General features: G+C 48.5%; 2 protein-coding genes across 3 annotated transcripts in view; one reads left to right on the top strand and one right to left on the bottom strand.

Moving 5' to 3' along the window:
• The first annotated feature begins 276 nt into the window (after nucleotides 1-276).
• LOC119433431 (histone deacetylase 3) lies at nucleotides 277-141,064 on the top strand. 2 transcript variants are annotated; one of them, XM_037700637.2, is made up of 8 exons: nucleotides 277-438; nucleotides 1,134-1,216; nucleotides 33,220-33,362; nucleotides 49,958-50,039; nucleotides 57,194-57,364; nucleotides 80,691-80,858; nucleotides 113,257-113,592; nucleotides 140,782-141,064. In XM_037700637.2, the coding sequence occupies exons 1-8, from the start codon at nucleotides 381-383 to the stop codon at nucleotides 141,004-141,006; spliced, it is 1,266 nt and encodes a 421-aa protein (XP_037556565.1). In that variant the 5' UTR covers nucleotides 277-380; the 3' UTR covers nucleotides 141,007-141,064. The 2 variants fall into 2 exon arrangements, with proteins under 2 accessions (XP_037556565.1, XP_037556566.1); XM_037700638.2 differs by having other exon boundaries at nucleotides 279-438; nucleotides 140,795-141,064.
• A 46,197-nt stretch (nucleotides 141,065-187,261) lies between these two features.
• LOC119433602 (uncharacterized) overlaps nucleotides 187,262-237,330 on the bottom strand; it is a 69,707-nt gene continuing 19,638 nt past the window's right edge. The window contains exon 3 of the mRNA XM_049659051.1: nucleotides 187,262-188,401. Within this exon, the coding sequence (XP_049515008.1) occupies nucleotides 187,522-188,401 (880 nt within the window). The 3' untranslated portion in view covers nucleotides 187,262-187,521. The remainder of the gene's footprint in view (nucleotides 188,402-237,330) is intronic.

The raw sequence follows: 237,330 nt of genomic DNA on the forward strand, positions 1-237,330 counted from the left end.
TGTTGCGTCGTTTGCGTTCTTTCCGCCGCTTTTTTTCCATTTTATTTACAATAGATCGGTGGGGAATAATCTCAGTGTTACCGCCACCGCGTATCCGCCTGTCAATGCTCAATGCAGCTGCGGTAGGGTCTCCGACGCGACAAGCGGCTGGCCGGCGAGCGGGGCCGCTCATTCGGAAGAAAGTGATGGTTGCGCCACCTGGATTTTCAATAAAAAATGCGTCAGTGCAGAGCCCTCGTTGGACCCACTTCCCCAATCTAGTACACTCTACCAGTATGGTGGCTCACTCTACTGTCGTCATGGCCACCATGATGTCGCTGTTGTCATGTTGAAATCATGGTTAGAGTGGGCACTCTAACCATGGGCACGTTGTACTGGTGATGACGAAAAAAAATGTGATGTACTTTTGGGACCCGGACGTAGGCAACTTCCACTACGGTACGTGCCCACTTCTTCGCTTGTAGCACTGTACAGCACTAATGCGGCGATGTCTGTCTACTCCTTCCTACTCGGGACGAATTGTCTTGCAGGATGAGAAGCGATTTGTCTGCTCGACAGCGCGAATCCCTACATATTAAGGGGCCGTTGCCTGTCCTTAAGAGAAAAGCATTTCCGAATAAATCACGTTTCCCTTCAGCCGTTGTAAACACGGTGCTCTGTCACTCCTTTGTCTTTTTCACAGGTTTACATGAATAGGTCTCGCACACCAGAACGCACGCCGTCACAATACTCTCTTTCCTGTGCGTACATGGTCGAACGCAATCAAGTAATCTTGATTGCCTCGGGCTATTTCGCATCACAACGATCTCCCGGACCGCACAGCACCGAACCGCGAAGCATTTCGCGACAACCCGAGTCTCAGTGTATTGTAACCTGCTTTCTAACCATTATATTTGATGGCAACTTTTATTCCTGCTCTGTATATTACGTTACCTCCCTTACTCAGTACCCTTCAATGAGCCTATAAGGTGTCGTTTATAAATGAACATGTAAATAAACTGTCGTCGGTCACCCTGACATTGCTCTTTCTGAACCAGAATGTTGTTCACGATTCAAGTGCTCAGTGTCGCGCAACTTGGCAAAAGGAACGGCAGTCTGCTTGGAACATGAAACCTTTCTTTATCCAAATGCAGGTCCGGGTCACCCGATGAAGCCACAGCGATTGTCGGTGACGCACAGTCTGGTGATGCACTACAGCCTCTTCAAAAAGATGCAGGTGAGTGCCTGCACATGAGCCAGTGACATCATCCGAGAAGCGTGTGTCGCTAGATTGAAATTGCACTTTTGTGCGTCGAATTCATGGCCGCTGTTAGCTCTTGGTTGTATCCCATACCCGTATACACATGCACACCCGGTAGGCCATCTGAAACAGCTAAATATTCGTTGGATGTGGACTCGATATTATGCGGCAGCGCCGAATTGCAGTGTCCGCCAAATCGAGCAGCAGAAGTGCACAGCTTATAAATGTTCGTTGGGTGTGGACTCGATATTATGCGGCAGCGCCGAATTGCAGTGTCCACCAAATCGAGCCAGAAAAGTGCACAGCTTATAAATGTTCGTTGGGTGTGGACTCGATATTATGCGGCAGCGCCGAATTGCAGTGTCCACCAAATCGAGCATGCAGAAGTGCATAGCTTATAAATGTTCGTTGGGTGTGGACTCGATATTATGCGGCAGCGCCGAATTGCAGTGTCCACCAAATCGAGCAGCAGAAGTGCATAGCTTATAAATGTTCGTTGGGTGTGGACTCGATATTATGCGGCAGCGCCGAATTGCAGTGTCCACCAAATCGAGCAGCAAAAGTGCACAGCTTATAAATGTTCGTTGGGTGTGGACTCGATATTATGCGGCAGCGCCGAATTGCAGTGTCCGCCAAATCGAGTAGCAGAAGTGCACAGCTTAGAAGTTCACTCATCAAGTGTTACCTGGTGAACCACAGGGTTTGCTTCCAAAGGGCTTAAGCAGGTAGCACTTAGTTCTAGTTTGATGCTTGGGGAATCGATATTGCCTTTAGTCCTCGTAAACTCCACAGTTTTCCTTTTAAAAGCTCACCCACTGTCTGGTAACGCGTTCCATTTTCTCGAAGGTTGGCCAAGAGGCACACGCCAGACAAAATGCATCTCATTTTGTTTCCTTTGTTATCGCCAGTGGGGGCTAAAGGTGGTTGCGAAAAACAAACGCAAATAAAGCACAGACTGACAAAAAACGTGATTTGATACAACTTAAAACAGGACAACAAAAAATTTGGAAAGTGAGAAACAATGCTACATAGATAAGCAAAATATGCATTAGGTAGGAGGGTTGACATAGGTAGACTATTGAGAGTGATTTGTAATGAAATCGTCATATACTGCCAACAAAAATATTGATGCTGATTTTCAACACACTGTTTATTTCTAATCTAAACTATTGTCACTTAGTTTGGGCTACTACCACACAGGGATATTTGGAAAAACTGTATGTACTGCAAAAAAAAATTCTTACGAGTCGTAGAAAACGTTCCAAAATATTGTCACGAGCAATGGCAAAGACAAAGACATTGTAGTGGGGCTGGGTCAGAGGCTCTCTTGTTGGACTGAAAACCTGCTGGAACCTGTGCGCTCTGTGCAGTCTTGACTAGGCAAGCGCTAGCCGTTCACAGTTAATTAAATACTCCCCGTAACATCTTTTTGGTGGAGGTTGCGGGCTCTATTCCACCCGGCCCTGGATCTTCGGAGCGGACGCCACGTTTCTCCCGCCTCCATGGCCGAAGACAGTACGCAGTCATCGCAACCCGTGCCTGCGGCACCGCCGACCGTGGTCCTTTCGCAGCCCCTCAACCCCGGCACGTTTTGCGGCACGGACAACAAAGACGTCGACGATTGGCTCCTATTGTACGAGCGCGTCAGGAAGCACCACAGGTGGGATGAGACTCTAATGCTTGCCAACGTCATTTTCTACCTACGGGGCACGGCTCGGGTGTGGTTTAACACGCACGAAGAAGAACTTACAAGTTGGGACCTATGCAAGGAGAAGATGCGTGCACTGTTTGGCCGATCGGCCGTGCGCCAAACGACAGCCCGGCACGAGCTGGCGGCCAGAGCTGGAGTCGTACGTCGCATACATTCAAGACGTACTAGCCTTGTGCCGTACCATTGACAAAGACATGCCAGAGATGGACAAGGTTGGCCACGTGTTGAAAGGCATAGCTGACGATGCCTTCAACATCCTCATGTGTAAGAACTGCACCACGGTTGACTCCATTATCACTGAATGCCGGCGGTTTGAACAAGCCAAAAGCAGGTGGATTACTCAGCGCTTTAACAGATTCCCGAATACAGCTTTGACATCCTCGTGCGATGATCCCGTGACGCCCCCTCCGTTCTCGCCGCCTAACAACTTGGCCAGGATTGTTCGCCAGGAGCTCGAAGCCATGGCTCCAGCCGCTTATCAGGCACCTGCTCACGACCATTTGGCGACAATATCTCTCATTCAGGCCGTCGTACGTCAGGAGGTTGCCAATATGGGCGTCGTATTTCCACAAGCCCCCAGTTACGCCCCTCCGCCCATGTGCGCGTCCGGTCCTCCCACTGAACACCACACCGCCCCAATTGTTGCTGCTGCCACTTCTGCTCCCCGGTTCACACCCCGCTACCGCAACCCTTCTGAGTGGAGGACGCCTGACGATCGACCAATCTGTTTTTCTTGCTCTCGCGTCGGCCACATTTCACGCCACTGCCGCACTCGTCGGAATTACCGACCAAGTTTCCCCGGTGACCGCCGCCAAGATCGTGGCCCGTACTACAGCACATCTTTTCTTGACGACCAACTCCCGGCCCGTGATCCTCACCGTCTTTCTTCGCGCTCAGAATCGACCTACGCCGATATTGCCGCGCAAGGACACTGGTCCAGCCGATCGCCGTCACCTCAGAGTCGCCAGTCGCGCTCCCCTCAACGCCGTCGCTCTCCTTCTCCGGCTTCCTCTGGACACCACCCGGGAAACTAGCCAGTGCAGCTCCGGGAGGTGAGGCTGCATTGACGACAAGGACCGCAAAACCTCTATCGACCCCTACTTCAAGACGCAATTTGCTCGGTGTTCTCGTCGACGGCGTGCCCGTTACTGCTTTCATCGATACTGGCGCCCACATATCTGTTATGAGTTCTACGCTCCGACGCCGCCTACGCAAAGTGCTGACACCTGCCGTCGCTCCTAATGTGCGAGTAGCTGAGGGCACCCGAACACCTGTTCTTGGTATGTGCACTGCCCGCGTTACTGTTGCCGGCCACCACACACACGCAGTTCTCTTGCCGTTCTCGACGCTTGCCCACATGATGTCATTCTTGGCATTGACTTCTTGAGCGCCCACTCTGCCCTCATCGATTGTTCTTCTGGCATTTTGCGGCTCGAACTGCCATTGTGTCCTGATGACACCGCATCAAGTAACGCTCGCCTACGTTCCCTGGAGTTTCTACGACTACCCGCGCAGGCTGCTACCTACGTCCTTATGTCACCGTTTCCCCCAGTCCCTGATGGTGAATATGTGGTCGCTCCCCTCACAGATCTGATCCTTTCGCGCAACATCGCACTTCCCCATACCGTAGTGCTTATTGCTAACAACAAAACGTTGCTTCCAGTCCTCAACTTTTCTACTTGGACCCATGTTCTTCCTCAAGGAATTTCACTAGCCGAACTGTCACCTTTGGAAGAATGTATTGTTTCTGCATTCGCTGCTGACGCTGAGACCGCGACGCAACCTGCCATACCGGCGCCAACCCAGGCACTTCTGGACGAAATGATATCCCCCGACCTCCTACCTTCCCAAAGTGCAGCACTCCGTGGTGTCCTATTTTCGTACCTGGACGTATTTGATGTTGCGAACAGTCCACTAGGACGTACACATGTAGTCGCCCACCGCATCGACACTGGAGACGCCAGCCCCCTTCACAAGCACCCTTACCGAGTATCTCACTCTGAGCGCGAAGTCATCCAAAAGGAGGTAGGTAAATGCTTGATAAAGATGTTATAAAGCCTTCCTCTAGCCCTTGGGCATCCCCTGTAGTGCTTGTGAAAAAGAAGGACAACAGCTGGCGGTTCTGCGTCGATTATCGCCATCTCAATCGGGTAACGAAGAAGGATGTGTATCCTCTCCCACGAATTGATGATGCGCTCGACTGCCTCCATTGTGCCAAATATTTCTCGTCGCTAGATCTCCGCTTGGGATACTGGCAAATTGCCGTCGATGACCGCGACCGCGAGAAGACCGCATTCATCACACCCGACGGCCTCTACCAATTTAAGGTTATGCCTTTTGGGTTGTGTAATGCTCCTGCAACTTTTGAACGCATGATGGACACTCTTCTACGCGGTCTGAAATGGTCGACCTGTCTTTGTTATCTGGATGATGTCATAGTTTTCTCGCCCAGCTTTGACAGCCACCTCCCTCGTCTGTCGGCCATTCTCGACATCTTTCGCCGGGCTGGCCTCCAGCTCAATTCGTCTAAGTGTACCTTTGGGCGCCGCCAGATCAAATTACTTGGACACTTAGTCGACGCTACTGGTGTCCAACCAGACCCTGACAAGGTCCGTGCCGTCCGCGAGTTCCCAGTTCCACGGTCCGCTCAAGAAGTACGCAGCTTTCTTGGGCTCTGTTCCTACTTTTGCCGCTTTGTTCTCAACTTCGCGGACATTGCTCGACTCCTCATGGACCTACTCAAAAAGGATGCGGCCTTTTCTTGGGGCGCGGACCAAGCGTCTTCCTTTGCGTCGTAGATTTCTGCCCTCACTACACCACCTGTGCTGGCTCATTTTGACCCGGCTGCTAGAACAGAACTTCGCACTGACGCAAGCGGCCTATGGCATTGGTGCTATCCTCGCCCAAACACAGAACGGAGCCAACCGTGTGATAGTGTATGCTAGTCGTCTTCTGTCACAGTCGGAGAAGAATTACACAATTACTGAGCGGGAGTGCTTAGCTCTCGTCTGGGCTGTCGCGAAATTCCGTCCGTACCTATATGGACGGCCGTTCGTGGTCATAACAGATCATCATGCGCTCTGCTGGATTTCAACACTGAAAGACCCCACAGGGAGGCTCGGCCGTTGGGCATTACGATTACAGGAGTACACATTCTCGGTAGTGTACAAATCTGGCAAGTTACACAATGACGCCGATTGCCTCTCCCGCCATCCCGTTGAACCATCCGACTCCACTGAAATGTACCCCGACACCTATGTCTTGTCGATAACAGACTTCACCCATGTGGCCGACGAACAACGTCTAGATCCATCTTTGCTCTCTCTTATTGACCGTCTGCAATCCGGCACCCTCGACCCTTCCCTCAACATGTTCTTGCTTCAGGATAACGTTCTTTACCGCCGCAACATGCACCCCGACGGCGCAGAACTCCTGCTCGTTGTCCCGCATCATCTGCGCAGGGATGTCCTCATCCAGTTTCATGACGCCCCCACTTCCGGGCACTTGGGCGTCTCCAGAACTTATGATCACATACGACGACGCTTTTTCTGGAAGGGCCTTTATCGGTCCGTTCGCCGCTACGTAACATCTTGTGACCTGTGTCAGCGTCGGAAGAAACCTGCAACTCTACCCGCTGGTCTCCTTCAGCCAATTGACGTTCCAGCCGAGCCATTTTATCGAGTGGGCCTGGACTTGCTGGGTCCCTTCCCAGTTTCCACGAAAGGCAACAAATGGATTGCAGTCGCTACGGATTACACCACTCGATTTGCAATTACTCGAGCGTTGCCAAGCAGCTGCGCCACAGACGTAGCCGACTTCCTACTGTACGACGTCATCCTCCAACATGGTGCTCCATGTCACCTACTCACAGATCGCGGTCGCTGCTTCCTGTCTCGTGTGGTTGACGATCTACTTCGATCATGTGCTACTCATCACAACTTCACGACCTCATATCACCCTCAAACTAATGGACTCACCGAACGTTTAAACCGTACACTGACCGACATGCTTTCCATGTACGTTTCCGATGAGCACCATGATTGGGACGTTGCGCTCCCGTTCGTCACATTTGCATACAACTCATTGCGTCATGAAACTGCCGGCTACTCACCCTTCTATCTTCTCTTTGGACGCCATCCCTTACTACCCTTTGACACCTTGCTCCCTTCTGATCCGGCCTCCACGTCCACGACTTCCTATGCGCAAGATGTCAACACGCGTGCGCTCGTCGCGCGCACAGTAGCCTGCGCTCGGCTCACGTCATCGCAGACCGCACAAAAGGCCATCTACGATCGTCGACACCGGGACACTGATTTTCCACCGGGCTCTCTCGTCCTTCTCTGGCTCCCATCTCGTCGCGTCGGCCTGTGTGAAAAGTTAATGTCGCGGTACGTCGGACCCTATCGCGTGCTGCGCCAGGTGACTCCTGTCACCTATGAGATATCTCCCATGGCATCCACCTCATCGACTGCCGCACCGCGAACTGACATCGTACATGTTTCCCGCCTCAAACTTTACAACTGTGATAATCCATTTTGATCACAACAAGCACCGGGACGGTGCTTCAGCGGCCGGGGATAATGTCACGAGCAATGGCAAAGACAAAGACATTGTAGTGGGGCTGGGCCAGAGGCTCTCTTGTCGGACTGAAAACCTGCTGGAACCTGTGCGCTCTCTGCAGTCTTGACTAGGCAAGCGCTAGCCGTTCACGGTTAATTAAATACTCCCCGTAACATCTTTTTGGTGGAGGTTGCGGGCTCTATTCCACCCGGCCCTGGATCTTCGGAGCGGACGCCACGTTTCTCCCGCCTCCGTTTCTCCCGCCTCCATTCGTGATTTTTTCATAAAATATAATGACAATTGCCAATATGTACGATTATCGACTCTGTAGAGCATACAGACAAGAAATAAAAAATGGAGTCAGCTTTCTAAGAACACAAGCGGATCTAAACATCAACATTGCAACATATACGACAAGTACGAGAGAGTTTGGAAAGTGGAAACTCTTAGAACGACATACGGACAACATACTCTTCGTAACAGCCTGCCAAGGCTACTGAATAAATTACACAACGAAACCAGTGGATTGGAAAATACCTCTTTGAAAGCTCTGGAATTTCTGCCTGCACTAGATTGTTTTCCCTGGCTTTCGCAAATTTTATTATTTTTTTTCTTATCGGAACTAACTAGTCCCATTGTATATATTATATTCTTGGTTCTTTCGTTTGTTTAGTCTGTATGAGAAATTTTATTGTTACGGCTTGCGTTTTTGATTATATCTTTCTCGCCCTCGTGTTTTTTCGAACAGTTGCAATACCGTTATGCCTACCATTGCTTATTTGTCCTTATTGGTTGGCGATGTTTTTTTTACTGTGCCCTGTTGTTAGGACACAATTTTTTTCTGCATTTGCTTTGCATGGTTCGCGATGCTCAATTTTGTGCAAATGGCATTTGTAAACAATGATGTACTGCCTTTGTGTGTGCTAACGTCGCGCAAACGCCAATGCGGGGGGGGCCTGCAGCTTCGTCAAGCTGTCCATGTGGCAGCTGCATGCCCCTCGCGTCATGTACTGATGCAAATAAACATCATTGTCATGATGAAATCTGAACAAAAAGCATCTGGTTTCTGCAAACAGCCCACTTCCTTGGGCGATCCACTTGAAGCCCTTTTTTTCTACTAGTACAAATCGTGTTTTGGTGTTACGAAGCTGCTGTCAAGGTCCACTTGCGTTGACCCTTGACAGCGGCGCCCCTGTCTGGGCGCTGTCGAAAATTGGGTAGAGAGCCCACCTTGGCCGCAATGTACACATGCTGTTGTGAATGACAGTTTCTTGGCTTGTGACCACACGTGTTTGCACCAAATGTTCCTTGGCCTTGTAGGACTCGTAAACAAGCTAGACCGTTGGTTTAAAGAACAATAACTGAAGGATGCAAGCACGGAGCCAAGAAAGTGTGTGAAGACGTGTTTGGATCACGTCCGGGTCACCAGTGTAGACGTGACGGCGGCGAACGAGCCGTGCCGTCACGTTAATTACTACAAGAGCTTATATTTTGAGTTACATTATTAGGCAGTTATTTCTTTCTACATTGCTCATTCACAACTGCTGTGCACGACTATTTGGGGAAGCCTGCGCATATTAAATAGACGGAGCAAGCGCCATGTTGCCACTACGAACTTGGCCTCTTCCATCTCGCTGCTGCCATCCTCCGATAATCTTGTTCTGCTTTGGCACATTTCACCTTTGTTCTCATCCTGCTATTTAAACATGTTTGCTATGGAGGCCAATTCTTCCGATATACCATGCAATTTTAATTTAAGTTGCCTTGCTGACTTGCACGACGCGATATGGTCCCTTGTATACAGAGCCACTGTTTGATAGTCTCATGGGAACAAGGTCTCCTACCTGCAGCATTGGTAACATTGTGTTTTGTTTCTTGTTTCTTTTACGGTAGTTTACTTGGCCATCTTTGGTCCAGTTTGTTTCTGCGAGCTGTACTTGTTGGCTTTCCATTTGCAACGAGTGGTGTACATCCTAGACCACTTGGGTGTGAGCAGTTGTGATGCATCAAGGCAGCACTTTCACCCTCCCGGGAAACTTGGCTACATACTGCTTCAGGTCCCAAGTAGATTGTTCCATTATCCAATATCAAAATTTTACGCTTTCAAACATTTTGTGGCTGAGCACAGAGGCCATGCTGTTGGCATCATCTCTTCCTGGCTTCGCTGCTACCATTCTTGTACATTCGTCCACGCACACAAGGAACGCGTGTGTTTTCCTGACACCTTCAGACGTCTTTCGGAGCTTGGCAAAGGGGACAAGTGGACAACTTCAAATGGTGTCCCTGAGTTTTTAGGCATTTGTGGTGTTGCTTGCTTGAATTTCACCTTATTCAGCTGTTATTCGTGACAGGATTGCACATACCTTTTGACACCTTCTTTCATATGTGGCCATGGATATCGCTTCATATCATCATCATCAGCCTATATTAATGTCCACTGCAGGACGAAGGCCTCTCCCTGCGATCTCCAATTACCCCTGTCTTGCGCTAGCGTATTCCAACTTGCGCCTGCAAATTTCCTAACTTCATCAACCCATCTGGTTTTCTGCCGACCTCGACTGCGCTTCCCTTCTCTTGGTATCCATTCTGTAACCCTAATGGTCCACCGGTTATCCATCCTACGCATTACATGGCCTGCCCAGCTCCATTTCTTGCGCTTAATGTCAACTAGAATATTGGCTATCCCTGTTTGTTCTCTGATCCACACCGCTCTCTTCCTGTCTCTTAACGTTAGTCCTAAGATTTTTCGTTCCATCGCTCTTTGTGCGGTCCTTAACTTGATCTCGAGCTTCTTTGTTAACCTCCAAGTTTCTGCCCCATATGTTAGCACCGGTAGAATGCAATGATTGTACACTTTTCTTTTCAGCGACAGTGGTAAGCTCCCAGTCAGGATTTGGCAATGCCTGCCGTATGCACTCCAACCCAATTTTATTCTTCTACAAACTTCTTTCTCGTGATCAGGGTTCCCTGTGAGTAATTGACCTAGATAAACGTACTCCTTTACAGACTCTAGAGGCTGACTGGCGATCCTGAATTCTTGTTTTCTTGCCGGGCTATTGAACATTATTTTTGTCTTCTGCATATTCATCTTCAACCCAATTCTTTCACTTTCTCGATTAGGGTCCTCAATCATTTGTTGTAATTCCTCTCCATTGTTGCTCAATAGGGCAATGTCATCTGCAAACCGAAGGTTGCTGAGATAATCGGCGTTGATACTCACTCCTAAGCCTTCCCGGTCTAAGAGCTTGAATACTTCTTCTAAGCGTGCAGTGAATGCCGTGGAGAGATTGTGTCTCTCTGCCTGACCCCTTTCTTGGTAGGTGACTTTCTGCTCTTCTTGTGGAGAATCAAGGTAGCTGTAGAATCCTTGTAGATGTTTGCTAAGATATTCACGTAAGCCTCCTGTCCTCCTTGATTACGTAATGCCTCTATGACTGCTCATATTTCTACTGACTCAAATGCCTTTTCATAATCTATGAAAGCCATTTAGAGAGGTTGATTGTACTCCGTAGATTTCTCGATTACCTGATTGATGACATGGATATGATCCATCGTAGAATATCCCTTCCTGAAGCCAGCCTGTTCTCTTGTTTGGCTGAAGTCAAGTGTTGCCCTGATTCTTTTGGAAGTTATCTTGGTGAATATTTTATTCAATACTGAAAGCAAACTAATGGGTCTATAATTTTTCATTTCTTTAACGTCTCCCTTCTTATGGATTAGTATAATGTTAGCGTTCTTTCAGCTCTCTGGTACACTTGAAGTTGTGAGGCATTGTGTATAAAGGGCCGCAACATTTTCAAGCATGATATCTCCTCCATCTTTGATTAAATCTACTGTTATTCTATCTTCGCCAGCAGCTTTTCCCCTGGTCATGTCTTTCAAGGCCCTTCTAACTTCATCGCTAGTTATAGAAGGAGCCTCTCTATCCGGTTCATCACTATTTCGAATGAAAGTAGCTCGGCTTCTCTGGGCACTGTACAGATCAGTATAGAATTCTTCCGCTGCTTTTACTATGCCATCGAAATTGCTGATGATATTTCCATGCCTTTTTTTCAGTGCATACGTCTTGCCTTGTCCTATGCCAAGCATTCTTCTTACTGATTTAATGCTGCGTCCATATTTTACGGCTTCCTCACGTTACAATTTCGAATATCCCTTACTTTCTTCTTGTTGATGTTTTGTCGTTTTTTATTAGGTCCTTTGTTTCTTAGGAGAGCTTACCTACAGGTTGCCTTGGTGCCTTACCTCCCTCTTTAATTGCTGCTTCTGTGATCAACCTAGTTACGGTTTCATTCATTACCTCTATGTTGTCGTTATCTTCCTTTTCTAAAGCTGCACATTTGTTTGCGAGAACCAGCCTGAATTGGTCTGCTTTTACCCTTACTGCCTCTAGGTTGGCCTGTGTCCTCTTGACTAATTTCACTCTTTCTTTCTTCAAATTGGGAGAAATCCTAGACCTCACTAACCTATGGTCACTGCACTTTACCCTACCTAACACTTCTATATCCTGCACTATGCTTGGATCGGCAGAGAGTATGAAATCTATTTCATTCCTTGTTTCTCCATTAGGGCTTTTCCAGGTCCACTTCCTGTTGCTGCGCTTCCTGAAGAAGGTGTTCATTATTCGGAGCCTATTCCTTTCCGCGAATTCTACCAACATCTCTCCTCTTGCATTCCTAGAATCGATGCCTCATATAGCTTCATATAGGTTCTCCTGAACTTGTCATGTCCATCTGAATGAGGGCTGTTATGGTAGAGGTCCAAGGTTTTCGATACCAAGGTCCGAGGCAGTACAACTTTCTCCTCTACTGTTCCTTCCCAAATCTTAGCGGTGTTTGGTGCTGCTTTGTGAAGTGCAACAGGCGTGACAGCCAACCTTGACATAGCATCCGCATCTTTCATTGAAGCCCCCAGGTGATGGCCGACCTCAAAGTCGTGAAGCTTGTTCACCCTGCGTGCGATTTTTCCTCTGTGTTCTGCCAACTTTCACGTGATTGCTTAATGATCAGTGTAAAGTTAGATTTTTTTTCCCTTCTATGTAAGAGCGAAAGTACGAAACTGCCTTTAGGATGACAGCGAAAGCTCCTTTCTCAGTTGTGCAGTTCACTTCTGCTTTGCCAAAAGTGTAATAAGCCACCACACGAAGCTGTTGACGGGGGGGCTCTCGCTGATACAGAACTGCTTCCGCTCCATCAAAATCCAGGAGGCAAAGCACAGGGTCAGAAGAAATTAACTGCGCTGCGTACATGCATTCTTCTGTCCAGCTGAATGGTACGTTGTTAGGTACTTCATAGCGTAGTCTCGAATAAACACTCGCCATCATAAACGCTCTGGAATGGCTGGCTATACTCGCGGACAACTTTCTGTGGCAATGAATGGAAAGCTATGGGTGCCAAGTAGTCCGGCAGTATTTGACAGTGATTTTGGTTGCTCGGAACAGACGCTTTTGCCCAGACACGGAGAGGAAAAGCCGCAAAATACAGGGGCGTAGCCAGGGGGGTTCAAACCCCCCCTCTGAAATGTTTTTGCATAACACCCCCCCCCCCCCTACCCACCCTTTGTTCTCGTTGCTTCGCGCTGACATAATTCAAGGAACCGGTGCTACTATATCACAATTTCATTCCTGGGTGCTTCCGTTTGGGTTGGTAATTTACAGTGAATCATTTCTGCATATGGAAAAAAACTGTCACAGCGTTTGTCAAGGCTTTGACGCTCTCTGTGGTTTTGGGCGAGAATGTGGCAGCCAAATTCTGAAGAACAAATGCGGCAGCCGAATTTTAGATGAAGGCGAAAATGCTCGAGGCCCGTTTACTTAGATTTAGGTGCACGTTAAAGACCCCAGGTGGTGGAAATTTCCGGTATACATTTCCGCCGCTTCCCTTCAGGTGCCGGCTAGGCCGCGCTCGCGCAGGATCTTAGGCTACGATCACACTTAGTCTCGAAGCTGGCAGAAGCGGCAAAATCTTGCAAACGTCCGCCCGCCTAGGCGGCAAGACAGGCAGAAAAACAGGCGGCGAGCCAAATCGGTCTCGGACCGATTTTTTTCGCCATGGCGAAGTGGAAACGCGGTGGAAAGTCGTTGTACTCGAGCAGTAGCTACACTAGCATGTAAACATCTGGTCGTAAAATTGAACATGGCACCAAAAGTGTAGGCTGCAATGCTGATCGACGCGATCAGGAACCATACCCCTTGCTCTACGATAAGAGTGGTACTAAAACGTACTGTCAGCAATACTCGCGATAGTATTCAACGTCGCGCGACCGGAGGTGCGGCAACGAAGCCTTGGCATGACCCAACTTCTAACACTTTAGCAAAGCCAGGCGAACCCACCACCACCGTTTCCGAGGTTCCGCGTCTTCCGTTTATTCATTGTCCATTTATAGAAAACAAGTAGGTAGAAGTATAAAAGCCATTTCTTCTTCCACTTCCATGTCGGACAATAGTTAGGCAGATTCCTCGTTGGCGCTCCATAATTCTCCTTGCACGTGTACGGTATGTTGCAGAAGTGGCGGGGTGCTTTTCTCGTCGCGACGATAGATTGGGAGCGTAGGTCTCACGTGGGACGCGCAGGCTTCGGCGAGCCCCAACAGAATTAAGGGCCAGCCTGGGTTTTAGCTGTGGTGTTCCCGTTGCCGCTTTGGTGTCCTGGAGGCGCTAACAATAATACGAAATAATGAAATGCTATTATAACTTGAAAATAAAAGCTATTAAAGAAATATAATCATGCCTAGGCACCAACCTGTGACTCAGCGCTGCCGCGCCCGTGTGAGGAGAATTACGGAACGCCAACGAGGAATTTACCGAAGGTCGCAGATGACACGCAAAGTTGCGCAAAATGATCACTTTTGATGACGGGTGGGTCCATGAATGAACATACCGCTCGAAGCAATGCGATAATGAGCGCCACCACGCCGACAAATGTACGCAGACTAGATGGATGTGCACGAAAGCGGCAGCGGCGGCCGCGGTGGTAGCAAAGAAAATGTGAACAACTTGGACATGCGCGGAAAAGATTTTCCGGCCGCTTTGGCCTTTCCAGCCGCTTTGGCCTTTTAGCCCGCTTGCCGCTTCCCAAGTGTGAACGTAGCCTTGATCTGTGCGTGAAACGTCTCTTGTTTGCGATTGCGCCCCTACGGAAGGCTGGTAGTTGCTATTGTGTTGTGGAATCCAAACCAGCAATGTACACACGAAGTGGTTGATGCCAGCAGTGAAAATCCTCCGACTCGCAACAGAATGCACGAAACAGACAGCCCACAAGCATGGATTACTGCTGTGCGCAGTACAGCGTAAGTAAACTCTTGTTTCAGGCGCTGACAGTTCTCGTCGGAGTTCACGCGTCCTGAGAAATTGATTATGTGCACGATGCACTGAACAAGACCGGAGTTCATTCCTGCATCACTAGTCACCAATCAGTCGAGATTCTGTGAGGTACAAGGCCGCTTCCTGCTTGCACTGGCGTAAGTGAAGCAGAAATGAGTTGCACGCACTACTTAAAATGCGTATGCACATGCCATATATATGCTGTGCGGTGAAATATTCTGTACAATTATGAATCTGTTGACGTAAAGGCAAATGACGGCTGCACACTCGCACACAGAGGAAAACACAATGGCCCATGCACTTGCCGCAGGAAATGCAACTCTCTCGTATGAGCTAGCAGGGTGACGAAAGCTTCGAAAAAAGAAAAGCATTACGCATTTTTGCGCGTATTTAAGTTATCCAGCGCAAAGACGCAGCGAAAAGCTATTGCTATGGGAGGAGGTATAGCCTGGTCACACGTGCATTTTCACGCGTATAGCCATCCTTGACTTGTGAAACGCACTTCACCCCGACGAGGATGACGTCATCTGTGCTTAACGGAGATAATTGTTAATCTCAAGGATGAGTTTTTGAAGACTGGTCCATTCAGTGGCGCGATGAGAGACCGTAGCTCCAAACGCCCGGTGTACCTGTCGTACGTACTGTATTTTACTGAGCTTACTTTACTTTTGACTTAATTTCTTCACAAGCACACGCGAGGGCGGGGCGGGGGGTCCCATGTCTTTGATAGACATGTATAGAGTCTCCGTAAACAACCGATATTTATTGTCGATCACGCCATGTAGAGGTAAGCAGACGCTTGCTGTTGGGCCGGTGAACTCCCCCCCCCCCCCGCGAAAAAAATTTCTGGCTACGCCCCTGGCAAAATAGGTAAACTTTTACACTCAGTGGTGTGTTCTGTCTTATTCAACTGTTGCTAATAAGCTGTTTATGTTTTCTCTTCCCCAGCCTAAACCAACATGGATTAAAACGTGGGACTATTTTCAGAAGCGCTTTCACTTGTGCACGCTTTGCCTCCGTAGCTTTCCCTTCATTGCCACAGAAAGTTGTCCGCGAGTATAGTCCCAAAAACACGCCAAGTGAGTCGGCATCACATGGCTGCACAAGCTTAGCGATGCACGCCATCAACTATCTTTGGTATGCTTGATGGCACCATTCAATACTCGACCTAAAAAAGGCACTCTGCTTTTGAAAAACTCACACTTTTTTAAATTTACCTTTCGCATTGCTTCGGGTAAGGTGGTAAGAAAAATGCGCAATGTGTTCTTCATGTTGCTGCTCTTTGTTAGAATATACAATGATGTCGTCTGTATACAGAAGGGTTCAGAACAGTGTTCATCATCATCTGAAACCCCCAGCTGGGCGAGTTCTTCTAACCAAACGGGATACAGTTGTACTCGTAAATGTCAAACAAGGGTGCCTTATTGCTTGGTTTCTTTTTGCAGCGGCATTTGTCAGAAGCTTTTGCACTGAACTACCCACGAAAACTGGGTACATCTACCTGTTTCATCAATGATGCTGTCTATTCGAGGCATTGGGAATGGGATCAGCTGCATCTGGCTGTTAATCGCTGTTGTCTCTTTGAAGCGATGGCGATTGGCAATGCAAATGACGATGCAGATGGGCGAATGATACCTGGCGCTTAATGTCTTTTGAAGCTAATATTTTAGCTGCATCTTCTTTTCTCTGGATAGGGTGTAGTGCTTTTTTATTGCCAATTATATGGACTCTCCAGGGGCATTTCTGCCGTCACCGTGAGGTTCCGTATAAAGTCCAAGGGCGATAAAGTTATCGCCGCCCGCCATGCTCTGTATGTGCGAGCGAAAGCGTGCTAAGGTGAGTCGGGGATTGCATCACGCAAGGGAGGGAAGCGGGATGCGCCGTCTTCCACTCATGCGCAATGTTCCGAGGCAGGGGGATTCTACGCCGCCCGGGCCGCTGCATCTTGAAAGCCATCTGCAGCGGGGACAGAATCCGACCTGCACTGCGTTTTCGTGGTGCAGTCCGATCAGAATGGGCAATTGCGCATGTGCGCCGATAGTGTTTGCCATTTGGCTCTCCCTTTCCCTCGCTGCCTACGCAGAGACATACGCGATATGAATAAACGACCAGGCGGTCATTTCTTGGTCAGCCTCGGTCCGTTACTTCGAACACGATACAGATGCGAGCGGCAGCACGAAGATCAATTTGCTCGCTGCTGCGCTACTCACTCCAGCGTTTTGACAGCCAGTTTCCGCGGTCATCGAGTGAGATGCGTTCATGTGTGCTTGTGCTTGCGTGACACCTTGCTTGTTAATTTAGTTATGCCTATGTTTACAAGTTTATATGGCTGATAAAACTATCCTAACTTTGTATAGCTGTCCACTAATTTGCTGTTGCAATCAATGCTTCACCTTAGAAACTGTGACTTTTGTGGACTATAGTACAGTTAAACCTGGATATAACGAAATTGACAAATTCCCGAAAAACTTCGTTATAAAGAGGATTTCATTATATGCAGCTTCGACACAAAAATTTGAAAAAAAAAAAACGCTTACCGTATTTACTCGATTCTTACCGCTTACCGATGGTGTTGTAGCCTCGTATAAGGTCCGACGTTATCGGCGCGTGGGCCAGCGTCGTTTGTGGCCAGTCACGCTACGCCGTTTGCGCTGCGCCAGCCAAAACGCCATCTCCTCTATACTCCGACGCGCGCGCTGTCGGCCGTTATCTTCAGAGCATGCGCAGAACGACCCCAAGCCCGTGCGCAACTTTGAACGGCTGTCTGCGACTGTCGGCGAAGCGGCGTGGGCGCCTTTATTTCTTCGCACGAAATGGCATTGTGGGTCGGCGCAGTCGGCGCAACCAACGTGCGAATGGGTCAAGAGCCAATTCGGCGCCGGGCCCGTCGGGGTGTGTCGGAAGCCACCGGTTACGTTGGCTGCGCTGGTGCACTCGACTATAGAGGGAGTCGTTTTTGCCAACGTGACGTAGCGCTACATCACGCGCGCACCCCACATTTTTTTTTCTTCGGCAACATCAACTGGAAAAGGAGAGTTCCGGCTTGGCGGGCTAGGTCAGCTGCAGCAAGCGGCGGGATCAGGTTTGATGGAAGGGAGGGGGAAAGGTCATGCCCGTGGCGGTAAGATCGCCGGGTCGGGGGATGCGGGCCTGCCTCGAGCACGCTCGCACGCACGCACACGTATGCTCGCAGTCGCCGTGAATTCGAGCGTGCCATGCGCGCCGCCGTCACTTCGCATTCCGTCACGGCGGAGAAGGTGCTTCTGGTTCCTGGTCGCGCAAAAATGACAAAATTTGGGGTGAAATCTCTAGGTTGTCGGCGGGGAAAATTCGTTGGGGTCTCTCGCTGCCACTTCGTTACGTAGAGGTCTCAAATACATGTGCAACGGCGGGGAATCGAAAAACTTCGTTATATCCAGGAATTCGTTATATGGAGGTTCATTATAAGCAGGTTTAACTGTAGTTAAGTACACAAAGAGTACACTTTACCAAACAGGCAATGTCCACGAATAAGTATGTAATTATACCATTTGGTACCATACATTACCTTACGTTAATTAGTGCGTACTTAAAACACGTGGGCTCCCTGATGCTTACTAATGATGCAGGTTAAAAAGCATCGGGACGATGCTTTTTAAGGGGAGGGTGTTGACACGTATACATGTTCATCTTTCACCGGTGGCCGCTTTCCACCGGCTAACAAATGTTAAACGTTATCGCTCGGCGCAGGACGCGCCTGTATCGAAAGTTTCTAGAATGTTATCGATGCTTCTTTCCATTGCCTGTTTTCACCGACGCTTCTGTTATCTGATTGCATGACTGAGGCGAATTGTCTAGAACTTTCTGGAAGACACGCGGGCATCAGGGATTAATCTAGAACCTTCGATGACTCAGGTATAAAAGCCGACGCGTTTCGCCGCTGATGAGATTTTCGACGATCGCCGACTGTGTTCGCCGCTATCGTTGTGCTTTGAGTGTACCTTGATTTTGTGGGCACAGGTTCGCCCAATAAACAACCAGTTTCGTCGTACACAGTTTTACGACTGTTTTCTTCAGCGTCACTACTACGTGACAATATTATTCCAGTCGATCCAAGACCTAGGAAGGAACGATTGTGAGTACGCGGCGGTATTATGACGAGGAATGTTTACTTTATGTACGTGATCACGACGAGCTGAATAATAAGGTGCTGGGTGGATCCAAAGGGAGCAAAGTGATGCGTTGTGGTAGTAGACTTTATGAAAAAGGGAAATGCATGATTCCTTTCTGCGATGAGATAATAACGGGAATTGAAGGGTACTCTTCATTAATGTAACACTAGCAGTGCGACAGATGAGGCATATTCCAACTGGGGGCAGACGTAATTTGTGTACAACAGTCATTTTAATCAATAGGTGCAAGCGAAAAATTTCACTTCAAGTATCCTAAGGAGTGGTTAGCTTTAGATATTACGTATTGTACATGCTGCTTCCAAGAAAGATTGTTAGTAATATGAACGCCAAGATAATGGTAGGATATAATGGATTGAAGGGGGTAGTCGTTGAGGGCGTAGGTAGTGCAAGTTGAGTTAGGAAGAGAAATGTGCATAGATTTGCATTTATAAGTACAGTCATATAAGTACTTGGGCTTAAATCTCACGTCTAATCTTTCATGGAAAACCCATATCATGAGCATATGCGCAAAGGCATCCCAAACATTTGGTTATTTATGTCGCAACCTAAGTCACGCACCTGCTAGCACACGCAAATTAGCTTACGTAACCTTCGTTCATCCGCAGTTTGAATTTGCCTCGTCAATCTGGTCACCTCATCAAGATTACTTAATTTCAATGTTACAAGCAGTACAAAACAGAGCCGCCAGATTCGTCTCATCCAACTATGACCGGCATTCCAGTGTCACTCGAACTAAAGTTGTCAATTCCCTTCAAGCACCCGTAGAAAATGTACTGTACCCGTAGAAAAATGTACTGTACCCGTAGAAAAATTGCTCTCTTATGTCTGATACACAAATACATTCGCGGCACAATGCAACACAAATTGCCCCTTGTAACCCCACTATGTACTTCTAGGTGTCCTCATAATCACCTCAGCCTCACGCGAATATTTGGTAGAACCAAACCTTTTAATTCCTCAGCGTTGTCACAAGCCATAGCACTCTGGAATGATCTTCCTGACAGCTTTGTTTCCATCACTAGCTGTGAAACATTCCGTGAGAATTTGCACTCTCACTTCTTGTAAGTCGTGCTCAGTATTGTATACAATTTTTGTAGTCATTAATAACGTTCCCTTGTTCCTGTTTATGTTTTATGTATTTTTGTTGTACTTCCTCCTCCATCACTCAATGTTCTGATTGGAACCTGTGGTGTATTTATAAATAAATAAATTAGTGTTGAGCTCCATGTACCAAGTGAGGCACCAATTATGTATGGTATTTAAATCAGATTGAAGGGTTGTCATATCAGAAGTATCAGCTATTTTTCGATATATAACATAATCGTCAGCAAATAAACAAATTTGTGAGGAAATGTTATCAGGTAAATCGTTAACATATATTAAAAAATAAAAGTGGACCAAGGACAGACCCCTGTGGAACACCGGATTCAACTGGAGCCGTGTTAGATGGGGAGTCATTAGTTACAACAAATTGAAAATGAGACGAAAGGAACGATTGGATCCAGCTAAGTACTCCTGGGTCAATGTTTCGTACGCTTAGTTTGTGTAGGAGCGATACATGTTTAGCCCTGGCAAAAGCTTTAGAAAAATGAAAAAATTTGCAGTCAGCCAAAAAACCGCTATCAAGATATACATGTAAGTCATTAGTAAAAGATGCCAGCCGAGTCTCACAAGAAAAGAACTTGCGAAAGCCATATTGACTATTAGAGAAAAAAATTTTTTCTTCAAGAAAGTTGACAAGGTTAGAAAATGTAATGTGCTCCATTATTTTGCACGGTACTGAGGTAATAGATATGGGCCTGTAGTTTTAGGTTTGTGAGTTTCACCAGATTTGTGAATCAGAATAATTTTTGCTGTTTTCCAGTCATGAGACAAGGATGAAGACAGGTACAACTGTGAAAAAATGCTCTCTAAGATGATGGAGGAATACTCACTAGTTTTCTTTAGAAATTTCATGGTGATGTTGTCTACCCCGCAAGAAGACGTAAGCTGGAGACTGTCTATTATTTTTATTGCGATAGCAATTATATGGACACTTCAAGCAGATTTCTGCCGTTGGCGTGAGGTTCCGTATAAAGTCCAAGGGAATAAAATCGTTGCCGCGCGCCGTATGTGCGAGCTAAAGTGCGCGTGGGACGCATGCTGTCTCCCACGCGCGCTGTCACGGAGAGCGAACACATGGCGGAAAGCAAACGCGACTTCCGTGGCGCGAAACGCCGTGGTGGTATGGGAGGGAGGGAGGGCGACGCTTTGCCGTGGCACCAAATGCGTATCTTGCGACCGGGCACAAGGGAAACTGGCGACGCAATCTCCCACGCGAAAGGAGCAAAGCGGGTAGGCAGCGCGGAAGGGAGGGGGGGGGATGCAGCTTCTACTCTCCCAACAAATGCGTTCATGTACTTTGCGCTTTCCGCTTGGTTCTTTATTATTTCTGCGCCGGTACGGGCTGCCGGTGTTGTTGGGGGCACGGTAGCTTGCAAGCGATCTCCACACGGCTCTGACCTTTGTATGCACTGTGCATTCGGCCGCTCAGTTTCCGTTGAAGCGATAGACCGCACGCACCTTCGCTTGCTGCGGTGGCTGCGCTTGCTGCCAGCGTTTTGACAGTGCTTGTCTGCGGTCATCGAGTGTGATCTATTCATGTTTAACAAGCGCGCTGACACCACGCTTGTTCATTCAGTTAGTAAGTGAATGTGTCCAACTTTATGCAGCCGATAAAACTACTATCCCTACTACGAATAGCTCTCTGCTATCGCAATTGATGCTTCGCCTTTCGGGCAATATATTTTTTTTTTTGTGCCAGTAGAGTTAAAAGTTATGGGATCCACAAAATTGCTGCGCTTTGGAAGTTCGTGATCATGTCTTGTAGGTTTGAAAGCTTTTATAAACACATTATTTAGAATCGTAGCACAGTGCTACCGAGGTACAGGTTTGCTGGAACTAAGTGGTATAATTTTCGATTCACTAGGCCTTTTTATATTCCACAAGTTTTTTGGATTATTTATAGGAATGTTCAGGAGGATAGTATTGAAAAATGAAAATTTAGTATTTTTTACCGCAGATGCCTAGGCAGCTTCTTTGTAAGCAGACGATTTAGCCTGGCTTTGCATGTGCTTAGCTGTGCGAAAAACATTTTTTTCTGTTAAATAGGCGTTTTAGTATACCACGAAGCATTGTTCGAAAAAATGCGTCTCGTCGGAATAAACTGGTTGACAAGATCGTGAATTTCTTCTTTTAATATATTCTAGTTAGCATCAAGTGAGCGCTCGGTGACATCAGGTAGAAAATTATCAAGAAAAAGAGCAAGTTCGTTGATAGCGGTGAGGTTACTATTTTTATAGTCACGAATAGTTTTAAGACTGTTATGAGACGGTAGATTTGACAGGCTAATAGAACAATGTAAGACTTCATGATCACTCAAACCGGGTGTAACCTCAGGAGGTGTTGATGATGCTTAATTTAAGATAATTTCTATAATTGTGCGTGAAGGTTGTGTTGCGACGTCATCAGTCATGCGATAAGTTATTCGTGTGGCATATTTGCGTGCTTGCTGCACATGTGCTGGGAGATAGCATGCACCTCTGCAATAAAGTGTCGTCTGAGCCGTGCCTGGCTTCTCTTAGTATTGACCCTTTTCGCGGAGCAATTTTTCCTCGAGAAACGAGAGGGTGCTTTCGGCCGCACATTGCCTCAGCGAAATACGAACGCATTCTGCCCAGTTTCTGTGCGATCATCTGTCGAAAAAAAAAGTATTGGGTTGTTCCGTGCCAAAACCAGCATCTGATTATGAGGCACGCCTTGGTGGGGGACTCGGGAAATGCAACTGGGTTTTCGCTCACGCACTCCATTTATGCTGCAAAATATGCAGCGGTGGATTAAAGACGTCTGCAGTTGTTAGCTGCAAAAATAGTGACTGGCATATTAAGTAATAGAATGAACCCGCGTGACCAATTTCATGGACTGTTGCTATATACAGACAGCCTATGTTGGCGGCCGTTTGCGAGACGACCTTGCTCGTAAATAAAAAAATATAACTCATATGCCAGCGTTTTATTGCTAACCTCCAAAGAAAAGACTTGAACCCCGGAATGTCGGCAAGAGCGAGTACCGCTCATGAAACGATGATAAAGGGAGTAGTGCCGCTTCCTGGCATAGTATGTTTCGTGCACGTTATCTACATACATCTACCCCAACTCGCGCACAAACTTCCACTCTATCGCCAACCTTTTAAGAATAAGTAAATAGGCGCACACTTGAATAAATGCACCAAAGCATGGGTGACAGCAATTACGCCGAGCGTACGCGGATGGTCGAAGCTGAATTTTTCATGGTGGTTCACAGGAGTAAGTGATAATACGTCTTTGTTACAAGTTAGACAGCTACGTTCCAAGCCTTGTATGCAGCAAGAACAAATTTGTTGCAACTGAGCACTTCCGCGAGCGATTAGGCAGAAATTATCAGAGAGTGACCGCACCGGTGAACTTCACTCAGTCAGAAACGTGACAAGCCGCTGCTTCAAAGTAGTTGCCAGATAAAGAATGAATAGCAAGGCACACTGATCCTGATTCAATGTTTGGGTAGCTTGGAATACATCTTTAGCCTCGCATTTAGAACGAGTACCATATACGCTGCTCGCACTTTTTTGCCAAGCTCCAAAAGCGCTTTTGCATGTCCTCTGACGCTGTGGCCAAAGTCGTCCACCCAGTCGCCGTCTACAATATGTATTGAAATGGAGCTTTCCTGAGCTGCAACAGTGTCCATTGCAAACAAACACGGAGGCAACAGAGGCAAGCAGTAGACCACGTGATCAACCGTGGGATCGCCGCGAAAAGGGTCAATAGATATCATAGTATATGATTCCTTTGTGTTTCGTCGTGCTTTGTATTTTATTTTGTTTTTTATTCTTATGTTGTTCTGAAAGTGCATTTCTGCGCTCCACTGTGCACAATACATTTTCCCAAGAAATACATGTGTCGAAATTGTCATATTACTTGTACACCAGCAGCGCTGTGGTATAAGTCTGCGAGTGTGGAACAGTTGGTGAGATCATATTTCTATTTTTGCTTATTTTTCTTATAATTTGTTGTGCTAAAGATTAAGAGCGCTGCACTCTGTTTTCACCGCCGATGGGTGGCTGGAGCTCTGTCAAGCTGTGATTAGGCAGCTTTTTTCCCTGTGAATTTTTTGTTTTGGTGAAAATAAAGTACTTTGATTGATATTGATGTTCCACTGTTGACAAAAGCTGCCAGGGCCTGTCTGTTCAATTCAAGTTCGGTGTGCAGTAAAATGGTCTCTCTTCCTGTTAGAGGGAGAAAGCCTCCCTGTTTGTTTCTTTGTCTGGTTCGGTAATGTTGATTGATGACTGGTAAGGCATCACCGGGCTCCAACTTGGTCGCACCAAGCGTAGCGCTGTCTGTTAGTCGGGGCGACGTTATGTCCGAGTTGCTGGATTGAAAATGTGATCACTGAAGGTCTGACCGCATCTTGGTGCTTCTCTCAGACCAGCGAGGGAAGGCTTGTAGCAGCTCTAGTAGCTCTGTGAGAGTTTTGGGCCCTTTTATTTGGGTATGTCATTGCAAATCGCTTGGGAGACGGTGAATTATGAGTGCCAGGGATGATCTTAATGGCAACTCTGGTTCCGCAAATCGAGGTTCCGAGAAAGAAGTCAAGCGGGGATTGAGACCTAGAATGGTAAAACAGTGCCTGGTGGCATCGTCGAACATTATTTCTTTAGATTGTACACAGGAAGCCGTCTTTCCACATGCACCAAGGTTCGCAAACATGCTCTAAGAAGTACAAGTCGTGCCCATTTCGTACTACACCACTGAGAAATAATGGTAGCGTGTTTATGACCCTGTCTTGGTCGGATTGCCACTCGTATAAAAAGTGATCCATCCTTGTGGGTTATGAGGTTTACGTTTCCGGCTGTCAAAGTTGAAATGGATGGTTTCTCTTAAAGGGGGACACTGAAGAGAAAAGTTATTTCTGTATGAGTAAATTACTGTTCCACGATACTGAAAACACTGCTCTTACTGTGAGAGGCCAGAAAAAAGGAGAAACACAAAAGGGCCTTCAAGTTACCATACATCGTGGATTTTGACAGCTTGGGCCCAGGTAGTGGTTAAAAGACTGACTTGTTCTAAGCATACTGAACCTAACATCAGTGACATCAAACTGTACTACGGAGCTCAAGCACTGTGGCTACTTAGCGCTAATATTTATTTATTTATTTATTTGCAATACATCACAGGGCTTCCAAAGAAGCATTGATTGAGGGGGGCACAGAGCAATAAACAGAGTTTAAACAAAGCACAGGAGTGTCATCAATGCATTATACAGACCTATGCAATATGCAATACAAGAAAAGTGGAATGATTATACAATATCTGCTTAGTTCACGAAAATGGTTATGGTCAGTGATCGCGGCGATGGCTTCAGGAACATCATTCCAAAGTGCAATGGCGTGTGGTAGTGCAGATTGAGTCCGAATTTTATGTATATATATAGAGAATTGAGATTGGAAGCTTGAGTCCTTCCAAAAATATGTGTGATGCTCAGGTTATTATGTAGACGTCGCGATGTGCATGTAGGAGGGTGAATTGGTAAGTGATGGGACGGTAGGGATATGAATGTATTTATGCAGTAGACATAAAAGTGAGACGGAGCGATGGCTATCCAATGGCTGGAGGTCAAGTTTTTGTTTAGATTTAGTAACACTGAACTGGCGGTCATAGTTAGATGATATAAATTGGGCGGCCCTATTTTGGATCGATTCTATCTTGTTAACGAGGTACTTCTGATAAGGAGACCAGACTGCTGAGGTGAATTCTAGTTGCTGACGAACGAACGTTATATAGGCTATTATATGTACTTTAGTGTTAGAATGATGCAAGTTACGACACAAATAGTCAAGTGTTTTAGATGCCTTAGCACAACTGATTGTTATGTGCTTCTTCCAAGAGAGGGAAGGAGTTCACTGTATTGTAATTATAGAATAAGGGAAGCTGGATATGGAGTGCTTACGACTGACCGAAACTACCTTGCTTTAGTTAAGGATCATCAGCCATTGATCACACCAGGAGTTAATAGCGTTAAGATAGTTTTGAAGATGGAAATTATTATTTTATTGCGCTAGCAATTATATGGACACTCAAAGCGGATTTCTGCCGTCGCCATGAGGTTCCGTACGACGTCAAATGGCGATGAAATCCTCGCCGCGCGCCCTATGCTTTATGTGCGAGTGAAAGTGCGTGAGGGACGTGCGCTATCACGGGGAGCGAACGCACAGCGGAGAACAAACGCGCGTTCTGCGCTGTGCTCCCTGAAGGGTTGCAGAATTAAGTGCCTCTTTCCTCCTTTATATATATAGAGCAAACGCGACTTCTTCCATCGCGCGAAAGGCCGTGGGGGGACACGAGGGAGGGGAGGCAATGTTAAGCTGCGGCAACAAATGCATATTTATGTAAAAACGTTGCGAGACGAGAAGGTAGTAAAGACTTCGGACACTGCTCGACGAGTGTCTCGTTCTGATCTCGTCAAAAACCTCCAAGCCGCTCCCAGAGGCACTGGAAACAGTCACCAACGATGCGCGCGTTCGGTGCGAACGGGGGCAAAACGCCGACGGCGTCGACAACAGCTCTGCGCATTGCTGGTGCTGCTGCATGTCCAAGTTTCATCATCATCATCATCATCAGCCTATATTTTATGTCCACTGCAGGACGAAGGCCTCTCCCTGCGATCTCCAATTACCCCTGTCTTGCGCTAGCGTATTCCAACTTGTGCCTGCAAATTTCCTAACTTCATCATCCCATCTGGTTTTCTGTCGACCTCGACTGCGCTTCCCTTCTCTTGGTATCCATTCTGTAGCCCTAATGGTCCACCGGTTATCCATCCTACGCATTACATGGCCTGCCCAGCTCCATTTCTTCCGCTTAATGTCAACTAGAATATCGGCTATCCCCGTTTGTTCTCTGATCCACACCGCTCTCTTCCTGTCTCTTAACGTTAGTCCTAAGATTTTTCATTCCATCGCTCTTTGTGCGGTCCTTAACTTGTTCTCGAGCTTCTTTGTTAACCTCCAAGTTTCTTCCCCATATGTTAGCACGGGTAGAATGCAATGATTGTACACTTTTCTTTTCAACGACAGTGGTAAGCTCCCAGTCAGGACTTGGTAATGCCGGCCGTATGCACGCCAACCCAATTTTATTCTTCTGTAAATTTCTTTCTCGTGATCAGGGTCCCCTGTGAGTAATTGACCTAGATAAACGTACTCCTTTAAAGACTCTAGAGGCTGACTGGCGATCCTGAATTCTTGTTCCCTTGCCAGGCTATTGAACATTATCTTTGTCTTCTGCATATTCATCTTCAACCCAATTCTTACACTTTCTCGATTAAGGTCCTCGATCATTTGTTGTAATTCGTCTCCATTGTTGCTGAATAGGACAATGTCATCTGCAAACCGAAGGTTACTGAGATATTCATCGTTGATCCTCACTCCTAAGCCTTCCCAGTCTAAGAGCTTGAATACTTCTTCTAAGCATGCAGTGAATAGCATTGGAGAGATTGTGTCTCCTTGCCTGACCCCTTTCTTGATAGGTAACTTTCTACTTTTCTTGCGGAGAACCAAGGTAGCTGCGGAATCCTTGTAGATGTTTGCTAGGATATTCACGTATGCCTCCTGTACTCCTTGATTACGCAATGCCTCTATGACTGCTGGTATCTCTACTGAATCAAATGCCTTTTCATAATCTATGAAGGCCATATACAGAGGTTGATTGTACTCCGCAGATTTCTCGATTACCTGATTGATGACATGGATATGATCCATCGTAGAATATCCCTTCCTGAAGCCAGCCTGTTCTCTTGGTTGGCTGAAGTCAAATATTTCCCTGATTCTATTGGAAGTTATCTTGGTGAATATTTTATACAATACTGAAAGCAAGCTAATGGGTCTATAATTCTTCAGTTCTTTAACGTCTCCCTTCTTATGGATTAGTATAATGTTGGCGTTCTTCCAGCTCTCTGGTACACTTGAAGTTGTGAGGCATTTTGTATAAAGGGCCGCAAGCTTTTCAATTATGATATCTCCTCCATCTTTGATTAAATCTACTGTTATTCCATCTTCTCCAACAGCTTTTCCCCTGGACATGTCTTTCACGGCCCTTCTAACTTCATCGCTAGTTATAGAAGGAGCCTCTGTATCCGGTTCATCACTACAGTAAAACCCCGGTGATACGATCCCGGCTGGTAGGAATTTCGGTGTGATACGAATTCGTAACATTCCCCGGCCGAAATACAGTGCTCACAATACGAAAAAAATCGGCTGTTCCGAACGTGTTGCCGCGCCGCTGCGGATCATACGAACGCGTGAGCAACAGCAGTGGCGGCCGAGCCAGCGGGGCGACCGGCACAGCTGAGCGGGATCCATATTCGCCAAGCAACTGAGTACGTCACGCGGCTGCGCAATCTCTCATTGTCCCCACGCCGAGCGGACCGGACCACATCACAGCCTAGCCGATGCTTAGCGTGAAACTAGACAAGGTCCGCTGCTGCAACGACGACCGCGGCGCAGCCCCGACGGCCAAAACGCTCCCTGCACTCGACGCGCTCAGACGTTCAGTGGCGTGCGAAAACATTCGCGAGATCACGTGCGCGCACTTATGCGCCTTTCAGAAGGCGATCGTTGACAATTTGGGCAAGAAGAAAACGTCCCGTTGATACGTTTTTCAAGGGACCGCCAAAAAAAAAAAGAAAAAAAAAAAAGAAAAAGCCGCAGTTTCCCCGAAAGCTGATACGACGATTGCGATAGCAAATCAGTACTGTACGAAGTAAGGATAGTAGTTGCACCGGCCGTATAAACTTTTAAACATTCGCTTAGTAACTAAATTAACAAGCACGATGTCACGCGCGCATAGGTAAACATTAACACATCTCGCTCGATGACCGCGGACGCTCGCTATCGAAACGCTGGTGCGAGGAAACGCAGCAGCAGCGAGCGAATTGACCTTTGCGCTGTCTCTCGTTTCAACGCGACTAAATATCGAAGGCACAGCGCATACGAAGCTACTGGCACTAGGCGCACTTTGTCAACATCGCAGATCATGTTGACGATAAGGTCCCCGCGGACGGAGTCGTTGCGGCGTGCGCGGGCGCGCACTTTGCGCACGTCGCAGATCGCTTTCAAGATACGGCACCCGCGTGCGTGCGTCGTATCTGCAACGTGCCGGTCGCTTGTTGCACTGTACAAGCTGACTGCACCGCTAAATTTACGTGACCGCCACATTCAAAGGCAACGTAAGATGCAGGAACATTGGCGAAATATCACGGAGAACGCCCGGTAATTCGCACGCGAAAGCAGCGTGCTAATCACGTGGCGGCGCCTCCGACCGGCATTGCTCCGACACCGCAAAAGCTTACGCTAGACCCCTCAACGCCGCGCGGAGAAAAAAAAAAAAAAAAAAAAAGAACAGCGGCGTCACTCTCATGGCTGTGTGGCGCCGGAACACGCGTGTACTTGCCGACGTCTCAGCCAACGCTGCGGCGCAGAGGGAAGCAACCGGGAGGCCCAGTCCGGCCAACGTTCGCTTCAACGGCAGAAAACGAAACTTCAGGGAGCGGGCTAAGCTGGCGCCGGGCCGGCTGAAACGCGGTACGTGCGAGCGGCGCAGCGTGGCGCCAGCGGTCAAACGCTGTACCTACTAGCAAATGTAGGGCCGCCGGCGGGAGCGGCGGACGCGCACGGAGAGTGTCGAAGGAGCTACGAGGGAGTTGAGAGGGAGGGCGAGGGGAGCCACCGAAGCGACAGAGTTGCCGAGGCCAAATCCGCTTCCCTGCCGCCCTCCTCCCTCACCTACGACGGTCCCCGCGCGCGCCCGTCGCCATGTCACCTCTTCCTCATCACAACCACAATCTCCCTTTCTCGCCGTGCTTGCGCCGACCGCTCCCTGAGGTTTCGTTTTCTGCCGTTATCGGGAAGCGCTCCCGACATGGTCAGTTTCGTGGCCCACGCTCGATATGTGCTTGCGCGCCGCGATATTTCGCGAGTCGCACCGTTCGTACGTCGTGCTATGGTACACGAATACTTCAAAAATAAGTCCTTTTAATTCAAACAAATTTTTGGGCCCCTTCGAGTTCGAATTATCGAGTTTCGACTTTACATGGAAGTCAATGGAATTTAGGTCGGGACCGCGAAAACGCGACGTGGCAGCCGAGAAAACGCAGCAGCGAAGAAGGTATTCAATGGGGTTCCACTATTAGAAATCTTTTCTGGTAAAAATAAATTCATTTTTCGTGATATTGTGTAGGTTTTGATGATACGAATTTCGGGTGATACGAATATTTCACGCGACCCCGCGAGATTCGTATCACCGAGAGTTTACTGTATTTTGAATGAAAGTAGCTTGGCTGTTTTGGGCACTGTACAGGTCAGTATAGAATTCTTCCGTTGCTTTTACTATGTCATCGAAATTGCTGATATTACCATGCTTATCTTTCAGTGCATACATCTTGCCTTGTCCTATGCCAAGCTTTCTTCTTACTGATTTAATGCTGCGTCCATATTTTACAGCTTCCTCAATCTTTCCCACGTTATAATTTCGAATATCCCTTACTTTCTTCTTGTTGATCAGTTTTGACAGTTCAGCGAATTCTATCTGATCTCTTGAGTTGGACATTTTCATCTTCTGTCATTTCTTTATTAGGTCCTTTGTTTCTTGGGAAAGCTTACCTACTGGTTCCCTTGGTGCCTTACCTCCGACTTCAATTGCTGCTTCTGAGATCAACCTAGTTACGGTTTCGTTCATGACCTCTATGCTGTCTTTATCTTCATTTTCTAAAGCTGCATATTTGTTTGCGAGCACCAGCCTGAATTGGTCTGCTTTTACCCTTACTGCCTCTAGGTTGGCCTGTTTCCTCTTGACTAATTTTACTATTTCTCTCTTCAAATTGATAGAAATCCTAGACCTCACTAACCTATGGTCACTGCACTTTACCTTACCTAACACTTCTACATTCTGCACTATGCTCGGATCGGCAGAGAGTATGAAATCTATTTCATTCCTTGTTTCTCCATTAGGGCTTTTCCAGGTCCACTTCCTGTTGCTGCGCTTCCTGAAGAATGTATTCATTATTTGGAGCCTATTCCTTTCCGCGAATTCTACTAACATCTCTCCTCTTGCATTCCTAGAATCGATGCCGTAGTTGCCAATTGCTTGCTCACCAACCTGCTTTTTCCCCACTTTTGCATTGAAGTCGCCCATCACTACAGTATACTGAGTTTGCACCTTTCTCATTGCTAATTCAACATCTTCATAAAACTGTTCTATTTCTTCATCATCGTGACTAGAGGTTGGGGCGTAGGCTTGTACGAGCTTCATTTTGTACCTCCTATTCAGCTTTACTACGACGACTGCTACCCTCTCATTAATGCTGTAGAATTCATCAATGTTGCCCGCTATGTTGTTATGCACTAGAAATCCTACCCCGGATTCTTATGTGGAAGACCTCTGTAGCAGAGGACGTGGCCGTTAGTCAGCACTGTGTAAGCCTCACCAGTTCTTCTAACCTCACTAAGGCCAATAATATCTCAGGAAATGCCTGATAATTCTTCAAATAGTCCTGCTAAGCTAGCCTCACTCGAGAGGGTGCGCGTGTTCAACGTTGCTAGGTTCAGTTTCCATTGGCGGCCTGTCCAAGTTTATACAGCTGATAAAACTACTATCCTTACTCTGTATAGCTGTGTTATGTATAGTATAGTTATGTTAGTGCTGATGCGATTAATGTAAATTAAAAATAGTAAGGGACCGAGGACGCTACCCTGCGGCACACCAGATATTACTTCACAGAGGGAAGAAGAGAAGCCATTTGCCACTATGAATTGAAGGCGACAAGATAAGTTTCTAATCCACGACAAAGTTAAACTGTAATTTTGCAATAAGATGCTACACGGTCAAATGCTGGTCTAGAACGATGCAGTCAGTTTGATCCATGTTAGAATGGAGATCCGTGGTAAATATAATGGCGAATTCCATTGGGAGAACAGGAGCACTCAAAAGCACGCTGAAAGTGCTCGTTCCAGAGGCGACGTGTTTCCGTGGTCGAGCAGGAGTGGGAGCGCCGTCACCCAGTGGTAGAACAAGAGCAGTTTCGCTGCGCCGAGAGCAGCTGGGAGCAGTCCGGACTGCTCTCGCTTGAGAAGCGGAGTACGGAGGAAGTCACGTGGCTTAAACCGTCATATCCTCCTCATTTCTTTTTATTTTGCTTCAGCCGGCGCGCGCGGCGGCAATGGCGGCAGCCTAGCGTGGTTTGTGTTTTGACACCGCTGATTTTGACGTCGGTGATACGAGCGAGCTTCGCAGCGATTTAGCGACAGATCCTGGCATTTCTATTCCGCCTTGCTTCTCGTCGGATGCGCGGGGGACAGCGGCAGCAAAGCGTCTTCGCCTTGCTGAAGTGCTTGAGACGCTCGACGGTGACAGCAGCGAAAGCTGCTAGAGCTCAACTTGAGATGATCTTCGCAGGCGGAAACGTGGGATGCGTCGGCGCTGCACAAAAGTATGTAGTTTGTGGCCGCAAGCGGTGACAGCCTTACGCCCGACAGATTACAAGACGATCACGCGTGTTTTGCCGCTCTCCTGCAGAGAATGGTCGGACGTCGATTGCTTTAGTCACATGGTACATTTCTCCTCACAAGTCCCCCTCCCACCTGCTCTCCGAATGCGCGCCGTATTCCAGTGGCGGGTCGAGTGTGCCTGCTCTCACTGCGCTGCGCTGTCACCCGATTCCGCACTGCGCGGCGCCCTGCTCCTCTTCTCCCAATGGAATTCGCCATAAGACAAGGGTGCTCCCCTTATTTTGCACTAAGTGGCCACAGCACAGTGTGAACCGACTAGACCAGCAACACTGACATACTGGCATTGGGGTTTTGGCGTGAAATTAAAAAATAAACATTGAGCTTAATTTTCACTGCTAATAATCGACCTATTATCGTGTAATTAACAACAACAGCATTGTCAAAGTAAACTTTATCCGTCTAAATTGATTTATTGTTTTGCTTAAGTTTAAGCAGGCAGGGGAGTTTCTGCCTGTTGCGAAAATTGTTGCTTTGCATCGCCTGAAGAATTGTTCTCTCGTCATATGATGCTGCATGGGTTGTACCACCTGGTACTAACCTGCTGGCAACACTGTGATGCACATAGATGAACACTTGTTCTTGCAGGTGTTCCGCCCGTACCGTGCCAGCTCACATGACATGTGCCGCTTCCACTCGGAAGAGTACATTGACTTTCTTGAGCGAGTGACACCGCAGAACATCCAGACCTTCACCAAAAGCCTGAGCCACTTCAATGTTGGCGATGACTGGTCAGTTGTAAAGAATGGTGTGCATTCCACCTGGTGGGGCAGCAGTCGGCTTTGTTTGGTAGTGAGAAAAGGGTGCCGCAAGTATTGCGACTAACTGGAGAGGATCTTGGGCAGGGCTCTGGCCTGCAGTGTGGCCAAACACAATCTTATGATGTGTCTGGTTTTTCTTCCAATTGCAAATGCAGTAGCAGTATGAATTATGGACAGTTTATTTGACACATTCTCATGCTATGTCATATTATTGAATTTACGAGAATGGTATTGCGTTGGTGTTAACAAAGAGAAAACTGCAGTGGTAATGTCCAAACCTTCACCACAAATTGAATGAGCAGAAATAGAATCAATCAAAACAAACTTTTAAAAATGAAAGGATGTAACTGGTGTGGATGTTTAGCAAAATCATGTTGGAAGTGCCGATATAAATGTCTCTGCGAGAGTTGAAAAGTGCGAGCCCTAAACAGTTCAAAAGTGGCAAAACTGTGGCAGTAATGATTTTAAGTGTCTTGAACAGCATTCTTCGTTTTAGTCAGAAAGGGCGTCGATTCCTGTGTTAGGATGCGTGTATGGCTCTGCCTTCTCATCCTGACGAAAGGCCCCTGTTGTGCTGTCTTTCCTGATGTCTTTCTGTCCTGTGGTGCACAGAACGCCAGTTTTTTCTCTAATAACCTTGATTGGGATGTTTGCTTTGTGCCATTAGTGAGTATAAACTTGTGCACTGAAAATTACTGCGTTTAGTGGGCAGATCTCGTATGTGCGGTTCTCTCGTTGACCCCCGGGCCGTTCTAGTGTGGTCGTTGCCGTGCTGACCCTTTGCCTCTGCAGCGCTTACAAAAAACAGGCTTTTGAGCCGAATTTCCTTTTTAATTCCTGGCAGGCCATTAGCAGCTTGCTGTGCTGGAACCGCAAAATTAATTAATTTATTTATTTCATTATACCTCGAAAGCCTCAGGCATTACATGCTTCAAACTGCTTCTGTGCTGCTGTAAATCTTGACGGCGGAAATGAAGGATTTGTGTTCAGGCCAGCTTTAGGGGAAACTGGCAACCATGTGTCTACCCTGGCTTCTGTCGGTTCTACCATGTGAATATTGGGAGGCACTGCACCAATATTCCTGCGTGCACTGCTGTGCAGCATTCATGTTCTGTAGTGCGCATGCTCACAAACCTCTTGCGTTTTTTGTGAATGATCCTGTACATTTTCATATACATCATAGCCAAGGAGCGTCAAACAGGAAGTGCATGCTTATTCTGGAAATCCCGCCGGCTAGGCTAGTAGATGCTTGGGCACCTGGTATTGGGAAATAGCTTCAATCTTGTAAACAGGACCTTTCATTTCAGCAGCAGTAAAATACTCATTTAAAATCATTCACACTGTTTATTTAATTGGTTGATTGTCTCGCTTACGGTATTGTAAATGCAGGGATGCCTTGTAGATGTAAAAGCAACGAGGGCAATGAGCATTTTAATCTTTGCTCATGCGTTACAAGTATTCATTTTTGAATAGCTGAATCTGTCTTGATAATGCTGGCATTTGATATAACACACATAACTATTTCGGAAGTACTTCTTAACTCAAATATTATCTAACTGCAAGTCACAGCCCAATATATTCATCATTTGCATAAAGATTAGCAAGGTCATCGCCATCAGCCTATTTTTATGTCCACTGCAGGATGAAGGCCTCTCCCTGCGTTCTTAAATTACCCCTGTCTTGTGCTACCCGATTTCAAGTTCTGTCCGCAAATTTCTTAATCTCATCAATCACACCACCTAATTCCCTTGGCTGTAACCTTACATGGCCTGGCCAGCTACATTGCTTCCTCTTAATGTCAACCAGAATATCAGCTACACCTGTTTGGTGGGCCATGTGCAGCATGCTGGGAAGGTACCCCAGAAAATGTGCACAGAATGCTTTATTTTATTTATATAGCAAAACCTCAATAATTGTAACTCGGTTAATTCGAAGAACTTGAGCAGCCCCGTCATCTTCACTGCAAATTCTACTGGATAATTTGAATAGCCCGCACCGCTCTACCCGGATAATTCGTAGTTTCCGGCTGGCAGCAGCCTGCGACTCTTAAGTCCCGACCATACGGAGCACGGGATATGCGTTTCACTAAGCGTATACGCGAGCGTACGCCTCTCCGATTCCGTACGCCTCTGAAGAAGGGAAGGGCGAGTAGTCACACGATACGTGCATAAGTGAACTGCGCGTAGCACAGTGCTGCTAGACACGGGGGAGGTTTAGGTTTGAGGAAAGAAATTTATTCTTAATTTGCCCAAAAAAGGCAATTGTCATCGAGAAATCTGATATCGATCGAGCTCGATCACGATTCAAACTGCCCCACGTCTGACACTCATATAAAATTTTAATTTTGAGCATTTGCCCATTATGGCAGCGTTGGGCATCACATTTCTTGTCATCTCGGCCCACAAACACATAGTCCCGTGCTTATTTTTATGGCGCTTGTGCTACGCAAGTGCAGGCTTTGGCAAAGAAGACCACGGCGGTCTAGCCCTTGCGGAATAATAAAACGTAGAAGCAGATGTTCAAACAACGTATGCTGACGTGGAAGATGAAATCACCGATATAGTGCCAATTGACGATGATAGCGACAATAACGAACCCACCCGTGTGCCTGCTTTAGCAGCGGTTATCAATTCCGTGAACATCATCCGCAGCAGTGGTGATTTTGATATGCTACATGTCCTGAGCCAGCTGGAGAACTTCGCACTTGGGGTGGTGAACTACCGCGTCAAGCCATCTCGCATCAGTGATTATTTCAAGTAATCTTTCTCGGACATGGAAAATAAAGGTGCTTTATTTTTGCGGCAAGTTATTGCTTATTTTCCTTTTTTTTTCTCATTTCAGTTAATTCAAAATCACTCAATTCAAACAATTTTCGTGGTCCGGTGGCCTTGGAATAATCGAAGATTTACTGTATACACTTTCGATCGCATTGAGGATCATAACAGGAAGGGCATGCACCTAGGTAATCTGAACACATAGCATAATGTACAAATGAGAATGAACAAAATTGATTTACAATAAGCATTGGTAAACAGTATGGTATGGTAAGCAGAAATACACAGATGGAAGTGCTGCGCCAATTTGCGCCAGAACACTTCGAATGAAGTCATTGGTAGTGTGTGGCAGCAGCCATATGCTGGCTAGCATTTAGCCGTAGCACCCAAGCTAAAGCAAACCGTTCTTCCAGCCTTGGCATCTTTGGAGTGAGGGTGTGTTTGGTGGTGCATTGTAACTTGGCTGCAGGAAGACAAAAATCCTTTGTGCGACATTACGAATGTTTTATACAAGTCTTGTATACACCCGGACGTCTGACTCGTTTGTAAGCTCGCAGCAACTGAGCGAGCAGCGCCCGTGGCAGCTGTGCGTGCTCGGCACACCTTCTTCTTTATTTGTAACACACTCCCGCGATCGCCAAATTGCTAGATGTTGCCGGCTTGAAGACCTTTTGCACCCTTATGACGGAGCCGGACACCAGCTTCAGGCAGCATGCTCGAGCCAGGAAGCAGTTCCGTCATCCGGGCCAGCTTCCACAGGATAGGCGGCGTTCACCAGGTCTCCTTCTTGAAGTGGTGGTGGCAGCTTGGGTGTCGCTTCGTGTGCAGAGCTCAGAAGCAGCGGACACTCCTTGCACCAGCGCTTCCAGAGATGGTCTGTTAAAGCTTGCCACTTCGATGTCGCAGATTGACGCTTGTTGACTGGGGTAGCGTGGCGTCCTACTCTTGAGGCAAGCACGTTTGCCAAGTAAGAAGTGTGAAGGCATCAGAGGGCATAGCTCGTCAGGGTCTACAGACAAATGTGTCAAGGGACGGCCGTTGATGTTTGCCTCTGCCTCACAGAGAACAGTTATTATCTCTTCAAAAGAGAGGGAATTTCGACCTAGAGCATGTGTCCTTGGTGATGCGGACCAGTCGTTCTTACCATCCTCCCCACCAAGGCACTCGCTTGACGCTGAACTTCCATTCGATGCAACGTGCACTGCAGAAATCTGCCCCACTGGATGCGGGATGAGTTTTCGAGCACAGGGATGAAAGGAGAGGGCGTTGTCTGAATAAATGGTCGAAGGGATGCCCCGGCGAGAGATGAAACGCCGAAATGCGGCGAGGAAGCTGGTGGCTGTCATGTCAGGTGTAAGCTCGAGATGAAGAGCACATGTTACCGCACATGAGAAGGCGGCAATGTAGGCTTTGGGGTGAGTTTGCTTCCATTCGATGCAACGTGCACTGCAGAAATCTGCCCCACTGGATGCGGGATGAGTTTTCGAGCACAGGGATGAAAGGAGAGGGCGTTGTCTGAATAAATGGTCGAAGGGATGCCCCGGCGAGAGATGAAACGCCGAAATGCGGCGAGGAAGCTGGTGGCTGTCATGTCAGGTGTAAGCTCGAGATGAAGAGCACGTGTTACCGCACATGAGAAGGCGGCAATGTAGGCTTTGGGGTGAGTTTGCTATGCTGAACGGCAATAAAGTGGTCCGCAGAAGTCAACCCCGACAACTGTAAATGGACTCGCTTCAGAAATCTGGTCTCGTGGCAGTGGTGCTATGGGTGCTGACTCGGGTGCGCCTTCTGCAAATCAGACATCCTCTCGGGGCAGACTTCACTGCTTGGCGCCGTTTTAACAGCCAGAAGCGTTCGCGTAGCTCTGTGAGTGTTTGTTCGACGCCGGAGTGAAGCATCCGTTCGTGGGTTGAACGACTGAGCAACTGCGCAACGTCACGACCAGGAAGCACTACAGGGTGGCGGACTGACTGAAGGCCTGTCAAAAGCTGGAGACGTCCTCCAATGCGGATAAGTCTATTGTCGTTGAGGAATGGACGTAGGAGTAGCGGGCGAGATGAAGCTGGTACCTGTTTACTAGCTGAAAGTGCTTTATGTCGTCAGCGAAGTGCACCTGCTGGACTTGTTTAATCCAGTAATGCTCGGCTCGTTCGATTTCTTGAGCAGTCAGTGGTCCAGACGTAGGGGCTCGTCGTAGGCCTGTGTTGTCGACGAAACGGTAGACCCATACAGTAACCCGAAGAAGGTGCGAGTACTGGCTGTAGTCTGCGACCTGTAGCAACGCTTGCGGTTGCACGGCGATGACAATGCATGTGGTGTCTGGAGCTAAGACATGAGCGGTTAAGGGAATTGGGCAGGTCACGTCGGTCTCCCATGTGTGCATGGGTAGAGAAAGCTAAGTAGGACCTTTCCATCACATTGACGAACGCAGGAGCGTGACCGCCGCGATACCTCTTGTGAGTAAGTCGGCCGGGTTTTCTTTGCTTCTGCAGTGGGTCCACTTGTTGCCAGCTGTCAGTCGCTGTATTTCTGCGACCCTATTTCTAACATACAGGTCGCGACGTCCGTGATCTTGCGACATCCAATGAATGGCTGTCTGGGAGTCGGTCCAGAAAAACGGTCTTGCTGCTTTGAAACACGGTATCCTCCTCATGTAGTCCTAGAGGCACGCACCCGTCAAGCAGGCAAGGAGCTCTAACGAGGCAGCGACAGGGGCTTCAACAGAGCGATTCGTCCCTTGCTCAGTAAAGGATGTGTACTGCGCATGTGGGAGTTCATCGATTCGGAACACACGTAGACTGAAACGCCATACGCCCGCAGACTGCGAAAATATGCAGCTCCGTGACTCCAACTGTGTTCTTGTGGCCTTGTCGGGGCAGATGAACCTTGCTCAAAGCCTGCAGTTCAGAAACCCAGGCATTTCACGCGGTGGGCTGCTCTTGAGGTAGCGGACAATCCTATTGGTACTGCAACTTCCAGAGATCTTGAAAAATCAGCTTGGCACAAATGGAGAATGGCGCGAGAAAGCCAAGAGGGTCGTACAGCCGTGCAAAGCCTTGAAGCATTGTTCATTTTGTTATAGGCATGGTTAACACAAACTTAATGACCTGGTCTGCACTGACGATGATTGAATCGTCACTTCTCCCAGCAAAGTCCCAAGACCTTCATGGTGTATGAATTGCCACCTTCGTCTTCAAAAGAGAGCCAGTCCTTCTGGAAGTGTTCTAGCAGTACTGAGTGATTTGATGCCCATTTATGAATCTCCATGCCGGCGTCCGCTAGAATGGTTCTTGCCTCCATATAAATTTGGAGCGCTTTCTGAACACTTTTCACACCGACTACGAAATTGTCTACATAAAAGGATTCTCTGAGGCATGCCACTGTGTCGGGAAAGTGGCTTTCAGTGACAGAAAAGTGATGATGCAGCGTTGCCGCTAACAGCAACGGGCTGGACGTGGCACCGAATGGAACATCTGCCACTGAACAATTGGCGGCAATGGTTAATGCTGCGTCGGGAGACGAGCGATCCACAAGAAACGGAGTGCATCTCTGTCCTCGGGCTGAATGACCATCTGCAGGTACGCCTTCTTTATGTCAGCCACCATAGCGATTGGATGAAATCTGAAGTTGAGCAGCAGTTTCAATAAATGAGCATCCATTTTTGGCCCTTTGATAAGCACGCTATTCAGGGCTGGTTGACCGGGAGCATGAGACGATGCGTCGAAAACAACTCGGAGTTTGGTAGTGACTGCGTCGCGTTGAATCACTCCAGATGTGGCATACGTGTTCGGCTTGAAGGGCACGTCTTGGTCGAGAACTCGTTTGGCGTGACATTCGTCAAAATAAGTCTGGATCGTCTTGTCATACTGGGCGAGGAGATCTGGTTGTTCCTTGAAGCGTCGGAGCTGTATCAAGAGCCTCTGTCTAGCAAGGGCGACATTGTTGTGGCCGGCGTCGAGACCTGGAGAGGAACCTCGCAGCACCCTCCTTTCTTTGAAACATGGCGTTCGAACTCCTCCAGAGCCATGTGGGTGTGATGTTTACTGCAGGATCCACAGAGACGTCCATGTCAAGGGAGGCGTCATTTGCCGCGTGCTCTCCGACAGCAAGGAAGAGTGATGCGGTTTGAACAGCGGAATCGTTGGGTAAATCGTGGAGCGTTCCCTGGAGGGCCCAGCCAAAAAGGGTCTCCACTGCCGTAACCTGTGGCGATAGTCGAGTTATCTGTCCTATTACAACCTCCCAGTAGAGATTGGAGCCTATCAGGATGCTGATCTCGTCCTCCCGGAAAGTCGTCGCCTCAGAGCATGCATGGTGGAGGTGTGAACAAGACCGTGATGTGTCATCATGGTGATGATCGCGCGGCTACCGCACAGATTTCCGGCACTTTGAGGGCATCTATAGTGGTCTCGTTGATACTGGGCTGGCTGCGGAGTGTAACCGACACTCTGTTACATGTCAGGGTCACAGGGCGCTGAGTTTTCCTGAACGCCTTGAACAGCACAATTAAGTGCTCGAGAAACGTCTTGCCAAACAAAAGTGCGCTGACTGCCCGTGTCAAGCAGGAAACACGGCAAAATTGACTTTGCTGGTGTGACATGCCAAGCTCTGCCCATTTGTAGTAATACCGGCATGAGACTGGTGCAACTCGTGGACACTGATGTTGCAGGAGGTGGTGTATTGATTGACTCCGACCCGCTTGCGCATTGCACGGACGGCGCAGAGGCGTTGCCCAGATGCTTTGCTTAGTTTTGCGTCGGAGTACACACGTTGCACAGCGACGTCAAGTGTTGGCCTGCACAGTGGGCACATTTAAAATTTCTGGCACTTTGGCATTCACTGGCAATGTGGTTGCGCTTGGCACTGCAGAAGGAACGCCTGCGCGTCTGAAGCTTCCTGCGTTTTTCTTTCGAAGTGAGCGACGTGGAGCATTCCAGAACAGTGAGGTCCAACACATTGCACAGGAGGCAGGGCCGCGTGTACGGTGACCTCACTTCAGTTGATAAAGCCACTGCAGGGGGCGGGTTTAGCTCCAGAAGTCGCGATTCACGTGGATGATGCCGCTGGCTTGCAGATGAGCTGGCTCGGTCGAAGGTGCCTTCCTCCCTCGCGTCGACTTGAATTCGTAGGAAGGTCATCAGGTGCTTTACTTGCTAGGACTTGTCAGCTGTAACCGCTGCCGTGTCACAGTAGTTCGACGAAGAAGCCTCCTTCAGCTGCTGATGGTACAGGATACCAAGATCAGATGGTAAGGCCTTCATGATGACGCGTCGCAGAACAGCAGCATACTCATCTGGTGAAACGCCAAGACCCTCCAGTGTGCTTGTGCGGAAAATGATCTCGTCATAGAGATTTCGAAGCTTGTCTAGATCGGCAGAGCTACGAGTAGGTTCCATTGCGAGTAGGTTGTCCAGATGGTCCTCAACCAGCATGTTGTGACGGCCGAACTGGTCAGACAGCACCTTGATGGCGACATCGTAGTTTGCCTCGGCGAGGCGTATACCCTCAATTGCTTTTTTAGCTGACCCGGACAGGTACATCAGCAGATATTTAAATTTGTCTATTTTCGATAGCGAGTCGTTGCTGTGAACGCTTGCCTGGTACGGGTCCTAAAAGCCTTGCCAGTTGCGTCGCTCCCCAGAAAAGCTCGGGATGTGCAGCTTTGGCAGTGCAACTTGGGAGAAAGACACCGCAGTCGACACTCTTGGCGTGGCGGAAGGGGCAGCTGGGTACGGTGGCTATTCAAGTTGCGCGGTAGGACCAGCAAAGATCGGTGGACGCGGCTCAGTAGCGAGGTGCACGCTTGTCTTGGTGAAGCTGACCTTTTGTTTGTACTCAAAAGCTGTGGCCAGGTCTGCCTCCATGTCTGCCTCCAGGTCTCCATCCGTGAGCGTGTCTGGTATTGAGCAGTCGAATTCGACGAGCTCCGCCTGCTTCGCCAAGATGAGCTCGAGGTGCTGGTGCTGCAAGCGCACTGGGGTGGCCTCATCTGACACCAGGGCATCGATTGTAGAAATGGCCTTGGTGATGACCCTCCGGACGAAGCCACGCTTGGTGCGTACTTGCTCCATGGCCTGAACTCAAGGGCCAGATGACAGGGTGGGTTTCGGCACCAAACTTGTAGCAAATTAACGACGGGGATTAAACTTGGACCCAGACGTCTGACTCGTTCGTCAGCTGGCAGCACTGAGCGAGCAGCACCCGTGGCAGCTGCGCGTACTTGGCGCACCTTCTTTATTTGTAACAAGTCTTGCACGTTTTCGTAGTATGCGGACCAGCTAAAGATGATTTGAACTGGCGCTCTTCTTATAGGGCATTCGGGAAAGAAAGGTGCGCTCACAGCTGAATGAATAAGTTGTACGGTCTGTCGTTACACATTTTAAGGCTCGCTTGTATGCTGTATTGGTAAATCTGCATCAATTAATGGCAAACACCATGCGTGTAACGTTAAAGTGTTGCTACATGCGTGTTGTATTTGGTCATTTGAACGAGGCGCACAGGCGCCATTACTCAAGTAAAGAGGCGGAAGAACGAACTCGGCTCGCACTGTGAATCCAACCAGTCAGTGCTGCAACCTCTGCTGTAAATATAATCTGTAAATAGTTTCTCGTTTAATTGACTCGTCCTTCGCATAACATTGTGGTGGAGGTGGAACGTTCCCCGTCCTCGCCACGGAGCTCCAAAGCAGCCGCACCGTCGTCTTCTCAGCCATGGCTTCCGATGGAACCACCCCATTGTCGTCAGCATTGTCGTTGACGACTGGCTCAGCATGTATGAGCGTGTTAGCCACAGCCACCACTGGGGCCCTGCCATCATGCTTGCCAATGTGATCTTTTATCAGAACGGGACACCGCGTGTCTGGTTTCACACCCATGAGGCCGAGATCTCCAGCTGGGACATTTTCAAAGAGAGGCTTCGCGACCTATTTGGCAACCCGTCAGGTCGCCAACAGGCTGCGCGAAAAGAGCTGGCTACCCGTGTCGAGTCGTTGACCGAATCGTATGTCTCCTACATTCAGGAAGTGCTCGCGCTTTGCCGGAAAGTCGACGAGCACATGGCTGAGGTTGACAAGGTGGGCCATATACTAAAAGGAATCGTGGACCGCCTTCAATTTGCTCGTCTATAACGACATTTCTACTGTTGAAGCCATCGTCAAAGAATGCCGCCGCTTCGAGGTAGCCAAAAGCCTCTGCGTCGTCACACAATTTTCCCAGCTCCCAAACACACCTGCCACGTCCTCTCACTCCGATCTTACCGCCACACGACCATTTACCCTCGACCACTTGAGGATACCTTTGATCAAGGGCCCCCCCCCCCCCCCCCCCCCCATCCGTTTCTGTTATTCAAGCAGTTCTGTGGCAAGAAATTGCAAACTTTGGCATCCCTACCGCCTGCTCTGTCTCGCGACCTGATTCGGGACCCAAGGCCACAACCTGCAGTGACCAGTATTTCGCTCCCAGACCACGCAATCCTGCTGAATGGCGCATCCCAGACGACAAACCGATCTGCCTCCGCTGCCACCAAGTTGGTCATGTATCCCGCCACTGCCGCACCCCCTGGATGCCGCCATACTGGAGCTCATTCCCTGCTTTTCGCCCGTACGACGACGCTCTCTGTTATTCACCTCGCCATCTGTGCCCTACTTCTGATGCCCCTGACAGCCACACCTCCGTGCGATCGCCGTCGCCTCAATGCTATCGCTCCCCGTCACCCCAACTACGCTGATTTTTCTCGCCAACCCGTCAGACGGAAAACTAGGCCATGCAGCTCTTGGAGGTAGTGTTGTGTAACGTTTATCCTGTCCAAATCCTCTGTTGACGCTCCTCACGCACACGAACCTAATTGAAGTAGACGTAGATAGTGTTTCGTTGACGGCATTGGTTGATACTGGAGCCCAAGTTTCCATAATGAGCGCAAACCTATATTGTCGCCTCAAAAAAGTTCTTACGCCTGCCACCACTCGAGCCGTACTCGTCGCATATGGCGCCACTGTTGCTGTCAGTGGTATGTGCACTGCTCGCATACGAATTGCTGGCCACCAAGGTCCAGTCCTGACCAGTTGCCCTCATGACCTAATCATTGGGCTTTACTTTCTGATGACGCATTCTGCCCTCATCGACTCTTCTGCCGGTACGCTATGCCTCGAGCTTCCTCTTCTTTCAGACATTCGCTCCGAACGCCCTCTGCACTACATACAGGTTTGGTCGCTTACCTCCAAAAGCCTTAACCTTCGTCGAATTGGCCTCAATGGCAACCGTGCCTGATGGCGACTATGTCGCCGCACCTATTCTTGATGTCCTCCTGGCGCATGACATTTCTGTGCCACACTCCGTCATAACCCTTGCCGCTAATCACATGTGCCTCCTCGTTATCAATTTTGGATTGACGAAGCAAGTGTTACCTGAAGGCAGAGCGGTGGCCACGCTCCGGTCAGTGACAGACAAACACGTCTCTGCTTTTGCAGCTGGCGTGTCTCCAGATCGTCCAGATTACCTGCTGGATGCCATGAACCTCAATGGCACATTACATCCCATAGTCGCTCCGGACCTCACACCTGCCCAAGCAGCCGCCCAATATCGCCTCTTGCTTTCCTACCGCGACACATTTGACACTGACAATCGAGCACTGGGTCAGACGTCCTTTGTTAAGCATCGGATAAACACTGATGATGCTGTTCCCATTCACCGCTGACCGTATCGCGTGTCCACGGCAGCGCGGCAAGTTATTCAGCAGGAAGTGAACAAGCTGCTCGCCAAAGGCATTGTTGAGCCCTCGTCGAGCCCTTGGGCGTTGCTGGTCGTGCTCGTTAAAAAGAAAGATGACACATGGCATTTCTACGTTGATTACCGTCACCTAAACCGAATCGCTAAAAAGGACGTTTACCCTTTACCACGAATCGACGATGCTCTTGATTGTCTTCACGGTGCCAATTACTTTTCGTCCATAGACCTTCGATCTGGTTAGTGGCAGATTTCTGTAGATGAGCAAGACCAAGAAAAGACTGCTTTCGTCACTCTATAAGGCCTCTACCAATTCAAGGTTATGCCGTTCGGTCTATGCAATGCCCCCGCCACATTCGAACGGATGATGGACTCTATGCTTCAAGGTTTCAAATGGTCCACTTGCCTTTGTTACCTCGACGACGTCCTTGTGTTTTCTCCTACATTTGAGATGCACCTTGAGCGCGTCGCAGCTATCCTTGACGTCTTCCGCAAGGCTGGGCTCCAATTAAATTCCTCGAAGTGCTACTTCGAGCGCCGACAGATTACAGTGCTAGGCCATCTCGTCGATGCTTCCGGCGTGCAACCTGACCTGGAGAAGGTTCGAGCAGTAACGGCTTTTCCTATACCTCAGTCTGACAAAGACGTCCGGAGTTTTGTGGAGCTCTGTTCTTATTTCAGACGGTTCGTGAAAGATTTTTGCAGCAATCGCTCGACCGCTCTCTGAACTTCTGAAGAAAGATGTGCCTTTTACGTGGGGTTTCCCTCAGGCTGCCTCGTTTTCACACCAATCCACCTGTCTTGACCCACTTTGACCCGTCCGCACCTAGAGAGGTCCGAACCGATGCCAGTGGTTATGGGATCAGAGCCGTCTTAGCGCAACGACAACATGGACACGGCCGTGTTATAGCCTATGCTAGCCAGCTCCTGACAACTGCAGAGCGCAGCTATTCGATTACCGAGCGCGAATGTCTTGCTCTCATCTGGGCGGTTTCAAAGTTCCGCCCATATTTATGTGGCAAGCCCTTCTCAGTAATCACAGACCATCATGCGCTCTGTTGGCTTTCGTCGCTCAAGGATCCTACTGGCCGTCTCGGTCGTTGGGCCTTCTGACTGCAAGCATATCCCTACACAGTGACTTACAAGTCGTCGTTGGGCCTTCTGACTGCAAGCATATCCCTACACAGTGACTTACAAGTCGGGACGCCAACACCAGGACGCATACTGCCTCTCTCGCTACCCAGTCGAAGACCCCTACCTCTATGTCTGATACTGACACCGACGCTTGCATTCTCTCTGTTTTCCAACTGCTCCATGTCGCCGACGAGCAGCATTGTCACTTGCCGACTGTTCCTGACGCTCGCACCCTGACGGCCCAGCATTACTCCTTGTGATCCCTAAATACCTTCGCTCGGCTGTTCTCCAAGAACTTCATGACCTCCCCAGTGCCGGCTACCTCCGTGTGTCACGTACCTACGACCGGATCTGCCGACGCTTCTTTTGGTCAGGGGTTGCTCGCTCCGTTCGAAGATATGTAGCAGCGTGTGAGAAATGCCAGCGACGCAAGACACCATCGACGCTCCCTGACGGGTTCCTTCAACCACTCGACAATCCCACAGAACCATTCTTTCGGGTTGGTTTGAACTTGCTTGGCCCTTTTCATCTATCTACCTCTGGGAACAGGTGGATCGCTGTGGCCACGGATTACGCCACGCGCTACGCCTTCACCCGAGCGCTTCCTACTAGCTGCACCCCAGATGTCGCCGATTTTCTTCTATGCGACGTGATTTTAGTACATGGAGCTCTATGACAACTTCTCACAGACCGTGGCCGGACATTCCTATCGAATGCTATCACACACATCCTGTAGTCCTGTGCAACGAGGCACAAGCTATCCACGTCATCCATCTGCAAACAAATGGCCTCACGGAGCGTCTGAATCGCACTCTCTCAGACATGCTTGTGAAGTACGTCTCTTCACACCACACTGACGGGGACCTCGCTCTACCGTTTGTCACGTTTGCGTGACAAATGGGCCACGACACGGTCGCGCCACAACACAGTCAGTTATTCCTTATTTTTCTGTCTGTTCGGCCGAGAACCAGCACTGGCTCACGACACAACCCTCCCTTTTCACGTGGCACTGACCAGTGAATATGCACGCACTGCCCACGCAAGAGAAATTGCCCATGAACGCCTTCTAACCTCCCTAGAGAGTCAAAGGCATTTGCACGACCGGCGACACCGAGACGTGCACTTCCCACCTGGTTCTTCGGTGCTTCTGTGGTCTCCGTCGCATCAGGTCGGCCTGTCAGAAAAACTGCTGTCTCACTACTCAGGCCCATACCGAGTGCTTCGTGCCGTGACTCCCGTCACCTATGAAATCGCCCCTGACGCCCCATCTGCTTCCCAGTCCAGTGATAGCGTGCACGTTACACGACTGAAACAGTATCACCCTCCCAGTGATGAGATTTAGACGCTCCGAGACGTCGCTTTTACTGCCGGCGGATTATGCTACACGCGTGTTGTATTTGGTTGTTTGAACGAGGCACGCGGGCGCCATCACTCGAGCAAAGAGGAGGAAGAACGAATTGGGCTTGTGCTGTGAACCCAACCAGTCAGCGCTGCAACCGCAGCTGTAATCTGGAAATAGTTTCTCATTTAATTGACTCGTCCTTCGCGTACCAATATATTTTGCACGAGCACGTGAAGCCTCTTGATCAGAAATATTCAATGGCAAGCCTAATCACTCAAATTTGCACTCTGAGTACTCTATTCTGCACATGATACGAGATAACTTTTGCGGTTGCAAAACGAGCATGTAAAGTTTCGTAGTGGCCGAATGGCGGTTGTAAAGGGTCAGAGAATATGCGAACGTCAAAAATTGCGTTCATGGCAGTGATGTTCATAACGCAACTTGCACAGATTGAGTCCAAAAATATAAAGAAACCATTTGGCATTCAAAATATCAGTCACTCTTTTACATTGACTTTATGGGGCAGCCTTAATAATCGAGCTTGTGCAAAATATTGGTTGGCGACGCTGATCAGGAATGCACTAAACACTTTTTCCCCTTTATTCTTCTCATAAATGTCAGATTCTCTTTTCTTTCTTCGCGCCTAGGTATGTGGAATACTGAGAATGACCAACAAAGTAACTTCGCATTTACTCAGTGGTATTCTGCTATGCCAACTGAGTGCCACCACGAATTTAATAAATAAGAGGGCATTACGCAAGCGGTATTCACTGTATGTTGATGGGTTTTATTCATGGTTGTCATAGTCAGTATTTCTTGTTCATTGTGCACGAATATGTCTAATTAGCTAACTTCATAGACTTACCTAATCGAAGCGATGTCAATGAGAAAGTTGTGGAAGATGTTGAAACATGAGTGATAACTGGATATAAAGCAACTTAAGATTTGCATTATCCAAAACCCTTATCCTGTAAGCGAGGTATAAAATGTTAGCTGATTAAACTTAAATATTAGTTGCTTGTGCAAGATGAAAAAGAAAAAAACAACTCTTGACTAGCATTAACAAAAGCCTGTCAACATACAATGAGTGCTGTTTACGTAATTCCTTTATTTTTCTTTCCTTGGCCACATTCAGTTGGCACGTCTGGTATGTAACCTAATAATGATTTCCGACAAAAAGGGTTTCCTTGGTTGGGTGTGTGATAATTTTTTTTCCTTTAGTCAAATTTTCTGCAGGCTTCCGCCGAACTGATTCGCCGTAACCTATTAGTCAAATACAGAACGTCTTTACTTGATTTATCTGTATTTCACTCATGTTGAGCCTTACCTAGCATGCTCCAAAACACGTATCTTGAGCTCCAGAATGCATGCTCTAAACCTGCTCCCCTGTGGCAAACTTGCTGCTCCCAGAGCTGCTCCTTGGTCACTTCCATCCCTGAAATAGGACTGGGACAAAGAGCCTGTCTACCATTTTTCAAGGACTTTCCCCGCTCTGTTCTCATAGGCCGGAAATCCATCCTCCGGCATGAAATCTGCTCCCTTCCCCACAATCTTTCTCGGGTGGTCTCTCGGCCGTACACCAGCCGTCACTTGTGCGTTTTGGGGTCAACCACACGAAGACATTGTCCATTGTCTGAAGTGCTCCTGCATGTGCAGCCCATCATCTACTTTGGACGTGTCCTGGGGCATTTGCGAAAGTGATCAAGTAGAATACTACGAAAGATGGACAATGCATCTTCATGAAATGGGCCTTTCCATTTAACTCGATTATAACGCTATGCCACGTGGCAACCCAGGCATAAAGAGAAAGCCTACCATTGGAAGTGTCTAAACATGCAGTGGTTTCTGTGTAAAATGAGTAGAAATTTTCAAAATAGAATTTTTCTAACTGCATAGTCTTGTCTTAAAACAGCACTGATTACTGGTTGCAAAGGCGATCTCGGAGGCATCAATGGACGAATCCGTTCACTGTGACTCTGTTGATCTTTTCAACGTCTGCTAGATGGGACCAAGAAGTTGCTGTCTTGCGCGAAGAAACGTTAGCAGTTGGCAATGCAATATTGTATACAAGCTCAGTTCAGTTCAGTTTATTTCCTTAAAGGCCCCTTTATCAGGGGTGTTACATAAGGGGTGGGGTACTTCATGCAGCGAATAATTCAATGTAATAACCAATGCGATCGACAAAAAAATGGTAGGTACACTATGCAAACAAACACATGCAATAAATGATCAATTTCTATAAGACAGAATAATTATTTTGGCAAAACAAGAAGTACAACTGCGCCTGCATGGTGTTTTGGTTACGTGACGGCACACATATTTGTTGCACTGTGTTGCACTGTGTTGGAGCAGTGCCACGTTATTCTTGCACCACAACACAGAGACTTGTTCTGAGCGATAGACCTTTAAGATTTTAGGTGCAAGTAGTGCAAGTTAAATTATGTGTACAATAAGTTGCGCAGGACATAATAATAACACAGGTGGGTCATAATTGTAGAGCATGTAATTCTTTTTTGAATAATGATAAAAATATAGGTAATGTTTGAGTATTGTTAATAGAGGAATCCAGAATGTTCTCTCCATTTGTCTCTCCAGCCCTGTGTTTGATGGCCTGTACGATTTTTGCTCGATGTACACGGGGGCCTCCCTGGAAGGAGCCGTCAAGCTGAACAATGAGGTGAGTGCGTGTGAATCACATGGTGCCACCACATCACAAGGTATGGGTGCTATCCAGTGTTGTTCATGTTCCTCTAAAACAGGAACGATGTCTCGTTCCTCGTTCCTTGCCAATTTTGAAACGAGTTCCCGTTACAAGTTCCTTTAATGCGAAAGGAACGCGTTCTAGTTACATTTCAAACATTGGAACGTGTCGTTACATTACCGTTAAATTTGATATTTTAAATTAAAATATAGTCTCAGATAATTCTGAAACGAAATAATGTGAGCACTTTAAAACTAACTTCAAACTATGTATATTTTACGAATTTGAACATTGCCTGCAGCAGATTATCTGGTGATAAAAAGAATTCAAAGAAACACTCCTAGATGAATTATTTCAGGGAGCACCGGACATACTGTAGGCATATCTAACTGCAACTTTGGTACCGTATATACTCGTGTAAGGGCCGCCCTCGTGTAAGGGCCGCACCCCTACTTTGAAAGGAGAAATTTCAAAAAAAAGTTCGAAAAGTCCCGCCAGAACGGTGTAGTTAGTTCAATCGAAGCTAGATGGCGCTGCCAGTTTTCCGCTTCCGCCGGTCAAGCCGTTGAGCTGGTTGAGCCAATGCCTCCTAGGAGGCGTTGGTTGAGCGTTGGCGTACGGCGCCATGATTGCTTTGTGTGGTGCATCATTTGCATTGTGTCGCTGGCGAACTGGTGTCACTCCGTCAGTAGTAGTGAGCCCTGTTTGAGCCAGCGCAGGTGACGGAAGATGGGCCAGCATTTGAGATCGTTCACTGCTTCATTTAAACTGCAACTGACTGAATATGCTGAGGAGCATGGCAAGCAAGAAGCTGGACGCAAGTACGACATAGACGAGAAGCGCGTGCGTTACTGGATAAAGCAGAAAGATGCCCTCGCCGCTACCAACAGGAGCCAAAAGGCGTTTCGCGACAAGAAGTGCAAATACCCGGAACTCGAAGGTGAACTCGTCAAATATGTCATTGACACTCGAAATGACGGCTACGCTGTATCAACAGACATGGTACGCGTGAAAGCCCTGAACATCGCTTGCCACATGGAAATACCCAAGGCACAATTCAAGGCAAGTCGGGGGTGGGCTACGCGTTTTATGAACCGGAATCAGCTCTCTATCCGCCGCAGAACGACGATTTGTCAAAAACTTCCAAGTGAATACGAAAGCCATGTGGTTAAATTCCATCGCTTTGTGAATGCTCTCAGGAGGGAACATGAGTACGACCTCTCCCAAATTGGAAATGCGGACCAGACTCCTTTGTGGTTCGACGCACCTGAAAGCACCACAGTGGATTTAAGGGGCGCGAAAAGTGTGTCTGTGCGCACGACCGGCGCAGAACGTCAAAGATGCACTGTGATGCTGTGCATCACGGCAGATGGCAGAAAACTTCCGCTGTATGTCGTGTTTAAAAGAAAGACTCTCCCAAAAGAAAAGTTCCCTCAGGGAATCATCGTACGTGCCCAGGAAAAAGGTTGGATGTGCGAGGAACTCGTCGTAGACTGGATCAAGACCGTATGGGCAAACAGACCTGGAGGCCTGTTACAACGGAAAGCCCTCCTTGTTCTGGACAGTTTCAGGGGCCACTTGACTGACCGTGTCAAGGACCGACTCGCCGCGACTCGCACGGACTTTGCCGTTATTCCTGGAGGGCTAACAAGTGTGCGGCAGCCGCTTGACGTCTGCATTAACCGTCTTTCAAAACGAAATTTCGCCGATGTTACTCGGAATGGATGGCTGGAGGTCATCATGAGAAGACCCCTACCCGGCTGAAGCGGGCATCACTCCAACAAGTGTGTGCATGGATTTTGAGTGCGTGGCGTGCCGTGTCATTGGAAACAGTTGCGAAAAGCTTGAAGGTGACTGGAATTTCGAACAGCATGGACGGTACTGAGCATGATCGTCTCTGGGGGGATGCAGACGCCGAGGCAAGCTCTTCCGAGGGCGAGGACAGCGATAGTAACATGGAATCGTAATAAAAACATTCCTGGCATGTCATTTGTGACTCTCTTGCACACTTCTACTGCTGCGGAAACAGTATAGACCTTTGGCGAGCTGTCGTCGGCCTGATTCGTGTAAGGGCCGCACCAAGCGAAAATTTCGAAAAAAAAAGTGCGGCCCTTACACGAGTATATACGGTACTTGTCTATTACAAGTGCAACACATACGGCACTTTCCACTTCGGTCTTCAAATGCGCACTCTGGATACTGCGTATGACATGTGCAAATAGAAAATTACTCACATGCACCAATATAATTAAAATTTCTTGCACAAGAAACCGCACCAAAAGGAGCAATACGTCGGCATTTAATGAGTGCTGATTCAATATTACTCTATGAGCGAGTAAAGATATCCAGAATACATATTCGTAACTTAGTAACGTCCTTTGTTGGAACTCGGCGCATCTCGATGTTGGTGTCCGACAGAAGAACCCGTTTTTTCGTCAGTGCTTCATTGGCAATGTTGAAGAGCCGCTCCACCACTGTCGTGTTGTACTTGAGGAAAGTTGGTTCAGTCGCTCGAAGTTCATCTGCAACAGCGGGTAGTCAACTGGTACCAGCGGGTACCGCGACAGCTCATCCTGTGCCTCGGCTGGAAGACATTGGTGCCCGAACGAGAAGAAATCTTCGGGTGGGGACGAGGTGGCAACATCTGCGCTGTCTGGTTTGGTCACCGCAGTCAGCTCTGTCTTGGTATTGATGGTTGCCAGTCAGAAAAAAATGACGGAGAACTCGCGAAAAAAAATGCACCATAGTCACGTAACAGGCTAGCGGTAGTTCTTTGTGCCTCACGCGGTCGCCCATCCGGCCTGCATGATGTACTGCGTACGTGTGTATGTCTGTTCAATGCCATGGAACGTTTACAGAAGGAACGCCGTTCCATCTGCCATTGCTTCGTAAACCTAACGAGTTACCGTTACAGTTCCACCGACCCTTTATGGAACGGTGGCATTCCTCCATTCATCCCAAAAGGAACTTGTTCCAGGAGCACGCCATTCCGTACAACACTGGTGCTATCTTGCTGATGGTAGATTCGGGGCCCACAGAATGTTAGCTGTGCTGTGAGGTGGGGCACAGCTTTCAAATGGCAGCATTGTCAATAAGTAGGTTGAATGAGCTAGCTGTGATGTGAACCTTATGACAGAGGCAAAAAAATGTTATGGCAGAGTTCTCAAGGACAGAAGCTGCACTAAACATGCGACCGTTGATTGACAGGTGGCAGCTCTTTGCAGCCTGTGCAAGGGGTTGTGGGTGGATGGAATGTCTCTGAGGTGATGGTGAATGACTAGGGGTGTGATTTTTGAGAATGAATCGAATAGTGCCATAAGCGAATCGAATACTTTTCAAATTGTTCGAATAATGAACAGCCATTGTCACAATTAATATATAAGCATGGTGACATCACAGTATTCTTAACGTTAGCAAGTTTTTCTCATTGCAAAGTGCGTTAAGAAGCGTTGTAAGCGTTATGAAGCATTAGGAGCAAACAAGTAGTTTCTTCGCATTCACAGGTCTTTTCAGAGTGCGAATGATCGCTGTATAGCCTGCAAAATACGGCTACTCAAGTGACGAAGCCTACTCCATTGTGCGAGTTCTCGTGTTTTATGTCTATACTATTCCCGAGCGAGTGAAAATTTACAGTACTTTTGCTTCAATTTTATGTCTATTTGGGCACAGTTGATGCTTTGAAATATTAGAAAAATATTAGCATTATTTATGAATAGTGACTGTTTGATTCGAAGACCAAATCAAATAGGACACCATGCGATTCGTTATTCGAAAGTTTCCAACATTTGCACACCTCTACAAATGACGCAGTCTATGTATCTGTGTTTTATATTATGGGCCGACTTACGTCGCAAAGCATCCCTCGGAACTTTCGAAGGCATAGCACTGCTACATCCTGCAAGGCTCACACAAGTAAATGGTGCACCTCTTTGCTTATATTGCGAGACGCCTAAACTGTCAACTGAAATATCTACGGCATTATAATGGCATAAAAGCAATTATCCTGGCATGTTCTGTGTGACAATATGATACGTTACCCTTGCGGGTCATCAATTTCTATTTAACGAAAAAAAGCTTCTGGTGACATGAAAGCCAGTAGAGCAGCGTATTTACATTCCTGCCAAGTTTACTTGCTCGGGTTTCATCACTGTACATTGCAGTGATTATGCAAGATTAAAAAATGAGATGAAATGGCTAGCCATGTGTATGGGAGTGTTTGCCTATGTCTTGGCAATGGTATTGCCACACTAAGGTGTTATTGCGCAACAAAAGGACATGGACGGCAGAGAAAAAATACACGCACCAAGCGCAAACTTTCAACTAAATTTATTGTGCCACTGAATCAGTTTATATGTGTCAGGCGGTATAGACTGCGCATGCACTGTCTGCAGGTGTCTGTCGCGGAACGCATTTTACGAGAAGCGCGACCCAGCACGCCGAAACCTGTTGCCGATGTCTCTCGGCAAACGGCCCAAAGTAAGTGTTGTACCTTACATGCACGGGATATCCCATAACTTGAAAAAGATGGCCCAAAGGGCAAATGTAAGAGTGGTTTTTTCTGCTCCCAACAAGCTCGGCAAGCTTTGCAAGTTGACGGATCCAAATGCCGTTCCCCCCGATAAGTGCACGAAGCATCACCGAAAAAAGTTCGTAGAGTGTGCTCACCGCGTGGTGTACAACCTCCCGCTTTCATATGGAAAGCAATACATCGGGCAAACTGGGCGTTGTCTCAATGATCGGCTCCGCAAACACCGCAATAATGTAAAAAATGGCATCGGTGGGTTCTTGGCGATTCATTGTCGCGATCATGGCTGCAAACCTATCGAGGACGAGTGCATGATTGTGTCCCGTGGTAGGACGCAGCTTATCCGGGAAATAACTGAAGCGCAGATGATTGCAAAACTGGGTGATAAGTGTGTTAGTTTCCCTTCACTGGCTCTCACAGAAAAAGAACTAAGTTTCTTGGAGGCGGCATCACTTGACTCGTAACTATGTTACACGAATACGCAATCCTTTTAGTTCATGTAAGTGCATGCGCAGTCTATACCGCCTGACACATATAAACTGATTCAGTGGCACAGTAAATTTAGTTGAAAGTTTGCGCTTGGTGTGTGTATTTTTTCTCTGCCGTTCATGTCCTTTTGCTGCGCAATAACACCTTAGTAATGGACTACCAACTTGCCCGCAATGCTGCCCTCATTATTGCCACACAACTATTTGGAAAGTGCAGTACCAGTCGTTCATACCACACCTTAAAGCCCGACCCTCATGGAGCGAACTTCCCCGACGATGTTTGCGCATCAAAAAGTGTAGCGAGACGCGCCGCCGTGTTATCGCCTCACCGCCCCTCATGCGACGATCCAGCGGCGAACGCCGCCGAGCCGCTATCAATGTGGCCAGCCGTGAAGCAGGATATTACTGTTTTTTAAATGTAACCCACAGTAAGATTTAGCATGTTGCGACACTTAATAACGTCATAACTTAGTGTTTTATAATTTTTCTTGAGTTATTTCTTCTACAACATACGCGGTTCCATTACGCTTTGAATTTCGCATACATAGGGCAACCAAGTAATTCTATGTGTGTGTGCGTCAGGAAAGTGCCAGAGGCAGCGCAATGGAAGCCAGGAGCGCGTTGTATTTTTACTTCCCATGTCCGCCGATCTGCAGCGAAACAGACAAGCAGTACAACCTATCTACCATAGCCCCCGAAAGCTTCCCATCTCAGAGGCCATCTCCCAACTTTACCTACAGGTGGCGCTCGCATCTCAATGAAAATTTCTCTCGCTAGGCTTAGGCGCGTTCGAAACGAGAAGCGATCTCGAAAATTCCTCAAGATTAGCCATAACACTCTTTCGCCGAAGCGGCATGAGACTAAGCAAAAGCCGTTGGCGCAGTCAGTTGCTACGAACGAAGTGAATTCTACAAAAACAACGCCAAATTCAGTTCGAAGCGGGTGACCGGGACCGCCGCCATGTTTTACATAAGCTCAATCCCATGATGCAACGGCCGGAAGTGCTGCCTCCTGATTGGATCGGGCTTGTCGCCGCGCGCTGGACGCTTCCGGCGGCGGGCGAAAATATCTATCCCCTCCAAATCGGTGGCGCGCATCGAAATTTTTGACGCCTACCGAAGAGCGGCCGCCGTCGGACGAAGTTCGCCGCTTGGACGCCGGAAATTCGTTCTATGAGGGTCGGGCTTAACGCAAGAGCATGGTGAACAAAGGATTTATGTTTTTTTTTGGCAGCAAGTTTAGCCTGATGTAGTACAATCTGCCACCTGCAAATAATCTCCAACTTCTTTTTCTACATCCTTGTTCCAAAAGAGCAAGCAGGCATTGTGCCACTCTCAGTGGCAGTTTCCAGCCTACTCCCTCCCTGTTTCCCACTCTGTATGTGTGTGTTTTACATCGAATAATAATCTGTGTGTGTTCGGCTAATAATTTTTATTTCTCTCACAGCTACAGAGTAGCCAGGAAAAGGAGATGCAGGGCAAAAAGCTTCTTTGATGCAGCTTGAAGACCCCCCGGTGCTTCATCAGGCACCGGGGGTCTTCAAGGCCCGGGCCGGGTAGGGGCCAGGTTTGATATTGCCGAGCTGGGTTTGGGTGGACCAATGCGTGGCACTTTCGGGCTCGGGCCTGAAAAAAAAAAAAAAAAACAGAAACGGCCTGTGCAGTGCTCTAAATTGGATGCTAAACCAAAATCTCTTTCGCGGCATTTGTAGGCTTTGCTGCATAACACGGTTATATTGCAGCAAAACTGACTTTGACACCGTGTGGCGAAGCCAATTTTAGGAAACCGACCGCCATTGTGCAACACATACCATTGCCCATTTTTTTGCAAGAAAATCGGTTGTGCATTAGATTTCTACTTTGTTTACAAGTTTTAGTGTCTTTTTTACGTTAGCTTTATACTTTGGACACATAGAAAGTGGTAGCGCATTTGATTCGGGGGTGCTTTTTCTGCGTTTTGTTTAATACAACGGGTCGCTGCTCAAGTCAATCAATTTTGTCGATCCTGTCGGGGTTGAAATAATGGAAGTTGCCTGTGTAAGCTGGGCATCTTGAGATGACACAGAACGTGTCTAAATTGGGCATCAGTGTGTGTCTGTTTTGATGCACTTTGTGCAGTGTTGCGACATCGCAATCAACTGGTCGGGTGGCCTGCACCATGCCAAGAAGTTTGAGGCATCGGGCTTCTGCTACGTCAACGACATCGTCATCGCTATTCTCGAGTTGCTTAAGTACCACCCACGAGTGCTCTACATTGACATCGACATTCACCACGGGGACGGTGTCCAGGTGAGTTAACTAAGGGGTTTCACAATACAGCACATCATTATTAAAGACCTTTTCACTGGACACTTTCAGACAATTTCCATGGATGTTAACCTTTTAATCTTCACAAAAGAAAACTTTAAAGGTGCCCTAAAACACTTAAAGTAAGCATAGAATGGCCTCACTATTAAACCACCTCAGATATTTTTTGAACATTTCAAGTAAACACGCGCATCGAGTTCAGCATGCCGTCACGATCAACGATGCCAAACGCTGCAGCGCTATGCGCCGCGGGAGCGCCACAAAATAAAAAAAACAATGCTGTCCTCCTCCCCTCGCCTTTCTGGTATCCCCAGCGGACGTCACGATGTCATCAGGGTGCATCTGGTGATGTCAACCGGGTCGACGATGTCGATTGGTCGATCAAGAACCTAGGACTTTGTCTCCTAGGAGGTACGCGCACTCCCTGCTCGCCCTTGTCGTGTTGCTCGCTTGTGTGCGCTTGCGAATCGGTAATTACAGCCCGCAACGCAAGTGCCAAATCGCTCGTGTTGCAACACAGTCATGCTTAGCGGTCTGATTAACTGTGCGAACAGTGTCGGCCTTTCCAGACGTGCGCGCAACACAGGGTCTATAGCGGCACGTTTCGCATAACACTCGCCGGCACCGCAGCAACAGCGGGTAGCCGAGAAGCGCCGAGTCTATGTCCACGTTACCGGCACGCTAACTCGCCACACGCCGTCGGTCGACAATGGTTTTGCTCACGATCGGCGAGATTTCCATGCCGTACGTAGAGAGAATGAGACCGGGACTCATTTGCGTGGCAGCCTCACCACCGCTGATCGCTCGACGGCGCCGATATCGTGGCTAGGCCTTTTCCGGTTCCCTTCAAAGCTAAAGCGGACGGCGCTTCGAAATGAATTACCGACGCTCACAAGCCGCAATATTTTCTGATCGTTGTTATGGCTCTTCGCAATAATTGTACACAAAAAAGAAAAATACGCTGATATTAGTGGCGCCGTCGGCTGCGATGCGAGCACAGCCGAGCCCATCGTCTCCCGTCGGTAGCCGTGCACTCAGTTGCAGCCGATGTTTTCGTTGCCAGTGGCGGAGCCGCGCAGCTTCGCGGTCGTCGATTGGCCTGTTGATCGTGCAGCGGGCGGGGCGCCGGCCGAACTGCCGTCTACTTTGGACACCTGTCGTGCGGCAGACTGGAGGCCGGTTCGTCGTCCGTATATGTGCCGCTAGCATCATGGCTAGAGTGGACGTGCCTTAACTGGAAGTAGGCAGTGTTTTGAGAAGCGCGTTGGCGATGACGTTTGTCACGTGACATTTGGAGCAGCACTCGGCGAGGAGGGGAGACCAGCCGACGAGGAGAGTAGCGAAGGAAAGAGCGAAACGAGGGAGGGCCGTTTTTCGATCATCAAACGCGCGTAACTCCGCTATTACGGCACCATTTCGAAAAATTCTCGCGCCTACGGGTTCGTTGTAGACTCGTGCACAAGTGCAACGCCAGAACTAAATTTCGACCTCTGGGTGGTTTAGGGGCCCTTTAAAGGACGTCACCTTCCGCAAAATGATTTTCAAATCCTTTGAGTATCGGGGGCGAGCTCCACCACTGGAAAAGCTGGTGCCACTGTCGGCGTGACGTGGTACGAGGGATCACGTGGACACGGCGGCCGCGTCGTCTGCTTCGGAAGCGCCGAAGCGAGCTGAAAGGGAGAGTTTAGTCTCACCTTCGCTACGGTTTTGATTACGTGGGGATGTTTTCCCGCTTCGAGTGCCTGCTTGACAGCGCTTGAAAGCACTGTAATAGGTAGTGGCTACCTTTGAAAGTACACGGTAGGCTACTGCTCGGTGCCGCAGTGTCAGACGTACGCAACGGAGCGCGGCCTTCGCACGTATACCCGCAGGACACTAAGCTGTGTGAATCTTGGATCGCAAAACTTAAAACCGGCAAGTAGCCACCGGCTACAACTCGCGTGTGCAGCAAGCCTTTCTGCGAGGAAGATTTCTGCTACAACGTCTGGGCTGCGATGTTCGGTGAGGAGCAAGAAGCGTGCACCGAGCGTTTGCCCGCTCGCGCTGCCTGGCTAATGTTATGGAGCTTTCGTCTATGAACTTGTTGATGCTAGATATTCCGAAGTTCACTGGAATGACGAGGGAACAATAAGAAGCACATTAAAGACATTTAAGCATGGCATATGCGCATGATTGTGTTTATTTATTTTATTTATTTTCCTGCTCTCAATTGCCCGAAGGCTTTACAGAGAGGAGGGGCAAGACCAAATGTAACTGTTAATGGTGGTTGTGAAAATTCTTCGAGTCAGAGATGGCAGTAATGGAGGCAGGGAGGCGGTTTCAGTCTTCTGAGGTTCTTGGTATAAGTGATTCAGAGTAAATTTTTGTGCGACAAAGGGGTACACCAACTTTCTGGGAATGATCAATGCGAAATGATACGTGCGATGGCCGATGGAGTAATTCTTTCATAAGTGTGTGATCGAAGTAAAAGATTTTATGGAAGAGGCACAGTCGAGAACACTTTCGGCACAGAGCGAGGTCCGGTAGGGCAAGAGTTAGTTTCATTGAGGAGACACTAGAATATCGACTATAGTTAGTATAAACCGCAGCGACAGTTCATTGTATAAACCGCGTCCGTCCATTCATTGTTTCCTGATGTTAGCACCAAACAATGAATGTACTGGATTAAGAAAGAAGAAGCAGCGGGAAACTGCTTGCGGAGAAGACCGATAAACATGCAGTGTGACATAACTTAAGAAATAATGATATTGAAATGGTTGCTTGTGTACTGTCAAATGCTCATATTGTTACGTGTGGAAAGACACACACGAAAGAGGCTATTTACAATATAATTACACTGGAATCAAACCGCCAGGCCGACACCTTGCTCGCGCCAAAAGCCCAGACACACTTCATCGTCTTTCTCGCGGCGGCTCGTCTCGAGCATCTCTAGATGATATTGTAATAATATGCTGCGGCCTAAAGCTCATGGCACGGAGCGAAAACGCGCTCGCAGCGAAAGCGAAACATTGTGCGCAGACATGCATACGACGCGCAGTCGGTTGCTGCTAACCCGAGCGATCGCTGCATTGAGGCTTCATTCTGTTATGTTTCATTTGGTTAGACAGACAGCCCACTATAAGAACATATTTCACATAGTTTGCTCTCAGCGATTGCCTACCTTTCACGCAAGGAGACTCCATTGGGAGACTCCATTGTGGTAACTGTGCACAATGGGCATTCACTGTAAGTACAGTCGAGCCCGACTATATCGAACCCGTTTATATCAAATTATCCCGTATATCGAACAATTTCTAAACACGGTAAATTTGCATTGAGAATATATAGCAAAAGTTACTGTTACATCGAACGAAAATAGCAACGACAACCGATATATCAAACTCCATGTGCCTCAAAAGTCCCCCAGCAAGTTGGGTTTCCCTCGCGGTGGCGGGGAAAACTGCCGGCGCCACCCTAGAAAAGGTGGTTTAGACCCGGCTGTGCACGGGCGAACACCCCCCTACAAAAAATTATCCTGGCCTGCTCACAGCGCTTACAGCCAATCAGAGGCTGTCGTGCTTTCTCCGAGGCGCGGAGGCGGTACAAGTGAGCGCCATTTTTTCTTTCTTTATGCTTGTGTGCCTGCTGCTGCCTCTTTTCCTCGAGTCCTCATTCAGCGTGGTTCGTGCTGGTGGTGTTGCTTGTGGTGTTGCCTGTCAGTGCGGACGATGATGTCGCCATCATGGGCCAGCTACAAGATGAGGACTACGTTGCAGACGTCGTGCCGACCACGAGCCAAAGCGACAGCAATAAGGAAATTGACGATGGCCCGGTGCCTACATCCTCCGAAGTGATTAGTGCACTTGCGTTGGTCCGGCGCTATTGCGTGAATATAGAAGGTTGCGGCCTCAGCTGCTCCGACTCGTTGGACAACGTGGAGGCGTGCGTGCTGTCGCAGGCAGCGAAGTCTCTGAAACAGAAGAAAATCCAGGACTATTTTGTTCCAAAGTAGGGCACGCAAGTAAGCCACCATATTAATAAAGTACTTTTCTTATTGGTATGTGCCTTTGCGTCATCAAATCCTATAGCAGGCCTATATCGAATTATGCCATATATCGAACTAATAAACGTTTTTTGGCGAGTTCGATATACCCAGGTTCGACTGTATTCGGTAAAGAGATAGTCTGTAAACCATTGTGTGTGTTCTGTTTGCCCAAGGTTATTATTTTGACAGTAAAAAACTTCCCTCATTTCGAGAGTACATACAGAAATGTCAAGGAGGGCTTCCGCATCTTGTTTTTATTGAGCGCCGACAGCCAAACGTATTAGGAGTACGCCGCATGTATCCCTCATACTACGCAAGCGAGGCGCTTCCGACAGATGGCGACTCTGTAAGTCGTTGCCCCCAATAAGTGGAGTTAGATGTAGTAATCGCACCGATGAGCAGCATTCGCTCTCCTTTTGTCTCCACTAGCGCACCGGAACTTACACAGGAGAGGGGGCAAGGCCCCGCCGAAAATGTGAGTGTCTCGCCGGTGCTTGTCGCGGCACCCCGTGGTGGCTGCAGTATCTACACTGTGCAGCATGCCGCTGCTATCTTGGAGACCACACGCAGCAGCTGCGTGTACACGTAGACTGGCAGGGCAAAGATGAAATACTTTTTCTACCTCTTTGACATGTGTATTACTGGGACAGCAGTTTAGAGCTCGAAACTGGGCTTGCCTTCTCCGTCAAACAGTCTGCACATTTTGTTATGCATCGACGATACCCAACACTGATTTTTTTTTTACCCTCCGGTTACCTCGTCATCCCCAGCATCGCCACAGCATGAGGAAAAAGGAAAGTTCTCCACAATTGCTTCCACTTGGATTTGAAGCCATGCCAGTAGGCATTTCCAAGTCGAGCACGCTGACCACTGCAACATCAGTGCGTGGCAATTACTGTAATGGAATGCTATGGGCTGCACACAGACTCTAAAAGCAGTGGCATCTGTGCGTGTACAGTATAGACCACTAACCGCTTATAGTGCAGGACCAGATATAGTACGGTCTTTTCAGACTCCCGTTAATTTTCCCATAGCACTCCATGTATACGCATACCGCTTGCAGTGCAGCCGCGCGAGACGAAATACCGGTTATAATGCGGCTTCCACGGGAGAATCTCGCCAACAAGATTGAGAGCGAGCACGCTTCTCAACAACGTGCGTGCTGCCGGCCGGCGTATGCATTATTCAATGCAATCAAACGCTAATTCAGACTTATTTGGCCACACATCGGTTAATTCGAACTACTTCCGGAGCTCGGTGAGCGAGGAGCGCCGCAAATGTGCAACACAAAAGAGCAAAAACGACGCTAGCGTCCATCCGAAACGAAGCGGCGGAGTCCGCATCGCCACAGCCATCAGTTGAAATCGTACGTGAATGACAGCAACACCGGAACGCTTCGAGCTTCTTTGCGTCTTTAAAGCCTGTATTCTTGCGTTTACCGCCGCGCATAACATCGCATTGGCCGCGGGCTTTCGTAACTGCGTAGTTGTCATCCACGATCGTGTCGATAGCGGCCGCGGTTTTCTCAGCAGCGGTTGTGGCGAACAGTAGTTTCGTTTTTATTCGGTACGCGCGTCGGCTGTGTGCCTAAAAAAACTGCGTAGTCGCCATTGATGATCGCATAGATAGTGACCGCGGTTTCGTCTGCAGTTGTTGTAGCAAATGGTAGTTAATTCGTCCAGACTCGGTGCGTGCGTCGGGCGCGTGCCTTCAGCACTGCAATGTCTCCGTTCATAATCGCGTTGATAGCGATCACGGTTTTTTCCGCAGCGGTTGCAGCAAACAGTTGTTTCGTTTTGACTCAGCGCAAAGCTGTCGAGCTTGAAGAGAACCGGCTACATCGCGATTATGTTTTCGCCAGCTCACTGGCGAAAACGTAATCGCGATGTGCGTGCGATAGTACAAAGCGTGTCTACATGCTTGGTCTACATGTTTTGCATACGTGCAGGGCTTGAAAATCGTTATTTTGGTTATAGTGCGGTGCCGCTTATAGTGCAGATATTCGCGACTCCGGCGTTATAAGCAGTCTACACTGTATTTTGGAGGTCATAACATGCAATACTGTACTGGACATAGAATACCATATAGACTTGTGCAAGGGCCACACCTATGTAAGGGCCCTAACTAGAAAAATGTGGAGAAGAGAAAAATTGCCAACAGAGAAGCAATCGCATTTGGTGCCCCGATGCCGCGCACGTGCGTCGGGTAATTTTCGTGTGCTGTGGGCTTTCACGTGCTGCTATTAGATGGCAAGAGCTCTGAGAATCGGGAGGTGTGCACAAGTGTGCTGCCACCACTTTGACCAAAGGGTTTGGTCCCGTGTAAGGGACCTTGTCAAATTTGGGGACAAAAATGTGCGGCCCTTACACGAGTCTATACAGTAGGTTATGTGCTTCACATTGAAATTGTTCTTGATAAAATGGCGGTGTGCTTGCGTGCAATTCTTCGTTGTCATGCTCGTGAAAACGGCATGATAGCAAAAAGGCGTACATGACAACGACGATAAGCCTGAAACATGGCTCGTAGCCACCGAGAATAAGGTTGTTGGTTGAAAACAACGTTGAAAGCAATGAATGCCAACAGTGACTGTCAAGGTCTCATGGTGGTAAATACGACGCTAGGAACTTTTGAGTCATGAAAAGCCTTTATGGGACCTGAGCATAAAATAAAATACGTTTATCACCACTGAGCACGCTACAAACCCACTCGAAAAAACCCTCACACAGCAAACCATACAGGGTGTTCATTTTTAAGTTTTACGGAATTTTTAGAAATCGCCTGTGGCAGGTAGCATAATTCTTATCGTTGAGCTGTGCTATTCCGTTGTGTGGCTGAAACCATACCTCACTCCATAATCACTATAGCTTTAGGACCATGTCGTTCTTCTTGTTTCATTTATTTTTGTCATAGAGAATCATTTAATACCTCAGTGCTTTCTATGACTACACGTCAGCAAGCGTTTGTGTGTGCATGTGTCTTTGTGCCTGTACTTCTACATTCGCCCTGTAGTGTGTTTGCAGCATAGAGTCGATGCTCTTCCTAAGGGAGAGAGTAACGCCACACCTTGCAACAGGTGCCGCAGAATTAAAAGAAAACATGTGTCAGTCCATGCGCCATTTGCCGGCACCTGCTTTGACGGACGCCAGTGAAGAAGCAGACGAAGACCGTCCAATTGAGGCGCGGGTGCTTGAGCTTTTCGTGTGCTCGGTCGGCGGTTAGAGACCCGGGCTCTTCGTTTCGGCAGGTCGCCTGTTTCCCTAGAATGTGACAATAATATATATATATATACAGGGTGTCCCAGCTATCACGCAGCACGATTTAAAAAAGAGAACGGCGTTACGCGAAGCAAATCTAGTGCGATTTGTTTCCAGTGCAGTGGAGTAGCCGCCAGTGATTTTTTCGTTACTGAGATTTAATTAGTTAATTGTAATTGATTACCTAACTCGAGAAGTACTGTCCTAATTATCAAAGTGTCAATTAGAAAATTGTAGAGAAACATGAAAAACTCCCGATACAGCTCAATATGTTCTACATAAATGTGTTTTTTCCGAGCGTGAAAGATGCCCACGAATGCACGCAAAGCGCCTCGAGTGGCCAGTTGCGCGGCAATTCTGCGTGTATTCGCAGGCTCCTTTCACGCTCGGAAAAACACATTTATGTAGCACGTATTGAGCAACAGAAAGCTGTATCGGGAGTTTTTCATGTTGCTCTACAATTTTCTAATTGACACTTGGACAATTAGGACAGTACTTCTCAAGTTAGATAATTAATTACAATTAACAAATTAAATTTCAGTAACGAACAAATCACTAGCGGCTACTCTACTGCACTGGAAACAATACGCACTAATTTTGTTTTGCGTAACGCCGTTTCTATTTTTTAAAATCGTGCTGCGTGATAGCTGGGACACCCTGTATATATATATACACACATACGAGGTCTGTTAAAAAGTATCCGACCTTTGGTCGAAGAAAAAAAAACTGGCATAACTGGAGCGTTGGAAACCTAATAACCCTGAAAGTGGTCTCCTTGGGACTCCACACACTTCTCCCAGCGGTGCTGCCATTGTTGGAAGCATTCCGAGAAGGCCTCTTTCGGAATGGAGTTTAGCTCAGCTGTTGTTGCAGCCATAATGTCCTTTCTTATCTGAAATCACGCTTCTTTCAATGGCCTCTTGAGTTTGGGAAACAGCCAGAAGTCGCAGGGGGCCATATCAGGAGAGTAAGGAACCTGTTGAACTACAGGAGTCTGGTTTTTCGCCAAAAAAGTCTGAATCAAGTGCGAGGATTGTACAGGAGCATTGTCGTGATGGATGCGCCAATTTCCTGTTGACTACAACTCCGGTCTCTTGCGCCGCACAACATCACGTAGGCGACTAAGGACATCCCTGTAGTAGTCTTTAGATATTGTTTGACTGTGGTGCGTACTTGGGTGTACCACACTGCGGTAGTCAAAGAAAGCAGTCAGCATGACTTTGACGTTGCTGCGCACTTGGCGGGCCTTCTTTGGTCTTGGTGACGTGGAATGCTTCCACTGTGACGACTGGGATTTGGTTTCCAGGTCGTACCCGTACACCCAAGACTCGTCACCAGTGATTATGGTCACTGTTTGTGGAATCCAGCATGTCCTGTGAGACTTCAACACGAAGTTGCTTTTGCTCCACGGTGAGCAGCTTCGGCACGAATTTCGCTGGAACTCTCTTCATGACCAAATCTTTGATCATAATGGAATGTGCAGAAAAAATACTGATGCCCACCTCTTCCGCAATTTCTCGGATAGTAACACGACGGTCCTGCATCACCGCAGCGTTCACTTCGGCAATGACCTGGTCATTTCGGCATGTTGATGGCTGACCGGAGCATGGCTCGCTCTCTACTGATGTGCGGCCATCTTTAAACCGGTTGTACCACTCCTTAATCTGTGTGCTGCTCATAGCATCGTCACCGAAAGCCGTCTGAATCTTCCGAATGGTTTCCACTTGGCTGTCGCCCAGTTTCTGGCAAAATTTGATGCAGTAGCGCTGCTCCAGTTGCTCCGCCATTTTCCTTTTAATAAAAAAACTAACGAGAGCACTGCGCACTACCTCAGTCAAATGCTGTGTCCCAGCGACTGATGCTATCGGCAGGCAGGAAAAAAATTTGCGCATGCGCATGAAGGTTGAAGGTCGGCTGATGCAAGCGCGCTTCTTTCATATCCATCAGGTGTTCGCAAAAAAAAATAATAATAAGGTCGGATACTTTTCTAACAGACCTCGTACATAGATATACATACTGGTCGCCGTGCCATGAGGGCCCTCCCTCCACTGATGGGACGCTTTGAGCACTGCCCTCCTCTGTAGGAGAACTTGAGTATGGATGGATGAGTAGCAGTGGCGGTGGCGTGTGCATCTCATTGCCAATGTTATCAACACATAAGTTCCTGAAGAGAATCCTGCCTCTTTAGCTCATCTGAAACAAAAGGAGTCAGCCGCCAAGGTAAAGGGAACGTACATAGTGGAGTTCAGAAAAGTATAAAGGCTACACTCGGGGTACACAAGTGGCTAACAATAACGCAAATGTAGTGCCAGAAGCAGACAATGACGGGACGAGGGAAACCGTCTTTTAAGTGAACCCGCCAAACTTACGAGGCCTGTATGGTCTGGCTTTGCTACACTTGAAGTTAGATTACAACATGAAGTACTCATATCTGCAGTCTTTTCACTTCCCCTGTTTTTGTGTAACCTACCAAAAAGCAAGCCACGCAAAGCTGTATGACGATGTGTCACAAACACCACTTGTGACACACTCTAGGCACGTGCCCAGTGTGTCGCCCCCCCCCCCCACCCTTGGTTACGCCACTGCTCAATTTGAGGATCATATTTGCAGACATGATGCTCAATAGGGATGAAAATATGGTCCTCTAGTTCAATGGATGTTACTGTGTGGGCCTATAAGAATTGGCAACAAGGCTTGTTATGGCAAGCTTACCCACAGTGGAGTTCATTTTTGACAGACTCGACTTGCTGCTGTTTGAAATCTAGCATTGTACATTCTTGAAGGCATGTGAAAGCTTTAGTTAGACCACAGTTATTAGTTTTTTAGACCAACTCTTAGTTTGTGTATGATAGACAACTGGTAACATGCAAGGTAACATTTTATTTTGATACTTTATTCCCCCACTAAAGATATTGATACATGCATATTGCGTGTTTCTTGTGGACGACGCGCGCGAGCGCCCCAACGAAGAAGACAAACTGCTCCTTGCTCTCGAGCTGTCAGCTGAACTGGCCAGCGCTGCAGTTGTCTTTTGTTAATATACATTGTAATCGCCACGGTGCTCCGCAGTGGCCGCACCGTCCAGCTTTCCACCATGGCTCTCTGTGACGACACCTCGTCTGCTTCTACTCCAATAACAATGTACGTCATGGTTACCAATCCCCGCGATCCTGGCATATGCCAAGATAATGTCGACGTTGAGGACTCACTTGGCATGTATGAGCGTGTTAGCCAAAACAACTGCTGGGACCCTACCATAATGCTAGCGAATGTCCTCTTCTACTTGAGCGGAACACCTCGTGTCTGGTTCCGGACGCACGAGGACGAGATCTCTAGCTGGGATGCTTTCAAGGAGAAGCTCCGCGACCTCTTCGGAAATCCGACTGTTCGGCAGCTGGCTGCATGAAAAGAGTTTGCTACCCGAGTACAGTCTTCCACTGAATCGTATGTCTCGTACATACAAGACGTGCTCGCTCTTTGCCGGAAAGTCAACGAGAAAATGGCCAAGGTTGCCAAAGTAGGCCCCATTCTCAAAGGGCTCAACTTGTTGATCTTGAACAATGTTTCCACAATCGACATCCTTATTAAGGAATGCCGCCGCTTTGAGCTCGCCAAAAGCCATCGCATCATTCCACAGTTCTTCCTGCTCCCTAACACGGCTGCGATGTCATCCTGCGTCGACCTTACTGCTTCGCCCCCCTTCAATGAGAACGTCACACGTATTGTTCGCCGCGAGCTCGAGGCTGCAAGTTCCATCCACGCCCACTTTCCTCTACCATTGACCAACCGGCCCTAGCGATCTCCCTCATTCAGGCGGTTGTGCGGCAAGAATTTAATAACCTCAGTTTTCCTGCTGCCTGCTCTGTCTCCCGACCTGACGCCAGACCGGTGCCGACAGCTGCGCCTCGCAGCGTTCTGTGTTCCCCTCCCAGATACAGCAACCCTACAGAGTGGAGAACTCCGGACAAGCCAATCTGCTTCCGTTGCCTCTGAATTGGCAATATAGCACGCCACTGCCGCACTTCCTGGACATCCCCGTATTCGAGCTACTTTTCCCCGTCTCCTCGCCCATATGCCGACCCTTGCCGCTACTCGCCTCGCCGTATGCCTCCTACCTCGACGTGTCCGTCGATGATGAGTCGTCCCGCTCACTCGCCATCACCTCAGCGTTTCTGTCCCTGTTGCCCCAGCCACACCGCTATGCGTTGCCGACCAATTATGGCCCCTCCCGGACGGAAAACTAGGACCAAGCAGCTCCTGGGGGTAGTGCTGCATTATCTTCATCGTGTCAACATCCTCCATTGATCCTCCCAACAAACCAGACCTTACTTGATGTTCACGTCGACGGTGTCCCTTTGACGACGTTGATAGATACTGGAGCCCAGGTGTCCATAATGAGTTATAACCTCCGTCGTCGACTGATGAAGAAGGTTCTCACGCCTGCTACTACACCAGCCATCGTCGATGGCTACACAACGCATCATCGATGGCAGCATTGTTGCCGTCACTGGAATGTGTACTTCCGATATAAGCATCGCTGACAGCCACGTTCCAGTTCTTTTTCCAGTGCTGACTAATTGCCCCCATGACCTAATTCTCGACTAGACTTTCTTACGGGCGCATTCAGCTTTGATCGACTGTTTTGCCGGTACCCTTTGCTTCAAACTTCCTCTGCTCACACATATTCGTGCCGAACTGCCGAACAACTTTACTACGACCGTCTTCGTCCGCCTGCCGCCTAGAGCCTTGACTTTCGTCGATTTGCTATCATCTTTACCTGTGCCCGATGGTCATTACGTTGCCACACCTGTTCTTGATGTGCAATGTCACTGTGCCCCACCTGTTCTTGATGTGCAATGTCACTGTGCCCCACCTGTTCTTGATGTGCAATGTCACTGTGCCCCATCTGTTCTTGATGTGCAATATCACTGTGCCCCACTCTGTCGTGACCATTGCCGATAACTGGACATGCCTCTCGTCAATTTTGGCCCGACAAAGCAACTTCTATCCCAAGGCATATTGGTTGCAATGCTTCGTGCTATAAATGGTTTCATCCAGCGCCACTGCGCTCTGGCAATGCTGTGCGCCAGCATCCGGCGCCCTTAGGAAACTTCCGGTAGCCGTTCCTTTTGCTCGTTTTTTCTGGTACAATCGAGTCACGCTACAACGAAATTCACGGGACACGCAAAAAATTTCGTTGTGGCGGAACTTCGGTGTCGCGAAATTAGTATGTACAGTCGAATCTTGAAAATTCGAACTCGAAGGGGCCGGAAAATTTGTTCGAATTAAAAGAAGGGAATTATTTTTGATGTATTTGTGCACCATAGCACGACGTACGAACGGTGCGAGTAGTGAAATATCGCGGCGGGCAAGCACATAGCGAGCGAGGGCCACGAACTGCCCAACACGGCCAACGCTCGCTTCCCGATAACGGCAGAAAACGAAACTTCAGGGAGCGGGCGGCGCCGACAAGCCGACGGACGCGCGTGGGGACCGTCAAAGGTGAGGGAGGAGGGCGGCAGGGAAGCGGATTTGGTCTCGGCAAACCCGTTGCTTCGGTTTTTCCCTTCGCGCTCCCTCGTAGCTCCCTGACCTTCGACTGTCTCCGTGCGCGCCTGCCGCCGTTCTGGCGCCGCCCGGACCGGCGCCAGCTTAGCCCGCTCCCCAAAGTCCCATTTCAGTCGACCTAGGCTTCTTACAATAAATGACTTTTGAGAATGAACAGTTATTTGTGAATACATATTGAAAAGCAGAAACAAGGCATATGACACAGAAAACATGTGCATGTACACGTGCACTGCTTACCACTTCATCCTCCATCTTGCAGCAATAAAAGTGCCATTACGAAATGCAAAAACTCCCGTGTGATTGTGTTGTAGGGCACATGAAAGAACCCCAGGTGGTCAAAATTAATCCGGAACCCTTCACTACGGCGCGCCTCATAATCAGAACTGGTTTTGGCACGTAAAACCACAGAAAGAAGAAAAAAGTGCCATTAAAGTTTTTCTAGTTTGTGGCAGTCCCATTGCCTGCCTTGAAGACAACAGTCTGCGTTCATTGCATGTCCTCACTAAGATGCTCCGCTTGTTGCTCTGGGGTTGTAACTGAGGGAATGTGTTTGGAGCCCGGCGAAAACGAAAATCGCACGACATCATCGTCCAGCGGATTGGGCAGCTCTCTGCCTCTTAAGATCAGCTTTTGGCGATACCGATCTTTTGCTTCGGTGCTAAGCGCCTTAAAGGAGTCGCTCGTCATCTCTACAATATTCACGATGTAGAATCAGCCCATCACAGATTCCACCAAGCAGTGCAAACATCGACACGCCGGCCTCACGTCGCGCATGCCTTCAAACAACATAGCCGGAAGTGCTTCTAGATCTCCTGCCGGAAGTTCCGATGGGGCAACCAATCAGCGGCAAGCGAGGTTTGTTTGTAAACACTGAAACCGTCTATAGGAGATGACCACATCATGACATTTTCCGTAGACGTCTGCTCCAATTCTTCACGTCCACAGGATGCTATTTGCCCTGATGCAACATTTAGTCCCATGATTGCTGCGGACCTATTGCCTGTACAAGCAGCAGCAGCTCTGTGTCGCCTTTTGGTTTCCTACAACGACATTGTCGACCTCAACAATCGACAATTGAGCCACACTTCAATTGTTAAGCATCACATAAATACTGGTGATGCCAGTCCTATTCATCGCCGGCTATATCGAGTTTCTGCTTCAGAGCCTAAGGTTATTCAAGATAAAGTGAACAAGATGCTTGCCAAAGGCATTGTTGAACCCTTGTCGAGCCCTTGAGTGTCGCCCATTGTGCTTGTTAAAAAAGAAAGATGGCACGTGGCGTTTATGCGTAGATTATCAACATCTAAACCGAATTACCAAACAAGACGTCTGCCCCTTGCCTCGCATTGACGACGCCCTCGATTGTCCCCACGGTGCCAACTACTTTTCATCAATAGACCTTTGGTCTGGTTATTGGCAAATTTCTGTGAATGAAAAGGACCAAGAGAAGATTGCGTTCGTCACCCCTGATGGTCTATATCCATTCAAAGTTATGCTATTTGGTCTATGCAATGCCCCAGCAACGTTCGATTGTATGATGGACTGTTTGCTTTAAGGGTTCAAGTGGTCAACATGCCTCTGCTACCTAGACGACGTTCTCGTATTTTCGCCTACATAAGACACACCTTGAGCGCTTATCAGCTGTTCAAGTTCTTCCGTGAGGCTGGGCTCCAACTAAATTCATCAAAGTGTCACTTCGGTAGTCGGCAGACTACAGTGGTGGGCCACCTCGTTGACGCTTCCGGTATTCGACCAGATCCAGAGAAAATTCGTGCTGTCATGTCTTTTCCTGTACCTCAGTCTGTCAAAGACGTCCGAAGTTTTATAGGACTGTGCTCCTACTTCCGACGGTTTGTTAAAGACTTCGCAGCGATAGCCCAGCCACTTACTGATCTTATGAAGCAGGACGTGCTGTTTATGTGGGGTCCTGCTCAAACTGCTGCGTTTGCCCACCTGACCAACATTCTCACCACGCCACCTATACTGGCCCACTTTGACCCGTCTTCTCCTACAGATGTCCGTACCGATGCCAGTGGTCATGGTATCGGAGCCGTCTTAGCCCAATGCCAACAGGGACAAGATTGTGTTATCGCCTACGCTAGCCGCCTCCTGACAGCAGCAGGAATTCCAAATTCCGCCCGTACTTGTATGGCACGCACTTCTCTGTAATCACGGACTAGCACGCGCTCTGCTGGCTTTCCTCACTCAAGGATCCTACCGGCCGGCTTGGTCGCTGGGCTCTGCGGCAAGTAGTCGGGCCGCCTACATCAAGATGCAGACTGTTTGTCACGCTATCCAGTGGACGAACCACCCGCCAACCCTGACACCATGCTTGCATTCTCTCCGTTTCTCCGCTGTTACACGTCGCCGACGAGCAACGCCGTGATGCCACTTTGCGCGCCATCATTGAGCGCTTGGAATCTTCACCTTCCGATTCGTCCCTTCACTTGTATGTTCTCCGGGATGGTATATTATACTGCCACAATGTACGTCCTGACGGTCCTGCCCTACTCCTCGTCATTCCTAAGCACCTCCAGTCGGCTGTTCTCCAAGAACTTCACGACTTATCAACGGCAGGTCATCTCGGCGTTTCCTGCACCCGCGACCGGATTCGCCAACGCTTTTTTTGGCCAGGCCTTGCCCGCTCCGTCCGGAAATACGTTGCGGCGTGTGAGAAATGCCAGCGCCGAAAAATACCATCAACGCTCCCTGCCGGGTGCCTTCAGCTGCTCGAAATTCCTTCGGAAGCCGTTCTTTTGCATTGGCTTGGACTTACCCTTTCCCTCTATTAACATTTGGCAACAAGTGGGTCACTGTGGCGACAGATTACGCCACGTGCTGCGCCATCACCAGAGCACTTCCAACAAGTTGCGCTACAGATGTCGCGGATTTTCTTTTACCCAATGTGATTCTGCAGTATGGAGCTCCATACCATCCGCTCACTGACCGTGGTCGGACATTCCTTTCTAAAGTCATCGCCGACATCCCGCAGTCCTGCTCAACTAGGCACAAGCTGACAACGTCGTACCATCCATAGACTAATGGTCTGGCGGAGCCTCTGAATTGAACCCTGACAGACATGCTTACAAAGTACGTGTCACGACACTGCCGGTTATTCCCCGTTCTTTCTGTTGTTAGGCAGAGAACCCATATTGCCACTGGACACATTCCTTCCATCCGCCGCAGTAGAGACCTGCGAATATACACTTGACGCCATCACCACGGCAGCTCAAGCACGCGAAATTGCGCGTGCTCGCTTCCTGACCTCATAAGAGAACCAATGGCGTTTGTACGATCTACAACACAGAGACATCCACTGTGGATCTCTGGTACTCTTGTTGTCCCCGAGTCGTCACGTTGGCCTGTCAGAAAAACTCCTGTCTCGGTACACAGGCCCATATCGAGTGCTGCGTGCTGCGACTCCAGTTACTTGTTAAATCGCCCCAGTCAGTACCAGTGCCTCATCTGCCCCGAATATCACTGACGTTGTGCATGGCGCATGCCTAAAACCGTATTACTCTCCTGTTACCACCGATATCTAGATGCACCGGCATGGTGCTTCGGCCGGGGATAAGAGACATGCACATTGCGTGTTTCTTGTGGACGATGCGCGCAGGCGCCCCGACGAAGAAGACTAACTGCTCCTTGCTCTCGAGCTGTCGGCTGAACTGGCCAGCGCTACAGTTGTCGTTTGTAAATATACATTGTTAATAGTCTCCAGTGCTTAATCCTTCGTTCGTGTAACAATATTAAGGCAACAAACACATTTCTGTCTGCCCTGCAATAGCAAAATGCACAGCTTATGCTTGGAAGCTCCAGAGGAACATACCGAGCTTGATTTAGCTGTTCATACGACACAATTCTGAAGCACCAACTCATATTGCACAGGCATATCCAAAACAGTAAACGTGGAGACTGAGCCAATAACAACAATGTGGAATGGCCCTGCTACTGTAATCCTACAACAGTAGCTGTTATATACGATTCCGATACAGAACTCGCTGCCTGACCAGTCACCGAGTTCCTAGACAAATGCCCATTCACATTCGCACCGTGCTTGAAAACCGCAACACTAGACGTAAGATCACACCATTTTAATACATGAGCAAAAAGAGCTCAATCTTATTCCCCATGCGTTTCCAGGCAGTTCAAGATTACGCGCCAAAGTGACCTGACGCAGTGTGCAGCCTGAGGCAAGTTTCTAACTGCAACTAGCGCTGCACTTAATTCAGTGGTTGCAGATTACCCATTGGCGAAAGACATTGTCAAGTGCGCGCCTTACTATAACGGAAGCATGCTGCCAGGAAAGTGACGCATTTTGTTATAGAACTCCTAATTTCAGCAGTGCCCTGCACACAGTAGACTGCCAAACTGAATAAATTCAAACACATGAAATGCACGCTAAGCACTTTCCGTATAGGCGCGGAATCATGGGCTGGTAAACAAACCTTTTTATGCGTTGCCGCACCTCAGTTCTTATTGAACACACCATGTTTCAATCAGCATTCACGATTTCCAAAGTTTTCACGGATAGCGGCAAGTGATAAAATCGCATGGAGTCATCACGACGACCTGCTTTTTCGTTTGAAATAGAGACGCTGCACGCTTGCATATGCAGTTGTCAGTAGCGGTGGCTAAACATTGCCACAACTGCCTGGTGATAGCATGTCATATATGCAGAGTGTGCCACGTAAGTTAGAAATCGCTTACTGTGGAGGACTTGCTCAGTCCAACGAATGATGGATGACTGTCGTGTTTTCGCGGTGGCACAAGATGGCTGACACAAGATATTTCTTGGATGGCCTTGGTGCCTGCCCGCTGGATGGATCAACTTTCTCTGGTGCTGTGCTGTTCCGCGATGTTGTGCAGGTGCGTGGTGGGGTAACTCTGAATAAAAAAGTAGTGCGCTGATCTCCGCTCCAGTTCACGCTTTGGATGCCTCTTACAAGAAAAATCTTTGCTCTGCGTGCGTGAGTGATACATCGCCATGTTCTGGACCACTCTCCTGCAGTTGAAGCAGGAGTATATACTGACGCGTGTACTGGTTTATCTTTCTCGGGTGACTGCATTTCACCGCCTAACAAATGTTATCGCTCAGCAAAGGACGCACCTGCATGTATCGGAAATCTCTCTAATGTTATCGGTGGTTCTATCCACTGGCTGTTGTCACCGAACCTTATGTAATCTGATTGCACGTCTGCGCGACGCGAATTGTGTAGTACTTTCTGGAAGGCATGCCGGCACCAGCGATTACTCTGGAGCCTTTGGTGACTCATGTATAAAAGCCAACGCGCTTGACCCGCAGAGCAGATTCCGACGATTGCCGACTGTGTTCGCCGCTGTCGTTGTGCTTTGAGTGTAGCCTGTTTTTTCTGGGCACAGGTTTGCCCAATAAAGAGTTCAAAGTTTTGTAATTCGTCATTCGCAGTTTTGCTACTGTGTTTTTGACAGTCACTACCACGTGACAATACGCTAAGTCTTGTGCTCTATTGCCACAAGAGTAGAACGAGCATTCTACTCTCTCCTCAGAAGGACAGAGTATAAAGAACATTTCACTCTCTCGTTGCTTGCGGAGTGAGCAATGCATTTCACTCCACCCAAGATTTTGCGAGAATAAAACAATGCCTTGAAGAGGTAATTGGCCCCTTTACTCCCATTGGCCTCTTTACTCCTGCAATACTCTGCCTAGTTTTTCGAATGTAGGATTTCAGAAACATGCATATTCACGTGCACATGTGAGTGAATCTCGTTGAACATGGAAATAATGTATCTAGTATAGGTACTATATTAGTATGTCTACCTGTTAACAGCTTCAGAAGGTCAGTTAGCTGTACCAGAGTTTTTTGAAGTGGCTTGAACCAATGGTATCACTGTGTTTGTCATGTTTGAGTGTGTCAAACACTAAATGCAGGGGCCATTTGTGACCAGTTCCCGATGATTGAGGAATCCAGACACATCTGGCAGGCACTGACCAAGCGCTTGGGGGACATGATGCACACACCACTAAAACAGTACTTTTGCCCAGATAGCTCCTGGGTGAAGGCTTCTCAGGAGCAGGCAGCACCTGCAGCTGTGTTCTATTTTCAGCAGAAATTATGTTTTTGTTATCCATCATGACTTTTTCACCTTCGAGAACACTTTTTTGGTACCTGTGTCAATCATAGCAGGGGCTACAATTCACAAAACAAGCAGGGGTGGGACTGCTGCGCCAATTGCGCCATTGTGATACAAATGCAAATGCCTGCACCAAACTGCACCAAATACAGAAAATTGACAGAAATTGTGCCATGCGGCACCAGAACAGCTTCGGCATGTGTGCTGCGGAAGTGGCCGTAAAAGAGTGCGGCCGTTCACATGCCGCACAACTCCTGCACACTTTCTCGTAATTTTCGCGCTTATGACACTGGACTTCTCACTGCTTCCGGCAAGTGGCCGTGCCGGCACGCTAAGGCCAGCGTGAGCGTGGCCACTCCCGGCTGTTGTCGCTGCTGTTGTTCGGTGGCTAGTAGCAGTTGGAAAGGCCAGGGTGGCTGTAGTTTGAGTGTACTAGAATACGGTTGAGTGGTCCGAGTGGCGCGGCGCTTCCTAGCTGAGGGGCAAAACAACGAAAAGTAGGCTGAGGGCGCTGCGAGCAAACTAGATATTAGGGAGGCATACGCTGCTGTGGGTGGGCGTCCCTGTCCCCAGGGCCATTGAAACATAAAACTTCTCCAATCTGTTGTTCTGCCCATATGGGCGAGGCCTGGGCCAGTTTGACCTATCGCGAATTGCTAATGGCAGACTTGGAGTAAGAAGTCGCAGTTTCGCCCGAAAGGCGAAGCGTCGATTGTGATGGCAAATTAGTAGAGAGTTATGCAAAGTAAGGGTAGCAGTTTTATCGGCCATATAAGCTTGTAAACTTTCGCTTACTAACTAAATTAACAGGCATGGTGTCACGCGCGCACAAGCAAACATGACCACATCTCACTTGATGACCGTGGAAACTCGCTGTCAAAACACTGGAGTGAGCAAGCGCGACGGCAGCAGCATGCGAATTGACCTTCGTGCTGCCTCTCACTTCGACGCGAACTAAGCGGCAAAAACGCAGTGCACACGAAGCTATCAGCACTCGCACTCTGTCCCCATTGCAAGTCGCTTTCAAAATAGGGCCTGCGTATGGTGGCTGCACCAGCCGCCAGAGCTTCCCCCGGTGTCCTGCGCGCTTCCTCCCCGCTTTCCTCCCTTGCGCACGCGAGATAGAGTCGCCATCGTCGGCTCACCCTCGCATGCTTTCACTTGAACAAACAGCATACGGTGCGCAGCGACAATGTTATCGACCCTGGACTTCTTTATTTTTTTATTTATTTACATACCCTAAGGGTTCCTAGGGGCATTACATAGGGGGCGAATTTACACAATCCAAATTTGCATCACAGAAAAGAGAAAGGCACGCACAGAAAACCGGCACATCGTACAGTTGCAAAAAAAAAAAAAGATCAACATCGCGGCAATGCAACATTCGGCTTGGCATAACACAATTTGATAATTATCTACTCTGCTAACATGGAAATCTTACATGAATCAAGCCATAGTCCTTACATTCAAATTACTGTACTGTTCTTGGTTCAAGATGGGCAAGTAGGGCTTTCTGCAAAGAAGCAGTTTCCCTTATTGTCACAATGCTTTCTGGTAACGCGTTCCATTCTTTAATTGATAATAAGAGGGGGGAAGTTTGATACTTCACTGTTTTTGCAAAATTAGGTGGTACCTTGTGTATGTGTGGAAATATGATGCGCAGGAACAATGCGTGTAGCCGCAAATCCAGAGTCACCAAAATATAGAGAGTGGAAAAAAGGCAAACGTAAAAACTTGCGCCTAGTATCAAGGTTTAAAAGATTAAGTGTGTGCTTTAAAAGGGAAACACTAGTGTAAGTTGAGTAAGAAGATAAAATAAACCTAGCAGCCTTATTTTGAACTGATTCCAGGCATTTTGTAAGACTAGCATTATTTGGATGGCATATGATTGATGCATACTCTACAGAAGACCTTATCAGGGATGTGTACGCATGCATTTTCGTTTCCAAGTTTGCGAGTGATAGTCGGCTCTTAAGTAGGCCTAGCGTTTTAAAGGCTTTTTTCATGACAATCTACGTGTTTGTCCCAACTTAAATCAGATGTGAAAAATACTCCCAAATATTTAAAAAACTCAACCTGTTCGATCGGAGTATTGTGAATCATACAAAGATTACGGGGCGTGTTAGTGAGCATGGAAACAGAAACGTATTTCGTTTTTCCTATATTAATTTCCATCTGCCATAGATGGCATCATTCGGTCAGCTTGTCTAGGTCGGCTTGCAAGGCGTTTGCATCATTTTGAGAAGCTATTTGCCTATAAATTACACAATCGTCTGCAAAGAGTCTTATAGCTTAGCCAATATTTAACGAAACATCATGGCGACACCGACTGCAGAAATGCGCCTGGAGTTTCCAATTGCTATCACAATGAGACCAGATTGAATAGTTTTATGTTATACCAGCCCAGGGTAGATTGCGGGTCTCTGAGTCTTCGGTGACATATGGTGACCCTGAAATCATGTTAACGCATCGATTGGACCGTAGAAATTGAGAACATTTTCAGCGGTCATCATGAGTGTCGGCGCGGGAATATATAGTTCGATCGTAGTGTCACTGATGTTTTCGGCTTTACAGGAAAGCATGCGCCGTGCCGTCGCTTGACCCACTCTTCTGTATTCTAGTACTACAAAGTGCGCTTCTACTGCGCACTTCATGTTGGTTTATTCTGTGTTTCGTCAGGGTTTCGAAGTGTGCTGCCTTATTCCATTATTCCACCAATATTCAGATTGGCCTGCTCCAAGCCGCTTTAAAATGAAGTTTTATCTGCTTGGAATTTCTCCAAAATGAAATTTAGTCTGCTCCAAGCTGCTCTAAAATGCAAGTTTGTCAGCTCCAAACTAATCCAATACGCAATTTTACTTGCTCCAAAATGACTTTGCGCAGTCTCAGCGCTGAACAAGACATATGCAATATCATTTCATGAAGCATGAAACAAATCATCATTAGTAGTCATAGAAAAATTGGCGTTTTGCAGGTGTGAGGCAGCTTTATGATTATCATTCACGTTTGCATTTGCAGTCGAACCCACTTATAACAATATTCAAGGGCCACGAAAATTTCATTGTTATAACCGGGTTGCATAAAAAAATCAAAATGGCAGAGCCGTTTTGAGAAAAGTATAATGGCCCCACCACCTTCCTCCACCTGGCTGCTGATTGTGTTGACTCGTTTTAACTGTTTGACTCTGCTTCCTGCCAACTCGGCGTTCAAGAATGGCACTGCTATAGTAAAACCTCGTTAATTCGGATTTCACGGGACCAAGAAAATCTCCGCATTAACCGAATGTCGAATTATCGAGGGTATGAAGAAAACAATAAAGTAGACGGTGCTCTTTATCCTTGACATCTTTGCACTGAGTAAAAACGAAACTATAGTTTGTCGCGGCCGTTGTCGACACGATCGTGAACGGCGACCCTGTGGCTCTGAAGGCGTGCGGCCGACGCACGTACTTAGTCGGAACGAAACTACCGTATGGTGCAACCGCTGCCGAAGAAATCGCGGCCGCTATCGACGCGATCGTGGATGGTGACTACGCAGTTATGAAGGCACGCGGCCAACGCGATGCTATGCGTGCTCACGTTGGTTTCGACGGGAATTCAGAGCGCGGGCTCCTTTCCCAAGCGTATCACCCCTGAAGGAAGCCAAACGCCAGGCCGGGGTTGTAGGCTTGTACCCTTTTGAACCAGTGGGTGCCCGGCGGCGGTGGGAATCGAACTCACAGCCTCCCGCAGCCGAGGCGGGCGTTCTACCACTAGGCCACGGCTAGAATGAAGGATTTAAAGGTAAACGCAAGAATGAAGGATTTAAAGGCCCAAATAGGCACGAAGCATTGCGGCGTTGCTGTCACTCACGTACGATTTTCACTGATGACTATGGCGATGCGAACTGCGCCGCTTTGTTTCGGTGGACGCTAACGCCGTTTCGGCTCTGTTGCATCGCACATTTGCGGCGCTCCATCAGCGCAGAGCTATAAGCGCAGTTGGCACGGTCCTTTCTTGTTTTGGAGGGTGGTGTGGCATAGCTCTGGGCGCAGCCCATTCGTGTTCGGAGGGGCAGAAGGGCGACGGGAGAAAGGGGCTAGCGATGCGGAGAAGCATGGAAAACAGCACGCGTGCTATGGCTCAAATTTATTTCTTCTTTTCTTTTCAAGGAGTTTGCATTCCATTTCCTTCCGGCACGGACACCCAGTAGCCAGGCTTCATCGTTGTAACCGATAATGCGGCATGGGGCATTGTAGTAAGCGGGTTATTTCACCATTACTAAAGTTGACGGTGGCCCAGCTTCTCTGTTATAACCGATATATTGTTAAAACCGGTATAAGTCGGTTTGACTGTATTTGCTTCTGCAGGAGGCTTTCTACCTGACAGATCGGGTGATGACGGTGTCGTTCCACAAATACGGCAACTACTTCTTTCCCGGCACTGGCGACATGTACGAGCTTGGCGCCGAGAGTGGCCGCTACTACTCTGTCAATGTCCCCCTCAAGGAAGGCATTGACGATGCCAGCTACTTTCAGGTGAGCATTGTTTTGAACCATCTTTATTTCTTTTATTTGTTTCATTAGTACAGTTTGAGTCACAGGCAGGGTGTGAACACCATCAGAGCTCCTGAAGTGAAACTGTCCCAACCACAGGGTTCTCCCTAGGGTGCTGCCCTCTGCTCCAGTTGACCTCCCACCTGTTTGAGAGTCGAATAAAAGGTTGATGGGGTCAAATTTGTTTTCTCTTCCTGCTTTCCTCAGCTTTTCCTTCAAAACATGACGAAACATTAAAAATAAATATGAAGTAGAAGTAAAAAATCATACTTTTCTTATCGACAAAAGTCAGGTAGAAAACTGTGCTTTTGGGAGTGGCTTTCCGTTGACGCAAAGCCTCCATTTTGATATTGGCGTAATGAGGAGAGATCAGTGCATCAGACAGCTTCGAGGCCATGTTTCGTCTTGCAAAAGCAAAAGAAGCGAGCAAGGAGAGGCTAGAATTGCAGTCTGTTACTGCTGCCACTCCTATTAGCTAGCGAAGATTTGAATAGCTGGTGCGCATTTCGCATGCATTTTGACAGCCGCTAGCTGTGATAATGTTTGGCGATCGTGTTGGGCAGCGTCACTGGATTGCATTTCATTCAATAATGCGTCCAAAATGCAAAGTTGTTGAACGTACCATTAAAATAGGCAGAATGGTCGTTTTGAAAGAAAAAGGCAAGAAAAAAAAACTTATTTGCATGTGCTCTCAGGGTGTCGAACTGAACTGGAACTGAAGCGAAAACCAGAACTGAACCTTTATTTTCAGCCGAACCGGAAGCAAGCTGAACCGAACCATTATTTTTCTGCCATCTTGGAACTGAACCGGAACTTATCAGAGGAAGCATTTCGAACCGGTTTGACTAAAGGTTCAGAAGGCCCTTTCTTATGGGGGGGGGCAAGTTATGTTGGAACAAGGCTCAAAGCCTCCCATAGTCTATTGGCAAACTATGCCCATGATTCTCAAGTAACTCCGATAAACTTGACTCAGTCCTGACACTTTTTGTGCTGTTAATTTTTGTACCACCAAGGCTGCCCCTTACGTGATGAAAAATGCGGCTGGTTTACACATGCTTGCACATCTTGCTGCAGCCAAGGGTCCCTGAACCACTTTTTATCAAAGTGGAGAAATGCACTTGAAGTTAAATTACACTATTTCAGAAATACTTTGCTACGAAAAGTACTTCAATGCATTCAGCAGCAGCAGAGTTATAGCCATTCAAACACGACCTTCGCACTGCTTCCGCTCTTTCTTCAACGATTTGCACTGTGAAATTTGATTGTGGATGTTAACGTAGACGCTACTACTTCCGATTTTGGCGGCTTCAATGTGTCATATGTTAGCAAAATGTGGTTGTCCTCAGCGAGCCGCAGCGTGCTTAGCCAGTGGACTGATCGTGGCACTCCGTGGCGGCCGCGGTATCTACGCGGCCGCCACGGAGTGCTGTTTTTCGCGCTGTTTTCCCTTTCGAGTATCTATGCTGCATAGCAGACCGGAGCTACACGCAACTGTAGTGCGTATGCGCAACGTCTGCGTTGTGCGCCACAGGCCTTGAGTGCGTGCTCGCGCTCCTATGCTGCAGTCTAACCATGGTGTGGACCGGCTTTGTCCTTCACCAGCTCGACTGACCCACATCCAACTTGCGCATTTTGAAGTGCTATCAATAAGTCTGCCAAGGCGTCTAACCAGGAGCGGCCAGGAGTCAGTGCATCCTGGCAAGCGTGTGTGTGGTCTGACCTTAAGTTTTGCGGGGTTCGATGCTAGCTGAGCATTCAGAGCTAGTCGAAATTATCGGGACCCGACCGCCACGACATCGATAAGCAGTGTGGCCAAAGTTTAATTGTTACGCGGGAAGCTGTGGCCGAGCGTGAGATAGTAGGCTTCTTCCGGAAGTACATAATTATTATCGAAATTCAAAAGCAGATTTTCGCTTACTTCAGCCTGTTTATTATTAACTCTTTCCGTACCATGGGGAAAATAGGTTTTTTGTAGGTTGCGCCGGTTTATTTTTTTCTGTAGGAACTACTGCACTCAAAATTTTATGTAACACATAAACAAAAAGCAGAATGAATGAACTTTTCACGCATAAGAGCTTTATTAACGAGATGCATGTCATAAAAAAGATATAAATTGCCAGAATCAAGATTGGGAGATCAAATTGAACATTTGTATAGACATGCTAGTATATACTGAGAAAAAAATGTAACACAAATTATGACGCACACAAAATGTATTGTCATTTAATGGCACTATTTCCGAAAAAATCTAAATTTGATTATTGAACAGGTATTCTGGTACAAAAATTTAACTGCAAGCACTACAGTTGGACCTGCCAGGCTGTGGCTACCGATGTTCCGGGCTGGTTTGCATTGCTCTCAGAGTCCGATGAAAAGGCAGCATCCTCAGACTCGCTGCTGCCCGATCCATCGATAAAATCAGCTGCAGATGCAGCGTAATCACAAGATCGGCGATCTTTCAAAGCATGCGCGCTGTTTCTGGAGGTGGTCATTTTTGCTTTCTACTTTGACGATCATGAAACTTGAGAGCACATTAAAAAATTATTGCCTGGTGGGAAAAGTGCGAACTGGTTAAAAAACAAAAATATAGTTATCCTCCTTCACGTCCGATGGCGTAGAGTGTTCGTGAGCGGCGCGGAAAGTAAAGAAAGAGGCGTTTCAAACCATCGATAGTGGGCAGCCATTTTTTATTTCTACTTTGATAATCGCGAAACTTGGGAGCGTGTTCAAAAATCACCACCTGGTGGGAAAAAAAGCGAACTGCATAGAAAACAAAATATAGTTCTGCTCCTTGACGTCCAGTGGCGCAGTGTCTCCATGAGCGGCGCGGAAGGTCTCGAAAGCGGCGTTTCAAACCATTGATAGTGGGCTAACGATGCCCGATGGGCACGTTATGGAAAGTGTTAAACTTGATTCATAAATATACACAGTAACAGCACTGAACCAAGTACCCTTCTTGATGGCCATCAGGTATTGGCCAATAGCAGTCTCACTTTCTGGATATTTTATGAAAGTGTCCAGGCTTCTGTTGCAAGAGAGCTCCACGGGCCGTGCGTGACTGCCAACCGCACATGCAGACTTCACCAAGCCCGAGGGTTGGCCCAAGAAAAATCTATCTGCCATGTTTTATTATTTTTTGGTACTTTCACAGATTATGCTTTACGATTTCAAGAGTTACAATGGCATGCTTTATAAAGTGTGCTGGGCTTTTATGGGAGAAAGACCTAATGCAGGTCCTGGAACGTATGTTAAATTTTGTAATTTCTTAAACGAAAATGCTTACAACGAAGAGTCACACCAAACTTTATGGAGCACATGGCAAAATAGTATTTTAGTGGTAATTATTCTTTGTTAGGCTGGTGCTTTCAAGTGTGCGTGGCATATCACTTAGGCAGGTAATGGGGAAAGGTTTTCGTGCTGCTTTCTGAGATGCACGCAGTGCTAATAAACTTATTTGATACAAATGACGTTATATTTCATGACGGATGCAGGCACAGAAACCTAAAACATCAACATTTGATTCAGTGGAGATAGAAACATTCAGCATTCCTGATGGTCGCTTCTGCAATTTCCTGCATTGCAATTCTCTTGCGAGCTTTGCTTGGCAATAGATTCCTGTAGACTTTTCTGGCCTATCATAAGATGAAGCCGCCACTGATTCCGATTGCAGGTTACCCAACCTTTATTATACACTTCATCTCATTTACGGGTGAATATACATTGTCATTATCATTTTGGTCTTCCTCCCACTGAATTTCCAATTTGTGACGAAATTATGCATAAATGACCTCTTTTTATCAAACAAATGTCATAAGATATATAAATTGTTTTTGATTTCCCTAAATTTACTGTGACATCCTTCACTATTTTATTGACTGTAAATACAAGGTCCTAGTCCTTTGTCAACGAAAAGAAAGGGAGTGGCACGAATAATGCCCATGTTAATTAAAAGGGGGAGTGGGGTCTTTGAGATATGGTGCTGAGAACTTGTAGATATATGTAATGCTATGTGCTTATTTTGAATATGCAGTCCGTTTTTGTTTATCTCCTTGGGTTATAATTTTATGCGAGCTTCCTTTAAATAATCTTTTGCAAAGATTTGCAAAATATCAGTTTCTGAAATTTGTTTAACAGGGTATCATCAATGGCTTCTGTATGATTCAAAGAATGCAGTATGACCAATCTTATTGCTCTGCCCTACCTAGAACAATGGTTGCTAGTCTTCAAAGTTAGTGACCAGAAAAGCATTTTTTTGAGTTTCAAATTCAATACCTCGCAACTCGTTGGTTGCAAGGTTGGTCTTATTGCATTCCTTGAATCATCCAGTAGCCACTGATGCCCTATTTAATGAAATCTGAGGAACAGGTATTTCACAAATTTTTGCGGAAGATAAAGGAAGCTTGCATAAAACTTGATCTAATGGAGATAAAGGAAAATAAACGATATATTTGAAATAATCACATACCATTACATATAGGTGCTATTTTTCAACACTATACCTGAAAGATTAAACACAAAATTAATGGTCTACGACCCTTAATGGTTTTATTGTTCCCTGTATATACCTGCAATCATACCTGGAGTTCTTTTAGCCAGTAAGAAAAAAAAAGCTATATATTTTGCCATAATAGAGATAAACGAAACAAACATTATACAGGTAAACCTCGATACAACAAACTTCAGTATAATAAAATTCTTAATATAACAAAGTATGTAACTTTCTATAACTTTTTGTCTATAGAACACCATGTACTTAGGACCCGTATACAACGAAGTATGTTTATACATGATTTCAGTATAAGGACATCCTACTGCCGCCTCGAAGGGATGCTGAGACAATAAATGGAAACTTCTGCGGATGCAGTGGTTGAACGACAAGTGTGTGCTTGTGAACGCACCTCTCAAATCGCACGACTGCCGAAGCAACGTCATGTTCCGTTGCAATAAGATCCTATTGCTTTAGGTGCGAATGAAAGCGTGCCAGGTGGAGCCGAGGTGTCTTGCCACAAGGGGGAAGCCGAGAAGCACATTGTCTCCTTTTCTAGCGCAGCTAAGCGCATACTGACGCCACGTGTGCAAAGATGGCATCATGTGTGGTGTCTTCCCGTACTGGAGGTTGCCTAATCTTTAGTTTTGGAGACTCGTTAAGGCAGACAAAGCATTCGCTTCCCGCTGCCTGCCCTTTTCACGATACCATTGTCCCACTGCACTATCAGCCGTGAGAGTGGAGTGGACGCGAAAGCATGGCTGGCTTCGCTTTGTACCGCCCAAGTGAACATATCGTCCACATGGCATGAAACAGTATCTTTTGTCAGCGACTTTCAAATTTACCAAAGTCAATTTTCTTCTCATTCAAATTGCTTTTTTACTATTGCCCCATAATTCAGAAAATTTTGTGGCCCTTTCTGTGGAAAAAAAAATCTATTGGCGACTGTACTTACTTGCATAAAAGGTCAAATTTCAAAATAACCAAATTTCTATATAACGAAGCAAATTGCTGACTTTATCAACTTCGTTATATCGAGGTACCATAGAAAGTTCAAGAAAAGAGAATCATCCGGGTGGTACGAAAAATTTAGTGTTTGCGAAGCGAGGTGAAATGCGTAATGTGTAGAGACAGTGATGCATACATTAAGGTTGTCGAAGAGTGGGTAAAATACGATCCCTAATGTTTCCGGACCAATCTAAAGGATTACATTTCTGAGCGGGCTGAGATTAATGTCAAAGATCATCCTTCTTGTGGCATTCTTAGAAACTGACAATATCGCCAATTCATTCGCTGAACATTTTCCCTTGGTTTTCTTGAATACATGGCATGCTCTGGTGACTGGCAGTATAGCTTCAGTGACCATTTCAACATTTCATGTTTTTCAGAACACGATATCGCGGCCGCCGTAAGTAAGTGGCAACCAAAGCATTCTCTTACTTACGACCGAATACCAAGTTTTGTTATGTTCTTCTATTTTTGTTCCTCTGCTTGTGCACAATCGTGCTTTGAGTACAAGTGCATTTCCTTCTTGTTGGAAGAATGCAATAGTTGTGCCAGTTCATAAAAGTGGCAACATCAAAAATTATTGCCCTGTGTCCTTCTTGTCTCCGTTTGCAAAAGTGTTTGAAATAGCTATGTTTATATATCTGTCGTTTTTCTTTAGGCATTAGATTAGTATAGGTCAACATGGCTTTGTTCAAGGTAGGTCTGTGGAAACAAACCTTGTTTCTTTTCTTGATGCTGCGGGATCAGCTGTTGCTGACAGACACAGTGACCTGTCAAAAGCATTTGATGTTGTTTCTCATGAGCTTCTTATCCATAAACTCTTGAGTTATGGCATTAGTACCTGCCTGTGCACACTGATTAAAGACTACCTGTCTACTCGACTAAATTATGTTCGTGTTGGCGCTAAGTACTCTTTGCCTTATGAATCAAGGGTCTATCTTAGGCCCATTGTTGTTTAATATCTTCGTTAATAATCTTTAAGAATGTTTGCGTCATTCGCATCTCCTTTTGTACACTGACGATATTAAGCTTTACCGTTAAATAGAATCAGCGCAGGATTGTGAATTATTGCAGCAAGATGTGAATTCTGTCGCGGAGTGTGTGGCTCTTCCAACTTTTTGCGTATTAACCCAACTAAGATACTTGTTGTTTCCTTTAGTCGCAATATGCCCACTTTGTCATAGACATACTCACTTGATAACATTTCTTTGAAAAGAGTGAGTTGTACGTGTGACATTGGAATATTGCTTGACTCCTGACTAACTTTAGAAAAACATGGTTTAAGCATTATTAATGCATCCTACAGAAAGTTAGGTGTCATATTGTCACGTAGTAGTGACGGTAAATAAAACAGTCGCAAAACTGTGTATGACGAAACTGGTTGCTTATTGGGCGAACCTGTGCCCACAAAAGCAAGCTACACTCAAAGCACAACGATAGCGGCGAACACAGTCGGCGATCGTCGGAAATCTGATCAGCGGCGAAGCGCGTCGGCTTTTATACCTGAGTCATCGAAGGTTCCAGATTAATCCCTTATGCCCACGTGTCTTCCAGAAAGTTCTAGACAATTCGCGTCGGTCATACAATCAGATAACATAAGCGTCGGTGAAAACAGGCAACGGAAAGAAGCATCGATAACGTTCTAGAAACTTCCGATACAGGCGCGTCCTGCGCCGAGCGATAACGTTTAACATTTGTTAGCCGGTGGAAAGCGGCCACCGGTGAAAGATAAACATGTATACGTGTCAATACCCTCCCCTTAAAAAGCATCGTCCCGATGCTACAAACACGAAAGCGAAAAGAAAATGACGCGTAATAAAGAAAGAAAATAACAAAGTAACAAAGTACCTATAAGCTCGTCAGCGGGCGTAGAAAGGCTTAAGACGCACCACGTGGATGACTTCAGGTCGTGCCCGGTGCCGCTGTGATTGCGAAATGCCGTCTGGCATGACCTCATAGTCCAGTGCGCCAATACGTCGGATTATCTTATATGGTCCGAAATAGCGACGTAAGAGTTTCTCGCTAAGTCCTCGTCAGCGTATCGGAGTCCAGACCCAAACACGGTCTCCGGGCTGGTACTCGACGTAGCATCGTCGAAGATTGTAGTGTCAGCTGTCGGTTCTCTGCTGGTTCTTGATGTGTAGGCGGGAGAGCTGTCGACTTTCTTCGGCACGCTGCAAATAGGTGGCAACGTCGAGATTTTCTTCGTCAGCGACGTCTGGTAGCATGGCGTCAAGCGTCGTTGCCGGGTTCCTTCCGTAGACCAGGTTGAACGGTGCCATGTGCGTCGTTTCTTGCACGGCCGTGTTGTATGCGAAGGTCACGTACGGAAGGATGGCATCCCACATCTTGTGTTCGACGTCGACGTACATTGCCAGCATGTCGGCGATGGTCTTATTTAGGCGCTCGGTGAGGCCATTCATCTGCGGGTGGTATGCGGTGGTGCGGCGATGGCTTGTCTGGCTGTACCTCAGGATGGCTTGAGTTAGTTCTGCTGTAAAGGCCGTGCCTCTGTCGGTGATAAGGACTTCTGGGGCACCGTGACGCAGGAGGATGTTCTCAACGAAGAATCGGGCTACCTCGGCGGCACTGCCTTTGGGCAAGGCTTTTGTTTCGGCGTAGCGGGTGAGGTAGTCCGTATCGACGACGATCCATTTATTTCCGGACGTCGACGTCGGAAAAGGCCCCAGTAAGTCCATCCCGATCTGCTGGAACGGTTGGCGAGGTGGCTCGATTGGCTGTAGAAGTCCGGCTGGCCTTGTCGGCGGTGTTTTGCGTCGCTGACAGTCTCGGCATGTCCTTACGTAATGGGCGACGTCGGCAGAGAGGCGAGGCCAGTAGTATTTTTCTTGTGTCCTCGCCAGAGTGCGTGAAAAACCAAGATGTCCAGCCGTTGGGTCGTCATGGAGAACTTGCAGAACCTCTGGACGCAATGCTGAGGGTACCACGAGGAGGTAGTTGGCTCGGAGAGGCGAGAAGTTCTTCTTTAGGAGAATGTCGTTTTGCAAGAAAAACGATGCCAATCCTCGCCTGAACGCCTTCGGCACAATGACGGTCTTGCCTTCCAGGTAGTCTACAAGGCTCCTTAGTTCCGGGTCGGCTCGCTGTTGTTCGGCGAATTCGTCGGCACTGATTGGTCCCAAGAAAGTATCGTCATCCTGGTCGTCCTGTGGCGGCGGTTCGACGGGGGCGCGAGACAAGCAGCCGGCGTCAGAGTGCTTTCGCCCGGACTTGTAAACGACGGTGATGTCGAATTCTTGAAGTCTCAGACTCCATCGTGCGAGGCGACCTGAAGGATCCTTCAAGTTAGCTAGCCAACACAAGGCGTGGTGGTCGCTCACAACTTTAAAGGGCCTGCCATAGAGGTAGGGGCGAAACTTTGATGTAGCCCAGATGATGGCGAGGCACTCCTTTTCTGTTGTGGAATAATTTGCTTCCGCCTTCGATAGCGACCGGCTAGCGTAACTTACAACCCTTTCTAGTCCGTCAGTCCTCTGCACAAGCACGGCGCTGAGTCCTACGCTGCTTCCGTCGGTGTGGACTTCGGTATCGGCGTTTTCGTCGAAATGCGCAAGTATTGGTGGCGATTGCAGGCGTCGCTTCAGTTCTTCGAATGCTTCGACTTGCGGCGTCTCCCACTTGAACTCGACGTCGGCCTTCGTGAGGTACGTCAGTGGCTCGGCGATCCGTGAAAAATCCTTGACGAAGCGCCTGTAATAGGCGCACAGTCCAAGAAATCTGCGCACTGCCTTCTTGTCAGCGGGCGGAGGAAAGTTGGAGATGGCCGCAGTTTTCTGAGGGTCGGGGCGCACTCCAGACTTGTTGATGACGTGGCCCAAAAACAAGAGCTCCTCATATGCGAAGCGGCACTTTTCTGGCTTTAACGTGAGTCCGGAGGTTTTGATTGCTTGAAGAACTGTTTCAAGGCGCCGCAGGTGTTCTTCGAAGCTTGAGGCAAACACAACGATGTCGTCCAAATAGACGAGGCAAGTCTGCCACTTCAAGCCTGCCAGTACTGTATCCATGACGCGTTGGAAAGTCGCAGGTGCCGAGCAAAGACCAAACGGCATGACCTTGAACTCGAACAGTCCGTCTGGTGTTATAAAGGCAGTCTTCTCCCGGTCCCTCTCGTTGACTTCGATTTGCCAGTAGCCGGTTTTGAAGTCCATCGACAAAAAATACTTTGACTTGTTGAGTCGATCCAAGGCGTCGTCAATCCGTGGGAGGGGGTATACGTCCTTCTTCGTGATCTTGTTGAGGCGACGATAATCGACGCAGAAACGTAGGGTTCCATCCTTCTTCTTCACTAACACCACGGGGGACTCCCACGGACTCTTGGACGGCTGGATGATGTCGTCGCGTAGCATTTCGTCGACTTGTTGCCTTATGGCCTCGCGTTCGCGCGCCGAAACTCGGCACGGGCTCTGACGGAGTGGGCGGACATATTCGTCGGTTATAATGCGGTGCTTGGCGAGAGGGGTTTGTCGAACTTTTCACGACGACGAGAAGCAGTCCTTGTATTGCAGGAGCAGAGCTTTTAGCAGTTCTTTCTTATGATTGGGAAGGTTCTGATTGACGTCGAAAGTTGGTTCAGGTACTACAGTCGTCGTGGAAGGTGCACTAGAATCCGTGAAGGCGAAAGCACTGCTGGCTTGTACTATTTCGTCGATGTAGGCGACCGTGGTGCCTTTGTTAATGTGCTTGTATTCGTGGCTGAAGTTCGTGAGCATCACTCTTGCTTTCCCTTCGCGTAGTTCACCTATGCCTCTAGCGACGCAAATTTCACGGTCGAGCAGTAAGTGATGATCGCCCTCGATGACGCCCTCCATGTCTGCAGACACTTCGGTACCGACGGAAATCATTACGCTTGAGCGAGGCGGAACGGTGACTTGTTCTTCAAGCACATTCAAGGCATGGTAACTGATGCTTGTATCCGGCGGTATCGCTTTGTGTGTTGAAAGCGTTATCGACTTGGACCTTAAGTCGATGACTGCACCATGTTGGAGTAGAAAGTCCATGCCTAGGATGACGTCCCTGGAGCAGTGCTGCAGGATTGCGAAGCTCGCCGGGTAAGTGCGGTTGTTTACCGTGACTCACGCTGTGCAGATTCCAGCCGGCGTTATTAGGTTACCTCCCGCTGTCCGTATATCGGGTCCTTGCCAGGCCGTCTTCACCTTCTTTAACTTGGGGGCGAACGCGTCACTGAAAACTGAATAGTCGGCGCCAGTGTCGATGAGAGCGGTGACGTTATGACCATCGATGAGCACGTCTAGATCGGTAGACCGGCGTCTGGCGTTGCGGTTAATTCGTGGCGTCGGATCATGGCTGCGTCGGCTTGCTCTGCTGCTGCTACGTCGCGTCGGAAGGTCTTCATTCGGCGGCGATGTGTTGTCAAGGCTGTTGCTAGGCGGCGTGCTGATATCTCGTCGTGATGATTCGCGAATCGTCGTCGTCGGCGGCGGCGGAGGATCTTTGTCATTGCGTCGTACAGCAACCGCACCTCCATCGGTTGCTGCTTTTAGTTTCCCGGATAGGGGCTCACGGACCGGCCCCGGGCTGGGCCAGTGTATGGTCGGCGCTGCGGCGACAGGTAGCGTCCCGGCGATGGCGAACGCGAAGGGCGTCGGGGTCTCCACTGCGTTCCGGCGATGTAGTCGGCGATATCACGTGGCCGCTCGCCAAGCTGTGGACGTGGTGCGTTAACGGCGAACCCTCGTAGGCCCATCTCGCGGTATGGGTATCGGCGGTAGACATGGCCGGCTTCCCCGCAGTGATAGCAGAGCGGGCGGTGGTCGGGGGCGCGCCAAATATCTGTCTTTCTCGGGTAGTTACGCTGGGCGACGGGCGGGCGGGCTGGCGGCGGTGGCGTCGGTGGACGACGGAACTGCGGCGTTACGGGGCCCTGGCGCGTGCGCGGAGGGGGGCCTTGACGGCGGGCGACGGCGGCGTAGGTCAGCGCTTCCGGCTGGGGTTGCGGCGATTGCAGCTGTACATCGGGAACTTCAAGTGACCGCTGAACTTCTTCTTTGACGATGTCGGCAATAGATGCCACTTGAGGCTGCGACCTGGGAAAGAACTTCTGCAGCTCCTTGCGAACGACTGCTCTGATGGTCTCGAGCAGGTCGTCGCTGCCAAGTGCTTGACCGTCAATGTTGTTCGCGGCCAGTGTTCGGCGGTTATATTGCCTTGACCGCATCTCGAGCGTCTTCTCAATGGTTGTGGCCTCGGAAACAAATTCAGCAACCGTCTTGGGCGGGTTGCATATCAATCCGGCGAAGAGCTCTTGCTTGACACCTCGCATCAAGAATCGAACTTTCTTTTCTTCACACATGTCGGGGTCGGCGTGGCGGAAGAGGCGAGTCATCTCCTCCGTTAAGATAGTGATGTTCTCGTTCGGCAGTTGTACTCTGGTTTCTAAGAGAACCTCGGCCCTTTCCTTTCGTACGACACTCGTAAAGGTCCTCACGAAGTTCTCACGAAATAGGTCCCAAGTCACTAGGGTGCTCTCTCTGTTCTCAAACCATGTCCGAGCAGCGTCATCCAACGAAAAATAGACATGACGTAGCTTGTCGTCGTCGCTCCATTTGTTGAACGTCGCGGTCCTCTCGTATGTCTCCAGCCAGGTTTCAGGGTCTTCAGCCGTTGATCCATGGAAGGTCGGCGGCTCCCGAGGTTGCTGCAGCAGGATGGGGGACGCTGGTGCTGCCATTCTGGTCATTGACTTGGCCTTGATTGTGGTGGTCTTTTCGGGAAGAAGTCCGAACTCCGGCACAAGTCCTTGCTGCCTACGGCTAGCTCGCTGGTCCTTGGCGACGTTGGTCTCGTCCTCCGGTTTCGGGCTTGGGTCGCGGCTTTGCGGGGGTGTTCGGTGCATGAACGAACTAGCACCTCCACCAGATGTCACGTAGTAGTGACGGTAAATAAAACAGTCGCAAAACTGTGTATGACGAAACTGGTTGTTTATTGGGCGAACCTGTGCCCACAAAAGCAAGCTACACTCAAAGCACAACGATAGCGGCGAACACAGTCGGCGATTGTCGAAAATCTGATCAGCGGCGAAGCGCGTCGGCTTTTATACCTGAGTCATCGAAGGTTCCAGATTAATCCCTGATGCCCACGTGTCTTCCAGAAAGTTCTAGACAATTCTCGTCGGTCATACAATCAGATAACATAAGCGTCGGTGAAAACAGGCAACGGAAAGAAGCATCGATAACGTTCTAGAAACTTCCGATACAGGCGCGTCCTGCGCCGAGCGATAACGTTTAACATTTGTTAGCCGGTGGAAATCGGCCACCGGTGAAAGATAAACATGTATACGTGTCAATATCAAAATGACAAAAAGTTTACGCATGTCAATTGCGTTGTTTTCTTGTATTCTTCTTTTGTCTGCAGCAAGTTAGAGTTTAGTTGTGTTGTATGGAATTGTATTAATTGGACCAAATTGGCTAAAGTTGAATGTGTTCAGCTAAGTTTCATTCGTATCCTGTACGATCGATTTCTGGGATGCCACTTATTTTATGCCTATGAACATGTGCTGCACATGTTCAATATTGCACTCCTAGAAATAAGGCGAAAATATTGTGATTACTTATTCTTGTATAAACTAATTCACAACCACTTCTGTCCATGGTTACTGTCGGCTGTAACATTCTGCGTGCCTCGCCCAAACTTGCGTAATCCCAGCATTTTCTATGTAAACTCCTCTTGCACCTCTAATGCTGTAACATGTCTTGTAACACAACAAAATACCTTACGTTATAACCTTGGTATTTTCAACTCTTGTTATTGCTCATTATCTGACTTCTGTCTTTGATTTAATTCAATATTTTGTTGCATTTTGTACCACTGTTATATCAGGTTTTCTGTTTTTGTTTTGTTTTCAGCTCTTTGTGTAACACAAGTACTACTGTAACACAGTACTGTAACACTAATACTAAGGCATAGAGCTGTTCTTAGGCACTTTCAGAAATAAACAAATGAAATGAGGTTTAAGGAAAAAAAATTATTCTTTGAGATATAGTAGTACTGAAAACTTGTACCTATATGTAATGTTACACGTGTTGACAAACATTGCACGTTGGGCTTGTTGGTATAACATGATGGAGGCAAAAGGCGTAGCTACGCATCAGAAACAGGACACAAGAAGAAGAACACAGGTGTCCTGTTTCTGATGCGCGCTACGCCTTTTGTCTCCATCATGTTACAGGTGTGCTTATTTTTAATATGCAGTCCGTTTCATTTATCTCCTGTGGTTTTAATTTTATGCGAGCTTCGTTTAAATCATTTTTTTGCAAATGTTTCCAAAATATCAATTTCTGAAATTTCCCTAGACAAGGTACCAATGGCTTCCGTGTGATTCAAGGAATGCAATAATACCAACCTTATAGCTCTGCCTTACCTAGAACGAGAGTTGCGAGACTTTGAAGTTAGTTAACCAGAAAAAAAACAAAAACAAAAAAACTTGCGAGTTTCAAATTAAGGCAGAGGAATAAGTTTGGTCTTAATGTATTCCTTGAATCATACAGAAGCTATTGAGACCCTATTTAGCGAAATCTAAGGAACAGTTATTGTGGAAGATAAAGGAAGATCTGAAGTGAACGGTGTGAATACGCCAATAATGAAAGTGTGTGTGTTTCTACACACACACACAGGGTGCCACTTCCAATGTGCCTTTCACTTCAGATCATGCTCAACCAACATGCACAACTATCCATCCTAACAACATAATTAAAGGAAGCTTGCATAATATTTGAACCAAAGGAGATACACAAAAATGGACCTTACATTCGAAAAAAGCACATAACATTACATATATGTACAAGTTTTAGCACTAGACCTCGAAGAATAAAGATTCTAAAAATGTTAGGTCTAAGACCCACATCCCCCCTAAATGGACATTTAAGGCAAATGTTAAGTCAAGCTAAAGGGATAGATTACTGCTCAAAAATCGCTAAGGCGTCAGTAATATCGCGCACAGAGCCTTAGCAATAGAGAGGTAGATGCAGGAAATGATTACAGTTGAGAGAGAGCGCAGGCGCCCCTCGCCAGAGGAGGCGTCGCCTTCGCTTATCGCCTTCCTTCCGCCCTCTCCTTGCGTGACCGCCGGTGATGCGGGGGCGAAGCAGCTGGTGCCATCTTGTGCACGCTGCACCAACTTCCGATGCTCTCCCTGGCTTTCGCATCGGGGTGCGGACGGGATGCGCTGCGCGGTAATGGCAGCAGATGCGAACTCGCGTAGGCAAACTTTTCTCCCCGTCTCGGTTAAGGGCAACGTAGGAACGTAATTTTCACGATTATTCTGCATGAAAAACGCTGCCCAGAAGCAAAATTTCAATCGTTATATCCGATATGCGGTGAATAATATATCGTTATATATGGTTTTCTTTCTCATAGCCCTAATGCATAAGTTCGTACTGTTAGATCGACTCATCGTTATAACCGATATATCGTTATATGTGATACTGTTATATGGTTATATGTGGACTGCACTGTAGTATTGGCGCCTTAGCGATTCTCAAGCACTAATCTATCCCTTTAGCTTGACTTAACATTTGCCTTTAGTGTCCATTTAGGGGGGATGTGGGTCTTAGACCAAGCATTTTTAGAATCTTTATTCTTCGAGGTATAGTGCTAAGTACATATATGTAATGTTATGTGCTTTTTTCGAATGTAAGGTCCATTTTCGTCCTTTGGTACTAACATATGGGGCAGAAACTTGGAGGTTAACAAAGAAGCTCGAGAACAAGTTAAGGACCGCACAAAGAGCGATGGAACGAAAAATGTTAGTCCTAACGTTAAGAGGCAGGAAGAGAGCGGTGTGGATCCGAGAACAAACGGTGATAACCGTTATTCTAGTTGACATTAAACAGAAAAAATGGAGCTGGGCAGGCCATGCAAAGCGTAGCATGGATAACTGGTTGACCATTAAAGTCACAGAATGGATACCAAGAGAAGGGAAGTGCAGTCGAGAACGGCAGAAAACTAGGTGGGGTGAGGAAGTTAAGAAATTTGCAGGCGCAAGCTGGAATCAGCTAGCTTAAGACAGGGGTAATTGGAGATCACAGGGAGGGGCCTTCGTCCTGCAGTGGACATAAATATAGGTTGATGATGATGATGATGTCACAAAGATGGGTAGCATGTTTATTCCACTTTGCATGTGCGTCGTATGCCTTTAATCGTTGTATCGGTAAACGCCAGTGTTATGTCGGCCGGACGGTGCGGCCGAACGGATGCACCACACCACACATCGTAGCCCAGACGAACGGGAGCCCTTTATTGAAGGATGTCTGTCCTATATATACATACTATATCGAGTGTGGCGCCACATCTTGGCGTCTACAGATAATCGCAGATGAGTGGCGGCACCTGGTGCTATTGCACGACACTACATCTTTCCCTCCCGGGAAGAAACGTATGAATCATTAGAAAGTCCAGTCCGCACAAAGCAATCACAATTGCAGTCACTGTCTGTACACAGAAATCACAAAACAGTCACTATCTGTGTGAACACTCACTGCTGTCAAATCACTGCACGTAATCTTGGAAGCGCACTGGAGGTCTGCGATTTCTCCTTGGCCGGTCAGGCGGTGGCTCGGCATCGAGTCCATTGCCTTCTACCGGTACACTGCACTCCACCGTGCGAGAGCCTGAAGCCAGGGTATGCGGTTGCGAACCTTGCGGCTGTGGTGGGCTCGGCAGCACGGGTAGTGGTACAGGGCGTGAGGGAGACGCAAGTTGATCAGCGGAACTCGCTTCCTGCGTTTGATGCGGACCAGCAGGCGTAGTGATCCAAGTCTTCGATGGTACATCTCTCCTGTGACAGTCTGTCAACGGGGGCATGTCGTGCGCGCCAGAGATGTCTATGTTAGTTCCTTGCTCTGGCGATGCCTCTTTTGGTACCGCTGACAGCTGCGAAGCGTTCCAGGTTCGACCGTCTTCCAGACAGAAAGACCAGCGGCCGATTCTTTTGAGGATTTTCAATGGTGGTCCATAACTTGGAGTGCCCTTTGGTCCGGGAATTGGTTTTTTCACTCGTACGTAGGTGCCCACTTGGAACTTGGGGACCCTAGCAGCTCGCCGTTGATCAGCGTAGGCCTTGCTCTTCCGTTGATGCTCTGCGACTCTTTTCCTGAGCACGCTCATCTCCCGCGATGGATTTGTGCTGAAGTCGGCCGTAGGCTGACCAATTACATCCAGCGATGTTCTCATGTGTCGGCCATGTAGAAGAACGGCCGGTGAGAGACCGGTGGTGCTGTGAGGGGTGGCTCTGTATACTCCCAAGTATTCAGTCACAGTTGCCTTCACTGGGCGCTGCTCCAGCAGGGCCAGTTGAATGTACGACTTCAGTACCCGATTAAATCTTTCCACTAGACCATTTGCCTGTGGGTGGTATACGGCAGAAAAGATGTGCCTGATTCCACGGTCTTCAAGGAAGGATTCAAATTCCCTCGATGTGAACTGTCTGCCGTGGTCAGACACTATCTCTGTCGGGTAACCCTCACGTGCGAAGAGTGAGAGTAGAAACTTCGTCACCGTGCGGGAGGTAACATCAGCACAAAAAGCCACTTCTGGCCATTTTGAGAAATAGTCAACTACTGAAATGACGAATCTGCAGTCTGTAGGTGCACGCTCGAAGGGACCAACAATGTCAATAGCTATCTTGTCCCAAGGTTTGTCAGGAAGAGGGATTGGCTGCAGTGGTGTGGGCGAGTTCTTGGCACTTTTGTCCGCGCTCTGACAAATGGCACAACTGCGGATAGTTGTTTCAACGTGTTTGTCTAACCCTGGCCACCAATACTTCTCTCGTAGGCGTTGTTTGGTTTTCACGATACCAGGGTGTGATTCGTGAGCCAGCTGGACAAAAGTGGCTGTGAGCTTGGCGGGGACTACGATGCGCTCAGTACGCAAGAGTATGCCATCAACCACTGTCAACTCCTTTCGGACTTCATAGTAGGGAGTCAGGTTAAGTGCCAGGTTTTTGCGTGGCGGCCACGATGTCTGTACGTAACGGGCAACGTCTTGGAGAGTGCTATCCTCCGCGGTTGCATGCTTCAGTTCATCGTGATGTACACACATTACCAGAGACACTATTTCTTCTTCTGACTCGGGGCCACCTTCAGTGTCTGGAAGAGGTAGCCGGGACAAGGCATCAGCTACCTTGTTGTGCTCACCACGCCTGTACTGCATCGTGAAGTTGTACCGCAGTAACCGTGCAGTCCATCTTGCTATGCGGAGTGGTCGCTGTCCTGTGCCTTGAGAAGAAAGCAGGGCTACTAGAGCTTGGTGATCCGTTTGCAGAGTAACTGGACGACCCCATAGGTACACATGCCATTTCTCTAGAGCCCACAAGCAAGCTAGAGCCTCACGTTCACCAGTCGAGTACTTCCGTTCTGCTTCCGTCAATGTTCGTGACGCGAATGCCACAGTTCGAATGTGCCGACCATCAACTTGTTGCAGTACCGCACCTAAACCATATGCGGATGCATCGGTGGCCACAATGACGGGAAGTGCTGGATCGAACATTTGTAGTACCCTGTGGGAGGCTAGGAGGTTCTTTACTCTTGTAAGACTGTTCTCAGCAGCAGTGTCCCAGATAAAAGGAGTGTCCTTACGAAGAAGTCTGCGCATGGGCTCCACTTCCTCTGCTAGGCGTGGAACAAATCTAGCATAGTATTCTACTAGTCCCAGGAACGACCGGAGCTTGCCAGCATCTGTAGGGGTGGCAGCGTGAACAATGGCGTCAACTTTGGTCTGAAGGGGTGCTACTCCTTCGGCGCTAACGCGGTGACCAAGAAACGAGAGTTCGGATGTGTTGAAAACACATTTGTCATTTAGCTTGAGCCCAGCGTGTGAAATTCGTTGCAGGACTTCCTCTAAGTTCCGCATGTGCTCTTTCTCCGACTTGCCGAAGATGATGACGTCGTCCAGGTAGCAGAGAACGCCTTTGCATCCCTGTAGAATTGACGTCATGAGTTGCTGGAATGCTGCTGGTGCTGAGGCTAGGCCGAAACATACTCTCTTAAATCGAAAAAGGCCATCGTGCGTTATGAACGCTGTAATATCTCTACTGTCTGGATGAAGCAGAACCTGGTAGTATGCGGAGGCCAAATCCAACTTAGAAAAGTAACGGGCACCGTTCAGGGCATGCAGCAACTCTTCTGTGTGTGGCAGGGGAAAGCTGTCGACCACCACAGCTTTGTTAGCTTCGCGGAGGTCCACGCAGATGCGAATGCTGCCATCTTTCTTGCGAGCTGCAACAATAGGGGAAACCCACTCTGACGCATTTACGCATTCAATGACATCAGCAGAAAGTAGGTTCCTCAGTTCGTCGCTGACTGCTTCTCGCACTGAAAGTGGTAGGCGTCTGAGCTTCTGCGTGACAGGAGCTACCGACTGTTTGAGCTTGACCCGATGCTGGACACCTTTGGCAAGTCCTAGCTCTGGTGAAAACAAGTGTTCGAACTTGGCCCATAATGAAGTAGGCATACCAAACTTGGGTGGACCCAGTGGTGGCTTCGTGGTGGGCGGAGACAACTTGTTTGTGTTCTGCGAATGCATTTCGGGGCGTAGGATTTTGGGGCCTTTTGTGTCGACGTTCGGTTCAACGGCCATATTAAGGCAGCGCAATTCTGTGCCTACAATCTGGAGACCAAGAGCTTTTACAGCATCAACACCCAGGAGTGATGTTCCACCTGGTGTAACGTGAAACGTTACTACAGCCGTTTCTGATTTGTACGTTACGAGGGCGGTGAACTGGCCATGCACAGGAATTTTCCGACGTGAAAAATCCAGCAACGTTATTTGCGACTTTTTCAGCTCAACTTGGTCTCTGAACCGGCTCCTAAAGTTATGTTCTCCCATTATCGACACAGCTGAGCCAGTGTCCACTAAGAATGTTATGACGCACGGGCGTGATGCCAGAGCAACAGGTTGAACCCCGACATCAACGTAGACGCCCGTACGCTTCTCAGCGTGAACAGTAAAAATATTCACGACACTCTCAGCGTCTTCCTCTGAAACGATTTCGGCAACTCGAGCCGGGCGTCTTCCACGTCCGCGACGCGAATTTCGGCAGTACTGTTGAAAGTGGCCTCGGCGGCCGCACGCGAAGCAGGCTCGACCGCGGGCTGCACAGGCTGACGGCTGGCAGTTTTGTGCGCCGCAGTTGCCGCACACGTTTGTGTTTACGGAGTACGGGACGACGGCGCTAGCAATCTCCGGCGCAGGCGGACGAACGAAGCCGGAGCGCCAAGAGCTAGGCGTACTACGTCGGTCGGTACTGCTGGACTGGCGTACATGTCTGCGACGGCCTGTCGGGTTGCGTCCGCGGTTATGTTGTGGTACTACTCGATCCACAGGGGCTGTTCCGAGAGCTTCGGATTCGCGCTGCACTTGCTCGCGAAGAAGCGCTATCTCCACGGCGCGGTCAAACGTGAGCGCGTCACCCTCGAGCAATAGCCGCTCCCGTAGGCGCGGGCATGTGACCCCGGCGACGAACTGGTCGCACAGATTTGTATCCGCTTGCGCGGCAAAGTTGCATGACGAAGCCAGTTCGCGAAGCGCAAGAGCAAACTCCGATATCGGCTCACCGTGCAGTTGACGACGGTCACGGAAGCGATGTCGCTCGACGCGTACGTTGCAAGTAGCGGAAAAGTGTCGAGCCAGGGCTTGAACAGCTGCGTCGTACTCGTCCGGTGGCTGTGCGAGCTCGGCATCGGCTTGTTTGATCTCTGTCGTTCCAACTGCAGCGGTGGTTGCAGAAGGCGTAACCGTCTGAAAGGGGGCGGTTCCCGCACTCGGATGCGCGGGCGGGTGGTCTGGGGCGTTCGATGGTGGTGGCGGTGGCAGGGCGTCGAAAATTCGTTGTCCTTCAGGTCCGAGGCAGTGCAGAAGGAGGGCTCGGCGGCGGGCCGCCGATAGCTCAGACGCTCCAGAGGCGAGCGTGAAGTTTTCAAACAGGCGCAGCCATCGCGGCCAGGGGATGGCGGGCGTGCCTGGTGAAACGAGGAACGGCGGCGGCGGCGAAATTCCGGGTAGCATCCTCGTCGCCAGTTTGTTATGTCGGCCGGACGGTGCGGCCGAACGGATGCACCACACCACACATCGTAGCCCAGACGAACGGGAGCCCTTTATTGAAGGATGTCTGTCCTATATATACATACTATATCGAGTGTGGCGCCACATCTTGGCGTCTACAGATAATCGCAGATGAGTGGCGGCACCTGGTGCTATTGCACGACACTACAGCCAGCTCTGGTTACAAATCAACATGGCAGCACCCACACAGAATGGACCACCCGCTTCGACCCGAACTTGCGCTTGCTACTCATGCACTGCGCCAACAGCAATAAATAAATCGTGAAATCAGCCATCGGTTTGTTTCATCTCTCGCTGAGGACAAAGCATCAGGTACGTTTTGTCGTTATTTGCGAGATCAGGTATTTTTCTGCCACGCCTGCTAAGCCTAATGCGCCTAGAATTTGGTAATGGTTCTTGGAAATAGCGCAATATAGTTACGAAACCATTGCTGTTGAAGCGTCAGGACACAAATCTGAAGCAAATACAAGTGTCAGTTTGGAACTTACGGGCTACACAGCGCACGACGACGACTTGATAGGTTCGAGGTGGAAGGCACTCGCTTCGGGGGGTACCGTCATGTATTGGACTCCGGCGTTGTTGTTGCTGGAATGTGCGCTCTTCGATCGTTGTCTGGATGCTCTTCGCACCCAGACCGACGGCAGAATCCATGTCCGCCATGTCGTTCGTCGTGTGTGTACACCACAAATGGCGTCCAGTGAGTCACCGCGGGGCATTACATCTCAGTTATCCTATTTTTGAAAGAGGCGAAGTTGGTGGCCCTAATTGTGTTTGGTGTGGTCGGCAGAGAACTTGGTATGTGTGCCAGTGTTAATGCGGTTATAAAAAAAATGCATTCCTGACAAACGTTAGCGAACGCTCCCTTTACAAGTGGGTCACTGAACTTGACAGAAATGGCAAAGTGGCATCCCCGAAGAAGTTATCCCGTGGCAGCGAAAGGAAAAAGAAAGTTGACGAGTTTGATTTGGGTGTCCTGCGAAGGGGGGTCCATGACTATTTCAAGAGAAATGAAATACCTACAGTGAAGAAGCTTACCGACCACTTTAATGCAGATGAAGCGCTGCCTTCACTGTCATCATCGACAATGCATCACATGCTCGGGAAGATCAGCTTCCGATTACCAAAACGGTACCGTAATGCAATCTTTATTGAAGCTATACACGTCATTCAGTGGCGCCGCAAGTACTTGCGTCAAATAAGATAACTGCATAACTGCCAACTCTCCCGAATTGTCCGGGAGCCTCCCGAATTGTTCTCGCATCTCCCGATTGTATGGATGCAGCCTCACATCTCCCGAAAAGTAGCCGCCACAGCACCGCGTTTCTTTTTCTTTTTTTTTTCTGTTTTACGCCCTCTAATATAACCATGCGAGAAATTTAGGCGGCACGGGAGCAGTTAGTCACCAGCATGCACCTTGAATCGTAGTAGCGGCCGCCGGCACCACCATGAACGCGAGCAACCGAAGGGCGCTGCCATATTGGATTTTCCGGATTGGCTCGTCTCAGGCTGGGTTGCGCGTTTTTAGCAATGTTATATGTCGTTATATGTTTTGTCGTTATATAACCGTGAGTGCGTTAGGCTTCAGTTGGCTTTGTCAGGTTGCCGAGTGAAGTGCGAATGCCGAACTACTACTTGTTCCCCCAGTTTACCGTATTTTCCAGTCTATAACTCACACCTTTGTATAAGACGCACCCCCCTCAAAACGGCAGTTTTTACGAAAAAAAAAGTGTAAAGACGCACCTGTTCGTTCGGTCACGGCCGGACTGGAGAGGCGCGCGCGCTTTCCTTCTTAAGAAGGAAAGCGCGCGCGCCTCGCGCGTTTCTTCAGTTTGGCCGTGGTTCGGTAAGCGATTTAAAAAAATTACAGTGACGTTTCACTCCGTGAATATTTCCACTCCAGGCGTATTTTTGCCGTCGTGGTTGCCGCGATGTTTCGTATGAAGTCCAAGGACGATAACATTGTCCCCGCACGCCTTATGCTGTATGTGTGAGTGAAAGCGTCCGACGGTGAGCCGAATCGCGCACAAAGGAAGAAAGCGGCAAAGCACCGCGGGAGGGAGGGGCATAGTTTGCACAGCGGCGCGCGCCGTATCTTGACAGCAATCTGCAGATGCGACGAATTCGGGGTCGGCCGACTCGCGCTTGGCCTGCCGTCGCTTGCATTGCTGCTCCGTCCATCTCGCATGGCGCTCGGGAATCAGATCACGAGGAGAACGTAGCCGGCACCTCGATAGCGGGCACAGAACACACAGCAATTAAGTCAACCAACGCGCTTCGCGTGGCCATAACATCGAATCCGATTTTGAAGGCAGTTTTTCTAAAAAAAGAAAAACGTACATAAGTCACACCGTTCTATAAGACACACCGACAAAAATTTAAAAAATAAGCGCGTCTAATACACCGGAAAGTACGGTAGTTGGAACGATTGATGGCACTTTCAGACGCCAAGAATAAGTACTTGGAAGTATTTCGGAGATCGTACACGACTGAGTTTCTGTGCTTTGTCACTTAGCGGAGTCGTGACAAGTATGGACTCTGTACCACGAGTGCCGTTTCGCACGGCGGCAACATTTTTTTTTTTTTTGCCCTCCCCCCACTTCCTCGCGCGGCGGTCTCCCGAATTTTCATGTTGCTAGGTTGGCAGGTATGTAACTGTGTTGCCAAGGTAGGCCCATTTTCTACACAGACGAAACATGGGTTAACATTGGACACATGACGAATCGGGTGTAGGTCGACGAGAGTGTGAAAACGGCAGAGCAAGTGAAGAGGTGCAGACTGTCTGTTGGCCTGCAGAATCCCAGTAGTAAGGGGACCCGACTGATTGTGACACACTGCGGAAACGAGAGCGTTTTTGTTCAAGGGGCAGGAGAAGTATTTCAAGCTAAAAAGAGCACATGAGAATACCACGAGAAGATGGACAGGCACCACTATGAGAAGTGGTTTCAAGAAACGCTGCTGCCGCGCCTACCCTCAGGCAGTGTGATTGTCCTCGACAATGCACCCTACCACTCGGTGAGACAAAAAAAAGTGCCGAGCAGCCTGAAAACAGAAATGCAAGCATGGCTTTCCCAAAAAGGCATTCCTTGGAATGAAGATATGTTGAAAGCAGAGTTGTTGCAGCTAATCGATGCAGTGAAAAGTCGACTACAACAAATACCGTATTGACTGCATTGCTGCCACTGCTGGACATCTTGTTTTGAGACTGCCACCATATCACTGCCAGCTAAACCCAATATTACTGGTTTGGAGTGATATTCAGCGGTTTGTGGCTTCCACAAATCAAGTCTACCAACTGAAAGAACTTGAAAAGCTTATTGCGGATGCCATCTCACAAGTGAATGCACAGAAGTGGAAAAATTATGTTAAGCATGTCATCGACAAAGTGGACAAGATGAGGGAAATGGGCCATATTCTTTACGAATTTATCGACAACCAGCAACCGGTGGTAGTCAGCCTCGGGGAGGACACAAGCTCCGATGAGGATGCTAGCATGAACGAGGATGACTTTGGGTGCCAGGGATATTTGCGAATTAAGGCACATGTCCTAAAATGTGCAATGCTTTCTGGACACACATGAAAATTTGCAACGTGAATCCTGGTTAAATAAATATCTTTAACATGATTTCCTCTTAAACTTGCTAAATATCTGCACAGATGCCTTGGAAGGTGCAAAGTGAAGCGCACAAGAATTAGGTTATCCGCAATGAGCGTCTAGCGATCTTCGGCAGCAGAATAATCACCCTGAGCACGCACTGCATTTTTTTTTTGCAGAAAATGCCTAATTTGTACCGTTGCTATATAATTAGTAACGTTAAAGTTGCCACACTTCCTTGAATTCCCGACATAGTTTCTTGTTTCATTGTTTTCTAGTATTTTTTAGGTTAATAAGCCAGTCACAATAACTGCAGTCAGCGTGTATTGACAGCACGGTGAGCAGACGCCATGAAGATGCTGAGCGGACGACGCAGCGCGGAGGAAAACATGTGTAGGGGCTAGTTGCTGTTCCTATTGGCTGAGGACCCAGTGGCCTCCACAGTGCTGAAGGGAACTTCTGAGATGGAGTACAGTACGCTATAGCTACAAAGCACGCTTCTACTACGTGCTCTGTGTTGGTTTATTCTGTGTTTATATGTAATTTGAAAGTGCGCTGCCATATTCCATTATTTCACCAAAATTCAGATTGGCCTGCTCCAAACTGCTTCAAAATGAAGTTTTATCTGCTCCTAATTGCTCCAAAATGAGATTTAGTCTGCTCTAAGCTGCTCCAAAATGCAATTTTGTCTGCTCCAAAACGCAATTTTAGTTGCTACAAAAATAATTTTGAGCATTTCCACCCCTGAAGTACTTGCCTTCTGATGGAGGCACTTCTCATTTAAATTCTGTCACTAGTACTCAAACACTTGCTATAAAGACTTCATTGTATTGCATTATAAGAGCAAATAAAACTAAAGTAAAATTTCATTTTTAGGAAAAATGACTAATTGACATTACCCTTGACAACCACGCGGACCGTTTTCGCTCTACTCTGCACTGCCCGTGCTTTTGCATTTCAGTAGTTTCGTTATTGTGTAGTGCTGCACTGGTTTTGCTGGCCCACGAAGCTCACACGAACTGCAAGTGGCAGGTTATTCCACCTCTGTGTGATGTCGCGGGATGCCCGAACGGTACACGCCACTTGACCAAAAGCTCTGTCTTGGTTAATTTTCTCTATGGCCATGTGCTCATGTTTTGTTCAAGAAACCGTACCGCCGTCTGTCGAGCACCGTTTTACTCACTGACGGCAGCAAAGGGTGGTGATGGCTCCTGCAACGCTTGGGTGGCAGGGGATTTCAATTGCGATAAAGGTATTCGGACCCTTCAGATTCAATTTTCTCGTAAATCAAGTTTTTTCTTGACACGAAACAAGCGCTGCGAGGTTTCTGGAATGGAATTTAAACAGTTCACGTCGGACTTAGTGTTTGCCTTTAGTGTTCTTTTAACATTGTCTTTTAGAATTTAGATTCATCACCAAACTTCATGCAGTTTGGCATGAATAGATCAAAGACATCGAAATAGACAAAGAAATACAATGGGGTCATCTTGGCAAAGCCATTTATAGCTTTACTTAAAAATGAAAATGTTGCTGTACTTTAGAAAGTAGAGGGCGCCAGGGTTAATGCTGTACACAGTTGGCTGGGCTGCAGTTCTAATCCAACTAGGCACAAGAAAACTTACAACCTTGAAACTCCCGGCGTTTTATCCGGTTCTGCTTGGTGTCACTTGTGATGTGACAATGCTTCATGAGACAATGATGGTGAAACGACGGAGGAGGAAAAGCTCTCAGTTGAATCTGCAGACTATGGCTCGTGTTCATGAAAAAGCTATTGTGCCGGAATGGTTTGTAATAAGAAATTGCAGCCGATTTTGATACTGGACATATTAAAGAAAGTGGCACTTGCAAATGAGAAGCATTGTGAATTCGGCGACAGATACATACGTGATTGTGCAATAAACGTTTTTGTTTAGAACTACAAGGAGTTATCGGTGTGGTGTAACTTTTCTCTGCTTTGTACATGTACCTTGGAGTGATATTCGGCCGTTGGTGTAAGCTGATGTAACTTTGCGAAATAGTAGGACAATGAAGAGAAACACAACCACAATTTTTTGGGGGCATGGCCATAAAACAGTGGACCTCCATCACCTATACAGCAGTCTACAATATGGAAAATGGTAGCCATGTTACTGTATTTACTCGATTGTAACGCAATGGGTGACTTTTCATTGCATTCAACAAGCAAAAATAAAACTGCGAAAGTAACGCGAGGGCTGACTTTTTGTTGTGTCCAGCTCAAAAAAAAAAAGTAAACTGCTCAAGACCATCGGATGTGTGGCGTCGACCGACCACGTAGACTGGTAAAGTCCCAGGGCTCTCGCAGGAGAGGAAAAACCGACAACCGATCACTTAGCGTAGCATTTTTTTTTCTGTCTCAGAATGCTAGCCTGTGCCGGTGCATGCCAGCCGCTCGTGCCTCGTGCAGACGCGAGCGTCTACGTAGTTATCATGCTACGCTGATGCCGCTGTCGCTACAGAGGGCTTCCCCCCTAGAGAGGAGGAAAGTTCGATGAACGATGAAAAGTCCACTTGACGCGGCGTATCTTTTCGTTGGTCTTGGGTGTCACGGACGGAGGCGGCGTCGATGGATGCAGCAGGGTTGCGTCGCACATTAGTGGGGCCGATGGCGCAGGTGCTTCAATGTAGGCGAGTTTGAGATGTTCCAGGGCAATTGTGTCCGATCGGCCATTGACGTTCACGACAAAAGTCGTCGGACGACGCTCGAGAACACAATATGGCCCGGAGTAGTGCGAAGGCTTCCGCACGGCACAGTTATGCACGAAAACGTGGGTAGCAGAGGTGAGTGCTGGAAAAACGTACGGAGACCTTGCTTCTTGTGAACATGTAGGCGTATCTGGCTGAAGAAAGTTGGGCAACGTAGTCGGCAGGTGTTTTGCTGGTGGCGACAAAGAAATCGCATGGAAGGCGTAGGTGAGTGCCGTAGACGAGCTCGGCACTGAAGCAACCTAGGTCGATTTTGAGTGCGGCTCTGATGCCAAGTAAGACGATAGGCAAATGCAGAACCCACTTCTCCGGCGATTCATGTGCCTTGAGATGCCTGTAAAATGTTCAACAAGTCCATTGGACTACGGGTAGTAAGTAGTGCGAAAACGTGTCATTCCGAGTAGTTTGAGTAGCTCGTTGAAGAGTGCCGAGTCAAACTGCCGACCGCGATCAGTGGCTATTGTGGATGAGCAGCCAAACCTTGCAATCCATGTAGACACGAAAGCTGCTGCAACAGTGGGCGCTGAGATGTCGGATATCGGTGTAGCTTCTGGCCACCGTGTATAGTGGTCGATGCATGTCAGCAGCTAGCAGTAACCCTTCGAAGGTGCCAGAGGGCCGACGAGGTCCAGGTGCACGGTGTCAAAACAAGCATACGGTGGAAGAAAAGACTTGGCAGGTGGAATGGGATGACGCTGGATCTTAAGAGCGTTGACACGACAAACAGCAGCGAACCCAATCGCGAACTTGCGCGTTTCACCCAGGCCAAACGAAGCGAATGGAAAGAAGATTCTATGTCGCGTGTATGCCAGGATGCGACAGGTTGTGCACGGTTTCGAATAGACGTCTGCGTAGGGATGCCAGAATGTATGGTCTAGGTGTGTCTGTAGAAGTGTCGCAGACGACGGACATACCATCTGGAGTCGCAACGACATCCTCCAATTTCAGGGGCGTTGACGAATTCCGGAGTGTGCGAAGTTCGGTGTCGTCACGCTGTTGACTGGCGAGTAAGTCGACATCGATGATGAAAGGCTCCGACGTCAACATGGAAACAGCATTGACATGACTCAGAATGTCGGCTGGAACATTGTCGGTGCCCTTGATGTGTCGGAATGTTGTTGTAAACTCGGAGATGTAGGAAAGGTGTCGACTCTCGCGGGGCGAGTAACAGGACGCCGAATGATTCATTGCGTGCACAAGGGGCTTGTGGTCTGTCAAGACAGTAAATGCACGGCCTTCGAGGAAATGGCGAAAATGTTTGATAGCCAGGTAAACTGCGAGTAATTCACGACCGAACACGCTGTAGCGCGACTGCGCAGGCTTCAATTTCTTGGAGAAAAAGGCAAGTGGATGCCATGCATTGTCGATGAATTGCTGCAGAACGGCACCAACAGCGGTGTTTGAAGCGTCGGTCATAATGGCAGTGGGCGCGTCTGGCTTTGGGTGTCTAAGCAGCATGGTATCGGCGAGGGCAGACTTGACTCTTGTGAAAGTGTCAGTGGCCTCTTCATTCCACTGAAGCACTTGTTTATGTTTGTTTACCAGCAGAGCCTCTACCGGAGCCATAAGTTGTGCGCTATCGGGGATGAAGCGGCGGTAGAAATTGACGAATCCGAGAAATTGGCGAAGCTTGGTGATTGTGGCCGGTCGGGGAAGGTCTACGATGATGCGAATCTTGGACGGCAGTGGTTGAATACTGTTAGCGTCGACAATATGACCGAGGAACTCAAGTTCGGGATGACTGAATTCCCTCTTGGCGGCGTTGATGACAATTCCGTTACTGGCAAGGCGTGAAAACAACCGCAAGTGAAGATGTTCTGCGGAAGAGCTTGCGACGAGAAGGTCGTCAATGTATGCAAAAACGAAAGGCAGGCCTCTGGTGATGTAATCGATGAAACGCTGAAAGGATTGGCCCGCGTTCCGTAAGCCGAAAGGCATGCGGAGAAATTCAAAAAGACCGAAGAGTGTGGTGATAACAGTCTTGGAAATGTCTTCTTCAGCGACCGATAGTTGATGATAGGCACGAACGAGATCGATCTTAGAAAAGATCGTCGCACCGTGCAATGCTACCGTGAAGTCCTGAATGTTCGGGAGAGGATAGAGATCGGGAACTATAACGTTGTTTAGTGCCGGGTAATGACCGCATGGGCGGATGATGCCAAGTTGCAGCATGTGTTCGAACTCCGCGCGAGCGATCTTGAGTTTCTCCGGGGACAAACGCCGGGGTCGGAAATAGACTGGTGGGCTGGAGGTGACGATGTGATGGCACACGTCATGTTGCACCGGTTACGTCCAGTCCGGCAGGCGCGTCAAGGTGGGAAACTCGCGTAGGAGCGCGGCGAAAGGTTCGTCCAACATGGCAGAAATAGGCGCGATCGGCGATGTGTCTGATGATGAGACGCCGGGAACGGAGTCGATGAGATGGCGTCGTAGGACGTCGACAAGGAGTCCATAGTTGTGAAAGAAGCCTGCTCCAATGACTGCACGACGGACATCTGCAACCAGGAAAATCCAGTGGAACGCTCGTCGAAAGCCAAGGTTTAGCAGGTGGGAGCTGACGAGAAAACTGGAATCCTGGTGCCGTTGACTGCTTGCAAAAACGACACAGGTGTCGCTTTTCGGTCGGAGTGGTGGGCGGGGAGAATGCAGACGTCAGCTCCTGTATCAACTAAGAACCATTGTCCCGTAACTCTGTCAGTCACATAGAAAAGGCGACGTGTGTTGGGCCGGACCACTCTTCTCCGATAGAGGTCGCCGGCCTGTTTCCCTGCCAAGCGTAGGGACGCCGACAGTGACGAGCGTCGCTTCCAAAACAGCAGTGGTAGTAGCAAACGCCAGACGTTGTAGTTGATGTTACATCGCGGGTGCCCGTGCGTCTTGATTTGCTGGAACTACTGCTGCGTGGGCGTCGAGATGACGTGCGGCGATGTTCCACTGCACAGATGATGCGTTCCAGGCGCTCACACAAGGAGTCGAGCCTAGATTGCGCTGCTGAAGAGTAGGGAAGGGTTCGGTTCGCAGGGCGGTTGTATTGTCACCCGGAGACGATGTCGTGGCTGCGATGGTTGGGGTGGCTGCTTCCATGACTTTGTCGGCCAAAGCGGCAAGTCCGGTAAGATCCATGGTAGAGGTTGTCGCCAGGACCATCTGCACGTTAGCCGGGAGTCGTTGCAAAAACAATTTGCGTAAAAACGCGCCGTCGATGTATCTTGCGTTGTTTCCGAGCAGCTGCCTTATTCGGCGAAGAAGTTGACTAGGGCGTCGGTCGCCGAGTTCTTCAGCGGACAGAAGCTGCTGGATGCGAGAACGCTGTGAAGCTGCTGTGCGCTGTAGCAGGGCTGCCTTGAGATCGTCATAGGCGGAGGTAGACAATGGGGCGTTCAACAAATCTATTTATCAATGGCGCCGGGTGAGAGCGCTGCAATGGCGCAAGGAAACTTTGAGGCTTGAGAGTGGATACCAGCGACTTGAAATTGCGATTCGGCCTGAAGAAACCACGCCGAGGGATGCTGGTCCCAGTACTGTGGGAGGCGGACGGCGATGGCCGAACAGGAGGGCTCACCGCGTTAGTCGAAAGGGTTCTGGCCTTGAGCTCTCGTAGCGTTGGTCTGGTCCATGGTTGTCTCTACCACACTAGTGTATGGCAGTATCACATCCGAGGTCACCGAACTGTGGCGTCGAGCGACCATGTAGACCGGTAAAGTCTCAGGGTTCTCGTGGGAGAGGAAAAACCGACAACCGATCACTTAGCGTAGCATTTCTTTTCTGTCTCGGAACGCTAGCCTGTGCCGGCGAGTGCCAGCCGCTCGTGCCTCGTGCAGGCGTGAGCGTCTACGTAATTATCATGCGACGCCGATGCTGCTGCCACTACAGATGCATGAAAAAGTTGGTTTCGCTTGAAAGGCGAAGCATCAGTTGCGATGGCAAATTAGTAAGCTATACAGAGTAAGGATAGTAGTTTTATCGGCTGCATAAACTTGGACACATTCGCTTACTAACTGAATTAACAAGCAGGGTGTCAGCGCGCACAAGGAAACATGAGTAGATCACACTCGATGACTGCAGACAACCACTGTCAAAACACTGGCGTGAGCAAGCACGGCAGCACCAGTGACCAAAGGTTCGTGCGGTCTATCGCTTCAACGGAAACTAAGCGGCGAAAGCACAGCGCATACAATGACAAGAGCCGTGTGGAGATTGCTTTCAAGATACGGTGCGCGTGACAGCGCGGAGCCGCGCAAAGCACAAGTACGCAGTTGGTGGCAGGGTAGAAGCCGCGCCCCCTCCCTCCCGTGCTGCCTTCCCGCTTTCCTCTTTTTGCCTGCGAGATCCCAGTTCCCCTTGCGCCCGGTCACAAGATACGCATTTGGCGTCGCAGCTATACATCACCTCCCCTCCCATCCCCCCACGGCTTTTCACACGATGGAAGAAGTGGCGTTTGCTCTCCGCCGTGCGTTCGCTCTCCGTGAAAGCGCATGTCCCTCGCGCGCTTTCACTCGCACATACAGCATACGGCACGCGGCGACGATTTTATCGCTGTTGTACTTTATACGGAACCTCACGGCAACGGCAGAAATGCGCTTGGAGTGTCCATATAATTTCTATCGCAATAAAAAAGTTTTGGCTTCGGTCGATTTGTCTATGGATTGAATTGAGACATAAAGGTACAGGTTGGCAACATAACATTAAGAACTGCGTAATTTAGAATATTTGTTTAGAAATAGTAAATGTTGCCGTTTTTCGACTGCAACGCGAGGGTCGAGTTCAAGCAACGAAAATTATGAAAAAAAATTCGTCTTGCAATCGAGTAAATACGGTAATACAAATCATCAAAATAACATTAAAGCGGAATAAACTAAATATTGAGTAAACACAAAATTCCGAATAAGCAATAAAGCATGACTGTGAAACTAGAAATGACGGCACTTCTGAACTAGTAGCTGTAAATAAGGGAACAAGTTTTCGAGAACGTGCTGTTTGGACAACTGAAATTCTTTCTCAAGTTTTTTAATACTGAAGGCATGAAGGTATACATTCTAACTTTTACGATTTTATCGTAAAATGCCTTATTTTTAGAGCATTTTTACGATTGTTGTACAGGCACCAATTAATGTTCACTTTTTTATTCATGCTGAATTTAGGGCAAAAGTAATTGTAAATGAGTACAAACACAGTTGCCCGGCGATGTTTCATAGGGTAATTTTCGGATGCACTCATTTATTCTCACCTACTAGCAGCAGTGGCATTCTCTCATAGAATCAATGCATAACAGCAACTGAAATTTCAATCTCTGTTCTACTAATATTCAATGCAAGGACCTTGTCCCCAGAAACTGTGTTATGCTTCTTTTAATGTCGAGGTAACTATAAAAACAGTTTGTTCACCAATGTTTGGCTACAAATGCAGTATTTCTCAACTGTTAAGGCAGGTCTTGCCATAGGCAGGAGCAGCCTCTCAACATGGCCTTGGCGCAGGTGTTCAAGCCCGTCATTCAGGGAGTGATGGAGTTCTTCCAGCCGAGCTGCATCGTGCTGCAGTGTGGGGCCGACTCGCTGGCCGGTGACCGACTGGGCTGCTTCAACCTGAGCATCCGTGGCCATGGCGAGTGTGTGAAATTCATCCGCGAGCTGGGCCTGCCCCTGCTGGTGCTCGGGGGTGGCGGCTACACGGTGCGCAACGTCGCACGTGCCTGGACCTACGAGACATCCCTGCTGCTGGACGAGCCGGTCAGCTCTGAAATCCCCTACAATGAATACTTCGAGTACTTTGCCCCCGACTTCACCTTGCACCCTGAAGTGGTCACTCGGCAGGTGAGTCATGCTTTCTTAGGTCAACCTTTTATCGCAAGATGCCTGATCTGTAGCAGCTTATGATTGTCCTATTGACACAAACAATTTGCAATTTTTCATTCATTTAGGGCAGACAAATACAGTTGCCGAGTAGTTCTTCGTGACCAAATTTTTTGGACCCGTCAATTATACGTACCTACCCAGTGGCAACGACTTCAACTGTAAAACCTAATTAAAATTTCACGGGACCGAAAAAAAAATGTTTGCATTAACAGAATGTCGAGCTATCGAGGGTACCAAGAAAACAATAAACAAATGCTTACTGTCAACCCGCTTTTATTTACTGATTGAATCTTGTTTCTATTCTTCACTAAAGCAGGGTGGAAACTGCAATTCTCTTTATCTCATGACTGATTGGCTCATACAGTGGCGAAGGCCTTGTGACTACCTTCGCAGGCCTTCATCTCAGACACACTTTTCCATCCACACGCACAACCCAGTTACTTATTGCCAATAGATCGTCCGTGCATTGCGATGTAGCCAGTGCACTTCTTCATCGACAGCTTTGCACTCAGTCAAATCGAAACTGTTTGCCGCAACCCTTGTAGACAAAACCGCTGCTTCAATCAGCGCGATCACGAACGGCGACCTTGCGGTTCTGAATGCACATGGCCTGGGCCGCTATTTTCTAGCTATGATTTATGACTTTCTCTATACTAGTCTTATCATCCACCGCTCACGGCCAGCTGATCCCGTTGATAACGCGAGCGGACCGTCGCTCTGACCGCTGACAAAGCATGATAAGCACGAAAAGGCATTATTACCGGAAAGGCATCGGTACAAAATACCGGCTCTGTGCACGCACCAAGTCGAAACGAAACTAATGTTTGGTGGAACAACTGCGGATGAAACCGCAGTGGCTATCGACGCGTAAGTGGATGGCGATCATGCAGTTCTCAAGGCACGTGGCCGACGCGCATATTGAGTCAAAACAAAATTACTGTTTGCTGCGACCGCTGTGGTGGCTGTCAACACAATCAGGGATGGTGACTACACAGTAATGAAGGCATGCGGCCAATGCAGTGTTATGTGCGCCGGTAAACGCAATAATAAAGGCTTTAAAGGCACAAATAGACGCAAAGGGTTCCAGCGTTGCTCTCATAGACGTACAATTGCCACTGTTGACTGTGGTGATTCAGACTCTTCGTTTTGGTTGTACGCTTCTGCCATTTTTGCTCTTTTGCAGTGCTTTGCGCTCACAGCACTCAGAGTGTTGTCCCAATTAACCGACGTGCAGCCAAATACGGCCGGATTAACGAGACTTTAATTGTATTAAATCATGCATTCGCCTGCCGAGATCAGAGGATGAGTCCGAGTTGTCCGATATTTCCGAATTAATGAGGTTCGTATTAACGTGGTTTTACTGTAACAGTTTGTAACGGCAACTGAATGTTCGATAGCTGTTACATGAATATTGTTATAATAAACTTCATGAACATTTCTGCTTGTCTGCGGTGCAGATCATTGTTGCTGAGACTGTATGAAGCAGAGTGGCTGCTCACAGCATCCCCTACAGAGCAAATGTTTAATTAACTGTCAACATATTGAATAAGATCATTTTTAGTATTTTTCACCTAGTTTGATATTGTCTGGCTTCCACTGTCATGGTTTCTTTTTTATAAGTTTGGCAGGTCGGGGCATGGTTTCAGCATTGTATGCACCTGCCATTGTTTGAGTATCTTGTTCCAGCACAGGGGTAAGGTTACGGCAGAAGTTTAGATCAAATCAACTTTTATTTTAGCATCAACAGTTCAAAATGTCTAGGGTACATGCTAAACACTCGGAAGAGTTTGCTTGACGAGGCGCGTACCTCGCAAGTCACAGAAGCATGCGACATCTTGAAGAAAACTCTGGTGATTGTGTCGGCTGTTCTTCATATGCAAACTGTCAGCCTAGGAGACAGACCTGCCGAGGAGGCAGCATTTTTTCCGGCTCGCTCGGTTGTCAGCTGTGCTGCCAACTGACGAGTGTCAAAACGTCCTGCCCCCACTTGGTCACATTCGATGCATTTCCAGGGCACTTCAGGGGAAAACTGAGAAAAGGACAGGGCCCTGTTTTTCCACAGTGGCATAGTTCGCATAAAGGTCCTGGACCCCTGAGTGTGGCATCATGGTGCTGCAGTGGCGCACCGACGGGGGGGGGATTCGGGGGTTGTAACCCCCCCCTGAGGACGACTTAACCCCCCCCTTTTGTTTAACCCCTTTTCTTTCCTTACGCATTCGAGTACTGCAACTAAGATGTAAGACGTGCAATCGTCTGCACACTCGCAAAAAGCGCATTTTTTGGACAATTTCCCGTGAAGAAATCGAAATTAGTGCTGTTTAGATGGTATTGGCAAACTGTCAACCCCCCCTGGCAGAGATCCTGGGTGCGCTACTGTGGTGCTGTATTTTATGCACAACAATTAATGCTTTGATGTAAGTAGCTTCCAGAGATGATCGCAAAGCTTTGCCAAACTAACACCACTCCATTTAGGCTGCCTGGGGACACGTATTGTGCCCGCAAAGGTGGTGTCCAGCGTACCCTGTGTTGGCCTGGGGCCGTAGGGCTGCACAAAAGCATCTGCAGTGAATGAGAAAGGCTCCTAAACTTGCTAAACCTGGCCGCAATGAAAAGCAGAGGCCCAAAAGGTAGCCTGCTGACAGTATTATACTCCTGGCACAATTAGGATCAGTCAACGGCTTCCAAAAAACACAATTTAGTATTGGTCAACTGCTCCCAAAACTTTGTGGCCGATTTTCGCAAAACTTTTTTGTGTCTGCCACCTTGCCCGGGGAAAGCATAGCATAATATCTGGATTGATTTTTATCCTGTTGTAGAATCCATACACTGTGCTGGACATCAAGACAGTCATTGAATTCTTGTTTAGACCTACATTCTATTATTATTTAATAATTACGATGGCATATTGGGCAGTGAAATATGGTCATATGCATATAACTCTGAGCGCAAAATTATTAAGGCAGTTAAAACGAAAAATATAACACTGTCTTGATGATACCTTTGCAAATGTAGAAACTAAGTTCAGCCTTTAGCATATTTTCTCACTGGGCCAGGATTTCCACGAGCAAGGAGCTTGTAAACTTTTATAACACAAAAACTAATGCAGGTCGTGCATTTTAACCGTTTTATTATTTTGACAATTTCTGTGCTCAAACTGGTTATTATTATATAGAGCACAAAAATTGGGACGAGATTCTGCCTTATATCACGTTTGCTTATAACATGGCTAAACAAGAATAAACTACACGGATGACTCCATTCAGCCTTGACCACGGATGGGAAGTAAGGACGATGCTCGATACCATGCTACCACACGAACCTGACACGGATGACTCCATTCAGCCTTGACCACGGACGGGAAGTAAGGACGATGCTCGATACCATGCTACCACACGAACCTGACGACATTGACACGGATGCCGATGCACTTACGCATCGTGCAGAAGAAGCCATGCAGCTCACACTTGTGCGAATACGCCAGCAGCAAGAGTACGACGCAGGTTGCTATAATGCCCATCATAGGCCTGTAACTTGCGAAACCAGTGACCGAGTATGGGTCTGGACGTCTATACGAAGATGTGGACTACAGTCGAGTCCCGCTACAACGAAATTCACGGAACACGAAAAATTTCGTTGTGGCGGAGCTTCGTTGACGCGAAATTGGTATGTATATACCGTATTTTCGCGGAAAAAAAAAATTGGGGAAAACGTTTGCATGTGAATCTAAGCACCCCCCTATAGGCACCGGGCGGCCGTCGTAAGGCGCCAGTGGCGCGCCGGCGATATCCTGGCGAACAGCACCGCGAACGGCAGCTGTCAGAGCACTGGCATGTGAAGCAGACGACGGGACGAAGGCGCTCGGTGCTTCCAGTGATTTGGCACTACGGGTTTTGAGGGCTGACGCACCGGAAAACGCATTTTCGCGAGTCTGCATTTGAGGAAGGTCGTCACTTGTACGAGGCAGATCACATTCGTGGCATCAGGTAGTATACAAAGCAGAAAACGAGCGCAAATTGTGATGCAAATGCACCACGCAAACGGAGCTCACCGCGGCAAGCTATGACGTAGAACTCCAGCAGTTATATTCCATGTAAATAGGCAAAGAACAAAAAAATTATGGACAGAAAAAATGGAGACATACATCTTCCTTATTCTGTTTCTTGAGCTGCTTCGCCGATCGCACAAGTGTCAGTAGGGTCCCGCTCTCTGTCCGTTGTCGTTCTTTTATCTTTGCAATGCTTCCCCATTCTTAATTGCTTATAAACTAGCCCAACATTCAGTCGTGGCCCATTTTACATAGCTGTGCGCGATGGGAGCCGTCGGTGGCGGCGAGTGTGAATACGCCACTGCGTCGGCGTTCACCGTCGATGCACAGCAAGGTCATGTGCCGGACGCAACCAGAGTTGGGAAGTGCTAGGAAGGAAAATGTACCTTAAAAGGAAGACTGATACACTGATAAGACAGCAAAATGACTACAAATCTGAGTGTTTGCCTTCAGTGCCCAAGCACCGGAGCCGTTACACTGTGGAGGCGAAGACAGGCAAGTGGGACACGAAGCTCTTGCGTATGAACGGCTCTTTTATTAACGGTAGAACAACTAGACCATAGCAAATCAGTGTCGGAAATGTACAGTGCCCAGCGATTGAAGTGCTGACAGCGCGTGGCTGCCGCCGTTTTTTTTTTTTTTTCGTGCCACAGGTGAGCGCTGGGGGACCAAATGCAGTCGTAATGTATTACAAAGGTTCTCGCTTTCACTCTACACCACAATGCATTAGGTTCGCGTCCCCAGCGCTGGCGACCATGCGATTCGAGTATCGCGTTTCAATTGCTGAGCACTGTACGCGCTGTTGCCACAGACCGCACATATGCAGACTTTCCGCCTGAAAAACGCGATGCCACGATGAACAACGATTGAATTGAATGGCCTAACCAGCTTCAGTCATGTTTCAGTAACTGTTGGTGCACATAAACAACGCAGCATGTTTGATCAGACGTGGTTTCACAGCAGCACCTGCTGCGCGCGGCCCGACTGCCACATGCCATTACATTCGCGGCGCGGCCGCATGAAGGCGCCACCCGTCCAAATTCATCCCGCGCTCGGTGCCTATTTGTTAAGAAGAGCGCGTAGCCAAGGCCGCCTCGTGACGCCCGCGAGCCGCGCGTAGCCGGAGCCGTCGGAGTCCCGAGGTGGCACGGCGTCCGCAGCGCGATCTCGCCGCACTGTTGGACTGCAGAGTCGCGCGGACTCGTGACGCTTGTGCGCCGCGTGTAGCCGGAGCCGTCAGAGTCCTGAGGTGGCACGGCGTCCGCAGCGCGAACTCGCCGCACAGTTGGACTGCCGAGCCGCGCGGATTCGTGACGCTCGCGCCCCGCGGGTAGCCGGAGCCATCGGAGTCCCGAGGTGGCACGGCGTTCGCAGCGCGAACTTGCCACACAGTCGGACTGCAGAGCCGTGCGGACTCGTGACGCCCGCGAGCCGTGCGTAGCCGGAGCCAAGCGTCACGGAGATTTTTCCAATCTAAGCACCCCCCCCCCTCACTTTGGGCATCGCGATCATGAAAAAAAGGGGGTGCTTAGGATCGAGTAAATACGGTACGTACGCCAGACGGCAAAGCTGCGAACGAAACCGAAACCATCGTCCGGAAAATCTTCGCAATGGCGGGGGGGGGGGGGCAAAGGTTGAGACTTACTGAAGGCAGGTGATAAAGTGTCAACTTCACGAGAGAATGCATTTCGCGCCGCTGTTACAGCATTTGTCATACATTGCGGCCGACGCCTAACCCAACGCGCGTGCCCAGCCGATCGCGAAACACTCATTTTGCCGCACACGCACCGTCGCAATGAAGCGGTTTGAATTATCACAATTTCACTGCATATTTATGACAAAGTCGGCAAGCTTGGCAAGCTTGCGCTTACCGGAAGTTTTATTTCCCGAAGTCGGTCAGCCTGGATTTCTTCACGGCAAGCAAAGGCGTTACGCGAGTCTCAGAGTCCGTTAAAAGAGCCATCTCATTGTTGTGGGTTCTGATAACTTTTCTGATGAGATGAAAATGATCCATTACTTTCAAAGCAGTCGCCGGAGTTGGTGTGTCTAGTGGATAGTCATTTTCCCCAGACGACGAGACGTTAGCTTCTTGTTGACAACAGCGGCAGCGGCGCGGCCGCTGTTGTCAACAAGATGCTAACGATGTGCACTTTGCGATGTGCACAAAGTGAGCGCCCGCGCGGGCCTTATCTTCAAAGCGATCTGCGATGGGGGCAAAGTGCAAATAGTGCCGGTAGAGTCGTGTGCGCTGTGCTTTCGACGTTTAGTTCGCGGTGAAGCGGGAGACGGCATGGAGGTCAATTCGTTCGCTGCTATTGCCGCGTCTCACTCCAGCGTGCCGACACGGAGTTTCCGTGGTCATCGAGCGAGATCTGTTCATGTTTATCTGTGCGTGTGTGACACCGTGCCCAGTAATTTAGTTAGCGAATGTTTACAAGTTTATATGGCCAATAAAACTACTATCTTTAGTTCGTATAGCTGTCTACTAATTTTCTATCGCAACCGATGCTTCGCCATGCGGTCGAAACTGCGAGATTTTTCCTTCTGCTTTCTGCCTCGGCGATCGTATGTGCCTTCTCCTCGAGAGAGAGAAATTTACGCTCTTTGTTGGCGTAGCCATTTCAACCGGACACACACCACAGAAAACGGCAGCAATTGTGGTGATCCCCTGCAGTATCGCGCAGGCGCGTGGTGATCACGCGTGGCTATGGATTGCAGTGGCTTAACCGGTACTTTGAGTTTGATTTCGTTCGCGAAAACCTCGTTCAAGCGGACATACGATCATCACAGCTTTGGACGGGCCTTCTAATTTGACTACTCGGCAGTTTCAATTTCAATTCAGTCCCAGTTTCGTTCTCGAAAAGTTTGTTGAAGCGGAAATGCCGAATAAAACGCCTTCGTTATGAAGCGACTTTTTTGTATTACTTTCTATGGGCAGCTGACGGGCAATCGGAAAAGCTTCGTTATGGCGGAAATTTCGTAGTAGCAGCATTCGTTGTAGGGGGATTCGACTGTATCCGAGAAGCTGCTGAGGCCGTGTTTCGGACTCTATAAAGTCCTGCATCGGCTAGGTGACGTCACATACAAGGTCGTTCCAGAGAGCCCTTACTGCACAAGGCGCCACCAACACCGTTCTGAACTTGTGCACGTAGTGCGCTTGAAGCCCTATGTTAGCCAGTGATTGTACGAGAGACTTTCGTTTTCACCAAGCAAACTTTATTGTTTAGCATCGGGGCGATGCTCTTTTAGAGAGAGAGCAAATGATGCGTTCTCTATGTAGACAATGACGATATGTGCTTTAACGGACTCTGTGTAGTGGGACAGGGGGAATTCGAAGAAGAAGACGTCTTTGTTCTGGTGGTCTTTCAACAGGCTGTTCCGCCGTCTTGTTCAATGTGTTGTTGTCTCTTGTTCACGTTGAACCGCGACAGTATTATATGCAAGATACAAGCTTTGTTGAGTGCAGGCTGCTTTGCTTAAGTACCCTCCAAGGACAAGCAACTGGGTGCAACCTTGGAAGTGCAAGGGAATCTAATTAAAATTGCATGTCCATGCCACCTTATATAAACCTTGCAGCTAAAAAGGCAGTATCGTGCCTGCCTTCAAAGGTGGACAAACTTTTTGTGGTGCTCAGAGGTTTTTGGCAACGCACACAGGCGAACGGGTAGCACTCACAAGCGTTCGGCCAAGGACAGCAACCACGAGCTCATGCCGGGGGCGATGCCGCTGAGGCGCAGGTTACTCTTCTTCATTACAATCACCCTCCGCCGAAAAAGGCGCCATCCTGGCGGCTTCAGGCAAAGACACTACTATTGGGTCGTAGTACGGCTTATTGCAACGAATGTCGTAGTAGGTTTATTGGCAACGGATGCAGGCGAACGGGTAGCACTCACAAGCATTCGGCCAAGGACAGCAACCACGAGCTCATGCCGGTGGCGATGCTGCTGAGGCACAGGTTACTCTTCTTCATTACAATCACCCTCCGCCGAAAAAGGCGCCATCCTGGCGGCTTAAGGCGAAGACACTACTATTGGGTCGTAGTACGGCTTAATGCGACAGACGTGGACAAGTTCGCGGCCGCGATGGCGCAGGTCTGTCGATGGCGTGAGGGGCTCCATGAGGTAATTGACGGAGGACGTTTGCTCCAGAACGTCGTAAGGACCAACGTATTTAGCGACAAGTTTTACGATAAGGCCGGGTGTCGTAGCGTGTACCTGAAACCAGACCAGAGAGCCAGGGGAAAATGTTGGTGGAGAACGGTCAACAGGTTGACGGGATTGCTGCTGCCACTCGTCCTCGGTGGAAAAAGAGCGGGCAAGCTGGTGGCATTCCTCAGCATGTCGAGCTGCTTCAGACAGTGGAGTACTTTTGGACGCATCAAGCTTATGTGAAAGAATTGTATCGAACGTATTAGATGGTTCTCATCCATATAGGAGAAAGTACGGGGAAAATCCAGTACAGTAGAACCTCGCTGATACGTACCCGCTTAATACGATAACCTGGCTCCTACGTTCGCAATAGCGAAAAATAAACATAACCCCATAGAGGAATGTGTTAATACGTTCCTGTAAAATACGATTATTCGGCAGCAACATTCAGCATTGTGTCAAACTGCGGTCGTATGATACGTTCTGCAGCGAAAAATTATCATTCAGGTGTGCGAAAAGGCCGCTCTCGTGTGCTTGTGAAGCGCTAAGTGGCGGACGGCTGCCGCACTGCTTCTCTCCAGTGCTCAATCCCCCCTCCCCTCCACGACTTCTCTGCATTGCTCGTTCGCCCGAAGTGACAAAGCGCGGCAGCAGCGGCGAGCGAATTGACCTTGTGCTACCTCGCCCCTCGCTTCAACGCGAACTACTAAGCGGCGAAAACAGGCAGATGCCACGCGTGCGGCGCGCGGCGCTACGACTCGCCGAGATCGTAGCGGAGGTGGTGGCGGACGAAGGCTTGCGCCCACTGGCTACCTTCGCCGAAGCGCTTGCGGGCCTGGAAGCCTTACAAAGCTTCTTTCGCATGAAAGACAACGAAAATGCGGACAAGGGTCTGCAATGTGTGCAAAAGCTGTTGTTCCTGTCCAAGGGTGTGACACACCAGCAGAAAATACAGCCGAATCTCGATAATTCGAACTCGAAGGGGCCCGAAAATTTGTTCGAATTACAAGAAGGACTTATTTTTGGTGTTTTGTGCACTATAGCGCTACGTACGAACGGTGCGAGTCGTGAAATATCGCGGCACGCAAGCACATAGGGAGTGAGAGCCACGAAACTGCCCACGCCGGCCAACGCTCGCATCCCGATAGCGCCTCTTCCTCTTCACAACCACAATCTCTCTCTCTCGCATCCCGATAATGGCAGTGAACGAAACTTCCGGGAGCAGGCGGCGCCGGCACAGCGACGCGCGCGCGCGTGGAGACCGTCGAAGGTGAGGGAGGAGGGCGGCAGGGAAGCACATTTGGCCTCGGCAACCCCGCTTCGGTCGCTCCCCTCACCCTCCCTCTCAACTCTCTCGTAGCTACCTCACCTTCGACTGTCTTCGTGCGCGCCAGCTTAGCCCGCTCCCCGAAGTTTCGTTTTCTGTCGTTGAAGGGAGCGTTGGCCGGCATGGGCAGTTTCGTTGGCCAGACTGGGCCTCCGCGTTGCTTCCCTCTGCGCCGCAGCCACAGCGTTGGCTGAGCTGTCGGCATGTACACGCGTGTTCCGGCGCGACGCAGAAGAAATTGAGAGAAGAAATTTTTGCCACAGTATTGTTTTTTTTATTTCTCCACGCGGGCGTTGAGGGGTCGCTCCTAAGCTTTTGCTTTATGGCATTGTCGGAGCAATGCCAGTCGGAGGCGCCGCCACGGGATTTGGCGTGCTGCTGAGAGCATTGTCGGTGCGCGGTTATGTTCGAATTAACCGTCGGAAATGTTTTCGCGTTAGAATTGCCGAGCGTTCTCGCCAATATTGTACGTATGCGTATAGTATTGCACGCAATATTGTACGCATACGTCATTAAAGGGAGAACTTGGTCCCAATTTGAATGATCAGAGGTGACGTACATTGAGAGCATATCACCAAGAGTATGATTGAAGCGCTCTGTCGTGCCGTTAGTTTGCGGATGGTACGCTGTACTGGTGCGGTGAACGATTTGGCATTCATCGAGTAGTGCCTTCAAAGCATCGGAAAGAAAGGCTCGGCCTCTATCACTCAGAAGTTCATACCTGCCAACTCTCCCGAATTGTTCTCACATCTCCCGATTGTACGGACGCGGCTTCAAATCTCCCGAAAAGTAGCCGCCACAGCACCGCGTTTCTTTTTCCCCGTTTTTTTTTTACACCCTGCAATATTACCGCGCGAGAAATTTAAGCGGCATGGGAGCAGTTAGTCACCAACATGCATCTTGAATCGTGGATGCGGGCCGTTGGCACCACCACGAACGCGAGCAACCAAAGGGCGCTGCCATATTGGATTTGCCGGATTGGCTCATCTCAGGCTGGGTCGCGCGTTTTTAGCAATCCAATCGTTATATGACCGCGAGTGCGTTAGGCTTCATTTGGCTTTGTCAGGTTGTCGAGTGAAGTGCGAATGCCAAACCACTCTTTGTTTCGCCGAGTTTAGTAGTTGGAACGATTGATGGCATAAGAACGTACCCGGCTCTTCGATAGCAGGCACAGAACCTGTAGCAATTAAGTCAGCCAGCGCACTTCGCGTGGCCATAACATTGAATCCGATTTTGACGGCAGTTTTTCCGAAAAGAAAAAAAAAAAACACGCACATAAGTCGCACCGTTCTATAAGACGCACCGACGAAAAATTCAGAAAGAAAAAGCGCGTCTTATACACCGGAAAGTACGGCAGTTGGAACGATTGATGGCATTATCAGAAGCCAAAGATAAGTACTTGCACTTATTTCTGAGATCATGCACGACTGAGTTTCTGTGCTTTGTCACTTTGCTGAATCGTGACAAGTATGGACTCTATACCACGTGCACTGTTTGGCACGGGGGCAACATTTTTTTGCCCCCCCCCCCATCGCGCGGCGGTCTCCCGAATTTTCATATTGTTAGGTTGGCAGGTATGGAAGCTCGCGAGGGGCATCGTGGCGCAGAACGAAATGGTGTAACAGAAACGATGCAACGTCGCGGGCGGTGGCAGTCGGTAGAGCGGCTGTTTCAGCATAACGGGTCAAGTGATTCACTACAACAATAATCCAGCGGTTCCCTGCTGAAGTGGATGGTAGCGGTCCGTATATGTCAATACCAACACGATCAAAGGGTCGACTAGGGCAGGGAAGGGGTTGGGACGGGTAGACTTGTCCGGGAGGTAATTTTCGGCATTGGCACTGAGCACAGAAGCGAATGAACTTTTGCACGTAGTTATACTGGCTGCGTCAATAAAATGGGAGGCGTAGTCGAGCGTAGGTCTTGAAGAGGCCGGCATACGTGCACTGTGGGTCTGCGTGAAAAGCGTCGTAGATAAAGTCACCGAGATGGCGGGGTATCACAAGGAGCCACTTGTGACTGTCAGAAAGGTAGTTACGTCAATAAAGAAGGTCATCGCGAATGCAGAAGTGGGTAGCCTGGCGGCGAAGAGCGCACAATGGTGAAGAGGAGGATGGATCAGAAAGAATGCTGATGAGAGCACTGATCCTTGCGCTGCTCCGACGGCATGTTGTGCAGTGCATGTGATGCAAGTGCGGGCTCAAGGGCGGATAGGCAAGCGTTGTCAGCTGCTACCGATGAGCGAGAAAGCGCGTCAGCGTCCGTGTGTTTGCGGCCGGAACGGTAAAAAATGCGGATGTCGTACTTCTGTAGCTTAAGGGCCCAGAGAGCAAGTCGGCCAGAAGGGTCCTTAAAGGTGGACAGCCAACAAAGGGCATGGTGGTCAGTGACGACGTCGAATGTGTGACCATACAAATAAGGGCGAAATTTCCCAAGGGCCCAAATAATGGCTAAACACTCTTTCTCTGTAACCGAGTAATTAGCCTCGGCTTTTGTCAGAATGCGGCTCGCGTAGGCGACGACATATTCATTTAGCCCCGCTTTCCGTTGCGCGAGTACGGCGCCGAGTCCGACGCCGCTGGCATCGGTGTGGACCTCAGTGGGGGCTGCAGGGTCGAAGTGACGGAGGATAGGTGGCGAGGTTAGCAGGTGGCGTAATTTCGTGAGGGCGTCATCGCAGGCGGGCGACCAAGCTGAAAGTTCTTTGTTGCTGCTTAGAAGGTCTGTCAGGGGTGCACTTTGGATGCGAAATTTCAAATGAAACGTCGGGAAATATGAGCATCAACCAACAAAACTTTGAAGCTCCTTTAACGTCTTCGGTTTGGGAAAGTCGGCGACTGCACGGAGCTTGGCTGGATCCGGACGAATGCCGTATCGCGAGACAACATGGCCAAGAATGGTGAGCTGTCGGGCACCACAACGACATTTTTTAAAGTTGACTTGAAGTCCCGCATCAGTGAGGCATTTCAGAACGTGCTCGAGACGGCTGAGATGTGTGCGGAAATCAGAGGAGAAGACAACTACCATAAAGACCCGCGTATAATACGAGGTTTTTTTCCTGTTATTAGCGTCCCAAATTTCCGCCTTGTACTATATGCGGATCCGGACGAAAGTTTCAGTCAGAAAGCTGGGCTCTAAGTTTTGGTTTCATTTTTTCTCTGTGGCTACGGCTTGGCTTCGTGATTGCTGCGTGGCTACGGCTTGGCTTTGTTATTGCTTTCTGGCTACGGCTTGACTTCGCTATTGCAGCGTGGCTACGGCATTGTTTCTTTCTTTGTTGAGTGCGGACTTCGGCAGTTCACGTGTTAACCGGGAATCGCGAAGTGCATTGTTTTTAGTGAAGGAGCATGATGTTGGGGCCACGAAAGCAGTACTCGGCTGCTTTCAAGCGGAAAGTAATTTTAGCGGCAGAGGACATCGGCAACAGTGCGGCCAGGAGGCAGTTTGGCGTCATCGAGGGAAGCATCTGAGGATGACGACGACAGAAGGAAGCTCTTTTCGCGTGCTGTGGAACGCGAAGAAGTTTTCGCGGCCCGAAGAATGGGACATTCCCGGAAATTGAACTCGCCCTGACGGAATTTGTGTGAGAACAGCGAGCCGCGCATCTTGCTATGAGCGTGGAGCTTATGCAAGCAAAAGTTAGGGAGCTTGCGAGAGAAAAAGGCCTAACGAGCTCCGCCTTCAAAGTGAGCAAACATTGGATTTATCGCTATATGTGCCGTGCGGGGTTTTCACTGCGCCGGAGAACTTCAATTTCGCAAAAGCTGCCGGCATCGTTCGAAGAGCTACTGGTGGCTTTCCAGCACCACGTTATTTCATTGCGCAAAACGAAGAAATTTCAGCTAGGGCAAATCGGCAATGCTGATCAAACACCAGTTTATCTGGACATGCCATCGCCCCTCACTGTGCACAAGAAGGGCTCGAAACAAGTTTATGTCCGGTCCACTGGGAACGAGAAGACGCGTGCTACCGTCATGTTATCGTGTACGGCAGACGGCCGCAAGCTCCCTCCCTATGTCGTCTTCAAGCGCAAGGCAATGTCGAAAAATGTCATCGTGAGATGCCATGAGAAAGGGTGGATGAACGAGAGGCTTGTGCTCGACTGGATAAAGTCCGTGTGGTGCAGGCGGCCCGGTGCACTGTTGTCGTTCCCGTCCATCCTCGTGCTGGACGCGTTTCATGGCCATTTGGCCGACTCAGTGAAGAAGCTGTTGTGCGATTCTGGAACTGAACTCGTCGTTATCCCAGGTGGGATGACGTCTCAGTTGCAGCCTCTAGATGTCAACAAGCCTTTCAAGGATGAGGTGAGGCGGTGCTACGCTGAATGGATGTGGTCAGGTGAACCTGCAGTGACGCCGACTGGGCGGCTGAAGCGGGCATCGCCAGCCACGCTGTGCGAGTGGATCGTGGACGCATGGGCGAGCATCCCACAAGACCTTGTGCGTCACGCTTTCAAGAAGTGCGGGATCTCGAACACGGTCAATGGCACAGAGGACGAGTACCTCTGGGAAGATTTATCGGACAAGGAATTGTCCGACGAAAGCGCCGCTGAGGACGACAGTGAATGAAGAGCCGAGTCCGATTTAAATAAATCTTTTCCTTTTCCCCGAGTTTCTCTCACTCGTATTATACGCGGGTAAAACTTTTTTTTTTTCATTTCTCGTCTCAGAAATTTCACCTCGTATTATATTCGGGTTCGTATTGTCACGAGCCTCGAGAAGTAGTCCTGAAGGTTTAATAAACGTAAAGTAGCTGGCTCTTCGAAGACGCGACCGTCGCAGCTGGCTCGAGCAGAGAAGGAGCGCGTGGTCTTTCTTCTTCTCTTGGGCTCGACCCACTCTTGCCCTCGACCCACTACCTACAGGTGGCAATATCCCCCCTTCCGAACAAAAGCATCGCCTCGATGCTAAAAAAAAAAATAGGCGTAGAAGATAAAGAAGAAGAAGGCAGGCAAAGCGAAAGTACACAAAAAAAATGTAGCCGTCACGCCGGCACAGTCAATGAACGAAGAAGCAAGCTCCCAAAGATAAATGAAAAATAGAAACAAAGAAGGGAATGAGAGAAAAAAGATGTAAACACAAAAAGAAAGTTACGGACGCGCAATGTACGGCTTCATGCGCACAACATGAACTATGTCTGAGGTCGGTTGTCTTTGTGTCCTACTCCGGGTTTGCGATGTTGTGTCCGGAACAACTTCGTAGTTTACGTCACTGACGCGGCGGAGCACTTTATACGGACCGAAATACCGGCTCAGCAGCTTTTCACAGAGGCCACGACGGCGAACGGGGGTCCACACCCAAACTTGGTCCCCGGGGTTGTAGGACACGTCCCTGTGGCGGATGTTGTAGCGTCGTGCGTCTGCCTGCTGCTGCTGGCCGATATGCAGCCGCGCGAGCTGCCGAGCTTCCTCAGCACGCTCTGCAAATTCTTCGGCGTCAGTTGTCAATAGGTCTGCTTCTTGACACGGCAGCATAGCGTCCAGCATCGTCTGGACTTCGCGACCGTAGAGAAGGCGAAAGGGCGTGAAGCGCGTCGTCTCTTGCACGGCGGTGTTATACGCGAAGGTCACGTAAGGCAAGATCCGATCCCATGTTTTGTGTTGAACGTCGATGTACATTGCGAGCATGTCTGTGACCGTCTTATTCAGTCGCTCAGTAACTCCGTTGGTCTGCGGATGATAAGCGGTCGTCTTGCGATGCCTGGTGTTGCTCAATTCAAAAACCTCGTCCATAAGCTGCGCTGTGAATGCTGTCCCTCTGTCAGTTATTACAGTGGAGGGAGCACCGTGACGCAAGACGATGTGGCGCATGAAGAATTGCGCTACCTCTGAGTCCGTGGCTCGTCGGATTGCCTGCGTCTCAGCATAGCGCGCTAAATAATCAGTCGCGACGATCACCCATTTGTTGCCGTCGGCTAAGAGAGGAAACGGTCCGAGAATGTCCATGCCGACTTGGTAGAAAGGCGTGTGAGGTGCTTCAATTGGCTGAAGTAAGCCAGCCGGTTTAACGGATGGTGTCTTGCGGCGCTGGCATTCACAACAGCCTTTAACGTACTGTTTGACGCTTGCCGAAAGCCCGGGCCAATAGTACATTTCGCTTACTCTAGCGAGTGTTCGTGAAAAGCCTAAATGATCAGATGTTGGTTCGTCATGGCAAGCGAAGAGGATGTCGTCGCGCATGTCCCTTGGAACCACCAGGAGGTACGCACGGCTGGTCGAACGAGCATTCTTCTTATAAAGCACGTTGTCTCGCAGACAGAAGGACGTCAGCGAGCGGGACAGATGGCGTGGTATGGTTGTGTCGCGGCCCTCTAAATGATCGATGATCGGTCTAATCTCAGCGTCGTCACGCTGCCGTCTGCTCAAGTCCGACGAACTAATGGCGCCCAGGAAGCCGTCATCATCCTCCGTTTCCTGACTGGCAGGATCAATGGATGCACGGGACAGCGTGTCAGCGTCTTCATGCTTACGGCCAGACTTATAAACGATGGTGATGTCAAATTCCTGTAGCCGCAAGCTCCATCGTGCCAGTCGTCCTAAAGGGTCGCGCATGCTTGCCAACCAACAGAGGGCATGGTGGTCCGTCACTACTTTGAAGGGACGACCGTAGAGATAGGGGCGAAACTTTATGATCGCCCACACGACCGCGAGGCACTCTTTCTCCGTGGTCGAATAATTCGCCTCGGAACGGGACAGGGAGCGGCTGGCATACGCTATAACTCTTTCCACTCCATCTTGGAGCTGGACGAGCACTGCGCCAAGGTCAATGCTGCTGGCATCGGTATGCACCTCAGTATCAGCATCATCGTCAAAATGTGCAAGAACGGGTGCTGACTGCAGGCGCTGTCGTAATTCAGCAAAAGCCGCCTGTTGCTCATTATGCCACACAAATGGCGTATCGTCCCTTGTAAGGTGTGTCAGGGGTTCCGCTATCTTCGAAAAGCCTTTAAAAAACCGGCGATAGTAGGCGCACAAACCCAGGAAGCGCCAGATGGCCTTCTTATTGGCAGGAGCTGGAAACGCGGCCACAGCGGCAAGCTTGTCTGGATCGGGTCGGACCCCTTTGGCGCTTACTACATGCCCGAGGAACTTGAGCTCTTCGGATTGCATACAGCTGCAGGAAGATCTACATCGTATCAAAATGTGGTGCAGTTTAAACAGAATGAATTTGAACATTAATAAATGCGTGCATGTCAGCTTCACAAAAAAAGTTAATAAACTGCGGTATCGCTACTATCTAGATAATCAAGTTGTTCGCCAGGAATCTTCGTATAAGTATCTCGGAGTGACTTTATCTGAGGATGGATCATGGTCCGAGCACATTGACTGCATTGTGCGCAAGGCCGGAGCTTCACTTGGTTTCCTTCGAAGGAATCTCAAGCACGTGGGAAGTCATGTCAAAGAGGCTGCATACAAAGCCTACGTAAGGCCATTACTTGAGTACGCCTGCCCTGTGTGGGATCCGTCCTATTCCGTACGAATAAAAGCGTTAGAACGCATTCAGTCTAGCGCTGCAAGGTATGTCCTGGGGCGGTACAATCGGTTTGATAGTGCAACGGAATTAAAAAGAAATCTAGGATGGACTCCTCTAAGCGAACGCCGCAAGAATCTTCGTCTCAAGCTTTTTTACACTATAGATCATAATCAAACTGGAATCAAGGCCTCATCATATCTGCGTCCCCCATATTACTTATCCACCCGAAGAGACCATGTGTTCAAAGTTCGGGAATATGCCCCCAGGACTAACCTTTTTAAGTTTTCTTTCTTTCCGAGGACCATATCGGAGTGAAATTTGTTACCGGCTGAGGTTGTGAGCCAAAACTCTGTTGATTTGTTTTTCTCTGTATTATGCCCCTCGCAATAATGCCAATGGCGCTGCGAGTTTTGTTTGAATAAAGAATAAAGAATAACCAGAGTGGCACTTTTCGGGCTTAAGTGTGAGGTCTGCCGATCGGATGGCTTCTAGCACACTCCTTAGGCGGTGAAGATGCTGCTCGAACGTTTCAGAGAAGATGACCGCATCATCCAGATACACAAGTCAGGCCTGCCACTTCAGTCCAGTAAGGACAGTGTCCATCATTCGCTGGAAAGTAGCCGGGGCTGAACACAAGCCAAAAGGAAGCACTCGAAATTCATAGAGCCCATCTGGAGTCACAAAGGCTGTTTTCTCGCGGTCGCGTTCGTCTACCTCAATTTGCCAGTACCCGCTTTTTAAATCGAGAGAAGAAAAATAGTGGGCACGCCGTAGTCTATCTAATGAGTTGTCGATACGCGGCAGCGGGTACATGTCCTTTTTAGTCACGTTGTTGAGCTTGCGGTAGTCGACACAGAAGCGTAGCGTTCCGTCTTTCTTTTTGACAAGAACGACCGGAGACGACCACGGGCTGTTGGAAGGTTCGATGACGCCATCGTCAAGCATCTCCCGGACTTGCGTACGTATGGCTTCGCGTTCTTTTGCCGACACGCAGTAAGGCTGCTGGTGTATCGGGCGTGCGTCTTCGTACGTGATGATCCTGTGTTTAGTGATGGAAGTCTGGCGTACCTTGGAAGAATGTGCGAAGCAGGTCCTGAATTCAAGCAACAGCTTGCGCAGTGCTGTCTGGCTCTCGGTGGACAGTTCAGAATTGATGTCGATATGGCCCAGAGACGTGTCTGCTGTCTCCACTACTTCTGACGTGAAACAATTATTAACGTTTGCTACTGCGTCTGCAAACGCTAACGAAGTGCCGCGGAACAGGTGTCGGTGCTCGTAGCTAAAGTTGGTAACAAGCACTTGCGAATGACCAGCACGAATCTGTATAACACTTCGAGCCACACAAACACCTTGCTTCAGTAGGTGTTCCAAATTACTTTCGGCCACCGCTTCGCCATCGCGTAAGCCACAGCATGTGACGTCCACGAGGACACTGGCTCGTGGAGGAAGCGTTACACTGTCTGCCGAAACACGAAGTACGTCGTCGCGCCGTTGGCCGGCTTGCACATTGATTGCTCGTTTGGCAGAGAAAGTGATACGACGCCCTTGCAGATCGATAATCACGCCGTACTCCTGCAGGAAGTCAACCCCAAGAATAACGTCACGGGAGCATTCGCGTAAGACAAGGCAGCTCGCTACGAATGTAGATCCTCTAATCTCCACTCTAGACGTGCAGGTGCCCAGTGGAGTAACGACGTGGCCGCCAGCCGTCCGAATCTGTGAGTTATGCCAGGGCGTGATCACTTTCTTCAGCTGCGTTGCTATTTTCCCGCTTAGTATCGTGTAGTCTGCGCCGGTGTCCACTAAAGCACTAACGGCATAACCGTCAATAGTCACTGGTATATCGAGGGAAAGCCGGTCGTCCCGCTCAGCCGCAGGTGATGTCGGATCGGTAGGTTTCCGTAACTGCGTCCGTCGGAGGTCTTCAGCGCTTCGACCTTTAGCGACCTCGCCCCCAAAGATCGCCTCAGTTAGTTTTCCCGGCGGGGACTGGTCGATCGCTCGGGAGAATACCGCTGCGGCGGAGGTGAAAATCGTCTCGGAGACGGCGATCGCGACTGCCGCCTGGCAGGCAGTGGCAAGCGCTGCTGAGAGAGGTAGTCCTCAACGTCCCGGGGTCGCTGGCCGTATCGGGGCGGCGGCGAGTATGCGGAAAAGCCGCGAATCCCAAGGCGCCGGTATGGGCACTGGCGGTACAGGTGGTCAGCTTCACCACAGTGGAAGCACAGGGGCCGATGATCGGGTGTGCGCCAAACATCCGACTTCCGAGGGGACGGGCGTCTGTCGTCGACGTAGTGAACCGCTTGCTCTGAATGGTGGGCAAATGGAGCGGCATGAACAACAGGCGTTGTCGTGTACCCAGCGTCGCAGTATGGTATCGGCTGCGCCAACTGAACTAACACCGTAGGAGGAGCACGAACGAACAGCGGCGGAGAGGAAGCAGGGCGCTTCAGGGCTTCCGCGTAGGTCGCACGGGGGTACTCAGGAGGTACTGGCACGGCGTTAGCAGGAGGCAAGGTGTCACGGAGCGCCTGGTGCAGTTCGTCCTTTATATAGCTTGCTATGGAGCTTACCATAGGTTGCGGTGTTACGGTGGCCTTCTGCAACTCTTCACGCACTACAGAGCGGATGAGTTCTCGCAGAGAGTCACCGTTGCTTCCTATGGCCGCGAAAATGTCAGCAGTAGACATGCTGTTTGCTTGCCGCTCATATAGGTTCGATCGATGCAGAAGCATCTTTTCCATGGTCACGGCCTCGGACAAGAACTCCGCGACCGTCTTCGGAGGGCTCCGTACGAGGCCAGCGAAGAGTTGCTCCTTGACCCCGCGCATCAGATGACGTAACTTCTTCTCCGTCATCCTTGGATCCGCTCGTTGAAAGAGGCGCGTCATGTCTTCGACGTACATAGTCACAGTTTCGTTTGGCAACTGGACGCGGGCCTCAATCGCTCGTTCCGCTCGTTCGAGGCGATCAGCACTGGTGTAGGTCTCCAAGAGCTGCCGACAAAACTCGCGCCACGACGTCAGTTGCTCCTCGCAGTTCTGAAACCACGTACGCGCGCCATCCTCCAGGTAGAAGTAGACGTGCCTGAGTTTATCCGTTTCGTTCCATTTGTTCACGGAGGCCACGCGCTCGAAGTCGACCATCCAGTCTTCGACGTCTTCGAACACTTTGCCATGAAACGTCTTCGGGATCCGTGGGCTCTCAAGGGTGTAGCGGTTCGACATCGTGCTTCCCGTACCGGTTGGGGCGGTTTGAAGGGAAGCGCTGGTCATACCGGTTGATGTGGTGGGAACTATAGCGTTGACGACTTCTGGAGACAGTCCCCTGATCCTGCGGCTGGCCCGATGCACGGGAGTGTCGACAGGCACTGGATTCATAGCGCGGATCCTTGGAGGGGTCTGCAACATCCGTGAAGACGCTTACCCCGCACCTCCACCAATTTGTCACGAGCCTCGAGAAGTAGTCCTGAAGGTTTAATAAACGTAGAGTAGCTGGCTCTTCGAAGACGCGACCGTCGCAGCTGGCTCGAGCAGAGAAGGAGCGCGCGGTCTTTCTTCTTCTCTTGGGCTCGACCCACTCTTGCCCTCGACCCACTACCTACAGGTGGCAGTATTATACGCGGGTTTTTACAGTATGTCATCCAGGTAGCACAGACATGTGTTCCATTTGAGGCCGCTGAAAATATTATCCATCATCCTCCCAAAAGTGGCTGGAGCGTTACACAGGCCAAAAGGCATCACGTAAACTTGTATAATCCGTCAGGTGTCACAAATGCTGTTTTATGTCGATCAGATGGTGCCATAGGGACTTGCCTGTATCCAGACCATAAATTCAGCGAAGAAAAGAACTCCGTTCCCTGCCAACAGTTGAGGGCGTCGTCGATGCGCGGTAACAGGCAAACGTCCTTGCGCGTTATTTTGTTCAAACGTCGGTAGTCGACGCAGAACTGAATAGAGCCATCCTTTTTCTTAACAAGAACGACCAGTGATGCCCAGGGACTGTTTAAAGGCTGTACAACGCCGCGCTTGAGCATGTCAGCAACCTGGTTGTCAATTACACGGCGCTCCTAGGCGGATACCCGATAAGGGCGTTGCCATAGAGGTGCATGACTGCCTGTATCTATCTGGTGGAAAACGGTCGACGTGTGACCCAAACCGGAAGCAGGGCTGTCAAAAGAAGCGCGGAACTTCTGCAGGAGAGTGAGCAGCTGGCTTCGTTCGGAAGGTGACGTTTCATCGTCAATGGAGCAGTGAAAAACGTCGAGGAGGGTCTGATCAACCGCAGGGTCACAAGTAGGTGCGCTAAGGTCCATAGAAGTAGAAGCAGTAGGAGCGTCAAAGATGCAAAAGGTGTCCGACTGGCTGAACGAGGCCTAGGCATTCGCCATGAAATAAAAGTAAAGGGCACGCCGTGGGATTGTCGACGAGCATCTTCGTGACGTCACTGTGAAGAGTAAGGAGAGGAAAGGGCAGCGGAGAACGTTTGCGGAGAATGAACACTTCAGAAGGCGTAAAGAGGACACAGCCATCAGAAATAGTGGCGCAGGACATCGGCACAAGCAGGGAAGAGCACGGAGGAACAGCATTGTCTTCGGACACCAACAGTTTAGCACTAGAAGGGCAGTTGTCGATTATCTTGAAATCGTGAAGTGCAGAAAGTTCGAGTTCAGCATGACAACAGTCAATAATGGCGTTATTATTTGCAAGGAAATCCCAGCCTAATATAATGTCATGGGAACACGAGGGCAGCACGACGAATTTGACAGTATTCAGAAGTCCTTGAATGAAGACTCAAGCAGTACAGGCAGCGAGAGGCGTAATGTTTTGAGCATTCACGGTTCGAAGGGAGAGGTCGGATAAAGGTGTCGGAACTTTTTTTTTTAGTATGCGACAGAGTTGGGTGGAAATTACGGATACAGCCACTTCTGTATCGACAAGTGCCAGGACGGAAATGCCTTCGACATACACTTCAGTAACGTTGGCTGGAGGGGGACGAGGACTTGTGCATTGCGACGGGGACGCAGTTCGTACCTCGGGAACTGCGGCCATCAGTTTTCCTGCTCGGCGGGTCCGGTACAGTGACGCATCGGAGAAAGCGAGCGACGACGTGGAGATGGTGAGCGACGGGTAAACGCGGGTGGGCGATCAGGGCAAAAAGAAGGCTGGAAGGCAAAGAGGAAAACTGAGTGGGGAAAGGTGGTGCTCGCCAGATGTTGGAAAAAGGAAGCATGCGACGATGGCAATGGCGTGCCACATGACCAGCAGCACCACAAGCAAAACATGTTGGACGGTCATCGAAGGTGCGCCATTGTTGGGGGTAAGCTCCGACTCATGGCTGAGAAGTCGGAAAATGCCACCGGTCTGGTAGCCGCATAGGTGGCGGCAAAAAGGTCGGTGGTCAATGCATAGGGGGCGGCGATAGCGTTTGTGGGTGAGCTCGGGCAACTGCTTCTACGTAGAAGCAGTTGAGAGGTGCAGTGACTGGCGTCGAATCACGGGCTGGAGGAATGGCTTGTGAAACTTGCTCCTGGATGAAGTCGCGGATCGTAGGTGCCAAAGCGGATGGTGGTTCCGAGACGCAAGACATCAAAGATAGCTGGCGAGCGACCTCTGCGCGAACTAATTCCTGAATCTTCAGAAACAGAGTAGCGTGGTCGTCGCCGACACCAAGGCTGAACACAGAGTCGGTGGGCGCAAGGGGACGTCTGGTGTGAAGCCGTTGCCTGCGCAACTCTTCGTAACTCTGACACAATTCGATTACTTCAACGACAGTGCAAGGACTCTTCGATAATAACATTTGGAATGCGTCATCCTCAATACCCTTCGTTATATGCTTGATCTTCTCCTCCTCTGACATCGACGCGTTCACCCGTTTGCAAAGGTCAACAATGTCCTCAATGTAGCTTGTGAAATTCTCTCCAATCTCTTGGGATCGTGTACGCAAACGTTGCACAGAGCTTTCTTACTGCTGGCCGACATAAAACTTGGGTAAAGCTGGTCTTGAAGACCAACCACGTAGTTAGGTCGGCTTCATGGTTTGCAACATCGGAGAGATAGAATGTGACATTTCTCAACTTGGTAACATCGTCCCACTGATTATGGGCACTCACTCGCTCATATGAGGAGATCCAATCTTCAACGTCTTTGTCATCTGTGCCGGAGGAGATAGGGGGATCTCGTTGACGCAAGGCACCGGCACAAACCGGGGTGGGCGGCGCCGCTTGCGTCGTCGGGCATGATGCGAGGTAGAGTGCGAAGTTCCAGGGTGGTCGAAACCCAGCAGCCTCCACCCACTTGCTAAGAGGTTTATTAGCAACGGACGCAGGCGAACGGGGAGAGCATTCACAAGCGTTCGGCCAAGGACAGCAACCACGAGCTCATGCTGCTGAGGTGCAGGCTACACTTCTTTCTTACAGTGGATATTTTTTATTATCTTGAAAAAATCACTAAGAAGTAAAATTCTCGTCGGGAGTTTCAGACCATACTTGACAAGGAGTGCACGCCCAAACTAGGTGGCTCTTCCTTGTGAAATGCTTGACAAGGCTGCTTGACCAGTGGGCACCCCTCTTGAGCTTTCTTCTAAGCGAGGTGAAAAATGACAGCAAGAGACCCAGCTTTTTTGCATTTGCATGCTATAGCATCTCAAATGTAGACTGCACTCAAGTAAGTTGCACAACGGAAAAAAAAAAAATGCTGGCTGCAAGTCCAAGAGAAAGAGCCCCTCAGTCCAGGTTCTGCATCCGCCAGCAAAGAAATATAAGAACTCGAGAGGAGAGATTTTTTGTTTTCTTGAGCTCGGAACTCGGTAAAGCATACCGCCTGTTCCTTCAAAACGCTGTCAGTGTTTTTGTGCAGCGTTTTTGAAAAGGTGAACCAGTGTCTGCAGGCACAGGCACCCCAGGTTCACGTGCTGCAGTCTGACCTGTTTGGTCTGCTCGAAGACGTCTTCTCAAGATTTGTGAATCGAAACGGCAGGGAATCGAAACGGCAGAGGAGGGAAGCTCAGAAGAGTGATCAAGACTTGGCCATTGGCCAAGAAGCTAGTTCTTTAATTCCCAATCTCAAGTCGTGGAGTGGCAGGAGTTTCACAGTGCTGTACAAGACTACTTCATCACAGCATGCGACTGCATCTGCCTCATGTTTCCGTTGTAACATGCTACATGTAGAGGTTGCTAATATGAGGACCGTAGATAGCATGTCTTTCATAAATGTTCTTTTCCTTGTGGAGCAGTTTCCAGCCCTGCTGCCGCAGAATATGCACGAGACTCGTACCAGAGCTCTTGATACTTTAGAAATGGAGTTTGTAAATGATTAAAACTCTCCGCTTGGCTAGTTGGCGTTGAAGGAATCAAGTGATGGGACGAGTGCCAACTTCCAGCTCGGAAGTTGGAAGTTGGCATTTGTCCTGTCGCTTCATGTCCGCGTATTTTGTTTCATGCCATTCTTAACGTGGAGTTTGTAAAGCTACAGGCTTGGAGCATTTCTGTAGATAAACTGAACGGAGAACGAGCACACACTTCCTGGGACCGCTGTCTCGCAGCTGAGACGTCCAGACGTTCAGCCGCATTGCTGGGTGTTATGCCACACACTAATGCAGAGTGCCAGGGTAGTGAAGAAGATGAGAACACAGTTCCGCTCGTCCATATGTGATTAGTTATTAGTAATCACTGTAGTCTACATGAGGGAATTCAAGCAGGGTTGGTAATTAAACTCAACTAAACTCGAAGAGATGACAATAAAGAGGATGGAAATTGCAGCTGCGGCCGCATAAATGTCAGGAATGTAATGAGTGACCAGTTATTTTCTTAGAAAGTGTAATTACCAGGCAGCAGGCAAGAACATAATAGAGATTATTCACCCCAGTTCAAAAAGGTATCTGAACAAATTATGAATGCTAGTTACTAAGAAAAGTTTCTGTATTTCCTTGTTACCTTTCAAGTTGCTCGCAAGTGACATGTTCCTAGGCACCAAACACCGTCTAAGCAGATTTATTAGCCCCTCTTAAAATAGTTGTTCTTGCGAAGTTAAATTGACCAGCTTGTGGAAACTTGAGTAAAATTGTTTGCGTGATTGCGCACCTGTTAAAAATGGCATTGAAAACAAAGCCTTAGAAACTCTCTAAAAATGCTGTTCTCTATGAAAAAATTCAATTCTTTCTGAAAAACTGGATTTTTTTTTCACATGCATTACTTCGCCAAGTGGAAACTACTTGCAGCATGCCCTTTACAACAATTTCATTTGAGAATTCTCAGTATGTACTATCTGTCACACTTCTTTCCTTGCTCCCGCTACAGTGTTCATGTGTCAACCTCCAGCTGGACATCCATGGTGCAGTCAGCAGGTTTTGCCTTTTGTTTTATTCATGGCATCTCTAAAGCATGCCTACCAACTCTTCTGAATTTTTCATTAAGTTTAACATTTGTGCTCATTCTTCAATTTTACAAGTGTTGAATCATCTTTTACGAAAAGTAAATTTCATTCGCAAAAAACTTTAAATGGTGTTGAGAGATGAGGCAGCGCAAGGCACCATGAACTTGATGGGTACTTTCCTTAAGCAAGTTTATTAGCATAGTTTTTAAAGCAGGTGAAATCGGCACCAGCAATCCTGCTGAAAAAGTCAGTGGGATCTAAAAACCATGTGCTGTTCTAATTTGGCTCTGCTTCAGTGCTGCATCTAAAATTAGATCATAATTAATAAAATGTGTATTATGTATGCCATTAAAGTATGTGCTAAGAGCAAAAATTTTAGAAGGTGGGCCACCACCCGCCTCCCCCCGTGCATGCGATTTTTGGGAATTTGAAAGAGGTTAGTCTGTGGCCAATGGTAGTCAAGGGCTACTTGCAACATTTTTTCCTACTCTATTTACAGCACTACTGTAAGTAATGGGAGCCAGCGGAAGTGTGATGTAGGTGTCGTGATACGAGGCCGCTGGCTGCAATATGGCTGGGGTTGGCACAGAGCAAAGAAGTCGTTAATGCCGATGTTGGCTTTGTGACATATCCGCATGCAGCTGCACAATGGAGCCCATTTATATCCGCATTAATGCTTTGAAGCTCTTTGTTGAAATTGCACAGAAAAAAAATGGATCATCCTTGGATTGTGACGCTCTTCAACTTTGTCTCTCCTGATAAATTATTGAAGCAATGTGATTAGTTCCACGCTGAAATATGTATTCAGAAATTTCATATCCCGGGTAAAGACTTGTGCTATAGAAGGTGTTTATAAAATGGTCGGCAACATTAGAAGATGTTGCTTATACAAGAGAGAAAAGTGGTACGACAGGACAGGACGGAATAGGATAGAAAGTGCTTATTTACCAGGGTGACGTGGTCTGCAAACATACAATTCCTCTATTCAACAATTCGGAGTAACATTACTGACTTACAAAAATAGTTTGAAATTGCGTAGTTATTTAAAACAGTAATTAAGTTTGAGACACCTGGGGCTCGGGCGCCAGGTGTCTGGGGTCCGAGCCCCGGCTGGCAGGCCCGTGGCCTCAACTGCACAGGTCTCCTGCCTCCTCAGTGTCCTTTCGTCATGATGTCGCTACTCTTGGTCTGTGTGCTGTCAGAATGAGCGTGAGTGCCCACAAGGTTATATTAACTTGAGTAGAGCATGGCGAGATTCAGTGTCTATTGCATCGATGCTGGCATGTCTAGGGGACATTGCATTAACATCTGCACAGACCTGCCAACCTTGTGGAAGCCAAGAAATACTCATTATTTGATTATTTAATGTGTACTGTTAAAGATACACAAACTTTGTTCCCCTAGGAATGCTTTGAACAGCCACTGTGCTCCATATAGTGTTAGCAACAATGATCTGTGCCGAAGACGAGCAGAACTGTTCATGGAGTTGGTTAATGAAATATTCACTAAACGGCTGTTGGTGATTTGGTTGCTCTTGTACTCTGGTACTGTCAACTCGTGTTTCTGCCACCCTGGTAGGTCTCTATAATCAATGAGTCCCCAAAAAAGTGGGCTATAATAAATCACTCAGCGACTGTATTTGTTTATTTTTAATCTGGTTTTGCCCCTAAACTACACGGAAAAAAAAGGGTAAATATTTGTGTCAACAATCTCGGACGAGTATAAAAATCGGGCATTTTACGATAAAATTGTGTGTGTGTGTGGCATTCCCGATGCCAAGCAGCGCCGTCACGCAGGAGAACGCCAACAGCAAGCAGTACCTGGAGGCCATTGTGCGCGCCGTGGCCGAGAACCTCAAGTGCCTGGTGCATGCACCGAGTGTGCAGATGCATCACGTGCCGCCGGACATGCTGCCCTGCTCACGCAAGCAGCCCGGCTCACCCGGCCCGGAGGATGCCGCCAGCCCGAGCGGTGGCAGCTCCGGCAACACGACGCCACTGGCCGTTGAGGCCTGACTGCTGCTGGCTGGCAGGGCTTCCGCCACGTGACTTCGCAATAAATGTGTCAGGTTGTGGTAAAGAATTACCCACTCTGATTTGGGCAAACTTGTGTCTTGAAGAATCAGAATCAAATTTTATTACTATATACGAAGTTATTACAACATGTAATATACAGGAGGAGTAGTCGGAGACTGAATTGGGACCTCCTGTACATGGATACACGAAAGGAAAATAAACTTAGGTAACGCAGTGACAGTAATAAATACAACTATAAAAACAAATTAAAAAGGCAGCAATTATAAAAACAGTAGAACACGAAATAAATTAATTAAACAACATAGGGAAACATGAACAAATTGAACAGAAAATGTACTTGTTTAAACAGTTTCATACATGAATAATAAGCATGATATAAACTGTAGTATTTATCAATAAAAATGCAAAGGCATGCATTATGTGGCACAAAAAAAAATGTTATGTAAGGCTTGGTTGGTTCAAAAAGAACTTTTTGAATTCAGTAATAAATGAACGTAGTGTCATTAATTTTAAAACAAATGGTAGCGAGTTCCATAATGAAAAAGCACTGAAATGAACAGATTGCTTGCCGTAGTTGGTTCGAACTTTGGGTAAGGTGAGATTTTTCTTAAGAGCAAATCTAGTGCTGTTAGCGTTGTCTAGAAAAGTTGATGGAATGAAAGAAAAGGGGAATCGATTGTTGATATGCTTATATAACCAGATACCTAGAATATATTTAATTATGTCGGACACTGTAAGGATATTATTGGCTTGTAATAATTGTTTGGCGTTGGTGTAGTATAAGCTAAAAGTTATAATTTTGATTGCTCTATCCTGGACAATTTGTAGTGGCGCAAGATGAGTACTGTAGGTATTACCCCATACAGTAGTTGATATGTGAATGAATGAATGCATAATACAATGATAACAGAATGTGAAAAAAGGGACGAGCACGAATGAGGATTCGTGTACCATAGGACATCTTTTTTTTTTACGTCTGAAATGTGGTGATGAAATTTTAAGTTTCTATCTAGTCTGACGCCCGAATACATACAGTCATCACTAGCCTGGATCGAGTACTGTGGCATGCAAATAGAAGGAACGGGAACTAAGGACCGTTGATGTGAAGTAAAGACAATGAACTTAGTTTTAGCTGGATTAAATTGTAATCTGTTTAATTTACACCAGTGTAATATGTTGAGAAGGTCCGCACTAAGTTTATCTACTAGGCAGTTCATGCTTTTATCTGAGTTAAATATTGTAGTATCGTCAGCGTACAGCAAACAATTACAGTGCGTGATGAAGTTAGGTAGATGGTTAATATAAATTAAAAATAAAAGTGGGCCCAAAATGGACCCTTGTGGTACCCCTATATTGGTTATTATTTGCTTTGAGTAAGTCCCAGAAACACTGACCACTTGGTTTCTATTATGGAGGTAACTACGGATTAGTAGCAAGGCAGAACCAGAAATTCCCATTGCTTCTAGTTTTAGAAAGAGTATCTGGTGAAAGAGTGATGGTTAATTAAATTAACCCATGGCCCTCAGTCCCCAGTGGCTGCGGAGCACCTGACCAAGGCGGCGGTCAGACCTGCTACGCGGCAGAGGGTGCTAAGAATCTCTGGGTCCGGACAGGCCGCCAATGGAAACTGAACCTGGCAACGCTCAACACGTGCACCCTATCGAGTGAGGCTAGCTTAGCAGGACTATTTGAAAAATTGTCAGGCATTGCCTGGGATATTATTGGCCTTAGTGAGGTTAGAAGAACTGGTGAGGCTTACACAGTGCTGACTAATGGCCACGTCCTCTGCTACAGAGGTCTTCCAGATAAGAGAGAATCCGGGATAGGATTTCTAGTCCATAACAACATAGCGGGCAACATTGATGAATTCTACAGCATTAATGACAGGGTAGCTGTTGTCATAATAAAGCTGAATAGGAGGTACAAAATGAAGCTCGTACAAGCCTACGCCCCAACCTCTAGTCATGATGATGAAGAAATAGAACAGTTTTATGAAGATGTTGAATTAGCAATGAGAAAGGTGCAAACTCAGTACACTGTAGTGATGGGCGACTTCAATGCAAAAATGGGGAAAAAGCAGGTTGGTGAGCAAGCAATTGGCAACTACGGCATCGATTCTAGGAATGCAAGAGGAGAGATGTTGGTAGAATTCGCGGAAAGAAATAGGCTCCGAATAATGAATACCTTCTTCAGGAAGCGCAGCAACAGGAAGTGGACCTGGAAAAGCCCTAATGGAGAAACAAGGAATGAAATAGATTTCATACTCTCCGCCAATCCAAGCATAGTGCAGGATGTAGAAGTGTTAGGTAAGGTTAAGTGCAGTGACCGTAGGTTAGTGAGGTCTAGGATTTCTATCAATTTGAAGAGAGAAAGAGTAAAATTAGTCAAGAGTGAACAGGCCAACCTAGAGGCAGTAAGGGTAAAAGCAGACCAATTCAGGCTGGTGCTAGCAAACAAATATGCAGCTTTAGAACAGGAAGATAAAGACAACATAGAGGTAATGAATGAAACCGTAACTAAGTTGATCTCAGAAGCAGCAATTGAGGTGGGAGGTAAGGCACCAAGGCAACCAGTAAGTAGGTAAGCTCTCCCAAGAAACAAAGGACCTAATAAAGAAATGACAAAAGATGAAAATGTCCAACTCAAGAGATCAGATAGAATTCGCTGAACTGTCAAAACTGATCAACAAGAAGAAAGTAAGGGATATTCGAAATTATAACGTGGGGAAGATTGAGGAAGCCGTAAAATATGGACGCAGCATTAAATCAGTAAGAAGAAAGCTTGGCATAGGACAAGGCAAGATGTATGCACTGAAAGATGAGCATGGTAATATCATCAGCAATTTCGATGACATGGTAAAAGCAGCGGAAGAATTCTATACTGACCTGTACAGTACCCAAAGCAGCCAAACTACTTTCATTCGAAATAGTGATGAACCGGATACAGAGGCTCCTTCTATAACTAGCGATGAAGTTAGAAGGGCCGTGAAAGACATGTCCAGGGGAAAAGCTGCTGGAGAAGACGGAATAACAGTCGATTTAATCAAGGATGGAGGAGATATCATAATTGAAAAGCTTGAGACCCTTTAAACGCAATGCCTCACAACTTCAAGTGTACCAGAGAGCTGGAAGAACGCCAACATTATACTAATCCATAAGAAGGGAGACATTAAAGAACTGAAGAATTATAGACCCATTAGCTTGCTTTCAGTATTGAATAAAATATTTACCAAGATAACTTCCAATAGAATCAGGGCAACACTTGACTTCAGCCAAGCAAGAGAACAGGCTGGCTTCAGGAAGGGATATTCTACGATGGATCATATCCATTTCATCAATCAGGTAATCGAGAAATCTGCGGAGTACAATCAACCTCTGTATATGGCCTTCATAGATTATGAAAAGGCATTTGATTCAGTAGAGATACCAGCAGTCATAGAGGCATTGCGTAATCAAGGAGTACAGGAAGCATACGTGAATATCTTAGCAAACATCTACAAGGATTCCGCAGCTACCTTGGTTCTCCACAAGAAAAGTAGAAAGTTACCTATCAAGAAAGGGGTCAGGCAAGGAGACACAATCTCTCCAATGCTATTCACTGCATGCCTAGAAGAAGTATTCAAGCTGTTAGACTGGGAAAGCTTAGGAGTGAGGATCAACGGTGAATATCTCAGCAACCTCCGATTTGCTGATGACGTCCTATTCAGCAACAATGGAGACGAATTACAGCAAATGATTGAGGACCTTAACCGAGTGGGGTTGAAGATTAATATGCAGAAGACAAAGATAATGTTCAATACCCTGTAAGGGAACAAGAATTCAGGATTGCCAGTCAGCCTCTAGAGACTGTAAAGGAGTACATTTATCTAGGCCAATTACTCACAGGGGACCCTGATCACGAGAAAGCAATTTACAGAAGAATAAATTTGGGTTGGAGTGCATACGGCAGGCATTGCCAAATCCTAACTGGGAGCTTACCACTGTCGTTGAAAAGAAAAGTGTACAATCATTGCATTCTACCGGTGCTAACATATGGGGCAGAAACTTGGAGGTTAACGAAGAAGCTCGAGAACAAGTTAAGGACCGCACAAAGCGCGATGGAACGAAAAATCTTGGGAGTAACGTTAAGAGACAGGAAGAGAGCGGTGTGGATCAAAGAACAAACGGGGATAGCCGATATTCTAGTTGACATTAAGCGGAAGAAATGGAGCTGGGCAGCCCATGTAATGCGTAGGATGGATAACCGGTGGACCATTAGGGTTACAGAATGGATACCAAGAGAACGGAAGTGCAGTCGAGGTCGGCAGAAAACCAGATGGGAGGATGAAGTTAGGAAATTTGCAGGCGCAAGTTGGAATACGCTAGCGCAAGACAGGGATAATTGGAGATCACAGGGAGAGGCCTTCGTCCTGCAGTGGACATAAAATAGGCTGATGATGATGATGATCTGGTGATTTATAGTGTCAAAGGCTTTAGTTAGGTCAACAAAAATAGAGCCGGCATAGCTACCATCATCACTAGCTTTCTTTAGATAATCTGTGAGAATTATTAGAGCAAGATCTGTAGAATATCCTGATTGAAAACCGAACTGGTAATGCGTAAGAATATTAAATTTGTTGAGATAATTTGTTAGGAGTTTCTGAGTTAGTTTCTCGATTATTTTACTGAAAAATGGCAGCTCACAGATGGGTTGGTAGTTCGTTAATAATGAACGATCTCCCTTTTTAAATACTGGGGTAACTTTGGCACGCTTGAGTTCACGAGGAAACGTCCCTGTTTTAAATATTAAATGAACAACATCCACAAGAATATTAGATATTGGACAAGCAATTAATTTTATATGACATGGCCTAATATCGTCAAGAACAGCACTTGTGACTTTTAGATTATTAATTACAGAGATCACTTCATCAGGAGTAGTAGGAAACATGTAAAAGGATTCTGGGAGGCATGTCAATTGATAATCAAAAAGCTTGTCTGAAGCCAAATTGCTTGAGAAAAAGAAGTCGCTGACGATATCTGCTACGTCACGAGGGTTTGAATATTCACTGCCACAGTGGTTTAGTCTAGTTACGGCTTCCTGGTTGCTGTTTCTATTTAGGAAAGAATTTACTATTTTCCATTTTTATTAGAGTTGTTCCCACACTCTAATATTTTCTGTTCAAAGTAGCTTTTTTCAGCTGTGCACAGATATGGTTACAGTATTTTTTGTACCGGGCTATCAGTCTAACATTAAAGGGCTGTTTTTTTGTTTTTTATAAAGATTCTCTCGTCTTCGCATTGCTTTGAGTAATCTAGCCACGGGTCTTGCAGTGACGCTAGAACTTTCTTGCATTTTTTTCTTGTGGGAATGGAATTTGTGTAAAAGTGTAGACCAAAAGCGCGAGAAAGCTTGTCGTTCGTTTCTTTTACTGTAAACCGGTCTACCTTTGTTATGGCTTTGAAAAATTTTTCTTTATCAAGAACAAGCTTGTAGTAGAATACGGTGCTGGAAAAAGGGATATAATTGATCTTGAGAAATATGGGATAATGGTCTGTGATGTCACTAGTTAGAATGCCTACTTCAGGTGGGACTAAAAGATTAGATAATGCGTGATCAATCAATGAGTTTCCGCCATCGTGGGAGCAACGTGTTGGTTCAGTAATTAGGCATTCATACCCGAAACTATGATAGCAACTAGAATGTGTCGTGTAATCAACGGACCTTCTGTCAATCAAATTTATGTTCATGTTACCCATAATTATCACATTCTTATTTTCAGATGATAATGATTCTAACACATTATCTAAGGCACTACAGAAATCGCTGATGAAAGTGGAAGGTGAACGATAGATGCAACCCAAAATAAAATTCTTGCGGTCAATGTTAAGGAACGAATGATCGAATTCAACCTAAACAGTTTCACAGTTAGTCAAATTTAGTGCGAGATCGGGTCGTCGTTTGTACTCCAAGTTTGCCGAAACATAGATGGCTGCTCCGCCATGGCTACTTGATTGTCCATGTGTGTATCCTGATGTGTAATCGGGGAAGTAGTACAGATCTTTATCATCGTCACAGAGCCAAGTTTCTGTGACACAAATGACGAAAAATGATTTGGTCAACGTAGATTCTGAATATCGTCATAATGCTTTCACATACTACGCGCATTAAAATGAATAAGCAAACATGAGCTGTTGGAAAGAAGTTGTTCTAAATCAGTTGTTGTAAAGGTACGATGACATACTGGTTCAAAATCAGTAGTAAACGAAGATGTGTCTAGATGATAAAAGAGAGGTCGGATTCGCTGGCAATGCGGTAGACTTGGCTATTGGTAGTTTTCCTGACCTTGATTAGAAAATTGTCAGTCCACAGGAACTTCCAATTGTTGGCTTTCTTTAGAGCCAGAGCCTTGGTGAATAGTGACTTGTTTTGCGGCGTCAAGTGGTCTTTCACGTAGACTGGGCTGTTGATTGCAGCTGTGATGCCATGATCGCCAAGACACAGCTTAGCCTTATGCGCCTTACCAATGAATTCGTTTTTCTTTGAGCGCGAGCAAAACCAAGCACTGACGTTCTTTTTGTCCCTTACTTTCGTGGGAATGTGGAAATCTGATCAAGTTGGCTATTTATACAGCACTCACCGTACATTCCAGCATAATCGCCGGTGCTTACGTACATTCCAGAATGTACACCACTGTTTGTATGATTATAGGCAAGATTCTTTCGCTACGATGATAACATCCGAAAAAGTTCCGATGCAACATCTTACAACTAGCGATGACATTGTAACAGTGGTTATCTGGTGAAAAACGATCACCGGAAAAAGTGAAACTGTGCGTGTCTATGTTCCCAAGTCACTGCACTGCCAGAGGGCACAAAAAGCGTAGGTGAAAAGTTGTGGAGAGACTTTTCTCTGTAAATTATTCTTAAATGCTTTCTGCTGTTGTTATTACTCAAATTTTGCTGCAAGATGTATTTTATGGCTGAATCATTCAATGTATCAATGGAAATCATTCAATGGCAGCTGTTACTTGCATGGCTTGTCTAGAAAGAAAAAAAAAAGCCACCGACGATTACTATACTCCCTAATGCGAAGTTTGAGCGCAGCTCTACACGTGTGTTCGTGTGTTCATATTTTGTATTATGATTATGTAGGTACACCGTTTATATTAGGAAGAGAACGCTGGGAGTAGCGTATGGCTGGCATGGACAATCAGTCTCGTGCGGCACATTTGCAAACGGAGCGAAGTGTGGCGCGACTGCCTAGCTGGGACATCATGAGAAGCAGCGCGTGGGTGACATGTGGGCATGATTCACAGCAGCCACCACAGACAGCGGCGACAACACCCAAGGGAGCGCCATATCGAGCCTTACTCGTAGCCACTCGCCATCGTCCCTTGCAGGAGCAGTGATCACGCTGGTACAGCAGCTTACCCCACGGACGAGTGTCCCCACCAGCCTGCCCCAACTGTGAAGGGCAGATGAGATTGCGCCGGCCCCTCCGCTCCTTTGATTGGCTACGAGGGCTTGCCGACGCTCAGTGCAGGAACGGGCGCCCAAGAGCTGCGCTCTGGGTAAAGTTCGTCTGGCACATCTCAAGTGCACCCTCTAACGATCAGTAAAATTTGAAAAGCAATCTCGAATGCTATGCTTTACGTGTCTCATTTCAGGAAAGGCCAGCCGTTTGTGTGCAGGTATGAACGGGTGCATAGAGGGGGTTTTTCTCCCTGATTTTGCCTAGGTACAACGGAGGAGAAGTTTCCTTGCTCCAGAGGTGTGCCGGCATTGCGGAGCGAGGACATGTTTGTTGGTTAGATGCAGACTTTCTCATGCCTGCGGTGCTCGGGCTGAGTCAGTCGCGCCTTACACCACCTCGTAGCCCTGCAATACTGATCTGGTTTTCTTGTAGCTGCCAGCTTAGTTTTGTTTTGTACAAAGGCACTGGCGCATTTTTTCCAACACATCACGTAGATATACGCACATTAATAAAATAGAGCTGCAAATGGCGCTGTGAAATAACAGGTGATGAAAAAAAAATGTTTTAACTTCATTTGATTTCTGAATTGGTGACCACAGAAGCTGGTGAGGGCTGCATCCAATGAAGCAAATCACCAAGACGTGTGCAGGTTACACAGGGTGTTTACCATTAGCCAATTTTCCAGGGTTTACCAATTACCTGGAATTTTCAGATAATTTGCTAGTTCTGGCAAATTGAGGGAAAAAATAGGAAATTTTTACTATGGCTGCTTTGAATCAGGGAAACTGGCACATAGAGTGGTTATGATAAGGCTAGTGACATGCCACAAGGAAGCACAATTTTCAAATGAACCTAAACAATCCACAGATAATGGTGTCCTTTCCTGGTTCGTGTGATGCTGTTGGCTAGGTGGTTGAAATTTTGCTGAACAAATGATTCAGTGAAATCTGACAGTGCATCCCATCTGATTTACAGTTTACTGGTTAGTAGTAGTTATTGAACAATATGGGCTAGCATAATAAATTGGCAAGCTAGAAACCATTTCTTCCTCGTATCTGAAGATCAAGGATCAGGCTTCTAGGGAATTTTCATAAGGAAAACCTGGAAAAATCAGGGTATTTGGAAGTGCCAACGTAGTAGATGCCTTGAGTAGCGTGTAACACTGTACTAGAAAGTACAGTGTTCCTGATCGCAGGCCCTAAGTACAGTTACTAGAAGCGTGTCTCTCTTCCTGGGATATTCTGTGTCGCCAGTAATGGCAGCGCTACTCCATAGGAGACTGTCCACCTGACTGGCAGCGTAAGCTGACTTGTTCTGTTGAGCTTCACGTCCTCGATGTAACATTCTCTCACAACATATCCACGTCACTTTGTTGTGAAGCAACGCTACAGCTCAGCGAGGAAACTCACATGCTTACACAAGTCCTTGATCCTGCACGTTTCCACCGGAGGGAGCTATGTCAGTGTTGTTAGGCAACACTGATATAAGTTTCATGCTGGAAACTCAAGTGCTTATGCATGCTAGGATGGAGCCATGCCAGAACGTTGCATATCAAATCATTAAACTACTACTACCTGTAGTTCAATATGGTGCATGGTTCATGACCAGGGGCTCCGGAAGTATGTCAACGACCACTGACAAAGCGCAGTGCAGAGAAATGAAGGCTACAGTCTGCTACAGGGTGCGCACAGGTCCTTGAAATCCTTGAAAACCCTTGAAATTGAAAGTTCCGTTTTCAAGGCCTTGAAAGTCCTGGAATTTCTTTTGCATCCTTGAAAATCCTTGAATTCTTGGGGTTTGCACGGGGTCCGACAGTGCGACTCCGACAGTGCGACATGGCGGTTGAGGGTGGTCCCGGCAAACTTCATTGTTTTCCGCAACGCCGGGACCGCGAAGTCAAACTTCCTGCTCGAGGAAGAAGCGAGCGCGCATCCGTCGCGCACTTTTTTATTTTTTTTTCCCTCTGGCTTGCTTCGACTTCCGGGTTGGCCAAAAGCCATAAGTTGCTGGCCACAATGAGGCTAGAGCGTCTAGACCTGTTCAGGAAAAATACAAATTGTGCCATCATGCTTATTTGTAACTAAAAAGCAGTTACATGATTCTTAACAGTTGAATATGGTAGTATTTCACTTTTAGGGGGGGTTTGCCTTCGGCTCGATTTATTGGCAACCCACTAAAAACAGGTACAGCCTCATAGCCTGATCGTTGTCTGTTGGCCACATTGTGCTTTGTTTATCCATAGCCTCCTATACATAGGAGGCTATGGTTTATCGGCGTGCGCGCTCCGGTGTCGTCGACGCCTTGGGGCCGTATTCTGTAACGTTCCCCTAGGCGAAATTTATTTTTTCGCTTTCAGGCGTGCGCTCATTGACTGTTATAGCAAAATTGGATGAGCTGATTGGGTGGTTGAGCCCGACGTCATTCAATTTTGCTCAACCAGCCAATCAGCGCGCATGCCTGAAAGCGAAAAAAGAAATTTCGCCTAGAGGGAACGTTTCAGAATACGGCCCTTGCTTGCTTTTTCCCCCGTTTCGGTTGTGGTGCGCATGGTTCTGAATAATGCCTGGGAAAAGTAAATTCCAAAGCGCCTGGCTCAGCAACGACGATTAAAAGCTTTGGGTTGCGCCGGATACATCGGACCCCCACCGCGCGAAAATTTGAGAGGAGCCTTAGCAGGCTGGATGAGTTTTTTCATGACCTCCTGAGCTTCAATCCCTCCTACAAAGAGCTGTGGAAAGCAGTCAGGCTGTTGCTTGTTTTGAGCCATAGGCAAGCAACTGTCGAACGGGGGTTCAGCATCAACCGCCAGATCTCCGTAGAGAATCTGAAAAGTTTGTCATACATTTCACAGCGTATCATATGTGACGCAGAGGACAGGGCAGGTGGAATTTTGAATGTTCCTATAACAAAAGAACTCGGAATAGCTGTGTCCGCAGCGAGGCAGCATTATGGTGCACACTTGGAATCGAAAAAGAAACGGTACTAGGAAAACTCAAAGCAGACAAAAAGGGGCACAATCATGGAAGAAGTTGAAGGGTTGCAGACGAAGAAAAAGAAGCTTGAGGCAGTCGTTACTGATTTAATGGCCTTTGCAGATGGATATGCAGAAAGAAAGGCTAAGAGAACCGGTGACATCTCGCACGTGGTCAAATCAAACAGCTTGAGAAAGACCGCAAAAGCGAAGGCTGAAGAACTCGACAGCATTAAGACGCAAATAGATAAGAAACTGAAAGACCTGCTCTGAGCTTCAGAATTTCATCTAGCTGTACGTGTGCACTAAGTCAAATAACTTTGTTCTGTCCAATAAAATGCAACGTGTGTGAACTACCGTAATAAATATTTAAATTTTTTGAAAGGTCCTTGAAAAGTCCTTGAATTTTTTTCTTGGAAACCTGTACGAACCCTGTGCTAGAATCTTCGGAGATTTATTAGTGCGAACGCTCATATTGGATAAACAATGCGCTGTCTTTACAAGCACGGATATAGCTTAAATCTTGCTCGCCCTTATTTTTATGGTTCTAATCGTATATGGCATAGTCACTCTTTTAGGTAATTTCTTGGAATTAGGCAACTTTTTTACATAATTTTTAACGGTCAATCCCTTGCCTGTATATCTAAATCATTACGTCACCAACTGTAAGCAGCCAGGCATCTACTGCGTGCAGCTACCTCGCTTGTGATAGTACTTCTGCAAAACATTGTTTTCAATACGAAGTGTAAAGACCATGTCATTATTCAGCATGCTAAGAGACGCCTCCATAACACCAATGAAGCTACGGGGAGACCATAGCTGGGAGAATAGACACTCCCTATCTAGTTCGCTCACAGTGCTCTTGGCCTGTTTTTCGTGTCTAGTGCCTCATCCGGAGTCTATGTCGATCAGATGACGCTGACACCATCCCATGTGGCCACCATAGCATGTTTACGTGAAACATCAAATGCAAAAGTGTGGGGGCATGCCCCCACTGGTTTAGAACCTGTGTGGGTGACTGCCCCCTTGGTTCTGGAGCCCATGTTCATGCCAAATCTTTCTAGCTGCGGTTCCAGTTGCTTGTCGTAAAGGGACACCAAAGACAAATCTTAAGCTAAAGTGATAGATTAGTGCTCGAGAATCTCCAAGGTGTCAATATTATCGCGAACAGAGCCTTAGTAATCGAGAAATTGAGGTAAATGCAGGACATGATTCAGAGTTGGGTGAGTTGGTGCGGTTCCATCTTTACAAAACAGCGCGAAAAGGACATAGACAAGCAAAGAAACAAGCACGGGTGCCGGGGGGGAATCCACTGCCGCATTGCATGCGCTGGTTACGTGAAGGCAACTTGACGCTGTCAGCCAACCTGCTCTGCCAGAGTTCTTGAAATACGAGTCTACAGGTTGTAGAACAGTTTATAGAGGGTGTTTCAGGATACTATACTCTGCGAAATGGAGTGGAGTCACCATTGTCACAACGCTTGGTGTGGATTGCTCCTGGTATTGTCTGCTAGCCATCACTGTGTACATGTACGGCGTTGGTTTCTCATCATTGCAGTCAGTGCACTCGTAATGATCTGGTGGCTCTCTTGTGACGAACTGCTGCATTGGGTGTCGTCTGCGACGTGCTGCTTATTCGGTCGCCTTCTCCATTGACATTCCAATGTTGTTGCTGCCCAGTGCATTAAGCATATCACGAAATACATTTGATGCCATTTTCAGGAAACTAGGTGGTCGCTGTGGCCAGGCGCGTAGCCAGGGGGGGGGCTGATGGGGCTTCAGCCCCCCCCGAAATTTTTTCGTGCTGGCATGCACCGCCGACCAAAACTACCACTGACGCCGGTAATCATTCTGGATTTTGTCTACAATGTCTTTTTCACGCTCTAAAAGACATTTTGGCACGAACATTGCTAATCCGGGCTGGATTTTGTGGCAATGCCCTTGCACCTGGAGTCACTTAACACATGGAGCCCCAACCGAGCACAAACTTTCAAGGGTTTTTCGATAGTGAGCAGGCGCGTTGCGGAATCTCGCAGCGGCCGCAGAATCTACGGAGCGCATGGATTTAAATTACGAAACTTTATGGGTATAAAGTTCTCATAAACTTTTGACGCGAAAGGTGCACTGACATTACCAAAGGCGTGCTTTAAAAGATTTTCCATTCTGGAACTTTATGGGGTTAATGTTCTTATAAACTTGGGCCAACATGTGCGCACTGGAGCCCTCGTGTCCAAGCCGTTCCAAAAATGGAAGCACGCGCTCGCAATCTTCTACACACAAGAAAATACTAAATATCACCGTGACTGTCAGCTAGCAGCTGATAATTTTCTCCAAAGATTTTCAGGAAGCGTGCCCAATGTGATCGATCACCTGGACCAGGGCAGGCAAAGTAAAATATGGGAAAACAGAAGAAAGTAAACGGCCTACTATTGAGATTTTTTTTTGCGTGCTACAAGGTCTGGCTCTCCGTGGCCACAGGGGCAGTGGCCCTATGGATTTCAGCATAGCCCCCCTGAAAATACAGGTATTTTCAAAGCGCTTCTTCGCATGCGAGCTGATTGTGGAGATACATATCTGAAGAACCATTTGGAAAGTTGCCCCAGTAATGCCTCGTATTTAAGCCCAGATCCGCAAAACCTAATTATAGAAATTTGAGGTGAAATTATCAAAGAAAGCCTATAGATGCAAAAGCAGGCTGCTTCTCCATACTTCCTGACGAAACGACGGACATGGCTGGAATCGAACAGCCTACTGTTTTTGCAAGGTACGTAAACAAGGATGCCAACGACATCGAAGGAGTGTTTTAGGTTTTAATACCGGAATAAATGCCCAGCTCTCATTGCCACTGCAGGTTCTATGTATATGTGTAAATAATACTGCAGATTCTAGTCACCCTTTCAGTGACCACTGCCAGCGCAGAGAGAATATTTTTTAACAAAGGTTTACTAAAAAACTACTTGCGCTCTACAATGTCTGTGGAACCCATGATTAGGCTGGCGCTTCTATACCCCCACAGAAATGACGGCATCAACGTGCCCGAAGTCATTGACCGCTTCACTCAACTTCCCGCCGAGAGAAGTTTGTCCTGTAGATAGCGAAGCAGCAAAAAGCAATGCAAGTAAAAAGCTATGTTCCTTCAGGTCCATAAGCTTTTAATTATGAAAACGTATGACTGTTCATTAGCTTTTAAAACCGCAGAAATTTTCGCCGTTTATTCTCGCAGTTAGCATCATGATCAAAATTATCAAGCGAATACAAAAATTACGAGGACATCAATAACCAATTTTGACTGGCCTTGCTCATTGAAACCCCGGCCCACGCGGCGTTTGCCAAAAACACACTCGGATATTGGATAGTTTAACTTGCTGCACCATCTGTGGCTTTCGTTTGTCCTTTTCTTTCCTTTTTAGCTACCTGCTTTTATTTCTTTTTTGAAACGAAGCAACACCCTCCTTTAGTTTTGGGTGCAGAATAATTGTTGGCGCGGTGCAGGCAGTTAAATTAAACATTTTCGAACGGATTTCTGCATTATTCCTCTATTACTCTACCCATATGGCGCTGTCACGACCGTCGCATGGCCCGAGTACATATCACGATTTCTGCGATCATAGTTTTGTTCTTGCCTGGATCATCTGTCTTTCTGTGCGCAAAGTTTACTATCTGTGACTGCGCAACATGTTTATTTGTCTTGTTTGACGCATTATATGCAGTGACGTTTGCTTAAATACGTAGATTTATTGCAGACTTATACGTGTCTTTAAATATCTTGTTGCGAGGTTTTGTGTATACAAGCAGTGAACTTTGTTTCCAGCGACTCTTTTTTGCCCCTTAGCGAGTTGTATCTTCGCATTTATTTTTTTTTCATTCTATCTTCGCATTTCTAATGTATATTTTTCAGAACTCCTACATTTTATTTCTACTCACTGTTGCGAGTATAATCTCGGTGTAATTGTAATACACGACCGGTTACAGCTGCTCCTGCGCAATCTATTGCACCGAAGGACAGCGTCATTGAGGTTCTTCCTTTCCGTTGCATATGTACAAAAATGTAAACAAAGTTCTTGAGTGACAAAGATTCATCAAAATATTTCTCCTCAACTTATGCATTTCTTGGCCTTTATGTTTTTCATATCAGCTGCACACACCGCTTTGCTGGTTTCGAACTGATATAGTTCTAAAGTTCGTGTGATATTTTCTTTACTTATTAAATAGACAAAAGAAAACGCAGATGCATTGATATCAGTTGCTTCTGCCACAATTTTTGGGACATACGAATATATCCTTTTATGGAAAAAAACCCTTTAATGTACGCGCGAGGCGGCAGCATGCAACGCTCGCGCGAGGCCAGGCCTCTCTCTGCTGACCTGCTCAAACAGGGGGCTTTGTTTGTCACTGCAGCAAAAAACACCGCATATCCATGGGGTGAATGATGATGAGTGGGCGAAGCTCCGGAGGGAATCATCGGTAAGCCGTGAATCGTCCGTGTAATTCGCCCAGTCTCGCCGCACTAAATCGAACGATTGACTTCCACCAATGACACGCGCCATATGTGACGTCATTCCTATTTTATAACAGCGCCCTTCATTATAATTGCACCATCTCCCGCTTAAGGGTACGCTAGCACAAACGCGTTAGAAACGTGCAGTACTCTCTAGTAAGGGGGAGAGGCCACAGCGTCTTACGCAGCCGTTTACACATGCCGGAACGTGCACCGCGTTTGCCGACGCCATCACATGACTGCTGAGAGAGTATAACCCCCGTATTCATAAACGCTCCTCGACTTGAACTTGACTTGCCACCGCCTTCAACGCGTTTCGAATGCGCTGCCCAAGGCGTTAGTAGTAGTGATTTTATTGAAGAAGAAAGTGACGCTTATTTCTGCTGCCCAATAGGGAGCACGGCACAGCGTCAGGGGAAGGGGAAAAAGGAGATAAAGATGTTGAAAGGGAGGGAAGAGAAGAAGAAGCAGCAAGAGTCTCATCCGATCATGGAGGAGGCTGGTGATGGAGGCGATGGCCTGCTAGGGACGAGTGCTTAGCGATGGGCGGAGATTCCGTTCAGTTCCACAAACTCCAAAAGGCTGTGGAGAGCTCGGAGGTGGGGAGGTGACGGCAACAGGAGGTCGCTGGTTGTCGCAGCAGGTAGACCCTGTTGTCTGTAGGCAGTGATGACCCTTGAGCGGTCCTGTGCCAGCGCTGGGCATGCCCAGAGAAGGTGCTCGAGGGTCTCGGGGTCGCCACAACGTTCGCAGGCCGGTGATGTGGAGCGTCCCTTGGCGTGCAGCCGCGCCGCCGTCCAGACACAGCCCGTGCGCACTCGAAGCAACGTTGCGCGTTCCCTCCTGGTAAGGCCACACTCTGGAAGTGGCCTGGGACCGTTGCCATTTGCCACTCTGGCATCCGGGTGGACGGTTGTGAGCAGTTTTTTCAGGCGCTGCCTTGAAAAATCTGAGGAAGCGACTGCTCGTGTGAGCGGCACTTCAGGATGGTGGGCGGTTTTGGCGAGGGTATCCGCTGCCTCATTACCTGCTATTCCACCATGGGAAGGCAGCCAATGAAATGAGATGGTGACCCCCGCGGCAGCCAATGCCGAGAACTTCGAGCTGAGCAGGGCCCCCGTAAGCCCTGATCGGCGGTGGTTTATTAGGCTCTGGAGTGCTGGCTTCGAGTCGCAGAGCACTGCCACCGGTTGCCCAGGAGGGTCCTCAGCCAGGACATCGGCGGCTAGGTGGAGCCCCGCTAGTTCTGCCGCGGTAGAGCTCGCGGAAAAGGGGATCCGACATTGTCTGTGGACCGCCCTAGCCGGGATGGTGCAGGCTGCAGCAGCCGATCCGTTCGCCAGAACTGATCCATCTGTGTAGACCAGCAGACTTCCTTCCAGATCCTCCCGCCCAAGGCGGTGGCAAGTCAAGTTCAAGTCGAGGAGCGTTTATGAATACGGGGGTAAGGCGGAGAGGCCGCAGCGTCTTACACCAGCTTCTTACACGGGCCGTAACGCGCTAGCACAAACGCGTTAGAAACGCGCAGTCTTTCGTTAATGTTGGGTATTTATTGTCATCGTGGTGCGTGTGTCCATGTGCGCTTCGTGGCGTAGTGGCTAGCGCCGCACGTTCGGAAGCGAGGGGTCCCTGGTTCGATTCCGCGCTACGGACACAACTTTCGGATTTTTTTTTTCATAAAAGTAGACGTGGCTACCTACTACGACGACGACTACTACTACTACTACTACTACATACTACAGAGGAGGGACAGACCCACACCCTAAGGAGCTTCGCCCCTAAAATACATATTTTACTTGACAGTGCATAGCATTCAATAATTCGTTTGCAGCATCTAATATACAATGGCATTGGCAATGCAGTTATTGTATATGCATTTGATCCCTCGACAAATTCTATAAGGAGGAGGCCGCGCCGCAACCTGAGCCCCCCCCGAACGAAATTTCTGGCTACGCCACTGGCTGTGGCGTGTTAATTGTTATGCTGCTTTAGTGGCATTGGAGAAAGAAGCAGTGAGGAACATCGGACAAAATTAGTGAACAAAACAATGTTACGTAGTCTTGTGCTAAATTGCTGACCTTCAAGAGATAATTATAATTAAACTTGGATACTTCCATCATTAAACAGCTCGCCCCTGCAAGTTAGTTCGTTTAAGCGTAACCCATTCTTTGTTCCTGCCTTGGATAGCGAGCACATTTCCCAGGCGTGATTCGTCCAGTGGTGAGAATTAGTGCTAAAGCCTAACAGAAACAGGTGACAACCATTACTTGGATAAATGTTTTCAATATATTGTGTTCTGTAAGTGCGTCATACGTATTTAAAACTAAAACATTTCAGTAGTTTAGTGGAAAAAAGGAAAACAGTGTAAAATAGACAGGGACACGAAAGAGCGACGCACACACAGTGCTGACTTCCAACAGTTTATTCATGAAGACAAGGAATAAATATATATGGTACTACCATGCGCAACATGTAAATAATCAGCAAAAGACCTAGCGCATCATTTACAATTTCGTAATGCTGATATAATGATAGCCACATGCTGACAGTGCACACTTGCTAAGATATCCCGAGATGAAAGTGCAATCGAAGGAGAACTAACGCACGAGCTATCAAACTTCCTGATGAAATCTGGCTCAATGTTTTCACGTGTCACTTGTGAACTATGTTTAGCCAGCACTGCGCTATTTAACACGAAAGTGTTTTATGCTGGATTTCACAACTGATTTTCGGTAACGGATGTAACGGAAGTGAGCATCTGCTCCGGCACCGCCATCTTGGAGCGGTGAAGGGAAGTACTGCATCGTGACATTCAAGAGGTTTAGTTTGTCCGGTAATCGGATAATTGCCGGCGGACTGGGCGTTGGGGCGGAGGCGTAAACATGAGTGGCCTGTATGGTGCTGCCCCCTGGTGGCAGTAGCCGCATAGATTCTACAGTTTGTAATAAAATCTGTGAACGTATAACCTTGATAGGCCATGTGTGACATGCAATTTCTAAAGTGCTGTTCACTTGCAAAGTGTAACAATGCTCTTGCGAGACTTCATTTCTGAAGAATGTTATTGCGGTGCATAAATGACATTCAAGGTGGTGAAACGAGGAGAAAAGCACATCACGAATCGACCGAGGTGGCCGTCACGACGTGGTTTCGCTTGACCTCGTAAAACCAGCGCATGTGGACAGCAGCAGTGAACTGCGTTCGTCAGCTCGAGTTCTACAGCCACAAGGACTACCAGCAGAACAGACTGAACCGGCTCAACCAGTCGTCGAAAGGTTCACACGGAGTGGACGGCGCACAAGACCTCCGTTGCGAATGAACTTATGAACCGCAGCTCATTGTGGACCCATCCACTAGGGGGGGAGTATTGTAGCGCCACGAAACGGCGCTTCCGTAGGCAATGCCAAGAGCGCATGCGCGAGGACACGTCACTTTTCTTAAGAGCTTCGGAGTGAATAAAAGTTCAGTTGTTGTTTGGGATGCGTGTTGCCTGTACTCGCTTGGCTCAGCCTTGCAGCGTGTCCCAACACATTTCTGGATATCAAGGGAGCCTATGACAGTGTAATCCAAAAGGATTTGTGGGACATACTGGGCACTCTAGATGTGGAAGATGGAGTAAGAAATCTTTTAAAAGATATCTATAAAAGTAACAAGGCGCTTATAAAATGGGAAAACAAGGTATCTGGGCCTATAGAGATACAGCAGGGGCTTAGGCAGGGGAGCCCTCTGTCACCTCTGTTGTTCATGCTGTATTTACAAGGATTAGAGAAAAAATTAGAGAGGAGCGGACTTGGCTTCAACCTTTCCTATCTCAAGCAGGGAGAATGGATTCAAGATTCAGGGAGAATGGATCTCAAGAATGGAGAATGGCAGAGAATAATGGCATATTGGGAGAACTTCAGAATGGTTTCAGAATCGGTAGGCGGCTCGATGGTAACTTATTTCTCCTTACTCAGTGTATTGAATTATCCAAAAAAGAAAGGAGACCGCTATATGTGACTTTTCTAGACATTACCGGAGCGTATGACAACGTAGATCGCAGCATTTTGTGGAATATTCTAGAAGGGGAAGGTATAGGCAACGACTGTATACAGCTATTGAGGGAGATTTACCGAGAAAATACTGATTGCGTTGAATGGGAAGGGATGATGAGCGAGGATAAAGTTGATATCAACAAGGAACTGAGACAGGGCTGCCCTTTATCCCCGCTGCTGTTTATGATGTACGTGGTAAGGATGGAAAGAGCGCCAGAAGGGATCAATATCGGGTTTAACGTCTCATACAAACAAGCCGGCACAACAGTTGAGCAGCAGCTTCCAGGTTTATTTTATGCGGACGACATTGTGTTGCTTGCTAACAAGCGAAGTGATATGCAACGTCTGGCTGATATCTGTGGAGAAGAATGTGAGAAGTTAGGATTAAAATTTAGCGTTAAAAAATCAGGTTTTATGGTATTCAATGAAAACAGTGAACAGACAGTGTTGATACAGGGCCAGGAAATACAGCGGGTAAAAGAATATAAATACCTCGGTGTAGGGATAAACGAGAAGGCGACAGATATCTGGAGACAAAGGAGAAAACAACAGCAAAAGGGAAGAGAAATGCGGCCATAATGAAACACAGGGCGCTATGGGGATACAATAGGTACGGGGTACTCCGGGTTACGTGGAAAGGTGTAATGGTACCATGGCTTACATTTGGAAATGCGGTTGTTTGCTTGAAGTCAGGGGTACAATCAGGACTCGATGGCAACCAGAGGTCAGTGGGACGCCTCGCGTTGGGCGCCCACGGGAAGACTACTAACGAAGCTGTGCAGGGTGATATCCAGGTTTATTTTATGCAGACGACATTGTGTTGCTTGCTAACAAGCAAAGTGATATGCAACGTCTGGCTGATATCTGTGGAGAAGAATGTGAGAAGTTAGGATTAAAATATAGCGTTAAAAAATCAGGTTTTATGGTATTCAATGAAAACAGTGAACAGACAGTGTTGATACAGGGCCAGGAAATACAGCGGGTAAAAGAATATAAATACCTCGGTGTAGGGATAAACGAGAAGGCGACAGATATCTGGAGACAAAGGAGAAAACAACAACAGCAAAAGGGAAGAGAAATGCGGCCATAATGAAACACAGGGCGCTATGAGGATACAATAGGTACGGGGTACTCCGGGTTATGTGGAAAGGTGTAATGGTACCATGGCTTACATTTGGAAATGCGGTTGTTTGCTTGAAGTCAGGGGTACAATCGGGACTCGATGGCAACCAAAGGTCAGTGGGACGCCTCGCGTTGGGCGCCCACGGGAAGACTACTAATGAAGCTGTGCAGGGTGATATCCAGGTTTATTTCATGCAGACGACATTGTGTTGCTTGCTAACAAGCAAAGTGATATGCAACGTCTGGCTGATATCTGTGGAAAAGAATGTGAGAAGTTAGGATTAAAATTTAGCGTTAAAAAATCAGGTTTTATGGTATTCAATGAAAACAGTGAACAGACAGTGTTGATACAGGGCCAGGAAATACAGCGGGTAAAAGAATATAAATACCTCGGTGTAGGGATAAACGAGAAGGCGACAGATATCTGGAGACAAAGGAGAAAACAACAGCAAAAGGGAAGAGAAATGCGGCCATAATGAAACACAGGGCGCTATGGGGATATAATAGGTACGGGGTTATGTGGAAAGGTGTAATGGTACCATGGCTTACATTCGGAAATGCGGTTGTTTGCTTGAAGTCAGGGGTACAATCAGGACTCGATGGCAACCAAAGGTCAGTGGCACGCCTCGCGTTGGGCGCCCACGGGAAGACTACTAATGAAGCTGTGCAGGGTGATATGGGCTGGACAAATTTTGAAGCTGAAATGACCAGACGCTGGCACTCGTGGAGCCAACAAGGAAAAAGCGTGCTTTATTGTCTTGGGCGTTGTTTATATGCCCCGAGATCGCAGAGCAAGGGAAAGGGCATACGGGGAGGCGAAAGTGATGGCCACCAGATAATCAGTGATAGCCGCGTGTGGGCTGACGTCACAACAGAAGCAAGGGAGGCTCAGAGTAAAATTGATTTTGAAGAACGACTGACGAAATGGAAGAAAGTAGATGGGGTGCAAGAGTATTCAGGTATTTGTACACGCAAAACATTGACTCACAGTGGAGGAAAAGAACTAGGAAGCTTACCAGCAAGTATGCGACTGGTATGGTCAGGGGCGGATCCAGGTTTTTTCTGAGGGGGGCGTCAGCTTCTGTCAATGATGATGATGATGATGATGATGATAGTAGTCTTTCTAATTTACCGAAATTCACCGTTTCTGCTCACGATAAACCCGCGTTTTATACGGCTAGAGCAATATCTGTAGCCCGCAATGGTGGCTCAGTCAGCTCAGGTGTTGCGCTGCTGAGCACGAGATCGAATCCTGGCCGCGGCGGCCGCATTTCGATGGAGGCGAAATGCAAAAACGCCCGTGTGCTTGCGTTGTAGTGCACGTTAAAGAACACCAGGTTGTCAAAATTATTCTGGAGCCTTCCACTACGGCGTGCCTCATAATCAGAACTGGTTTTGGCACGTAAAACCCCAGAAAGAGGAAGAAGCCCTATAGCGAAGCCAAGTATCGGTTTCTCCGAGCTTATAGGAAAAGGACGTTATCCAATACAGCCGTGTGCTTGGTGGCTGTGCCTGATAATACAGGGTGTTCAAAACTAAGATTTATGCTTTTCTTAAGATTAGGCACTGGGAGGCACGCGAACACCACCTGTGCAAATAAGTTATGTGGCCAGGTGGGCACAAACTGAGATGACAATTTTATCGCTGTGAGCAGTTGAATTAACTAAAGTTGAACAATTATTCTATTGTCGACTGCAGTAAGTGGGTATGTTTGTAGTGAAAACTTAGAGACAGTCGTGTTTCTACACAGTATCGATCGGAAGAATTATTCTGGCGTGTTCGTGCTCCGAGATATCCAACTCCAAATTTCAATTGTCGTACTGCGCAGAGTTATCGAGTCGACGCGGGAGTGGTTTATGCTTTGCGTTGCTGTGGAAGGGAGGCATTTTGAACATTTTTAGGGCATTGACATCCTGATGGGTGAAGTGTTGTCATGAGATTTGTGCATGACAACACCAAACTTAAAGCGGCAGTATATATAAAATATTCGTTAGCATAGCTAAAAAGGTTTCTGCTGTTGATGGTGTAGTTGTTGCTTTTGATTTCAATAAAACTTACAATACTTGGAAATCAGCAGTTACTTTATTTGCGTAGCCCAGGAAATGACCATTCCCGGTCGTCTAGTCACCATACGCACACGCACTGCCGTCCGGCTTCTCCGCTCGCGCCATTATCTCGGCATGGCAGCTGCTGCCAGCTTTACAGGCTGCGCGGTCGCGTGTTATGACAGCGGTTACGGGTTCTTCGATTTCTTTTATTTCGCCAGCCGTCAGGGGAAGGGGGACCGTTATTATCTTTGCCAATGCCTCCGCCGCGTTGTCAGACTAAACGCCGCACCCAACAGCCGCGTCACATCATGGAGGAGCTTTGCGCCAATCCTCACTCTCTTGCATGCGTAATCATGCGAACGACAATTAAAATTTGGAGTTGGATATCTTGGAGAATAGACATGCTAGAAGAATTATATTAAGTGAAACTGTGTGGAAACACGGCTGCCTCTAACTTTTCAATACAAACATACACACTTACTGCAGTCGATAAATAGTTAATTATTCAATTTTAGGCAATATTTGGCTGCTGACAGCAATAATTATTATCTCACTTTGTGTCCCCCTGGCCACATAACTTATTTGCCCAGGTGGTCTTTACGTGCCTCCCAGTACCTAATTTTAAGAACACCATAAAGCTTAATTTTGAACACCCGGTATATCTAGCCTGTATTAATTGTTTCTTAAAATAAAATTTGGGATGATCTGTCGCAGGTTTGTTATAAATGCGTAAGCACGGGTCCATCTTTGGAGTTCTGTTGGGACATCTTGATTTCCTTAAGAAGATTCTTTGTGTTCGGGTGAGACACCTTCGTTTGCTTTGGAGCTCCAACGCGGCAACCACTACGCTGGTTGTTTACGATATGCGAATCAACGCGTATGAAGAAGACTCACGACGCCACCTACAAGAACGATGTGGCCTAGTAGCCGAGAGCGCGAGTCAGCGTCTACATGTTTTGCTTCCCACGCGACGTCATCCTTTTACACAAGGCGCGCATCTGCTCCCGTTTCTCTAACCACGCGTGGTTAGCGGCCAACGCCCGCGCGCTGGCGTTGGCCGCTGACGTCACGCTCCTTCACTTCGCAGCCGCTGCTCGAGGCTTCGCCCCGCTCCGCGAGAACGGCCACTCAGATAAACGGATCCTGCGGCTTTGAGCCTCCTATGCTTAATGTACGACAATAAAACTGCGAAGTTACAATGAAAAGCCAATGAGACAACCGATGACACCCCAATGGGGAACTGAGTTGATCAGTTGCGAAGGCGCTCGCGCGGACATCGGCGTGCTTGGCAAAAGGGACGTCCCCTCGTTCATTCGACGCCACCGATGGGACGAGTAAGGCACGGCCGGCGCCAGGAGGTCCCAGGTGTTCTTGAGAAAAAATAACTACGGCAACTTCGCGACACCACACCCCTACGGAATACAACTAAGCTTGTGAGCGAGCTAGCTTTACTTCTACATGGCTGATACCACTGGTACTCGCGAAAAATACTTTTGAAGAATGCTGGTGGCCTTTTTTTTTGCGACAGGGCCATCCCCCTGTAGGCGAGCGGGCGATGCAGAAATCTGAGGGGGGGGGGGGGGGGTCAGGACATCCGGACATCCCCCCTGGATCCGCGCCTGGGTATGGTTAGGAACACGGCAACAAAGAACGTCAAACAGAAAGTGAGAGAGGCTGAGACAAGGTTATGGGTGGCGGCAATGGAAAAGTTTTTTTGTCATTACTTGTCCACTGTATTGCCCCTCCTGCATGGGCAGTGATGTTGGCCTGCAGTATGAATGAATAAAAAAAAAAGCTGCTATGACTAACTACCTCAAAAAAAAAAAAAAGGGAAATCAGGAAAGAAAAATTTGTGATAACTCAAAGGGAAGCTCCTTTCTTTTTTGAAGCGAGATCAGGATGCCTTAGAACGCGCAGTTATAAAGCGAACACCAAGGACGGAGCCGCATGTGCTTGCTGTGGTAAAGCTAGAGAAACGGTGGAACATGTTTTATTGGAATGTGAAGAAATCTATTCTGCTGCAACTCTAGGCTTTTCTGACCTCCTTGAAGTCCTTGGGTTCAGTGATAGCACGGGCAAAGTAAACATGTCCGCTGTAGAGGCGGTTGGAGGCTTGGTGGCAGTAAAGTAGGGAGACCACAAAGAACGGAGACGTACAGAGTTCCGAGTAATGGTTCAAAAAGGCTGATGCCTGAAATTCTTTGTATTTGTGTGTTTCTCAAAGATAAAGGTAGGACAATAGGCAAAATAATTACAAGAGCTTGGTGGCGCAACCCACCACCCCGTCCGTCCGTCCGTCCGTCCGTCCGTCCGTCCGTCCGTCCGTCCGTCCGTCCGTCCGTCCGTCCGTCCGTCCGTCCGTCCGTCCGTCCGTCCGTCCGTCCGTCCGTCCGTCCGTCCGTCCGTCCGTCCGTCCGTCCGTCCGTCCGTCCGTCCGTCCGTCCGTCCGTCCGTCGTCCGTCCGTCCGTCCGTCCGTCCGTCCGTCCGTCCGTCCGTCCGTCCGTCCGTCCGTCCGTCCGTCCGTCCGTCCGTCCGTCCATCCATCCATCCATCCATCATCCATCCATCCATCCATCCATCCATCCATCCATCCATCCATCCATCCATCCATCCATCCATCCATCCATCCATCCATCCATCCAACAGCTAATCCAACGAAAAATCGGCCCATCTCCTAGTATAAGTTTAAGCTTTATTGTTGTTGTTGTTGTTAGAACGTTCATTAAAATAATGACAAAAAGTTTCCGCCCCCAGGAAATGAATCCATCAGGGCGGAGGGAAGGGTAGAAGTGGAGGTTCAAATATTATTCACCATTTTTGACTCTTGTAAAAATTGTAGTAACGACTGCAATATGAGGCGCTGTCTCACGGCGGGACCAGTGGGAAGGCGCCAGGTGTCCAAATCCTGAGGCCTAAGAGTAGTGGGAAGGGTGGCTATCGATCTGCTCCGGTGCTCGGCGAGATCCGAGCAGCCACAGAGTATATGGTTCTGATTCAGCAGCTGGTTCCCTGGACAGGAGCGGCAAGTGGCTGATTGCCAGGTTTGGAGGCGCATCATGGCGCGGCGGGCTGGTGTCACTGCTGTCTCCGTGACGATGCGTCGCAGGCGTGTGGCCTCAGCACGGGTAAACTTCCCTGGCAGGGGCGTAGGATTTTCCGGGAGGATGTTCCGGAGCGCGGCCCTTCGAGCAGCCTTCGCCTCTGTCAGGACTGTGTCCGGGTCGATGGGGTACGGGTAGTCAGGCACTTGTGGACGCGTCTCTGAGGGGCAAGAAAGAAGCTCCCTTGCTAGAGAGTCGGTCATTCGGTTGCCAGCGACCACAGCGTGACCTGGTAGCCATGCGAGGCGGACAGTGTGGCCAGCCTCGTCGGCGATTCGGATCGCCCGGTGTATTGAGTGAACAGCACCATTGCGCGAGTCCAGCCGGGTGCAGGCCTTGAAGTTGAAGTTGAAGTTGAAGTTTATTTCAGGCAACAAACAGTACATATATGTACACACATATGCAGTTGCCTAGGGGACCGGCGAAAAGGCTAAAAGCCTGACAGGGCTTTTATGCCCTTTATGGTGCAGGCCTTTATGGAGGCCTGCGAGTCTGTGTGAACTGTGTGATGAGTGAAGACTACGAAAGGAGGCTTGAGGACGGCGTCGCATACAGCGGATATCGCAGCCAGTTCCGCCGTTAATGGGTCGTTGCAGGCAGGACGACAGGAGGAGTAGGCCGTGGCGGTGCGTGGGCAATAGTAGTAGGCTATGGCTGAAGCTTCGTCACTGAGGGCGGCGTCGGTGTAGACAGCGTGGTGATGGGGAGGAGCGTCGCGAACTTTTGCCTCATGCCGCCTTGCGTAAGACAACTGCCTCTCTGCGTGATCGTCATTCACGTTTTGGGGGATCGATGCAAAGTCCCCGGTCAGGGGACAGTCCCACGGAGCAGGGAAGGAGGACAGAGGCGCTGAGGGGACTGGCAGATGAAGAAGCGAAAGGATGCTGCGACCGGATATCGTGGCTCTTAGTCGGAACTGTTGTGAATGCTTCGCAGCCTCGGCTATTGCCTCGATCGGATTCATCTGGGCCATTTGGGCAAGGCGGTGTGAGGGTGTGAAACGCGGCAGGCTGGTGACAACCCTCATGGCTTCGTGGTTGAGCGATTCCAGTTTTTTTTTTCGTTGCTTTTGGGTTAGACTGCAGAAGTTATAGCCATATACAGCACGTGAGATTAGTAGAGCAGTCACGAGACGACGGAGAGTTCGCTCCTCACTGCCCCAGTTCTTGGACGCGATGCGGCGGATTAGGTGGTGTATCTGATGCCAGGTCAGAGTGATGTTGCGAAGCCATGTTGCTGCACCACCATCTGCATCGATGTAGATGCCTAGAACTCGAACCATGTCTTGCTGAGTTATTTGTTCACCTTCAAAGGTGAACATAAATTGCGAGGCAGAACGGGCTGCCTTCGTGCCCAGTATTATGAAGTTAGTTTTGTCAGAAGAGGTGAGTCCGACCTCCTTCAGAAATGTGGCAATGGTGTCGAGTCCGGTTTGAATGTCCGGTTTGAGTTTAACATGGCAAAGACGGTCAAAGGCCTTAGAGAAGTCAAGGTAAATTACATCTATTTGTATTTGGTCGTTAATTACTTTGGCGAAATCGTGTAGGATCTCAACAAGTTGGGTAACTGTAGACAGACCAGTCCTGAAGCCATGCTGGTAGGAATGGAGAACATTATTTGCCTCAACGAACTCTGTAACGAATTTTAAGATAATATGTTCCAGGATTTTACAGCAAGTACATGTGAGAGAAATAGGCCTATAATTTGATTGACAAGAGGTATCACCCGACTGGCACTATTTTTGCAATCTTCCATTCTGCTGGAAGGCATTATTCAGGGATTGATTTATTGTACACAAGGCACAAGTATTTGCTTACAGGCTCGGTATAGCGTTTCAGGAAGCAGTTCGGGATTCCGTCTGGACCGTTGCACTTTTTATCGTCTAAATTTAGTAATAGTGAGAGAACGCCTGCTTCGGTTACGACTGGTGCGCTCAGCGCCTCGTCTTGCCCCACATTATCTGGCCTGTAAGCATGAAGCAGGAAGCAGTTCGGGATTCCGTCTGGACCGTTGCACTTTTTATCGTCTAAATTTAGTAATAGTGAGAGAACGCCTGCTTCGGTTACGACTGGTGCGCTCAGCGCCTCGTCTTGCTCCACATTATCTGGCCTGTAAGCATGAAGCAGGAAGCAGTTCGGGATTCCGTCTGGACCGTTGCACTTTTTATCGTCTAAATTTAGTAATAGTGAGAGAACGCCTGCTTCGGTTACGACTGGTGCGCTCAGCGCCTCGTCTTGCTCCACATTATCTGGCCTGTAAGCATGAAGCAGGAAGCAGTTCAGGATTCCGTCTGGACCGTTGCACTTTTTATCGTCTAAATTTAGTAATAGTGAGAGAACGCCTGCTTCGGTTACGACTGGTGCGCTCAGCGCCTCGTCTTGCCCCACATTATCTGGCCTGTAAGCATGAAGCAGGAAGCAGTTCGGGATTCCGTCTGGACCGTTGCACTTTTTATCGTCTAAATTTAGTAATAGTGAGAGAACGCCTGCTTCGGTTACGACTGGTGCGCTCAGCGCCTCGTCTTGCTCCACATTATCTGGCCTGTAAGCATGAAGCAGGAAGCAGTTCGGGATTCCGTCTGGACCGTTGCACTTTTTATCGTCTAAATTTAGTAATAGTGAGAGAACGCCTGCTTCGGTTACGACTGGTGCGCTCAGCGCCTCGTCTTGCTCCACATTATCTGGCCTGTAAGCATGAAGCAGGAAGCAGTTCGGGATTCCGTCTGGACCGTTGCACTTTTTATCGTCTAAATTTAGTAATAGTGAGAGAACGCCTGCTTCGGTTACGACTGGTGCGCTCAGCGCCTCGTCTTGCTCCACATTATCTGGCCTGTAAGCATGAAGCAGGAAGCAGTTCGGGATTCCGTCTGGACCGTTGCACTTTTTATCGTCTAAATTTAGTAATAGTGAGAGAACGCCTGCTTCGGTTACGACTGGTGCGCTCAGCGCCTCGTCTTGCCCCACATTATCTGGCCTGTAAGCATGAAGCAGGAAGCAGTTCGGGATTCCGTCTGGACCGTTGCACTTTTTATCGTCTAAATTTAGTAATAGTGAGAGAACGCCTGCTTCGGTTACGACTGGTGCGCTCAGCGCCTCGTCTTGCTCCACATTATCTGGCCTGTAAGCATGAAGCAGGAAGCAGTTCGGGATTCCGTCTGGACCGTTGCACTTTTTATCGTCTAAATTTAGTAATAGTGAGAGAACGCCTGCTTCGGTTACGATTGGTGCGCTCAGCGCCTCGTCTTGCTCCACATTATCTGGCCTGTAAGCATGAAGCAGGAAGCAGTTCGGGATTCCGTCTGGACCGTTGCACTTTTTATCGTCTAAATTTAGTAATAGTGAGAGAACGCCTGCTTCGGTTACGACTGGTGCGCTCAGCGCCTCGTCTTGCTCCACATTATCTGGCCTGTAAGCATGAAGCAGGAAGCAGTTCGGGATTCCATCTGGACCGTTGCACTTTTTATCGTCTAAATTTAGTAATAGTGAGAGAACGCCTGCTTCGGTTACGACTGGTGCGCTCAGCGCCTCGTCTTGCTCCACATTATCTGGCCTGTAAGCATGAAGCAGGAAGCAGTTCGGGATTCCGTCTGGACCGTTGCACTTTTATCGTCTAAATTTAGTAATAGTGAGAGAACGCCTGCTTCGGTTACGACTGGTGCGCTCAGCGCCTCGTCTTGCTCCACATTATCTGGCCTGTAAGCATGAAGCAGGAAGCAGTTCGGGATTCCGTCTGGACCGTTGCACTTTTTATCGTCTAAATTTAGTAATAGTGAGAGAACGCCTGCTTCGGTTACGACTGGTGCGCTCAGCGCCTCGTCTTGCTCCACATTATCTGGCCTGTAAGCATGAAGCAGGAAGCAGTTCGGGATTCCGTCTGGACCGTTGCACTTTTTATCGTCTAAATTTAGTAGTAGTGAGAGAACGCCTGCTTCGGTTACGACTGGTGCGCTCAGCGCCTCGTCTTGCTCCACATTATCTGGCCTGTAAGCATGAAGCAGGAAGCAGTTCGGGATTCCGTCTGGACCGTTGCACTTTTTATCGTCTAAATTTAGTAATAGTGAGAGAACGCCTGCTTCGGTTACGACTGGTGCGCTCAGCGCCTCGTCTTGCTCCACATTATCTGGCCTGTAAGCATGAAGCAGGAAGCAGTTCGGGATTCCGTCTGGACCGTTGCACTTTTTATCGTCTAAATTTAGTAATAGTGAGAGAACGCCTGCTTCGGTTACGACTGGTGCGCTCAGCGCCTCGTCTTGCTCCACATTATCTGGCCTGTAAGCATGAAGCAGGAAGCAGTTCGGGATTCCGTCTGGACCGTTGCACTTTTTATCGTCTAAATTTAGTAATAGTGAGAGAACGCCTGCTTCGGTTACGACTGGTGCGCTCAGCGCCTCGTCTTGCCCCACATTATCTGGCCTGTAAGCATGAAGCAGGAAGCAGTTCGGGATTCCGTCTGGACCGTTGCACTTTTTATCGTCTAAATTTAGTAATAGTGAGAGAACGCCTGCTTCGGTTACGACTGGTGCGCTCAGCGCCTCGTCTTGCTCCACATTATCTGGCCTGTAAGCATGAAGCAGGAAGCAGTTCAGGGATTCCGTCTGGACCGTTGCACTTTTTATCGTCTAAATTTAGTAATAGTGAGAGAACGCCTGCTTCGGTTACGACTGGTGCGCTCAGCGCCTCGTCTTGCCCCACATTATCTGGCCTGTAAGCATGAAGCAGGAAGCAGTTCGGGATTCCGTCTGGACCGTTGCACTTTTTATCGTCTAAATTTAGTAATAGTGAGAGAACGCCTGCTTCGGTTACGACTGGTGCGCTCAGCGCCTCGTCTTGCCCCACATTATCTGGCCTGTAAGCATGAAGCAGGAAGCAGTTCGGGATTCCGTCTGGACCGTTGCACTTTTTATCGTCTAAATTTAGTAATAGTGAGAGAACGCCTGCTTCGGTTACGACTGGTGCGCTCAGCGCCTCGTCTTGCTCCACATTATCTGGCCTGTAAGCATGAAGCAGGAAGCAGTTCGGGATTCCGTCTGGACCGTTGCACTTTTTATCGTCTAAATTTAGTAATAGTGAGAGAACGCCTGCTTCGGTTACGACTGGTGCGCTCAGCGCCTCGTCTTGCTCCACATTATCTGGCCTGTAAGCATGAAGCAGGAAGCAGTTCGGGATTCCGTCTGGACCGTTGCACTTTTTATCGTCTAAATTTAGTAATAGTGAGAGAACGCCTGCTTCGGTTACGACTGGTGCGCTCAGCGCCTCGTCTTGCCCCACATTATCTGGCCTGTAAGCATGAAGCAGGAAGCAGTTCGGGATTCCGTCTGGACCGTTGCACTTTTTATCGTCTAAATTTAGTAATAGTGAGAGAACGCCTGCTTCGGTTACGACTGGTGCGCTCAGCGCCTCGTCTTGCCCCACATTATCTGGCCTGTAAGCATGAAGCAGGAAGCAGTTCGGGATTCCGTCTGGACCGTTGCACTTTTTATCGTCTAAATTTAGTAATAGTGAGAGAACGCCTGCTTCGGTTACGACTGGTGCGCTCAGCGCCTCGTCTTGCCCCACATTATCTGGCCTGTAAGCATGAAGCAGGAAGCAGTTCGGGATTCCGTCTGGACCGTTGCACTTTTTATCGTCTAAATTTAGTAATAGTGAGAGAACGCCTGCTTCGGTTACGACTGGTGCGCTCAGCGCCTCGTCTTGCCCCACATTATCTGGCCTGTAAGCATGAAGCAGGAAGCAGTTCGGGATTCCGTCTGGACCGTTGCACTTTTTATCGTCTAAATTTAGTAATAGTGAGAGAACGCCTGCTTCGGTTACGACTGGTGCGCTCAGCGCCTCGTCTTGCTCCACATTATCTGGCCTGTAAGCATGAAGCAGGAAGCAGTTCGGGATTCCGTCTGGACCGTTGCACTTTTTATCGTCTAAATTTAGTAATAGTGAGAGAACGCCTGCTTCGGTTACGACTGGTGCGCTCAGCGCCTCGTCTTGCTCCACATTATCTGGCCTGTAAGCATGAAGCAGGAAGCAGTTCGGGATTCCGTCTGGACCGTTGCACTTTTTATCGTCTAAATTTAGTAATAGTGAGAGAACGCCTGCTTCGGTTACGACTGGTGCGCTCAGCGCCTCGTCTTGCCCCACATTATCTGGCCTGTAAGCATGAAGCAGGAAGCAGTTCGGGATTCCGTCTGGACCGTTGCACTTTTTATCGTCTAAATTTAGTAATAGTGAGAGAACGCCTGCTTCGGTTACGACTGGTGCGCTCAGCGCCTCGTCTTGCCCCACATTATCTGGCCTGTAAGCATGAAGCAGGAAGCAGTTCGGGATTCCGTCTGGACCGTTGCACTTTTTATCGTCTAAATTTAGTAATAGTGAGAGAACGCCTGCTTCGGTTACGACTGGTGCGCTCAGCGCCTCGTCTTGCCCCACATTATCTGGCCTGTAAGCATGAAGCAGGAAGCAGTTCGGGATTCCGTCTGGACCGTTGCACTTTTTATTGTCTAAATTTAGTAATAGTGAGAGAACGCCTGCTTCGGTTACGACTGGTGCGCTCAGCGCCTCGTTTTGCTCCATATTATCTGGCCTGTAAGCATGCGTAATACCATTGTCAGGGGCAAATACAGAATGGAATAATGCGTTAAACGCGTCTGCTTGTTTCTTTTCTTCGGTCGGCGATAACGGTTTTGGAGGGTTATCTTTGTGCCGGACGTAACGCCAGAATTTCTGGGGTGATTCTTTGATAAAATTGCTAAGCGTTGCACTTCAGAAGCGCTGTTTTCCTGCTTTTGTTTTTTCTTTTAGCAGTCTGCTTAAGGAGTTTAATTTTTGGCAGAAGTCTGAGACTGGGCATCATTTGTTAGTTTTCCTCAACCTTTTTATTCTGCGTTTTAAACGAATTATTTCGCATGTTATCCAGCTTATTAGTGTTCTTTTGTATTTGTGGGACAAATTGCCTCAAGCAGTGCATAACATGTGCCTTGAACAGCAACCAAATTTCATTGTAAATCACTCAAACCAACTGACTGACGAAAACGACAAGCCTTCGGCCTATGTACACAAGTCGCCAAGGAAACACTTTAGATTGTAATTGTGAATAAGACACATTTGTGAACTACTGTGCCCGCAAGAGTTTTCGCCTGAAAGTATGGCAACCATACTTCCCGAACACACGCAACTTGTGTAATCTCGACGACAGGGGCTTGGCAAAAAATTAGAAAATTAATAAGTTAAAACGAAGTGTAATATATTTTCAAATTACCATCAAATGTTTACCATTGTATTGCTAACAATATAGTGAAAATATGTAAACAAGAAGCACGATCTGTAAGGTCTCGTTATCATAGAAGCCTACCGATAAACATTGCCATCAATTCCGAATGCCATTTTTGTTTACCCGGTCTTCTTTCTGGGGTTTTACGTGCCAAAACCAGTTCTGAGTATGAGGCACGCCGTAGTGGAGGGCTCCGGATTACTTTTGACCACTTGGGGTTCTTTAACGTGCACTACAACGCAAGCGCACGGGCGTTCTTGCATTTCGCCTCCATCGAAATGCCGCCGCTGCGGACGAGATTCGATCCCGCGACCTCGTGCCCAGCAGCTGACTGAGCCACTGCGGCGGGTTTGTGTACCCGTGTAGACTGGGAACGCAATGACATTCGGTATGAATGTCATTTACTGCAAATGACATTACATGTGGCGTGTGCATACGAGCAATAAATATTTATTTTGATTGCCCAAAATGCATATGCGTTTGATGGCGGAGAGCTGTTCTCCCGGCGCATGCATCTCCATGTTCCCCAGTGAATTTAAAGAAGCTCGATGTATTATTACGGTTACACTGCATCCATCTATAAGAAGCCTAGATGAACCATTCACGCGTCCTGTACAATTAGGCGACTTGTTCTTGAATGCACGGTGAGGTAAGAAGCGCGCCCGACCCCATCTTCCAGCATTGCGCGCGCTGCACAGATCGGCTGGAAACAGCTGAGCGGGGTTAGAGTTACCAAGGGAGCATATTCAGTAACTCTAAGCAGGGTGAGGTGGCAGCGCCCCCCACCAAGCAGCGGCGATAGGCAAGAACTAGCCCCGATGCGAAGGCCGTACGAAGCGAGCACGCGCGCCTGTCGAGCCCGGCCGTGGCCCGGCCTGAAAGTTTCAACGTGGACTTTCTAGGGCCGCCACCGTCGACTTGCTTTCGCAAGCAAAAAATAAAGAAAAGAGCAAGCGCTTTAGGAGAGGAGACGACGGAGGAAAGAGTAGATGGTGGTACTTTTACTATATTGACCCTTTTCTCGGAGCAGTTTGCTCTAGAGGAACGAGATGGCGCTTTCGGCGGCGTGCCATACGTTGCCTCAGCAAATGCGCACGAATACGAAACCACTACTGCTTCTGCCCTGCTACTGTTCGATCAGCTGTCGGAAATGCCACTGGGTGTTCGCTAATGCACTGTGCCCAATTCATGCTGCAAATTGCGTAACGATAAATCGGTAGTTCGCTGCAAAAATATTGATTCGCATATTAAAGAATGGAATCAACCTGTGTCACCGCTGCTACGTAAGGACAGCCTGTGTTGCTGGGCCTTCGCGATGCTGGCTTTCCTCGAGGATAAAAAAAAGATAATTCATCCGCCAGCGCTGTATAGCTAACCTACAAAGGGAGGACTTCAACTCCGCAACGTCGGCACTTAAGTGTGAGTACCGCTCGTTACAAAAGGAAGTAACGCCTTACTGTCATAGTAAGTTTCTTGCACGTTATTTGCACATTTACCCCTACTCGCACGAAAACTTACACCAGCCCTACCGCCAACGTATCAATAATAAGTGAATGGGCGCACATTTGAATCAATGTGCCGAAGCATGAGTGACGGTGATTACACCGACAAGACACGAATGTTGGAAGCTGAACGTTTCGTGACGGTCCACAGAGTAAGCGAGGGACTAGCGATAATACGCCTTTGCTACAAGCTACCACAAAGTACAGAACATTTGCATTCCAAGCTTTGTGCGCCGCAAGAACAAATCCATCGCAGCAGAGCACACCCGCGAGTGATTAGGCTGAAAATAAAAAATCAAATAGTGGCAGCACCGAGGAACTTTACGGAGTCAGAAACATGACAACTGCTGCTTCAAAATGTTTGCCAAATAAAGAACGAGCACACTGATCCTGATCATTTACTTAATAAGCGGAAAGTTTGGACAGCTTGGAATGCATGTCTAGCCCCGCTTTTAGTAAAGCACCGCATACGCTGCTCGCGCCGTTTGGACAAGGCGTAATGAGCTCTGAAGGCACTTACATGTCCTCTAAAGCTGGGGCCAAAGCTTCGTGTCGTCCACACAGTCATCGTCTACGATATGCGTCGAAACGGAGGTTTGCTGCGCCGCACCGGCGTCGCGCGCTTGCATTGTAAACTCGGAGGCAACGGAGGCAGCTGAGGCAAGCAATGGACGCGTCACCATGTGATCAAACATGGCAGCGCCCACGGGAGCGCCGGGAAAAGGGTCAATAGGGACTTTATGTGTAAGCGGGTGTCAGCGCCCCCTGGACCCTCAAATGACGTCCATCCCATGTCACCCTGTACCCCCTGATTTGGTGTATTTCCGTGTGCTCCCAGAGCACACGGAAACTACGCCACTACGAGCCTTATGGCGCTACTAGTTATCCCCACCTGCACCGCACGTTTGTTGTCGTCTGCTCGCGCCAAGCGGCGATGTTTGCGTGGGTACGCACTTTCTACGACTAAGAAAAGGAGCAAAAGTACGTTGATTCAGCAAAATCAACAATAATGCCGCACTGCTACGTGACTTTGTGTAAATCACGGCAGGGTAAGACGCCTGGCATACGCCTTACATTGAGTTCCCACTTTACGCACCCGGGCGTAAAATTGGATCAAGGCATGCAGTTTGTAGAAAAGGTGAGGCTCCCCTAGTGTTATTTCCGTGTGCTCTGGGAGCACACGGAAATCCACCAAATCAAGGGGTACAGGGTGACATGGGATGGACGTCATTTGAGGGCAGGGAAGCCAGCAGCAAGATAGAACTGTTGGCATCCCAATCAACATAATTGGGATGCCATCAGGACCTGTCGACGTGCTACTAGGAACCCTCTTCTCTGCCCTTTCCCACTCGCTTTGTGCCAGTGCGGCCACTGCACTGACTAGTCCATCCTCACCTGATTGAGCACATGCTACGTTTCGTTCTTTAAATTTTCCTGTCATCATTGTTCTTATATGTTGCATTGCCTCATCTCCTTCTAGCCGAACACCTTGAGCTGTAACTATATACCTCTGCTCTAGGCTAGTCTTATTACTCAAGGAGTTGAGATGTTTCCAAAATTTCCTCGCTGCTTTTCTATCCTTTTAGGAGCGAAGCTCCTTATAGCGGCACCCGTTCCGTCCCCGTCGTAGTAGTAGTAGTGTGTAACCAGTCTGAGAAAAATGAGAAAAAAAATTCCGAAGTTGTGTCCGCAGCGCGGAATCGAACCAGGGACCCCTCGCTTCCGAGCGCGCGGCGTTTGCCCACTACGCCACGAAGCGCACATAGACACACGCACCACGATGGCAATAAATACCCAACATTAACGAAAGGCCGCGTTTCTAGCGCGTTTCTAACGCGTTTGTGCTAGCGCGTTACGGCCCGTGTAAGAAGCTGGCGTAAGACGCTGTGGCCTCTCCGCCTTACCTTCAACGCGTTTCGAACGCGCTGCCCAAGGCGGTGGCAAGTCAAGTTCAAGTCGAGGAGCGTTTATGAATACGGGGGGTATACTCTCTCGGCAGTCATGTGATGGCGTCGGCAAACGCGGTGCACGTTCCGGCATGTGTAAATGGCTGCGTAAGACGCTGTGGCCGCTCCCCCTTACTAGAGAGTACTGCACGTTTCTAACGCGTTTGTGTTAGCGTCCCCTTAAGCGGGAGATCCGATGATTCCCTCCGGAGCTTCGCCCACTCATCATCATTCACCCCGTGGATATGCTGTGATTTTTTTTTTGTTTACTTCTGACAACCATTGGATCCCCTTCTAATCTTCTCATTGATCAAATGGGATGCTTCCCTTCTACAGTTTAAGAAGTTATTCCATTTTCTGCCTACGTCAGCTTCTGGTTCAACCCTCTGCTTTGAATATCTGTGTTACCTGGATGCTTCCTGACGTTCCTCTATGGCCTTCTTAACCTCCTCATCCCACCAGCTCTTGGGCGTACGTCTTCTGTTCCCTTTGGGCATGACTCGTACCTTAGCAAGCTCTGGCTCAAATAGCCCTGTTAAATTTGCACATGTACATTCTGTTTTAGTATCCTCTGAAATTACTTCCTCAGTTTGTTGGGTTGCTATTTCCAGCTGCTTTTCCGAGTAGTTGGAGTTTGAGGTGTAGTAGCGGCGTTTGGTGACGGCGAGAAAAATTATCTGGGTAGTACCACGGCCGCCTGGATCGGCGCGCACGGCGGGGTTGCTTCGGCGGTCCCATTCGGACGGAGACGGTGTAATCCGCGACCTACTGTACTACTGACCTGACCAGCGAGCAGAACGCCAGCGCGCCTGTACTAGCTCATATTTCCGCCACTACGAGCCTTATGGCGCTACTAGTTATCCCCACCTGCACCGCACGTTTGCTGTCGTCTGCTCGCGCCAAGCGGGGATGTTTGCGTGGGTACGCACTTTGTACGACTAAGAAAAGGAGCAAAAGTACGTTGATTCAGCAAAATCAACAATAATGCCGCACTGCTACGTGACTTTGTGTAAATCACGGCAGGGTAAGACGCCTGGCATATGCCTTACTTTAAGTTCCCGCTTTACGCACCTGGGCGTAAAAATGGATCAAGGCATGCAGTTTGTAGAAAAGGTGAGGCTGCCCTAGTGTTATTTGGCGTGCCGAAAATGCAGCTACATGCCTTAAATTATTATATGTAGGTGTTCTGTGATTAAAGAGATGTGCCCGTACATTTATTGTCACTTAATGGCATTTCCCGATTACCTTCGCCACCGGTATCAAATTTGCATTGCGACCATGCGAGGCAAGAGTTGCACGAAATATTTGTGCACCAAAGACCAGAGAGAGAGAGAGACAGAAGAAAGGAGGTTAACCAGATGGGAAGATCCGGTTTGCTACCCTACGCTGGGGAGAGAGGGTAGGGGGAGGTAAAGTGACGGCAAGGTAGAGATAAAGAAAGTAAGAAACACAGACACAATCACAATCGAAAGGCCAGAATATGACATGAAGACTGAAGATAAGATGTACTGCTTTCAATGAATGAATGAATTGATAAGGAGATTTACTGACGGCAAGCGGCAGGCGAAAAACCAGTACAGTCGCAAGAGAGCAACGGTCTCGGCGCCTAGAGCTCGTGATCTGCGCTCACGCCCTACATCTATGAGAGCGCCCCACTACTGCTTGCTCCCTGTTCTTCATCACTACAATAACCCCGGCGGCGAAGGGGAGCCATCCTGGCGACTCAAGGGGACGCAAGGATAAGAGGGTCGTGATGCGGCTTGAGGGGGCTGACGTGGACCGTGTCGCGACCGAGACGGCGCTTGTCCGAGGAGGGGTTGACCGGCTCAATGACATAAGTTACGGGAGACCTGCGCTCGATGACGCGGTAGGGCCCGTGGTACTTGGCAGCAAACTTGGGAGTGAGGCCAGGAGAGTTGAAAGGTATTCGGAGCCAGACGAGGGATCCAACGGCAAAACTCAGCACATGCTCATCGGTGTCGCGGCGATCTTTCTGCAGGGCTTGGCTGTCGGACGTGAACGAGCGGGCCAGCTGATGACACTCCTCTGCATGCTGGGCGACGTCAGAAATTGCGCTGAATTCGGAGGCGTCCGGGCGGTACGGTAAAATTGTGTCAAGCATGGAGGATGGCTCACGGCCATATAAAAGAAAGAATGGTGAAAAGCCCGTCGTAGACTGTGTCGCGGTGAACGACGTCCCAATTGGAATGATCAGAATCAATGTACATAGACAGCATGTCACCGAGCGTGCGGTTGAAACGTTCCGTGAGCCCATTCGTTTGAGAATGGTAGGCAGTTGATGTGCGATGAAGAATACGACACGAGCGGAGCAGCTCTTGTATCAAGTTGGCCAAAAACACATGGCCTCTGTCGCTCAGCAGTTCCCGTGGGGCTCCATGACGGAGTATGAAATGGCGCAATATGAAGGAAGCGACGTCACGAGCACCAGCCGCAGGGAGTGGAGCGGTTTCTGCGTATCGCGTCAGATGGTCCACCGCGACAATTATCCAGCGATTGCCAGCAACAGAGCACGGAAGCGGTCCATAAAGGTCGATTCCAATGCGTTCAAAAGGGCGGGCAGGACATGGTAAAGGCTGCAGCTGACCGGGTGTATGGTTAAACGTCTTCCGTTGTTGACATGCGGAACAAGACTGTATGTTCACAACAAGACAAATGTGTACATCCCACGCCAGTAGTAGCATTGGCGGAGCCGTTGATACGTTTTCAGCCCGCCAGCATGGGCATGTTGCGGATCAGCATGGAAGTATGCACACACATCGGCTCGCAAGTGCTTGGGTATGACCAGCAGCCATTTACGTCCGTCCTCCAGGTAGCTGCGGCGGTACAAAAGTGAATCGCGTATTGCGAAATGCTTGGCTTGTCGACGAAGGGCACGGGGTGGGCTAGCGGGTGAAGAGGCGCACAGAACTTTCAAGAGGGACGCGATCCATGCGCTGTTCCGAAGGCATGTCGGTGATGGTCAGAACATCCAGGAAAAAGTCGACCGCTGAAGGAGGTCCTGCTTCGGATTTGACGGGTGAACGAGAGAGCGCATCCGCGTCAGAATGCTTGCGCCCGGATCGTTAAACGACGCGAATGTCGAATTCTTGAATACGAAGAGCCCATCGACCGAGACGACCAGAGGGATCTTTGAGGGAAGCCAGCCAGCAGAGTGCATGATGGTCGGTTACAACGTCGAAAGGCCTGCCGTACGAATAGGCGCGGAATTTTTCTAACGCCCATACAATCGCGAGGCACTCTTTTTCGGTGACCTAATAATTCACTTCCGCTTTGGTGAGGGCGAGGCTTGCATAGGCCACAACATACTCAGGGAAGCCGGGCTTGCGTTGCGCGAGAACTGCACCAAGACCAATACCACTGGCGTCAGTATGTATTTCGGTTGGCGTAGCACGGAGGGCGAAGTAAGTAGGCGGCGCAGTGTCGCAAATGCGTCGTCGCAGGCCGGTGTCCAGTGGGAAAGGTCGCTGGGGCCGGCGAGGAGCTTCGTAAGCGGTGCGATGATGGAGGCGAAATTTTGGACGAAGCGACGAAAATAGGAGGCCAAGCCGACAAAGCTTCGAAGTTCTTTGAGGGTAGAAGGCTTCGGAAACTCGGCAACAGCACGTAGTTTTTCCGGGTCAGGGAGAATGCCATCTTTGGAGATGACGTGGCCGAGGATGGTTAGCCGGCGAGCCCCAAAGTGACATTTCTTCAGGTTGAGTTGAAGGCGCGCGTTTGTAAGGCAGCGTAGAATTGTGCGTAAACGAGAGAGATGTGTAGCGAAATCGGGAGAGAACACGACAACGTCATCCAGATAGCACAGACGTATCTTCCATTTCAGACCGCGTGAAATGCCGTCCATCATCAGTTCGAATGTTGCGGGGGCATTACAAAGTCCGAAAGGCATCACGGTAAATTCATACAGGCCATCCGGTGTGACGAACGCCGTCTTGGGACGATCACACTCCGCCATAGGGGCCTGCCAATATCCCGATCGCAAGTCGAGGGAAGAAAAAAATTCGGCACCTTGAAGGCAACCGAGGGCGTCGTCTATTCGAGGAAGAGGATAGACGTCTTTGCGAGTAATCTTGTTGAGGCGTCGGTAGTCCACACAGAATCCAATAGAGCCATCTTTCTTTTTGACCAGTACAACAGGAGAGGACCAGGAGCTGCAAGAAGGCGTAATGACTCCGCGCTGAAGCATGTCGTCAACCTGCTCAGTAATGACACGACGTTCCGCAGGTGACACACGGTAGGGGCGCTGTCGCAAAGGAGCGTGAGGCCCAGTGTCAATCATGTGAACAACCGCATTAGTTTGGCCTAGTGACGCTTGCGGTAAGTCAAACGAAGTGCGGAACTCGTGTAGAAGGGAAGAAGCTGCGTCCGTGCAGCCGGATTGAGGTCGCTGTCGATGGAATGGTGAAAAGATTCCGAGAGCACGGCGTCGGACGCAAGGTGAGGGGTCAGGGCGTTCAGCGGATGCTGAGTCTCAGGCACAGAGTGGTCAAGGAGTACGATAACAGCAGCGTCTACAGGCTGAACGTGGCCAAGCGTTTGATTTCGGTACAAAGTCAGATGGCCCGAGTTGGGGTTGTAAACATCATCATCATCATCATCATCATCATCATCATCATCATCATCATCATCATCATCATCATCAGCCTATATTTTTATGTCCACTGCAGGACGAAGGCCTCTCCCTGCGATCTCCAATTACCCCTGTCTTGCGCTAGCGTATTCCAACTTGCGCCTGCAAATTTCCTAACTTCATCATCCCATCTGGTTTTCTGCCGACCTCGACTGCGCTTCCCTTCTCTTGGTATCCATTCTGTAACCCTAATGGTCCACCGGTTATCCATCCTACGCATTACATGGCCTGCCCAGCTCCATTTCTTCCGCTTAACGTCAACTAGAATATCGGCTATCCCTGTTTGTTCACACCGCTCTCTTCAACTTCTTGCAAACAAGTAGTCCGGTATTGTCGCGATGAAGCGCAAGGATGGCAAAAGGCAGTGACGTATTGTGGCGGCGACGAAACAACTCAGATGGCGTGAACAGAACGGTGGCGTCGGAAAGGGCGGCACAAGAAACGGGAACAATGACGGCACTCTGAGGTGGCAGGTCAATATCGGCGGTGACGACAAGCTTTCTATCCCCAGGACCGGCCACATGGGCGGAAGGCGTCTCGGGAAACAGCGAACTCTACCTGAGCACGAGCGCAGTCGATAACAGCGTGGTTACGGGACAAAAAATCCCACTCGAGGATCAGATCATCGGAACACGAGGCCAGCACAAGGAACTCAACGCTGTAGATCACGTCTTGTATAAGCACCCTGGCCTTACATGCTGCAACGGGTTGAATATATTGTGCGCTCGCAGTACGGAGACAAAATCCTGAAGGTGGCGTCGTCACTTTACGGATAGAACGGCAAAACGTATGGCTCATTACAGAAATAGCGGCGCCGGTGTCCACAAGCGCAAGAGTTCGTACACCGTCAACAAACACTTCAATAACATTGGCGGGGGACAAGCGAGGACTTGGACCGATTGACGACGGCGCAGCTCGTGCCTCAGAAGCTGCGGTAGTCAGTTTTCCGCCTGACCAGTGTTGTACCGACGACGCATAGGCGAAAGAGAACGGCGGCGCGGTGAGGGGGACCGACGAGCAGCAAAAGGTTGAGCATCGGGCTGGTGATCACGGGCTCATGTTTCAGGCTCTCGTTCTGGCTGCGTGCGATAGGGAGGTCGGAAGGAGTAGTCAGCATATCTCGGCGTACTCGCGGTCGCCGCGAAGCGTCGGCGACAGAAGCGCGCAACATGACCCGGAATTCCGCAAGCATAGCAGATCTAGCGGTTGTCTGCAGTGCGCCAAGGATTTGCGTACTGTGGCTGCGCCCCGAAAAGCGCCGTCGCTGGTGGTCGAATTGGTGGTTGAGGGGTCAGTACTGATTGAGGACGTGGCTTCATGACGACATCCGCATACGTCAGAGGCGCGGCAACAGGAGTCGGAGAAGCAGCAGACGGCACCACAAATGATAGCGGCGCGGTGACACCAGTTGGCTGAAAGGCAGACGGCAAAGCCTCGGTGACCTGCTCCTGTACCACCTGTCGGATGGTTGGAGTTAGCCTAGGCGTAGGCACTTGCGTGGTCGGAAAAAATGAAAGCTGTCGAGCAACTTCCTCACGCACAAGCTCCTTAATCTGTGACAGGAGCGCCGTGTGGTCTCCGCCGATGGTCAACGCAGCGAGGGAATCGTCTGTTGACGTCTGCCGCCGAGCTAGGACGCGCTGATTACGTAGTTCGTCGAAGCTCTGGCACAAGGTCACGAGTTCACGACACGGTACGTGGGTCCTTGGCCAGCAACATATGAAAGGCGTCGTCGTCTATGCCTTTCATGATGTGCTTTATCCTGTCTTGCTCAATCATAGAAGGATTCACGTGCTTGCACAAGTCAATGACGTCTTCAATATAGCTCGTGAAATTCTCGCCCTGCTGCTGCGCACGTCCGCGTAGACGCTGTTCAGCGCGAAGCTTGCGCACTGCGGGGCGACCGAACACTTCCGCGAAGCTCGTCTTGAAAGTCGTCCAATTGGCGAAGTCTGACTCAAGGTTACGAAACCAGAGGTTTGCGACGTTTGTTAGGTATAGAACAGGACGCTGCGTAGTTTTGTAGCGTCGTCCCACTTGTTGTGCGCGCTCACCCTTTCAAACGACGTTAGCCAATCTTCTACGTCACGGTCATCGGTGCCGCTAAAGAAAGCGAGATTGCGCTGACGCAGCGCGCTTGACACGATGACCGATGGAGCTTGGGCCGCGTCTTGCTGGGTGGCGTCATCAGGCATTGTCGGAGCAGTGGTGGGAAACGTCCGGCTTCGGATTTCCAGGTTTGAAGAGGGTACCCAGCGCCTCCACCACTTTGATAAGGAGATTTGCTGACGGCAAGGGGCAGGCGAAAAACCAGTACAGTCGCAAGAGCGCAATGGTCTTGGCGCCAAGAGCTCGTGATCTGCGCTCACGCCCTATGAGAGCGCCCCACTACTGCTCGCTCCCTGTTCTTCTTCATCACTACAGAATGAACAACTTATTTTTTGTCAGGATTAAAACCCTGCAGGATCTGCGGGGGTCGGAGGCGACATCTACTCGTGGCAGAGCCCCATCACCTCCACGGCCCAGCGCAGGACGTTGTCCTGCAGACCAGGCTCGGAGCTGCCTAGGGCCTACATCTCCACATCTTAAGGCGGGGGGAGGGCATTCTAGAAGTATGTGGTTATAGTTAGCATAATGGGCTGCACAAAGATAGTGAGTAAGGGATTCGTAATCCCTTACTGCTTTCAATACTCCTATTCATTGTGCGACCAAAAGCGAGCCACATGTAATCAGCAAAAAGGAGAGTGAAACGAGGTGCAAGCACGTACGTTATACAGTCGAATTTTATGCAGTAAATAAACGGTCCTCTGTCGTATACATTACGCGCGTCGCAAAGAATATCACAGGACGACAAGTTATGAATTGGTACAAACAGATGCACCACTAATCTTCAATGACAGTTTAGAAGATTGCGAAGTTGATGGTGCCCAGACTTACACACTGGGCCTTGGAATTTTATCGAGATTGTTCAGTTCAGTTCAGTTCAGTTTATTGTCCTTAAAGACCCCCGGAGGGGGTATTACATAAGGGGTGGGTATAACATAGGTTCCACATTTGGTACACATCATTAAATATATGCAAAGTGATCAATCACACGCTGTTTGAACAAAGACGGGCAAGCGATGTTAACAATGCCAGCAGGAAGGCCATTCCAGTCTTTAGCTGTTCGAGGAATGAACGAGGCGGAAAAATGAGTGGTTCGGGCACGCGGGCGTGCGACTTGCTGCGGATGACTGGTGCGATGAGAGATGCGTGCCGCAGGAATGATGTATGGAGCATGATGAAGGACACTGGAAAAGAACTTGTGAAAGAGCTCAAGACTAGCGACGCGTCGGCGATTAGATAGTAGTGTTAATCCGGATTGTGTTTTAAGTGCAGAAATACTGACGTCATATGAATATTGTGAGTGAATGAACCTAGTGGCGCGGTTCTGAACAGATTCAAGTGAGGTGATAAGATATGTTTGGTGCGGGCTCTAAATGGCAGATGCATATTCTAGTTTTGGTCGAACAAGGGATTTGTAGGCAAGCAGTTTTACGTTTTTAGGGGCCTGACGGAGATTACGCTTTAAAGAACCTAGTGTTTTATTAGCAGATGATATGATGTTAGAAATATGTTTATGCCAGGACAGATCATTGCATACGGTGATACCTAGGTAGTTATAGGACTCTACTAATTCGAGAGGCATGCTTCCGATTTGGTAAGGAAATACTAGGGGATTACGGCTACGAGTGGAAGACATAACTTTACACTTGTTTACATTAAGTGACATTAACCAATCACCACACCATGTTAGTATAGCGGAGAGGTCTTTCTGCAGGGCTGTTTGATTGTAGGTGTTACGTACAGTGCGATAAATGACACAATCATCGGCGAACATTCGGATATTACAGGACACATGTGAAGGTAAGTCATTAATATATATTAGAAATAATAGAGGGCCAAGAACCGATCCTTGTGGGACGCCTGATGTTACTGGCACAGGGTTAGATAGATGATTATTTATAATGACAGATTGGGAGCGGTTACTAAGAAATTCAATAATCCAATTCAAAACATCAGGATGCAAATTAAGTCTTGTTAGTTTCAATATTAGACGTTGATGAGGGACTTTATCGAAGGCCTTAGAGAAATCCAGGAAGATTATGTCAGTCTGTATGTTACTGTCAAGGTTAGTGTGAACATCATGCAGGAAGATGGCCAGCTGTGTTTCGCAGGAGAAACCTTTGCGGAATCCGTGCTGGGCGGGATGGAAAAAGTGATTCGAGTCAAGAAAATTCATGATAAGAGAGTATATGACATGTTCCATGATTTTGCAAGGGACGCTTGTTAGGGAAATGGGGCGGTAGTTAAGAGGCGAGTTTCTGTTACCTGATTTGTGGACTGGAACGACCTTCCCGATTTTCCAGTCATCTGGAATGAAACCTGAAGAAAGAGACTGGGCAAATATCAAAGACAAATTGGCTGCAGAAATAAGCTTAGTGTTTTTTAAAATTTTTGAGTTAATTTCGTCCATGCCGGAAGATGATGAACACTTGATTTTATCGATGACCGCTCAAATACCGTCTACATTGAAGGCAATGGGTGGCATTGACGAGTTCATACTATGCGATGACGAAACGGGAGGCGCATTAGATTCGTTAGTAAACACAGAAGCAAAGGCGGTATTAAACACGTCGGCGCAATCGGAATCATTAATAACTTCGTTCGATTCGTTAGTTATCTTAATAGTGCGCGTTTCGCTATTGTTTATGACTCTCCAAAATTGCCTCGGATTATTGATTAATAGGCTTGGTAGATCATTGTGATAAAAGGAGTGTTTGGCGTGACGCAGTGCGTCAACGTAGCTCTGTTCGGCTTCATAATATTTATCCCATGCGCATGGGCGCCCACTCTGTTTGGCGGCGCGATACAGGCGCTTTTTTTGTTTTCTAGGCGTTTTAGGGCTTTTGTGAACCATGGTTTTTGCTGAGAAGAACGAAAGGTGACTTTAGGAATAAATTTCTTTGTAAGTTCACTTAGTTTGTTTTTGAAGCGCGTCCAATTGCTGTTAACGGAATGATCGTGAAAAGTTGATTCAAATACAGGAAAGAAGGTATTCATAGCTTCAGTTATTGCTTCGTAATTTCCTTTGTCGTATAGACATATTGTTTTCTTAAAGGTATCCCGTGCTAACAAATTTAACGAAAACGTGGCATGGATGACTTTGTGATCACTGATCTCTGGCAAGTAACAAATGGCTGTCAGGGTGGTCGGTTAGTATGAGATGGAGGACATTAGCAGTTTGCTGCGAAATCCGGGTTGGTTCGGTTACTAGCTGAGAAAGGTTAAGGCAGAAATCGACAAAATTTTTGACCTCTGTGTGTCCGGATACCGAGAATGATTGTATGGTACGCCAGTCTATTTGCGGGAAGTTAAAATCACCGAAGAGCAGGATTTGCGCGTTTGGGCGGGTGGTTACCAGTTCGCTTATGACGTTGTTAAGTTGATGACAGAAATCAGAAGTAGCATTGGGCGGTCTGTAACAGATACCAAGTAGCACTTTTTTTGGAAAGGTATCGATTATCACCCATAGCATCTCAAGATCTGACGTAACGTTAAGTAGCGAGCATGGTAACTGCTCGCGAACAGCGACTAGTACACCACCACCACGGGTTCCTTCGCGGTCGTTCCGATAGAGGCAGAAACCGGGCAGGTCTGCTAGAACTTCGCTATCAGTAACGGCGCTGCTCAGCCATGTCTCAGTTAGTAATAGTATGTCACTACCGGTTGATAAGACTATGTTAGACACCAATTCACGCTTTGGGAGGAAACTGCGCACGTTGGTGTATATTATAGAAAGCGAAGCGCTATCTCTGCAGCAAGTCGGTGTTATGTTATTTTTCTGTTTGGGGTGATGTAGCTGCTATGCCACCTCTTTAACACTACTCGAGGCGGCATCAAAAGTATATTTTCTTGAACCAATGAACAAGGTCTTAAAGCGCAGAGAAAATGGAACGCCTTTACCTTTTGCGAACGCAAGGAGATGTTTTCGGGAATTTCCAACTGATCGAGAAAAGTCCTCACTAATACTGTAGTCAGTGCCCTTAAGCCTTCGGCCATTCGAAAGGATGTTTACTTTGGTTTTATGGAATGTAAATTTCGCTATGACGGGGCGAGAGTGATTGGGGGAGTGACGACCGATGCGATGTGCACGTTCTATTTCTTTTGGATCAATCATCAGTTGCAACTTATCGCGGCACAGATCCACAATCAATCTTTCGCAGTCGGCAGTGGTTTCCGAGCAGGAAGGCTCAGGAATGCCGTAAAAAATTAAGTTAGCCCGCCGTGAACGATTTTCGGCATCGTCGATGCGTGCTTCGAGCTCGGAAATGCGAAAAATAGCCTGCTCAGTCGTGGTGCGCATTGCATCCACTTCGTTTCGAATGGGCAAAAGCGTCTGGTAGTGACCCTCAAGGTCGTTCATTCGTTTGCTTAGATCAGTAATTGCTTTGTCGGTAGAAGTAAGTTGCGACTTAAGACCCTGAATTTCAGTGATCAGCTGGTTCTGACCAGCGGTTAGTTTTCGCAATTCGGTTAGTAGGCTTTCAGGAATGTCAGGACCGGGGTTCGTTTCAACATCACCGGCCAAAATAAGCAAGGCATGGATAATATGGGCACATTCGACAGCAATGGCGACACAGCAGTGCGGGCTCGGCAACTGCACCAGGAAATAATTGCTAGACTTTTTAGAAAAGAGAGCGTATGGTAGACTTTCTTGAACAGTACAATGCTCCTTAGACACTCTCCGGGACCCAAACTATTTCTTAAAGAGTCCCAAACAAATCTAGCAACATGAAAACATTCAGCGCCAGCTAAGAAAGAAAAGAAAAGAAAAAAATTCAACTGCCGTCCAAGCAACCGCTGGAAATAGTATTTACACATGAGGGCTCTACTGAAGAGCGCATTATATGGTTTCGCACTTGCACGGTCTGACGGTCAACAAAACAAAGAAAGAAACGTGCGCAGCATCAGTTATTTGCTGAAGAACCGAATCGTACACCAGTCTTGGTGCAGTTGATTCTTTTGTAAATAAACGCTTTGAAATGTTGGCTGAAGTGCAGATGAACATTCTCACTACCACAAACCAGTAGCGCATCCAGGATTTATGCCGGGGGGGGGGGGGGGGGGTTGCAGTTTGCCAATGCCATCTAAAAAGCACTACTTTCAATTGCTTCATGGGAAATCGTCAAAACATTAGATATTTGAGCAAGTTTGCGAGTGTGCAGACGATTGCGCGTCTTACATCTTAGTTGCAGTACTCAAAGGCGCAAGGAAAGAAAACGGTTAAACAAAACGGGGGGGGGGGGGGGGGGGGAACCCCCCCCCCCCCCTGCCGGTGCGCCACTGTCGCAAACATTACAATAAATCAAAATATGCCTGAATTTGAGCACGTTGCGTGAGTGAAGCACTTGTACAGTGCGCCCGCGTATGCTGTGACCATTGCCCGTCAATGCTTGGATGATGATGATGATTTATTGGCATCCACTTTGAAACGGGGCGGCGACAAATAGTCACCTAGCCTGCTTCATTTAATCAGGTATACTATACATGTTCTTTATCTAGCATTTTTGTATACCTCTCAATATATTTCTTTTTCAAAAATTTACCTTGTTCCGCTACCTATGATTTTAAGAGATCAGGTCGTATCCATCTTTTCCCTGCTTTTTTTCCACCAGTACTCTAATCGTCTCTTGCTTATCTCTATGGCTGATCTGTTTATGTTTCCTTCCACTTTAAACTCAAGCGCTTCAGGTAGTTGCACGTTACCTACGGTTCTCACTGGGTGGATCCCGTCGCATTCCATTAGGATGTGCTGAGTGGTCTCTGGATCTTTACTGCAGCATACACATGCCTCATATAGTTCCGAATATTTGCTCCGGTATGTTTTGGTTCTTAGGCGACCGGCTCGAGCCTCAAATAGCAAGACAGGAACATGGATGAAAATAAATTTTCCCTTTGTGTTATCGTACAGATTTTCCCTTCTAATTTCTTTCTTCGCATTCTTGTAAATCTCCATTGTCCTTTTTTGTTTCCATTCTTTGCATCCAATTCACGGTCTCTATTTCTCTCAATTTCTTTCTGATGGCTCCTGGTTGTCTATTTGCAGTTTCGATTATCCTGTACTTGGTTGCCAACTTCCTTGACGTCTTCCTCCATTCTGTGTCCACGCTTTTCATGTAGAGATACTTGTGCACTTTAACCGCCCATTTATTTTCATCCATGTTCCTGAGCCTTTCTTCAAAACTAATTTTGCTCTGTGCTTCTCTGACTTCAAAAGAGGCCCAACCCATGTCACCCTGCACTGCTTCATTTGTGGTACTACCGTGGGCTCCCAAAGCCAACCGGCCTACTGATCTTTGGTTAACTTCCAAACTTGCCAATATATCCGATTTTAAGCATATATAATGGCATTTGCGAATGTTAGCGCTGGCACCATTACTCCTTTCCAGATTCCACGCGCCACCTCATACTTATTGTGGCCCCACAGTGCTCTGTGTTTCATTATTGCTGCATTCCGCTTCCCCTTTATTTTCAGATTATCTTGGTGGTTGCTTGAGTAATTCTTTCCTTCGTTTATGTGTACGCCGAGGTACTTATATTGCTTCACTATGGGTATTACTTGCTGGTGAATTGACACCACGAAGTTACTCGTGTGTTCATTAAAGATCATAATTCCTGATTTCTCTGTGCTAAACTTAAGGCCTAGATTTGTCGCTGCATTTCCACCGATATTCGCAAGTATCTGTAAATCTTTTTTATTGTCCGCTAGTAGCACAATGTCGTCTGCGTCTGTGTCGTCTGGGGACCTTCTGTTGCACCATTTGTCCATTACGCATGTAGGATAAATCAAAACCTAATTCGCTGTTTTCCAGTCGTCTTTCTATACCCCTGACGTAAAGCGTGAACAACAATGGTGACAGAGGGCATCGTTGCTTCAATCCTTGGTGAATTCCCACCATTTCATTTCCTTTTCGGCCTTCCCATGCCACTTGTACTTGGTTGTCTCTATATGTCTCCCTCAGCAGCTCCACGAAATCGTCATCTATGCCTTCGTATTGAAGAATATCCCCCAACAATTCCCTGTCTACGTTGTCATAAGCTCCTTTAATATCTAGAAATGCTATCCATAAAGGTCTTTTCTGAGCTACTGAAATCTCTATGCACTGAGTTAGTACAAACATATTGTCTTCTAAGCGTCTGCCTGGCCTGAACCCATTCTGTAGTTCCCCCAATACACCGTTTTCCTCCACCCACTTCGACAGTTCTAATTTTATGGCTTGCCTTGCCATTCTATATATCACCGACGTTACTGTAACTGGCCTGTACGAGCTCGTCTTATCCTTATCTCCTTTGCCTTTGTAGATGAAATTCATCTTGCTTTCACGCCATCCAACGAGAGTATTCTTTGTTCTAATCACTTGCTCTATGGCATTGCTTTTTGGACCGATGTTTTTGATTAGCTGTATTGGGATTTCATCGGGTCCTGCTGCCGTGTTGTTAGGGACATTTTCTGCTGCCTTTTTCCAATAAAAGCTTTCTATGCTGAATTTTGATCTCTCTGGCCTCTCTGCTGTTGCTGGATCTGTTGTCTGAACTACGCTTTTTTTCGTGCCGAAGTTATCCCTAATAACGTCTGTGATGTACCGTAGCACATCGTATCCTTCGTAGATGTTACCGTCTTCATCCCTTATAGCCGTTTGCGAGCTTTATTTGGAGCTCCGAGTGCTTTTATATGGTTCCAGAATCATTTTGGAGCGCCTTTGTCTCTTTTGTGAATGTTATGCACCCAACGTTCACTTGCGCATTTAATTTTCTCTTGCACGAGCTCACTCGCAACCCTTTTCTTTTCTTGGTATGTCTTCCATCTAAGGAGCGGGTGGGGCAACTCGAGCGCCCTCTTAGCGGCGAACTCTGGAACGAGAGCTCCACAGAGAGCCGCCAGCTGAGCAGGTCAGTATTTCAGTGGGTCGTGGCCGCTCCTTTCGCCGGACCGCGGCGCGCGCCTCCGACCCCTCAACTGCCTTGCTACGGCTGCGCGCGAGACGATTTGCGCCACCTTAAATATATCGCTTTATAAGAAATCGCGAACATTTGTGCTGAACAAAAAGGCGCGCAGAAGCACCGATGGCCCCTGTCGCTATTGTGTGTTGCCCCCCAACTTGTGTGTTGGAAATAAAGTGGATTCTATTCTATTCTATTCTATTTTTTTTTTTTTGCTTTGCGCTCCAGGCTCTGTCGGGATGGTGCTGCCCCAAACGAGTACACTCGTGAGCCAAATTTGGCGGAAATGATTTCCGCGCGCTCAAGCGCAGCATGCCAATGGAAAGCCTACAAGCGAGAGAAGGCATTCGAGCTCTATCTGCTAGAAGGAATGCCACCTGGCTAACGAGGCAGCAGAGATTTTTATTGCGATAGCAATTATATGGACACTCAAAAGCAGATTTCTGCCGTCGGCGTCGCCGTCGCCGTTGCCGTCGCCGTCGCCGTCGCCGTCGCCGTCGCCGTGAGGTTCCGTATGACGTCAATGGAGATGAAATCGTCGCCGCGCGCCGAACGCTGTATGTGCGAGTGAAAGGGCGCGAGGGACGCGCGCTTTCACGGGAAGTGAACGCACGGCGGAGAACAAACGCGCGTTCTGCGCTGTGCTCCCTTAAGGGCTGCAGAAGTAGGCGTCTCTTTCCTCCTCTACAATCACCATATATGTAGAGTAAACGTACCTTCTTGAAGAAGCGCGAGAGGCCGTGGGGGAGGGGGAGAGGGAGGGAAGGGAGGCGATGTTTAGCTGCGGCACCAAGTGCCTATTTATATCAGAGGTCCCGGCAACAGTCACCAACGCCGCACGCATTTTGAGCGAACGCGGGCAAAACGCCGACGGCGTCGACAACAGTTCTGCGTGTTGCCGGTGATGCTGCATGCCCAAGTTTATACAGCTGATAAAGCTGCTATCATTACTCCGTATAGCTGTCTTCAAATTTGCTATCGCAATTGATGCTTCGCCTTTCAGGTGAAACTGCGACAACTTCTTTCAGCAACTTTCTGAGACATCTGTACATACGTGCATGTGATGTTTGTATTCATGGTGAAATTACCAGCAGAACACATTCACAATGCATACAATAATTTATAATGGCAAACTCACAGCCCTTGCGCACTCGTAGTGCTCTCTTCGAACGTGTAGAACTTTTCGGCTCAGTGCCTTATTCATTAGTTTTTTTTTTTTCGTACGTGGTAAGCCGCTGTGTCTCTAACGGCTGCGCTAATGTTTGACATTAGGGGCTTTATAAATTTGCTATGTAAATTGACCATGCAAATGTGACGCGCATATGTGCAAGGACCCCGAATAATTAATTTGGCCGGTACATCAGGTCGGAGAAAATGTACCGCAAAATTATTACCCCCGTGATGCCTGTATATGAAGACTTCTGTGAACACAGCGCTCGACCCGAGAATGTACGTAGCCATACAGAGACCACGATGATGAAATACGTTTCTTTTGGAAGAACCGAAAAGCGAGCGCAAGAAAAGAATGACAAGTAGGGTCAGGGGAAGCGCTTAGGCACAGCGGCAACTCACTCGCCAGAATACATGTCTCAAGGCAGATGCAATGCACCACACGAACTCGCGTAAACACCCTGCCTAGGCGTCTCGATCGTATTACCCTACAGAGAAACACTCTCGCTGTGTAAAGCCGACTGAAGAATATATCACCACGTACCTTGATTCTCGTGCACTTTCCTGCAGCTGTCAATACACTTCTGGGCCAACGATCAAGCCCTCTTCACCACGTGCACGGTGTCAAATGCGCATCTCTCCAAGCCACGGCCGCGACTCCGTCAGTAGGGATGGATGGATGATTGGATGGATGAGGCTGAACCCTTTAAATCGGGCGGTGGCATACGCCACCTAGCCATGACTATTAACATATTTTGTACTTTGCGGTGGGTGAAATTTCACCCCTGCCTTGATTTTAGCCACCAATCAGATAACCTCCGTTTGGTTATTTCTACCCGCTTAAAGTCTATTTTGCTTTCACTGTCCCTAAACCCCAATACTCTGAAAAAAAATCAGCCCCGTTGCTTTGCACTGTAGAGTTAAGCCCTTTACAGAAAAGTATGAGGTGTTCAGCCGTTTCCTCTTCTTCTCCACACGCACCGCACAACGTGTACTTAGTACCTTTGTACTTGACTCGGTACATCTTAGTCCGCAATACTCCCGTCCTGGCTTCAAACAACAAAGAGCTTCCCCTAGAACTATCATAGATATTTTCTTTGGCAATTTATTGCTTGAAAGTTCTGTATGTTCCCAGTGCTGATTACATCTGCATCCCTGTTTTCCACAGACCCCTCTCTGTTTCTTCAACCTTTTTCTTAACCGCTGTTTCCTGGTTTGCACCCCTCCTGCAGTCCAAATATTTGATTGACAATTTTCTGGTCAGCTTCCTCCATTTTGTGTCAACATTCCTCATGTACAAATAACTGAAAACTCTCCTTGCCCACCACTTTTCTGCTATTTCTCTCAATCGCTCCTCAAATTCTATCTTGCTGCTGGCTTCCCTGCCCTCGAATGACGTCCATCCCATGTCACCCTGTACCCCCTGATTTGGTGTATTTCCGTGTGCTCCCAGAGCAAGTCTACCTACCCCTCGCTGCTTAACTTCCAACCTTGCTCGAACCTCTGATCTCATGCACAGGACCGCATTACCGAAAGTCAAACTAGGGACCATCACCCCTTTCCAAATCCCTCTCACCACTTCGTATCGTACCTATTGTAATCCCACAGTGCCCTATTTTTCATCAGAGCTGCATTTCTGCTACCTTTAGCCGTTACATATTTTTCATGTTCCGTTAGGTGCTCAGCCCCATTGTTTATCCACACTCCAAGATAATTGTACTTATCCACCACCTCCAGCGTAACCTCCTGTATCCTACGCTCGCTGCCCTGATTATCATTAAAATCACGACTGCAGATTTTTTTTTACTAAACTTCAAACCTAAGCTATCTCCCTCTTTACCACAGATGTCCATTAATCTCTGCAAGTCTTCCTTGCTGTCAGCCATAAGTACAATGTCATCCGCGTACATCAGTCCTGGTAATGACTGTTTAATCAATTCTCCTTGCTTGACAAAGGAAAGGTTGAAGCCAAGTCCGCTCCTCTCTGATTTTTTCTCTAATCCTTGTAAATACAGCATGAACAACAGAGGTGACAGAGGGCACCCCTGCCTAAGCCCCTGCTGTATCTGTATAGGCCCGGATACCTTGATTTCCCATTTTATAAGCACCTTGTTACTTTTATAGATATCTTTTAAAAGATTACTTACTCCATCTTCCACATGTATGTCCCACAAATCCTTTTGGTTTACACTGGCTCCCTTGATATCCAGAAATGCGAGCCAAAGGGTTCCTTTTCTGGTATCTCAATACACTGAGTCAATGAGAACGAGGGGAGGGGAGCACAGCGCCGCCACGCGGGGGAACTTCCTCAATTACATTTTTTTCACTTGGGCGCGCGTCGAATGGGACGGCCGTAGCAACCCCGCCGCGCGCGCAGATCCAGGCGGCCGTGGTAGTACCAGCTTGTGTAGTACTGAACCCTGGCTTTGGCGAAGCACGTTTCTAGCCTGAGTTTTGCGTCGATTCGCACATTTTCTGCCCTTTTGCGAGTGCGACAAGGCTCGTCACTTCTCACAGACACGCCGTGAGCGGGCCGCAACCTAGTTTAACAAAAACGGACTCTCCGTGTGCCGTGGGACGTAACACTGGAAGCAGAAGGAATCGTCGACGCCTATCCGAAGGGACCTAGCTCAGCCTCGAAAGAGCGTCACCGTCGTTACTGCTGCGTCTTGAGTTGCCACGAGCAAGAAGGCCTGAATCCCAGCATCAGATTCTACCGTTTTCCTTCAAGGCCTCACGAAGCGGAGCGTCGGGCGCGCTGGATAACTTCACTACCCTACTACGAGCAGCACAGGTTTGAGAGTTAAGTGTACTCATCCTTGACCTCAAGCCAGCACGTTGAGGCAGCACCAGCAAGGCAGTATTGATTACAGCACATCGATGTTCGAGCGCTGTCATTAAAAGCTACATCAAGCGAGCAGCGCATGAGCTCGCACGTAGTACGTTACTGCGAGAGAATATGCATTGCATCAGTTATTTATCAGTTGCTAAAGGGTCAGACACACAGCTACTACAGCGCAGGCATAACTACTTGTCTAGCGGCATGTAGTCAACAAAGATTACAGGAAGCCCGCCGTTTCGCGGCATGCTGAAAGACCGCTGCCGTCGCGGCACGTACCGTCGTGCGATCGAATAGTTCCGTACACATGACGTCGGCTTATCGCTGCTGTGAATTCATTTCTAGCAAACATTCCCTCGCGTTTGTGCGCCTGAATCTAGCAGCGTGCAAACCTTACCTGAAGTTCAACTTCGTACGCGACTCGCTGAATTCACTAGCGATTGACACCGCGCTAAAACTTCGCCGCTAGCTTATTCATTGAACGGCGTACACGTATTCGGCGTTGCATAATTTCTTGCCTTTACGCAGCGTGCCACCTCTGAAAAAATGTTCGGCGCCCGATATTTTTTGCAGGCCGTGGTACAACACAACCGAAAGTGGCGGGCCCATATTGTAAACATGCTTTCCGAAGCAGACGACCGAGTTTGGTACCACCCAGTTCAGGAGAGAGGGCGCTCTTTAGCACCATTTTCGTACTATTTTCGTAGCGCCCCCTGGGCAAAGCAGGAGCCCCGTTCTAGGGGTGCGACTGTTTTAACAACAAATCCGTGCAGGGGCGGGGCCTCGCCTCGATGACGTGGACTCGCCTCGATGACGTTTCACCATTTTCTTTTTTTTCCCTCGGCGGCGCGGTCGCTGTGCGGCGCCTAGGTTCGGATCAGCTCATTCCACGTGAGCGAGAAGTTGGCGCGCGTATCATATTGGCGGCGTGCGTTGTTTTGTTTCGCTTGTGAAAGCGCGGAATGCAACGATGAGGGAGCCTCCTGACCGACAGAAGGTGATCGAAAAGTACCTCTCATTCCACGTGAGCGAGAACTTGGCGCGCGTATCATATTCGCGGCGTGCGTTGTTTTGTTTCGCTTGTGAAAGTGCGGAATGCAACGATGAGGGAGCCTCCTGACCGACAGAAGGTGATCGAAAAGTACCTCTCATTCCACGTGAGCGAGAACTTGGAGCGCGTATCATATTCGCGGCGTGCGTTGTTTTGTTTCGCTTGTGAAAGCGCGGAATGCAACGATGAGGGAGCCTCCTGACCGACAGAAGGTGATCGAAAAGTACCTCTCATTCCACGTGAGCGAGAACTTGGCGCGCGTATCATATTCGCGGCGTGCGTTGTTTTGTTTCGCTTGTGAAAGCGCGGAATGCAACGATGAGGGAGCCTCCTGACCGACAGAAGGTGATCGAAAAGTACCTCTCATTCCACGTGAGCGAGAACTTGGCGCGCGTATCATATTCGCGGCGTGCGTTGTTTTGTTTCGCTTGTGAAAGCGCGGAATGCAACGATGAGGGAGCCTCCTGACCGACAGAAGGCGATCGAAAAGTGCCTCCAAGGGTTACATCATCATGAAGACGGCTACTCCCATGGCTACCTGAAGTCAGTCGATGAGCTTAAGCTTTTTGAGAGGTCCTTGGCTGCCGTCAACGAGAGGTATGCTGTGCGGACATCAAGAGACCTGAAAAAGCCGTCTAAATGTAAGGATGTATCGACTGCTTCTTAATGTTTCGCTCTGCGCGTAGATTTATCATTGAAAAACGCAGTAGTAATTTTAACCAGGGATTCAACCCGGCAGAACGACTTGTTTTCAATTTCTGTTAGTGCGCAACACTACACAATTTTTTTTATCTTGATTCGCCTTTTTGAAGATCGGGTTATCATTGTTCTGGTTACTGGTTCAGAGTTCCCCTGGCACCGATTTATTTCGGTTTGAGTGGAGTATTGTTCTGGTTACCGCGACATGACCCGATCCTCAGGTAAGGACGTATTTTTGGGCTAGTAAAGTAAAAAACAGCGCCAAAATATGCACAGAAATGTTTCCCGATCCTCAGAAATTTCGATAAACGTAAAAATAACTGAACTGATATTTTTCGGTTTCAGTCATGATTAGAACCGCGCATGCAAGCTAATTGTGACTTTTAAAAACGAGAAAGTCTGCCCCTGTGGTCTTTACATAAATGCTTCAGAGCTGCGCTTGGGCGTTTGTTTTGTAAGCATCTGCGCATGTTTTTTGCCCTTGGAGGTACTTTTCGATCGCCTTCTGTCGGTCAGGAGGCTCCCTCATCGTTGCATTACGCGCTTTCACAAGCGAAACAAAACAACGCACGCCGCGAATATGATACGAGCCAACTTCTCGCTCACGTGGGATGAGCTGATCCGAACTGAGGCGCCGCACACCGACCGCGCCGCTAAACAGAGAGAGAGAGAGAAAAAAAAAAAGAAAATGGTGATACGTCATCGAGGCGAGGCCCCACCCTTGCACGGATTTGTTGTGAAAACAGTCGCACCCCCATTCTAGACACTGTGTAACTACAGTGACTAGAATAGGCAAGTGTGATGAGCGGCACGCAGCGCCTACGGGGCACATTGAAGCCGCCGGTAGGAAGCCGCGAGGGGGCGCGCGCAGTCGTTGACACGCGTTGACACAAATAAATCATCATCATCATCACGTCGCCCGATGAGAGTCGCGCCGGCTCTGCTGCTTCAGTGACACCGCCCGCCCTGTCCTGTGGGAAGTTACGTTCGTTTCTTTTTGTGCTGCAGCAAGTCTATATGCGTATTCATGGTGCCAAAACATTGTTTCGTGCTTGGATGCTACTATCGTACTGCTGCCAAATTTTTGCTCACCTTGAACTGCCTTAGTTTCTACGATTTGGTGAAAGCTACCACCGGTGACAACTGTGAAGAGGGTGATTTGACACTTCTCTTCAGCAGTGAGGATTTAAACCATGAACTGGACGCACTGCTGGTTAGTGGGAAAGTTGAAGAAGCTTCTCACATGATAAAGAAATCCACAATGCTTCATTTACGCAGTAGCGCAGAAGCACAAATAAACCATTGCGGATTTCTTTATCGTGTGAGAAGCCTCTTCAACCTTCCCACTAACCAGCAGTGAGTCCAGTTCATGGTTTACATTCTCACTGCTATTTACGCAGTAGCGCAGGAGCACAGGAAGACGTTTGTGCGTTCGGCTGGTGGTTCCTTTTGATGCTGAAGTTTTTTGTGTTTAATTGTGCATCAACAACACCCAGCGCTGTTTGTACGGGCCTTCAAGACTGCTGCTTTGCTGGGAGGCCCTCCCTGCGAAGCCTGCTATGGTGGTGGTGGACCCGTCTAGCGGCAGGGATAGACCTCCCGTCGTAAGGAAGCGCCTCAGCTCCTCAGTGGAAGCAGAAACTGCCGATTCCGAGTCTGACGCCAGGTCGGACGACTCGGATGCCTTCATACCTGCTAAGCATCGGCGTTCAAGACAGAAGTCTTCGGCATCGTCATCAAGCGAAGCAACCATCATATACAACAGCATCGTGACTACGACAGTAGCCTTCGTATCGGTCGACGTGATGGTAAGCCTGAATGCTATCTCCAAACAGAAACTGCATGATTTTTTCCTTCAAACTGGCACCGGGTCTTATTCAAGAGGTTCGAGTGAACCCAAGGAAAATATTGCCGTGGACGCAACAGATCAGAAGATGGTGCAAACTCTACTTGGCCTGTCTCAACTCTGTGGTGTCAATAACACACGGGCTTACATACCACAGGGCACGAATGTAACAGCTGGCGTCATATCTGATGTTGACCTAGAACTTGAAGACGACGTCTTAAAAAGTATGATCGTTTGTACGCCACCATGCAAAATCATCAGCGCTCGACGGCTCGGATCGTCAAAGTGTGTTAAGATTCTGTTCGACTGTGCAAAACTGCCTAATCATATAAAGACTGGACTAGTGCGATACCCAGTTCGGCCCTTCGTACCGAGACCCTTACAGTGCCGCAAATATTTAAAACTTGGTCATGTGCAGGGTTTCTGCACAAGTGCTGTGGTTTGTGCCAGATATGGTCAAAATCACGACGCAAATTCTTGCGACAGTCCGACATCTCGGTGCCCGAACTGTAACGGTGAACACTTGGCAACAGACAAAGAATGTCCCACACTGAAGAAAAAACAAAAGGTTCTGAAAGCTAAGAAGAAGGCATCAGGAGAGAAGCTGAGTAGCCGCAGTGCCCGTCCAGTGGCTACAAATGGCAAAACTTACGCACGCGTCTGTTTTCCTCTACGTGGCGTGATCGATAATAAATATCGGTAGTTTAAGCAGACTCTATACATGTATATCAAAAACATGGGACCCCCTTCCCCCCCCCTCGCGTGTGCTTGTGAAGAAATTAAGTGAAAAGTAAAGCAAGCTCAGTAAAGCACGACAGGTACAGTGGGCGTTTGGAGCAACGGTCTCTCATCGCGCCACTGAATGAACCAGTCTTCGAAAACGCATCATTGAGACGACCCGCCCGATCGGAAAAGCCATCATTAATTGTTAATCTTCGTTAAGCGTAGGTGGCGTCGTCCTCGTCGGGGCAAAGTGCGTTTCACATGTCAAGGTCGGCTATACACGTGAAAATGCATGCGTGACCAGGCTATACATACTACCATAGCAATAACTTGTTCGCTGCGTCTTTGCGCTGGAAAACTTAAGTACGCGCAAAACGGGGAAGGCTTTTTTTTTTCGAAGCTTTCGTCGCCCTGCTCCCTCATACGAGAGGGTTGCATTTCCTGCGGCAAGTGCATGGGCCGCTGTGTCTTCCGCTGTGTGCGAGTGTGCAGCCGTCATTTACCTTTACGTCAACAGATTCAGAATTGTACAGAATATTTCACCGCACAGCATAGATATGGCATGTGTACGCATCTTAAGTAGTGCGTGCAACTCATTTCTGCTTCACTTACGCCGGTGCAAACAGGAAGCGGCCTTGTACCTCACAGGATCTCGACTGATTGGTGTACTAGTGAATAGTAGTGATGCAGGAATGAACTCCGGTCTTGTTCAGTGCATAATGCACATAATCAATTTCTCAGGACGCGTGAACTCCGACGAGAACTGTCAGCGCCTGCAACAAGAGTTTACTTACGCTGTACTGCGCACAGCAGTAATCCATGCTTGTCGGCTGTCTGTTTCGTTCATTCTGTTGCGAGTCGGTGGAATTTCACTGCTGGCATCAACCCCTTCGTGTGTACATTGCTGGTTTGGGATTCCACAACACAACAGCAACTACCAGCCTTGCGCAATTGCTGGTTTGGGATTCAACAACACAACAGTAACAACCAGCCTTCCGTAGGGGCGCAATCGCATACAAGAGACGTTTCGCGCGCAGACTGGCTACGTTCACACTTGGGAAGCGGCAAGCGGGCGGAAAGGCCAAAGCGGCCGGAAAATCTTTTCCGCGCATGTCCAAGTTGTTCACATTTGTTTTGCTACCGCCGCTGCCGCTTTCGTCCACATCCATCTAGTCTGCGTACGTTTGTCGGCGTGGTGGCGCTCATTATCGCATTATTTCGAGCGGTATGTTCATCCATTGACCCACCCGTCATCAAAAGTGATCATTTTGTGCAACTTCGCTTGTCATTTGCGACCTTCGGTAAATTCCTCGTTGGCGGTCCGTGATTCTCCTCACACGGGCGCGGTAGCGCTGAGTCACAGGTTGGTGCCTAGGCGTGATTATATTTCTTTAATAGCTTTTATTTACAAGTTGTAATAACATTTCATCATTTCGTATTATTGTCGGCGCCTCCAGGACACCAAAGCGGCAACGGGAACACCAAAGCTAAAACCCGGGCAGGCCCTTGTGTTGGGCTCGCCGAAGCCTGCGCGTCCTACGTGAGACCTACGCTCCCAATCTATCGTCGCGACGAGAAAAGCACCCCGCGACTTCTGCAACATACCGTGCACGTGCACGAATTATGGAGCGCCAACGAGGAATCTGCCCAACTATTGTCTGCCATGGAAGTGGAAGAAGAAATGGCTTTTATACTTCTACCTACTTGTTTTCTAGAAATGGACAATGAATAAACGGAAGACGCGGACACCTTGGAAACGGTGGTGGTAGGTTCGCCTGGCTTTGCAAAAGCGTCAGAAGTTGGGTCACGCCAAGGCTTCGTTGCCGCACCTCCGGTCGCGCGACATACTATCGCGAGTATTGCTGACAGTACGTTTTAGTACCACTCTTGTCGTAGAGCAAGGGGTGGTTCTTGATCGCGTCGATCAGCATTGCAGCCTACACTTTTGGTGCCATGTTTAATTTTACGACCGGTTGTTTACATGCTAGTGTAGCTTCCGGTCGAGCAGAACGACTTTCCGCCGCGTTTCCGCTTCGCCATAGCGAAAAAATCGGTCCGAGACCAATTTGGCTCGCCGCTTGTTTTTCTGCATGTTTTGCCGCCTATAGCGGGTGGATTTTTGCAAGATTTTGCCGCTTCCGACAGCTCCGAGACCAAGTGTGAACGTAGCCTAAGAGACTGCGCGAGCGCGGCCTAACCGGCACCTGAAGGGAAGCGGCGGAAATGTATACGGAAATTTCGACCACCTGGGGTCTTTAACGTGCACCTAAATTTAAGTAAACGGGCCTCGAGCATTTTCGCCTTCATCTAAAATGCGGCTGCCGCATTCGTTGCTTCAGAATGCGGCCGCCACATTCTCGCCCAAAACCTCAGAGAGCGTCAAAGCCTTGACAAACTCCGTGACAGTTTTTTAGGGGCGAAGCTCCTTATAGCGGCACCCGTTCCGTCCCCGTCGTCGTAGTAGTAGTGTGTAACCAGTCTGAGAAAAATGAGAAAAAAAATTCCGAAGTTGTGTCCGTAGCGCGGACTCGAACCAGGGACCCCTCGCTTCCGAGCGCGCGGCGTTAGCCCACTACGCCACGAAGCGGACATGGACACACGCACCACGATGGCAATAAATACCCAACATTAACGAAAGGCCGCGTTTCTAGCGCGTTTCTAACGCGTTTGTGCTAGCGCGTTACGGCCCGTGTAAGAAGCTAGTGTAAGACGCTGTGGCCTCTCCGCCTTACCTTCAACGCGTTTCGAACGCGCTGCCCAAAGCGGTGGCAAGTGAAGTGCAAGTCGAGGAGCGTTTATGAATACCGGGGGTATACTCTCTCAGCAGTCAAGTGATGGCGTTGGCAAACGCGGTGCACGTTCCGGCATGTGTAAATGGCTGCGTAAGACGCTGTGGCCGCTCCCCCTTACTAGAGAGTTTTTACTGCACGTTTCTAACGCGTTTGTGCTAGCGTCCCCTTAAGCGGGAGATCCGATGGTTCCCTCCGGAGCTTCGCCCACTCATCATCATTCACCCCGTGGATATGCTGTGATTTTTTTCCATATGCAGAAATGATTCGCTGTAAATTACCAACCCAAACGGAAGCGCCCAGGAATGAAATTGTGATATAGTAGCACCGGTTCCTTGAATTATGTCAGCGCGAAGCGATGTGAACAAAGGGTGGGTAAGTGGGGCGGGGGGAGGGGGGGGGGTTACGGAAAAAATTTCGACCACCTGGGGTCTTTAACGTGCACCTAAATTTAAGTAAACGGGCCTCGAGCATTTTCGCCTTCATGGCTACGCCCCTGCTCTGCGATATTGTGGCCGGCGCTTCCATCGAAAGCGTCCGAACTAGTATCTGCTAAGATCACGCCTCGGAAAGCTGCGGAACCAACTCCACCCAAGGCGTCGTCTACAGTAGAACACTGTGTAAATAGGGTGCCTACAGCAGTCTCGGTCAACAATGACGAAAAACTTGTCAACCTGCTTAAGATGCTTGTCAATGTCGTTAGATCTCTGATTGCCGGTCGTCAGACACCAGCAGCATTAGCCGCAAAGCAACTTCCAGAGGCTCTTGTTCCTGTGCTCGACGGCCTTCACTAGAAACAACATGAATGCTCGTGGAAAGCCCCGTCCCTCTGTGCTGCTATGGAATGTCAGGTCCTTACGACCGCGGCATGCCGATCTAGTCCTTCGGCTCCTCGCAATGAACACCCCGCCAGATGTTATAGCGCTTCAAGAAACCAATGTAAGAAACGAAGAATTTAGACTTCCAGGTTACGTAGGCATCCACAGTAACGCTCGATGCACAGCACCGGCAAGCGGGTCCTTCCAGTGCACGGACGCCAAGCATCCGCGAAATACTTCAAAAGCATCGTTATACGTCCGAGATGACCTACATTTCGCAGTTATTATTGCGATAGCAATTATATGGACACTCCAAAGCAGATTTCTGCCGTCGCCGTGAGTGAGTGAGTGAGTGAAAACTTTATTATTCCACCGAGCTGGGGTGCCCGCCTCTTAACCTACACGTAGGTAGGGGGGGAGGACGAAGCAGTCCCCGCGCGTTGAGGACGGTGAGTCTTCACGGCCTCAACGGCCAGGCGGATTGCTTGACTCTGGTCGTCTTCAGCCTCGCTCTGGAGCAAGGCCTCCCAGGCTTCTCTACTGTCAATGTTTTCTTTGGCCCCTGGGGAACCAGCACACTCCCATATTACATGGTCTAACGTACCTTTCTCCTTACAAATTTTGCAGAGGGCGTCGTTATAGTCCCTCGTCTGAGTTAAGTAGATCCAATATGGTGATGTATAATTGTTTCCCTGGAGGCGCCGCCAAATGCGAGCGTCCTCCAGAGAGAGAGACCGATGCGGAGGCGGAAAGATTTTTCTTTCGGCTTTGTAATGATCGACAATTTCCCTGTACGTGATGATGCTATCTTTGATCCCTGGAACTGGCTGCTCTAGAGTTGCCCGGTGGTAGAGTGCTCGGGCGAGCTCGTGAGCGGCTTCGTTACCTGCGACTTCTTCATGGGCCGGAACCCAAACATAAGTTCGGTCCCTACTAGGAGGGTTTTTGAGTAGAATTTTGAGGGCCTCTTCCGAGATTCGCCCTTTGCTAAAATTTCGGATAGCTAATTTGCTATCGCATAATATGACTCCCGCTTTTGTACCCGCACAAGCGAGCGCTATTGCAACCTCCTCGGTTGTACAGGCGTCCCTCGTACACGTGGAGCACGCTATCTTAACGCACCCGTCGCCATCTACCACCGTCGATACCGCAGCCCCGTCTCTGCCGCAAGCGGCGTCCACGTACGCTACTTTATGCGCCGGCGTGTTTTTAAGTTTATTTGCTAGAGCTTTAGCCCTGTGAGCTCTCCTCTCTTTGTTGTAGATAGGGTGCATATTTTTAGGTAGGGGGGCAATTCGGAAGCGTTTACGCACGTCCAACGGTATGTCCTTCTTGCCAGTCGGGGCACCCCTGTCACATTGGATTCCTACCCATTCCATGATTTTTCTCCCTGTTTTGGACTGGCCTAATCTTTCCAACTGAGATACTCGTACTGCCTCAATGAGTTCAACTAGCGTGTTGTGAACCCCCATTTTGAGAAGAAGGTCTGTCGAGGTTGAGTCTGGGAGTCCTAGGGCTCTCTTAACGCTCTTCCTAATAATCGCGTCTATTTTGTCTTTTTCTTCTTGTTTAAAAACAAGATACGGTGTGGCATACGCTATTCGACTAGTAATAAAGGCTTGCATGAGCCTGAGGAGGCTGTTCTCTTTGAGGCCCCTGCCTTTGAGTGCAACTCTCCTAAAGATCCCCGTGACTTGCGCCGCGTATCCTTCTAACTTTTTGATTGTCGTGAGGTTGTATCCATTTCTCTGGATATACATGCCCAGAATTCTGATTTCCTCCACCTTGGGAACCTCCTTTCCGTTTATGAATACATTGATTGGTATGCTGCCCCCAGCGTGTCTCCTTTGATGTTTTGGCTCAATGATTAATAGCTCCGATTTCTGTGGCGAGCACGACAAGCCTCTGCGGGCCGCATACTCTTCCACCATATTTGCCGCTATCTGTAGTTTAAGTTCGATGGCTGCGTCGCTCCCACTGTTAACCCAGATGTTGATATCATCCGCGTACATGCTAAATTTTATCGATTTAATCTTATTGAGTTCCGCTGGGAGACTCCTCATCACTATGTTGAATAGGAAGGGTGATAGCACCGACCCTTGGGGAGTCCCCTTGCTCCCAAGTGTGATGGGAGGGGACTTTACATCCAGAAATTTTATATTCGCCTCCCTCTATGACGTCAACGGCGATGAAATCGTCGCCGCGCTCCGGACGCTGTATGTGCGAGTGAAAGGGCGCGAGGGACGTGCGCTTTCACGGGGAGCGAACACACATCGAGAGCAAACGCGCGTTCTGCACCGTGCTCGCTGAAGGGCTGCAGAATTAAGCGTCTCTTTCCTCCCTTCCATGTATAGAAAGCAAACGCGAAAGGCTGTGGGGGGACGGGAGGGAGGGGGGGGAGGCGACGTATAGCTGCGGCACCAAATACGTATTTATATAAAAACGCCGCGCGCGTTCGGTGCAAACGCGGGCAAAATGCCGACGGCGTCGACAACAGTTCTGCGCGTTGCTGGTGCTGCTGCATGTCCAAGTTTATGCAGCTGATAAAACTACTATCCTTACTTCGTATAGATAGCTTGTACTGACGTCATCCTATAGGCGCAATCTTGGTGAACCGGCAGGGCGAGCAGCTGCGTCTCTTGGTGTCTCACACCCTCCAACACAGCCGGTAGGGCAGGGGCCTTTCCTAAGCTTTCCTTCCTCCGTTGAAGCATGGCTGATTGCGGCAGTGAATATAATATACACGGACGTCATCCTAGGCGTCATATTGGAGAACCATCACGACGAGAAGCCGCGTCCATGACGTCACGTGCAAGCTATCTATAGCTCTACACTAATTTGCTATCGCAATTGATGCTTCGCCTTTCGGGTGAAACTGCGACATTTTTTTGACACATACGATATCTGCGATGCCGAATTTGAATGTACAGCTGTTACTGCGAGTCTCAGAGATACCACAACGACTGTGGCAAGCATATATATTATCGACCGACACTATCTTCAGACATCACCTTATTAGAATTCTTAGTCTCTCAGTGTGGCCCATCATTTGTGGTGTGCAGAGGCTTCAATGCTCACCATCCTCGCTGGTGTTCTCGTCCACAAGACCAGCTTGGGATAGAGATCAACGAGCTTATTGTTCGACATGATCTACAAACACTCAATGACGGCTCACCTACATTTGTGGGCAGAGGAAAGGAACAGTCCACCACCGACCTTGCGATATCAACAAGAGATGTGTATCTGGCCTGGTCATGTGAATGTGACCCATGGGGCTCAGATCACCTACCAATTTGGTTGATTCCAGAACATAATCCTAGCCACCAGACAGCCGCCTACACAGTGACAAACTGGAGCAAGTTCCGTCAGCTGATTTCAGAGGCCCCATCACACGACAAGTTGTTTAAACTGGTGAGCGAGTGTCTTCAACAAGCTACCGTAAGAAGACGGCGGGGAATAGATAAACCGAACCCTGATTTAAAGCTCTTGAGGCTACGCGCCTGACGACGCCGCGCTTACAGGATAGCGCATGGATGGATGGATGGAGGGATGCTATGAGCGTCCCCTTTGAAACGGGGTGGTGGGTTGCACCACCAAGCTCGCGTTATTATTTTGCCTAATTTCCTACCTTTATTTTTGAGAAACACACAAATACAAAGAATTCCAGGCATCACCCTTTTTGAACCATTACTGGGAACTCTGTTTCTGTAGGTCTGCGTTGTTTGTGGTCTTCCTACTTTTCTGACACCAAACCTCCAACCGCCTCTTACTAATCTCTACAGCTTACATGTTTACTTTACCCGTGCTATCCCTGAACCCCAGGACTTCAAGGAGGTTAGAGGAGCCTAGACTTGCAGCTGGGTAGATTTCTTCACATTCCAATAAAACATGTTCCACCGTTTCTCTAGCTATACCACAGCAAGCACATGCGGCTCCGTCCTTGGCGTACTTCGCTCTATAACTGCGTGTTCTAAGACATTCTGATCTCGCTTCGAAAAGTAAGGAGCTTCCCTTTAAGTTATCATAAATTGTTTCTTTCCTGATTTCCCTTTTTCCTTTGAGGTAGTTAGTCATAGCAGGTTTCTTTTCCATTGCCGACACCCATAACCTTGTCTCAGCCTCTCTCACTTTGCGTTTGACGTTCTTTGTTGCCATGTTGCTGGCCATACCGGTCGCATATTTGCTGGTAAGCTTCCTAGTTCTTTTCCTCCACTGTGAGTCAATGTTTTGCCTGTACAGATACCTGAATACTCTTGCACCCCATTTACTTTCTTCAATATTCCTCAGTCGTTGTTCATAATCAATGTTACCCTGCGCTTCCCTCACTTCAAAATTTGTCCAGCCCTGCACAGCTTCATTAGTAGTCTTCCCGTGGGCGCCCAACGCGAGGCGTCCCACTGACCTTTGGTTGCCATCGAGTCCTGATTGTACCCCTGACTTCAAGCAAACAACCGCATTTCCGAATGTAAGCCATGGTACCATTCCACCTTTCCACATAACCCGGAGTACGCCGTACCTATTGTATCCCCATAGCGCCCTGTGTTTCATTATGGCCGCATTTCTCTTCCCTTTTGCTGTTGTTGTTTTCTCCTTTGTCTCCAGATATCTGTCGCCTTCTCGTTTATCCCTACACCGAGGTATTTATATTCTTTTACCCGCGGTATTTCCTGGCCGTGTATCAACACTGTCTGTTCACTGTTTTCATTGAATACCATAAAACCTGATTTCTTAGCGCTAAATTTTAATCCTAACTTCTCACATTCTTCTCCACAGATATCAGCCAGACGTTGCATATCACTTTGCTTGTTAGCAAGCAACACAATGTCGTCCGCATAAAATAAACCTGGATATCACCCTGCACAGCTTCATTAGTAGTCTTCCCGTGGGCGCCCAACGCGAGGCGTCCCACTGACCTCTGGTTGCCATCGAGTCCTGATTGTACCCCTGACTTCAAGCAAACAACCGCATTTCCGAATGTAAGCCATGGTACCATTCCACCTTTCCACATAACCCGGAGTACCCCGTACCTATTGTATCCCCATAGCGTGGCCGCATTTCTCTTCCTTTTTGCTGTTGTTGTTTTCTCCTTTTTCTCCAGATATCTGTCGCCTTCTCGTTTATCCCTACACCGAGGTATTTATATTCTTTTACCCGCGGTATTTCCTGGCCGTGTATCAACACTGTCTGTTCACTGTTTTCATTGAATACCATAAAACCTGATTTCTTAGCGCTAAATTTTAATCCTAACTTCTGACATTCTTCTCCACAGATATCAGCCAGACGTTGCATATCACTTTGCTTGTTAGCAAGCAACAAAATGTCGTCCGCATAAAATAAACCTGGATATCACCCTGCACAGCTTCATTAGTAGTCTTCCCGTGGGCGCCCAACGCGAGGCGTCCCACTGACCTCTGGTTGCCATCGAGTCCTGATTGTACCCCTGACTTCAAGCAAACAACCGTATTTCCGAATGTAAGCCATGGTACCATTCCACCTTTCCACATAACCCGGAGTACCCTGTACCTATTGTATCCCCATAGCGCCCTGTGTTTCATTATGGCCGCATTTCTCTTCCCTTTTGCTGTTGTTGTTTTCTCCTTTGTCTCCAGATATCTGTCGCCTTCTCGTTTATCCCTACACCGAGGTATTTATATTCTTTTACCCGCGGTATTTCCTGGCCCTGTATCAACACTGTCTGTTCACTGTTTTCATTGAATACCATAAAACCTGATTTTTTAACGCTAAATTTTAATCCTAACTTCTCACATTCTTCTCCACAGATGCCAGACGTTGCATATCACTTTGCTTGTTAGCAAGCAACACAATGTCGTCTGCATAAAATAAACCTGGAAGCTGGTGCTCAACTTTTGTGCCGGCTTGTTTGTATGAGAGGTTAAACCCGATATTGATCCCTTCTGGTGCTCTTTCCATCCTTACCATGTACATCATAAACAGCAGCGGGGATAAAGGGCAGCCCTGTCTCAGTCCCTTGTTGATATGAACGTTATCCTCGCTCGTCATCCCTTCCCATTCAACGCAAACAGTATTTTCTCGGTAAATCTCCCTCAATAGCTGTATACAGTCGTTGCCGATACCTTCCCCTTCTAGAATATTCCACAAAATGCTGCGATCTGCGTTGTCATACGTTCCGGTAATGTCTAGAAAAGTCACATATAGCGGTCTCCTTTCTTTTCTGGATATTTCTATACACTGAGTAAGGACAAATAAGTTATCATCGAGCTGCCTACCGATGCTAGTCCGCCTGTTACACACTCGACACCATGTTTCCCTACTTTGCTCATGACAATGACTCTATTACCAAGGTGCTCTGTCGAGCAGGAGAAGCGCGACGCATTGCTCGGCTACGCACCTTGACCTCGCAGGACCGGCCAAAGATCCGCTTCCGCTACGACGGTCGTCGCCTACATGTACATTTCAATCCTGGTGACCTTGTGTGGCTCTGGACGCGTTTACGGAAGCGCGGCTTGTACCAGAAGTTCTTGGCCCACTATGTTGGGCCCTACGTTATACTTGAACGCCTCAGCGAGGTCAACTATCGCATTGCACGCCTCACGAACACTGGACTATACTCGGCCAAAACCGAAGTCATGCACGTTGCCCACCTGAAGCCTTGCAATCCACGAATTGAGTTTCCCGGCGGGCTTCGTCTGCCAACGGGGAAATGTCACGAGCTCTTGTAACAGAGGACATTTGTTATAGTGAGGCATAAATTAATAAAATAAGAGCCTCTGTCGCACCATAAGAACATAGCAGGCATTGTCAATTTAAAATAAATGAACAGGGCATTGCCAAATAAAAATTTGGGGGGGGGGGGATGGGATGGGAGGGGGGATGGGGGAGGGAAAGTTGAGGTTAGGGGAAAGGGAAAGGGTTGGACTACCAGCGAAACCACGGCCAGGGAACGGACTTGCATTGCGGGATTTATTAGGATATATACAAATGAGTTCTTGCTGTTAACATAAATGGTGAGTATTAATCTTCTCTTGTGGTGAGTTCTTCACTTGATATTCTTCCTCGGTTTCTTGTTTGAGTTCTTTGTGAAGTCTTCTTGCTTCGGCTTAGCTTTAGTTAAAATGGGCAAAATCTGAAGAATAGAAGAAGTTTTATTAGTACCCCCCACCCGGTTAGTATGATATAGCTCTCAGGTGCTAGGTATTTTGTTTATTAGATCGAGTGGCAGATGTGGAATGCTTTAATTTATATTATTGATTATGATTTTCTTGTTTTAACTTTTATCATAGAGTAATAGTTTCTGTAATTCATTTTTCTCTTTTTTGTTTATAAATGAATAACTGTATTTATAGGATTATAGATAGATGGAGGTTATGTGGAATGATGGTCATGGTTTTTTTTTTAACATGTGGTTTTTTTTTATTGTAGAGGACAGAAAGAGTACGAATTACCACGGGGACTGGCGGTAGAGAAGGAAGACGACGTTCGGCAGGATGCTTTTGTACCGGGCTCGAAACACGCCAACCGTTACGATGTATCCGCCCTGCATATGCTTCGCGTGTAACAATATATTTTTATGCGCAAGGGACGTTATGCAACATATGCATTGTCTGTGTTATGTTTTGGTGCATCTTGTAACCAACTTCTGCTCACAGTCTTTCCAGACTAGCAGTATTGCTGAAATAAATAAATAAAGTAGAAGGGAAAATCTGTACGATAACAGAAAGGGCTGTGCCTTGCTATTTGAGGCTCGACCCGGTTGCCTAAGGGCAAAAACATACCGGATCAAACTAGATTTGGCATCTGGATGCTGCAGCCAAAATCCGGAGACCACTTAGAACATCCTAATGGAATACGAAGGGATTCACCCAGTGAGAACCGTTGGTAACGTACACCTTCCAGAAGCGCTAGGGTCAACCGGTTCGCAGTCGAGATAAGCAAGATGCGTTTAGAGTACTGGTGAAAAAAAAAGCAGAGAAGAAATTGATGCGACCGGATCTCTTGCAGGTATACGTAGCGGTACAGAGTAGATTTTGAAGGAGAAAAAAAATTAAGGATATGTATATAAAAGTGCTAGACAAAAAAAAAAAATCACAAGCCCTTTCCCCGTCGAGAAAATGGGGGTAAACGACGCTTGTGGCAAGACGACGCTGTCGCAGGCGTTGCGCTTCGTTTGCACTAAACTCAGGGTCGGCGGCTCTTCGCTGACGTTTGGCCTCAACATCGCACTTGCGCAACTCTGGGTCCGCAGTTTATTGCTGACGTTTCGCCTGGGATTCTAGCGTGAGGGGAAGCCCTCACGCTAGAATCGGACGACAAGCTTCGCTTACCCCTATTTTATCGACAGGGGAAGGGCTGGTGACTTTGTCTCTTTCGGTCCCACTTGTGACAAGGGCGAGTTCAAGGGCGCGTTACAGGTCCCCGCGCCCGTATGTGTCATTGAGCTTGGATTCTTTCTGCACTATAACCAGGATTGGCTCACAGGATCGCAGGGGATCGCCTTCGTCCTGCAGTGGACATAAATATAGGCTGATGACCACCACCGCCGACACTTGTGAGCATATTGACGCGTACACATGTTTATCCTTCACCGGTGGCCGCTTTCCACCGGCTAACAAATGTTATCGTTATCGCTCGGCGCAGGACGCGCCTGTATCGGAAGTTTCTAGAACGTTATCGATGCTTCTTTCCGTTGCCTGTTTTCACCGACGCCTACGTTATCTGATTGTATGACCGACGCGAATTGTCTAGAACTTTGTGGAAGACCCGCGGGCATCAGGGATTAATCTGGAACCTTCGATGACTCAGGTATAAAAACCGACGCGTTTCGCCGCTGATCAGATTTTCGACGATCGCCGACTGTGTTCGCCGCTATCGTTGTGCTTTGAGTGTACCTTGATTTTGTGGGCACAGGTTCGCCCAATAAACAACCAGTTTCGTCGCACACAGTTTTACGACTGTTTTCTTCAGCGTCACTACTACGTGACATCTGGTGGAGGTGCTAGTGCGTTCATGCAGCGAACGCCCCCGCAAAGCCGCGACCCAAGCCCGAAACCGGAGGACAACGCCAGCGTCACCAAGAACCAGCGAGCTAGCCGTAGGCAGCAAGGACTTCTGCCGGAGTACGGACTTCTTCCCGAGAAGACCACAGCGATCAAGGCCAAGTCAACGACTTCAATGGCAGCCCCAGCGTCCCCCATCCTGCTGCAACAACCTCGGGAGCCTCCGACCTTCCGTGGATCATCGGCTGAAGACCCTGAAACCTGGCTGGAGACATACGAGCGGACCGCGACTTTCAACAAATGGAGCGACGACGACAAGCTACGCCATGTCTATTTTTCGTTGGATGACGCTGCTCGGACCTGGTTTGAGAACAGAGAGACCACCCTGGCTACATGGGACCTCTTTCGTGAAAACTTCGTGAGGACCTTCACGAGTGTCGTACGAAAGGAGAGGGCAGAGGTTCTCTTAGAAACCAGAGTGCAATTACCCAACGAGAACATCGCGATCTTCACGGAGGAGATGACTCGCCTCTTCCGCCACGCCGACCCCGACATGTCTGAAGAAAAGAAAGTTCGGTTCTTGATGCGGGGTGTCAAAGACCAACTATTCGCCGGATTGATGCGCAACCCGCCCAAGACTGTCGCCGAATTTCTTTCCGAGGCTACAACGATCGAGAAGACGCTTGAAATGCGCGTCAGACAATACAACCGCCGTGCCCTGACCAACTACGCCGACGCTCAAGCGCTAGGCGCCGACGACCTGCGCGAGACCATCAGAGCGGTCGTTCGCGAGGAGCTGCATAAGCTCTTTCCCCGGTCGCAGCCTCACGTGGCATCTATCGCCGACGTCGTCAAAGACGAACTTCAGCGCTCACTTGGAGTTCCCGATGTGCAGCCACAATCGCCGCAACCCCAGCCGGAAGCGCTGACCTACGCCGCCGTCGCCCGTCGTCAAGGCCCCCCTCCGCGCTCGCGCCAGGGCCCCGTAACGCCGCAGTTCCGTCGTCCACCGCCGCCGCCGCCAGCACGCCCGCCCGTCGCCCAGCGAAGCTACCAGAGGAAGACGGACATTTGGCGCACCCCCGACCACCGCCCGCTCTGCTATCACTGCGGGGAAGCCGGCCATGTCTACCGCCGATGCCCATACCGCGAAATGGGCCTACGAGGGTTCCCCGTCAACGCGCCGCGTCCCGATCGAGGTGAACGACCGCGTGACATCGCCGACTACCTCGCCGGAGCCCAGTGGCAACCACGACGATCCTCACGCTCGCCGTCACCAGGCCGCTACATCTCGCCGCATCGCCGTCAGTACAACGGTCCCACCCGGGGCCGATCTCCCAGCCCTTACCCGGGAAACTAAAGGCAGCAACCGATGGAGGTGCGGTTGCTGTACGACGCAATGCCGAAGATCCTCCGACGCCGCCGACGACGACGATTCGCGATTCATCACGACGAGATATCAGCACGCCGCCTAGCAACAGCCTTGACAACACTTCGCCGCCGAAAGAAGACCTTCCGACGCGACGTAGCAGCAGCAGAGCAAGCCGACGCAGCCGTGATCCGACGCCACGAATTAACCGCAACGCCAGACGCCGGTCTACCGATCTAGACGTGCTCATCGATGGCCATAACGTCACCGCTCTCGTCGACACTGGAGCCGACTATTCCGTCTTCAGTGGCCCGTTCGCCGCCAAGTTGAAGAAGGTGAAAACAGCCTGGCAAGGACCTGATATCCGGACAGCGGGAGGCCACCTAATAACGCCGACTGGAATCTGCACAGCGCGAGTCACGGTAAACAACCGCACTTACCCGGCGAGCTTCGTAATCCTGCAGCACTGCTCCAGGGATGTCATCCTAGGCATGGACTTTCTAAATCAACACGGTGCAGTCATCGACTTAAGGTCCAAGTCGATAACGCTTTCAACGCACAACGCGATACCACCGGATACAAGCATAAGTTACCATGCCTTGAATGTGCTTGAAGAACAAGTCACCGTTCCGCCTCGCTCCAGCGTAATGATTTCCGTCGGTACCGTAGTGCCTGCAGACATGGAGGGCGTCATCGAGGGCGATCATCACTTACTGCTCGACCGTGAAATTTGCGTCGCTAGAGGCATAGCTGAGCTACGTGCAGGGAAAGCAAGGGTGATGCTCACGAACTTCAGCCCCGAATACAAGCACATTAACAAAGGCACCACGGTCGCCTACATTGACGAAATAGTACAAGCCAGCAGTGCGTTCGCCTTCACGGATTCCAGTGCACCTGCAACGACGACTATAGTACCTGAACCAACTTTCGACGTCAATCAGAACCTTCCCAGGCACAAGAAAGAACAACTAAAGGCTCTGCTCCTGCAATACGAGGACTGCTTCTCGTCGTCGTCAAAAGTTCGACAAACCCCTGTCGCCAAGCACCGCATCATAACCGACGAAGATGTCCGGCCACTCCGTCAGAGCCCGTACCGAGTTCCGGCGCGCGAACGCGAGGCCATAAGGCAACAAGTCGACGAAATGCTACGCGACGACATCATCCAGCCGTCGAAGAGTCCGTGGGCGTCCCCCGTGGTGTTAGTGAAGAAGAAGGATGGAACCCTACGTTTCTGCGTCGATTATCGTCGCCTCAACAAGATCACGAAGAAGGACGTATACCCCCTCCCACGGATTGACGACGCCTTGGATCGACTCTACAACGCGAAGTATTTTTCGTCGATGGACCTCAAAACCGGCTACTGGCAAATCGAAGTCGACGAGAGGGACCGGGAGAAGACTGCGTTTATAACACCAGACGGACTGTTCGAGTTCAAGGTCATGCCGTTTGGTCTTTGCTCGGCGCCTGCCACTTTCCAACGTGTCATGGATACAGTACTGGCAGGCTTGAAGTGGCAGACTTGCCTCGACTATTTGGACGACGTCGTTGTGTTTGCCTCAAGCTTCGAGGAACACCTCCGGCGCCTTGAAACAGTTCTTCAAGCAATCAAGACCTCCGGACTCACGTTGAAGCCAGAAAAGTGCCGCTTCGCATATGAGGAGCTCTTGTTTTTGGGCCATGTCATCAACAAGTCTGGAGTGCGCCCCGACCCTCAGAAAACTGCGGCCATCTCCAACTTTCCTCCGCCCGCTGACAAGAAGGCAGTGCGTAGATTTCTTGGACTGTGCGCCTATTACAGGCGCTTCGTCAAGAATTTTTCACGGATCGCTGAGCCACTGACGTATCTCACGAAGGCCGACGTCGAGTTCAAGTGGGAGACGCCGCAAGTCGAAGCATTTGAAGAACTGAAGCGACGCCTGCAATCGCCGCCAATACTTGCGCATTTCGACGAAAATGCCGATACCGAAGTCCACACCGACGCAAGCAGCGTAGGTCTCGGCGCCGTGCTTGTGCAGAGGACTGACGGACTAGAAAGGGTTGTAAGTTACGCTAGCCGGTCGCTATCGAAGGCGGAAGCAAATTATTCCACAACAGAAATGGAGTGCCTCGCCATCATTTGGGCTACATCAAAGTTTCGCCCCTACCTCTATGGCAGGCCCTTTAAAGTTGTAAGCGACCACCACGCCTTGTGTTGGCTAGCTAACTTGAAGGATCCTTCAGGTCGCCTCGCACGATGGAGCCTGAGACTTCAAGCATTCGACATCACCGTCGTTTACAAATCCGGGCGAAAGCACGCTGACGCCGATTGTTTGTCTCGCGCCCCCGTCGAACCGCCGCCACACGACGACCAGGATGACGACACTTTTTTGGGACCCATCAGTGCCGACGAATTCGCCGAACAACAGCGAGCCGACCCGGAACTAAGGAGCCTTGTAGACTACCTGGAAGGCAAGACCGTCATTGTGCCAAAGGCGTTCAGGCGAGGATTGGCGTCGTTCTTCTTGCAAAACGACATTCTCCTGAAGAAGAACTTCTCGCCTCTCCGAGCCAACTACCTCCTCGTGGTACCCTCAGCATTGCGTCCAGAGGTTCTGCAAGCTCTCCATGACGACCCAACGGCTGGACATCTCGGTTTTTCCCGCACTCTCGCGAGGATACAAGAAAAATACTACTGGCCTCGCCTCTCTGCTGACGTCGCCCATTACGTAAGGACATGCCGAGACTGTCAGCGACGCAAAACACCGCCGACAAGGCCAGCCGGGCTTCTACAGCCGATCGAGCCACCGCGCCGACCGTTCCAGCAGATCGGGATGGACTTACTGGGGCCTTTTCCGACGTCGACGTCCGGGAATAAATGGATCATCGTAGCTACTGACTACCTCACCCGCTACGCCGAAACAAAAGCCTTGCCCAAAGGCAGTGCCGACGAGGTAGCCCGATTCTTCGTTGAGAACATCCTCCTGCGTCACGGTGCCCCGGAAGTCCTCATCACCGACAGAGGTACGGCCTTCACGGCTGAACTAACTCAAGCCATCCTGCGATACAGCCAGACAAGCCATCGCCGCACCACCGCCTACCACCCGCAGACGAATGGCCTCACCGAGCGCCTAAATAAGACCATCGCCGACATGCTGGCAATGTACGTCGACGTCGAACACAAGACGTGGGATGCCATCCTTCCGTACGTGACCTTCGCATACAACACGGCCGTGCAAGAAACGACGCACATGGCGCCGTTCAACCTGGTCTACGGAAGGAACCCGGCAACGACGCTTGACGCCATGCTACCGGACGTCGCTGACGAAGAAAATCTCGACGTTGCCACCTATTTGCAGCGTGCCGAAGAAAGTCGACAGCTCGCCCACCTGCGCATCAAGAACCAGCAGAGAACCGACAGCCGACACTACAATCTTCGACGACGCTACGTCGAGTACCAGCCCGTTGACCATGTTTGGGTCTGGACTCCGATACGCCGACGAGGACTTAGCGAGAAACTCTTACGTCGCTATTTCGGACCATATAAGATCATCCGACGTATTGGCGCACTGGAGTATGAGGTCGTGCCAGACGGTATTTCGCAATCACATCAGCGCCGCGCACGACCTGAAGTAATCCACGTGGTGCGTCTTAAGCCTTTCTACGCCCGCTGACGAACTTAGATCCTTTGTTGCTTTGTTATTTTTGTCCCTTTTTGTACGCGTGGTTTTGTTTTCGCTTGCGTGATTGTAGCATCGGGACGATGCTTTTTAAGGGGAGGGTATTGACGCGTACACATGTTTATCCTTCACCGGTGGCCGCTTTCCACCGGCTAACAAATGTTATCGTTATCGCTCGGCGCAGGACGCGCCTGTGTCGGAAGTTTCTAGAACGTTATCGATGCTTCTTTCCGTTGCCTGTTTTCACCGACGCCTACGTTATCTGATTGTATGACCGACGCGAATTGTCTAGAACTTTGTGGAAGACCCGCGGGCATCAGGGATTAATCTGGAACCTTCGATGACTCAGGTATAAAAACCGACGCGTTTCGCCGCTGATCAGATTTTCGACGATCGCCGACTGTGTTCGCCGCTATCGTTGTGCTTTGAGTGTACCTTGATTTTGTGGGCACAGGTTCGCCCAATAAACAACCAGTTTCGTCGCACACAGTTTTACGACTGTTTTCTTCAGCGTCACTACTACGTGACAATATAAAGCTTCGCTTAAAAAAAATGTTTGGCCCTTACATCCCATGGAGATGGTTGACCAGCGAAGCTGAAAAGGGGCGGCTGCGGTGTTAAGGTTTATCACGCGGGTATATTAAAGTGATTCCGAACTGTGTTACTCAATTATCTGTCACTTTACAGGCCCCTTTATGCCGAGCAATGAAGACACGGACACGTTTGGCGGCGGACTCCCGGCGCTGTTCTTCGTACGCCATCAGGAGAGCGCACGACACGTGGCTGTACCATTGCGATGTGAGAGAGGAACGACGTCACCAACCGCGCAGCCAATAGGTGGATAGCAAAATCTCGGTTGTCGTAAGGGATCGTGGGGTACGGCGTATTCTGCTACAACTTCCGGTTCGAAACCACGACGCTAGAGTGTACTAGTGTACAATTCTAGGTCACTCTAACGACGCCGTTTATGCCGCCGTCACTTCCTGCCCATGCTTCATGCGCTTGGTCTTTTATATACTGCGGAACTTTGGTGAAAAACCACGGTGCAAGCACCGTAGGGCAATTCCAAAACGTAGGTGTGAGCTATCGCTCCTTCGTACTTATGTTGGCGCCCTTAGACTCGGGTGTTTTTCGGTGGCAGACATTTCATGCCTTGACGTGTTTGTGTCGCGTCAAATAGTCGTATAACGTTTATCAAACGCAAATAAACGTTCGTTAACTTAAGAAGTAGTTTTTAATAAGTGGTAAGTCAACCTAATAAGTGGCTGTTTGTTTGCTGTTGCGCGAGCCCGTGCAACAAAATATATTCGCCGTCGTTGTAACGCTTAGTCGATCGCTTCGTCCGCTGTTTTGTCGGCAGCCAGCGTGCGCCATGTCGTCGGCTGCTGTGCCTTCGCAGTCTCAACACACGCATGTCGTGTATAACTGCAGAGAGAAAGCACTGATTTAAGTATCTGAAAAGTGCACGAATTATTTTGAAGTTACCTTTCCTCCCTCTTTCGTGCAGCCTCAGTTGCCTTTTCGTTGTACCGGAATGAAGACGGCACGTAATCAATGTGCTGAGGATCCTTGCTGGGTGCACCTGTGCGTATTTAACTGATTGTTAAAAAGGGGGTATTTGTACTAGAACGTCAGCAGACGAAGTTATTCGCCAAAACACTTGCCTCTGATCAAATGATCTTGACATATTCAGGCTCCTACGTTCGGTACCCACAGCTCGCCGTTCACGGTCGCTCGTTTGACGGCAACTGCCCACCTACGTTTGTGCGCTTCATTCCATGGAAAACGAAACATTTTTTTTCCTTTCACGGAAGAGTTCGCGCACCCTAGTGCCGAGCAGCCAACCATAACCACGTTGCTGAAGCGTGTTTTCTTCGCCAACAGCGGGAAATCGCACTGTAGAAACTGCAGACAAGGCTGAACGAAGCAACAGAAGCGCTAACCCTCGAACCGGAAGTCGCTAGCTGATGATGATAAGTGGTTCTTGAGGGAAAGGGAAAGGTTGACGCTATCTTCTGCAGCCCTTGAGGGAGCACGGCTCAGTGCCAACGGGGAGGGGTAAGTGGGAGCGAAAGAAGGGATAGAGTGGAGTCGCCATGGCTGGGCGAAGCAAAACCGGCAGGCATAGGCGGCACGTATCAGGCCGAGATGGAAGGCCTTGGTGTGCTGCAGAGTCTGCAGGGGTGTTGTGCCAGGCCGGTCAGGCCCGGGGTGGGGTGGGAGGCCGTGAGGCCTTCCCGCTTGTAGAAATGTCCTTAGAGGCGTGCGGAGAGCCCTGACGAGTCAAGGAACTCCACGACGCCTCGAAGTGCAGAAAGGTGGTGTCGGCCGGGGAAGAGGAGATCTTCCTCCTTGCCAGAGGGGAGGCCCAGGCGGCGGAACTCCTGCAGGAGTGGGCCCCGCTGCTGGAGGTACGCCGGGCAGGCCAGCAGGAGATGTTCGATCGTCTCCGGCTCCCCGCAGGAGCTGCAGGCCGGGGACGTCGCTCGTCCCAGTCGGTAGCTGCGTGCTGCCGTCCAGCTGCAGCCGATGCGGAGCCGGAGAAGGAGCGAGGTCTCCCTGCGAGCCAGGCCTCGCTGGGGGAGTGGTCGTGGGGGGCATCCCAGTGCCACCCGTTTGTCTGGGTGGTGGGTCGCCAGGTGTCGCCGCAGCCTCAGTCCAGTGAAGTCGCCCTCCGTCACGGCCCGACTGAGGGGCACAGTGGTGTGGTGGGCGTCCTTCGCCAGGGTGTCGGCTGCCTCGTTGCCCGGGATCCCTACGTGGGCGGGGATCCAGTGCAGGGACACCGGGTGGCGTGCGTCCTGCAGCGCTGTCAGCCGGGTAGACAGCAGTGCGACTCCAAGGCTGGCGCTTTCTGGCCTCTGCAGGCCGAGGAGGGCTGCCTTGGAGTCGCAGAGGATGGCCGCTGGTATCCCAGGAAGCTCCTCGGAGAGTAGGTCGACGGCCAGGTGGAGGCCTGCCACCTCCGCTGCAGTCGAGCTGGCGTGTCTGGGCAGTCGACACTGCCTGCTCTTCTGCAGGGCTGGAGCCGTGCAGGCCGCCGTGGCAGAGCCGGTGTCCGGTACCACCGAACCGTCGACGTACACCAGGAGGTGGTCTCCGAGGGTCTCGTCCAGGAGGCAGGCGGCCGTCTGCTGCAGGGCGCAAGCGGGCGAGCGCCTCTTCGAAATCCCGGGCAGCTCCGTGGCGATGGGGACAGGAGAGTCGCTAGCTGACGACATCGTCATTTTGCTTTCCTTCTCCCCTTGCTCCCTCACCACGGCCGGGCACGTGCGCACTCCCCGCCGACGCTGCGAGGGAGCCACTGTAGCGAGGAACAGAGCGGTCCACTGTCGGCCGCCGAATCAAAACCTTTTAGGGGCTCCTTAGGGTCTGTCCCTCCTCTGCAGTATGTAGTAGTCGTCGTAGTAGGTGGCCACGTCTACTTTTATGAAAAAAAGAAAAGTTGTCGCAGTTTCACCTGAAAGGCGAAGCATCAATTGCGATAGAAAATTTGTAGAGAGCTATACGTGTAATGATAGTAGCTTTATCAGCTGTATAAACTTTGACATGCAGCAGCACCGGCAACACGCAGAACTGTTGTCGACGCCGTCGGCGTTTTGCCCGCGTTCGCACAAAATGCGTGCGGCGTTGGTGACTGTTGCCGGAGCCTCTGATATAAATAGGCACTTGGTGCCGCAGCTAAACGTCACCTCCTTTCCCTCCCCCTCCCCCACGGCCTTTCGCGCGTCTGAAGAAGGCGCGTTTGCTCTACATATATGGTGATTGTAAAGGAGAAAAGAGACGCCTACTTCTGCAGCCATTAAGCGAGCACGGCGCAGAACGCGCGTTTGTTCTCCGCCGCGCGTTCACTCCCCGTGAAAGACGCGCCCCTCGCGCCCTTTCACTCGCACATACAGCGTTCGGCGCGCGGCGACGATTTCATCTCCAAATGACGTCATACGGAACCTCACGGCGACGGCGACGGCGACGGCGACAGCGACGGCGACGGCGACGGCGACGCCGACGGCAGAAATCTGCTTTTGAGTGTCCATATAATTGCTATCGCAATAAAAGAGACGCCTATACTTCTGCAGCCCTTAAGGGAGCACGGCGCAGAACGCGCGTTTGTTCTCCGCCGTGGGTTCACTCCCTGTGAAAGCGCGCGTCCCTCGCGCCCTTTCACTCGCACATACAGCGTTCGGCGGCGCGCGGCGACGATTTCATCTCCATTGACGTCATACGGAACCTCACGGCGACGGCGACGGCGACGGCGACGACGACGGCGACGCCGACGGCAGAAATCTGCTTTGGAGTGTCCATATAATTGCTATCGCAATAAAAAAAATTCCGATAGTTGTGTCCGTCGCGCTTTTATGAAAAAAAATTTCGATAGTTGTGTCCGTAGCGCGGAATCGAACCAGGGACCCCTCGCTTCCGAACGCGCGGCGCAAACCACTACGCCACCACGAAGCGCAAATGGACACACGCACCACGATGACAATAAATACCCAACATTAACGAAGGACCGCGTTTCTAACGCGTTTGTGCTAGCGCGTTACGGCCCGTGTAAGAAGCTGGTGTAAGACGCTGTGGCCTCTCCGCCTTACCCCCGTATTCATAAACGCTCCTCAACTTGAACTTGACTTGCCACCGCCTTGGGCAGCGCGTTCGAAACGCGTTGAAGGCGGTGGCAAGTCAAGTTCAAGTCGAGGAGCGTTTATGAATACGGGGGTTATACTCTCTCAGCAGTCATGTGATGGCGTCGGCAAACGCGGTGCACGTTCCGGCATGTGTAAACGGCTGCGTAAGACGATGTGGCCTCTCCCCCTTACTAGAGAGTACTGCATGTTTCTAACGCGTTTGTGCTAGCGTCCCCTTAAGCGGGAGATGGTGCAATTATAATGAAGGGCACTGTTATAAAATAGGAATGACGTCACATATGGCGCGTGTCATTGGCGGAAGTCAATCGTTCGATTTAGTGCGGCGAGACTGGGCGAATTACACGGAAGATTCACGGTTTACCGATGATTCCCTCCGGAGCTTCGCCCACTCATCATCATTCACCCCGTGGATATGCGGTGTTTTTTTAGATGCGAGAGCATCTTATGCTCGGGACAGTGTCCGTTCTGCGGCGTCCGCACCCATACTGCGCATGCGCAACTCTCCCTCAGTCTCCTCTCCTACGCAGGTGTGCGCTCTCCTCCTCCCCTCTCCCCCTCTCCGCCACAGGTGCGACGCAGCAAATCATTGCATATACCTCTCTCTCTCATTCTCTCCCTCTCTCTCTATAAGGGTACGCCGGTAGGTGGCGCAAGTGTCGCGGCGCAGTATAAAGCGCGCGTTCGCTGTGCTTCCGTCATTCTTTCTCTGTGCAACGATGTGCGAAACGCCATGAACAACGTCAACGTCGGCGCTAGTTGCAGCGGCAGCGCCACCACCGCGGAGCAGAGGAAGGCTCGGGAAGCCGAACGTAAACGTCAGCGTCGGCAAGCGGATCCCGAACTTCGGACCAGGGAAGCCCAACGTAAACGTCAACGTCGGCAGGAAACTTCTACGGAAGCAACACGGGCTCGGCACGCCGAAGTGGAACGTCAGCGTTATCAAGCCGACCCCGAACTCCGGGTTCGGAAAGTCGAAGCTCAACGGCAGCTTCGAGCGGCAGCTCCCGATCCCGAAGCGACGAGGCAACGCGAGTCTGCGGCCAGAGCAGCAACACGTTCAAGGCCATTACAACGCCCGGGCTTCGACGGTGCTGACGCGCGGTTCAAGCGCGACTTCCTCGATCGGAGCTTCAGGCACGGCTGCAACGTGTCCGACCGGCTTTGCTTCGACAACAACCTGAGCAAGGTCGGGAGCGTCCAGAACGAACGTCAGCGTAACGCGGCCGTCGGCGTGCTTCGACGCCAGTTCAGCAACAATACAATACATTTTCAATATATTCTCAATACATTCTCTCACTCTAACTTTCATTGGGTTGTGTTGACAAGTGAAACGAAACGCAAACTCGATGCGCACCCCCCGCGATGCTTTCGCACCCCACTATGGTTGCCCGTAGGGTGAGATGATGTGATTTTTATTGCGATAGCAATTATATGGACACTTCAACCGGATTTCTGCCGTCGCCGTGAGGTTCCGTATAAAGTCCAAGCGCGATAAAATCGTCGCCGCGCGCCGTATGCGCGAGTGAAAGCGCGCGGGGGACGCGTGCTATCACGGAGAGTGAACGCACGGCGGAAAGCAAACGCGACCGTCGCGCGAAAGACCGGGGGGGGGTATGGGAGGGAGGTGGGGCGACGCTGTGCTGCTTCACCAAATGCTTATATTGCAACCGGGCGCAAGGAGAACTGGCCACTCAATATCCCAAGCGAAAGTAAGAAAGCGGGAAGGCAGCGCGGGAGGGAGGGCGGGGGGCAGCTTCTTTTCTGCCAACAACTTCTCCTCTGCACAACTCCTCTGCACTTTGCCCGGCGGTGGTGGTCGCCCGCACCGTCTCTTATCTCCACATGGCTGTGACCATTGTATGCGCTGTGCATTCGCCGCTCAGTTTCCGTTGAAACTTTCGCCCGCTGCGGCGGCTGCGCTTGCTGCCAGCGTTTTGACAGTCGTTGTCTGCGGTCATTCAGTGTGATCTATTCATGTTTGCTTGTGCGCGCTGACATTACGCTTGGTAATTCAGTTAGTAAGCGAATGTGTCCACGTTTATACAGCCGATAAAAATACTATCCCTACTCCGAATAACTCTCTACTAATTTGCTATCGCAAGTGATGCTTCGCCTTTCGGGCGAAACTGCTACATTTTTATTTTATCCAGCGGCCCTGGTTCAAAGTACAGTCACGGCTGGGCTCGACTGGCGCGCGCGTTCGCTTCTTACGGCCTTAATATCGGGGGTAGTTCTTGCCTAACGCCGCTGCTTGGTGGGGGGCGCTGCGTCCTCACCCTGCTCAACTGTTCCCAGCCGATGTGTGCAGCGCGCGCAACGCTGGAAGATGGGGTCGGGCGCGCTTCTTATCTCACCGTGCATTTAAGAACAAGTCACCTAATTGTAGAGGATGCGTCAATGGTTCATCTAGGCTTAATATAAAGGCATGTAGTGTAACCATATTAATACATCAAGCTTCTTTAAATTCACTGGTGAACATGGAGATGCATGCGCCGGGAGAACATCTCTCCGCCATCAAACGCATATTCATTTTGAGGAATCAAAATGAATATTTATTGCTCGTATGCAATTATACCCCTGTCACACGGCACATGTATGTCATTTGCAGGAGTCTTTCCGCAAATGACATACGCAATGACGCAAAAGCCGCTCACCTTACTTCGTATGGCATTGCTGTGTTGCTATCGTATTCGTTGCTTCGCCCTTAGGGCGAAACTGTGAAATTTTTTTGTTAATTAGTTGATTATGCATTGAAATGTTGCGTGGAAATAATGTCCACCTCTTCGAGTAGAGCAGCTCATTAACTATAATTGGGCGATCTGCCACAGGCAACCTTACATAAATGTTGAAAATGTTTGCTGAAACACCCTGTATATATATATATATATATATATATATATATATATATATATATATATATATATATGAAGACCCCATATATATATATATATATATATATATATATATATATCATAAGAAGCCAACAAACAATGACACTGAGGACAACATAGGGGACATTACCTGTACTTACTAAGTTTATTAAATGAGTGGTGGAGCTGGCAAACACTCCCAGGGTTAGTTCTAGTTGTTAGACATAAATACCCCAGAAAGTGGATGGGAAAACGGCTCCGGGGTAGCTCAATGGTGAGAGCATCGCACGCGTAATGCGAAGGCGTGGGTTCGTTCCCCACCTGCGGACAGTTGTTTTTTCATCCGTTTTGATTTCCATTAATTTATCAGTTCTTTAATTCAATTACAAGTAATTTTCCCTATGTTGTCCTTGGTGTCATTGTTGGTTGGCTTCTTATGATATGATTAATAAGAATCGGGCCCCTCGGTTCGCTTTCTTCTCGTTCATTATATATATATATATATATATATATATATATATATATATATATATATATATATATATATAGTAACTGGATTTTTCAATGGGCCAAGCGTATTTAGGAAAAGATAACCGCGAAGTTGTGCTTCTGATTTTCCTATATATATATATATATATATATATATATATATGTGTGTGTGTGTGTGTGTGTGTGTGTGTGTGTGTGTGTGAATGGCTGTCCGCGCTAAGGCGGCGGCAGACTTGCGCGCCTAGTTTTACGTTCTCGGCGTATACACTCGTGCTATTTGTATTCCGAATTCCTTGGTAAGAGCATCGTATGCGTAATGCGAAGACGTGGGATCGTTCCCTACCTGCGGCAAGTTGTTTATTCATTCATTTTTATTTCCAATAATTTATCATTTCTTTAATTCAATTGGTAAGTACACGCAATTTCCCCTATGTTATCCTTGGTGCCTTTGTTTGTTGGCTTCATTACATAACGAGGGTCTCGAATCCGGCAACATTGATGCCTTCAAGGTAGCACGTGTGGGTTTACTGACCAGTTGCCATGATCCAAAAAGATGACGTACTCGTGACGCCGGCGGCAGAAAGGATGTCCACATCCCTGCCAAGGTTTGTGAGTGGTGGCGCTGGCTAACACTCCCAGGGTTAGTTTTACTAGTTGTAAAACATAAATTCCCCAGAAAGTGGACGGGAAAACGGCGCCGCGGTAACTCAATTGGTAAGAGCATCGAACGCATAATGCGAAGATGTGGGATCGTTCCCCACCAGCGGCAAGTTCTTTTTTCATCCATCCATTTTCATTTCCATGAATTTATCATTAGTTTCATTAAATTAGTAAGTACATGTCGCCCCCCTCCCCCCTACACACTAAACACAAATAATCCCAGATGGGAGTAAACGCCTCGTCGCCTAGCTCATTCCCGAATGAGAGTGTAATATACTCCATTCATATGGAGTTTTAGTTAACTCCATCTCTCACAAGAGTTTTTAGGGTGTTCAAATAAGAGTAAATATTACTTCATTTATCTCGGGAGTTTTTACGGTGTTGCAATTGGAGTGAATATTACTTCATTTCTTGAGGGAATCTTAAGTGTTTAAATTGGAGTGTATATTACTTCATTTCTGGAAACTGTTCTGGAGGTGTAGCCAATGGAGTAAATACTAATTCATTTCTGAAGAAAGTTTCTTGAGATCCTGCTACATTATTTATACTTTTTTTCCTGCAATGAATTTGTCATTACTTTCATTAAATTAGTAAGTACATGTTCCCCCCCCCCCCCCCCCCCCCCCCCTACACACTAGACGCAAATAATCCCAGATGGGAGTAAATGCCTCGTCGCCTAGCGCGTTCCCGAATGAGATTGTGATATACTCCTTGGTGGCAGCTTTCGTTCCGTGGCTTTACGACACTTCTTAATGACTGATGAAGTACTGCAGATGCTATGTTTTGTGCCGGTAACAACCGTTACCGTAACTTATTTTGTTTTTCACCTTCCTAGTTAGATTTTGACTGTATTTATAATACTTCACTGGAGACTAATATAGAATTGAACTATAGTAAGAACATTTATCTACCCATTTAATTAACTGCTCATTCTCGGCTAGTCAACTCTGTTCAAGAACGTAAATCGAAACGCGAATGCAGCACAAATAAAACAACCGCATTTACGCTTTCACTTACGCGAGAGTATGTGACATTGACAAGACTCAAGTTGGCACGACGATTTTTCTTGATACCATTAATACTTCACAGGAGTACATTCTCGCCTATGTATTTCTTGTTAGCATTTCAATGCACGTTATAATTTAATGAAGAAAATAAAATGTGGTTTTCCGAGCGGTACAAAGTATATTTTATTATTACAACATTGCAACATCACACGGGAGACAATACATAGAGGGAAACAGATAATTTAAGGAAAATTACGCGTAATAAGAGCATGTTGCTTGAAATGATACATATCAATTGACAATAATATAAAGTATATACTCAGCAAGGCCAAGAGTTCAACATAATGCACATTCAATAAACAAACGCGCACGACAACACATTGCAGATGTACTGATAAAAGGAAGCGCGGGCAACATTGAATGACAGAACGATGCGCAGCCAACTGTAACAACAATTTAATTACTCGAGTGAACCATATAGACTGTCGCTCTCCTTAGCTTGGGGGGAACCACGTTTAAAACAAGACATGTAATCCACTTAGAAAAAAATAGAAAGAAAGAAAAACAGCTTAACACGGCAGCCGACCTACACACTTTTGCCAATGGTTTTTACTCAATATGTGGCATTGTGAGAATTCCGTAGATAATCCCGTATTTCAAAATTGGATGGAGCTGCAGTCTTCCTAAATCATTGACGACAGAAGTCAACAAGTGAGCACGCCCAAACGACACGTACAGAAAATTTTACTGCCTAACCGACGTGCAAGTTACCGATCGCGCCCATTGACCATACCACTTTCAGGGTGCCTCCTCGCCGGGAGAGGGAGAACACGCAGGCACGCTGGCGAAAATGGACACGCACCATTCCGGTGAGGTCCACAAAACCTGCCAAACGCGTGTCAGAGTGACGAGAGACGACGACTGTTCTCGCCTCCCCAACTTACTTGCAGTCCCCATGCTTCGCGTCGCCTTGGAATTAGTGGCGCCTCTTTGCCTGCCTGCCCGCTGACCGATGTCAAAACCCCACAAGCAAGTGTATGCAAGCACTGCTGCAACAAAGATATGTGCACACGGACACGCATGAACGCTTTCATGTGTAAGATTTCGCGTTTATAAACTGCGCGAAAAAAACGAGCACACAGGAAAGAAAACACACACGACACCACGAGCGCGGTTTTTTTAAAACTGACCAAGAGCCGTTCTTGCTGCGTCATCAAACGAGGGAGAGAAAACTGTGAGCATGTGAACGAAACGAAAATGGCAGATGTAACTTAACAAATAACCATAGTAAAGGCGTAGGATGAGGTGATAAATACGTTTGAATAAAAAATAAAAAATAAATATAATCAACAAATAATCCACCGAACAACAAATGTAGAGGCGATGATGGCATGGTAAAGACATGAAGGATAAAGATATGGCTTAATAATAATAAAAAAAAAAACACCAGATGTAAAGATGAAGTTGACGAAAAATATAAACTTGGCTATGAAAAGAGTAAAACCTGGTGTAAACTATCTCTGAGGCGTTGTTTCAGTATAAAACCAAAAATCAAACAAAACCAAGAACTAGAAAAATTTGAACGCCAAGAAGGATTTTACACGGCACATTCCAGAAAATTAACTTCTGGTAACAACGAGAGAGACGGCGTGCTGATACACTTGTCGCCTGTTTTTATTATGTAAAAAGTTTCAACAATCTCCCTTTCGGTCTGGTCCCTCGATTTGAACAAGAACGTTGTGTTTTTAAGAATCGGTTTGGAAGGGTTATTTCTTCCGCCCTCATCTTTTCCTCTGCATCTATTACAGTGTTGGGTCAAAGTGCCTCCTGCATTGTTCTTTAGATGTCACTGGTAAAACACCTGCCCGTTTGACCAATATAAATGCTGTCACAAGTCAAGGAAATTGAATACACTACACCGCAAACACACTCGGTGTAGTTCGTTTCGTGCATGGTTGAGCACTGGGGCCTAATCTTTTTCTTACCTGTCACCATTGGGCACACTGTACTAAGCTTGCACGGAGCCGAAAATACGACCTTGGCCCCGTAGCGGCTTGCCACCTTTTTGATGTTGTGCGAAACTTGATGAATGTAGGGCATGACTTGCAGTTTATATTTCTCAATATCCTCTTTCTGTTGCTTTCTACCTTTCAGTTTTTCTAAGAAACTTTCACAGGCACCTGTGATTAAACTCTGAGGGTAACCAGCCAAAAGGAAGCGCCTAACTTGCTGATCGAAACTGAGTTCTAATTTGTGCTCGCAGGATTTTTCCTGGCGGACTTACAAACTAGGGTTGCGCTGGCCGTCTTAACTAGTTTGGAATGAGCACTTTCAAACGGCACAGTGAGGCCTTCTTTGTCCTCGGGTTGTAATACCAACAGATGTGTTAAGCGTCAAAATGGAGGCTGAGGTCCAGAAACTGAAGGACATTATCCCTGGCTAGCTCGTGGGTGAAGGTGAGCCCTCCCGAAGCTGATTGAAATATATTTAAAATGCGATCTATGGCATCATTAAGGTTATCACTTTCGGACACGTGGAATCATTGACATAACGGAAAATGCGCACGACTGTTCCCCGGAAATTAACTGAACTCTTTGATCAAACACCGACAGATAGATATCACAAAGAATGGGTGCAACTGCCGAACCAATGCAAATTCCGGACTCCTGCACATAGTATTTTCCATCAAACTCGATGGCCATGTAACTCAAATAAAAGCTTAACAGTTCAAGAAAATGCTCGGTGCTCACCCCTGCCCTGTTCTGAAAGGCTCCAGTCTCTTGAATTTGTTGCCTAATGGCGGCGAACAAACCGTCATGCGGGATTGAGTAGAACATGTCCTCGATGTCAATGTGGTAGCCATCGGAAGACCTTCTTTCAGGTGTCTGACGACTTCCGTCGAAGATCGGACCAAAAAGGGGTCCTTGCCGTGGCCTAGTGGTAAAACGCCCGCCTCGGCTGCGGGAGGCTGTGGGTTCGATTCCCACCGCCGCCGGGCACCCACTGGTTCAAAAGGGTACAAGCGTACCCCGGCCTGGCGTTTGGCTTCCTTCAGGGGTGATACGCTTGGGAAAGGAGCCTGCGCCCTGAATTCCCGTCGAAACCAACGTGAGCACGGAAAAAAAGTGGTGTCTGGGCCGCTCCCATGGCGGTCATTTCCCATGTGGCGCCCCAAGCACCTATTGAGGTGGGGGCACCTTCGGGTTGAGGTCAAACACCCCTTTTGTAGGTTCGATTGAAGAAAGTTCCCAATTGTCTTTTGCCGATGCGATGACTCGCAGGGGGCAGTCCGGCTTACGGGTCTCACCGGTGAAGAATATCTCGAGGTGGCTCGTTACTTTGCTCTCAACAACCTTCATTAACGAATCCAGGTTCATGCTTTTTAGTAGCTAGACGGCAAGACGTTTTTGCTTCTTCGGAAAGAAGTCAGCTTGCTTGAAAATTTTTTTACGGCTTCAGTTGCCTTTCTGGGGAGGCAGGGATAACGACGAAACCGCCTTATTTTTGTATAACACGGCGAGATCGTTTTCCTTGAGGTGGCCCACCACTTTCCTTAAGGGTTCTTTTTCCCGGCTGTTCACTAATGTCGTGTGTGTTTTCTTTCTTGTGTCCTCGTTTTTTTCGCGCAGTTTATAAACGTCTAAAAGCTATGAACCAACTAGCCCGCCAGGACGTCCTACTAAAGATTTCACGAAAAAGCAGCGACGTACACACGCAGTAAAAACGCACGCGCTCACACACGCGCACATACACTCAAGCAAAGTGCGCACGCGCCCTTTCCGACCGCACTCACACCCAAGCACAGAGACGCTATTTTTTTCGTCATAATATCGGCTCACATTGTATTATTCTAATGGCATTCTCAGCTTGAAGCGAGTTGCTAAATAGAGCGGTAGCGCCACATTAGAGGCACATCCTTCGATACGTGTAACATGTAACGCGACGGCCGAAACGTTCAGGCTCACTTGGTTCGTGCAGCATCGCCCGCCATTCTCGAACAATATTATTCTTGCACGCTGGGACCAAGGCGTCCATTAGAGCACAAGTAAACGCCACAGCCCCGAATGGAAGTACCACTAGCTATTTATATCGCGCACGAAAAATCGTTTCACCACGTTTACCACGTTTCACCAGAGGTGACTGATGCGAGGTTGGCTCCGCTGGACGAGGCTCGCCGGGCGTGCATGAATGACATTGCGGCTGCCCGGCCTATAGCAGTCGATGGATGTTAGGCCTAAAATCGCGTCTTCATGCCGTCGTCCACGAGGCAATCTCCGTCGTGTGCGGCGTGCCGAGGAAGACATCGAGATGTCGTTGCTGTCATGATGAGGCTTGTAGAAACGGCCGCTGATTATCCAAAGTATAGTATCCATGAGTTGAAGTGCACGAAAGAATTGCAGAGCCGTAAAGGACCCGACTGTGCCTAGCATGCGACTGCCGCTCTAGCCTCGATTTTACTCCATTTACATATGAGATTTCTCGTGAGGGAGAAAACTCAATTTTAAGGTCGATTTTAGTGATTTTAGTGGTTTTAGTGTTGGGAATGAATTCATGTTTTTATATAGAATACGTTTCCGCTGATGAAATAAAATTTCGCGCTGAGGAGTTTAAAAAGGTTGCGCGTCGTATCTCTTACCTATGTCGCCTGTAAGTTGTGTTTGCAGTGCACGGAGGAAATACATTTTTACTCCATTTCACGGCACGAGGTTTTAGCACTGATAAACTCCATTTTGTAAATGGAGTGATATCAGGTCATTCCGTTTTTTTACTCCATCATTTCGGGAAGGAGGTAAAATGATGGTTTTATGGTTTTCTTACTCCATGGTGATGGAGTAAATGTATTGGGCAATGGAGTTTTAAAAGGTATTGAACCATAAAAACCCCCATTCGGGCTCATTTGTGTTTACAGTGTGTGTTGTCCTTGGTGTGTTTGTTTGTTGCCTATATATATGACCACATAAAGCCAACAGACAATGAATCCAAGGAAAGCATCGGAGAAATTAAGTGTGGTTGAAATTGGAATGCAGAAAATAATAATTATTTTCTTAACATTAACCAAATCAAGCTCCTCGGTTCCCCCTTCTTCTCTCGTTTATATAGAGGTCTATCACGGTAAGCAGAGAGAGAGCGAACTGTGAACTACACCATGCGACATGAGTCCCCAAATTGGAATGTAGAAAATAATGGTTATTTTCTTAACATTAACAAAATTAGGATCCTCGGTTCCCCCTTCTTCTCTCCTTCCCTCTCCTTAACGTCCCATCTCAAGGCAACATGTGCACGGCACGGAGAGGAGGCGAGGCACACGCCGCTCCGCGAGGTGGTTGCTAGGCTACGCAATGACGTCATAGCTCGGTGAGGTTTTGCGACAGCCTTTTTAGGGTTATCTAGAACAGCTTCGCTGTTAAAAGCGGGAAATTCGAACATGTAATTATAACTGTATGCAAATTAGGCGCGTCGAAAACATTGAAAAATTTTGTTTACTGTTTTTGCCTTCCACTATAATCATTAAAATCCCTCAGGCGCCGAAACAGACGATAATTACTCCGACAGTGCACAACAGCAGTGTGTCGATCCTTCGAAGCTCCTCGGTTCCCCTTTCTTCTCTCGTTTATATAGAGGTCTATCACGGTAAGCAGAGAGAGAGAGGTGAACTACACGATGCGACATGAGTCCCCAGACGTCGCTCCCACACATCAGTTATACTTCCGGAGCCTGTGGCTGGTTGAGCAAAATTGGATGACGTCGTGCTCAACCACCCAATGAGCTCAACAAAGTTTGCTAAAACAGCCAGTTAAAGCACGCCGTTCGCCAAGGTGATATTATCGCCGAAGTAGATCGTTTCATAGGTGGGCCGACGGCTCGTAGCGTTGCGTGCGCTGTGTTCTCGCCGTTCAGTTGGCGTTAAATCGCTAGACAGCACGAAGGTGACTTCGCTCGCTGCTCACGCCAGCGTTTTGGCAGCGAGTGGTCATCGAGTGGGATGCGTTCATGTTGGCCTGTGCGCGCTGACACCATGCTTGTTAATTTATTTAGTAAGCGAATTATTATTTACAAGTGAAACACTCCGGCTGCTGCTGCGTATGTCTTGAATACGATCTGCGATGCGGACAGTGTCTAGGCGCCCCGATAGCGTCGTGAGCTGGTACAATAAGTTTGCGTTGTCGTACAGACTTTCCTTATATTTGTACTGCGTTTCTTCCGAACTACACGCCAACATCATGGCCCCCGTCGTCGTTATTCTGTCGATCGACGAGCCGAGCCAACTCATCGATAACCAAGGCGAAGGCAGCGCCACTTTTATACTCAATACAAACGAAGGCCTACCTGCACATTGTAAGTAAGAAAGAAATTGTAACAGAAAAAAATTGTATTTAAATACTAATACAAAGACCACGAACCACGTACACCAATACAAGTTCACGTGATAGACCTCTCGTGCATCTCCATGTTCTGGCCGCGTGGGGCGCTAAAGGTCCTTTTTCGCGACTTTGAGTGAAGTAAAAATATAGATAACGTTTAATGAGAAAAACATGGCTTGTTTTAACGAGTACGATAGAGAACATCAACCAGCGGGCTTATCTCGATTCATGTTCTGAGCGGTTGTCTGCCCCTTTAAATAGGCTGATAACAACGAAGATAAGTTGTATATTGCTGAGCACATTTTCTCATATATGCTTTTCGTAGCTGCTTGCAACTTTTTAATGAACGTCTTGTCAGCTAGGACAGTATTTAAAGAATGATATAATTATGTTAAACTACCTAATTGAATGTAATCAATTGGGAGCATCTCAATTCGACTGTGATAGCTTAGTTTGTGCAAGACGATCGATCTCTTGTTAAAGATTGGTCCATGTTAGCGGGGACACCCTGTATATAAAAAAAGGGAAATTGATATGCAGATTTTCAATAAATACTTTCACCTTCTTGACTGATTGCTTTTGATCTTGACAAATGCGATGTTTGGTACAGCGCACGCAGTTGCTGTTTGCGCACCCGGACTGCAGCATGGCGGTGCTGCTGTTCTTCGTGAGATGCGGGGCCGGAGGGAAACTGCGACCGAGAGAACGAGGTCACTGCAGCCAATGGCGTGCCTCTCTTGAAGTTGTTCAAGTCACAGGTCCCGGAGCCCACCACCACAGGGTTATGTGCCATTGCGCTTGGACCATTTCTGCACTATCACCAGGATCGGCCCACATTTCTGCGCAAATCGGACGGACGGATTTCGGTTTCGCCTAGCCATATACAGCTTCGCTGTTAATGTAATTCACGTGTGGTGCTGCCGATGAAGCATATCGGGTCCATTTATTTTAGCAGTGACACAACTTTGGCACTATGCTCGGCTTGTGCATTTCAGGAGAGAATGCAAGTTATTTTCCGGATAGTGCAAGTCGTACGTACGCTGTGAGCACTCTAGAAGTTGACTAGAAAAGATAGCAGATAGATGTCGCAATATCAAAACGCACATTTTTAGCGCTAAGATTAGGGTAGTAAATTAGGAGAGGAAAGCTTTGTAACGTACGCTTTCATACTAGATATTGATCGTCTGTTTATTACATTATTTCTATAAAACAAAAAAGACCCGGGCAGGTCATGAAAGGGATATTGTCAGCAAGCTATCACTGTTTCCCTAAGTCCTTTGCGCAAACCGAAATATCACCCACTGCAGTCTACTCCCGCATTGTTCAACTTTCTTTACCTTGCGTCTTGGTTGCTGTAGTCTCTGTGAAGCCAGGTGGAAGACGTGAAAATGTCTGTTCTACAAAAGAAATGTCTGTGCATTTTCTAGCAGTGCTTTTACCATGAACACGAACTTTTCCAGCTAATGTGCAACTTCTCAGAATTGTAGGAAACATTCTGAAGGCACATAACTCTAAAAAGATGTTCAAGTAGAAAACATAAGATATTGCAGGCCCGATATGTATCACATTCGTTTACGCGGTGCGCTAAAGTAGAAAATTTCTGATAGTGCGCGTCTGCTTCACTTACCAGATCTACGAAAATGTGGGCACTTACGTTTCGCGAAACACTACGAGGTTGTAAGAGTGTACTGCAATTTTTCCACCTATAATTCTCACATAAAAAAATTATGGGGTTTTACGTGCCAAAACCAGTTCTGATTATGAGGCACGCCGTAGTGGGGGACTCCGGAAATTTGGACCACCTGGGGTTATTTAACGTGCACCTAAATCTAAGTACACGGGTGTTTTCGCATTTCGCCCCCATCGAAATGCGGCCGCCGTGGCCGGGATTCGATCCCGCGACCTCGTGCTCAGCAGCCCAACACCATAGCCACTGAGCAACCGCGGCGGGTGATTCTCACATAAAATATTGTAACATTCATCTAAACTTTCCTTATATAGTTGTCATAATTTTTCCAAAGTGCGACAAGTAAACAAACCTCAGAGTGTTTTGACTTTTTTTTCGTACAAGTTTTTTTCTTTGTTTCTCGCTCCTTGTGAAATGTCAAACTGCTATTGTAATCGTAAGGATTTCATAACCTTGAATGTACCTCTATGTCAGTCGACCTTATGTTTTTCTCCTGCTAGATATTTGTGCCTGTCATATAGGACACTTCATGTCGGTACGTTTACCGTAGTTAAAGTGGAAAAAATGAGACATCCACCGTATCTTCATCTCATTTCCCCCCCTTAATTACTCCTCTCCACCTAACGGGTTTCCGCTGAACTACTACGTTTACCGTAGTTGTAGTGTCAGCATAAATTGAAACGCGAATAGGAAGCAACCGATCAGAACGCTTCTTATGCGTAATTGCATGGAAGTGCAATGCGTAATCGTTCTGTAACCGGTTTCTAAGCATGAAGGAGTACCAAGTTTGCGTTTTGGAGCCATCGTTACAAATGCAGGTGAACCAAACAATTGGGAACAACGCATAGGAGTAGTTACGGAATTGTTCGCGCTTGATTTTATGCTGATAGTGCTCATTCAATTGTCTGCATCAACGCGAAAAGCTTAGCAACTCACGGTCTAGCGAAGCTATCCAAAGGTCGCTAAACAAGGAGGCGCATTTGTTAGCTATAATTCCGGAATGTATAGTAGAGAAAATTATTGTCGTAATCAGGAGCCACATATTCCGAGAAATATTTTGGGGATTTAGAGTGTGGCCTATCACATGAGGCCGCAAAATTCAAAGCATTCAATGTTCCCTCGTATTGCCCGGTATAAATCTTTGTTCGGGTGAGGGATGCCATGTCGACGGTGTCATCGGCTCACCAGTCCATTCGAAAGGACGTCTCATCACGAGGACACGGCGCATGCTCACGCACGTTGAGCGTGGGCACGTGACGAGCATGAACGATGTTCACGAAGCTCGCAACAACGTGCGCACTTGAGGCGCCGCTGCTTTTAGCGTAACACAAAGAGCCACAAACCTGTCGGGGCGCACAACCTTTGCGGCTTCTCGCCGCCGATTTGGTCGCGTTGTGTTAGCATATCGGCGATGTTCATCAACTGCAGCGAGCAGCGTTGCCACCTCGCGCACTTTTTGGCAATGAAGCCGCGTGGACGGAGCTTCCGCACATGTGTAGTACTACGCCAAGTAGTACATCAGTTTCACAGCGCTTTTGGTTTCTTGGAACCGACGCTGGGGGGATATCAGCGTAGCTTTCGAGTGCGACAGTCTTGCCCAGACGTGGAAGAAGCAGAAAATTAAGTCGAGTTTTACACTGAGTGGTGTTATTTTGCGGCTGCAAAAAGATGTTTCTTCCACAACTAAAACGAAAGAAGATATGTGGGACTTATTTTCAGAAGCGTTCTTATACTTGCGCGCGCTTTGCCTCCCTTTTCTTTAGAGAGTTTGCATACGTAAAGTTGTAAAGTTTGTAAGCCCGGCCGCAAACCACTGGGCTTACAAAAGAACCCCAAATGAGTACAAAAGAACGCAAGCCGGGCGTAGAGCTTTGCGTACGCAAAATCTGCCACAGCAACAGATTGTCGGCTTGCGGAGGAGCACATTCACAGCACATTCGCATGACACAGCACATTCGCATCGCTGCGAATGTGCTGTGTCATGACGTCACTACGGGTCGTTCCTGACGCGGCGTCT

This window comes from Dermacentor silvarum, chromosome 11 (assembly GCF_013339745.2).
Source record: "Dermacentor silvarum isolate Dsil-2018 chromosome 11, BIME_Dsil_1.4, whole genome shotgun sequence".
Taxonomy (NCBI): Eukaryota; Metazoa; Arthropoda; class Arachnida; order Ixodida; family Ixodidae; genus Dermacentor; species Dermacentor silvarum.

What these genes read in the sequence shown, in the direction of transcription:
- LOC119433431 (XM_037700637.2), top strand. Translation starts at nt 381, where the DNA reads ATGACGAAAAAAAATGTGATGTACTTTTGGGACCCGGACGTAGGCAAC. An exon ending in TTCAATGTTGGCGATGACTG is followed by an intron (nt 33,363 to 49,957) that starts GTCAGTTGTAAA and finishes TTGTCTCTCCAG; the next exon opens with CCCTGTGTTTGATGGCCTGT. An exon ending in CCGTCAAGCTGAACAATGAG is followed by an intron (nt 50,040 to 57,193) that starts GTGAGTGCGTGT and finishes CACTTTGTGCAG; the next exon opens with TGTTGCGACATCGCAATCAA.